This window comes from Lates calcarifer, linkage group LG18, assembly GCF_001640805.2.
Source record: "Lates calcarifer isolate ASB-BC8 linkage group LG18, TLL_Latcal_v3, whole genome shotgun sequence".
In the NCBI taxonomy this organism is placed as follows: domain Eukaryota; kingdom Metazoa; phylum Chordata; class Actinopteri; family Centropomidae; genus Lates; species Lates calcarifer.
In genome coordinates this window covers 3,907,338-4,149,730 of record NC_066850.1, presented here as the reverse complement: position 1 = coordinate 4,149,730, position 242,393 = coordinate 3,907,338, and the positions used below count along the sequence as shown (strand labels likewise).

The 242,393-nt window shown below is 41.0% G+C and overlaps 7 protein-coding genes across 15 annotated transcripts; 5 read left to right on the top strand and 2 right to left on the bottom strand.

Annotated features, from left to right (window-relative positions):
* The first annotated feature begins 2,442 nt into the window (after window positions 1-2,442).
* LOC108899831 (copine-8) lies at window positions 2,443-73,348 on the top strand. 5 transcript variants are annotated; one of them, XR_001963610.2, is made up of 21 exons: window positions 2,443-2,810; window positions 20,488-20,528; window positions 23,060-23,106; window positions 24,546-24,649; window positions 27,335-27,374; window positions 32,963-33,039; window positions 41,699-41,762; window positions 42,252-42,355; window positions 42,981-43,085; window positions 45,973-46,014; window positions 47,358-47,436; window positions 49,734-49,787; window positions 49,931-49,992; window positions 59,209-59,255; window positions 60,143-60,324; window positions 60,593-60,720; window positions 62,300-62,402; window positions 64,108-64,165; window positions 64,353-64,426; window positions 66,110-66,196; window positions 68,120-68,210. XR_001963610.2 is itself a non-coding variant. In XM_018700515.2 (20 exons), exons 1-20 carry the CDS (start codon window positions 2,713-2,715, stop codon window positions 68,306-68,308), a joined length of 1,698 nt encoding a protein of 565 aa, XP_018556031.1. In that variant the 5' UTR covers window positions 2,444-2,712; the 3' UTR covers window positions 68,309-73,348. The 5 variants fall into 5 exon arrangements, 3 of the variants coding, with proteins under 3 accessions (XP_018556031.1, XP_018556035.1, XP_018556034.1); XR_007815000.1 differs by lacking the exon at window positions 66,110-66,196 and adding an exon at window positions 70,457-73,348 and having other exon boundaries at window positions 2,444-2,810; window positions 68,120-70,418; XM_018700515.2 differs by lacking the exon at window positions 66,110-66,196 and having other exon boundaries at window positions 2,444-2,810; window positions 68,120-73,348.
* Window positions 73,349-84,508: 11,160 nt separating this feature from the next.
* alg10 (ALG10 alpha-1,2-mannosyltransferase) lies at window positions 84,509-88,063 on the bottom strand. Its single transcript, XM_018700523.2, has 3 exons — window positions 87,523-88,063; window positions 86,893-87,090; window positions 84,509-86,807 (listed from the first exon to the last, which is right to left on the bottom strand). The coding sequence occupies exons 1-3, from the start codon at window positions 87,685-87,687 to the stop codon at window positions 85,746-85,748; spliced, it is 1,425 nt and encodes a 474-aa protein (XP_018556039.1). The 5' UTR covers window positions 87,688-88,063; the 3' UTR covers window positions 84,509-85,745.
* Window positions 88,064-88,079: 16 nt separating this feature from the next.
* On the top strand, window positions 88,080-89,928 carry tprkb (Tp53rk binding protein). Its single transcript, XM_018700526.2, has 4 exons — window positions 88,080-88,322; window positions 88,498-88,620; window positions 88,893-89,069; window positions 89,183-89,928. Exons 1-4 carry the CDS (start codon window positions 88,182-88,184, stop codon window positions 89,267-89,269), a joined length of 528 nt encoding a protein of 175 aa, XP_018556042.1. The 5' UTR covers window positions 88,080-88,181; the 3' UTR covers window positions 89,270-89,928.
* Window positions 89,929-90,053: 125 nt separating this feature from the next.
* srr (serine racemase) lies at window positions 90,054-92,377 on the bottom strand. The gene is made up of 7 exons (XM_018700525.2): window positions 92,282-92,377; window positions 91,668-91,845; window positions 91,379-91,560; window positions 91,153-91,283; window positions 90,865-91,013; window positions 90,691-90,780; window positions 90,054-90,518 (listed from the first exon to the last, which is right to left on the bottom strand). The coding sequence occupies exons 2-7, from the start codon at window positions 91,843-91,845 to the stop codon at window positions 90,268-90,270; spliced, it is 981 nt and encodes a 326-aa protein (XP_018556041.1). The 5' UTR covers window positions 92,282-92,377; the 3' UTR covers window positions 90,054-90,267.
* Window positions 92,378-92,408: 31 nt separating this feature from the next.
* trmu (tRNA 5-methylaminomethyl-2-thiouridylate methyltransferase) lies at window positions 92,409-96,842 on the top strand. The gene is made up of 11 exons (XM_018700524.2): window positions 92,409-92,610; window positions 92,805-92,970; window positions 93,059-93,165; window positions 93,321-93,443; window positions 93,553-93,725; window positions 93,872-93,925; window positions 94,100-94,166; window positions 94,292-94,392; window positions 94,634-94,778; window positions 95,066-95,148; window positions 95,264-96,842. Exons 1-11 carry the CDS (start codon window positions 92,529-92,531, stop codon window positions 95,402-95,404), a joined length of 1,242 nt encoding a protein of 413 aa, XP_018556040.1. The 5' UTR covers window positions 92,409-92,528; the 3' UTR covers window positions 95,405-96,842.
* Window positions 96,843-98,448: 1,606 nt separating this feature from the next.
* On the top strand, window positions 98,449-183,480 carry celsr1a (cadherin EGF LAG seven-pass G-type receptor 1a). The gene is given in 37 exon segments (XM_018700485.2): window positions 98,449-102,283; window positions 134,860-135,215; window positions 135,350-135,638; window positions 138,870-139,092; window positions 140,963-141,078; window positions 142,751-142,839; window positions 157,438-157,595; window positions 159,976-160,117; window positions 160,119-160,140; window positions 160,258-160,383; window positions 163,596-163,762; window positions 163,925-164,110; window positions 164,195-164,308; window positions 164,396-164,570; window positions 164,668-164,809; window positions 166,102-166,222; window positions 166,736-166,919; window positions 168,325-168,426; window positions 169,767-169,861; window positions 170,182-170,391; window positions 170,700-170,883; window positions 170,979-171,122; window positions 171,213-171,396; window positions 172,017-172,184; window positions 172,350-172,476; window positions 172,576-172,776; window positions 175,355-175,529; window positions 176,385-176,497; window positions 176,619-176,698; window positions 176,835-176,961; window positions 177,107-177,232; window positions 177,427-177,563; window positions 179,525-179,625; window positions 179,704-179,847; window positions 180,312-180,581; window positions 180,671-181,049; window positions 181,746-183,480. Coding segments are annotated over 37 exon segments (9,261 nt in total). The 5' UTR covers window positions 98,449-98,724; the 3' UTR covers window positions 181,771-183,480.
* A 5,073-nt stretch (window positions 183,481-188,553) lies between these two features.
* Window positions 188,554-236,873, top strand: gramd4a (GRAM domain containing 4a). Of its 5 annotated transcripts, none has more exons than XM_051077554.1 (20): window positions 188,554-190,071; window positions 197,495-197,708; window positions 203,255-203,375; window positions 218,684-218,804; window positions 220,400-220,461; window positions 222,938-223,073; window positions 223,657-223,682; window positions 224,346-224,437; window positions 225,231-225,322; window positions 225,823-225,871; window positions 225,965-226,036; window positions 226,126-226,169; window positions 226,281-226,390; window positions 227,514-227,668; window positions 228,436-228,453; window positions 229,450-229,594; window positions 229,779-229,872; window positions 230,297-230,387; window positions 230,517-230,585; window positions 230,942-236,873. In XM_051077554.1, the coding sequence occupies exons 1-20, from the start codon at window positions 190,043-190,045 to the stop codon at window positions 231,050-231,052; spliced, it is 1,851 nt and encodes a 616-aa protein (XP_050933511.1). In that variant the 5' UTR covers window positions 188,554-190,042; the 3' UTR covers window positions 231,053-236,873. The 5 variants fall into 5 exon arrangements, with proteins under 5 accessions (XP_050933511.1, XP_050933510.1, XP_018555998.1 ...); XM_051077553.1 differs by having other exon boundaries at window positions 188,555-190,071; window positions 222,935-223,073; XM_018700482.2 differs by lacking the exon at window positions 228,436-228,453 and having other exon boundaries at window positions 188,555-190,071.
* The last annotated feature ends 5,520 nt before the right edge of the window (window positions 236,874-242,393 follow it).

The window sequence follows — 242,393 nt, the reverse complement described above, 5'->3', positions numbered from 1 at the left end:
ACAGCCTGGGAGAGCTGCCAGCATGGCTTTAAACACTAAACTCTGTCCTCTAGTGCACGAGTGACATGTTTCACACCATGTTTGTCATGTGTCCAAATCAAGCCTACACCCAGTACATACTGCTTCTGTAAAATAATGTGTCTTACATAAAAGAAAATATAATTTCTATATGAAATAGAAAGGAAAATACATTATTCATAAAACATTTATCCAGTATGAACATACAAACTCATAATGATGAATGTGCTGTATGTATAGATACATGAGATCGCTGCCGTGGTTGTGTGTAATAATTATGCAGCAGTCTATTAGTAACAAATGGCCTCATATTTCTATGCATGTTCAGGGACTGAGCTGTTGAATTGTGATTAATGGGTATTAACATTCTTACAGCATGGACTAAAAAGTTTGTGTGTGTGTGTGTGTGTGTGTGTGTGTATCTTTAAGCCAGTGTTGAACTGTGTCGTGCTGCAGTCAGGTGGCAATGATGTGATGCTTGCTCACACAAATGACTTGTCTTTCTGTTTGTACCTGCTGTATATGTGCATGTGCCTGTGTGTGTGTGTATGTGTGTGTCTGTCTGTCTCAGTGTGTGTCCATTATATTTGCCCCCTGTTTGGGAATGAACCCATCCACCCCAGCCACCCATGCGAGCATGGGGCAGTGGCATGATGTTTGCCCGAAGGTGCCGTAATGGTTTTTGCCACCATGCCACACAACCAGCCCAGGGTATGTCGCTGCATGTGTGTCTGTGTGTGTGTGTGTGTGTGTATGTGTGTGTGTGTGTGTGTAAGACTGCTATATTTAGAGACATGGTCAGCCAGTAAACACACTGAGTAATACTGAGATACGTCATTTTAAGCTCCTATGACTCTATTATCTAAACATAATGCTTACACACACATAAACACACATTTATGCAGCATATAGCAAAAGTGAGTTTCCTTTTCACCTCCAGGGCAGTTTGGGATACTTGTGATGTTGTGATGTGACATGTATTCACAAGTCATGTAAGGAGAGGGACTTACACATGTAATAAGGAGGAATGTGTTCCTTTTTTATCTGTGTATACTTAAGTGCAAACACATGTATCAGTGAATACGTCACCTGCTTTATTTCTCTTGATAGCCCACGCACATGCTTCCTAACAGGCACACACACTTCAAGAGAAGAACAGTTCAATATACTATAGGTTTCTGTTGGAAACATACACACACATTCATACACAATGTCCTCATAATGTGACTCTCCTCCTTATCCTCTCACATTCACCATGCTGTCATTCTTTTCTCTGCCAGCGGAGGGTCTCCCTTTCAGTTAATTAAATCAGATGCTTATCCTGTTAGCTTAGACAGAGAGAGAGAAGTGAGTGGAAAGAGAGTGAGAGAGAGAGTTATTAGTGTTTCCACACAAACACTAGTAATAATAAAAGTAATGATCGTGATAATATCCTCACAGACTACTGAGACTAGAAAAGTGTGTGGAACTGGCACACACAAATGCACACAAGAACTAGATTCTCTACCACCCTGTGGTACCTTGTGTTTAGTGTTGCACTCTATTAAAGTTGAGGATCTTACAGGAGACAGATCCAAAAAAGAATGGTCAAAATCAAAGCAGCAGAGGCCAAGATATGCTGACTTCTAGTCATAGTAGATCAAGTACACAAAACACTAAAAGACCCATAATGCAAATCTGCAGTGTCCTTTCTTTGACCCTTCCAACCTGGTAAATGCCAACACCTTTCAAACTCCACAAGTGCAGTCTGTAACACAGGCTTTCTGCTAAAAATTAGTCATGTCTCCATGTCCGAGCTTAAATAGAGTGGTGCAAACATTAGCTTTTTACCTCTGGAGATTGTATTTAGGCTTCAAACATCAGAACAGTGGTGTTCATCTGTGAAGATTATCTGATGAACTAACCCTGGAAGGATCAGAAACTCTAGTTGGTCACAGTTTATTTTCTGGAATAATCCAAAACACAATGAAAAAATCCCATTGGCTTTTTGTGGAGGGAACCAAGGTGATGCTAACTTCAGCACTGGACTACAAAAATACATCATCCCCGCACCCCTCTATAACAGTAATGGTGTCATCAGGGGCCCCAGTGTTTCATGTTTGCCCCCCCCAGGGACCACCAAACTGGTTAATCCGGCTGTGCAAAAAGGAGCAATGCCAGTAACGCACTGAATTGAACTGAATAAAACTGATGTGAATGGGAGTATTGAGGGGAAGGACACACACACACACACACACACACACACACACACACACACACACACACAGGAAAGACTTTTCATGACAAATTTATTCTATTTTCTTGATGATTGTATCATTGTCATTACTTCCATGCCAGTAAATCTGAAGCACTGCATCCAAAAAATGAGCTGAGCAGAAGTCAACTGAACTGAATTGAAAGACGAAGAGAAGGGGGAAGTAGATGACATGTGTGGCATAAAGAAAGAGGGAAAAGGAGAAGGAAAAGAGAGAAATCCACAGAGAGAGAGGAGGAGGAGGAAGAGAGAAAGAGAGAAGTGACATCACATCTCCCAGCCTCTCTCTCCCTCTCTCTTCTGGCACCTTTGCTCCACTTCTCGCCGAGGAGGCGCACGCACAGTTCCTCGCTCTCTCCTTCGTCGGTCGTAGAGACAAAAAGGGGGCTGGACGGGCACAGAAAACGGGAAAAGGAAAAGCCAAACAATTTTTTGACAGGATGAACAACAGTTTCCTAAACATGGCGTCGATAGGCGACTTCGACCCGCTCAACGCGTCTATTCCTGCCACCAAAGTTGAAATCACAGTGTCCTGCAGGTAAGGGAAATGTCTGTGTTTAACCTGGTTTTTAGTCCAAAGAGGGTTACGGGAAAAACACCGAGCCGTGAATGCAGCTGGAAGTCACCTGTACTTCAACTCCGTCCAAGTTTCTGTTTACTTACAGTCTCTAATGACTGCGTGGCAGCGTGAAAATGTCACATTTGAGCTATTTATGGCGAGTAAACGTGAGATTGTTTCGGTAGCGCTGGTTGTATCAGAGAGACGTGACGCTAATTTGACACTTTCACTTCACTTCAGCGTTGTTAAAAAGAGCCATATGAACTGTTTCTGAATAAGACATACACAAGTCTATTACAGCAAAAACTGCACCAAATATGTGACATTTCCCGGCTGTGTAGCCCCTCATAAGAGTTATATTAGTGTTGTCGTTGCAGTATCTGACAGCTGACAGTGTTGTTGTCGGTCACCTGTCAGAGGAAGCCATCAAGCATGTTGAATCGTTGTAAGGAGTTGTGTTGTGTTAGCATCAGGAGTGTGTGGGTTTTAGCTGACGTGATGGAAACAGACAGGGGAAAGCAGTGGCCGAGGCTGGAGTGTATTTAACCCTCTTTGAAGGGGGTCTTTCTCTCTCATTCAGGCAGGATTTTCCCTCTCTGTGCGAGGGGTGTGCGTTATTTCTGCCAGGCTGGAGACCCACACAGGCAGCTGCAGGCTGCAGGCTTCACAGGTCAGCCACATGTTTTTGAGGAGCCCCCTGAAAGGGGAAATCCAATTACCTCCATCAAGATGAAATAGGTCAGTTTACACGTGCTGTCAGTGATGTCATTTACCAGGAAGAGGGGTCTTAATACAACTGTAAATGTTTAGAATAGAAATAAGACACATGCAAAGAAAAATTATGCTTCCTCATAAACACTTTTGAACAGTGGAGTATCACACCCTGATGTTGTACTCCTGTAAAATAGGTTACAGTGTCTTAACTTAACAGTGATATAATCAGCAGTGTTACATCTCTACAGGAGATGAAACAAAAAACAAAAAACAAAAAACAAAACAAACAAACAAAAAAAACATAATGTTAAAATGCTTCAATAAGCCGAGAATCAGAGGCACTGCAGTGTACGGGTGTTCCTCTGTATTGATAAATGATCTTACATTGGAGACTGTGCAGTTTGCATGTATATCTGATGATATGTAAATGAGTCAGGCCTGCAGTTATTCAAATGTTGAACCATAAATCTAATTGTAAAAAAGTGAACTTTTCCTGAATCTAGAAAAAATTCTTTCTCAGTCAGGGCCTAGACTTATACTCAGATTAATGAAATGGAAATGTTTTTGCCAGTTGAAATTACTGTTGTCCACGCTGCAGGTGGAATTGATTTTAAACATGCAACAGAAATCCAGCTGTCCTTTCAATTTCCATTAATGTGTCTCACTATGAAACTTTAAATTTAATACATGAAGCCAGCACATCTCTGCACTGTTTTTTTTTTGTTTTTTTTTTGGTTTTGATTCTGGTGCCTTTCAAACTTTATGTGATGTTACCTAAAGGATCGGCCTCCCACCTCTCCTTGACTCCCTCAGATTCTGTACCATCTCCTTAGTAACAGGGAGCTCATGTCATCTTCCAACAGAATATATGAACATGTTTGGTGGAGTTTGCTAATGTCTGAGTCACCCAGCTCCTCAGCTGCCGCCCCCGGGGAGGTGTGGTGGGAGTGTTTTTTGGTGTCTGCCCTCCCACCTCCAACCTGAGGGAGAGTGGGAATGCCATGGTTACAGCCAGGTGTGTGTGTGTGCGCGCGCTCACTGTACGTGTTTGTGTAAGCTTACAGCATATACGTTGTGTTTTGTAAGTGGACATAATGGACAGTGCACAATATCACCATGGTTACTACTTGTTTTTTAAAGTACACCCCCCCCCCCCCCCCCCCGTGTGTGTGTAGGGAGGTGTTAGAGTGAGAAAATTAACTTGAGGACACAATGGCTTAAGAGTGAGCAGTATGAATGAGTGGCAATTTGGATACAGTGTGCTTGCCATGATTCTTACTGTCATTCACAATTTATGTAGGATAAAAGGGAGAGGGAACTTGAAAGAAAAATCCATCTCGACAGTTCATGTAGTTGAGTCCAAAGTCTCCTGCTTGAGCGTATCTAATGGAAATGAGTCAAAAAACCTGCAGTGATTAGATAATTTGGCTTATTTCCAATGCAAATCAGCATTACTGAAATACTTGCAACCTGGTTTTAAGATGTTGTCACCTGTTTCAGGAAAAACTGTGCGCAGGCAATTTGCCAACAAGTGACATAATCATCTCTCAGTCTCATTTTTAATTCGATATTCATGCTTATTAAGCCTTTTTAAGTCTCTGAATGACTTCTCACAATTGGAACAGCGAGAAAAGAAAGAGTTTGAGAGCCTTTGAGCAGACTCTCATTCCAAGTAGCTCTTCTGGTGTAATTGTTGTATAGTCAGCAGTGGCATAATAATCATTGGAGAAATATTGACAGATCCTCTTAGCCTGCATCTCTAGCTAATTTTGATAATGCTCCCATACTCTGGGGATTTGAAGTAAGAGTTTGGCTTGGGCTCAGCAGTCAGACGCAGACATTGTGCTGATCGGCGGGAGAGCCTGAGGTATCAGCTCGGATCAATACGCTCCCAGCTCGGCTGCCTACTACTGTGTGGCACAAAGGCACACACACACACTCATAAAAGTATGTTCACACCTACTGTACGCTGTAGGGCTACATGTATGAATGGTCACACACACACGGACTGCTCCTCACCCACACTTGAAACAGCCACAGAAGAATAAATTACTCCCTGATGTTACCGCCTACACATTTGAGCCAGAGGAACTCTGTGGTGAATGGCCTCCAGTCCAAATATTCCATTATGGCCATCGATTGGGCTGAGCACACAGGCTGCTACCTGTTATTACACACACAGACACACACACATGCACACACAAAACCAAAGCCGCTAATATTTCAAATAAGTAACAAGCTGAAGAAGGTTCCTCAGTAATTTGAGAAAGATTGTCTTTGTAATGTGAGTCTCACAAAGAAATACAGAGTTTGTTCATGTGACTGAATTATTGAGCTGCTGTTGTGTAGTGGGTAACCTGCACTTTAACTCCATCTGTGTGTTTACTTGTATGTGTTTTTCTATTCCGTCTGTGTGTAATGAGCTGAGTATTGACCCATGATACTGTTTCAGTTTCAGATCAGACACTTAATCAATAGTCAAGTGATCACCAACTATTTTGACGATCGTTTATGGTTCCAGCTTCCTAAAGGCCAGCTTTCCTTTTCGCTGTCTATCGTTACTGTTACATACTTCAAAAAAAAAGAAGAAGAAGAAGAAGAAGAGGAAATGAATATGTCACCTCGGGCTCTGGCAAAAGCTGCTGAGCATTTTTCATTATTTTCTTATGTTTTATTGAGCCCTGGTCAGCTTGTTTTCTGTGCTAGCACTCCTCTGTGCTTCTTGTTGTGTTTTTCTGTCTGAAATGTTGGACAATCTGTCTCTGTGTATGACGGTTTGCTGTTACCAAGCACACTAATGTGTTTTTGTATGTTAAGTCTCTTTTTTTGTTTTTTCTCTACCAGCGTGATAGAAAAGTGAGAAATAACACACAAACAAGCTCGCAGCTTCAGAACAATGACCCTGAGAGAGGTGGCAGAGAGACTGGTTTTTGAGGAGAGTTTTTTTTTCCAGTGTCTTTCACACTGCTTGGTTTCTTCGTCTGTCCCTCTTCACTCTGTTTCTTGCGATGCATCCCAGCACTGTCACCGCACATCATAACTGGTGACAGCAGTAACCCTCAGATTCTCCCTCCTGTCTAACTTCTCTTCCGCTGTCGAGCAATGGGGAATGTCTTTCCAGTGTTCACTGTAGCCGCGACATATTGGTTGTGGTGTAAATGAAAAATTGAGACAGGTGTGTTTTTGGGGTTAGCTAACGATAACACACGACACACACACACACACACACACACACAGGTTTCGTTCTTCCTGACTGATTTCAGTAGTAAAGGCTGGTTTGGAAATATGAAAAGGAGGCCAAATTCAAAAAATGAGGTCATATTTGTTCAGGCCTGAAGGCTGGGACACGCGACTGCTGTGATCCTAATGGATTCACTCAAAAAATGTGTCATCGTATCAGCTTCAAAACCACAAGTAGTCCTCCGGCTTTACGTATTTCTTGTCATAGCAAATGTGAGTTCAAATACTTGTTATGTAAGAGTAATTTTGGGGGCAACTTCATCCTTTTCCAAATGGGCTGTTTATATTTATGGCTGTGCTGTGAGTATGTTGCTAGATATCTTAAAGTGGGGGCAGTAAATGTCTCAGGCAGGGTCTGCAAAAATTCAAAATCTAACCTTTACCTTGTATCCATTACTCAAGCACTGCTTCAGAAAAGCACAGGTGAGAGTTTCCTCTGCAGTGCAACCAATCTAAACTCTCCCACAGACGCTGGATTACTGCACAGTGAGCGGAGGCTTCCCACACAGAGCGCACACTGTCTGAATCAGCTGGCATCAGGCAGACGAGCTAATCATATGCTCGTCATGGCGTTCAGGAGGTCGATTGTGTTCTGCCTCCTAGTGGAAAACCTGTCCTTTGTCTAATTTTGAATGGGCTCATTTGGCAGCATGGCTGTCAGTATGTGTTGGCAGCCGGCTCATACCGACAGTTTGACGTTGGAAAACACAGACTCCCATTGAGAACAAATCGTCGCTCTCGTGTCTCGTTTCTTCTTCTGCTTCTTCAGTTTTTAAGTGCTGCTGTCGCCCATCAGCTGGTGTTACTTTAATGCTGAATGCAGCTCAGATTAACCTGTTATATCAGCTGCATTCGTTCCTCCAGATGCATATTTTTATGTCTGATGGATTATCCACTTGGACAAAAAATTGGCTTTGGAATCCCAGCTAGTTTCAAAGCTGATCATCTAATCAGTGCATATTTTACTCCTGTGATGTGATGATGTGATGTGAATGTGATTAAAAATAGCAGTGGTTGGTCTGGGACCAGCATTAAGATAAAACTGTGATATAGTGCTGTGGACTGTGCAGCCACTCTGTCACTTCTCTGGCCTCACTCACTAATGTCTACCCAGAGAATAGTTTCTCTGTCAGTCAGTCGATCATGTTGCCCACACATCCAGCGAGCACAGTCAGAGTCTTTTAATAACTTGGTATGGGGGCTAGTTGTGTATTTGTGTGTGTTTGCGTTTCTGTGGCTATGTGTACGTGTGAGTATTTGTTTGACGTAAAAACACCCTTGCCCGTTTCAACTGTACTTTTTTTGTCTTTGGTTCATTTGGAAGTTACCACTGCTCCACACTGCGCCATTTGTGGTGTTTCTGAATAGCTCTGTTTGCCAAAGGAATTTGTTTGGATGACGGTCTCACCACTCTCCGAACACAGTTGTACCTGCTAAGAAACAGTCATCAAGTATCCCTAAGCTACTGCTCAATGTGGGCTGCAACCACCATGGGGTTTTTATGGTTGAAATGAAACCAGTATTTTTGAATCAAGGCTCCCAAAAGCCAATATTTGTATGTGTTTTGCACAGACGTGTTCTCCTTAATCTGTGGAACAGTGAAGAAAATGACATTCTGTTGGTTTGTTTTAGCCCCAATTTTGTAAACAACAAAATAAGTAGATTCACTTGAGGGTTTTTCAAATTTCTTTTTACATAGCAGTTGATTGGAAAAATCCTATCCACTACTAAATGTTTCTAATATTTTTGCAATATTAAAGAGTGGTGCATTTATTATTGTAGTAATCAGTATTTTCAGATACCCCAGGAAAAGGCCTGAACCCAGGCATAAATCCTGTAATATTTGAGAAATAATATACCCTGGGTCAATTAAAGTTGTGTTAGGTCGTGCTGCTGTTGAGGTCTTTGGTGTAACTTTTTCATGGTGGACTCCTGTACACAGTCCAAAAGTCAACTCTCCACAGATTAAGAAAAACATATTGATTTTCTCATCAGCTGCTGTGAATTGTCATCTCCACATTGGCTCTGGAGGGGCATTGATGCATTCAATGATCATGAAAGTTAGTGAATGCATCAATAAACACACCCTTGGTTGATGTAGTTGAATCTCAGCACTGGGAACAGATAGAAGGGAAGACACTAGAAGGTTATTGGGCCATAGCCAAGAAAAGGAGGGAAAGTAGGTTGGGTAAATGTAGGTTGTGTAAGGCTGGATCTTACAAAAACTGACACACACTTCGCACTATTGAGCCTAGATTAAAGGAAAGCTTGGCTTTTTGAATTTTATTTTTGGACCACAGGCTGTTGCTGTAATTATGAATGCATACGCAGTCATATTGGAAAATAATCCCTAAGGAAGGATTATAAATTCTCAGATTAAAAAGTTAGCCATGCTTGTTTTATTGACAGTGGTGTCTAAAAATTGTTATCACTCATCGTCGGCTGCACGAGGCACTGCTTGCAGCAAAGTATTTAGTGTCAAGGCATTTCTTTAAGAGATAAAGTAAAGCTGATGCAGTTTTTACCCTGAGGACGTGACTCTCAGACTCTTAGAGGGTCACATGCTCTGGATTGCATCCATTGCCCCCTGTGGACCTCACACCATTGATTTACGCTGATTCACATTTTAAATCTCACTGCTGTTTATTCTCTCATAAAACAACCACTGAAAATCTTTCATCTCACAGCCACACTGTATATTTTCCTCCGCGTGTAAGGGGTAAACCACTTACCTTGCAACACCGCCCTTTAACATCACAAGTTATGACTGAGCCACTATCTATTTTCGAGTTGCCCACTCCCCCCTTCCCGTCTATGGGGAGGTGATTGCATTGACCTTTTTGGCCCCATAGAGCTCACATAATGGCTCTCTTATTGAAGACGCCACTGACAAGCGTCACTTTGAAGAGGAAGGCAGGGTCGCCTGCTGCGTGCTGGTTCAATGCCAGCTAAAAGCACAAAAGGATGTGTGTGAGCGTGCGCGATGACAAGACGGCCGACAACTTTTCCCATCTGTTTACATGTGGTTCTGAGCAGCGGGGAGTGCAAATGATTTTGGATGACAACACAGTGGTTGCTGGCAATCAGTGACACAAAGCTATATTGAAAAAAAACCCTTTCTGAGCCGCAATAATTGATGCAATTGTCTTGTCTGTCTCACACCGCTTCTGTTTCTGAGTGTGTTGCTGGTGTGAGAAGGGTTTTTTGTGTGTGTTGGAGGCCACAGTCCCATTCTGTAATCAGGTTTGGGCTTTTTCTTTTTCTAGTCAGGTCAGTAAAGATTTATGCACTTGGAGGAAATTACTATCGACCTTCTTCCCTTGTGTGTGTTTAAATGCACTGTACATGGCATGCATTTTGAGAATGCACACACGCACAATGCTTCTGCTCCATACATCAATCTGTATAAGCTGGAGTGAGAAAATGGATTGATAAAGATCTGACAGAGAGGGAAAGCGAGTCCCTGGCAAAGGTCAAGGGCTACACACACACTCTACTAGTACATGCAGAAGTAATAAGTAGAGGTGTAATAGATGTACCCATCAGCCTTACTCTCAAGAACAGCTGTGGTGTTATTTTAAAATGCAGGTGATAAAACATGGACTAATGGATACACACGTATCATTGTACAAGCCTACACACACAAATATAACTTTCACATTGGTAACTCAAAGGTGAGGTAACCTGTTAGGTATTTTCTTGGAATACGATTTTTCTCTACCTCATGTCAAGGAGAAGTGGTTAGGAAAGGAGATTTTTTTTGACTATTCGACCGCAGCCTGAGAGTCTACCTGTATGTGAGGCGTTTAGGGAGTCGAGTAGTCTTCATGTGAGACGTGTTAATAACCTGCGTTACACTGGAAGTACTGAATTCCCAAGAGATGATTTTGTCAGCTGTCTAGTGGAGGTTCCTCTGAGTTAACCTTAGAATATTCCTGGAGCATAAACGAGCAGTAAGACCTGTTGATCTCTGGGTCAACAGGCGTTAAAAGTTCTGCTCAGTGGACCACCACAGAATGTGCTGAAGCCCTAATAGCAAATGAATTCATCAATAACTACCAAGACGTACAGCAGAAAGCCCCAGGGAACAGTTCAGCTGAAGGACTGTATATGAGCTGACACATACATGATGCACATGTACATTTAAAGCATTTAAACACTCGAGCGTGCACCTACACCCAGATATTTGTGCTGCTGTGCCTCCCATCAGCCAGACAGCTGATGACATTTTCAGCACACGCACACACACATAAAATACAGTCATATTTGATGCTTTGACATTTTAGTTTCATGCTGCTGTAGATTGCATCCTGTGAGACATAAAGCCAGAATAAAACAAATCAAAACATCTCCTGTACATTCTGCCAGCCCTGTTTGATTTTTTGACATTCTTGATGTGATAGCTTGATGGAAAATTGGCTATATCTGATTAAGACTTTTTCCTCACAAAAGAAAGGCACAGCGCTCACACACCAAGCTCTCAGACTGTCATTGCGACACAGATTGAAGACTGTTTGACAGGTAAGATTACTTGACATACAGTAAATCACCCTCACAGCCCTATTTACAGCCAGAGAGAGACAGAAACAGAGGGGAGAGAGAGATGCTGGCTGGCCTAATGAAGTCATCTTCATCCTGGTCACATAGCACAGAGGCTGTTTGGATTCCTGCAGGGATGCTGCCTCCCTCCCTCCCTGTCTGTCTGTCTCCCTCTCTCTCTCTCATGTAGAAGCCCCTGGTCCCGGCCAGCACATCCAAGCATGCTCTTCTCACATGCACAAACACACACTTGGCATCCTGCTGATAACACTGCACGAAGGCCACAGCATTACACATGTTATACGGGAAGAGAAAGATATGGAGTTTAACACTGTATGAGGAGAGTTGGAGAGAGAAATACCTCCGTCTTCCACCCTCCCTCCGTCCCTCATCCTCTCGCCCGGTTGCTCTGAGCAGCCTCGCCACAACAGTTACACAAACGTGCATGCGCGCCTGCACACTCGCACTGTCCATCAGTCTGTAACACAGTTATTCACAGAGACAGGCATGTGCAGACACAATCGCAAACCACCCGTACATACACACACCCATTTTTTATGCACATACAGCTCGCACTCACACGCAATTTGGCTGCTTGACAAAACATCTGAGCGCGTCCCATTTATCTTGTATCGTGTATGAATACGATTATGACTAAGCATAAAAATGATAAACAAACACCACATGCTGGACAAATAACATTTTTTTAAATCATTATCTCACCCTGATGTTCCGTATGTAAAGCAGCTGAGACTTGGCTTTTCTCAGTACTGTGCATTTACAGTCATACGTCAGCTAGTGGCACGAGTTGATGAAAGAAACTAGGCGAGTTGGACTAAACTGCACTGAAAGCGGTGACAAAGGCAATTAAGGTAAAATGCCACTGGCACAGATGCGTGGCTGTGTGTTGTCCATGACTGATGTGTATTTTGTTGCACACGTCTGTGTGTAAATGGATAGCGGCTTGGCATATTTTACTCTGTGTGTGTGTGTGTGTATGTGTGTGTGCATGTGCTGAGATGTTCTCTTGGCTCTCCCAGCCCTTGTCAAGAAGAATTAGGGCAGCCCTCTTAGAGAAGCAGAGAGAGAATACAAGCTGCTGATGCTCCCCTTCAGTATGTGTATGTGTGTGTAGAAGTGTGTGTGAGAGAGATTTTTTGGGGGGTGAGGGGTCGTGCAAGCATGTGCTGTTCTTCATGCTCTGTAGCAAATGAACAAAATTGGATAGATCAGTAAAAATGCAGAGGGAGAAAAAAAAAGAGGAGACGGAGGTACCTGTAGCATTGTGCTCAGCGACCTGTTGAGAACATCTGAGCATGCCCAGTTGTTTCCTCTCGCTCCACATGTTTCCAAGAATATTCCTGGTCTGTTGCTAAGCACAGCCACACACAGCCACACACACACACACATATACACACTCAGTGAAGAGTCCTGCAGTGGTGGATGTGATACCAAGAAGTACATGAAAGGCCAAGAGAATAGGACCTCTATTTAAATGTAAATGCATCCCAATACATTACTGGTCTTTGATAAGAAAAAAAATAAATAAAAATAAGAATAATAACAAAAACAGCTGAGTTGAAGTCAGCATGTGTAAGATGTGACATAAAAATGATGCAACTTCATTTTTCTGTGTTTACACAAGATATCGTCAGTGTCAGACATTTAAGTGATAGGATGAAAACATCTCAGCATTCTCCAGTCTGGATCCATCACACTAGCCAAGTAGTACTCTGATTTAGCACTTACAGTCTTTGCATAATGTATGAGGTGTGTTAGATTGAGTTAACGAGTCCTTAAAACTTCATTAAACTGGATTATTGCTGGTTTCTAGCACTTCAGGCTCCGTCAGCATCAATGCTCCAGTTTTGCTTTCTTTAGCTCCTTGTGGTTTTGTGGTGTTGTGGTTGGCAGGTCTGTACCTTTTACAGATGAAGTAGATGTTACTGAGAATTGCCTCTTTGTCATCATGTGAGAGATGAGTCATATCCATTTTGTCATTTAGAAATTCTGGAAATTTACTTGTAAACGTAAGGAGAAACCCCCTCAGGAAAGATTAAGGGCAAAAAGCAAAGGTCATTTTAACACAAGCAGCTGAGGAAGAGCAGCAGGAGTTAAAATGAGTTTATGTTTGATAGTTCAAATTAGAAGTTAGGGGAATGGAACCATGAGCAGTGTTTGCTCTATGCTTCACCTGTGCTGCTGGACTTTGGTCGTCTACATGTAATATAGATGTCTTAGGACCTCTTCTGTAAGGTCCAGATGTACATGTAAATAATCAACCCTAGAAGCTTTAAATGCTATGTAAAATAGCTTTTTGTCAGATATGTTGAACCACACAGAGTTATTTTCCACTCTGCAGGCTTTTAATCTTTTGTTTATTTTCAGAGTGACACTGCAGCTCTTCCATTTATAGCAACTGCAACAGGTTTGTTTGCATACTTCATGGTAAAGAGGGCGGTTACACATGAATAACACATACTTTCTGTAGCGACTGAAAAGCCTCTGCTTGTCAAAGGAGATTGAATAAGGAATTGCTTGAGTAAATTGCATCTCTCTCATGGTATTGGTTGTTCTTCTTCTCCTCTCTTTTGCTGGTGTTTTCAGTCACACATGGACTCTAATTTCAGATTAGTCACCACAGCAAAAATAGTTGCTTTGTTTTCCACCCAGTGTTATCTTTAGCATTACTGATTTGTCTGTGTGTGTGTGTGTGTGTGTTTGTGTGTGTGTGTGTGTGTGTGTGTGTGTGTGTGTGTGTGTCCTTTATCTTGTTTATTGAGTTGATGTGTCTGAACATTATTTGCTCTGGACTACTGGACCAACGCATGTCATGAAGCAATATTGCCTCGACAGTTTGTATTCATTGGTTGGTGTGTGTGTGTGTGATGAACAGGGTTAGTTGAACTGGAAAATCATTGGACCATACACAGGTACCTCCATGTGGCTGTTTGTGTATCTACATATGTGTGTAACTGTATCTAGATCAGTGAGATGGTGTAGTCTCCACAGAGCCTATTCAGGTCACGGTCAAACTGAGAGGGAGAGAAAGAGAGAGAGACATACAGGAGGGGAGAGAGGGAGAGAGTGAGGAAGGGAGGAAGAAGTGAGACTGAGGACAGAATTGGAATTAACGCTCTGGGCTGTCAGTGAGAAAACCCCTTTTCCCATGAGAGCAGGACAGAACAGAAGACGGGAGAGGATTTGGAAATAAAGGAAGTAATAAAACAGTAATGATGTACAGTAAAAGGAGTGGACAATAAGAGATTTCCTGAGTCATCAACTCACACTGGACAAATAAAAGTATTGTAACCTAAATATACTGAAATGGTGCTTGAGATAGACACAGTGTTAAATGTGATATCATGAGATTGTTAATGCCAATACATCAATGTGTGAGCAGAATTTTTCTATTGTTGCTGTTGAGGGTGGAGCCAGTTTTAACTACTTTAAATACTGTGAGGTAATTTAGCCCAGTGGATCTTAAGGAAGCGGTGGGTCACAGTGGCCACTAGATAAATCTGAGGGGTCATGAGATGAAAAATAGAGCAGGAAAGATGAAAATGCAAATTTGCATTCGTTTTTTGTTCTTATCTCTAATCTTAGGTCTCAAACAGTTATTTAAATGAAACCATTTTGTGTGGTTTACAAGGGAAATTACTCTTTAGTGAGATGTCAGATGTCTATGAGTGGAACAACCCATAGTTTAATCTTAATGACCTGAAAAGCAGATAGTAACTGTAGCTGTGAAATCAGTGTAGGTGAGGACATTTCTCGCTGAAACATACTGCAGCAGAGAGTATAAGTTTTATTTTAAGAAGTACAGTTAAGGTATTAAATAACACGAAATGGACATATTCAAATAAAGTACATGCACCTAAAATGTGTACTCAAGTACAAAGTAATAGTAAAAATGAAAACCTCAGCCATGTGTCCTTGTTATAGTATGTGTTCTTTCTGTACATGCATCTAGCAGCAGCAGCTAATCTAACCACACATGTAGCTGTAAGATTTAACCTAGAAAAGCAGCAGCTTGGCCGTAGCCTCTGTGCTCTGCCCCCCTGTGTTCTGTGGCTTGTGTTCCCCCTCCTCTTTCGCACTCTCTCTCAACTTTTCTCCCTTTCTCCATGCCCATGGTTAAGCCTGGACTCCAAATAGAGTCCATAACGACAGAAATAGAGCAGCTTAACACACACACACACACACACACACACACACACAAACACATACACTCACACGTATAAAACTTCCTCTTCTGCTCTCACACAGTTTGGGACGACTAATTAGACTGCCTGCTCTCTCTCTCACTCAACACCTGAAATGTTTTCTTTCTCTCACCTCTGTCCTTTTCCAGCGTAATGTTTATTTTCTCTGCCATGTTGTCTTTCCTTTACATTTCTTTATTTCCTTCATTAGTCTCTAATTTCCTCTCCTCTTCTCTCCTCTCCTCTCCCTCCTCCAGTGGGCTAAAAACCCAATTTATTTCTGTAGCATATGAAAGGGTTGTGAGGGTCCCCAGGGTTTTTTATTTTTTATTTTTTGCGGCTGTGTCGTCAAGGTAACACACTGTCAGGGACACGGCCTCTCAAGCCAGTCCAAAACGCAGTGTAGATATATTCATTAATTTGAAAATAGGAGGGAAGAAATGAGAGGAGAGTAAAGAGAGAGGGATAAATGGGAGGAGAGATGAAGGAAAAAGGTGCACCTCAAATACCACGGCACTGATGGCATCCCCCTGCTGTACACACACACATGTACAGCACCTGTCAGTCAAGTCAGTCAAGTGGCCTCAATTGGCAGCAGTTGCCGTGGTAACCGTCCCCATGCTTCCATTATGGTTTGGCTCTCCTCGTTGAGCAAACTCACAGAGGTGTGTCTCCAGTCTGCGTGTGTGAGAGAGAAAGAGAGATAACCCCCGCCCTCCTCCCATCTGACCCCCACACTGAAGCTCCACCAGCAGCTTCACATAATTAGAGAGTTGTCATATCAGCTGAAGATGCTGCCTCACCATCTGTCTGTCTTTCTTTTGTCCCTAATGACCGTGTGTGTCGCTGAGTTGTGCTGGTGTATAAGTGTGTACTGTATGAGCTGTGCAGTAAAACACTGCAAAGTTGATAGAAACTTCTTCAGTGTCTCTGTGTGAGTAGGGATTCCCTTTAACCCTGAGGTTGATGTGTTTTGATGGCATTAGTGATACAAGATCACAGATTTAATTAAAGGATAAGTTCACAGTTTTTCAAACAGTTTTTTGCTGTAATCATTCCTCTTGCTTATATTGGCCCTTAAATGATCGCTTCTTGACGTTTAATGTTAGTCATGGGGAATAAAATCAGTAATAAAACAGTTCGCAAATTAAACAGTGTATTCCACAGTTTATCTGGAGTTTATATAAGGCTTCAGCTGTGTGTGAAATAGTCAAATCAAGTAGATATGCTCTGAAGTTTCAGTCATTTTGGAATAAAAATCCCTGTTATCTCCCATCACTTATACTGAAAATATCTGAGGGAAGTGATCTTTTAATGGTTGGTATGAACATGAGGAGTGATTATATCAAGCAAATCCTATTTCAGTGTGCAAACTGGCACTTGATCATTCTTTTAAGACAAACATGAAAAATTGTGAACCTATTAAAACTCAGACAAATGAATCAAATTCATTAGAGAGAGGTGAGAGGCTCATCTGCCCTGCTACAAAGCCAAACAAACCAGCATAGTTTAACCGAGGTGCATCGAATGTGTTTTTTAAAAACATAATCCAGCACTGTCATATTTTATGAAATAGAAAAAATATAACTACAGCTTGTTACCTGATAAGAAATGGCTTCTTTCAGTCTCATTCAGCATGCATCATTTGTCGTGTTGTCTGCATGTGTGTTTATTCTCTTAGAGACTCTGCTTCTATCAAAGAAAAATCTATTGAAAAGAAATTAATATTTTGAGAGATGAACAAGAAGCTCCATCTGCCAACATTGCTCGTTGTCATAGTTGATCAGCTGATTGATTTCAGCTGAGATTTACAGTGCTGCCTGATATTTATTTAAGACAAAAAAGGCACAAATGACATCAAAATGACGCATGAATAGTAGGAGATGAGAGTGTTTTTTGGGAAACTCGCTGCTAAAAATACTGACATTATTTTAGGTAGCTTTCTTCGTGCAGAACTCTCTGTGACTCGGATGGCAGCTTTTAGCTTTCCGCTGCCTGCCTCTGGATGAAAGAGGGAAAGGAGCGAGAGAAAAAGAGAGAGAGCCATGACTCATTCACATTATCCTCTGAAGTGGAAATCCTGAAAACGTGTCTTACTCACACACTCAAAAAAACCCACAAACACACACACACACACACACACACACACACACAAAACACGCACACAGGGGGGAGCCCAGGAGCCCATTTGGAGTGCCACCATGTGTGATGTGCTTTGAGCAGCAGCCAGTCACAGACTGTGGAGCCTCAAATTCTCTCACAGGAGAAAGTGTACTTTAACTTGTGTCCCTGACTGTACCCCCAACTCAGAGTGGGAAATGACTCCCAGCTACCGGCCTAATGGTGCCACATTACCAAAGGACTGTTTGTATTTTCTAGTACATAGGTGTCCTGGTTTATTCATAGATGGTGTCCTGTCGGTGAAAGTGGTTTGTTGATCCTCCTCGTCCCCCTCTGGTCTGACAACATATGAACTGAAAATATTATTTTATTCAGTGTCCTGACACCAGATAAGGGGATAGTTCAACATTTGAAGAAGAAGTCAACATCATGCTTCGTCACACAAAGCAAACTATTAAATATTCATTATACCATTGCCCACAGAGAATACTCAGTTCTGATTGGTCAGAGTATATGTGGTATTTGCTCAGATGTAGCTGTGTCCTCACCGTTCCAAATTAAAATGCATAGCTTAAAGGATAAAGCTGATTTTTCCATTATAAGTCATAAACCAGCGTGTGTCAGTCCATCCCTGAATACCTCCCAACTTCCTCAAGCCCGTTCATTCCTATGGAACACATATATCTTTATTTATATTTTCATTTTTTAAAAGGCTTGGTAAGAAACAACAGCTGAACAGAACAGAAGAAACAGCTGGTAAACCTTGCATTTATTGGGGACTATTTTCCAGCTGTGGATTAATACACATTTGGTGACTTTTGATTGACTCATAATAAAATTACTAATCAAGCAGTACGTGTGACAGGATCAATTCATTATTGGTTTAGGTCTTCTAATAGCTTTTGATATCAACAAGAAAATTATAGAATGTTGTTACTAGGCAACAGCATATATATATATAACCATAAAGCTGTATAACTCCAAAGGTTAGCTGGATTATGGTGTTGATCAGTGTTTTTGTTGGTGGGAACAGACAACACAATGGGCAAATAGAAACACATACTGCACAACATGGTAGATATGGAGTCTCCAGTGCAACACCAAATTGACTTCAATCATGTAACATGAGCCAAATGCCACAGATAACAGCTTTGTGCAAAGTGCCTCAACATGGGACATTTGATATGAGTGATTTGATATAAGCAATGCTGCAATTTATGACTGAGCCAGCCAACAGGTGAGCGCAAACAAGCAGGAGGGACCGAGTGGATACCAGAGGTGTTTTTGTTTTGAGAACAAACACAAGAGAGTGAGACACAGAGAGAAAAGTCATAGGTGGTGTTGATGAGTTGGCAAGTTCACACAAGAAAAAGAGAGAGGAGTATGTACAGGAACAGAGCAATAGAGACAGCTGAAAGTGAACTGAAAAAACAAAAACAACAACAAGGCAGCAACAGTTAGAGAGGCTGTTTCTGAAAACCAGCTTACAGCCTGGACACTCTCCATCTACCGATGGTTTCAGGGCTTCATCTGACAGCCTTTCAAAGTCGCTCACAGTCCCAGGGATTGAAAGGATAACTGAAAGCATTACCCAGATTTTAATGCCTTCTCTGCAACCAGGCAATGGCAGGGCACATTAAGTGGATAAAAGAAAGTGGAATGGATTGTAGATTTTAATTCTTATCAAGACCTTTACTCACCAGAATGATTTAACCGCATTGACAAGTTAGTGATCCTGTTTTTCCTCTCCTCTACTCTCCAGACCATTAGATGCCATCACTATCGTTCATCTCATTATTCACAAATCAGAATTAATGATAAGGTCTCATGCCACTTTCATATTACCCCATATAATTTTTCCTCCAGCCCCTCCTCCTTCTTCTTTTTGGGGAACATAAATTCTACATAATTTTATTAATGTCCATCTTAGAATGAAACTCAATGGTTTGCTGAGACAGAGGACTGCACAATATATCACCGGTCTTCAAGAATATGGGCTTAGATCAAGTGTTTTTCAAGCATGAAATGAGAAGCCATAAAAATCTGAATTGCCATAAATAATAAGAGTTTGAATCTGAGTTGAAACATCTCTCTGATTAGTTGCATAACCTGAGGATGGTGTTGTTTATGGTGGAAGTAATCACTGGCTTTAGATTTTAGTCAGTTATTTGTTTTGTTTTGTTTTTTTTTAATTACTATTATTTTTGGCCTTTTTCGCCTTTATTTGGAGAGGACAGTGGAGAGAGACAGAAAACAGGGAGAGACATGTAGTAAAGGTCTGGCCAGAACAGGAGTCGATCTGGGGACCAGCTGCTCAGGGTACTAAGGCCCATGTGGTACGCACCCCCAACCATTCAGCTATGGGGGCACCCATAGCTGAATGTAGAATGTTTTTCTTTGTCAGTTATTTGTGACAAGTGAGGACTTGTCTGAGTTTAAATGTTTTTAGTTTTTCAGTGCCACAACAACAACACAGACAACACTTGTTAGCAGAATCAGTACGAATTGGTTTTGATCTTTTCATGAGAAAAATATGGGACATGGGCTAGGTGTATCCTTCAACAAATATGTCTCATTTTTCATATTTTTATGTACACCAGCAGTGCACAAGTCTCAGTATCATAGCTACTGCTGTAGTCTATCCAGCATTTTAAATATTTATTTGTATTTTCACACCACAGGGATACTGTAAACAGAGCGTGATGGTAATGTGCCAACAGGCGACATAAATAGTCTTTGTGTTAAACTGCATTCACTGCCACATTTGCATCATGAATGTTTTTCTTTCTTACCTTGGGAACTATGTTTCTAACCACTTCCCCTTTGTGTCTCCACAGAAACCTGCTGGACAGAGACACATTCTCCAAATCAGACCCAAGTAAGATCAGTCACCTCTCTGTTTGCAAATAACCCACGGTGAACAAGTTTGTGTTTCTGTCAGTGTCAGATTGTTGATTGAGATAGCCACAGATCCTGGCTCCTAATCATTTCTGAGCTTCATAATGGGGAGAACATTTATGAAGGTGTGCAGGCTACAAAACATATGACAGGCGTGGAAGTAATGTCAGGTTAATTAAAGTGTAGAAAAGAAGGGTTTGAGGGAAGAATGAAGGAAATAAAGGTATAGAAAGTAAAGAAAAATGACATAAAGGGAGAGAATAAGAGGAATTAAAGGAATGCACAATTTATGATAGGAATATGATATTAATTAGGGGCTGAAGAATTGTCTTTTGTTTAGCCATATGTAGTCGTGAGTCACTTCTTATGCATGTAAGTGTTTTTGTGATTTTTTTTTTTTTTTTTTTTTCCACCAAATGTGTGAGCTCAGCTCGAGGCAGGTCTGACTAATGCATATGAGGCCAACTGCAAAGTTTTTCCCTATAGATTGATAGAATGGGCGGCAATCCTCCTCTTCACTCCCCACAGTTAAAATCATTATAATTATACTGTTAGTGCCAGCGCAGAAAGTTAAAGGAATATTTCAGTGGTTTGGGAAAAAACTTTACTTGAGAGTGAAGTGGAATGAGGGTATTGTATAATTGATCAGCCTCTACATAAACAGGTAGCTTGATATTTTCCCCCTGCGGCTGTGCAATGAATTCTACTACGAGAATGCCACGGCAAGAATTTATGGCACTATGATTTCATAATTTGGTATGGTGACAAAAAAGATAATCTGATCTTTAGATGAGAAGATTGAGATCACTCTCATAAGGCTACAGCTATCAGACAAAATCCACCTACCACACCTCTAAAGCTGACTAATCAACATGTGATACGTTAGCTGTTAAATTCTTTCAAAAACCAAAGTGTAGAGATATATTGTGTATTATAGGGAGTGTGAGTAGGATGAGGTCAAGGGTCAGGTCATTGTTACCACAGGCAATATTTGTCTTCTTGGGCTGTGTGTGAATTTTGAATTATGATGTCACGAAGACTATTGCTGCTCTTTATTGACTCACTAATACACACACACACACACACACACACACACACACATACACGCGCGCACACACACACACACACAGACTCTGCAAAACATGATATGTCAGCACATTTACTGTAGCGTGGGATAAAAATGACTCAAGCTGGTCTTGATGACAGTGATGAACATGATGACAAGGATGACAGTGATTTGGAGGAGGAAGCTTAGGCTTTACCCATACATTTAGACATGCTTTTATGCTGAGTAGCACTTGTGATTATGCTGAGCACGATGACTTCGGCCTCCTGATATGAACCAGCCTGACAGTGGAGGAAAGAGCAAGGAGGTAAAGGAGAGAGGAAAAAGAGAAGATCTGAGATACTTGGAATATAAAGACATGTCACATGCTGATAAAAAAAAAAACAAAACAAACTTTAAAATCTAAAGAGCAGTGATCCAAAAGGACAAACAAGGCTTTCTGGTACAAGTGGGAAAAAAACATAAAGTCCTTCAATACATAAACTGGAAGACAGTGAAGAATTCAAAGTTTCTATTATTGGTTTAATCTGTGTTCCCCAAAATATCACCTCCTGTTTCCCAAGTGAAATATGTGAAATATTTGTATGTGTCTGTTGATTATATCCTTCAGTCACTTATCTGAAAAGAACATCAAAGGTCTGTGATGAGTGAGCTCAGTAATTTGCCTTTTAGAGAACGGTCTTGTTTGGGGAAATTGCATAATAGCCTGAAATGATGTCTTTCACCATCTGATGGTGATGGATGAAGATGGAAAAAATTATATATATATTTGAGCCTCATGAATAAAACTATTTGGTGCTTTGATGTTGTTTTGTTATTTCTGATTCATTCATTTCTGATGTAATAATGGATCTATGAAATACCATGACATTTGAGTTTGTTTTTATTTATTTGCTCGGTGTCTTATGAGAGTAAAGTTCCTCTGTTACCTTAGTTACCAATCAAACAGCTCAAAAGTGTGGTTATAAAGACAAATCCTTAGCTTTGAGGAAAATGGGTTTTAGCATGTGTAGCTAAAAGACCCTGGGCCTTATTTTCCTATGTTTCTGGGCGTAAATGATAATTGAAATCTTTTAATTTAATAATATTATGGAAGTACCATACAAAAACACAAACAAACTAACCGATCGAGGTCGCCGTTTTGCAGCACTTCCTGTTAAAATAACTGTTTTTGTAAGTAGAGTCTGGTAAACAAAAAGGATCTTAGACTTTCATAAAAAGGTCTGTCTCTGTAGGAGGTCTGAGAGTGTCAGTGTTAAAAACAAGCACTTAAGTGGACTGTTCATGTTGACCAGTGACACTGTTCTGCATCAGTTCCACAGATTTTTGTCCCTATCAATCTTTTACACCCCAAAACATGGAAAAATAAGACTCCAGTTCAAAAGTACCAGACTTATCCTTTATGGTCCTGCGTGTTATTAATGCCATGTCTCTGTTTTTCACAGTTTGTGTTCTCTATACACAAGGCATGGGCAACAAGGAGTGGAGAGAGGTGAGTGTATGGATGATACAATATACTTCTGTTGACACTGTGTTGCACCATCTAAAGCCAATCTTTATCCATAATGCTTGTCTGTTGGTTTCAAATAGAGGTACTGCAGACTCTACTGGTGAATACATCCCCTGAGACTTTTCAAACTATTCCTGCAGCATAATCCACATCTCCACATGTATACTCATGGATGAGGTGATATGGCCGAGCTCAGAGGCGATTCGTGATTTTAATTGATTTAAAACGTAACTGAGACACAGTATTTTTTATGACTTTAATGTGCAAGACATTTGAGCAATAATAATAAAAGACCAGCATCACCTGCAAAGCTGTCACTGTTATGTACATTCAAAACACACCAGCCTGATTATCTGCAGACAACTGGTTGCTCTTTTAGTGTTACTCCCCTTAATTAGTGTTACTCCTGTTAGCTACCTGGCAGGTATGGACAGACTGAATGAAGTAGAATTTGCACACTGTTCAGTCGCCCTCCGTGCCTTCACCTCTCATAACACATCGTCAGTAAACAAGCTCATGTTTTTTTCAACCTGATTGTGTTGTAGTGACAGTTAAGTGACTATAATATTGCTGGCTGTGGCTGCTTTAATGCTTTAAAAATAACCTTTTGTGCACTTAAGAATAATTCAGTGTTTACAATGTAAGTATATTTTACACATCATACAAAAACAAAAAAACTGAATTAATCAAATTAATTTGATATACTGTATACATGTGAAATTCATGATGGTGCTACATGAAGCCGAAATATCTCAGGTACGGTTGCTGCAGTTTTTGTGCTGGTGACGTCGTGTGGAGCCAACGTTTGTGCAGTATTGATCGGCTGTGGGTGCAGCGGTGTTATACACTAATAAAGCTGACAGGCTACTTCAGAAGAAATAGATAATTTCTAATTTATTACTCACAATATATTGTACTAGAAAGACGGTAATTAGAAGCCAATTTTATTAATTAATCTGCACCAATTATGATAAGAAACCCCACTTTGTTTGTGCTAGTAGAAACAACCAGTAAGTATAACTTGTTTATGAGCGTGTGTGCGCTCACATAAAACTGCTATCATCGGTGTGTCTCACAATAATGAATATCCATGAATGTAAATGAGAGGGCAACTCTTGCAGCTCCAATCATTCCCACTTATTCATAGTTCTGAGTAGCCCATCATCTGCATGCATTATTAACAAGCTAAGTTAAATGCCAAACCGGGACCTACCTGACCCCCATTGACTCCAGTAACCAGCCGCTCCCCTGATGTGTCTCCTGAGGAAAAACCTGCTGGTGATTAGTAACTCACATGAATCACTTCACAGAATGCTCATAAAAACTGGGGTTTTATGGTCCACCACTGTTTAGAAAAGCAGAAATATGTTACAGTTCCTCCAAAAGGTATCCTTACCTATCTTTTATCTTGTTTTGTGTAGTTTGGGAGAACAGAGGTGATTGACAACACGCTAAACCCAGACTTTGTGCGGAAATTCATTTTGGACTACTTCTTTGAAGAGCGACAGAACCTCAGATTTGACTTGTAAGTAAGGTCTACACGTGTGTGTGTGTGTGTGTGTGTGTGTGTGTGTGTGTGTGTATGTGTGTGTCTGTTAATATTGGCAGAGATTAATACTTGTTCTGGCACCAGACGTTGTAAAGGTCAAATGGCATTTAAGGTGCTGGAGTTGATCTTTCACTCACTCAGTGGTAGAGGCCTCTTCTAGAAACTGTTTCTCTCTCTTTTTAATATTATCAGCTCTTAAAATGTGGAATGCAAGAACAAGAGCTTAACTTGATACAAATATGCGATGGCCAAAACTTTTTTTCTTAATATTACTAAGTGTTTTTCCAAAGGTTATGCAGAGATGAATCTTCCTTTTATATCCTGACACTACAGTGATATTACAGTATTTCAGTGGGACAGCTTTATTAGTCTCGGTACATTGGCATCCTCTCTTAATAAGTTGACAGCAGCTTTAAAAGCAGTATTGGTATTGGTCCAGTATTATTTTTACTGCTGATATTTGGCAGATTGTGACACTGGCATGAATACAGCTAAGTACTTCCTCCAAATTAGCCTCAAAGTAAAAAGCTAACTCTGATTTGCATCTGATTGCATAAAGTCTATATAAATGACCAAGCTGAATCTGTACTGCATATGTGGTATAAGCAGGGTTCCTTTGGATACAGAGGCATAAGATGTGAGCTCTGAGAAACAGCCATTATTAAGACGCCAGATTGCCTGTAGGTGACGGTATTCTCTTTCTCAATTTGCTTCAAGATCGCATTTCTCATTGAATTACAGAGGGGATTTCAGAGGCTTTATTTTATTAGAAGGAGACTAATTATATTATAATAAATGAACCAGGGAGCCACACCAACAACCCAACTGGGATTTGAAAGTTAGACTCAGTGAAGAGGAGTTAGTATGTCTGTGTTTGCCTATTTGCCTACTGCTACAAAATTACTAGAAGAAAACTAGTGAAGAGTCTCACTGTTCTTAATGAGGAAAAAAATGGAAATACAGTCATGTTCTAGGTCTTATCTCAGTAGATTTTTGTGCCAGTCCGACAGGGTCACGTGGACAGACCAAAGCTGAACTGATGTGAACGTCTCGTGTGTGCATTCCCACATACCTTGTGAAACCACAGCTACACTGTGTGTCATTTAGCAATTGTGACCATAACAACCACTTGAATGGGTTCTCAGTGTGTGTGTATTTTTATTGACAAATCACACACAAATGTGTTTTTGTATGTGTTCTGTGAAGACATACACCCATGAACCACACACACTCTGAGGACACTAGTTGTGCTGTGGCATTCTCATACCCAGCAGATGTGAGGACATCTGTGTTGTGTGAGCGGCTCTGCCCTCTCATTTGTTTAGGTAGCTGTATAAATGGATGAATACATGCCTCTACACTCGCTGTCTCTTGAGAGGTTTTCTGAATAAAACTGAGCATCTGAGGAACAAAGCAGCACACTGGCCTTTTGTTGGTCTTTGTGTGTGTTTGAGTGTATGCTGCTATCATTCAGGGTCCACATCACCGCAAGAGAAACATGCATGTACCTTTGTGTGTGTGAATGTGTTTGCATCTGCATTCCTCTACTTTTAATGTCAGCTCATACGCATGTGTGTTGTGTGTTTAGTATGTGCGTGTGCAGACCTAGCTTACTGCTCCCTTCATGTCTAACAGCCGTGGACGGTTGGTGCAGAGGGTAACACAGTCTGAGATGATAGCAGATGAAAGACTGTTTCCTCCCTCAGGCCTATGAAGATGAGATCTGTGTGAAAAGCACAGGTTATTAAATACTAGTCTGTCCTCTGAATATGAATTAAGAGACTGCACTGTGTGTACCAGCCCTCTCTTTATCACTATTAATAGTGTGTATTATGGATTTCAAAGCAGTTTAACTTACAATCTGTATCACTCCACAACTGCTAGTTATTCTAAATAAAACACTCTGAGCTATCACATAATTGTACAAAGTCATTTTAAGTACACAGTCACGCTTCAGATTCTTATCAATTTAGAATCCAGATTACTCATACACATCCACATCCACATTATTCAGAAGGTTCTTTTAAAGTAACTAAATTGCCCCTCATTTCTTCCTCAAAATATTGCCCAGCAAAGGGCAATCCATTTTTAGTGGCGGGTGAAATGACCTGAGCTGTGAAATGACCTGAAGTTGCTGAGTGAATGGCTTGTCTGATTGCCTCCCATTTTTCAGCGTAGCCTCTGCACTGGAGGGGCCATTTCTGGACACATTTTCCTCTCTGCATGTATCATATATAAGAGAGGGCCTGCAGGTGGAATGGAGGAATAAAAAGTGTGAATAATTTTCTAAGAGACATAAAAATAGAAAAAACGACAGCATGATGGCAGTGCTTAATCTAACACTAATGAGCAGAGATGGAAATGCAAATGTACATATTTACTCACTGGCACAATATTTCTCAGTTTCTCTTCATCTCGCTCTCACATACAAAAACACGTATGCTCTCACAATCATATGTGTGACTGCCAATTAGTCCATTTAGTGTCAGTTTAATGGAGGATGCCTGTGAGCCTGTGATGGTGGGAAGTGAACTACCCGGAGCCTCTGGTGAGATCGCCGCTGACAAGCTGCTTGGACCCATTACTGATTTACCCTGTCTGTAATCCCTGTTGTGTTCCCAGAACTGACTCTCTCACTCTCTTTTCCCTTTTTTTCTGTAGGTATGATGTTGACTCCAAGAGCGCCAACCTGTCAAAACACGTGAGTACCAAAACGTGTCTTGATTATATGCGTTTTTGTGTGCACATGAAGGCATGTGTGTTCACATTTATTTCTGTCTCTGCACATTTTTGTTTGATTTCATTGTATGAGTGTGGGTGAGTGTTTGTGTGAGCATGATTGCTGTCCTTGTCATTACCTCCCATTAGCCTCATTTCAGCCACATAACAGTAATCTGGCCATTACAATGAGTGTGTTTATCATTTACCGTAATAGCCCATTCCCAGAATGGCCTGTAATTCATTTGGAAATTAAATAAACACTGATTTCCCCTGTCCACCCTGCTTTTTTCCATTGATAGCAGTGATTAGCATAACCGTAATTAGAACCAACAATGTGATAACTTTGTTTGCTGGCAAAAGTAATAGCTGTGTCCTGCTTACTGCATCATGGGGATTGTAGTTCAAAGAGGCAGAAGCAGCTTGTACTCTTGCAAAGGTTTTCGGTGATCATGTTTAAAGCAGTTGACTAGCCTTTTAGACCAGTTGTTTTTGAATGCTCAATTTATTTTATGGACCAAGTCATAGTCAGTGAATCTTTTTAATCATCTTTTGATGAAATTTAGTTACTAAACATTTATAGAGGTACTAATGCTTTGGCATGTATGAAAAACCCTCAACCCTTTTTACATATTGGCATTTTAGCATGTGCAGTCCCACCAGTGTATAATCAGCAAAGAGTCCAAACAGGCTTTGGCCAATAAATAATCAAACTATTCCAGTCCATAACATTTTTTTAATGGAGTAATCAAATGCAATAAAACATGTCAATTACTGAGCTTTATAGGTGCTGGGATTTTGTTATCTTCAGTCAGAGCCAGGCTAGCCATTAACCCCTTTTCCCAGTCTTTATGCTAAGCTAAGTTGGCTAGCTGCTGGGGGTGGCTTTATACTTGCAGAGACATGAGTTGTCTTCTTACCTAACTCTCGGCATGACAAGTATTTCCTGAAATATCTAACTTTTCCTTTAAAAGGTGGTGTGTGGTGTGCAGGGTGTGTTTCCTGAAGGTCTGTGTCTGACTGTAATCTCATTTACAGATGCCTGTTTTCATGAAATCATCTTTACAGTGATATCTGAGAGATGTTTGAGCAGGTGTTTGCTGTGGTAACAACCAACAATGACCTTGACTATCGCTGACCAATGAAAGGTCATACAACAATAAAAAAAACAATACAGCATAGGGGATATAAATCTAATATTGCTGTCTTTTCCACTCATAAACTCTTATCTGGCTGTTATCTGGTTAGTTACAGTAAGGCCAGGGTGCATGCAAGGTGCAATATCGCTTCCTCCTGCTGTTGAACAGTTTTTGGCCTCTACCGAAAACAAATCTAATTTCAAGCCACACTCTTTTGACTTTTGTGTGTGCTTCTGAGCAGAGCTGCAACTGTCACTTTGCCCTTGAGGCACCGCACTCCAGCCCTTTATCAGTGTTTGCTTTTGTGTCCAACCCAACCAGTCCCCCCGCATAACATACAACAGACAGACAGTCACATGACTTCTTCTCTTTGTATCGTGTGATAAACAACAGATAAGAGGCTGACATTATTGCAAAGAAGAAAAGGAGGCAGGCATTGTGGGGCAAGAGGTTAAAGAGGAGTAAATCCCAAGTTAATCAGAATATTAGAAGATAAACAATAAAATACTGTTACCTTAGACTCCCAAATTAATATGTTAAATTGATTAAGTAAACAATCTTCTAAAACATACAGTCTCTTACAGCATGCTCTGTTATAATTGTGTAGTTTTTTACTGGAATATAGCAAAACATTTAATTGAATAATGCATGTCCTATCAGGGGACATATACTTGTGACTAACAAAGGCCAGTTACGTGAATGTGGACTGTATTGTTAACTACACTATGCCAACAAGTTCCCCTGAAACCAAAAACAATATTTATCTTTCTCTGAGAGATATTTCATGACCTCAGGTGGATAAATATACTGTACACCTGTCCACCTCAGCCTGCTGGTGTTGCAGCTCCCGTCCTTTCAGACAGCCGGGGTCTTCAGAACATCATCCCGCCGCATAAACCAGTCAGAATTAGTGTGTGTGAATATTGAATATTATTTGGTCACAGTGGTCACAGACACTGAGGTTGAGCTCTGAAGCTAATGATCATTAGCAGAGCAGTGTAGAAAACGTTCAGCTAGCAGCTTCCCATTTTTAGCCAGTGCTAAGTGTTACTTTAGGTGGTTAAAATGACAAATGTCGTTTCAGCTGTCACTAATTACTATTATCACAAGTAAATTCTGTGAGTAACATGATGACAGGCCTAAATTAAACTTGGTTGATGTCAGTTTGTGCGCTCTCTGCACACTGCTGTCAATACTTGTCAAAGACAGCTTGTGAGGAGAGAACCTCCACTCTGTGACACCACTGTACAACCACGAGTGAACTGAGTGAGTGCATAATTAATCTATGACTGATTATTGATCGGTATGAATGTTGTTGATCACGTGGAATTTAATGAACACATTTGTATCAACAGGTTTATGTAGTGTGTCTTGAAGCAATATGATGATTTTCACTATGTGGCAGTAACCAGCAGGAGATGCAGTTAAAATTTAACAAAGACAACTGAGCTGGCTTCGAGCTGAAATCGAGGGTAAACATGACGTGACTAAGGAGAAGTTTGTGTTTCTGTTGAGCACCGTAGCTTTGCTTTGTTGGGTTTGACTCGGAGCCTTTTTTGTTTTGCTTTCTGTTAGTTCAATGTTAGAGGCTTTGTTTAAGAGGATTGTTGTGTGGACTATAATTTCCTCTTGGAAGAAAGATTTCATTGTGGAAAAACACACGTTCCTTAGTTGCCTATTTTCTGTTATAGGTATTTTCAGTATGAAAAATAATTAATTAAATTAAATTCATACAACAATTCCAACAGTGACACATCTTCTGTCCAGCTTTTTCACTGTCAGCGGTACTCTTCTCCCAACTGAGCTTTCAGTCACATCACATTGGTTACCAACAGCATAGAGATTACATTTACTTTGCTTTGAAGCTTTGATTTCAAGGCACATGTGGGCCTTGTTATGAATTCTCTGTGCTTTGAGGGATCTCTAAATAAGTGGCTGCCACTTGTGCTAGGTGACATCAGTACCTTTGCATCTTTAGCATCAAATAATTATGACAGTGAGCTTTACTTTAAGGTCAATTTTTAGAGTTGCAGTTTTAAAACAGTAAATGAAAGCCATTAAATGCACAGCTGGAATTTATTTCTACAGATAAATTTAATATCACAGGAAGAAACACTTCTAGTCTCTCTCAGGAATGTTCTCTAATCCATTTATGTCACTTTGTTGCGTCTCTGGATGCATTCCATTCCTCTTATGCTTCCCTTATCTCTTTATCTTTTCCTGTCACTGCGACATTCTCGCATCTTTTTCTGTCATACCCCTGCTCTCTTTCCATCTCTCCATTTCTCATTTCTCCCCCCTCATTCCGTCCTTCTGCCTCCCCTTCTTGCCTCTTTCTTGAAATCAATAATCTCATACAAGAAGAGACAGGCGTGTTGGCTCAGAGGCAGCGTACTGTCTAACCGGCCTCGGTGCGGGTCTCAGGAGGGAAAGTCTTACAGCCAATCCATTAGATGGTGTTTTAGCATGGGAGCTGTAGGCTGCAGGCACACCTGGGAACGAGAGGGTGACAACGAGTGTGAAATACAGAGAGAGAGAGGTGGAGAGACTGGGGGAGAAGTAAAACACACACTCTTATACTGTTCAGTTCATGAGAAAGCACTAAGTTGTATCTCTAATAAGTTTCAGCTTTTATAAAGGGTTTGTATGTTGTAACTAATGGAATTGTTGCTAATTTTATACGTCAATATCAGCTTAAAATAAGAATGACTCTGGGGTTGCCAGGTTGTGAGGGTGCAGATATTTAAGGTGTTAGATATGATGCTAATTTAGCTTAGCACATAGACAGGACACAGGGACGCAGCCCAGCTCCGTCTAAAATCCACCTCCCAGCACAGTCAGATGAGAAGGTCAATAACTCTCATGTCTGTCCATTAGATATAATTATGTAGGCTATGAGTGGGTGAATGGCAGCTCAGCGTAAAGACTGGAAGCAGGGGAAAACATCTAGCCTGGCTCAGTTTGAATACTGACTCACCAACAACTCACCAAGTAGAATATCCTACACAAAATATAAATGAAAAGACTTAAGGAAGTTACTTCACCCAGCAAAGAAAAGGTTTGACACAGACTCAGTGTAAAACCACAACTTCTTGTTTAGATGTAACTTTACTGAGATTCAGAGGTGGTTGAAGGCATTTTTTGATAATGGTGCTTTTTTCCTATATAGATAAAAATTGAGCAGCTTTTTAATAATAAACAAACTTTCAGGAGAGCTGCTACAGCTCTGACCAGGGCTAACCTCCTAGCTTCCCTGTCATCAACAGTAGAGCTGCTTGCACCCTCACTACTGTCGATTGCAGATTGCATGTACTCCTACATGTGCACCTCTGCTCAAGAATCTAGTCATATGTTAATGGTTCCACTTCTGCTACAGAGTAATGTGTTTTTCCTTAAAACTGGTGTCCATAATGTTTCTAACCATCTTCATTTATCTGCTTACCCTTTGGATCTCTGTCCTATCTAACAGTTAATTTTTCTGGAACATTAGTCAATGGAGCTACACCCACACAACTATCTTTTTCACATTAACTCTTTTTCTAGCCCATTCTGTTATATATATTTAGCCATTAGTTGCACACAGCCAATTTTCTGATGGACCTCATGCTGGCAACAGCCGCAGTTGCTAGGAGATTTCTGACTTCACTGCACAGCCTCTAACATCAGAGACAGGGGAAAATAGCATTAAAAAACATTTAAAGTGTTATTTCACTGCTTATTATGGCCAAAACAAATAAAGTCATGTGACTGTATGCACAAATTGATGATGAGACCGACAAGCTAGACAGTCAGGCAGACATAAAGCCGGGTAGATGGATAGAGATAGAGACAGAATAACAGAGGAGGCTAATCAGTGGAGCAAAGAGAATCCATTATGTTAGTGCTGCTTGGAGCTGCTCCCGTCAGATATTAGAGACGGTGTCCAATAATGAAAAATGTTCCCACCAGTGTGCCCCCTGGTGAAGGAGGAATGAAGATGCCATGTTTCTGTAATAGCCTCCATACATTAGTAGTTTTTTTAATATCATATATTTTACACTGGATAAAATGATTGCTACTCTTTTTTTGCTGCCAGACAACTTAGTAACTGTCTCTAGGACTGGCACAGACAGGGTTTTTGTATATGCACACTCTGCTCCATCTCTCTGCCTTTCTGTCAGAATCAGCTGTAAAGTTTCATTATGTGATGGTGGTTTAATTTACCAGGAAAGTGGCAAGGGAGCAGAGTGGGGCAGGTGTGAGGGCTGGTGGGAGGAAGGCTCAATCTACTTGCCAATATTATCTGTCTGTGGGGAATACAGAGGTGTTTGAAAAGATTTGGGGCCTGTAGGGCTGCACTCTTTGTCGCTTTATGGCTGTGAGTAATTTTATATCATGTGATGATGCTTTTGTTTTTTTAAACGGCCTCACTTTTCTCTCATTGACTCTGCAGGATTTCCTAGGCCAGGCCTACTGTACACTCGGAGAGGTGGTCGGCTCGCTCGGCAGTCGCTTGGAAAAAGCTCTAGGGTGAGTATGTGTGTCCATGGCTGCCAATATTTCAACAACCAGCGCTGATTGATGATCACTGTCAATAACATGAAATGACTACCAGGGCTGATGGGACTGTTTTCTCCAGAGAGTGTAGAACCCAGGCATTTCATTGACTTAACGGTGCATCATCGTTTCACAAAGATTGTTCTCTATACCTGCGCTGGCTTCATCAGTTCTGAACACTCTCTGCCACTTGTACCTGAAAAATGCACTGAGGGAAATGTCTAAGCATGTCTGTCTTACTAAACAGTACTTTTAAGTGCACAGCACTTGATTTGTGATTGATGCAAAGTTTGCATTCATTCTCAGAGAAGTTTGGTAAATGTTAGACTGGTACTGTAAATCCACCTGATTTACTAACAAGGTGACTTGTTAAAAAGCTTGTGAATGTTAGTATACCATGAGAAAAACAATGAAATCCTTTGAGTCATGTGTTAGATGTCAGGCAGGAGCTGTGAGATATGTTTACATTTACCCAGAAAAGAATACCTGCTGCTTGGTAATTGGAGTGACTCGCACAGTATCAAGGGTGCACCCCTAACTTCTCTTTCTGGGAAAAGCTAAGCCTGAGGAACAGCGCATAGTTGCACAGTGCAGAAGCTGCTAATGAACATACACACAAACATGCACATACATGTACTCATAAACCTCCTACGCGCTTGAAGGTTTTCCAATATACAACACAACACTGATTCTCTTTACATTGATCGTGTTCATCGGGCTTGTTAGGCAGCAACACACAAAGCATCTGCATCTGTTTGTGTGTGTATACGTGTTTCCTTGCATGTATGCCCACAAAGGTGAGAGTCTAATTATACTTCTACATCCCTTTTGATGTGAAGTAGACATGAAGTTATTTGAAGTTAATTAAAATGGCGATGTCTAAGAAGAAGAAGTACATAATAGCATAAATGAGCCTGCAGTCTTGTTTATAACCCCCAGATATTGATGCATCAATTTTCATGCAAGCAAAATACATGAACCCATTCTGGATATCTTTCATGTCTAAATTGACTTCTTTTCCCTTAAGGAAAGCTGAATTCACACTCAGTAACATACATTATACATTAGATTAGTACTGTCACAGTGACCCATGGGTTTTGTTACTATATAATGCTTTAAAGATGCTATATGTAAGCTTTTGCTACGTAGCCAACGTTAGCATTAACAGCAGTTTACATACCCTTCATTTCTTTACTTGCTTCCATTTCTATCACTTCTTTTTTTCTACTGAAGTTAGCATGCTAACCAGTTATCCCCAATGTCCAATATATTATGGTTAATATTTTTAAAATGCTGATGTATGTATATCAGTATTTAAAACATTATTTTATGAATTAACTGACCAGAGCTGGGGCTGGGGATGATCAAAATACATTTTCAAACATATCCATCTGTTGTGCTGCAGCTATCCCAGCTGTTAAAACTGCCCCTCTGTGCTCCTTTAAAATACTACAAACTTTTCCTAGCACACAGAGTTAGGAGTAGATAATCCAAAGAAACCGCTTTGATAAAAAATATCTACACTGACAGCAAGCTGTTTCCACTTTCATGAAAATTATCTTTTTGTCTCTGTTTTAGTGACATTTTGAAGGTGTACCACATCTCCTAAGATGCTGCTGTTAGCTCCAATCTGCTGCAACACTTCCACACTATCTCTCTATTCTCAGATATTATACAAAACACTACACTGGAGGAGAACTATGATACAGGTTACATAGGGTCAAACATAACAGAAATGAATGTAGAACTATGTTAGTATTAAAATATCATTATTATTATCAGATAGTTGATGTTAAAATACTTGGATCAGAATCAGCAGCAAAATGTGTTTCATTAGGAGCTCTAACGAGGATACATCATTATCTACTTCTATCCACAATGTTGCTCTTTTGGCCTCCTCTTCACACATTCATCTCACAGTTGAAGCTCACTTGGCTTCTTTTCACTTGAGTTTTTTAATCCAATTTGCTTCTTCATTTGAAGCCTTGATGAGCCTTGCAATCTAAAAAGGGGGGGTGGGGGGTGTAGGGGGCAAAATAACAGCCAAGCTGGCATCCCTTCACTGAACATTGTCAACAACCTGGCAACCTGGGAGTGTGTGTGTGTGTGTCTTTTTTAATGTGTGTGCATACCGCTGTTCCTCTTCACTTCAAAGCAGCTCTGACATCCACTTGAGCAACAATCGCCATGGTGATTTCTGTGGCAGGTTTCCCCACTCAGGGAAGGAAAGATTGTGTGTCCATGTTTGTGTGCATGCACACACCTATACGTGCACCACAGATCCCTCCTAAGTGCAAAATGATGTTGTCCTCCCTGAAAGCTGTACTCGAGAAACCCCTCCCTCCACTCTTCATCAGCCATTTGCTAATGGTGACACTAATGGCAAAACCACCACTGCTCCTCTGTGGTGCTGTGGTCCTAATCTGAGGTTTTGAGGCCACAATAAATTATTAATCATATATCTTTACCAACAGAAAGATGGTTGTGGAGAACTTTTCTAGACTTCTAAAATGCAAGGCCATATACAATATTAAAAACTCCTAATTTTTTTTTACCATGAATGGTCTTACATTTTGAGACAAGAAATCACATTGACTCAGAGGACAGGATGTAACGCTGCTCATTTAAATGTGAAATGTGTTGTTCTTCAGTTTCAACCAAGTCTGTTTCTTTTCTTCTTCTTTTAATTTGATTGTTTTGCTCTCTGTCTTTGCTCTCAGCAAATATATGCAGCTAAAGAAAGATGGAAGTGCATTTATTGAATTGAAATATGCCACAGGTGTCATATAGACCATTTGTAGACTTTGTTAACGAATCACAAGTGAATCACAAGTGAATATAAATAGAAACACTGTACACATTTATTAAAAACAAAGAGACTGAAGCTACAGCTGTTGCAGTAGTTGTCCTGCTGGGGTTGTGTCTGTATGTGTGTCTGTATGTGTGTGTGTGTGTGTGTGTGTGTGTGTGTGTGTGTGTGTGTGCACGCGTTAGACTTCGTCAAACACACACCTGCAGCCTGACACGATAGGGGGGGATCTTTAACAATTTTAATGAGTGCTAATTACAGCTAATTACACTGTTCAATCAAACTCCAGTGGGCATTCAGGTGTGTGTGTGTGTGTGTGTGTGTGTGTGAGTATGACAGAGAGACTGAGAGCATCAGAAAGTAACCAACAACAGGAAGCAAAACACTGGCAGGTACAGTATCCTGTACTGCAAGGTTCCCAGCTGCCCACAAGTATGTGTGTGTTCGTTTTGCCTCTTAATGTGATTACTCTCATTTGAGCTGGTCTGTCGTCCCTCATTATTTTATCTACATTTGACCACTACCTAGTGCAATCATAAATGATCCACATGTAAATTAATGAGCTTTAGCGGTGCTTTAAGACACAGGCAGGCTAGCTGTTTCCCCCCATTTCCAGTCTCTGTGCTAAGCTAAGCTAAGCGGCTGCTGGCTGTAGCTTCATATCTATGACATGAGAGTAGTAATAATCTTCTCATTTAACTGTCAGCAAGAAAGCAACTATGTGTATATTCCAAAATGTCGAATTATCTCTTCAACTTGCAAAGACACTTAATAATACAGTTTTAAATGATGACCATTAATTTCACCACGGCCTCAGCTCCTCAGAAGTATACCTATAGCAAAAGTTTAAAATGAATTCGGTGTGCTGCAATTTGTAGCTAATAAATCCCTTTTTGACTTTTAAATGACTTTTAACGATGGACGTGTTAACCTCACTCACTCAAATTTGCATGAGAGCACTCAGGTTTAGTGAATACCACCTGAGACGTTTTGCAGTGAATTTGCATTTTATTGCTGATAACAATTTCACTTGAAATTCTGATGCTGACGTTCGTTTTGATGGTCTCTTGAAGACTCAGTAAGGCAATTTTTCAATTTCCACCTCTCCCTTGTTTTTTTTTTTTCATCCTTTTATCTTCTCCCGTCTTTCCAGCTCTCCATCTTTGTCTCTGACTCACTCACCTTTTTTTCACTCACTAGGGTCATAGAGAAACCTCGCTTCACCTTAGGAGAATTTTAGATACAAGTTCAGGAATGTAAAGACACACACACACACACACACACACACACACACAGGCTGGTAGATTAGAATACAAGCCTGATTGTGATTATTTGTAAAGGGAGGGAAAAAAACTCTCTATCTACCTCTACCTCTGATGTGACATGGATTTGATGCCAGTGTTTCTATTGTGAGAGAGAATTATGAGTTTCCTTTAGTGGGAACGCGTGTGTGTAATTGTGTAATGTAGAAGTGTGTGTCGGGGCGTGACAAAGAATAGATGAACTCTCATGGTTTTATAATTATAATTGATATCTTATTCAGGTATTCTCCCTTTGTGGGGAATATGGTGAGTGAGTGAGTGAGTGAGAGAGAGAGTGTGAGAGAGTGTGTGTGTGTGTGTGTGTGTGTGTGTGAGTGTGTGTGTGCGCACGCACGTGTACGTGTGTGTGTGTGTGTGTGTGTGCGTGCGTGCGTGTGTGTGTTTGTGTGTGTGTGTGTGTGTGTGTGTGTGAGAGAGAGAGCAGGCACGAGTGTTGCACTGCAGCGCAGAAGTGGCCCAGACTTAATTACCCGTCTCTCGCCAGACACTGATTGCAAGTCCATGTGTCTTGATTAGAGGATTCACAGTGTTTCCTCTCTCTCTCTCTCACACACACACACACACACACACACACACACACAGACTCACACACTCACACATACATGCATGCATACGCGGGAAGAGAGCTTGAGATATTCCTGAAGCACTTTCAACTTTGGAGTGCTTTTCAGTGTCATTAATAAAGAGAGGAAAGCAGTTTACCTGAGAATGAAAGCAAGCGTTTTCAAAAGCTTTTTATTTTTATTCAAAACACACATTAAAATCATTCACATGGTGCTACACATCAAAAATAACAGTGAAGGACCCAATTTTCCATCTTCTTTCACATCTAGGATTCTGTTTTCTCTTTCTGTTGTGGAGTAATTTAACACTGGTGCTTAAGTTTAGCAAATAACCACAACACTACAGCACAACAGTATGCTACCTGATGTGTTGTCTTAATTTTTTTCCCTATAATGGAAAGACTAATTTACACACACATACACAGAAATTGTAGTCTAGAAAACCTTGTTGTGTGGCATGAAATTTCAGTTTGAGTTGTTCCTTGTTGTCTCTGTTACATACTGTGTCTATATGCATGTATGCATACATATGTGAGGCAAAACTGTGAGATACATTATTCATCCATCCTGACTGTCGCCACCCACATATGATTTGATCTCTCAGCCAGAATAACGACCGTGGCTCTCTGGAAAAAAAAAAACAAGAGGAGTGAGAGCAAGCATTTGAGGAAATAACGAGCAGAGGAATCCCATTCGATACCCCGCCGCAGGGGCTTGGCAGAGTTGTCATAGCGACACGGATTCTGGTGGCTTCTGTGTATGTGTGTGTGTGTGTGTGTGTGTGTGTGTGTGTGTGTGTGTGTGTGTGTGTGTTTGTCTTAAACCATTTCTCCTGACATATTGTTGCAGTGAGATGACATGATTGAGGCTGAGAGGGTGAGAAACAATAGGGATGAGACAGTGACAGCGAGACAGAGTTTTACAAAGTCATCATTGTACTAAAAGTTTTATTTGCGTCTTCTGTTCTACAGTCATGGCAGACATGTTCATATATATATATATATATATATATATATATATATATATATATATATATATATATATGTGTGTGTGTGTGTGTGTGTGTGTGTACATAAAGTTTGGATGATATTAAATGATATTAAATGGCTGGTACAGTGACAACCCACACAGCTCATTATTTTTAATTAGCTCTGCCTTTGGTGGCCTCTCTGCCCTTTGACACCACCACACTGTATCAGCATCTGTTTATGCTGCTATGCTGCTCATAATGTTTGATGCTGCTCGTGTGTCCAACAAGTAATTATCAGAGACAAAAGAGGAAAAGCAGGGGAGCGGGTGGAGGAGGTCATTATTGAAATGTGGATAATTGGACTGAGAGCTCTTAAATGATATTGTGAAATTGTTGAAAATCAGATGAAGTGGGTGGAAGGTCAAGAGCAAATATCAAAATGCCCCTTGTCTTTGAAGAAAGGGTATTCTGTGTTTCTGCTGTACTAAATTTGCTGAATTCAGAGCTTGTAATAAAAATGCTCTCAGTCATCAGTGTTACCAGGAAAGTTATTTTATTTCACTCTTGCATGTCAGCACTTCCACTTGGATGGTAAAATAATTTACGAGAGGATATTAATAATCCAAGGGCACGCCTTTGTAAATGGCGTAGCATTACCCACAGTGCAGCAGAAAAGGCAGAACTCTTTTTTAAGTGAGGTTTTATTATTACAGAGACCGATTCCACTACAACCACTGCTCTGAAATACAGGGGACCTGTGATACGTTTTATTGAGTGGCAGTAATACTTCCTACAGGAAGTATGTCAGTGTTGCTTCATTGATTTTTTTCCTCTAACCCTCTCTCATCATACTGTCTCTGGTAATGCTGTTGCTGGAAAGAGGTCTCAGTAATTGCTCCTCAGAGCAGTGATGAGAATTTTGGTGGTCAGGGTAAAATACAATTTATCAGACTGATTTTAGATAATAATAGTGTGCTGGTTTTATTCTGTGTAGAAATAAAAGAAACTATTTTCTGCCCATCAAGTTACAGGAGCAAGCGTTTACAGTGGATCTCTGTAGTAAATTCTATTAGTGTTTTAGGCAGATGAAAAGGTTCTTCCTTGCTGTCTGCCTTTCTTTCTGGCTATTTTACCATTTCAGTCTTAATTAGTCTCAATCACTCCTCCTCTGAATATCTGTTATTCACTTTGTGCAGCTAATTCAAACAAATTATTTGACGCCACCTCCACATGCTTTGTGGAAATAAGGGAAAGTAACAAAGAAAGGTCTCTTCTCCCCCTGATATGTTATTGTTAAAAAAGGAGGAAAAGGGAAAAGAAAGAAAAATTCTCTCTCAGCTCTTCAATGCTAAGTATCAGTTCCAGGATCTGTTTCATTTTGATAAATCTGCCATTTCGAAGGCACTCCCCCTCCCCAGTTCCTCGTGCCCGAGTAAAAGGAGACTTGAATTACATTCATGCAGAGGTCCTCGACCCCAATTCTGGGCTGTCTAAATGACTGCCTGAGTCGATTTCTGTCAGGTGGTTTTCTCAGAGCGGCGCTCATCAGACGACAGGCCTCTTTGTGAGATTGCAAGTCTTCTCAAAAGTTAAGTCAAATTATGTTGTCCTGCTCTTCGTCCCGCGCATGGATAGCTTCTTTTTACTTCATCTGCTCTGAGGATTGTGTTGGGAGAAGGTGCGTCACCATATCCAGGTATCGAGATATGCAGAATCTAATACATAGTTTTAACTAAAATATAACTGCCCTGGTGTAGTCATGGTAATGATAAATGCATTGGACTACTATTTGAAAGAGAAAGGATTAAAGAGGAGAGGATGAATGTCAGGAGCTTCACAATCTGACCTTGTCCACTTCCTAATGGACTAAAAGAAATGTTTCCAGTTTCAGATGTTGAGGTTAGTCAGTATGTATGTGTGTGTGTGTGTGTGTGTGTGTGTGTGTGTGTGGGAGGAGGAGGTGTTGTAAATGATGCTATTGAGTTCACCTTCAAAACCACAATGTTTACTTAGAAAAAGTGTTTACTACACACATGCCCACACACACATACACACGCACACACGCACATCACCAACATATTCCCACGTTCATCGCAGCTGCAACGATCCACACACACAGGAAAACACACCCTCATAAAAACACCAGTACAGTCACTCCTACAATCCTAACCTGACCCGCTAATTAACATGCAAATCTCTCTCTCTCTCACACACACACACACAAGCCTTCATACAAACACTCCACTCTCAACATTGTTTCTTTTGTATCGCTGAAACGTTTCGAGGAAATGTGAAGCAATAAAACTTTCCATGAGCTTTATTCCAGACCAGAGCAGGGTTGTGTTCATGAAGGCAACATTTCCAGTACTTCATAATGTGCTTTCACATTTAAGGGTGGAATCTCTGCAAGATGTGAGATACATATATACTCACATATATATATATGTGGGTCCTTAACACTGACTGAATAAAACTAATCAACAGATGCTAACAGGACTAATAATCAACACAAGAAATGTTTTGTGGAAATCCCCCCCCCCAGTATGTAATCAACCACAATTATTGAAAAATGTCAAAAGACTGATTGTGTTAGTTTTTGGGGAAGAATCTTAACTCATGTCCTGTGGTCAGCTCGCCATCACTGAGTAAACAAACAAGGCAGGAGTTTTGGATGAGTTTTGAGAACTCACACATGCAGGGTCACATCCTGCTGTGAGAAGGTCATTGAACCTCATCTGGGAACTAGCTGAGAAACATTCTTTATGTTTTCAACAACTCTTTTTCTATAGCTGCTCTGATGTCAGGATAGTCATTCCCCACCGGGAGTGTGAGTTGTTTTCCGATTATACCACACTGTCAACAGCAGAGACGTAGGAGGAAACGTACGCGTAAACAGCACGGTCATGCCAAGTGCACCACCCATGTGATTGTGATCTCTTAACCCTATGCTGTGTTGTGTCACCTACAGAGGGATCCCAGGGAAGAAATGCGGGACCATTATTGTGAAGGCGGAGGAGTTGAACAACTGCAGGGTGAGGACATGTCTGAAAAGTCTGTTGTCGACTGTCTGTTCATTTGTGTCTTGCTATGACGCCTCAACACTCACAAAGATTATTGGAAGAGTCAGAGATATTAACACATCAGTAGATAAGACTGAAACAGTTCAAATAAAGTGTAATAAGGAATTTAAAGCTTATAGTCCCAGTCATTTATTTTATGGGGCCCATAAAATAGCAGAAACAGTTAAGTCAACAGTAATAAAAGACAGCTTCTATATCAAGTCATTGAAGAAAAAGGTTTTTACCAAACTATTTTGCACCAGGATTCAGTCACAGAGCAACCCACTGGAGAAGAGACAGAGTTACCAGCTTTTCCATTAGCAGCAGCCTCAATAGACCAGAAATCTGAGTATATCTAAGTGTCTAAAAGTGAAATTCTCTTCTCTCTGTCTGTCTGAGATGGATGGACAGATGGTCCTCAGGGAGTAACAGATAATCTAGACACAAACTCTGTCTCATCAGGAGTCAGTGATGATGCAGTTCTGTGGGAACAAGTTGGACAAGAAGGATTTCTTCGGCAAGTCCGACCCATTCCTGGTCTTCTACAGGAGCAACGAGGACGGCACGTGAGTTGCCTCCTCTTCCTTCCCTCTCGCTCCCTTCCCTCATTCCTTCTTCCCTTTCATGTTTGGTTTAATCCTGCCATCCAAAGGAAATTGCTTTCATTGATTCGCCTCAGAATGAAAGCCAGGCTGCCTGTTTAAGCACGTGCGTGCGTGCGTGCGTGCGTGCGTGTGTGTGAGTGTGTGTTCGATCTAGCTCTGTGGTCTCCCCTCTCCATCCTGCAGTGTGTGACAAGTAAGATAAGACCTTGTGCCCTGAAGAGGGAAGATACCAAGTCCACTTGCTAGCCAAGGGACTAATGAAATTACCTGTTTGTAGTGTGTGTTTGTGTGTGTGCCTCTGTGTGTGTGTGTGTGTGTGTGTGTGTGTGTGTGTGTGTGTGTGTGTGTGTGTGTGTGTGTGTGTAGACAGCCCTGTAGCTTCCACAAGTCTCCACCCATACTTTCAGTGAGTGGAAAGTTGGTGAAAAGTCATTTAAATTGTATTTTTTGTTTGTCATCTCCACTCATACATTTATTTCTGCAGTACACACTTCTCCATTCTAACATGTAACTCCATTACCTTTTCTATTTCCCTTCCTGTTTTCTCTCTCTCTCTCTCTCTGCCTCTCTTTGTTGCTCTCTACAGGTTTACCATCTGCCACAAAACAGAGGTGGTGAAGAACACATTGAACCCAGTGTGGCAGGCCTTTAAGATCCCCGTCCGGGCTCTTTGTAATGGTGATTATGACAGGTACGTCTGATTTCTATTTTAGATACTAGACATAATGGTGCCGTAAATAGAACACAACAAGATAGGCAACCATCTGAATCATCCAGGAAAATGAGTATGAGTATTAAACATGCTGAAAATGTCATGCTAGGTAATGTGGGCAAATCTGAGGATATGATGGATGTTCCCATTGTGTCTAATGGCCTCTTCAGACCACTTCACACACAATGTAACACTGATGGCTGTGGCGTACATCATGAAAAAACACACACATTACGGTCTATATAGAGATTAATACAGGAGAGAGACATGTTCCATACTGATATTACATTAATGATCTTTTCAAGTTATTCAAGACAGAGAAAAGCTGGCAACAAATGAGAAGTGTGTCTATGTATGACTATGAATGAATGACTAAATGAATGAATGAATTGTTAGAACCTCAGGTTAGTGTGATTCTGAAGCCTTAAGTAGTAATATAGTGATCATCATGAACAAAAACGTAACACATAAGACTCTCAGCAGATCAGCCTCAGTTCATGGTGGATCATCTGTATTAAAGGGTCACAGGCACTGTCCATGGTGCTGATCCTGGAACTGCCGGGGACTCAGGAGCTGTCATTGATTAGTTAATGGACAGGTTGCCTGCTGTGTTTCGTGGTTGATGGAATTGCTGTTTGGGTTTTTCGTTTGTTTTCCACTATGGTCCTCTATTCCAGGTTATGAACTGGTTCCTTTTATTCATTTCTTTTCAATGTTCAGGTTTCATGAACTATGTAATTTGGTATTAGTTATAGGGAATATAGGAACTTACTCAACAAAAACATCTTGTAAACCTAATTAAGTAATTATCCCTTATTCATTTCTTGTTGAAAACTTTATTCCTCATATAGGGTTAGCCGTATCCTTGCTCACACGCAAAACTTTTCCCTGCCAGTTTTGCATGTTGAGCTGACGAACAGTGTACTGATTATAAGATCCTCAAGGTTACACTAGCAATTAATTTGAAATCATTAATTGGAAGTGTACCAACTGAAAGCTGTCTCTGCGTTCCATTTAATTAGCACCAAATAATGTGGAGTCTTCCAGGAAATGTTTTGGAAGATATCAGAAAATTATGCAAAAAATACAGAATTATAAAGCGATTTCATTAGTATTAGTACTTTAAATAGATTTCATGCACACACTCTCTTTAACTTTAAATTGGATTTCCAGCTCTTTTGATTATTTGCGTTCTAAGTGAATCCAAGTAAGAAAACAAATGAGTAGATAAGTGTGTCAGTCATGTGTGTGTGTCCATCTCCTGTGTCGATAGCAGTCATGTAGTGAAAAAGGCACAAAGAAACAGACAATAGGGTTTAGCTTAGCTTAGCTAGCAGACGGTAGCATTGATCTGAAGTTTGGTCCAATAAGCTTATTAGGGGAGTTGACTCACACCATGGCTTATCAGTGGGAGACTGAGGAAACCCACGGTGGACTGCACATACAGTACACACACACATACACACACTCACACACTGTGTCTGCCTCTCTGCAGCCTGGGAAAAGAGATAAGGATGAGCTCAAGCTGGCAAACAATAGAGAACTGTGTCTTTCTGCTTATAGGTGCTGTGATGGGCCTGTGTTCTCTCCCTCCCACACACACACACACACATACATTCACAAACACACACACACATGCAGCGAAGCCATAAGATTAACAAGCAGCCTTGTCAATTTCCTGTCACATCATCAAAGCTCAAAGTGACGGGACGTTTCCTGCTGAGATGTGGAATAACACACGCCTATAAACACATACATATATCTGGACACATTTATCACATTTATTAAGAAAGCTCTGCACACACACACACACACACACACACACACACACACACACACACACTGGTTTCTCTTGAGGAGAAAGTGTTACACCAACCAGGAAACACATGCATCCCCAGAGTGCCCATCACTATCAGCCAGCCCTTTCCCACTCCTTATTTTTATTGCCTGCTTTCCTCTAATGTGCATGTGTCTCTCTAAGCTGCTGGAAGGCCCATTAATGATGGTTTGTATTTCCACTCCATCATATTGAAAGATTAGGAGGATGGAATGGTGCAGTTTTAAATCAGATACCACTTGTTTTAGAAAGCTGTTAATGTTATAAAGTGATTACAGTAAGAAAGAGAGAGAAAGGTTATACAATACATCTGGTTACAGACTTTCACAGAGACTCAAGTACAAATGTGATTTGTCTCTACTTCCTACTGTCAAAAAGGCTAATTTAATTTGACTGGGAGAGTACGAGTGCCGTATCACTCTGTCACTCTGACTGTCTTATATTTATTTTCTGTCAGTTTTGAGTCTTCCTCTCTTCACCCTTGCTTTCTCCCTCCTCCATGCTGTCCAGCAGAGTGCCTTTTGTACTCCCTCTTTTAATTCAGTCTCTCTTCTATTAATCCTTTTGCCTCACTCGTCTCCTTCTCTACGTTTCACTCTCCTGCTTTTGTCAGAGAGAAATGACCCTCCTGTTGAAGGTATTGGTAGATAGAGTGATAGTGCAGCATATCTGTCTCTTCCAGACTATTCTATTTTGTATTCCCTCCCCCATTTCCTCGTAAGATATAATGGGATGCAGAAATAGATGCATTTGAAGATGAAGAGCGCACAATACCAGAGGCAAATACAGTGACAGGCTGGAATAAAGATAAGCTGTAGAATGGATCTGCCTCCTCTTAATGGCTTCATGACAACAATGAGGAAAAAAAGACAAATCATAAAGTATATTTTGTAATCTCACAAGCATGGTAACCTTTTAACACATCGATAGCCTTTACTGTGGAGAAAAACAGAGTTTGCTTTTTCGTCCAGCATCCTTTTTAAATGTTTTATTTTTAACTTGATCCGTATCTTTGGCCTCTGTCAACAGAACAATCAAGGTGGAGGTGTATGACTGGGACAGAGATGGCAGGTAATCCCTCTCCTTCACTCCTACTGTTATTTTTGTAATGAAACTATCATATAACCTTTTAAATTACAGGCTGCAAACACATAATCATGACAATCAGTTCAAGAGTCCCGTTCCATGATTTATGAGGTGCATGAAAGTTCCTGATTTGCAAAACATCAAGCATTTTGTATTACTGTTCTGTTCTAATTAGTTAGTCACATGCAAGACTGTGTTTAATGGTAAATAATGAATATATTTATTGTGTGAGCTCTCTAAACTTTTGCAGTTGATGAACCTTTAAATTTGTTAATTTCATTTTTACTCCACAAAAATAACAGTAACAGAATCAGTTCGATGATAGATTGATGAGTAGTCTATGGAAGCCCATTTCTGCCAGAAAAATAAAAAAAGAGTCATGGGTCATGAGTCATTTACTTTTTATCTCATCATTTTGACTTAGTAATCAAATCTTTAACTTTTTATTAAAATAATTGATAATTTATTCATTTGTTCTTTTTGTGTAGGCAATTTCTATAGTGTCATTGAATTTTATTACAAGAATCATGAGAGATGGAGATTATTATGGAGATGTGACATTTAATATAGACTGATAACCTCAGTTAGTAATCACTGTTGAATAGACAGTAATACATTTCCTTATTACGTCTTGTCTTGATTACATTAATGTTCAACATACGTTAGCTTCCTGTGTTTGGCTAATCTAATCCAAGTCGCACATAATTAACACCAGTCTGTGTTTTCAGTAGGTAAGACTGGGTGCAGGATTGTCACAGATTGACTGCTTAATGACGAGTCTGGATTCTGGCTGCTGACAGTCAGACAGAAAGAAAGAGGAGTGACATTTGTCAGGCTGTTAAACAGGGAGTCATTTCTCTATTCTTTATGATTTGCATTCTTTTCAGTGTTATTCTCAATCTGATGGAGGGAACACTATGACATTTTGGTGCGATGTTTTTCAATGAGACTGAGAAATGCTAACAATTTTAACAAGCTGTTGAGTTTTTGTGTATTGTATTTTCATGTATATGTACATGAAAATATGCTGTTTCTTTTTTCAGATGGTGTTTTTACTTCAATAGTCTCTAACAACAAATCTCATTGTTGTTACTCTCACTTTAAATGAACTAAATGGTCTTTTTTGGGACATGAAGCAGCTCGGTTTGCTTTAAAAACTCACAGCACATTACGAGAGTTACTGTTGTGTTTTGAGTTTTTATCTCATGTGTTGGGGTCGTCACTTACACACTCACATCGTGCTCTGTATTTGAAATAATTAACTGGAATTTATGATCAAACACTGCTTTTCTTTTTGATATATTCCTTTTGTTCTCTCCTCCTCTATGTAGTCATGACTTTATTGGAGAGTTCAGCACCAGCTACAGAGAACTGTCCAGAGGGCAGAGCCAGTTCAATGTCTATGAGGTGAGTGGTGTGTGAGTGTGTGTTTCTGTGTGTGAGCCTGCATGTACCTGTGTGTGTGTGTGTTTCTGTGTTAAATGCACAGGTCAGCAGGTCACTCACACACACACAGTAATTGGACTGGAGGAACTGGAGCTATTTCTACTCAAGTCAAATTAGATTAAAACTGTTCATTAAAAATCAACACATTTTGAAAATTCTAATACTGTTACTGGAGTTAAAACAGCTTTAGAGGATGTGAAAAAAGGCTTTAAAAGTAGGAATATACCACTTTAACATGAAACAGAGGGAAGCATCATGTTCTTGTTTTAAACAGACACAAACCAGCTGTTGGACTATCACACCTCAGACCAGTAGTGGTAGTGTTGTTGTTTACACATCTGGTTGGATTAGGGATGGAAATTTGTTATGTTACTGACATTTAAAAATTAATATAGCTAACTACGCAGCTAGCACAGAAAGAGAAAGTAAAGGACCAACAGAGAGCAGATGCAAAGTGACTAAGAAACTTAATGGTGCTCCACTGATTCAGCAGTGCAGGATCAACTAAACAAGATCAAAATTCATGCAGTAGAATTAGTGACTTTGTCCTTTATGATCCCATGCATTATTCTTTATTGTTAAATCAGGGCTTACATTACCCACAGTGCAATTATTATTTCCAGGCTTTAATATTTTCATGTATGAAATTTTATCCTGATGTGATGATGTTGATCTCCCACTCTCACCTAGAGACATCACAGTAAATATACAGTGTCCATAACATTTGTGTTGGGCCTTGCCAGACCCAAAGAATCCCAATCCCCATGTAGTGAGTGTAGAGTGTTAAGAACATGTGCAAGAACTGCTGGAAAATCCTGGAAAAACATTTATTTCCAATATATAGTATGTTTTAAATATACCCCCAAAACTGTACAGTATTACACACACACACACACACACACACACACACACACACACACGCACACACACACACACACTCTGACAGTTGATAGATCGCTGGCTTATCTTCTCCCAGGAAGAGTCAACACCTCTTGATTAACAGAGTACCACACAGAGAGCAGAGCACACAGGGGACTGTCATTTTAAACAGCTGCTGTTTGCCTAATAGCACTCAGATGTGCACACAGACAAAGGCACACACCACACACACACACAAAAAGGTGCATACACACATTGACAAGTATGTGAGGAACAACAGACAGATACACACACCCAGACACACACAAAGTAATTTAGTGATTTCTGGCCTGTTCCTTGACCCTGGCTTTTCCTAACTTAAAGTTGTCAGTTAGAGGGAGGGTGGCTTTGCATTGCTAAAGGCACATGGTGTGTGTGTGTGTGTGTGTGTGTGTATGTGTATGTGTTACAACCACGTTTCAATCACTGCACCTCACCTCCAGAGGCAAACGTGTCCTTGTGTGTGTACCTATTGCAATGTGAACCAAGGAGAAATGCATAAATCCACACATTTGTATGTTGTTTCCCTGAGGTCCTCTCTCTCTGTTTAACCTTGGCACAGTTTAATTAGACCATAAAGCTGTGATTTAAAAGCCCAAATCCAGTGTTTGGGATTCAAAAGGAGTTTCTGGCATGGTCCCCACATAACAGGAGCAATTGTATGTTTTAATGTGCTGGGGTCACAACATGAGAAACAAAATGAATTGAGGCTCACGGCTGGAAAAGCGCCTATTTTCTAATCTATTCACAAAACCAACGGGGTCTCAAAGCAATAAGTACAGCTGGTTTAGATGCATAGAAATCTTTATTTATCCAAGGACGGGTGACTGTGTACTCACTCTGTGTTCTGTTACATATTCATGAAGTCACACCACTCAGTTTAGAGCCACGGTCCACTTCTGGATTTAGCTGCTCCTCTGGATATGTTGAGCTTTACGAGCATTGCTCAAAGGCACATTCATGGTGGTTACCGGTTTAGAGAGGGGTGCATTTGAACATAGAGAGAGAGATGGAGGGAGGGAAGAGCAGCAGAGATTTCAATATGAGCTCAACTACTACATATACATTTCCATTTTCCCTCACAACTTGAGAAATGTAGGATATTGTTTCAATTTTATTTAAGCTTTTTCATAATTCCACTTCTGCCTGCCGAGCCCTAGTTTCAGTTTTTGGCATATAACTGAAGAAAAGGAAGTAAAGTGAAAAATAGTTTGGTTTTTTTTGGCAGATTTAAACTTCCATAAATAGTCTTAAATAACAACAATATTTTATAGTTGTTTTTGGTTAATGAAATTAAAGATTGAATGGTGGATGAATGAGGGAATTTATGTCTTTTTCAGGTGGTAAATCCAAAGAAGAAAGGGAAGAAGAAAAAATACCTGAACTCTGGAACGGTAAGGCAGTAATGTGCTACAGTTGGTCCAGGACTGATGCTTCATTTTCATACTGCTTAATGTAGTTGACCTGGGCATTGAATTTATTGTAATAGCAAGAATAAGAGACTGAAAAAGCTGATTGTGGCCTCTCTCACCTACAGGTAACACTGCTGTCATTCCTGGTGGACATTGAAGTCACCTTCCTGGACTACATCAAAGGAGGGTAGGTCAATGACCACGCATTCATTGATCCCACACTGGGAGATGGGAGTTGTTGTCCTTTAATGGGAAGGGACATGCTGAGTGTGCTGGTGCCTGTCTCTATAATAACCCCATCGTGACTCAGTGTCTGCAATATGCCAAAGATAATGATCCCTCGGTGTGAGTGAATCAGATGGAAAAGTGTACATTTGCATGTGAGAGAAAGAAATGAAAGGTGGAGAGTGAGCGACTGACAGATGGGCCGACCTAAAGTCAAGTACACGGGGCTCAGACTCTGAAGTTTGTGAGTGATCTGTGCCCTTGTGTGTAATCTTGTATTGTGTTTCAGCGCTCACCCATGTGTCTGTGTGTGCTCATATGTGTGTCTATTTACATGTGCTTGTGTACGTATGTTGCTCAGGAGGGTTGACCGTGTGCAACCAGACATGGCGTGAATGCTCGCCTACACACTCTGCCTTCATTAGACTCACAGAGGGGGAGACTGTCAAGGGAGAGAAAGGGAGTGTGTATGCGTGTATGTGTGTGTAACTTTAGAAAAAAAATCTCCATTTTCGTCCTTGTATTCTTCTGTTCCTTTTGCCCTTGCAGCTGTAGGTATTATGGAAAGTCAGCTGGATTTTAAATGTACTATATGTAAGTTTTTCCTTTTGCTATATAGTCAACGTTAGCATCAACAGCTATTTACTTACCAGTTTAGAAGAAACGTTAGAAGTTCAGCATCAGACTGTACTCCTTTACTCACCAAGAGTGTCTCCAGTGGTAGAAAGCAAGTTAGCATGTTGACTAGCTAGCCTTGGCCTGTCTGTTAATACCACATTGCAATAGTGTCCACTCTGCCCTCAGTCCAACATGAGTGGATTAAGAAGTAGTGCTGCCGAGGGGACATATTCTAACCTCTTGTCTTGTAAACGCAACACTGGCTGAGTCTCTTGGTAAAGATACAGCTGTTAATGCTAACGTTGGCCATGTAGCAATAGGAAAAACTTACATTATAGCACCTTTAAAGAGGATAAACGCCACTTTAAAAAATGACATTTTTGCCTGATTTTTCATTAAAACACACTAAGTTTGTTCATCTCATCTCTTTTCAAGCTAGCTTTTTTGTTGTTGACACTTTTGCTGATTTCAGGGGGATTTCAAATGAGGTAACACATAGCTCAAAGCAGAGGGGTAAAAATGCTGGCCAGAAATGGCTTGAGCCAATGAGAGGATTATACAAGATGCCAAAACTCTCCTTGCTACACTGTCTTCTCCCTGCAGCACAAATGATTTACAGGATTTGGGTTGTGAAAGCCTGGCTTAATCTTTGATGAACTGATTAGTTGGATGTTGAAAATTTTAGACTTTTCTACATAATTGGCGTGATTAAGATTTTACTACATCGCTGTGGTGACCACCAAGCAGCATGCTTATTTTAAACATTTAAAATCTTTTGCTCGTTTTAATCACACGTCAGGAAGAACAGGCTCATTGTAAATATAATAGAATTATATCTCAAACATTGAAAGCTGGTAGTAAGAGCTTGAGAAAGATCACTGGGTTTTTTTCTCAATATGTTTGGGATGTAATTTCATTGTGGTGGTCAGAGGAAAGGTTGGCTGTAAGTGGATTACATAGTAGCTGGACATTGAAGAAAACGTGTAGCATCCTCTGAATTATTTATCAGATGGCTCAATAAACCACTCAAACTCAATGCAGATGTGTTTGCTTTACAGTCAGCACATCCTTGCATTAGGGAATTTACTGTAAACATTGGTCCATGCCTCATTTTTACAAGACCTCTGATGTATACTCTGAACTCTGGGACCAACCTAGTTTACCAAGTATAAGCAGGTTTTGAGTATGTAGGGTATTTCCGCTGGGAAATTGACAAAGTTAGCATGCATACTATTAAAACAAAAGACATTTCTGAGTGTGCTGTTGATGTCTCAACCTGTAGCTGTTATCAGGGAGATAATTATATATTTTAGTTCTTAGTATTCATCTTTCTTTAGTATTATTCATACAGCATATATGTAAAATGTCGTAAACGTGTAAATTATTTCACAAAACTAAATCCTGAGAAACTGGTCACAAGAAGGCCGCGTACAGTGAGCAATAAACCTTTCCTCAACCCATATCTACATCCAGAATTACAAGTGATTTTTTAAGTCTTTCTTTGTAAAACAAGAGAATAACAATGTTATTGTCTCCCAGGTTGTTGTTTTTGATTCTGAGGCTGTTAAAATAGCTCCCTGACTAAGTACACCGATCAATATACTATTGATTCAAGCAGCATTAGGAATGCACTTTGCGTATGCCGGATTAAGACATTAGACGGAGCTAGTGTGTAGTGTGAGGCAGAGGTATTAATGTGCAGTGTGACAGGAAGGCTGTCATGTTTGAATATTGACACATGTTTTAGTCATGTCCCAAGTGTGATCAATTTGCATAATGGACAAGGTTGTTAGTTTGACTGAATGTAGGGAGCTGGCTTTGAAATGCATGTGTGTACTATCACCACGTGTTCCTGGCATATGTTTACTCGCTGTGTCGCTGCTAATGGAGAAATCCCATCATAAAGTCTCCCTACAAACAAGACCACGTTCCCAGCAGCACTGTCAGTCAGAGAGCACTTTGAAGCTCTCAAGAAGAGGCTTTTTTCTTTTTCTTTTCTCTCTTTTTTTTTTTTTTGGCGGTGCTTTGGGAGTGTGAGCTGGGTGTCATTACACGCATGTGTGGCTAAATGAAGTGCCAAGTGCTGTCTCAGTGTTTGAAACCTAAATGGACTGTAATGGTCCGGTTGCACTTACTCCAGTTGCATAATGGAAGGACTGTGTGGAAGGTTTGCACGAGCAAACACACACCCCCTGAGGTACTTTCTCACTCATGTATTTCCCCAAAATCCCTTCTACAGTACATCTCAGACTTGTTATACCGTCTACTCAGGTATTTTGCCAATCATCTCGTCTCATTTCCTCGTAACTCTTCTCAGCTCTCCTCCCTTCTTTCTCCTCCCCACTGCTCTCTTATCCTCTGATTGACAGCTCTTTTTACAGCTTCAACCCAATCAGCTAATTGTTCATTTGGACCTAATTAGGAACATGATCCGCTGGCAGCATTAGCATAAATGACTGATTTGAGAGGGCTCCATCTCTATCCAGAGCATTGCTTCCCTCATTCTTTTCACTCCCTCTGATAAAGCATTATTACCACCCATGGATTTCGACAAAGATCTCTCTATTCATGAGCATGAGGGTAAAAATGAAATGGTGGCTATATCTTTCATTTTGAGCCGTGCCATTGAAGACAGCCCTGTCACTCACGGTGACAGATATTGTTTCCCCTTGTTTTGGTTTGTGAATTGAGTATTGAAACCAGAATAGAAGCAGGAGGGAACTCTGCTCGTATTGAAATCATTCTGAGAGGTTATCATTAGATAGGAGAACTGACACTCAGAATCAAGGCACCGATTTGTAAAAAAAAAAAAAGAAGAAGAAAATAAAAGAAAATCTTTTAAAGGAGCCCAGACATTTTACCTGTTTGGTTATACGTAGTGAAAGAACAAGCACAATATGTCGATATCAAGGTTTAGACTAATTTCACTTGATGAAAGTGTGAGTTGTTTATCCCTCCTCTCCTCTCCTCTACTCTAGCCAGATGGACGCTGTCCAACCAGCAACATCTGTTTGCATATCATCAGGAGAGGTCACGTCGCACAACCTCTGATGCTGTTTTTAGGCCACTCAGTGCACTCATGCATATGTTTCCCTCTGGCACCTAAATATAAGGAGGAAAAGAACATTTTCAACATTTTTTGTCTTAAATAGAACATTTTCTCCTTTAGACAGAAATGTCCAGCACAGTAAAGGGATACAGGGCCTTTCAAGACCAGAATGTTAGTTTATTGTTCTGATAGCAGTCATTTTAAAAAGGCTAAATCAGTTTACAACTGGTTCACCTTCCAAGATAAGTATTATTTTCTTGGAGACTGGTTTACAGGGCTACAGTCTGTTCTGTTTTTAAAAATATTAAGCGTAAGACTCAAACGACATAAAATTACAGGATAAAGTTTTTTGTAGTTTTTTTGGGCATTTTTTCTTCCGCATGTAATTTCTAGTTTAGAGTGTCTGCCTCTGGCTATAGCCTAGCTTCTTCACTTTACTTCACCACTGTCCTTATTCTAGATAAACAAGCTTACATATTTAATGTTAAGTGAATAGGTGGGTCCAGTGGTTCTTTAGTTTTGAATAGGTGGGTGAAAAAGAGAAAATTAAGTACAATTTGTTTTTATACTATGTATATTGTTGCTACCATTGAATAATTTTATAGGTAGAAATGGCCGAAATATGTTTCCAATGTTTCCTCATCCAGCAGTGAAAGTTGCTGCAGGAACAAGTCAACAGAGATGTGGTAGCGATAAGTCCAGAGATGAGATGCCTTGAAGATTTAGGAGAGAAATTAGCATCCAGCCTGTTCAGTCTGCAGGAGAGCTTATTTGAATGTAATGTGGAACCTCCTCAGCAGTCCCCCCCCCCCGGCTGTGTGGTATTTTGTGATATTGGTTCCTTGCTGAGTCACTGTGGGCTTAAACAGTGGGGGAAGATCAGTGACTGACAGAAAACCAGCTGCTAAAGAGGCATTCCCCCTTCAGCCTGAAAACATTATTATATACTGTACATGCCACACACACAGGCTTACACACAGTATTCAAAACGGTCAGCCATGTTCTTGTATGTACAACATACTACACGTTATTTTCTCTCTAAGACTCACAGGCTCTCGGCCAGATACACAACACATTGTGGGAAAGGTGCTGTCATGGTCACATGAACACACACAGTAACACACACATTCATAAGAGACAGACCAACAAACACCGGGAAGCTGACTCTGTAGTGAATAATAGGGAAAGTGAAAATGAACTGGCATTTTCAGTGTGCAATTAAAGCAAGGCACTTAGCCAGCCATTACTCACTGGAGATGCCCAGCAGTGGTGCCGATAAAGGGTGTGCCTTGTCACAGAAGCCCCTCACTGCTCAAATAGAGGTTAGCAGAAATACATCAGAAAGCCTGATTTAAGGAATAAAAGGAGACACTTAGTGTAGCTATTAAATCAGTCTGTTTGACTGTAGTTTCATGTTTGTGTTGTGTGTGTGTGTGTGTGTGTGTGTGTAGAAGTATTTCTGCCTGAAATAAAAGGTTCAGGTGAGCTTGCCAAGAGGTGGATGGCAGCTAATAAAAAAAATAACATGATAAAGCTGGTAACAGGCCTTAAAGGGCTGGAGAAGTTTCCCTTTATCTTCAGGACACAGAGTGATAAGGTGTGGTTTGAAACTCAGTGATGTGATGTTGTGGACCACTGCCTGTGGAAATCCCTTATCGTACCTGACAGTACATTTTGCTGCCTTCCTGGTTTGAACCTGTTTGCTGCAGACCTTCTTTTCCTGTGTGTGTTCTGCTCTGTTTCGTGCCACCTGACACCCACAGAAAGAAATTTACAGCAAGTCTGTACCAGGAAACATACCATTGAAACAAGTATGTTGCCTTACAACCTTTATTGCCAGATGTCCTCAGCGGTTCATTTCATGCCAGGTATGGCGCTATGTTGAAAACTGGAAAGCAATTTGATTATATAAATAAAATTATATATACTTAATATAAAACACAAAAAAGACTTAAAAGGTGCTATATGTAGGTTTTTGCTATCGCTAGCATAGCCAGTGGTACCATTAAACTTTATTCCTTTACTCACTAAGAGCTGTCTCCAGTGGTGGAAAGAAATACCAATATTAACTGTTGTTTCGCTTCTAATTCAATCATTTGTTTTCTCCTACTGAAATTAAAATGCTAACCAGCTAGCCCTGGCCCATTGTGTCTTGTAACACCACTTTAGTGATAGTGAGTCACTGTAGCTTCCCGTATGCCCTCAGTCCAACATAAGAGGGTGAAGAAGTAGCACAGCCCAGAGGGAGTATTCTAACTTACATATAGCACCTTTAATACAGCAACAGATTTGAAATAATCACTGAAAAGAAAAATAGAGTGTATCATATTTTCCTAAAAGGCCAGTGTGCATGACATCCAGAAACACACATCACCAGGGAAAATCCCAGGAGCTGCTAAACTGATGTCTTTTTCAAATTCTTGTCTGATTAATGCAGAGGATATAGTTGACCTTTTGGAGAGTGTCCTGTGCTCTGGTCTGGATATTAATGTTCTCTCCATTAGGAGTCAAAATGATGATGTCAGACATTAGGGGTGATTTTCACTTTGTAAAGAAAGAAACTCTGACACACTGACTCTGAAGGTATCACACTACTGACTGAATTTTACAGTCTTGCAGCACAAAATAATCACAGTCAAACTGCAGAGGTTTGATAATGCCGATCAATAAGTGTGACTCCACAATTGCTACTCACTTTTAGTCTCAGCTTACTCAGCCAACATCCTCTGTTTTGGAACCAACTCCATTGTTGCCAATCCTTGCTTTTGTCATAATTTACTTGACAGCTTTTAAATTGCACATGATAGTTGTGAATCATGTTGCTGATGTAAGTCGTTTTCTTGTTCTGACATGTTTAATCACGGACTGTTTTTGTCTTTTCCAGCCCTTCTCTGCCTTTTATTGTCTATCCTCCAATTCACCTTCTTTTGTTGGCTGTCCCTTCATACTCTCACAATTGGAGTTCGTCTCTCAAACTTTGTGTGTGCATGTGACAGAGAGGGGTTGGGTGGGGGAGAAAGAGGCCATGCATAATTTAGGCTGCTAGGCTGAAGTGTGTGTGCCAGCATGGGGAACTGGACCAGAATTCACTCAGATCTCCTCTCTCTACTCCCCTTGTCCTTGCAGCTCTCCCCTAGAAAAGCCTCTTTACTGGCATTTTGGTGATTTTTGATATACCAAACCATCCTATTATTTAACTCTCATTGTCACTTTTTACAACATCACTTTTTATCAACAAAGACATTATGATTTTAGACATTATCTGGTGGTGTTTTCAATTTATCTGTATATTCCTCAAGAAAATGGAGAGCTATTTTTTACTAATAGAGGTACCCTGCTGTTGTTTTACTGACGTAAAGATGTTACAATTATCAAACTAAAGTTAATGTTTGATATGAAACTTGCAGAAACACATGCACTTTCAGGGCATTAAAAGAACATTCAAAAAATGAAAAGCAAGACTAGTCTTATGCAGCTCTGTTAGCATCCCTGTGAGGCTGTACTTAGTCACAGTGGTACTTTGAGTTAATGCAAATGTCAGTAACAGTGCTAACATGCTTACAATAATAGCCAAACAAGACTAAGACTCTATAGACCCCCTTCATGGGGGTGCTAGAATAAAAGTCAGGATCACCAAAATCTGAGTGTTTGTATAAAATTTCATGGCAGTCAGTTGATGAGATAGTTGAGATTACTCAGTCTGGACCAAAGTAATGGACAGCTTACGTGGCTTAAAAGCATTTGTTGTCAGTCAGTTAAACTCACTTATGACTTATGCTTTCCGCCACCCCTTGTTCATCCACTCAGTCACATCAATAAGTGCTGGAATCTCACATAGTGGTGCTGACTGTTGATGGTCAGTCATTTTGAGCTAGAAAGGAATGTAGCAGCCACTCCTTTTGGTGACTAACATGTAGGTAATGCTCCTCCCGAAAGAGAAAGATCAGTGACATTAAAACTATGTGCTTCGCCCACTCTCTCTTTGTCCCTCATCTCATTTTTATCAAGTTGCAACTGTACTAATATCTGCACACCAGGTTGAGAGGACGGCTCCACTAACTTGGATCAGCTGTTCTGTTCGAAAACTCTGAGTTTCCCATCTCAGGATTAGTCATGTCTGAGTTCTGGGTTGGGTTCAGAGTTTGTTAAACCTGCTTTCTGACACAGGCCCCTGATCGTTAAATGTCTCTTGAACTTTTTTGTACCTCTGTCCCCTCTGGACGGCACAGTGCCCACACTTCATATAACCTGCTGAGGTGACAAAGATGATGAGCTAGTGGCTGTTTGACACTACCTGAATCCAGAAAAAGTGTAGAAGATAGACACAGAGACTTTTGTGTGTGTTTGTGTCTGTGTTTGTGTGTGTGACAGCGGGTGAGGATTGGTGTGAAAAAGCTGTGACAGGCTGACAGAGCGCTTAACCACATCCTGTTCCTGCAGGTTAACAAGATGGGAAATGTTTTGATGGAGAGACGTGCCACTCTCATGCTGGGTGCTGTGGTGTGTGATGTTTGTCTCTGTCTTGTTTGATCTCTCTCTAATCATGCTTTTTTCATATTTCTGTCTGTTGTCTGTCATTTCTCTCAGAAACTACAACATGCAAAGTTTGTGTGAGGCAGAGGCATGAACAAATCCAATCAGGAAGTTAGCTTGTAAATAGATTTACTTGTGACATGAATAGTGTGCTTTGAGGCCTTATCATCATCTAAAATCTAACTGACATCAAAATACAGAACATGGAAAGAGACAAAATGCATAATCTGACATCCACATTCTCTTGGATAGTGACCTCTGACCTTTTGGCCACATTAGCCAAAGTTTTACAAAGTAAAATACAATATTAGTACAAATCGATTCAGCTAATTTTAAAAGAGTCATACACTCTTTGTGTGTATCTGGTTTGACCTGGTAACAAACTGCTACAAATACATGACACAAAAACTGTTATTTTGGCTGTTTATCTGTCTTGACGATAAGGTTAGCACTTGGGTTAACCACATCAGAATAATGTGTTAGCACTCACTAAAATCCTCCACTGTTCTGGTCTAATTTAGCATTTGTAAAATTTCACCTCCTTTCCACCAGAATGCCACTTTGCAGAGTTTGGTGTCACAGTTGAATGTAGTTGAGTTTTGTGAACAAAGTCAGGATGGCACCGGGTACTTTCACTTGTGCAGTTGTTAACGAGAATGTAGCTGTGTTCTCTGTTAAAAACAACAACCTTCCTCTGAGCAACACCATGCTTGTGTGTTTGGTGTGAAAGCCTGGTAACTAGCTGTCATCTCATTACTGTCATGGCTAAAGGGCTGGAGGAACTCTGTTTGCACTCTCAAACATTGATCATTTTAATCTGATTGTCTGCAGTTCATGCCTTCTTATTGAATCACAGGTGTGTGTGTGTGTGTGTGTGAGGGAGAGAGAGAGAGAGAGAGAGAGGAGCAAGAGAAAGAGAAAGAGAGGGGGAAAATGATTGTTGATGAATGAATCATCTTTCTGCTTTTGTCTTCCAAGGACCCAGATTAACTTCACCGTGGCCATTGATTTCACAGCTTCCAATGGTGAGCCTGCAAATAAAAACACACATACACTTTGAATGTGCACACATACGCAAGTAGAGACCCACACAAAGACACACAAAGTGTGCTGGATGCCTAGGGAGCATTTATTCAAATATATGCAGATGGGGAATCAAGTGTTTCCTAATAGCCCTCTCCATCACACCTGGCAGCTAAAGCTGAGTGCAGTAACATGCTATGATGGCTGTGATTAAGGACTGTGTTATCCATCTACCCTTGAGCCCGGTCCTAGCAGGACAGGCTGTGGCAATGGAGCCAAATCCTATTAAATCAAAAGAGAGCTTTCAGGCAGTGGATGTAAAAAAAGCGTGTTTGAGGTTGAGGTGTACTTGATCTCGCCTGGCTCTCAATAAAAGCTCAGCACTGAATGGTGGCTCTGCAGATTATTAAAACACGCCTTGCACAGTGATATGAGAAAACATGGGCAGGGAGATCAGGACAAGTCTCATATTAGTGCTGCATTAAGTTCATTAGCAGCCAATTTAGCTCCATCAGTGGCACCGTGATGAAATCAGAGGACTCACACATGTTGTAGTGTCATACAAAAGCACTAATGGTTAGAGACACTAGAGATATATTAGTTGGTTGTTTTTGGAAGCACTGGCTGCTCCATTGAACCACAAAATGTACTGGTTAAACATCACTTATAAGTTCAAGTGGCTCTTCAAATAGTGATGGTGGTTCCCATTAAACCCACACAGCCTCTGACGATGTTCTACCTCAGTTAGAGGGATATCATCAGACATCGGCGGCTACAGACATCTCACCTTGGTTTAACACTGAGCCTTATACACATTTAGCTGTTATTCCAAATCCACAAGCACATTATTGTTTCCACAAAGTATCCTCTGACTGTCTCTGACAAACAGGTAACCCAGCCCAGCCCACCTCACTCCACTACATGAGTCCCTACCAGCTAAATGCCTATGCCATGGCCCTGAAGGCAGTAGGGGAGATCATCCAGGACTACGACAGTGACAAGATGTTCCCTGCACTGGGCTTTGGAGCCAAGCTACCGCCTGACGGACGGGTCTCCCACGAGTTTGCCTTGGTGAGAGCAAGAGGGCAGGGATTAGAGGGAGTGAGGAAGGAGTGGAGTTGTTCTCTGCATTGGGCTTTTAAATCCAGTCCAGTTTCATTCATTTTTTATCTGTTTCTAATCATCATTGTCTCTGTCTTTAAGGCAAAAAACCCTGTGGAATACATAAATAATCCCTAAGCCTGTTTGTTCCATCTGCTTCTCCTCTGCCTCTGGACCTGAATGTATGAATGTATCTAAAATTAATCATGGAAGTTAATCACCTCCTTGTTCAATGCAGAATGGGAATCCTCAGAACCCGTACTGTGCAGGTATAGATGGTGTGATGGAAGCCTACTACCAAAGTCTGAAGTCTGTTCAGCTCTATGGACCCACCAACTTCTCCCCTGTCATCAACCATGTGGCCAGGTAACACGATCTTGTTTTTTTTTTTTTTTTGTATTTCAGTTTTCATTATACCACATGCACACTATCTTACACTTGAGTATTTGCTATCACCACTTATATAATGAACTAACAAATCATTTGAGTGTGCATGAAAGAACACTGAGTACATTTCACTCTGTGACTGATGCTCAACATGTGTTCTCAGGTTTCCTTTAATAAGCTCTGTGCAGCCAGTGTTGCCAGGTAGCTAACAAGAGTGAGAGGAAGAGGAGGAAAACTGAGGATACAAATAGAGAAAGTACCTGACAGCTGATTGCATATTTGTTTGTGTCTGTGTTTTGAGGGGGAATGTAATTTATGCTGCAGGACAGCCAGCGAAAACACGTGATCAGGTGTTTCCAAAAAAACACATTAAGAAACTATTCATGCAAGTGTGTAATTAGAGAGGTGTGCTCAGGCGAAGTCTCTCATCAGGTTACTTCACATATTTAGAACATAATTTAGTGAAATCTTAATTGCGTAGTTACACATGACGAGGAACAGCACAGAGGAAGAAAATGGTGAAACAAGCAGTAATACAGAGGCAGCAGTTTACTTTCATCCAGCCTGTAATATCACCTGAATACGCTTTTTTCTCTTTTCCCGACTACATCTCATTAAATATGTTTTTGCGACAAAATTTAACTTCAGGAATCAGTTCGCTCAGCTGAAGGAGCACCAGGCTAATCAGCATATATTCTACAAACTCGTCTGCCTAAACCTCATTAAAAAGTTTTAAAACTAGATGCTGTGGATACATGTAGCACTTTTCTGCAGCTGTATTGCCTATTTGTCAACTTGAAGCTTGTTTATGTTGCCAGGAACACGCTGTTGCCATCATCCAATTTCTCAGTTTCCTCATCTGCAGTCCCCTCTTCGATTTGTTGTCCACCTTTATATTTTTAAACAACTACTCACTTTTTCTCTTCAATGTGCTTTTTCATCCCGACATGCAACTTAGTAACTATAAAATTTACTTTGTCTACCTTTTGTCTTTCACTTCCATTTTTTAGTCATTGTCCCATGTCTCCATTTTCTTCCATCTGTGATGTTGTGATCACCTACAATGAGAGACACATAAGAATCAGTTATTTCCAAAGGGGAGGAGGCAGACACGCACAGATCTAACTTCCCAGGGCAGGAGGGTGACATGTAGCAGAAACCAAAGCGACTGAATAATCTCAGTGTGTAAATATCAGTTGGTTCGTAAGTCACATGAAAGTGAAAGGTCACACTCAGCATCACAGGAGATATTGAGCCATATTAAGCTGAGGATCTTTAGAACTGACATAAAGATAGATGTTCAGAAACAAGCACTTGACAGATAAAGATCCTCTAGAGTTGGAGGTAAGTGACATTTAGTCAAAAAGAAAAATCATCTTCAAAGGATGAGAGATGCCTTATTTCCATTCAGCTATTCAGGAACAAACCAAGTAATCTAATTAAAATGACCCAGAATGATGCTTAATATGCTCAAGTAATGAATCATCATGGTCAACAAACAACATTATGGTAACACAGAAATAACTACAAAGATGGTTTTGTGTGTTTTTGTGTGTAGGTATGCAGCTTCAGTAAAGGATGGTTCCCAGTACTTTGTGCTCCTCATCATCACAGATGGCGTCATCTCAGATATGGCCCAGACTAAGGAGTCCATCGTCAACGTAAGGGCATCTGTTGTAGCTGTTAACACCTGATCCTGCACCCTGACCCCCAAAAAAAAAGGGAAAAGACTCAACCCCAACTATAGCTGTAGCTCTTGCTAAGTGACCTCCAAATTACAAATAGCCCCTTATTTGATCATTTTAATGATTACACTGGGGTCCAAGCACCTAATACATTGTGGAACAATTGAAATCCCTTAGTATTTAAACTGTTTATATAGGAAATTGGATTTAGAAAGGAGTACAAATGATCCTCACAAAAACTAATGAAAAATAGCACATAAACAGACGAACATTAAAAACAAAGCAGATGAATGACTGAAAAGAGAAATGTTGCCATTGCGACATCTGCTTATTTAGTTAAAACCTGTACTATATGTAAACTGTATCTGTATCTGCTTGTTTAAGTGTAGATAACTGTCAAATTTAAATTACTGTCGGATTTGCAAATCAGCAAATTCTGTTTGAATGATGTGAAAATCTAACAAAAAAGAATAACAAAAATGGGTATCCATCAAAAACAGATATTTCACCAAGACAGTTGCAGATAATGTCATAATTATGTAGTATTTCATAATACCTAGTTCAGTGAAATATATATGTAAATGAGCAGAACTGTCGTGGCCAGAGGGCTAATTACATTTGCAATATGTGTCTCTTAAATCCTTGTTATTGGTACTTTCTTTGCTTTCTTGTGTTGAATGGAAATGGAAAGCAGCTGTGGCAGTATTTCCTAATTAGGCTGATTGTTTGATCACAGTCAGCTTATAAATGTATCTGCAATTAAATTACTCCATTAAGAAAAGACACATTGTGGGTCTTTCAAACAAATAATGTTAGTCTTCCAGGTTTTTTGTGTTTGCTGTGCCGCTCTCACTTTTGACAGCATGTTATTCACCCTCCATCTGTCCTCTCCATCACTGTCAAGTCATAGTATGTTCCAGAGGAAAGCCAGAATGCCATGTAGAATGCAAACAAAATGAACAGTGAACATCAGCCATTTTTATGAAAGCACTGATCCATCTCAGGCCTTTGAAAGCAGAGAAGGAGAGGGAAGGAGAGAGGAGGCTGAGAAGAGTGAAATGTTAAGGATGAAGGGAGGTTTGGAGAGAAAAGGAGAGGGCAGCAAAAAAGAGAGCAAAGCGCAGCGGAGAGGGAAAGTGGACTTGTACCGAGGGGAGCAAAAAATAAATGAGATCTTTTGATAAGATCATCTATTGCTCTGCTGCCTGAGGTCAACACATTACTCACATACACTGAACACACACCGCTCTGTCTAATACACACTCTGACACCAACACACACACTCACACACACAACACAAACACATGTCGTTTGTAAGCTGTCAGTGAGTGAAGCCGTGTTGTTGATTCTCTCGTCTCTAATATTATTCACTGTGATGTCCCAACCCACGCAGCGCTCCAGGTCCTCCAGAACACACACACACACATGCTTACACGTACTGTATCCAGTAATTATACATGTTGGCAAGGCTTTAACACGGCATGATCTGTGAATGCTTTGTTTACCTCTGATGCAGACAAAAGCTATATATGGCCTGTATAGATGTGCACCTGTAGCTCATTTGTAGCTCAGCCATGTTAATGAGCCACATGGGCAGAAACACAGTTTTTCACAAAAAGAAATGTTTTCAGATTTTTGATGTATCAGATATTTATTGCTCATCTCATCTCCTCTCCTGCAGGCCTCCTGTCTGCCGATGTCAATCATCATTGTGGGGGTAGGGCCTGCAGAGTTTGATGGTAAGTCAACAAGATCCTGTGCATTCGCGAGTAATGTTTGAGTTGCTGATCCTCCAGTGACTGTTATCTGTCAGGTTTATGTTAAAAGTCTGTAGACCTTTTTTTAGAATTCAGCGGCAGCAGCAGGAAGAAATAATGCACATACACTAAATTTCTTTTTCCTCAACCTTTTTTGTCCTCTCCTCAGCCATGATTGAGTTGGACGGCGATGAAGTCAGAATTTCATCCAGAGGAAGATATGCTGAGAGAGATATTGTTCAGGTACAAACTTCTTTTCTGCATTTTTATAACTCCCTTATATAAAATATGATTATTTTGACAGAAATCAATCATCCAAATGAACTCTGCCACTTGGTCTGACTGATTTTATTATAGATTTTATTATAGAAATCAAGACTGATTTAACAACACCTTATTAACCCCTCTCCTCCTCCATTTCTCTGTGTAACATTAACAGTTTTTCACTACTGGAATACTACCTGTCCTGGTGACTCTTTCCAAACACCATTAAAACAGTGCCAGCAGTTGGCACACAATATGCCTGGGGCTTTTTTGGGGCCTCTGGAGTTCTGGAGCCCCAGGGCAGCTGCCCACTCTGCCTAGCCTCAGTAAAAAATACCACAGTTATTATGCTGCTGTCAGTCATTATGACCTATGTATCATTTGTTAACTTATTAATGCAAAAGTATCAAAACTCATTCAGTGACATGTTGATGTTGGAAAATGTTAAACAAACCATCAGGAAGACATTTTTCCCCCAAAATCACAGCTCCGCAGAGGATTTATTTGGAAGTGCAGAGGGATTAGTGTGTAAGCCTTGTCACTATACTTTTAAAGGTGAGTGGCTAAAAACAGCTGAGTCCTGTCCAGGCCGCTCAACTTTGTCCATGCAAACAGACACCTGGTCACCTCGACTTCAGTGGTACATCAGACCCCATATGGCGAGACAGACGAATTACACACAGGCATAACAGCATGCTCCCCTGTTACTCTGAAGAGTCTGCCCAAGCTCTTTTTTTCTCTGTCTTTCACTCAGTCTCACTTTCTCATTAAAGTGGGCGACCAGAGACCCTCAGCTCTGACCCTGCCTGGCCTAATGTACAGCTTAAAGAGCCTGCAGGGCGGCATGAGGTCTGCAGCCTGTCAGTCAGAAGTGCCACAGACACAAGTTAAAAGATGAGACTTTTTCCACCGAGGTAGCCACATCAGAGGCCAAGTAGAGTTTAGGTCACTATGTATGGTTTATTTTATTAGTTCCTTCAATTGTCAATCACGTGTTCAACCATACATTCATCCCTTTGTTCACATTTTTATTTGCATCCCTGTTTGTTGTGTGGGTTGGGACATACCCACAATGACAAATAGTATGTTTTTTCAGATTCACATCACTCTCTGGCATCAAGGCAAAGAGAAGAAAGAAACAAACAAACATTCAGAGTGAACCTTTCTCTCGGTGTGACATGGTGAAGTCACGTTTTTCTCCTCCATGACCTTTATACTGCCACTGTCATATCATGCTCCCTCAGCCCACACGGACACTCGTTAGTTGGCTTTTTAACAAGCTGAAGCACACACACACACACACACACACACACACACACACACAGGCTCTCTATGCAGAAAAGACCTGGAGTTGCTGTAAAACTAAATTTCAGTACAGGAGCATTACACCAGCTCTGCCTACAGGCTCTCATTATCAGCAGGCTAATAACCCAGAGTGACATGGTGAGGTTTACATTTCGTGGCGAGGGTTTCCAGCACAAATTGGCCTCTCGTATGATCATGTGATTGTAGGTGACAACAGCTCATTAAGTAAATGAAACAGACATCCTCATATCTGTCCTGATTGAGTTCAGCAATATCATCCATGTGAGAGCATATAACCTCTGAGGGTTTGTGACACAAAGCTATCTTTGAGACATGCAAGCTTTTATTAAATCACAGCAGGTGGAGTAGGATTGTGAAGGAGGCAGCAGTCTTGAGAGGAGAGGAAGGTGGAGTACCCAGAGGAAACCCATGCAGGCACAGGAGGTACAGGCACGGGTTCAAATCCAGAAATTTCTTGCATTGACACCCTCTAACCACGAGTCAGTTTTTAGAACCACAGCAATCCCTGGCCTTACGTTACTGTACATAAAAATGATCCCAACTTTCAGACTTGTTATCAACCAATTAGCTGGTGTGCAAATCTGGAATGCTGATCCCCATTTGAACGTGTATATTTTCAGCCTAATACTGGATTCCCAGTAATCCCAGGCATTTGCTAGAGCTAAGTAGGGCTTGGTATGTAGCTCCTGGCTCTGTGCCCGTCTCCTCTCTCTGACTCAAAAGCCTGAAACTGCTCAATTTCACGTGCCAGTAGCACCCAAATGGCATCAGCAGTTTTTAACAAGCTACCTAACATTCACCTAATAGTCACCTTAAGGATCAGAATTTGCTCAAAATGTTGTTTATTAGAAAGTTTTGATACTCACCACCTCTTCTGTTCCTGGAAACCACACAATGCAGTTTCATTTCAGAAAACAGGGCGAATCTGCAGCGTCTTAATTAGAGTAGACTCTTCTCTGTAGCAGTGCCAGTTTGTGATCTAGCCTGGTGAGATAGTTTTTTTTCCTTTTACAAAAATAATCTTGCATTGCATAAGCACATCTTCCACTTCCTTGAAACTACGAAGATGGATTATGTGATATAATTTGAATTCTTTTTCCTTGAAGTTCTTTTTTTCTTTTCTTTTTTGCTCCCATACATTTCACCCTCATTCCCCTGCTCTTCCTCTTTTCTCACCTCCTCTTTTCACTCCATCTCTACTCCATCTGCTCTGCTAACTTTCCTTATTTTTTCCTTTCTTTATAAAACTCTCTCTCTATCCATTGCTACTCCTCTCAACTGACCATTCCCTCAGCCTATCCACCCTTTCTTACTGTTACTACACCTGCTCCCATTATTGCAAGGTACAAATGCAGTCTATAGCAATAATGGTAGCAGATTTACCACTCAGCATTCATAGTTATTTTTGTAACAATGGGCCCTTGACTTTGAATATAAGTAGACAAAAGTAGGGTTTTCATCTCTAGCTGGCACCCTCTGATTTTACCAGCTGAAATGACTTTCACTGGCACATTTCATCAGCTGCACTTTAGCTAGGTCACCAGCAACTTCAGCTAAGGCTAAATGAGCTGGTTGAAAACTCAAACTCCAGCTGGCTTTTTAATGTTTCTGTTTGACTTGTTTTCAAAGGAGAAAGGAGTCAGATTCACAAATATTCACTTTATGCCTGAACACATGAGATTAACTTTAACTGCAACTGACGTCACTTGATCATGATTGGACCAAAATGCTCACATGACATGCAGCTGCAAGACAATAAAATGGTGTAATGTTTAACATTTACAAAATATCAAGCTTGCTCTCACTTTAAATAGAAAACTAATTTTGATTTACATGTGCTAAAAAAGTATCACTGTTTCACATTATCACGATTCGATATTGGGCGTTTGCATTGCAGCTTCAGTCCAGATTTTAGAATTGTTCCATTCCTACCTTTATGGGAAAAAGCTTTGAGGATGAGTAGCTGACAAACCTAACACTCTTAGGTAGTAAGTTTGATGCTGTGTGAACTTCAATGAAAGTACAGTACAGTAAAAACCAGGACATTAGCTCACACTCTGATTCATGATGCAGCACTGAACTACCAGGACCAGCTTCCACACACTGGGGAAATAGTGCAATGTTCTAGCTGTGAAATGGGTTGAATGCAACCTCACAAAATGTAGTTATGATGTGTTAGTCAGAGTTAGCCAGACATGCTAATAATTGCTGATGATTGCATTAGAGCTGATAAACACAAATGTTCAGAGAATTTCCCTCTGAATCTCTCCTTCCTTTGTCTGTTTCCCATCTTTTCTTTTCGAAATGTCACTTCAACTCGTGTTTGGTCCCTTTCCTCCCTCTTAGTTCGTCCCATTCAGGGACTACATCGACCGGACAGGGAACCACATCCTGAGCATGGCCCGGCTTGCCAAAGACGTCTTGGCCGAGATCCCTGACCAGTTCCTCTCCTACATGAGGACCCGTGGGATCAAGCCGTCACCAGCACCACCACCCTATACACCGCCAGGCCAACCCCTCCAAACCCAAATATGAGGAGCGATGCGGAGAAAGGTTTTCAGAGTCAAGGGGTTGACTCAACTGACTTAATGCGTGAAATACTTCCATTTCCTTAAAGCCGCTCTCCATGCCTTGTCGTCGTGGATCACAGTGGTCTTTCTTGTTGTCAGGAAGCTGCATGTCGGGCTGAAAGAGTGATGCTTTTGAGGGCCGGAAAAGCCAATGAGAGTCTGTTTACTTCCACTGTCAAGCATTCCTGTTAAAGTCTGGATTTTTTATTTTATTTAATTTTGCCTGGGAAACTTGGACAAGCGAGAGAATCTGGATTCAAGCTGGCAGTGATCTAATCTGCCTGATCCACCTGATGAAAGAAGGATGGGAGGAAGAAATGAAGGAAAGATAAAAGGAGTGAGGGACCGGTCTTAAGAAAAATTGTAAAGAGAATGTCTCCAGACAAAACAAAGGAATCACTTGATCTTAAATGAACACTAACTTCTCCTGTAAATAACTGGACATGTGTAACTTCTTATCTCTCTGTCTCTTTCTCTCTCTCTCTCTCTCTCTCCAACTCACTCATTGTTTACAGTAAACGCTAACAAGGATTTTTACTGTTGATACTTTTATATACACATAGTTTCAGTATGAAGCTTGTAATAATCTCGAATTCTGTAATACTCTAATGTAATTCTCTCTCTCTCTCTTTCTTTCCTCTCTCTCTCTCTCTCTCTCCCTCTCCCTCCCTCTCTCTCTCTCTCTCTCTCTCTCTCTCTCTCTCCTGGCATGTGTGTCAGGTAGCAGCAGTGCAGGTCCTGGTAGCCCTTCTGTACTGTACCGTACCGTGCTGTACCGTACCGTACTGTATTCTAGTGTTTGTATTAACCTTTTGCATGAGTGTAGCCTCAGTCAAGTGCATGCATTTAGTGGCCCTGCACTACCTCTTCTACCCATCTGTCCATCGGTGGGAGGAGTGTCTGTCTGCCTGTTTCTCTATTCCTCACTTCACCTTGTCTGTCTGTCTGTCTGTCTGTCTGTCTGCACTGCTCTCAGGCCTGAGAAGTTTGTCTATCTGTCTCCCTGATACTGCTTCTCTTCCTGTCTATCTGGCTCTTTCTCTCTTTCTTTTCTTTCTTTTATTGCTCTGTCCCTTTTACTAGCTGTGTTTCCATACAACTGTTTTTTTTGCCTGTTTTAGTAGAGGAGATGAATGAAAAATATAACATATTTATGGGTTTTTATGCAAATACAATGTCTTTTTTGTTCACCAGTGATTACAGTTCACTGCATAACAGTTAATATTAATATTAATATGTCATATTTGGGCATTCTGAAATGTAAAATCCCAATTTACCAGAAATGTGACACCCTTGTATAAAGTGTCCATTGTCTTCAGAATCCAATATGTGCATTATTATCATTATTTCCAAGTGCATTTGTTGTGTCTTTAGAGGAAACCATGAAATATGGCCAACAATAGCAACAATTTAAGATATTTTTTTCTTTCTTTTTTACATGTTAGAGGCCAATTAGTTTGTTCTGGCCAAGATAATCATCACGTCATTTCTGTGTTTTTCAATATCAAAACTTTTTGCGTAGCCTTTATTGACTGTTGAATGGGAACATAGCTATTCTATCTCTCTCTCTGTCTTTGTCCTCCAAACTGCCTTGGCAACAGGATGCCCACGTGCCCAGGGGTTTCGCCTCATTGTGTTGTCTAACACCCACATCCCTGCCCTATGTTTTAAAACGACAGCAGCTGCTCTCAAACAGAAAACTGTTTGAGCAAAAAGAGCCCAGTGGTCAAAAATGCAGAGAAAAACATACTTTCCCTATGTTTGCTTTTTTAGTTCCATTGTATTTAATTTTTTCTTTGGTATGTAATTTTTTAATTGCACCTTTAGCTTTGATATAGCTTTTTATATGTTTGTTTCTATGATGTGTATTTATATGTGCCAATCATGTAAAAGGATGATTTGTGTGATTTCTGTCACTGACAATGTCCAACAAGTTTCCAATTTAACATCGAATGACCGTTTCTAAATGACGTTTTGTGAAGAATGAGAGGATTTGTGTTGTGATGAAAGTGTGTTTAGTTGATGAGTGATCAACATAATGTGAATGAGATTAGTCTGTTTATATGAAACAACAAGTTCTTTTGGAATAACACAAGATGGAATGTTAAAAAAGTCCCTCTAAAAGTGGGAATGAAGGAACATATATTGGAAAACACATCGAAGCACCAAAAATGTGAGAGGTTATTTTAGCATTGCAGTGATGTTAAAGCTTACAGTATTTTTGTTGCATCAATACTTAAAGTGGTTTGCTTCCTGCTACCAAAACTTATTCGACAAGCATTTTTTTTAATAGTAAACCTGATGTTTGCAGATTTACATTCCATTTTACACTAAGTCAAATCAGACCATATCAAAGTGACGACACAGCAGACAGTTTATAATGGTCAGTAATCAACTATTTGTTTAATACATAAAAACATTGTGTTATTAAAATACATTATTTATGTATTAATGTGTATTATTATATATTATTGTATATTACTATATATCTAAGTATCCAAATATTTTTGGCTGTCCTAATAATTTGCATAATTTGCCAAATACATAAATAGTAGTACATTCTATTTAACCCCTTAACTGATTTTTTTTTTTTTTTTTTTTACCCCATTTGTTTTTAATATTGCTGTCTTGTATAACTGCTTGACATTCCCAAGTTCATCTTTCTTTTCTCAGAGTTGACACATGTATTACCATTGTAGCAGAATGCAGACATGGCAGGACTAACTGTGTGAGAGTGTGTGTTTGCTCAGTGGGTGCAGTCACACTGTGTTCAAAGCGTTAGTCGGACACATCATTAGAACTACAGGTTGAAATAAAGAGCTCATTACTGCCTCCGCAGATATACTGTAAAACTCGCATCCTCCTAACTGGAAGAAGTCCAACACCACAGGGGTCAGAGTTGGCTTTATTTTTATTTTTGTTGATTTGAAGGGTAGAGAAGGATTTTTTTGGGAGGTAGGACTACCTGCTTGGAGTTAGCTAAGTTTTTGATATTAGTCCATGGTGACAATTTGGCACAAATCCCCTCAATAGAAATATAAAACATAAATTGCTCAATAGAAAGATAAAAGCAAGACTTTTGCATGAGCAAAACTAATGGTTTATTATTACCTTGGTTTTTGTTACTCGAGCCATTGGTCAGCAAAATCTGTTAGCAATGCAAACTACACAGCAATATCTATCAAAAGTTTCCTAACATTAGCTACCAGGTTAATGGTCATGCAGCACCATATTAAGTGCATTTTATTGTTTATGAACTCAGTTTTGTATTATAAGGAAGAATGTCTCATTTCTTCTGTCAAATGTAACATCATCTCATTTTTAAGATTAAAACATGACCCACCAGAAAAGATGTAACTCAAAGAGAGATGTCAAGGTAAATTAACTCACCTTTTTGACAACTTTTGTGTTGCTTCAAGCTCTTTTTTTCTATTTCCCTGACATTTTTTTATTGATAATTGGCTGGTTGGATTGAAATCCAGGACACACAAACAGCCAACAGGATGCCCCTGTCATGCTATTTGAACAGTAAACTACCTCCTGTTTCTAGTCATGTTTTCTTTAGCAAATCCTTTCAGGGTAGGAAAATACATCTCTTGCTACATACTCATTTCACAAATTTTGTTGACAAGGCTTGTCAACCAGGGCAGGATATAGTATGGAAGCAAAAAAAAAAAGATCACGAGGTCTTGAATTTTGTAAGCAACTGTAAAATTTAATTGAAATTTAAATTCTGGGTGAATTTAAAGAAAATTATTGAAATTTATGCAGTTTATATTCTCCTCTTTGAAAATGTATAGGTACTTTCAAGTTTATTTTGTTGGTGTTTTGTTTTTGTTTGATTCCAGGGTTTACAAAATCAGGCTGAGTATTTTAATGGTGCACAGGGCTATTCAGATTGTATATTGAAGTTGTCAAATTCAGTTGGTAGTTTTTTGTTCTAAAAAGTTGAATTATTGGATTAGAGCAATTCAGACAGCAAAATTCAAGATGAAAAATGTTTTTAGGTTACCAATGGTAATCAATCAAGCCTGAATGGAACTTATCAGACTTCTGTCACATCAGTCATATGTATCAGAAAAAGATGAATGACTGAAAATCAAAGGCAGTTTAATTTTCTATCTTAACTTTTGAGCCTATAAAAAAAGAAACATTTTTCAAATTGCAAAGTTTTCAATTTGAAAAATGTTTCAACATATGCTTATATATTTAATTCTTTGCTTCCATACCACATGCACAAACACAAATTACTGCCATAGTAATACATGTGTGTTTGTGGTGGTCTGCTTTGGGTGGACAAATATACATACACATGATTTTATATTACTTTTAAATATACATTTTTTACTTTTTCATCATAGTGCAACAGCTAGCTAACCTTGCCAAGCTCCATGGAGTCGCGAGTGTGTGTATGTGTGTGTATGCATGCATATGTTTGATATAATTATACTTAGCGTGTGTGCACGGGTGTGTGTGTGTGTGCCAGTGAGGCACCTTTATAAGAGTGTTTTAATAGACCATGTGAGGTGTTACACATAAGATCTTTGTTTACTAAAGCTATCCAAATAATATATTGTATGCTCGTCATATCTTCTTAACAACGTGCACTATGTTTGCATGTACAGTTTTACAAGGGATGCACCAGTTCCTTTTGTTAAAAACTGAGTGTTTTGAAATATAAAAAATCTATATGAAAATTAACTGTACAAAATGGCCTTAAATCTTTCACTGATTTTCTTGGAATTGTGCGATGCCTTCTTCAGAAAAATGAATTGTTTAAAAGAATTAATCGTGATCTATTTTGTGTCAGTGTTTATATTGCTTTCTAGTGTATTTTCTTTGCACAAGTTCAATGATGAGAAAAAAATTCTCTTGTACTTTTTTGAAACCGTGATTAATCAGAGAAAGCATGGCTGAAGTACTGATTGTCTGATAATACATATAATAGATGACTATTTCTGTATCGAACTATGGATTTTTAAATAAATATTCATATTAAACACAACTTTTGCTGGACATTTGCTCCTGTGCTCTCTCTTTCATTTTCTCTTCTTTTCCTTTCCTTTACTGTTTGTCTTCCCTCTGATCTCTCCATTCACAGCTTGTTAGAAATAATATCTGATTTGCTTCCTCTGACCAGGTAACTGTAGTGCAGAGAAGACCTCCCACACAAAAACCATGCAAAAAACATGGACACAAGAAAAACTAGCTTTGAGCAAAGCACTAAATGTAACTGCAAAACATGAACCATGTAACATTTAGTAATGTCAGAGGTGTCACTGGTACATATTTCTGTTTCTGTGAATCATTCTGATTTACCACCCACTCCTGGTGTAAATCCGAATCTGTCATCTGCCTGCTGAGGTGGCAACTATACTTTCTATAATATAAAACTGAAATATTTGTTTCTCAGTTTTCATCTCTGAAGTAAATTGGCACCTGTTTAAAGAGGCAATTAGTAAAACTGTCATTGCCCTGTCATACAAAAATACCCAAACATGTAGAATCTGCTGGGGGCTGATAGTGTTCTTCATCAACACTCAATAACTCAGTGAGTACTTTGGCGAGTGCTGAGATTCCTGATTTTCAAAAGTCACGATTCTGTTTGTTTTTGTCAGTATTTTAGGATATTCTGTCTCATTTGTGCCACTCAGAGTAACAGAAGGGTTATGGAGTTATGTTGGTGGAGTGATTGTCTTCCAACTGCTTGTAGTTTAATAACAGTTATAGGTTATGATTTCAAAAGTACATATCGGAAAATACACTTTTCACTTTCTTGCTGAGAGTTAGATGAGAGGATCAATACCACTCTCATGTCTGTGCTTTAATTATTAAGCTAAAGCCAGGAGACTTAGCTTAGCTTAGGCATTAAAAGCAGGAAAAAACAGCTAGCTTGGCTTTCACTAAAGTAAATATACCTACTAGCACTTCTGAGGCTTACTAATGAACATCTTAAACTTAATATTTGTTCAAATTCAGCTCAAACAGAGCTTTAAAAACAAAACGCACAAAAATAAACAAAACAAAAAAAAAGATAGGCTACCTGTTCCCCCTGCTCTCAGTGTGTATGCTAACAGCTGAACACCTTTCAGCTCTAACTAAATACTAGTAATATTTTGTTTCCTTGGAATTTGGGAAACTGAAGCATTTTACCAATGTAAATTGGTTTATAAAATTATGTACGTGTTCAGGTTGCTGTCTTTGTTGCTATTTGCATGAACTTCACTGGTTCACACACCACATGGCCACCTCACCTTTAACAACCTTTTACCTCAGCTTCTATGGTAACAAACATTCTCATGAAATTTCTTCCTCTGCTTCCAACTCACTATATAATCACTTTCACTCATGTCACGTGTCCATATGAGCTGCTGTCTACATGGTAACTCCATTGGTCTTCATGCCCCTTATGTTTGAAAGTCGCAATTAGTGTTACCCTCCAACCTCCCACTCGCTCTGCATGTGTTCCTGGCTCAATAACAAACGTGATGATTTGTCACATTCTATATGTTGATTATTAGTTCTGTTAGTTTGTTAAACAGCATGTTCTCCTGAGGAAGACGGAGCGTCAACAGCATATGGATTTACTGCCAATTATTTCTTTGAGAAACAACATGGAGAAATTTCAAAATAACAACCACACTTATGGTACCAATAGGTAATATGGTATTACTGTGAATTAACAAATTAGTTTTAGCCTTTAAATTACTTACTACACATCAGTGCTGCTGGTATTCTGGGAAATGTAGGAAACTTGAACACATCATTGACATTTCAGAATGGATGGTGTGTGAGAATTCAAGTAAAACACCAACAGTGAATATGTCAACATTATGTTTGTAATAAAGCTGGCTGATGGTGACACAGACTGATGTAATCAAGTATGCGCACAGTGTCCTGCTGTCCAATCAATCACCATCAAACCTCTTGTGTATATTAGATAGATGTCAGGTGTTGGCCCATCCATTTTCCTGCCTCATAAACGCACTCATAAATTTCGAGAGCGGACAAAATTGGCTGATGAATTTGTCTTATTACAGGTCTGTATTTGCATATATTTGCAAAACAAATTCACTCAGTCGGCTTCACATTTGGCCCCGCTAAAAATCAAGCCTGAAATTGTGGACAGGCTGCCTGAAGTAGAGCGAAATTAGAGCTCAACGGAAGTTTGTGTCATATCATCCACAGATAAAATGCATCAGCAATGACGGAGGGATCCAATTTGAGCAGAAAATAAATCAGTGTTTTTTATTTATTTGATGATGGATCAATTCTGTGAGGCAGGGAGGATGATGGAGATAGTCTGTGTTTCTGTCTGGGTGGTAACATTGTGTTCAAAGGAATAAAGATTTCTCTTTGTCTTGATATAAATGGTCCTCATTCATCAAGCTATCAAGCTTCAAAGTAAACAGTGTTCATTATTTCCATCTTACTTTGGAGTCTGCTGGGAAAAGGTTTTAAGAGAGCTATATACTTACTATGTATGTAATAGTTAATCTGGGATGTGACCGTGGACAGGCCTCCCTCTAAAATCTTTCCATTTAGGAGCTAAATAGGCAGAGTGAGGTGAGATCGTTAGGGAAATTCACTTCACCTGGACAGGTTACATGCTGCTCTACTTAAGGTAGTGGCAGTAACCCAGTTGCTGGTTTGTCTGGCTACATTTGGTTTCTTTTTTGGCTCCTTGCAACATCAGAACAGCACATATTCCATATAACCTCTTTGTTTTCTTTGTGTTTGTTGTTTCTCTCCTCTTTTTTGGAGGCGGATTTACTAAAATCTTTTCGTCACAGCTTGTGTGATTTCCCCTCTTTGTCCTTCCTCGAGGTGTGTTGAGACATGGCACTCCAAATTGTGCCGAGCCTTCCTTTTACAAGATCAAATAACTGCTTATTTACAACCTGCAACAACTTTATGAGTCCTCAGCATCTACACTGGGTCTGTTCAGAGGCCCCAGTCTGCGCTCAGCTACACAATCATTTGGTTAGAGGAAAAACAAATGCTACTGAAGTGTGATAAGATGTTTCCAGTCACAGTGATAAAACACAAAGAAGGTTTGGGCTGTTTCGTGGCCAGTGGAGACAGCTGAACCTGGCCTTAAGGCATTAATCCTAACTGGATGGACAGTGTATAAATCCTGACATCCTAAAGAAAAACGTGTCATTTTGTAGCCATTAGCTTGACCTTTAACAGCTAGAATTAACTGTTTGCTGGCAATATTTACATAAAAAAGAATGTGCTTCAAGATATAGCAACTACTGAAAAGCCAAAACATTACATGCAGCTTTAAAATGGACCAATAACAGCACCTTGCTCTAATGTTGACAGATAGAATCATAAGCAAAATGTATAATTTGTAAGATTTAAAATACAGAGGAGAGTCGGACGAAGAATTTACAATTGCTTCAATAACACTGTGCACTGGGTGTTTGTGTTTTTTTTTCTCTTGCACATACTGGAGAGCCTCACACGTGCCACAGGTTGCTATAAATAGCTTTATTTTCCCAGCATCCCTTGAGGCCCAAGGGAGGAGATGGATGGATTGATTGAGGGGTAAAGAGAGGCGGTGAGGAAAAGGTGCTAATATCACTGCCAATCAACATCTAATGCAATGCCAGTAGAGAGCGGGGGAGAGAGAGAGTATATTGTGTACAAAAACACACACACACACCACAGAGGAGTAACACTGCTCATTAGCAACATCAACGCCGTGAATTCAGAGCAAGATACACCTGAGAAAATGGGAAGCATGGGGGATGAATTTAATTAGTATTTATTTCATTCATTTGTGCATCTGGTAGTTGTAAAATAAAATATGACTGTGTTTTAATTCATGATGCAAAAAAACGCTCAAAATGCAAGAACAGAACAACCTGACTTTGAGCATATAGAGGCACAATCCTCAGCTGTTACATCATACCATCCATACTGTAGGTAAAAGAGAAATAATTCATTTGCTCCTTAATTGTTTAAATACTTATTCACTAAATGATTATGTGGTAATTAGTTGATACAAAAAGTCGAGTGAGGTTTTTGTCCTTTAAAAAGACTTGATGTCTTAATGCTTGAGTAAGTCTAATGAACACTGTGGTCGGTGTCTGTCAACCAGGGTCGTAATTATGTTCGCCTGTCACTTCCTGACACAGTCTGTAGCTTAGCAACCTGCCACGGAGACAGAGCTAAAGTTGGATCTCATTTGAATATTCCCCAGAAATTAAAAAAAAAAGAAAGAAAAAGAAAGAGGGAAACTCAGGAGGTTGGTGCAACACCAGGCGCAGAGTTGCATCTTTTGAACCTAAAGGTGGCATCAGGACACATCACAGTCCTCTCACACACAACACCATCAAACTTTTACAGACAGCATGTTCAAGAGTGTGATATGAATGTGGGCAGGTTGCATAATTACTGTGTGCTGTTAATAAAACAAAACATATGTTTTGGCCACTCCACCCACTAAACTCCCACTGTTCTTATATAAATAGAACATTTTCCTTATGTGCACTAATTGTTTTCCTAAAGGTGCTAGGAGATGGCACGTAGCTTCTGCGTTCAGGTCCGCTTTATGTATTTTTGTGTTATAAAATATTTCTCTTATAGCATATGTAATGTCTAAATGAGAGTTCTATTTTTGTTAAAAGCGGGGGTGTAAGCAATGCAGCACTATTTTATTTCCTCTTTACATTGTATAATGAAATCTACCTCATTTAGTTTTCATCTTCATGGTCAAACATGATGCAGCAGGGCCCCAGATATCCTGAATTTTAGCCCCTAGTTTGAGTCTAAACTGGATCCTACATTTCCCATAATGCACCCCAGTAGGGTCTTTGATTAGACCCTACCTGCTTAGTAAAATACCCATGACCCAATATATTGTAACAGAGGTTTTGTATTAAATTTGTACTCACCAAGCTCCAGCCTTATTTTTTCATGATGTTCAAACATCAAATACACGAGGACACCTACAGAGCCTGTGCTCTCTAAAACTGAAAAATTACTACTACACTCACAACATTTTACACTGATCTGTAAAGTATTGATACTACAGATAAGAAGTCTTGTTTCAAGCATCAGTATCAGTCTCAATACACTTTTTTAACAGCTGACATTTTGGCTTGTCGAAACCTCCGTACTTTTTAGCACCAAGTCAGATATATTTGAACTTAGAGAAAATGTTGGTTTCCCAGTCATAATTATGATGTGAATCTTGACAGGAACACTATTTATAGAAACTATTTAGTAGAAAAGAGGTAATTACGATAACTCTGATATGACATGAATGTGGCATGAGTACAGTCTCACAGAGCTGGTGTATACTTTTACCCTGATTATTGTCCTAACTCTGGAGTAATTCACATTTTCATAAAACATTTTCTCCTTATTGTTCTTTTTGTGAGATTTAGAGAATAAAGACATTTTGATATTCCGTGAAAACAAGCAGAGTGTCAAGGTAGCACAGGGTTCCCTCTGCTTCCCCATCTGTTTCTTTGTGTCTCTCCTCTGTGTTTACTTTGAAGGTGTGATTCCCACACAAACTGTAATCGCAGTTGCCTAATTAGGTCACATTAAGTTGCTCTAGAAAACAATTTACTAACAAAATATATCAATACTTTGTTTCTGAACCATGATTACAGAGTGAGATAATTAAGTTGTGATCAGAGAAAACAAAGCTCTCACAGTCACCCTCAAGATCACCGGGATGAAATAGAAATTAGAGACAAGAGATCTTTTTAAGAGAGAGAGAGAGAAAGTCCTGTAATGTAAAAAATGTTTTAGCCATTTCTGCTTATTTGAAATGAATCAAATTAAACACACAGAATGAGCTACAACACAGACTGTGCATCTTCATTATAGTCCACAAACAACAACACCAGCAGGGCTAAGTGAGATAAAATGTCAACTTGGCCACTCAATTGACGAATGTTTTTTATTGTGCTTGCTTTGTTTAATCAGTAGAAACCACACACACACACACACACACACACACACACACACACACACATACTATAAACCTTTCCTTTGTCTCAATTAGCAGTACATATGAGGCTGCTTGTTCTCCCTAACCTGGCTTGATATATTATGCATCACAGCTAAGCGTTTCTGTGTGGTTCTGTGTGTAAGTGTGTGTGTGTTAGTGTGTTTTCTACCTCGGCTAGCAATGTATTATACAGTGAGACAGGAGACAGATGCAGTGTTTCTGTGTGTTTGTGTCAGAGAAGGAAAGAAAAGGTCACTGGGGAAACTGCTGTATTTCTGATACATATGCAAAACATTTTGCAGTGTTTTCGGTCTGCAGCCACACATGAAGGGTGTGAGGAGTGTGAATTACATGTAAACATGAATACATATATGTATGTTGACATGTACACGTGTGTGTGTGTGTGTGTGTGTGTCAGAAGCTGACTGATGCACAGTGACAGGATCGAGTGTTAAACAATCATCTGACAGCAGTGACATCACTGCTGCTCTGCTGATTCTGCTGACTTCACACACTGCACACACACACACTTGTACTTTGTATACTGTATGCTGTAAAACACAGAGGAATATTAATTAATATAATGTGCAAATAAATTAGAGGCAACATTCAGTCAATTATACAAGCTGTAGTCATTGGTTGGATGCAAGAGGTACACTCAGATGACTTCCAAACACACACTATAAAAAAAAGCATTTCCAAAAAATTAATAATATCCTATTTAAAGAAGATTAAAGAAATCATTTGTACTGTGTGTAATAATCATTATCAGTTGATGCTGGATTTAAAGAACTTTGCTAAACTTCAAATGTCTGGTCTTACCTGAGAAATAAAACTGTAAAGAAACCCTGAGATGATCATGACCTCTTACAAAAGAGAAATATTTATTTCAATCTCTAACTCACAGGATCCCTGCTCACCCAGGAGAGGAGGCAGAGCAGAGAATGAAAAGGTCTCTTGTAACCACCCACCGTAGGGGTGATAATAATTATCAGGAATGGCATACGCCTTGCCTTTTGAAATAATGTCAGTGACAGTTAGAGGCAGTGTATTGCTTCTCCAGCCATCGGCTCTAATAAACTGAGAGAAATTTCAGAGGATGGTTCAGTGATACAACATTTTTTTTCCTATAACTGCAGCACACACGTTCTGAGGTATTGGATGACCTTTTCCATACATCTCGCATCTTTACATTTTAGCAGAGGAGGTTTTCATGTGGTTATACTTAGTGTCTTTGTTTTATCTCTGTGCCACCCATGTGAATATAGAAAAATGTCCAATTTTCTACTATTCAAGTCAAGTCGAGTCAATTTTTATTTTTATAGTGTCAATTTACTACAGAAGTTATCTCGAGGCACTGTACATATAGAGCAGGTCTAGGCCGTACTCTTTATGTAATAAAATTTACAAGGAAAGACCCAACAAACTGCTAAAGTTTGCCCAGGTATTTCTGGGGAAATACAGGCTGAAAGAGCCAATAAATAAAATCTGTGAATCCTTTTTACAAGATAACTTCTGACTAACATTTGTACACATTTGGCTGCAACAGTTATTACTTTTTTCAGTGTACAGTGGCTCTGATATTTTATTATTTTATTAAACCCTGTATCTGTTCCAATATTTATCTTTTTTTTTTTTTTTTACACTTGTGTGATCTTCTCAGGCTGCCAAGTACTTTAATTAATCAGGTGAGTTGGAGATCAGTCACCACAAAACACTGTAAGAGTGACTGAACTGTGAACAGTGAACAGAAGGCTTCAAATTTAATTCGCCCTGTCTGCATTGTAAATGATAGCATGGTAAACAGCTCTGGGCATTTTAATCAAAGCCGTCACCATGGATATTCATGACAGGTTTGCAAATGCTTGTTTCGTGGGGATAAAAAAAAACTTCAAATGCAAAAATGGCAACTTGATCTTGTCCACACAAAGCAATATTTCATACAAGTACTGTAACATAAGGACATAAACACCTCCATCTCCAATAAAGAAGTCTTAAGATTAGAAAACTGTATATGTTCCTATGATAGTGAAGCAGAACTTTATTTATTTACATGAACTGCAACTACAATAATTATAGTCACCTCTTTTGTAAAGAGATTCTTACTGTGCTTATATTGTACCCGTAAATCAGTGTATTTCTCTCCCTACGCCTCCTTATCCCTCTCTCCCTCCTCCATCTTTCTCATCTTAATTATTTTCTGCTCTTGCAACTTTTATGTAACCTTGGTGAGTGAGTAAGCAACAAACTCTGATTAAAAAAAAAAACACAAATCTATCTCATTGTCTTTCAGTGTTGTCTTATCCTCACCTTTGGTTCTGGAAAACAAATGGTTCTTTCTTGAGGCTCTGCTTCTAATTAATTGCTCAGATCCTCTGATGCTTCCTCAAATTTAAGTCTGGGGAAAAACAGACAGGAAGAACAGAAAGGTGCTTTGTTATTATGCAAAATTGTTTGCAGAATAAATCAGTTACACACGCATGTTCTATTTGAACTGCAATCATTGCTGCACATCTTGTATGGAAGTGTATTACTGACAAAATGATTAAGCATGCACACGAGAAAGTGTGAAATGCCATTTTGAACACACATTTACACATCTGTCTCTTTGTACTGGTAAAGTACGAAGGCAAACACTTATTTGCTTTTTGGTGGAGAGTTACATGAGATGATGCTCTCATATCCGTCAGCTTAGCTACCAACTGTTGGCTGTCACCTCATATTTAACTGAGTACAAACATTTGAAACAGGGCAAAACAACTTCCCTGGCTCTGTCTCAAAAGAACAAAATCCACCTACCAGCACCTCTAATGCTCACTAATTTGCACTTTTTATCTTGATGTAAAAACATTTTACAGATGGTTATGTACAAGACTATTTCTTGGCCATGGCAAGTAACTCTGTGAAGTTTCCACTGTTTGCCGGACAACTGCTCAGAGCAAGGAAATAAACCTGCTTGAATGTCAAATGTTCATAGCCTAAGGCCAAGGCTATGAGCAAAGCAAAGGGCTAATCAGTGTAATTTTGTAACTTAGATTAAAATAGTGGATCCCCCTACTGTTACCAGACTTCAACTATGTCATGAACTAAAACAAATCTATGAATGATGGCTGTGCCATCCTGTTAGGCTGTAATTTTCAAAATGCCAGAACACTGTGGTGAGAGAGACTAATCTGTGCTTTCATCATACCCTGAAATAAAAATCGATGAGACAGTGTAATGGGAAATAGACAGTCACAGAGGTTTAGTCAAAGCTACTGTATATTCCAAGCATTTTTCACCCTGAACACTCCACCCACCCCAGCACATACTGGATCTCCTTCACAGAGGCTCAGAGTGTGAATAGTGTAATCAACATTTGTATAATCATCCCAGTTTGATTTTTATTAAAGTCTCTCCTGTGAGCTGGCCCCACACTGCTTGATGTAATTAGAATCTGGTAATGATATGGGTTAGATGGAAAGCAATCATCATGTCTCTTGTTTTCTTTTTTCTCCCAACTGAGCTTTCACTAATAACAACTACTCTAAAATATATGAGCAGCAAACCAATGGATAGATTTTATTGTAATGATTACACACTGTAGAATGTCAGATTCTGCTTATCAAATTCGGCATCCTGGGTTTCTTCTTTGTCTGTCTTTGTTTAGCTGTAATTTAATTTTGTCTGAGATCACATTTGTTAGAGTTGAAAGTGGCTGATAATTTGAACAGTATGAAAACAAAACTGTCTGAACTGAATTTACTCAAGCTACAGTGAAACTTTGTGTGAACTGCTTTTTTGGTGTTACTCAGCTGTGAAAGAATAAAAGCATGGGGTGGAATTTATCAGTCTGGTGGATTTTTGACCTTCATTTTAAATTACATGTTCTCTTGGTGGAAATATTAAGCTTTTGTCTTATAGCTCCCCCTAGTGTCTGAGTCTGGCTGATGTGTAAGTTTAAGCCTCAAAGCATGTATTAGACCTAACTGAAAACAGTGGTCCTGTAACAATAAAATGAGTGTGATGTCATTTTAGACACTAGATGAGAGATCCTCACAGAAAATTAGAAAAATTAATTAATTCAATCCTTCATTCATCACAACTTCAGTTCCATAAAATTAGAAGTAGGAGCTCAAGGTGAAGAACTTCCTTAGGAAGATGAGTGCGTCAGAAAAAAAGGTTTGACTGCCAGTTTGTCTGAGACTGACTGCCCTGCAAATTAAGGCCAAGAATAGACTCTTTGATGCACACACACAGAAGTCTCAAAGAACCTGAAAATACATCACAGGATCTTCAGGTAACTCTTGCAACTGTTAGTGTCTAAGTGCATACATCTACAATCAGTAAGACATTGTGCAAATTTGACCTGCGTGGGAGGAGCGCCAGGAAAAGCCTTTGCTGTCCAAAAAGAGCATTAGAACAAGAGTACAGTTTGCCAATGAACATTTAGGCAAAGACCAGACCTTTCAGAATAATGTGCTCTGGACAGATGATTCGAAGACAAAGTTGTTTGGCCACAGTAACAGTAGACAGGTTTGGCACAGACCAAAGACAGCTTTACATGGTGGTGGAAGTGTTAGGGTTTGGTTTCACTGCCTCAGGGACTAGGAATCGCACAGTCATTGATTCAAGCATGACTTCTGATTCATATCAAAGAGTGCTTGAAGATAATGTGAGGTAATCTGTCTGAAAGCTGAAGTTGAACTGGGTGTTGACCTTTAAACAGGACAATGATTGGAAACACATTAGCAAATCCACCAGGGAACAACTCAAAATGGAGAACTGGATTGTTAATGGAATGGCCTGGTCCAAAAATAGATTTCAGTCCCATTGAAATGTTGTGGAGAGTTTGATTGATTGAAATGGCCAATAGTTTGAAAGAAACCTCACACATCTTGCAACTAAAGGAATTTTGTACAGAAGAGTGGTCCGAAATTTCAGCAAGTCGATGTCAGAGACTGGTTGAATTATGTGAAACGCCTACAAGAAGTTAGTTCTGTTAGAGAAGGCAACACCAGCTCCTGAGGGCAACCATTTACTTTCTTTTTCCACAGAGGAACATTACATATATTGAAATTTTTGTTGAATAAAAGATTGAAAAAGCAATTTTTAAGGCTCTAGTGGACTCTTAAAAATAAGTGGTATAGATAACGGACTTTGTGGTACGTGCTGTATATGTGCATAGTATGTAAATAAACTAAGACTTGATGTTGTATGAGTTGTTTTATTCAAAGATTTACATAAGATTGTATCAACAGAGGAGCAGCTGAATGGACAGGAAGTGTGGAAGATAAGCTACAGACAAATGAGCAAAAACACACAGTAACATGACTCAGATACAGGTGAAGAACACTGATGAAATAAAATCTGAAATGATAAATTACAATGAATAAATTTGAGAATGTCACATTAAGATTTGACTGAATTTCCTCAGGGGAAACATTCAGAAGTCACAATGACATTATCTACTCCTATTGAACCATGAAGCATAAAACATGTAACTTCATGACACAAACATGTAATTGAGCACATTTCTGAATCACCTCTGGTGGATCCTTATGGCTTGGTAAAGTACAAATCAAGATAAAAATGGAAAACGTGTTTATGTCTAATTTAGTCCAATAATTATAAAGTACTCACGTGTGTTCTTCACTGGCAAAAAACAAAAATCTCAGGTCATTACAAAAAAATCTTAAATCTACAATAATATATAGACTGAATATGGCTATGTCATTTTTGGTCTCTTGAATCGTATTTACATATTTCATGTCAACATGTTAATTCTTCAAAGATTGATTCACAGAGCTGCACACAGTATTTACATTTACAAAAATGCCATAAGAAAATCACACCAAGCAACACCCACCCAGAAACCTGCAAAAAAAAAAGTCACAATTTGTATTTTTCCAGCCCTGGAGAAGGATCAACATTTCACAAAGTGTTTAGGTACAGTAGAAACAACTTTCTGTACAGTAAATTCAGACCTGAACCAATGGTTTTACAATAATGATACCACCACTGTGTTGTCTAATGCAAAAACTTTAATTGTTTTTACAAAACACCCTTTTCATTTAAATGCAATTGTGAAGTGATTCACAGATTCACTGTAAACTGGCAGCACTCTGTGGGGTTTGTAGTTTTTTGTCAATGAAAACCAAACACATCATAACCCCAAAAACCTCAACATCTGACTCAGTGTTATTGTTTTTCACTGTTAAAACCAGCTGTAGAAATCCCTGTACATTATACCAAACACCAGTGGGTTACACTGTACTGAAGTGAATTGAAAATATGAGCTGTCTGTTACTGACATGTAACAGAGGCTTTGATTTGACTTTTGAGACGTCGCATGTGCTGTAGTTCTCTGTAAAGACACATTAGGAAAATCCTTTGACAATGTTTGAGTCCAGTAACTTCTGATGTCTGAGACCAGCATTTCTTATATTTACCACATGAACCTCTGTGTGGCTGTGCTGTTCGGCCAGTGGAAAGTCTTAGTGATGAAGATGTAAATCGTGGAGGCGTTGACCACTGTGTAGAGGAGAAACTCCATGATGAGTCTGGGGAGAGAGGGGAGAGGCATGTGCAGGCGGTACATCAGGTAGGGAATGATGAAGTACCTGAATTCCAGCAGCTTCTGAGGGACTGTGGCGGCCAGGAGGCACGCCAAGAAGGCCAGACTCCAAAAGAGTGAGCGTGACTTGAAGGAGTCCAGAAAATTCCACCCGGCATAAATGTACGCTGGGATGAGGAGGAACCTCACCAGCTCATGCCTCTGGAAAATCTTGTTCCACACGTAGAAGGGAAAGTGACGGTTATCCGCCAGGAGGTACTTGTGGACGGCAGTGAACTTCCACACCAGGAGCAAGGAGATGCCGGTGACGAAGAGAAAGAACAGAGGCTGTTTCTTCAGAGCCTGCAGGAAGCGGAGGACGCGGTGGTAACAAAGTGAGACGGGGGCAGAGAAGAAGAAGGTGAAGGAGAAGAAGTAGAAGAGCTGGGGAAAGTTGAGACAAGCCTCGTGGCTCATCCTGTCACCCACCACGATCCCATCATTCAGCACCACGAACGCCAGGAAACCAACACCGACCATCGCGTACGGCCAGGCCACCAGCAGCACCGCCTTCATGTGACTGGGTGAGGTGAGGAACTCTATCGTGAAAAGTATTATTTTCTTAGCTCCGCTGAACGACAGAGGAACTTGGGATGGAGGGGACTTCTCATCCCTCTTTTTCGTATGCTCCACTCTCCAGGCTTCGTCCATTTTGGCAGCCACCAGCGTGCCTGCGCAGAAAGCCACCCAGATAATATTGGTCTGGCGGAAGAGCACGGAGCAGATGCCAAGGATCGCTGAGGCCTTGTGGCAGCCATAGAGCGTCATGAGGTAGGTGAAGAGGATGAAGAAAGTAGACCCGGCGTCGGTGTAGTAGAGGAAGTTGAAGAAATAGAGCACGGGGAAGGTGGATAGAGACAGCGCTGACAGGACTCTGCGTGAGGTTGTTCGTGTCTGGAGAAGAAGAAACGTGAAATCAGAAAACAAGAAACTGACAAACAAGATTATTCACGCATAATAATTGTCCTCTGGTCTTTACCTTCTCCCTGAGGTGCAGCTTGCAGATGAGCAGATAGAGCAGGTAAAGGTTGCCGCAGTTGAAGAGCAGGTTGACGAAGCGCAGCATGGCCGTGGAGCACACCACCTCGCCTGTGAGGTCAGCGAGCCACACTATGGGCTTGATGACTCCCACGGAGATGAGGTAAAGGCCCGGGAGGGTGGTGATCATTGGGTCCCACTGCAGGGAATCAGGACCAACATCAAGTTAAAGTTAAAGTTAAATTTTACACATGAAGATAAGTTTATGTGTCATGTAAAGACGTTGACAGTTCAATTCTATGAAACAACAGACATCTACTATATGTTCTGAAATATGGATAGCAGTATGCAAGTTTTCCGAGATTAGTTGGCAAAGAGCTTTAAATATGAAAAAACGCAATTTAAGCTCCACTTCCCTAAAGCATTGTGCTTGGTGAAGCTAGCCTGCATGGAAACCACAGTCCTTTGAGACACATTACTCCCACTAATGTCATTCTATATGTCTGACATGGAGATTAAAGGGTCTGCAAGCTGCCACACAATGCGAGATGGCAAAAGCTCATCTCGCATTGTGTTAGCTAACCTTAATCCGCTAAACAATGACGGACTCGCTTCAGAAAGCCCCCTTTACCTCGTTGAATTTTCCATGGCAGTATTTCTGGGCTTGTGGGACATGGAAAATCTCGTCCATGTACGGCTCCCTCTGCTCCCGAGTGATCCTGGAGAACAAAAGGCAGGATACTAAAAAGTTGGTGCTGCAGAGAGCAGTGAAGATGTAGCCTTCAAATTTCTCCATGTTTGATGACGAAATCTGATGTAAAAGTAAATGCAGTCCAAAGCTAGCTGTTATAATGTTGTGTAAACCGCATAACGACTAGATTTACTAATTAAAATCACTACACAGCCTTAATTCTGAGAGAAACTGGTTAAAGTATGTCCTGTATTTATAAACGGAAGAGTTTTGATTTTTGACAGCTGGCGGTCCGCCTCGGAATCACGCTCGACATGAAAACTCTCGTATATCTATGAGTTCCGAGGTTGCGCTAAACAGTTTAGCTCGGTATTTATATAAAACAGTAATTACCAATATTATACATATCACAACTTTTGAAAGGGAATGCTTTAAAATTAAGTTTCCTTCTTTTGTTTCTTTTTTCCCCCCAATTAGGAAACGTCCTTTCGAGCGGTGTCACCGTGTTATGGTTCCCACTGTGTGCAGCTCTCACGTGAAGCTCGGTGGTAACTGTTTATTAACTGTAATTTTGTCATATTTTGCCACTCATTTTCATCATGCATCTAACGCAGGAGCTAGAGCTTTTTCCCGAACACAGAGTGACGCTACTACTTTTCAAAGAGGTCAAAAATGCAGCGGAGTTGAGAAAAAGTGCCATGGAGGGTAAAATAAATGGTGCCTTGATCAACCCCACGATGGTAAAGTATTTTGTAATTAGCTTTAGCAACGATTTATAAAGCACTTATGTATCATATGATTATTTTCACATATGTTTATGAGCTAACACTAGTTTCTCTCTGAATAAAAGAATACGTTCACTGTCCCTGTGTGCTCATGCTTCATTCACCATCAGATTGCCTCTTTCATTTACAGCTGGTGGATCCATTCCAAGTGCTGGTAGCTGCAAATAAAGCAGTTCACTTACAGAAAATTGAAAAAATGAAGACAAGAAATCTCTACTCTGAGATTATCTTCAACCTGTCACCTACTAATAACGTAAGTAGCACAACCTAAACATTTATTATAATACCTGGTGAATCACAAGAAAAAATGTGTCCTGCTTTGTAGTCGTTTCTGTGTCAATTTGTGTGATTTTGCATCTTTTTGTTGTCACTTTGTGTCTCTTTGTAGTTGTGTAATCAAGATATGTGCAGACATTTCAAACAGGGGCTCTGGTGTGGAGTCTGTGCCTGGTGGGCCTGTTCAGTGATGCAACCACCTGACAACCACAACTGTATATTTTGTATGTCCTCCATAATATTGTACAGATCTCAGAGGCCTTCAAAAGGTTTGGGATCTCAGATGGCGATGACTCTGTAATGGTGGTTGTGGTTCACAACAAAGACGAGTCGCAGCTTCTGACGGACATCGTAGCCAAGGTGGATGGACAACAGGTTTCAGTGGAAGATATTTCCTCGATGTCAGACTCCGCAAAGATCAAAAAGGTTCCCTATCAATTGTTTGATCAATGTGACTCATTCCATACAATATGGACTAATACATGCATTGAAAATAGGTTTTCTACTTAAAAAAAATAAGAATTTTATCTGTGTTTCAGCTGTATAAAGTCACTCCCCAGGAGGAGAAGTGTGGAACTCTACTGGATGCAGTTGTATGCAGAATGGCCACCAAGGATGTCTTGTAGCTCCAACACCACAACATAACTTTTCTTATAGAACACTTATTGTATTTTTCCTATATATATGATGTTAAGATGTGTTTTTTCTTAATAATGTTATCACACTGTATTGTAAAGTGCCAAGCCTCCAACTGTTGTCCTCCTGGCACTCAGTGCAAACTCTCATCTGTGCGCCAGCTATGGAAAAATTCTCAGTCTCCCAGCTGAGGTAAATATATCTTATTTTTCATGAGTCTTTACACGAACCTGTCTTTATTCCTGTTATAGTCTATATGTTGGTTAGACAGTAAGGTACGAGGAAAAGTTTGGGAGGTGGTTAGGGAAGTCAGAGTACATTATTTAGCATCATGCTTAGTCCCCACAGCAATATTTCATGCTTGTCACTCTTCTGAAACCCTCCAGTTATTTTTGTTTCTGAAAGCTGAAGGTACATTGTGAGATTTTTTTACAGAGGGGGACAGTGATGTAAAGCTGGTCTCATGCCAGCAGTGCTGAATAATGAAAGAAAAGTGCTCTAGGCCAAATATCAGCAAGGTCTCTAGAGAATTAAATAAAAAATACTTTTACATTCACAGCACTGACATGAAAGATCCACAGTCAAGCCAAATTTCAGTTAAACCCTGTCAGACGATGAAAAGAATAATAAATGCACTGGTTGTCTAAAACATTTGGATGCAGCTTTGTTCTTCTAAATCACCTTGAATGACCAAGTTTAATGAACTCTTAACATCCAAAAATGTATTCTCAGCTTTTCTGAGAGCATAACAACATTTGCACACTCAAAATAAAATGAGATTGAGGCGTTTATTAAAAGAGACTGCAGTTCCACTCACCAGAGAAAGCAACATTTCCATTGAAATGAAATGTATGTTGATGTAGTTTAGACTTAAATGCTTATCAGGAGAGTTGACATTTTATGAAAAAGGTTTCATAAACTAATGTTATTCGATCATAATCCATCTCCACTTCCATCACAACAAATATACATCTGGGCCTATATGTGACTAATTCTGACAGTCGGGGAAATTTGCGAGCTCGTCTTTTCCGATGTTTCCTCCACTGAGGATGCACACAATGTTCTTCCCCTCCAGCTCAGGTATCTTGTTGTTAACAATGGCAGCGAAGGCAGCGCAGCCTGACGGCTCCACCACGAGTCCAGATCTGTAGAGAGCGGACACTGCTGCCTTGATCTCCTCATCGCTCACCAGGACTATCGCCTCCACGTATCGCTGGCACAGCTTGTAGGGCAGCCTGCCTGGGATTCAGAGTACAACTTTGGTATAAAACTTAGTAGAAACTTTAAGTTAATTTGGGGTGAATTATATCCCTTGAATGTTGGACAAACATGATCCAGGGAAAAGAAGCAAGGTCTCATGAACAAGTCACTTATAGTAATCAAATTTGCTCACAAATGTTTGGCATAGTACCTGCAAAAGGTGGTGCAAGTCCCGAGGCAATGCTTTTGGTGTCCATGCCCACTGGTTTCTTCTCAATGAAGCTTTTGTACATGGTGCAGGCTGAGTTTAAACAGAGACACAAACTCACAACAGATCCAAAGTCTGTGATTGTGATCCTTTTAACAGCTGTAGGTGAGTTTTTACCTCCTTCTGGTTCCACACCGTAGATCCTGGTCTTATCACAGCCTGACAGTTTGATGGCAGCAGCTACACCTGCCAGCAGCCCCCCTCCACCACAACACACCACCACCACATCAGGCTCAGGATTCACTTCCAGCACCTCCATGCCAAGACTGGACACATACACACAGGTTCAACATTTCTACCATGTTTAAATGTGGTAGAAAGGTGTATTCACCCCTGAAAATGCAATTTCTTTTATCTAACAAATTATGATTGTATTGTAGATGGAATTCTGTGTAATGGGTCTACCTGGCATGTCCTGCTATTAAATCCAGGTCATCATATGAATGCAGAAATGTCATGTTGTCCTCCTGAACGCAACGGTTCACCACATGCATCAGACTAGAGGTGGGAACTCGCTCCACCTCCACCCCAAAACTCTGAGAATGAGAATAACTGTCCCTTTCATGACTGAGAACAAACACATCTCAATATATCTGATATTTGGTATTTAAAGTGCCTTAAGTGTCATAACCTGTATGAGAATGGATCTGGATATTGGTGCAGTTTCTGGCATCACCACCTTGCCCTTTGACCCGTAGTGTTTTGAGGCATATGCAAAAGACTTCCCGTAGTTCCCTGCAGACATGGTGACAAAATGACCATCCTTCGATCTTCTGGCAAACTGATTGGCCACTCCTCTGATCTTAAAGGACCCTGTCATCAAAATCAAAAAAACATGGACACGTCACCACATCAATTCAGAACTGCAAGACATTTCTATGTAAGATTCTCATAATTGAATTGAAGTGGTTTCCTCCAACCAGTTCTCTGCATGTTTTCCAGTTTGATGTGGATGTTGCAGCTGATGTTGAGAGGCAGGGTGGTCTGGCACCAGGGGATCATGGGAGTGTTGATGACACCCAGGGGGCTGTTCCTCACCGTCTCCCTGGCTTCTCTCAGCAGATCCAGGGTGACAGCATCTTCAGACGGCTCACCCATCTGTGTCAGAAACACACACTTACCAGAAATACATTGTAACGTTGTGTGGCCACCATTATAGGTAAATAAAAGATATGCATTTTATAGGAATGGGCTATATCATAACAATAATAAATACTGTGATTTGTTCAATTGCAGCAATTAATTATTTTCGAAAGGATTTCACATCTGCCCTGAACATTACCCCAACTCTCATAATCTCATGTACAAAATAGGAATAATGTAGTAAAGAGTTTAAGTATGTAATGAGCAGGCTATATTTTTCGGCTTTTATTTGACAGTAGACATGTGAGCAGCACGCATTCCTGGGCAGTCCACCAAATTTATTAAGAAAAGCTGATTAACCTTACACTACAAATCTACGTTTTATTTCAAAAATGGTGGTTAAACCAAACAAAAACATATGTTTAGTATGTTAGACTTATTTTCCACTGACCTTATAATTTGTTTGGAATTTTCTTCTATTCTAAAAAAGTGACTACTCCGTGGTGTTTACAGTGTTACAACATTTGCGGCTCCCATCAGCGTAATGGTTCCGGTCTGAGTTGTATTTCTAGACGGACGTTAAATGAAACGGACCGCAAACATGGCGATTCCTGTGAGTGTGATTGCAGTTAGCTAAATTTACTCAGTTCCATACGTCAAAAAATACTATTTTTAAAGGGATTTTAATTTTTCAAAAAATGGGTCTCGTGAGACACGTCGTGTGCGCCATGTCTGGCGGTGTGGACAGCTCTGTTGCTGCGTTGTTACTGAAGAGGAGAGGTGAGAAAAACTTACAAGTGCACACAGAAACACACCTGTAGTGACCTGTTAATGCTATTGGGTTCGATAAAGCCAGAATATATATATATATATATATATATATATATATATATATATATATATATATACAATCATGTTCTTCTCAAATATGTTAGCATGGTCAGACATTTCACTGTCTTGTGTTTCATTTGAAGGTTTTAGTGTAACAGGGGTTTTTATGAAGAACTGGGACTCTCTGGATGAGAGAGGGGTGTGTACTACAGAGAGGGACTGTGAGGACGCCTACAGAGTGTGTCAGACCCTGGACATTCCCTTCCATCAAGTGTCTTATGTCAAAGAGTACTGGCATGAAGTTTTCAGGTATCTTACTAAAGTAAAGAGCCACCTCTTTTAGATAATAATACTTGTTATTTTTGTACATGTTACATCTGTCTTATTCCATTTGCAGTAACCTGTTGAAGGAGTATGAGAAGGGCAGAACACCAAACCCAGATATACTATGCAACAAACACATCAAATTCAACCATTTCCACAAGTACGCCATCAGCACTCTGGGTATGTTGTCGTCATAATGATCATACACTGATTTGCACATTGAACATTTGTTTGCCTTGTTTTTCTTTTAACTGCAAAACAGTGGGTTGTAGTTTGAAATATGAGCATTGAATAAGTCTTATTAAATGAGACAGGGTGTGCTGCTGTTGTTTTAGGTGCTGATGCCATGGCAACAGGCCACTACGCCAGGACGTCACAGGAAGATGAAGATGTTTTCCAACAGACACACACAGCTCCGCCTACCACGCTCTTCAGAGATCGATTTGAGATCAGAAATCGTAGGTGTTTGACTCTTGTCACACCAGTTGAATCTTGGCAGTGAAACAGGCTGTGAAGTCAGACCCTCTGCCTGTCTTGACAATGTGTTTTCTGTCTTCCCTCTGTCAGCGGTGAGGTTGTACAAAGGAGCAGATCTCCTCAAAGACCAAACCTTCTTCCTCAGTCAGATCTCTCAGGACGCCTTGAGACAGACCTTATTCCCGCTCGCTGGACTCACCAAGGAGTTTGTCAAAAAGATTGCAGCTGAGGCAGGGTTTCACCATGTTCTGAAGAAGAAAGAGGTACACCGGCAACAAATTATGTCAAAAAATAAACTTTATTCATGTTTATAACACAAATGGGATATGTTTTTACCTCAGTAAACTTTAAATTTGAAACACAGTAATTGCAACTTGTGACTCATCTGAATGTGTTCATATTTTTTCAGAGCATGGGCATTTGCTTCATTGGAGAGAGAAACTTTGAAAATTTCATTTTGGAGGTGAGGAAATTTGAAGTCATACACTTGTTCCACATTACAATTTGGCATTGTTTCCTTTTTTCAGTCAGGCTTTTGTTTTGGAACGGACCTTTCAGTCTCTGTTTGTTTTCATTTATTAGAAGCCATTATGTTTAAACAAATGTAAGGATACATATGTTTTCTCTCTGTTTTCAGTATCTCGAGCCAAAACCAGGGAACTTTGTCTCTATTGAGGATGGGACAGTAATGGGAACACACAAAGGTTTTACTTTACTGTCTAATGTACCCTAATGTGTATTCTCTAAATTTGTGTTAAACTTTAGACAAGTCATAGTTAACATCTTGTCCTTTCCCTTGATGTTTTTCTGCTTGTCTGTGTACTTGCAGGCTGGTTCACTATGACGCTGGGCCAGAGGGCGAGGATAGGCGGACAGAAAGACGCCTGGTTTGTGGTGGACAAAGACATTACCACAGGAGATGTGTTTGTGGTGAGAAAATTTGTCTGTTGTTAAAGAGGAAGTGTCATCCATACCTTCAGTTGTAGTCTCCTTTTTAGACTACACATTATGTTCTGATTTACATGTGAGACATGATCCTCCTCACTGCCATTTTTCAGATTTCTTTAATTAATTAAATTATTTTTTTCAGACAGAAGATACATTTTTGTCATTTTTTTCCTTCATATCACATTTGTCCATTCCAGTGTGTGTTGTGTTGTTGAAACCTCAGGCTCCGACGACCAATCACCCAGCTCTTTTCCGTGACACGATGAGGACAGACCGTTTCCACTGGCTGGCAGTGGACCCGCCTCCTGAACTAGCTAGGACCCAGATGATGGAGTGTCACTTCCGCTTCATCCACCAGATGCCGCTCGGTGAGTTAAAAACCATTAGTTTATTGGCAGAAAATGAATAGTGACAACTTTAAATTTTAAATGTGAATATGTTTCATGATTCAAACTTCTATATAAAACAGTCAAAAATTAGCTCCACCTCAACCAATTATATAACTAGTTTTCAATATAGTACATTTACTTATAATGGATTCTTCATTAGCACTTTTATTTAGATAAAGGATTATTATTATTATTATTATTATTATTATTATTATTATTATTATTATTTACTGAACCAAAAAATAATACATTTTTATGCTCTCCAGTTCCCTGCACAGTGACTCTGAACATGGACGGCTCTGTATGGATCTCACTCCAACAGCCAAGCAGAGCTTTGACACCTGGACAGGTAACAGCTAACACTCCTGTGTCACAGAATACAGTGTAATTGCTCATACATACAGTTTATTACTCTACATTAAGGTGCATCTAAGTTTTCCCCTGTCATGTCATTTCCTCCCCAGTTTGCGGTGCTCTACAAAGGGGATGAGTGTCTGGGCAGTGGTAAGATCATCCAGCTGGGGCCTAGTGAATACACACTGCAGCAGGGCCGAGAACGGTTGATGCGGCGCAAGGAGCAGCCCACCCCCGAACCAGCCAGCTGAGGTGACCCCACAGCTCAGTCCACTACATTAGGTAGAACAACCCTGTTCATAAAAAGAGGGCTTTGTGACCTCATGCCTAATGCCTCTCCTGGAGGCCACGTTTGAGGTGGATGAAAACAGTTGATTGAGTTTTTAAATGCTCAACTTTGACATCTCAACAGTATTGATGACACTAGGACAAAGGGGTTGATTTCTGTACTGTTCTCCCTGTTTGTCTCCTTGCTGCTTGGATAAATCATCCAGTGTGCTTTGGAGTGTAAACTGGAGCTAAAATAAGGTGGTTTACAGAGTAACTCATTTTAAAAAGAAATCAAACTCACTTTACCTCCAACATCAATGAATAACATCACCATCACTACAGCATCTCAGTCAGGAACGGTCTGTTTCAGCTCATAAGGTTACTATTGTTTATACTCTGGTAATTGTCTGTTAAACCTCCATGATGGCAGATATTCTGCTGTGTTGAGAACACAGGCACTGTGAAATAACTTCTTCAGGCAAAAAAGTACTGTTGGATAATCATGAAGTTTATCTGGTATGTCTATTTAATAAGCGTGCACTCCTGTGCTGGATGTATTTTTAAAATAATTTCCAGGAATAGTGATGGATGTTTATCCTTCAGAGTTGGAGTTGTGCTGTAACAGAATCAAGTTTGCCTTTTAAAAAAAGGAGTCAGCCCGAAAATTTTACTGTTTATTGAAAACAGTCCTCAAATCCAACGGCTATTTGCAGATTTTGTCTTTCTTTAAAGGACAGAGGGCAGTCAGCCCTCTACGGTTCTGGTGGGATTTAGTTGTCAGTCAGCAAGGCTACACATGGATCCAGAAAAGTGAGACCTATGACACAGTTTTGGTGTAGGACATTTAAACTCCAGCTGCATCCAGTTTTAGTATTTGATGTTGACAGTACACTGGTGATCAGTATTACTCTCTGACTCTACTTGGTTTTTTGAACCATTGTCACAAAACAATACAGTTGTTCTTTTAGTTTGTTTTATAATTAGTACTTTAGTAGTCACTACACCCTTATTTGTGTTTGTGTGTTTTCACCTCTAAGGTGAAATTATGTTCAAAAGTCAGTTGCTGGTAAAAATGGGAGAAATAACTGCATAAGAACATACCCCCCAAATGATAGCAATAGAATATGATACCAAAAAACAATTGTTGTTATTTTTGCCCTTTTACATGTGTCAGATACATTTTGAGACCATTTTAAATTATTCTAAATAATTGAAAAAACAAAACAATGAAATTGTCATTAAACTTGTCATTAGTCAACTTTTATGAAACATACAGATTCCCTATTTTGAAATATATAATTGCAAGTGCCTTTTCTCTTTAAGTGGTGTTGTTGTGGAACATTCATTCAACCTAAAATACAAACTGTAAATGCTTGAACATTTACAAACGAGTGAATAAACCTGACACGTTTAATTTTACTTGTTTTCTTCGGTCTGTACACCTAAATATTGTGCTGAGAGTAACTGTGGCGAGCAGAAAAGCATCTCCCAATGTACAACACGTCAAACCATGGGGGCGGATGGGCCACTCCTGTCAGCCAAGAACCGAACTTTGAGGCTGCAGTGGGCACAGATTCACCAAAACTGAACAGTTGAAGACTGGAAACACGTAGCCAGGTCTGATGAATCTGGATTTCTGCTGATGCGCACAGATGGTTGGGTCAGAAATTTGTGTAAACAGCATGAATCCATGGACCCAACCTGCTTTATTCAACAGTCCAGGCTGCTGCTAGTGGTGGAATAATGGTGTGGAATCATTGTTTGAGTGCCTCAGCCTATCTGATTATTTCTGATTGTTTCTGACCATGGCCACAATTTACCAATGTTTGATGGCTACTTTTAACATGATGATTTCACCAAGTAAAATTTAAACTGGTTTCCTAAACATGACAGTGAGTTCAGTGTAGCTCAGTGACCTCCCCAGTCACCAGACCTGAATCCAACCAAACACCTTTGGGATGTGGTAGAATGGAAGACTGGCAGCATCAATGTGCAGCTGACAAATCTACAGTAAAAGTGATGCCAGATGTCACCTCAAAGTTTGGTTACAACATCTTGTGGAATTGGTGCCGGTGAACTGTAGCTGTTGGGAGGCCCAAATATTAGTATGGTGTTCGTAATAGAGAGCCAGCTGAGTGTAGAGCGTATCACAGAAAATGCAATATGTAGCAGGTGTGTATTGGCTGTTCTACAGTTCTTTATCCACAAGGGAGCGCTTTTATACAGGGTGAACCTGTGGTTCTCAAGTCAGCATTGTTTTGTACATATAACATACTGCATATTTTAATAAATCCTAATGACAGTCACAGCAGGGCCTAATTATACAAATTTGACTTCATATTGGCTATTTTACCACAAGAGATTTTTTTTTTATTTCAAAGTTTTCCTGTCAGTCATTTTTGCAGCTTAAAACAGTTTTTTTCTTGTGTAGAAAATCCAGTGTGTCTAGAATACAGGGAACATAAAGGCTCCAACAACACTAATAACAGTATAAAATTATAATAAAAAAGGCATTGTGGATAAATGCTTTAAAGTGAAAGTAAATGTACAATAACAAAATGATTAAAAGATGAAAAATAGTAAATGCTTAATAAAACGTTATCCGATATTTTCCACTCTTCGTTTTTAAGCCTACCTAGAAGAAACCATTCTTCTTTTCTGAGCTATAACTTGCTTCCCTGTGAATTCTCACTGTGTAATGATGATAATAAAAGTAATAACTGACTAATAATTTGATTTATGAACTTGCAGCTCTCTGAAAATAGTTATTTAAATGATGGTGTGTAGTTACAGTGTTCACCTTTTTAAGACTGTGGACTTGAGGTCTTAGTTCAACTAGTTTTTACGTCTCTTTTATGTCTTTTTAACATACAGGAGTAGGGGAGGGAGCAACACTCAAACATGCATTAGGAATTTTCCCCAACTCTCACCCTATTGTAATAACAATGCACTTGCGCGCATTGGTCACCCGGTCAGGGCCACTTCCTAAATCTCCATGAGAAAGAAAAAAAGCCCCCCCGTGAAAGCGTCCCAAAGGGGGAACACAGCAGGTTTATGGTAATAAGCCTCAGAGGAGGAGAGCAGGAGGAGAAGGAGGCGGAGGAGAGCCACGGAGCCATTTTGTACTCATTTTAAACTCCAGTGTGGGTTAACGCAGCCGCTGCGCGCCGTGGATACGCCGATACTATGGATACCGAGCGTCTTTTTCCACGTTGAAACTTCACGATGAGGGATAAAAGTAAAACACGGTGCTGGGAGAGGGAGAGTTAATGCTTTTACGGTGGAGTTTCGGTGAAGTTGAATGGGATTTTGTAGGTTTACAAGCATGGAGTCACCGATGTACTGGATTTGGGTCTGTGTCCTGTTCAACGTGCCGCTTGCGGGATGTTTGGAGATGCACCTTTCGGAGACTTTACAGCCCGGGACCCTTCTGGCGAACCTGTCGCTCGGACCTGGGTGGACTTATAAAATTGACAGGACTTTATCCCCTAAATTCACCCAGAGCTTTCTCCAAGTTGATAGGCACGATGGAGTTATCCGGCTGTCCCACAAAGTTCAGTGCGCGCACACACCGAGGAGGAACCCGGCGTCTGTTTATTTCAGAGCAGGTTCCTCAACATCTGGGGACGTTATTCTGACACAGTTTAATGTGTTTGTCCACGGCCAGGACTGTTTTATTAAATACAAGAGAAAGAAAGCGTCAGGTAAGCCAGACATTCACATTAAACACCTTTCAAAACTGGAGGCAACTTCCTGCTTACCCCCAGGTAAATTGCTGTTGAATGTAACAGAACGTTTGCCTGCCTTCACGCGCAGCATCGCTTTTTTGGACACTGAATGTGTTGGAAAAGACTTGAGTGCACTGTTCAGGCACGGCGATTTGTTCCTAGCCAGTGACTTGTGTCTTGGGCACAGGCAGCCTGAAGTAAACTTGCACTGCGCGTTGCACAGCTCTCCAGGCGGCCGACTCTCTGTGCAGCTGAGTTTGACGCTTATAAAAGTGTCCAAACAACATGGATCCGTATCAGAACCCGTCCAGAAAATGCCTGGCAAATTGATCCGCAGGGGGAAGAGACAGGTGAACGCGTCTCCCCAGTTCCAGCTCCCCAACTATCAGGTGTCCGTGCCCGAGAATGAGCCTGCGGGGACGCGCGTTATCACCCTGAAAGCCACTGACCCGGATGATGGAGAGGCAGGGAGGCTGGAGTATAGCATGGAAGCCTTGTTTGACAGTAGGTCCAATGACTTTTTCACCATTGATTCTCAAACAGGGAGCATAACAACCGTCCAGGCATTAGACAGAGAAGTCAAAGACACCCATGTTTTCAAAGTCACTGTGACTGACAATGGCACCCCAAAAAGATCTGCCACTTCTTACCTCACTGTCACTGTGAGTGACACTAATGATCATAGCCCGGTGTTTGAGCAAACTGAATACCGTGTCAGCATCCGGGAGAATGTAGAAGTGGGCTTTGAAGTGATGACAATCCGGGCCACTGATGGGGACGCTCCCTCCAATGCCAACATGATTTATAAGATTGTGAACGCCGATGGAGTCAACTCAGTGTTTGAAATCGACCCCCGGAATGGCCTGGTGAGGATCAGGGAGCGGCCTGACAGGGAGACCCAGGCCCAGTACCAGCTGATTGTCGAGGCCAATGACCAGGGCAAAGACCCGGGTCCCCGCAGTGCCACTGCCACTGTCCACATCTCGGTGGAGGATGAGAACGACAACTACCCACAGTTCAGTAAAAAGAGGTATGTTGTACAGGTCCCAGAGAATGTGGCTGTCAACACCAAAGTCATCCAGGTGGAGGCTACAGACAAAGATGAGGGGAACAATGCCAAAGTCCATTACAGCATCATCAGTGGGAATGTGAAAGGACAGTTCTACATTCACTCCCCCACTGGTGTGATTGATGTCATCAATCCTCTGGACTATGAGATGATTCGGGAGTACAATTTGCGTATTAAGGCTCAAGACGGGGGCAGGCCTCCACTGATAAATGGCACAGGGATGGTGGTGGTGCAAGTGGTGGACATGAATGACAATGCCCCTATGTTTGTCAGCACACCTTTCCAGGCTACTGTGTTGGAAAACGTGGCCATTGGTTACTCTGTGATCCACATTCAAGCCATTGACGGTGATTCAGGAGAGAACGCTCGCTTGGAATATCGGCTCACTGACACCACACCTGGTTTTCCATTCACCATCAATAACAGCACAGGCTGGATTACTGTGTGTGAGGAGCTTGACAGAGAGACCACTGACTTCTACACATTTGGCGTGGAGGCAAGAGATCATGGAATACCTGTGATGTCCTCCTCCGCCAGTGTCAGCATCACGGTGCTTGATGTGAATGACAACGTGCCCACATTTACAGAGAAAGTCTACTCACTGAAGATCAATGAAGATGCTGTGGTGGGGACCAGCGTGCTGACAGTGACAGCTGTGGATAGGGATGTCAACAGTGTTGTAACTTATCAGATCTCCAGTGGCAACACCAGGAACCGCTTCGCCATCACTAGCCAGAGTGGCGGTGGGCTCATAACCTTAGCCCTCCCTTTGGACTACAAGCAGGAGCGCCAGTATGTCCTGACGGTGACCGCCAGTGATGGAACACGCTATGACACAGCTCAGGTGTTCATCAATGTGACGGATGCCAACACACATCGGCCCGTCTTCCAAAGTGCCAACTATCAGGTGATGCTCAGTGAAGAAAAACCAGTGGGCTCTACCGTGGTGGTTATCAGTGCAACGGATGAGGACACAGGGGAAAATGCTCGCATCACGTATGTAATGGAAGACAATGTTCCTCAGTTTAAAATTGACCCAGATACAGGTGCCATCACAACACAAATGGAGATAGACTATGAAGACCAGGCCTCCTACACATTAGCCATCATCGCCAGAGACAATGGCATCCCTCAGAAATCTGACACCACCTATGTGGAAATTATCATCCTTGATGCTAATGATAATGTTCCTCAGTTCCTCAGAGATATGTACCAGGGGACTGTATTTGAAGATGCACCTGTCTACACCAGTGTTCTCCAGATCTCTGCTTCAGATAGAGACTCTGGGTCGAACGGCAGGCTGAGCTATACGTTCCAGGGTGGCGATGATGGAGAGGGAGATTTTTTCATAGAACCTTACTCTGGTATCATCAGAACTGCTCGCAAACTGGACAGGGAGAACGTTCCTGTGTATAACCTAAAGGCCTTTGCTGTAGATAAGGGGGTTCCACCACTGAAAGCAGCTGTTAACATTCACGTTGTAGTCCAAGATATAAATGACAATGCTCCAGTGTTCGAGAAGGATGAACTTTATATTGATGTGGAGGAGAACAGCCCGGTCGGGTCCGTCGTGGCCAGAATCACTGCCGCCGATCCCGATGAGGGCACCAACGCTCAGATCATGTATCAGATTGTAGAAGGAAATATCCCTGAAGTTTTCCAGCTGGACATTTTTAACGGTGACCTCACTGCACTCACTGATCTAGATTATGAGACTAAAACAGAGTACGTCATAGTGGTCCAGGCCACCTCAGCACCACTAGTGAGCAGGGCCACCGTTCACATTCGCCTGATAGACATGAATGACAATCAGCCTGTACTGCAGGACTTTGAGATTATTTTCAACAACTATGTCACCAACAAGTCCAACAGTTTTCCATCAGGAATAATAGGAAAGGTACCAGCTCATGACCCGGATGTATCGGATAAGCTACGGTACAAGTTTGAATCTGGAAATGAACTCAGTCTGCTGCTGTTGAATGAGGACACTGGAGATCTGAGGTTGAGCAGGGACCTGGACAATGACAGGCCCCTGGAAGCCCCCATGACCATTTCCGTCACAGGTAATGAGATAAAATCTTTTTTCTGTTATCTTATTCACAAGATATTTCTTTTTCTCACTTTTCATGTCAGTTACATGTGTCAGTACATGCAAAAAAGGTGATGAATTGTGTTAAATATGGAAATTTCAGTCACCACATGTGATGTATCATTCAAATGCAGAGTCAATGGATAATTTTCTGTTGAACTGAGTCTGAGGGCAGGTTTCAGCTGTAGTGTTGACTGTGTGTTCAGTGAGTGTTTGCTGCAGGCTCTATGCAGGATCCGGTTGTGCTGCTTTTGTGCCATTCGGGTGATAAATGCTTGTGTGCAAGTGGTTGGTTGAGGTAATAAAAAGGTGCCATTAGTAGGACGCCCTCATAACCGAACCGCTTTGTTGTTGCAGGTATGTGGGTTTCTGTCACAGGTAGGAACTCACACATGCATAGTATAGTGTACACTCATTACTTCCCCCTTCCCCTTAGAGCCTTGGAGGGTGCACTCTTTGAAGAGGCTGGAGATTTTTTCTTTCTTCTAAAGGTGCACTGCAGGGAGGTTGATGAACATCTTGTGGCAAGATGTCTCCCAGGATTTCACCATTGCAGCTTTCCTCGCTTTGCAAAGCTTTTCACACTTGGAACTGCCCACGTTTAGAGTGAAAGACAAGTGTTAGATCCAGAAGACTCTTGTCACAGAGGTTTCTGTGACAAGGGTTTGGATTGGAAGGTCTGTGCGTTCATGCTACAAGGTCATGCTCAAAGAATTTGCATCAAGATGCCTTTTTTTCCACTACAGAATCAGACTTTGTTCTTCTAAGTTAAAGATTAGACAAATGCAAACACTTGGACATTCACACCTAAACTGGCAGGGTAAAGACTAGAGTACAGGCAAGCACACACAATCTGCAAGAAAGCACTGTGACATTAATCAGGCAGTTGAACAGGCAGGATAAATCTAATACCCTGACAGAATAACTACCCTGTCAGGTATTGACAGCTGGTTGCCCAACCTTCTTTCTTTCTTTCTTTCTTTCTTTCTTTCTTTCTTTCTCTTGCTCTCTCTACGCTGGTTGATTTCTCAAAGCACATTAAGCCCGAAAATGGGCAAACAGCCCAACACAGCAAGATCTCTTCAGCTCCCTTGCTCTCTGTGTTACCCTATCATCTCTCCAAGCTAAAGAATGCCAGCATATCGCACATAACAGAAGGAATACAAATGAGCTGCTATGGACCATTCTGCACCAGGGAAAACTCACATTTTCAGTCCATAAGTCTAATCAAGTCTGTGGCTATTTTAAGGCTCTGGATCCTTATAGCACCTATATATAATGTTCATGACTTTGTACACAAGAAAGTCCTTTTCTCCAGTGTTTTGCCTGCTCTCTTGGCTAGTAACAGAAACATTTAGGGGTTAATGCAATTCTGTAGCTGGACTTAAATCTGTATTGCCACAAGTGAACACTACACAAAGTGGTTCATCAGTGGAAGGCTTTCACCAGATGTCTCCCTTTTTTCTCTAACAGTGTTTTTGCGAAAGGACCTGCACCTTTTCTTTGTCTTGGAGAAAAGACGAACTGTCCGTTTCTAAATGTTTTACAGCTGTTATAGACGACCTGCAGAGCATCTGAAGAGGCAGTGACTGACCACAATGGTTATTGGCCGTATAGCCCTCATTCATTGCCTCTGCGTTCATGTTTGTCAATAACAGCTGACAGCTCCTGCGGTATCCTTGACAACAGTGACCTCATGATAGTCCCATAGGGGGGTGGACCTCTTCATTAGTTGTATCCATGTGCATATGCACCCACACAAGCGCAAATATATGTGAGCATGTGTTCATTGAACAAATGCACACTTACATTGAAGAACAGCTCCAAACCCCCCTTCCCTGTGGCTCACCCTGATGTCAAGTGTTAGCTAACCATTACAGCTGATGTCTTGACCTTTTAACCTTGCTCTCTTTGGAGAGGAAAGCCTGGGGGGATTGGTAAACTAACAGCACCCTTAACAGGCACTAAGAGACAAGACTCTGGTTGTGTCTTTAGCTGTCTCAATGTTTATCACTCTCCAGCTTCCCTGGACTCCCATATTCTCTTTTGGAGTATTAAGTTTTATTGTGTGGATGTTATTTTGACATTTTGTCTGTCACTGTCTGATGTAGAGGCCTTTTAAGGTCTGCTTGGTCCTCAGGATTTTAGGCCCTGACCTAGAACCCAAGGATGGATCCAAATCCTTCAAAATTTAGAGTAGGGTCTGGTTTTACTGCCACTAATCTCAGATCCATGTAATTCTTGAGTTTAACTAAATGTTTCTGTAGAGTGACTTAACATTTGTTCACAGGACATTATTATTGTATAGCTATTCTGTTTGACAGCAGCTACTTGTTTATTGACAGTCCATCATGCTGCTGTCGGTGCTCTCTCTATTAGGGTCTTTTTAGGTCAACCGCAGTTTGGTTCTGATCTAATTATCCTCAGACCTATTTGGATTTGTCTGTCTGTTTGGCTCTCACTGTTCTTGGGACCTCGTTGGTTTAGGTCTGTGCCTTTTGAAAATTCATTTATGCTTTTTGGGTTCAGTTAGGTTTTCCATGTGTCCCTTTTCAAATGGTTCCTACTATGAGGGGTGGTTGATAAGTTTGTGGCCTAAGGCAGAACGAGATGAGTTAACCAGCTCTTGTTACATGCATGTACAGTTCAATTCTCAGGCCACAAACTTATCAATCACTCCTCATATTTGGAACCTTGAAGACCTCTAGTATGAAGCAGCCTTTCTGCTTTGCTTTACTCTAAGTTCAATAGGCCAACATCATCATTATCAGCTCATTATGTGTGCTCACGTCGGCATTGACATCCTTTGTTCATGAGTGAAACTGACACAGTGTGCATTACCTCAATCTTTCCACATTAACCCTAGTTATTATGCCTGATCAGTGCAACACTGATCAATCAGGAAAACCACTGATATATCAAAGTGAGCATTGATTTGTCTTGTGTGGAGAGGGCCCACAGCAAACTAGAACTGAAGAGGTTGCCATCTGTCACAAAGAATGATACATATTTCTCTTAACATCCTCCTGATCGAGGCTCCTCTTTGAACCTGTGCAGTTCTTGTGCAGGTGCTTTTATTTTGGTGAACAGGAGGCCTGAGAATGTTTCTCGAGCCCACTGCTGAAACACAAGAATGCCCTGATAACTCTCCCGAGATACACTCACTTAACACACTCTGCTAGCCACAACACTGTTCTATCTGTCCTCGTTCTCCCCCCCCCCTCCTACTTGTGTGTACTGTATGTGTGCATGGGAGTTGGTAGCTGGGTGGTTCAGTAGCTGAGGGCTATGTGTTCTTATTGTAAGAGCTCTTATCTGAGCTTGTTAAATTTCACTTAAAACCTTGGGAGTTTTCACTCCGTTTTCTAAAAGATGAGTATCTGTCAATTTCTACGGACTGCTTTGAGTGTCACTAGAGTCAGAAAGGTACAGTATTTCAGTAAAACCCATTAAAAAAACAAATGTCTTGAACACTGCAGTACTCCAACTTTCATTTTTCATCAGTTTTTTATGGTTTGCTGGTTTTGGCCTAGTCTGTACAGTATTTTAGTGCAATACACCTGTATCCCTCCTTTCGTTAAATACTTAATTTTCTTATCTAAACTACTTTGACAGGTAGTTGTTAACTTCTACTATGTAAATGAACCCTCTCCAGTCAGTGTCAGATTTGTCATTTCTTGCAATTCCAAACAAACCTGCAGTGGTACACAGAAAGTACTTTAATCACAATTTCAACTGTGACTATCAAACCAGCTGGTTCATTGCCAGAACTGACATTCAGACCTGCCATCTAAAGCCAGAATTCACCAGCATCTGGCTGGCTTGTGTTGCTAATAAGCCTTGGCTGTCAGCAATCTAGATAATGAGCGATTTCCTAAAGTGGTGATGAAAAGGAAGGCTTGATTTTAATCACACCTGAATGTACTTTTGACCTTTGGGGAAAAATTTGTCTGGACAGAAATCTAAATTGATCCCAAGGAACCAATCTGAGTTGATTGCAGGTCTTGGCTACTGCACAAGTGTTCATTGTCAAAGTGCTGATTTCTAGAAGCAAAAAAAGGAAGCGTGAGTTCCATGTGACGCGGAGATGATTGCTCCATTAGCCAGTTTAGACACAATCAGAGCAGACGATACAAACATGCGAACAGGGATGGACAACCTGTCTCCCTCTGAGTGTGATCATGCCTCTTTCTTTAATGTGTTTCTCAGGGCAGGAAAAGCACTGTGTGCAGTGTGACATGTCACTGCTACTAGCTTATGTAGCCACCACACTGTAGCTGTATTTGCTTCCTGACATTCAAAGGGCATCACCTGCAGAGTTTTTTGTTGTCCTTGTTGAGAGGAAACATCTACCTGATAGGTAGGGTTCAACAGCAAATGTTAAAGCTTGCATGAACTGGCTGTAGGTGGAGTTGTTTTATATCACTCAGTGATACAGCATAGCAGATTGTTATTTAAACGATTAGGAATGATTGATGCTAAATCATCTTTTTCCATTCTGGCTCTGATCTTTTTCCTTACCCTGGATGAGCGGGGCAGCATGTCGCTACACGCACTCATGCAAACCCCCCCCCCCCTCCTTTTTCCCCATGGGGCTTTTGCAGAGCTTCCCTGCCTTTCCTTTGGCTCTTAATCCCATTCAAGGAGCTGCATAGCTCAGCTTTTTAACATTTCTGTTCTCACCCCCCAATACACACTTTCTCTCACTATTCCCACTCCCAGTATACATAATTAGATTTCTACTGTGACACAGTACTTTAGCTTTATGCTTATTTGAAATCCAGGCTGAGATAAAAATGCAGTCTGCTGATGTACTCACTGAACCTCCACAGACAGACCACTTAAAAACATTCCACAGCTTTATCATTTACAAGGGGGAGAAAGTGTGATTGTCCCTTTGTTATGAGGCACATTTACACTTGTGCAATACATTGTGGAGTATTGGGTGTGGTGATGCGTTTCTGTCTATAAGAATTTTGTGGCTTGTCATTCATACTCTTGAACCACATCATTATCTGCTCCATCAAGAAAGCTTCCTCTGTGCTTTCTTCATCGCTTGTCCTTGGCATTCTCTTGGTTTCAAATCATTATTCAACCCTGAAATATTGCGTCACACGTGTTGCGGAGAGCACACAAACGCATATTGGGAAAGACAAATTACTCCCTGTGTGAGTCAAGGGACAAACCCCTCCTGGCATCTTTCTGTTCCCATTTTCCCAACTTTTTCCAAGCAACTGCTGCTGTATGTTCTGACAAGAGAAATGTGACTCCTCACTGGAGCACAGGTGTGGCGGCGCAGGCACAGACAGTGATCCCATGTGACCCCTCACCTATGGGATCAAAGCAGGACATGGGGTTTTACACACAAACACACAGTGAGAAATCACTATGTATTCTTCTACAAGACAACTGACCTCAAGCTGATAGATGGAACAGAAAAGAGGAAAAATGAGTGTGTGTTCAGTAGAGAGTTGGCTTTTAGTGTGTATATTGGTGTGGGATAGCAGGCTAAAATTCACTATCTATGGTAGCTAAATGCTACACATCAGCATGGTGTTGATGTTTTTCTTTTTGCAGAGAAGTCTTCTCTAGTGCTTTATCAAAAAGACTGAGTAGTCTGACCAAGGTTATGTCAATATCAACAGATTAAAAAGTGCCATAACTTTAATCACTGTGTGTGTGTGTGTGTGTGTGTGTGTGTGTGTGTCAAATGTACTTGGATGGAGCCTGTGAGCCTCAGCCCTGTCTGCAGCAGCTCATATGTTTTCCTGCAGTATGTGTGTGATATGCTGCCATTCCTGGGCTCGGCACTCTCAGTAACTGATATTGGGAGATCCCATTCATTCCTAAGATATCGCACTCTCTGCCGGTTTCATACTTTGCCCCTCACCACATTCCCCTCTGTCTCCTCCCTCCTTCTTCTATCTCATAATTCTTTCCTCTCACCCTCGGTCTCATTGTCTTCCCTCATGTCTTCTCAGTCCTCGCTTTGTACTTTGCTAAAGAATGCACCCATTGCTTGATCATGTGCTAGGAGAGTGTTGCTCTCCTCCTGCCCACATGGTTGTTGAGACAAAATCTGTCCTAAGTGGTTACAGAAACTTATTAGATTACTGTCCTTCTCGCATTCTCTGTCTTGCATGCCTGTCTGCTTCTGTGTGCCGCTCTTGTCAGTCTGCCTGTCCATCTTCTTTGTGTGTATGCGTATGTCTGCATACCTGGCTGGGCCCTCTCCTATCAGTTTCTTTAACCATGCTAGTGGCTCAAAGGGTGGCAGTATCAGTGCGTTTGTTCATGATGTTGGTCTCAAGTCAAACCTAATAGACAGTCTTTTTCCAGCATCCATTAACATCTGTAAAATGCTGCACAGTGCTGTGATTTAGACAGCTAAATTTGAATTATAGCTGAATGAAGCTAGCCTTTTCCCAGAAGAGGTAATTGCTGGTAACTGGTATTGCTCTGACACCAGTTTTAAAGAAATACATTTTGGGTAACATTGCCTTCAGGCCAAGACTAAAGTGAGAAGACAGAGTCCAGTCTCATATCTGTGTGTTTAAAGTGAAATTACCGCCAGCAGCCAGTTAGCTGTTTCCACCGTTCCCTGTCTGATTCTAAGCTAAGCTAATTGGTCATATTTTGAGAGTGGTATTAATTTTTTCAACAATCTCTCAGTAAGTCAGTGAGTTTGTTTAAGACACTTTTGTTCTGCAGGTGTGTAACTAACAAAATAAAGTTTTACATCAAAACAACCTGCCAGCAAAATGCTTTAGCACCTTATATTGTAGCATTAAAAACTTAGCATTGATGCTTCCTTGTCTGGAAGCAGGGAAAGAAGAGTTAGCAGAGAACACTTACAGGTGCGTGTGTGCTCAATGAGTGAGAAAGGAATCACATTCATGCTTAATCTTGTACATCCACTGTGGGCTTTAATGTGTGCCTGTTAGGTCTGTGTGTGTGTGCATGTGTGCCTCCAGGCTTTAGTCTAGAGTTTGAAGTGTAAATACCAGGGGATCAGGACTGGTCACTGTTCGACTCCACTGATGTCTGAACACTCAATTACAGGCTAGAGAGAGGAGGGACGTTTAAGGATCTAAGGCTGTCTGCTGATGCCGTCACTGCCTGTGAGAAGCATTACAGCCACACAGTTACTGTGGGATAGGTTGGGTGCTGCTCTCAATTCTTCCAAGGATTTCATGTTGTGATATTACACCCAGGAGAGGATGGTAGTTTTCACACTTAACTCTTGGCATGAGTTACATTTTTTGCAGATTTGACGTCCAGATCTGCCATATCTCTCCACCTTCTGCTACTTGAGCCATCTTTCCATCCACACACTTAATCCATGCACTGCTGTCTCAAGATCAGTGTTTTGTTTCCAGCAGGAAATCTCTCCCTAAGCATTGTGCTGGTTTCTGTTGCTGGAATGGAAAGTAAGCAAGAAAGTGTGGTGTGTTCCCATCATGCAAGTGTGTTTGCTGTGGGGGGTTTCAAAGAGGGGTTGTTTGTTTGCAAACACCTGTGCCTTAGGCTCAAGTTGAACAAGGTAAAGGGGTAAAAGTGGGGTCATTTATAGGGGGGCTGTGCCTTTGTTTTATCATGTGATGTGTGATCACACCTGGGTTTTTTGCTTTTTTCCTTTCTTAAAAAAAACAAAAAACAAATTTGAGTATATGATTGTGTTTTTAATGTGTGTGTGGGTGTGTAACCTTCATCCAGTTTGACACACAGACAACACACACACCCCTTTTCCCTTCCTGCCACACACACACACACACACAGAGGCAAGGATATCTCTCATTTTTCTGCAGGACAGTGATTTCACTGCTCAAACTCCAACAGGTTTTGGGTGGTGGAGGGGTCGTGCTTGATTGTAACCTGACACACCTCTCTCACTCTCTTGTTCTTATTCATTGTCTCTCACCTGGACGACACAATACTCTTCTTTGTCTCTCTTGACGAGGAGGGTAGGGGGAGCGTCGTGGTTTGCCGGCAGCTCACGAGTGTGACATTACATGCGTCATGATGCGCGGTGACCAGCTGCAGGAATGTTAAGTGGTGGTTGAGGTTGGGTTGGGTAGGGGCTGAGGGTTTAGCCAGAGTGAATGACAAGTGTGACAGCGAAACGGGGAAGGGAAAAGCGAAAGAAGGAAGAAGAAAGAAGGTGGGGAAGATGAAGAGGCATTTGGAGCCTCCCTCCACTGGTTGTGTGTTGGGCAGTACTCACACCGCAGGGCTTCATGCTCAGTTACTAATTGTAGCTCATATCTGATTTTGTGGGATGTATTTTAGCATACCTGTAGAAACCTGCACAATGAACCGACAGTGAAGCCAAAAGATGCTTTAGGAGAGTAATAATAACAGAAGATGTCATCTTTTTGTAACTGTCTTATTCCAAACACATCTGTGTGCTGTGTGTTTCTCTGCTTGGTCTCCATTGTTGTGTTCTTGTCCTCCATATTAACCCTGGCTCAGGCAAACCACTCTGGTGCCAAGTTATGACGGCAGCCTCATGTGAGTGACATGACATTTACTTGCTGTCAAAGCAGCACTGACAAATTTAGACTTGATGTGTAGGTTGCATGCCATGAGGTCAGATTTTGTGCTGATATACTCTATTTATGTAGCGCACATGAGAATAAACATCACGTGACTGCAACTGTTGCTCTCAAAAACATCAGGTCATATGTTAGGGGAAAATTTTGAATTTGGACACTTTCAATTGAATTTTAAGTTCAAAGATTTTGCTGCTTTCTTTAAAAATCGTTTGGCCTTTAGCTCCAGCATCGACCTTTTAACCAGACTTTACCTTGAGGTCTCCAGGCTGGTCTACAGTCTAGACTAGAGATGAAAGGAGGCAAAATTTTCACCATTAGGGCCCCTGCAATTACAGACGACTTGCCTGAGGAGCTGAGGCCAGTTTACTCAGTGCAGTTAGCTGGGTACTGTGGCTAAAACCACAAATTAGGAACATAACAGACCCTGGTCAGCACTGCTGACAGCAACCAGCTAGCTTAGCTTATCTTCCTAAAGTTTTATCATCACTGTATGGTTATAGGCAACCAGAGACCGGCAGTTAAGCACATAATGACCCATGAAACGTCAACTTGTCGTTATTATGCGTAGGTTTTACACACATCAACTCCTCCCCATCACAACCCACCTCAATTTTTAAAGTTCAGATACTCTCCCACCTCTGTTCTAATCCTGTCCTACGTCACTACTTCCACCACGCACTGTAACTTCATATCTTAGCCATTACTAAGGAACAACCCTTGCTCCGTGTGTAATAGCCCTATGTGCTCTGCATAGGGCTACGATCCTCGCAGCTATTAAGACTTGGCATTGGCTCTGACAATGCAGGTATTAGGATGAAATGTCAAACGGCTTAAATGGATTGAGTTCACTGGCACAAACAGTCCAATATCTGTTAAAGTCCCATTACTTAATCCAGGGCTGAGCAAAAACCTGCCCCTCTGCAGAAGTGTAGTCCTTGATACAAGAAATGACCCTGTATGACAGTGAAAAATGAGTATGAGTAAAGTTATTCCAAGCTCTTTGTAATAAACACCAGGGTAAAAACAGACCAGAAAAGCTTTTTGAGTTATAGTTGGAAGAAAACATTTCTATCAACAGCTCTCCTGAAAACTAACACCTTCCCATAATTTCCCCTCCTTAAAAACTTCTTGATTGGAGCTTTAACAGTGATCCTTAGCGGGTGTTGATCTTGGACTCAGCAGAAAGACTTCATGCCAGATTGTGTTCACAGAGGTGTCAGTTTTAGTCATTCCCCCTCAGCCAGAGAAGGAGCTGGTGACAGGTGTAATCTTGACAGTTAATAGCTTGTGTGTGGGAACTTGTTGATGCACGCTTGGCTCTCAAATTGTTGTCACTTTCCTGTCTCACTGTCAAACAGCACTTGGCATTTTCAAAATGTTATCTTTTGATTAATTTTCTATTGTGTATAAGTTACAGGTGGTGTAGATGCACCTATGGTTTCCTTAGTTCTCCTTTTCCCTCTAAGATTTATTACTGAAGTAGTAGTTGGCAGTGTGATAGGCGGCCATGCTAGCAGTCTAATTCCAAAGCCTTTAATTATAGTTGGTAGTGTAGTGTAGGTAGTATTCCTTCCAGGGCTTTGAGTACAACCAACCTCTCTTGACTAGGTAAATTGCAGTGTGTTCTCCAGATTTTTAGTTTGAGTGTAATGACAGTGTTCGATGGTTGCCTGGTGCTCCAGACTGAAATTTCTCAACAATTTTTGGATGGATTTCTATAAAATTCGGTACAAATACCCAAATGAAATGGAATATTGAATGTTGACATGCTAACCACTAAGACAGTATATACAGTAAACACACCGGCTAAACATCAGCAAGTTGACATTGTCAATGTGAGCATGTTCGCATGTTGCCGTTAGCATTTAGCTCAAACCACCACAGTGCCACAGCCTCACAAAGCAGCTAGCATTGTTGTAGATTTTTATTTGTTCAAAGGATGCCTGTTGCCTACTTCACAGCCCTATCTTTAGATTTAGATTTTGATCATAATACTTTGACCAAACATATGTTAGGGAATATTTTTGTTTGATGACCTTTGTAACTCTCTGTTGATTCCCACAAGGATAAAATTGCTCCTTCTTGGGGAGGTCAAGTTTAGAAGGATTTATTATCTCGCTCACAGGCACTTCAGTGGCCTGGATGATTACTGTCATGATGGGTTTTGAACCCTGACTGAGAGGAAAAGCTGATTTTGGGAATACCCTTAGCCCTGTTTTCCTCCGGTATGTCAATCGCAAACAACTGCTGTCATCGTAGGTGTCACCTTACAACCTCCTGACAGCTTCTGACCTGCTCTGACAGCACTGTTCTCTTGTCGAAAAACATGTGAACACACACTTACGTATCAACCCAAAGCAAATGTTTATTTGTGAATGCACATGCAACAATCGGCCCATTACCTGATGTTCTAATATACAAAGAAGAGCAGGACCACAGCATTAGCAATGCGTACACCACACCCCGGGTCACACTTGGCTCCTACAGGCGGAGCGGCTTAGGCCTCTGTAAGCATTTCAAAGGAACAGACTAAGACGTGTGGATTGAGGCCTTGTGTGTTTTCTCCAGCCCTCCAGGCCTCGTCTTTTAACAGAGAGCAAGAGACACAGATACGTAGATGTAGACAGAGGGAGCTCCGAGGTGTATTGGGTTTGCTCTTCCTTTTGATAGGGTGTCAAGATGCTGCTTTTGAACTGATACATCCTCATGTTACATTTTGGATAGGGTGACTCATGCACATACAGAAAAATAAACACATACTGTATAAACCGAACACAAGCATGCATTTGTACTCGCACATGCACACACAGTTACAACCGCCACTCTCTCTGTCATAGATCAGCTATGGACTTTGCAGTGGTCGACCCCTTCCCCTGGAGTGTTAAGGCCAAGTTTCACACAAAGATCCTTTCCACCTTTTATACGGTGCACAAAAACTGCCTCGCCCTGCCAAAATGTCTTCAGTTACATGTGCATCAAAGTAGAGGCCACTTTATCCTTCAGGAACAGCTTTTACACAGCAACTTAAAAATGCAGTCTAAAGTTTCCAGTGATTTTTTTTCCAGGGCTTGTTGTCACATTGATATAAAATCCTGCAGGATTTTAATTTTATCAAGCACATTTATAAAGATTTTTACTGCTTGTATTTGGAAAAATCCATTTGTAATTTTACCAGTAAGTTTACATGTGTGTTCGCTGAAAGCCCTGAGCTGACACCTGTTCATCATTTACACGCCATAAATAGATGCATAATAACTTCTCCTATGAGAACATCTTTTATAAAAATTACAACTGTTAAAATGTCCTTATATCTGCTTAAAACTACATTATAGTGTGTTGCAAACCATTTGTCAAATGTTTATGTACTGTTTATAAATACGAAATGAATACAATTCCAGAGAAATTATTTCAAATCCAAGCAAAGCAGCATGATTTCCTGCCCTTTTCAAATTAAGAGTCTAACAGATTAAGATATTTTTGGCCCACATAAATCAAAATAATCCTGCCATTCTCTCTTATTTGGTAATGGTAATTAAATTAGGGAGTGCAGCGCTTGCGGTCAGTATATATAAAGAGTGGAAGTGATGCCGTTCCCTTAGGAGCATTCCTGACACCTCTGTTGCAGAGCAGAACCGGGATCCACAATGCTCCTCTCTGTCTGTGTTCATCCCATGTGATGTTTGAAAATGACATACGTGCTGCTGTCTTCCCTCAACAGCGCCTTATCAAATTACAGCCTGGGTTACAGTGAGGAACTGTTTGTCTGGGTTTGTATGCATGAGTTGTGTGTGTGTGTGGAGTGCCATGGGTGATCAAAAAATATCCTTAAATCAAGTGATAGCCAAGACCAGCTTCTGTTTTCTGCAGTGATAGGATCAATAAGGAGGGAGTTTTCCAACTGCCCACTTTAGCAACCTGAACTTCTGTGACCTCAGTGACTTCCACTTGACTTCACCTCCCTTCTTTTTTGTTCCTTTCCATTCCTTGTAAATACTGATGCACTGCAGTAAAGTGGGACGTTGGCCAGCGCTACTTCTGCTTGTACCAGTGCGTTAGTCTAGGCCATTTGCCAACTCCTAACCCTCCCTGAGTGCTGTTGGAGACTGATGGCGGCACTCACTGTCTGTCTACAGACACACTCCCGATAGCACACTGACTGGCTGCTGAGCATTCACCCCCTACACTCTGCTCAGGATCCTCTAAAATACTGCCAGCATTGATTTCCACTTTGATCTAGCTGAGTCTGTAATGTAGCTATCAGCTCTTAATAGACTCATTACACAGTTTTAATGCTTGTAGATGAGCTGCTGTTGCCACTCAGAACTGCAGTAAGGCAGAAACAGGTGTGTATTTTTGCACCAACTCATCAGGATCAGTAATATTTGTCAGGATATAGACAAAAATTACATGTAAGCCTCATAATGGTGAAGCATAACTTTAAGTCAGTTATGAAGCACAGGTAGCTGTTGAAGAATATTCTCCATGTGTGTTTTCCATCAGATCAAAAAAATTACCTGATGAGGCAGCGCAGGTTCAGAGGTCATGGCCTCTGATTACGGTTATTTCACCTTTGGCCCCCAGGCGGTCACACAGATAAAGTAGAGGGCTCAGACCGTAGCATCTGAGGGCTCAGTGGCTTTAAACACAGGTCTTATCTGAGTGAACCTCCACTTAATGCAGGGTCACCTGGACTGTCACTCTGTCTTTTGCTGTCTGGGCATCACAGATAATGTCAGTCTTGTTTGGGGAAACAGGGAGAAAGACATAAGCCCTTTGTCAGACATGGAATAAGTAACATTGCTGGTCACTCAGACATGGTGTCCATAAGTGTTCCTTTCAGGCTTTATACAGACATAATAGTCACAGTGCTTGCATGATATCTGGTACCTGGTGTGTTACAGATTTTTTCGTTGTTGTCAGTGTGCAAGCATAGAATGATAAAACCTGTTTGCTCGCATACTATAAAGCCTTTTCACTGGATATTTATAGTTTCCTCCATGCTTTTTTTGTGAATCAAAATAGTTGAAAATAGAGAGAAACTGACAGTGATTGAAACATTGTGTCCCAATGTCAGTTTTCATAAGTTTGTAATTTACTGTAAACTTGCATGTTTAAAAGGACAAAGATATATGTAGTAGTGGGTGCCTCTTTTTGCCTTTACATTGGCAGATGATTCTAATCTTCAATTAATCAATTAATTGTTTATATGTGTGTAATTCATGCACACAGAGTGTGTACTATCTTTTACTCCCAGGGCTAGTATTTGTTAAAGCAAACAACACAGCTATGGATTCTCATTAGTTTTGCATTGTTTTAATGCACTCATACATACAAACCACTTTACAGTCAGTTATTATCAATTATTATTCAAACATTACAAAACCAGTTAATGGTTAGACCAGAATAATCATTTACACATCACCATAATGATTCACAGCCTTGTGTCTCAGTGAATGAGGAAGTTCAGGTTCATGGATGTTTTCTTTTAACTAAACTGTGCAGCAGAGAAAGGTGGTGAAGTAAGCAGGTAGACAATTCACATTTCAGGCTGAGGTGACCACGCCCAAGGTTCAGACAAACAAAAGTTAACAGAGCTGACATTCTAGAGTCTGGCTTTCATTTGCATTTTATCTTCCTGTTTTTATTTTATCTTGTTCTCTTTTGCTGTGTTGGGATACAGTACCCTTGGCTTTGTTTTAACATTTCAAAAGTGTGAAGTTGTTTCTGCCTTCAAATGCTGATTGCCTCTCTACAGCCAGTCCTGCCACAGCCAGTAGCTTTGTGTTGAAAGTGTGAAGTGATTGTCTCAGCGTGTTAAGAGTCACACAGGTTATAATGGGCTCACGGGACAAGGCATTTCAATAGGGATTTAGTTTCAATGGAAACCCGTTATTACTGGGATCAAGGTTAGATTGAGTGCTTTTAAGCACAAGTGGTTTGTGACACTGAAAATTTGGTTTCAGTTAACTTTAATACATGACTTTGTACATTTCATTTCAGTGGAATAACATATGATCATATTGGTGCTGATGGTTTTAATAGGATCGGGAGTCCTCCATTTTTGGAGAGTTTTTAGGAACAAGAGACCCCCCCTGTAAAGTGACATGGACCCTGAGTTTGCATGGGGCTGGGTTCTCAAGTATTCAGTGCTTGGTGTTTCAGGTGGTTTCAAGTCCTTGGCCATACATCTGATACCACACGTGCACTATGGACTGGTAGTAGGGTAAAGCTGTGATACTGTGGGGCCAAAGTGAGGCCCCTCCATGTCCAACTATGAGTGTGATGTGAGGAATGAGTTGGTTCAGTTCCAGAGTCCGGTGCTTATGGTTTCTTTGCTGAGGGTCCAGGGCTGACAGCTGCCTGGCATACTGCTGGTTACTGCCGCCCTCCAACACATCCATCACTACATATACACACACATATACTTGTATACATTCCTTGGGTGTTGCTGAATAGCTGCCTACTGCTCCTAATAGTTTAGATGGTAGGCAGCGCTTAAATGCAGGACAAATTCAGGTTTGATTCAATTGATTCTACCTATGTGAACACAGATGCAACTTAAGAGAAGAACAGGATAGATTAAAGGCCTTAAACAGTGAAATTGTGTATTTTTTGTATTGCATTTTAGCAATAGCATGGCTATTTTGCTGGCTCTAAACAGGTTTTTTTAAAATAAGAGTTTTCCACTTATATCAACAGCTGCCTTTAAAGAAATACTTTGACATCTGCCAAGAAAAAGATGAGAAGACTGATACCTCTCTCTTGTGTCTCTATGCCAAATATGGAGCTACAGTTGAGAGGCAGTTAGCTTAGCTTGAAAATGGGAAACAGGGCAAAACAGCTTGCCTCATTTTGACAGAGGGTAACAAAACCCACCCACCAGAATGCCCAGAGCTCACAAATGAACATGTTATATCTTGTTTATTTAATCTGTACAAAAGCCAAAGTGCAAAAACAGCAATTTGGGATTTAAAGGGGGATTAGCTGTTTTCCCTACTTATAATTTGTGCTGCTATAAGTTAACGGTTTCATGACTGCAGCTTCATATTTAATAGGCAGATATTAGAGTGGTATCAAGCTTCTCATCTCAGCAAAAAGACAAGTCAGCATATTTCCCAAAATGTCAAGTTATTCCTTTAAGCACGTTTTGTTCTTTTAAGGCACGTTTTTCTGCTATGCTAAGCTAATTTGCTAATGCTAAACTAAGCCTGGCTGTAGCCTCATATTGAAATTTCATGTCAGTAGAAGTTTTAGAGAGTTCAGTTTGTTGTTTATCAAAAAAGTTACTTATTGCAGGGACTTTAAAAGAAAGTGGAAATGTGATTGGGTGTTGTTGACTGTAAAAAATGAGTTTTCTCTATTCGCTCTCTTGGTAAGTTTCCAGACAATCAGGCCAAGTTTCTTTAATTGTTCAACTCTGTAGGAAATTAATAGATTTCCTGTGACTTGTATTTGTGTTTCTTGCAGTGTCACAGCACTTGTATTTACTCTCTAAGGTGTGTTTCAAGGTCAGGGAAGACATCTTGGAAACAAATGGAGACTTTAGCATTTCCTCCCCTGCCCTGTTTCCCTTTGTAACACACTCATTTTATACACACACACACACACATACACACAAATGCACACATATGGACCATCTGTGTGTTTATGACATTTCTTTCCCCCACATGCTGTATACTGTAGATGAAACGCTGATATGAGTCAAGGCCTGTCAGTCTTGTAAGACGGTGTCCATAAAATAAGAGAGTAGAGTTGTGGTTAGTTGTGGTTTTGCTTCAGGGGGAAATTGGTTTACTGCTGCCATCATCATCCTTTGCCACACACACACATTCAAGTGTACACATATACACAATCAGCCTTGTATTCTCATCCATCCCTGCTCTCTGTAATCACTCAGTCAGTGGGGTCCAGAGGGCTGCGGGGCTGATAAAGTGGAAATGGTCTATTATTACTAAAGCGATGACAGCAGCCATGGGCAGGCATCAAACACTGGCATACCTCTGACATTGCGTAAGCAGAGCTGTCCTCTATCGTACGCTATTACTCTTTTTTTACTCCATTTATTCTCTATCAATAGCTCTCTTATTCTCTCCCTCTATGGCTATTTTACATGTCGTTTACATGAAACATTAATATCAACAGAGGGGAAGACTTGTGTACTTATTTAGCCCAAAAATTTTAGCTTCCTTATGAAACCAGGTCCTAAGTTTCCAGGATGTAAATCAATGCATGCATCTATGATTTTCATAGAGCCATGCAAGCAGCATGGTTGCAAGGTTGGTCCAACATTTCTATCAAAAAATATTGGATGGATTGATATTTTGTACAGACAGTCATGGTCTTTAGAGGATGAATCCTACTGATCTTGGTGAGCCTCCAATAGTTAATAAATTCATGGATTGTGTTTGCTGCGAATTTCCAAATGTTAGCATGCTAACATGCTAAAATGACATTGTGACCATGGTAAGCATTATACTTGCTCAAAGCATTGTCATTGTGAGCCTTTTAGCATGCACACATTAGCATTAGCTCCAAACACTGTTTTGCAGTGCACTACTGTACATAACAGCTTTGTCCTAATTGCTGTGGATCACAGCAGAACAGTAGTTTCCTCACATATCCAGTATACATGTACACACACAGGGACACAATCTTCTCAACAACTCTTCAAAAAGTAGTTCATTCGTTCATTCATCATTTCTTTTAGAAATTAATTTCCTGGAAAACTACAGACCTCCCACCAGCATTACACCACATCTGGTTAACCTGGCACAGATGCAGGATCAATAGAGAACACACAATCCCTCACTGACACACACTCATTTGTGTCTTACTAGGAGTCATGTTTTAGATGTCTTTCACTGACTGATCTTCACAGTCTACACATTCCAGCCTCCACCACAGGAATGACTTCACCTGCAAGCAAAACCAAGAAACATCCTTATAATTCGACTGCCTATAAATGTGTGTGTGCATGTGCAATCATGTTTGTGTACCTACATGCAGTGTGTGTTGAGCTTTTGCCCAGAGATCATCAAACACACGCTTAAAACGGATGCATAAAATTGAGCAAATTGTCATGTAGAAATTACTGAGGCGCCTAATACAACATTACCATCCTCCTCCCCCTGTCAGCAGTTTTCATAGACACTCAAACACACACTCTCTTAGTCAGTAGAGTTTGTGGTCCTTAGTCTTGTTATAGTGACCCTGCTCCTTCTCTCTTTCCTGATCTTCAAAACATGTAATAACACGACCCCAAAGCTTCAATAACCTTCATTTTTTTGAGGAGCAGAAAAATTTTGTATTTGTGATTGACTGAGGTTAAGACAGTAATTCATGGGACTATTAAAATTTGTCTCTTTGAGGGTCGAGTGAATAGCTGTGTGATGTTGGGGCGTGTACCTGCAGGTTGAGCCGAAAACATACTTTACTGTTTCCCCACCCTAATAACCCACCACCCCCGCAGCTTTTTTTATGAGGAGGGATGGAGCGAGGGAGTAGGAGGATGAAGATGGAGAGACAGTAATTTAAGGTGACAAGAATCATATTATGTCCTTTGAATGATGAAATTTGTGATATTTGTGATATCTGATAATTTGAATTTGCTTGGACACATTGAGACTAGTTTGTTGGTGCTGTTTTAGCCTTTGAATGAAAGAACAAACAAATATTGTAGAAAGGAGAGTGATAACTGGTCATTTGTGCATTAACAACATAAAGCTGATTGAGAAAGAGGAAGAAGAGAAGGAAAAGTGTAGATGACTGAGGTGCTTTAAGTCCATTAAAATAAGGAGCTAGTAATGCTGTTCTAAGCCATACTACATACTGACAGTAATTACTACCTTAATTTCAGTTAGGAATGCTGTCAACTTGGGACCACCCAAGCTAAAAACAGTGTGGGACTGTAGTGTCAAGCACGTGTCCACCAGCCAATAATGCTACTTTCCAGCTTGAATTTTATTTTTCTGAACTGTGAAACATCTTTGCTGTTTAGTATCATTTGTGATTATTTTCAACATCAGTTAAACTTCTGATTATTTTATTGATTAGTTATTATGTTTTTAAGGTAACAAATGATTGAAAATTACCTATCACAGTTTCCTAAATGCTAAATGTGACATCTTGAAATAGCTTGTTTTGGGTTCATCACTAGTGTATTATTCATCGGTGATCGCATGCTTTTTGTTACTTTCGTTATATGTCAAAGTTCATTGTCAAATGTAGAACTTGAAATACAGAGAGGGGGGAATATACACCAGAAAGAAACTGGTAAGTTGACAGAAACTGATCCGTCTCACTGCCTCCCTCCTTTTCTCTCCTGAAGCTGACTCATTACTACACACCATTCTTGTCAGCCATGTCACCGAGCACAATACAGTGACATTTAACTGACCCACTGGAGGAGAGGAGGAGGGGAGAGGGAGAGAGGTAAACAGTCAAGAAGGAGGGAGGAGAAAGATACAGAGTGAGAGGATGGAAGTTCTGGCTATGATAAGCCATGAGAGGAAAGTGAGGTAAAGTGAGAAATGAGGAGGAGGGAAGAGAGGAAGGAAGGGGAGAGGATAGAGGAAAGAGGTGTGTGTGTGGGGGGGATCTCCCTTCTTTTACCCTGACATTCCCTCTTTTTCTGACTTCAAAGAATCTCCCGGTGAGAAGGAATTATTCCCCTCCGCTCAACCGTACCGCTTTGTTACACCACAGTTTTCTCCCCGCTAGTCCTCTACCTTTGCAGCCCCCATCACAGCCACACTCACTTATTGCTTCCACAGAGAATAGTCTTGTAAATGGGATGTTACTGGCTCTATTGACAAGCTTTTAGTGGCGCTATTATAGCTGATGCATGGAGGGTATGAATTCTATTTGCATGCCAGTTGCTGTTTCTCTGCTGCTACTCTCTCTTCCATTTTTGCAGTAGGTTTCTGTCTCAGTTTTCCTCCCTCAAAAGCACACAAACCTTAGGGAATTACTAAAATCCCTGAAGATTAACATGATGAGGTCCCCAACCAATAAAAACCCAGTATAGGCCTGTAAAACCCAGACAGAGAAAAACACATGTGGAGCACAAACAGTCTTTGTGAAATGCACCTGAGCTACCCTCCAATCTTTCTCTACTTTTTTGTAATCCACACAGAGAAAGAGTAAGGTATTTCAGTTGTGGCTTGTCCAGGCAGAATCAGAGATGGCACAGGGCCAGAGGGAGGATAGAAACATCAAGAGGTCAGCTGGCAGCCAGCAGCTCCAGGTGGGCTGTTGGCCTGGCTGAGCCCAACCAACGCTCAGACATCTGCGTCTGTATCAACATTGTTTCAATCTGCTGGCTGGATTGCTTGGTGACTAACTGATGGACTGAATGCATGAATGAATCAATGAATTTGACTGCTTGACCGGCTGCCTGGTCGACTTATTTAATGACTGAGTAGATTCATGAATGAGTCATTGATTGAGCAAGTGTTTGGCCGGGTGATCAACTGGCCAACTGTGTATGAACAGCTGATATACTGCTGTGTGTCAGTCAGTCAAAAAAATTCAGAAATGTATCTCCAGCCTCCCAGTCATCTAAACACTGTAAATGTAATTATATTCAGGAGTAGTTAATAGACTAATAGAAAAGTATTAAAGGTGTTTAAGAAGCCTACCTTAATAACCCCCAAGAGTTGTGTAATCTCTACCATTGCTGCTGCAACTGTTGACCAAGTTGGCCAAGCTAGTTGTTTTTAGAACACCAGGATATGCCTGTCCCTTTCACCTCATGCAGTGTAGTAGTGTGGGTGAACTTGAAGGTTGATTTTAGTTGACGCTGCCTTTACTAAAGAACACATCTTTTAAGACAGTTATTAAGCTCCAATGTGTACGTAAGTCTGCTTGCTCGGCATTTCTAGGGCTGTCTTCTGATAATTGTTAGCTTTCACTCTTCCTCTGACAGCCTTAAAGTTCCGGCCAATGCATTAGCAATTTATAGTGTTTCTCTAGACTTCCTGAAGTTGACAGCAGGTCTGAAAGCAAGCCTCCAGGCCTCAAATTCTCAACAGGGGAACAGAGGGTAAAGGCAGTCGGGGAGTTTTACCGTGCCTAATTAGGAACGAAAGCTAACAATTATAGCAGCCAGCTTTTGCAGAAGTCACTCAATTCCTTTGTGTTTGATTCACTTTTTCCTGCCTCGGTTGGAGTTGACAGCAGCCATAAAGTGAGGAATGGCAGGTATTCTTTTCTTTCAGTAACTAACCTTGTAAGTAGCAGACTTGCCACTTATTGAGGGGCACGTAAACAAAAAGGTGATATATCTGATTTCCCTCAGAATAGTAACATGGGTAATGTGTGAATAATGAAAAAGTGGAAAACCCAAGGGAAGTGCTGCAGTGTCTATTTGTAACTCGTAAGCTCTTTGCTCAGCACGTTTGAAATGATCAAAGACAACATCAATGTCAGTGCAGTCACTTGTATATAGATACATTGATTAGGGCTAATGCTTCATTCAAGGTACTACTTTGGGTCACCAGATAGAAGAGTAATGCCCAGAGTCATACAGAGTCATAATTGGAGTTCTTTTCACTTTAATCATGACCCTAATGCAACTGAGATATTAAGATGCTAAGAGGATATTGCTTAAAAGTCTGTAACTTAGCTATATATTTAGACTATAAAAAATATGTTGATAATTATTATCATATCATAATATTAAATTTACAGTGGATATTACTATGGTTGGCTGTTGCCCATGTTATTGTAGGATGCTTGAATTAAAAATACTTTCAGAATAAAAGTTTTAGTGGCAGAATGTAAAAATAAATTGTATATACATACTGTTTTCACATTAAGTGTTAGACTCTTCTGGATGAGATCATTTCTAACCAACTGTCCCTTTACTTATGCAGCCTGTGTCTTTGTGAGGGGGTGGGGTTTGGCAAAGTGCCCCACTAACACCAGCAGGGGTGGAGGCAGGATTGGGGGTATTCAGCGGACATTCAGCAGGTGTCGGTGGGCTATTCAAGGGTGCCGTTAGGGTCAGTGTCTCCTGAGCTCTGTGCTCGGAGCGACGACGAAAACAACTCTGTGCTCATGAATGTCTGCACACTTGAACACACTCCCACAAATGCCTTGAAGATTTGCCTAACTCTATTTAAATTGACACAAGTCTCATGGTTTCCCAGGGCGACTCCTCACACCCACACTCCCCCCTCCCCAATAACACTCACACACACACATCAACCTGCCCCTCCTCTTCCCTTTTTTTCTCCCCCCCTGCTTTGTTGAAAAGAGCCAATCGTGCGTTGGCTGGTAACTAGGCACCCTATTTATCAGTTACCAGCACCAACAATAACTGTAACCCGACACCTCCTCAGAGAGAAAGAAATGGAGGAAAGTAGAGAGAGTTGGAATGAGATGAAGAAAGAAAATCAGTGAAACACAAAGTCAGGAATTTCCAGAAAAAGAATGAGTTCAAATTCAGTTGACAGTTAAATTTAAATGATTCCTCTTATTATTAATTAATTATTTAATTTAAAAAAAATGTAATTTAAGTACTTTTGTTGTTTTGGCAATTAAAATCTTTATTTTTTTTATCATTTGTGCATGTAATAAACGTGAAAAAAAGAATTACAAACGTGAAAGAAAGCTGGGATGATCAGCGGCTAACGACAGAAGCAGAGAGAAAGAAAAGATCTAGTGTCAGTGAAATGGATACTCGGGTCCTACTAGGCCATTCATGGCTGGGTAGCTCTTAAGAGAGCGGTGCAGGGCGACCTGTGAGGCGGCTTTTGATCAGTGTGTGCCCCCACCAAACCAACTATTTGTCCACTGTTACCTTATCAAATGGGATCAATGCTAAAGATTGTTGGAGAGGAGGAGCAGTGTGTGCACATGTGCATTTGAATATTATTTGTGTGGTTAAGTGCATTTGTGAGTATGTGATTCACATTTCTACATTTATATGTGTGTATTCATATTTGTTTGTATTTGTTGGGCTGCTGGAAATGTGAATGCGTGTGTGTTTGTGTCTGAAGATATTGTGTGTGCAGAGCAGCAGAGCATGACCAACTGTTGACGAAGCTACATGGCCTTAAGACAGTGTGTGCATTCCTGGTTATAGTTGACTGGTTCCCTCCTACAAAACAGAGAATGGCCCGTTTGACTCTTCACCTCTCTGTGATCTGCTGAATGAGGATTTTAAAAAGATCTAATACTGCTAATACTAATCAGCCGACCACACACACGCTGAAAGGACTTCACTCGCCATGGTGATACATTAGTAGATATCAGCTATCCTGCCAAACCTACAAATGCATATGTAGGTGTCTGTGCATGTGAATCTAAAAATCCTACACGAGTAGTTTTACTTTAATATCAAGGGGGTGACCATTATGATTCACTCACTTTTTAATCAGGAACTACCAAATTATACATAACTGGACACAAGCAAAACACACCTTTGTTTTAACTCATTTTCTATTCTGATTGATGCTCACAAGTTTTTTTATTCATTGATAAATTTTGATTTGAGATGTTATGTATTTGTTCTTCTCTCTGTTGTGAGCTGTCTTTATAAACCCTTTTGGGGTGTTTTGCTGTAATCAGCAGAAGAATTTATTAGTAGTTAAAGGTGCTATATGTAAGTTTTTGCTAACGATACATAGCTAATGCTACCATTAACAGCTTACTTACTGAGAGCTTCAGCCATCATCCTCATCCTCTTATGTTGGACTGAGGGCAGACTGGCCATCACAGTGACTCACTATTGCAAAGTGGTATTACGTGACGGGATGGGCTGAGGCTTAGCATGCTAACTTCAGTAGAAGAAAAGAAGTGATAGATCCTGTGGCTGGCCTGCCTTCCTTTTACACAGCAAATGAACTGCATCAGTCAATGGATATGAATAATAAATAAATTTAACCATGTCAGCGTTTCTTAAAACCAAACAATTAAGGTATAAAAAGGTACAAAATCATCCATAGTTCATCCACAGATCATAATGATGCTGATTCTAGTTTTTACATGATGTCAAGGGCTAATGGCTGCTTCCTGGAGGTAATTTACAGTACAGGTTTGGGCTTGTCCTGGAGTAGAAATGTGGTCCTTGCCTCAGTTGATCTCCACCTACTGTCCTATGAATTACTTGGCCACTTGATGTGCAGTATTTTCAGATGTATGCTAAAATCCTCCCTTGTGCTTTCCACTTATCTTTTTCATCCTTTCCTTTCCACTTTACCTGTCTTACTTTCCAATTATTAAGACATGACACAATATGACATCCACTTTTAAAAACCTACTGTTATTAAATTACAGATCGCACTCAAAACAAATCACGGTGTCACCAGAAGGTCTTTTGAGGAAAACAGGATGACATTAGATCCTTAAGATAGATACTGAATGATTAATTAAAAGTGACGGTTAAATTACATTTTGCAATACAAGTCTTCAATTAAACTGTCTCTCAGTTGTCAGACCAAGAGAGAGAAGCTGTTCCTGGATAATTTTTCTGTCTCGTTAATTTACCTTTAGACTGTGTGGGGTAAAACCCACATTGTTGCCTAAAGCGTTTTTCTTTGCCATCATGTCATCTGGTGGAAACAGAGCCAGGCGACACCTGGAAGCTGTGACCTTTGAACCTTTAATAAGAGGAAGTGGAGGGCTTTAACTTGATTAGTCGGCTCAGGAGAGAGGCCGACAGACATGAGTAGAGACAGAAAGAGGGCTGACACAGCTAAGAGACTGAGAACCCGGAGTGCTCAAGTGGAACAGCTAAGTGGATTTAACAGTGTTTTAAAATCAATTATGAAAGCAATGCAGAGATTTGATAGTGCCTCTAATTGTCTCCACATTTAGAGAGCTAATGGTGCTTGATAGTGTGCTGAATACTCGTGCCTTCTCTAGGCCTGATGTTGAGCAGCACAACTGATGTTATGCTCTGAAATGTTATAATTAAGTTTGTGTGAGCAAGGCAAAGTAAGCATCGCATGACACTCGCCCAATTTAGCGGACAAAGAATTTATTTCTCATTGATTTACTCAGGTTGAATGGCTTAATCCAGTTTCCCACAATGTTTCCCGCTCTGTCTCACTTCCCATCTCCCCATTTCTAATTTTCTCTGGCCCAAGGGTGTCATCTCAAACTTGTTAAACATCAGAATGTGATGTACACTAGTAGCTGTAGATTGTATTATCAGAAACCTTGTCACAACAACAAGCCTGATGCCTTTTCTTCCTCCCTCTCTCCTTTCAATCTCATGTCCACATCTGTACTTCACTGATCAAGGTCTCTAGTATCTCCATGATTAATTACCTTCTTTGGCAATAGTCTAGCAGGCGATGAGCTAACAAGTGTTCTAATACCAGTCAGCCCTCAGGCACTAAAGCAAGCCAGGCGTTCATTTGGGCTCGTTTTGCATTGTCTGGCCTCCTCATCCAGGCTCGTTTAGTATTGTCTGGGCAGGAACAGTGCTTCTATTCTTCTTACCCCTCTCTCCCAGGGATCCTAAATGGGACATAGATATTCTAGCCGGGTCGGTTCTTGGCCTGGCACTCGATGCCCCTGAGTGCCCTGCTTAAGTACAGCCACTGAGGGCACTTGTGGAGGGCTTGTGAAAGTCCATTCTGCTTAAAGGTGAAGGTGGAGGAGAAGTTGATACAGCGGCGCAAGCTTCTGAGCTCCCTCGTGTGCCAAGTCAAAGGTTTCAAACTGTGACATCACAGTGTGTGTGGATGGTTTCTTGTCCCTGTGTACAGTGTACAGGGGTTTGGATGTATATTACAGCTGTTCATTGTGCCGGACAAAAAAAGTTTCAGTTTTAATCAATACAGTTATGTACACTACATGCGTAACAGCTTGCACTTCACTCACACGTAATGCTAGCACTTAACTGTGGTTGTATAAAGTGCTGGGAAGTGTTGTCAAAATGCTTCTGAATGCACAAAAGTACTTCTGGCTAAACACACACACACACACACACACATATATATATATATATATATATATATATATATATACTACACCAATGCAGCAGTCCCATTCAAATGAATGAGAGAGCTATGTTTTTTGATATAGTGCTTTTTTCTCTCTGAACATAGCCTAAGACATAGTCCAAGCTGGAGTCTACAATAGACTAATCCCAAGAAACAGACTGCTCAGATATAGTACATTTGATATGGTTGAATTTATTGAGTGATAATGCTGTTCATATTAGCAAATGGTTGCCAGTCAGTCAGAAAGAGTTCCTGTTGATGTCTAAGTGAAGAAAAGCTCTGTAAATCATGTGGTTTATGGCTAGCTTGACTTGACATCTGTTTCATGGAATTGCCCATGGAACCTGTGATAGGTATGTTTTGACAGTACTAGTATTCTACAGGAATAAATTGGAACTGCTTGGTGTTGTACTCCTGAAGGAAAGCTGTTTTTTGCTTTGTTTTTTTTTTAAAGGATCTTATTCCCGCTCACTGTGTTGTCCTTCCACCTGTTCATTTTAAAGGCTGTTTGATTGGTTCAATCACTGATCCTGGTTCAGTGAGCATGTCTGGGTGTAATCCCACCTGTTCTCCGGCTGTACTGGGGATGTTATCCTTCTGACAACTCAAGCACACACCCACCCACCCAACACCCAAAACCTCACCCACACTCCTCCCCTCTTCCACCACTCACTCCTGGGAGTGAATGGAGTCTTTTGTGTGGCTGCTGCCACTTTTTTCTCACTAGCGTGGTCACTTCAGTGAGAGGAGGATGAAGAGTAGAAGACAAGGAGAGATGGAGGGAGAAGGGAGGGGACATCTTTGGCTTGTTTGGCCCCCTGGTGTTATGGGGAAATTACATTGCAACAGCTGTGTCTTTATGTGTGTAAGCGTGATGATATATGGTCACACATGCACACACAATTTGCAAGTCTGCCATTATAGTTAATCAACCTCCTGCACTAGAAGACATAAGTGAAACACACATACACACACTGTCTCCATCCAGTTATTTATCGCTGTTTTCATTCCCTCTTTCTTACTCACACTGAATTAAAGAAAACATACAGTACATCATTCTCTTCTATCATCTTCTCAGTCCATAGCCTCCCTCCCTTTTCCAAGATTTCACCCCCCATCTAAACGCCCAGTAGTCTTCATGTCCATCAGGTTTATCGCCATGTGTCTGCGTGAGTGTTCAAAGCTTAGCCCTCTCTGTCCTCAGCACTTTGATCAGATGGACAGACGGGCATACCTGAGAAAAATATGGCCAACAGCTTGTGGAAGGAGATGAGAGAGGTTTTTGCTGAGTGCTTCCAGATATGAGCGAACACACACACACACACACACACACACACACACACACAGACACGTATGCATGAGCAGATGAGTGACAGCAGATAGAAGCTCTCCAGTGTTGAGTGTAAGCTGGTTGTCGGGTAGAATTGTGTCTCTGTCAATTCTTGTGTAAAGCTGTGATTACAGTGATAGCGAACTATGTTTGGCTGTGACTATAGTTGTGCAACCACCTGAAGTTTTGGCTTGCTTATTCCTCCTAGAAATCATATTGTCAGATTGCTAGAATTGCACCCCTTTGATGTGAAAAATGTTGTTTTTAGATGTCAAATGAAATAAAATACAGCAGGGGTCTAGTCTTATATATTTCTTTCTTAGAAGTCATAAATCTCCCCATAGTAAATGTGTTAACCTGCTGCCCCTGGCATTCCTGTGGTTAATCATCTACTCTTGGTTTAACTTTTGTTTGCATTTGAAATCACCACTGCGTCATTGTTAAAGCTAAACAATTAAAACACATGGGAATATATGAAACAGTGTAATCCTGAGTGTTCTTATACCCAACAAAGTGAGTGTTTTTACTCATATGAGGCTGTTTTACCACAGACTCATCTGGGGATGAGGCTGATATCAATGATGGATCCATGTTTTGTTTGGGCATACCTTTGAAATGGAACCACAGTTTTTCCATTAGAACTGTCTCTTCATTGTTTGAGCATCAATGATAATTTCCTTTTTTATCATATACTGTGATAATAAACAAATTTAGTGAGCATGACAATATGTGAGTAGGTTTGATGACACCAGCCATTTCTTGTTGTAGGAGTCCTACTTTTTTTGTTGCTGTTTTTGTTTCTAATTTTACAAATTATAAAGTTCCCCAACTTAGGTGAGCGCCAGTACGATAGTCACTCCTTTACCATTCTCAGCTGCAGTTTCCTGCTGTCCGGTCTCCTGCTCTCACTAATCTCTGTTTTCCGCTCATCTTTTATTTCTGCAGTGCTGCCTTTACGGTCTTTTATTTGAATGATGCTTTGATTGCTCTCACCTCGTTGTGATTTTTGTGGGGTGATTTCCCTCTGCTTTCAGACTACAGGATGTCTGTCAGTGTGTCTGCAGGCTGCTGATATGTGATCTGATGTTGGCGGTGGTTGCCATGAGAGAAAAAGAGATGAAACTTGACATGATGTTGGACTCTGAACAGAACGGTGGGAATTACTATTGGGGGCAAAGCTTCCTTTGAGGAAAACGTTTTAATAGAGAATGCTTACACATGCTTATAAAGAGTGATTTGAGAGATGAAAAGACAAGTGAAAAGATGAGAGAAATTATGAAACAAAGCTCAGAGCAGTTAAAAGTTATTGTTTTGGGCAGCTTTTCCTATCACTGAGATGTTTTAATGGATTTTGGATGGAGAGAAGAGAAGATTGGGTTGAGAAGGAGAAATGTTGCCAGATTGCACTGCTCAAAGAGTGTGTGTGTTAGATCACCTCTAAAGTCAAGCTCAGTGTTTGTTGTTTGCCCTTCCTGATAGGCCAGAGGTGTTCAGGTATGTCCAATAAGGAGGAGCTGATGGTTGAATTTCTGCCCAGTGATTGGCTAGAAGCCACTCAGGTTTCAGGCTTTGTATTGATTCAAATATTTGAAACCTTTTTCTTCTTAAGCGGAGGCAGGGAGAGAGAGGAGGGGAGAAAAAGAGGGAGAAAGTTGCCTGCTGCTGTCTGGGATCTAAAAGTATGTGACAGGAGTTTTTCATTGGCTGCTCTGCTGTAAAACTTTAACTGTGCTGTAAAAAGTGTTGCGGGGTGAAAAAAATGACAGTGAAAACTTTTTTTTTTAACAATGCCCTGTTGTACAGGCTTCCTGCTCTCATAATGGCAGGCCTCCCTTGAGGTTGTAACATTTTAAGCTCTCAATTATTGTTCTCTTCAGCTGTGATAAATGTCAGCAGGATGGAAATAACCTCATCAGCTGATAGTGACTGTGCACTAATGAGGGAAGGAGGAGGTCCAGTTTGGTTATTTTTACTGGCATTTTTGTTGCTACCTTTTAACAGCATAGAAAATAAGAAAAGAATGAAAATCTAGGATGGGTTGATAAAAAGAAAAGATAGATGAAATGAAAGCTCTGGGCTTTTATATGAGATGAATGTGTAGCCTGGATTCCACCTCTCACCTGGGTTTTAGGAAGATTTCTTTGTGTGTAAAATGGGGTTAAGCGTGTGTCTGTGGTGGGCCCGACACCTCTCTGAAACCTGTCGCAGCTACAGATGTCTTGTTGGTTTTCTGTTGTTTTACTGACCTGCCCTCTCAGTAACTGACTAAACAGTCTTGTTGATCTTACACGGTGGAGTTAGGGAGGGGGTGGCCACCAGAGTTGAAGTCAACTTTATCTCTGTGCAACACATATACTGTATATGCAAATTAATTTAAAAAAGAAACTTAAATTAAATTGAAAAATTCAATTGTGAAACTTTTGCTACATATTATCAAAATCAAAATCTCATAGACTTTCTCATGCATTTAGGCATATATGCAGTATATGTGTGTGTGTATTTATGTGCATGTGAGTTGTTGAAAGCTGTGTGTGACAGCTGGCCGGAATGTGTGTGTGCCTATGATTTACATTAGGTTACGACAAGCACAAACCACAGAGAGAGACCTGTGTGTGTGTGTGTGAGAGAGACAGAGAGTGAGAACTACATAGTCAGGGAACCACACAGACAGCTGACAGACAAATGTATTAGCTTTATGTGTGTCAGTATGTGCGCACAAGTGTGTGGTCATTTGTCCTCATATGCAAACACAAGCCTGTCATTGGTGCGGTTTGCTTCACAGCTCATTAACAGCTCTTATCACCCCTGCAGCCCTCACCACCTACACTGCAGGCCTCTAACTGTGTGGCCCGCTGATACACCTTTTGTTTGTCGATAGTTAATCTGCCTACAATGCAATAAATAGAAACCACAATAATGACTAAGCTAACAGATTCCAATTAATGTGTTCAATCATGCAAAATTATCTATTTAGATATACATTTAATAGTGCTATTAGGCTATAAAAGTACAATAACTGAATCATAATGTGCTGTAATGCTTGTAAACGTGTTAAATCAACAGTGCAGATAAAGTATAAGCCAGCTAACAGAGATAAGGGTGTGTGTGTAGTTAATAAATGATTTACTCATGATACTTCAAAAGTGTTCAGATTACGCTGCAGCTTTGATGCTCCCACCTCTTGTTTTTCCTTGGAGGGTCATCTATTAAAACACTCTCAGTAGTAATAAGTCCTTTTAAACCTGTGTGTCTGCACCTCTGCTTTTGGTTGCCCATGAGTGTGTGTGTGTGTGTGTGATGGCATGCTTACACATATAGAATTCTTTTTTCCATGTGACACACCCTTTCCATGGTCCTGCCCATCCTCTGCATGTGTGTGTGATCCCATGCTAGCAGCTGGTGGGCTCTATAAATAGTATTGGGTTGTGGTGCTCCTGGAGAGAGGATGGAAACAAACAACTATCTTCTAAAAGTGTGTCAAAACTAAAATGTGAATTGTTTATTAATTCTCGGCGCTAGTCAAAAAGTCTTTTTTAAAAAGAAATGTAACACACACACTCGGTCTTCTCCATAATTGAAACAGCACGATTGCATTGCTAGTGCGATCTCAGTCTGATTTTCTCAGCCCCGCCCTCGTCTTTTTCTGCCTCATAAATTCTACTTCACGTCTTTCCGTGACCGGATGCCCTTTTCCCATCATGCTCTGACATTTTTGGATCCAGTACTGGTCCCCTACAGCGCTCTGTGGTGTCACTCACTGCTCCCCCACCATCCCGTGCCAATCAGCCTGTCCAACAACATGAATCCCACCCACTTTGAGAGACTAATAATTCTAAGAGCATTCACTGTATTGGAGTGCTAATCTGCTATAGTTTAAATATAGCGTGGCTTATGTGTAGCATAGGTGATGAAGTCCCATGTCAGTCAGTGTGTAAAAGCCGTACGCTGGAGCACTGCTTTCAGTATGTGGTTGTCTGTTTGGGTGTGAAAGGAAGCCAACAAAGTAGAGTTTTATTTCCTAAAGTCATTATTGTACGTACAGCACATTGAGAGTCCATGCAGGAAATGTGTATTTGTAAGTGTGTAAACTATGAGCTAACAAATCTTTGGCAGCCAGTCGTATACCATTGTGTTCCCAGACACACAGAGAGAGACAGGTGTGGAGCGCTGCAGAGAAATAAACACAGTAGCCAGCAGATACTCTGTCTGTTAGCAGGGTGTTGAATGAGCGCCTCCATGCCTGCACATTACAGCAGCCGAACACACCACAGCTGCTGCTTAATGTCACTGTCCTGCGGAGTGACTTGCTAATGCGTGTCTGAATTTGTATGTGTGCTTTTTGTCACTCTCGTTGCCACCCACCTTGATTTATGTCCCCGCAGCCACGATGCAGCAGTAGCCTAACTTAGCTTCTCTGAACTAACTGACCCTCGTGTTGCTTCCCTTTGTGAGTTATTCATCCTGATGCAGCTGGAGTTGACCTCCAGTCTGGTTAGCAGTTAGCATGAGGCTAGCCTGATGAGCCGGCCTGTCCACACCCTGCTCTGATTGACGGTGCATCTGTGTTTGTGTGAGCGGAGCTTAAGGTCCTGAGAAGTGACCTCATCTTCGTCTGAGAGTGACAGGGCACCTGTGACCGAACCTCACCATGACTCCTTCACCCCTGAACCTACACACACATACAGTATATACCACACACTCAAGTACTCAGAGTGGTGCAGCAAAGCAGTGCAATCTGACCCATCTCCCTGACCTGCTTCAACAGTATTATCCCCCCTGCCAGTTTCATCTGCCCTTACCACCTGTTGTCAGCTGTATTTCACCCAGCTCGTGCTCTCTGCAGCCTATAGCCTTCTGTTTCCCTCCATAGGCACCAGAGCTTACAGTTGTGCCAGAAGTAGGTATGAGACCAGACCCAGCCCTCCCCAGGGGCAGAAATCCTACACTGATCCAATTACTCCCAGCCGGGGCTTGAATCAGACCGAATCTACACCAACTGGCAACCACTTAATTCAATCTAGCAGCAAAAGTGCTACACAGTAAACAGGTCAAGCTGTTAAGCTGAAGAATAGAGAGGGCAGAAGAGATAGGACTGGGTCTGACTAATGTGGGTTAAAGCTGGGCATAGCAAATATTTAGCAAGTTCAGTAGTCATATAGAAATCTAGGGAAGGGTTAGCATCTCTTTTGTGCTCTATAGGATTTTGGGAAATTTTCTTGAGATGGCTTTGCAAGAAAAAGTTTACACAAAGTACATTTCCTACTTATGACGCTGTACCATTTTACTAAGGCTAACCTCTATCTTGAAAAAAACAGTGCTGCTCCTTTCTTTCCATGTCTGTTATTTTGAGATGACAGCAGTTTCTGGAGGACATTTCTCAACTTTCTGACTTTTCTTCCTCCTTGGAAACACTAGGAAGGTCTTTGGCTTACAAGTTTGTCTTGTGGTTGGCTAAACGTGACCTTCTTGTTTGCTGATATGCACTGTATCTCAGAAAGCACTCACCTTGCTGAAACCTGGCCTCATGTCTAAAATCACAGGCCCTGGTTTGGGTCCTTTGATCTTTGTTGCCTGTCTTTTTGCCTTTGTATCAGTTTGTACTGTTTAGTTTCCCGTGGTTATTAAATCTCTTCTCTTTTACCTGTTGTTTCGCTGCTAAAAAGTAAAAGTGTGTAACAGTCAAATATCTGCTCTTTCTTCCTTTCAGATGGTCTCCATCGTGTTGTGGCCCTTTGCACGCTACGTGTCACCATCATCACTGACGACATGCTGACCAACAGCATCACTGTGCGTCTGGAGAACATGTCCCAGGAGCGCTTCCTCTCCCCCCTACTCAGCCTCTTCCTGGAAGGTGTAGCGGCTGTTCTCTCCACCAAACGGGAGGCAGTGTTTGTGTTCAACATCCAAAACGACACCGACGTGCAAGGCTCCATCCTCAACGTAACCTTTTCGGCGATGCAGCCTGGAGGTGGCCCAGGTAAAGGGACGTTCTTCCCGTCTGAGGAGCTGCAGGAACAGATCTACCTCAACAGGACTCTGCTCAGGCTGATATCCTCTCAGGAGGTACAGACATATATTCACCTTCACAGGAGCACAAAATAATACAATTTTCCAAATAGCAAGCTAGCTTTTCATCACAACAATGAAGAATTCCAAAACCAGATCTATGAATGTAACAGATTTCTTCCTCTCTCCAGGTGTTGCCATTTGACGACAACATCTGCCTGCGCGAGCCCTGTGAGAACTACATGAAGTGTGTGTCGGTGCTGAAGTTCGACAGCTCCCCTCCCTTCATCGCCTCTGACACGGTTCTGTTTCGGCCCATCCACCCCATCAACGGGCTGCGCTGCCGCTGTCCGGTCGGTTTTACTGGGGACTACTGCGAGACTGAGATCGACCTGTGCTACTCGGGGCCGTGCAAGAACAACGGCAGGTGCCGCAGCCGAGAGGGAGGGTACACCTGCGAGTGCCTGGAGGACTTCACAGGTGAGTTGGCAAAAAATGCAATAGTTTGGCATGTTGAGGAAATATTGATACAATGAATTCAAAATAAGCGATCTTAGTATCAATTTTTACTGCCAATTACAGACAATCTGACGTGTGCGTGAGTAGTTTTAGGTTGTAGCACCAGCATCAGCTGTAGGTGTCAAAAATGTGTTTTACCTATTTCTTTAGAATCTGTGCAGAGGTTAGAGTGGGTTTGATGACCCTGTGTATACAGATTGCATTTACCCTTGTGTAAGATCCGAACATGATGCAAGTGTGATTACCTCCAGAAGTGCATGGGCAGATCTGATCACATTCTGATCACAACACGTTTGCACTTTGCATTAACATGCATTTTTCCATATCTGGATAAGGTGTCCAGATACAGATCACATTTTAATAGCAGGTGTAAACACAGGTTCAGTCCATTTAACTTCAATGTTTTTGTAGCTTGCCTCTGATTGTAGAGAACAGGGAATAACTTTTGATATGTCTTTATTTACATTTATTTTAAAAGTATTTTGATTATTAGAAAAAAATCCTTATCATGTCTGTTTTTTGTTCCTGTTAAATAACTGCAGAAGATAGTTTTCCCCAAAGAAAACTATGAAAATCTATTCTAAGTATGTGCAAGGTTTCCTATTGTGTTTGACAATGGCTTTAATGACTTGTACAAAACTGCCAAACCTGCACCGACCAGGTTGTAAAAGCTCTCACTACCTATTGTTGTAGCTTGAGGTCGACCCCAGTGCAGGAAGAGAAAACATGCTTTGTAAGGTGTAGGTATAGCCACCTGTGCACTCACGCACGTACAGTGGATTTATTGCTGTGTAGAGGTTTAAGGAATCCTGACTATACTGGTCAGACCAGATCCGTCTCGAATATCACTTAACCCATTACCCAAAACCACATGCAACATTTTTGCCTTAAAACTAAAAGATATAACTTGAAGCAGCTTTAATCAATATTACCAAAGGAAAGACACTGTTTGTAAAGTGAAATTACACACAGTCTTTCTCTGCAAGTTAAAGTGCACAGCATTCACATGGTAGATGAGCTATGGGAAGACTCAGAGACTTTCACTGTTCCCATTGAAATCACTTTCCGAAATATTTCCCGATGTCAGTGATCTTCCTCCCATAACTTCCCCCCTTCGTACATCTGATACCTGACGGACTGTCTCCGCTCCTCTGTCTCTCCCTAATAGAGCCTAGAGGGCCTCTGACAGCCTCCATCCCTCCTCTCCCTCCATCTCTCCCAACACTCCACCTCTCCTCTCCTTCTCTTCCTCTATCTTATCTGATGTAATTACCTGATTATAGCTGCCTTTGTCACTCATTGGCCCTCTCTCGCCTTCTTCTCTGGCTCCCCGTGTCCATCTTCTCTGCTCGCCCATCATATTTCTCTTTACCTGCGTCTCGGTGTCCCCGCTTTGAAGGTCACAGTTCAACTCCAGATAGTCAGGGCCCCATCAGGGGCCATTATGGGGCTGATGACAGCAGGGACCCGCTCTGTCCTCCTTGGGTTTCCAACATTACAGGGAAACAGATCCTTATAATTCCCCCTCGGAAAAAAGGATTATGCTGAAGAGAGAAGGGCCATTAGCTGGTTCCAGGCGGTGGTGTTGGGGGTCTGTTTGTGTCCTGGGTGAAGAGATCTTGTCTAGATGGCAAGTTGACACACAACACTGGATGGGACATAGAGAAACCTATTACAAATAATATTATAGTCAGAAAAAGGCCTCCTGGTGTATTAGTGGAGGAATTTAAATGGGCCCATCTCACTGATTTTGGACAAAGCTTGATCCAAATGGTCATTTGGGAGGAATGTCCCATGGAGTGACCCACTGCAGTAAGCAACTGAATTAGATAATGTAATTAATTTGATATCAGCACGCACCTTCTTAGTTCACCACTAAAATACATGCAATCACAGATGACCTGCTCTGTAGTGCTCTCCTGGATGATTTGACCATGCCTCAGCCAAACTCTCAACTTGCCAAAACAAAATTTAAATGGACAACATATAGATTAGTCCAGAGTCAAGATGGTGGCAAGCAAAACTGTTGAAGAACTGAATGCCACTTTCAAAGATGACGCCCCATTCATTCCTATGAAAGTTGCTCAGAGACATATTCACCGCCTCACAGCTGCTCCTCATCATATAGTATGGAAAATGTGCTTTTTTCCATCATGTAATCAGTTTCTCAAATAAAGGAGTCATGTATATCCAAATTATTTTGTTCAGTTTATCAAATTGTCATATTTGAAGAAATTCCCCCTTAAAAAGAGATAACAGTAGCCTCAGTAGACGAGAATGCAGTGCAGTGTTTTCACAGAACATGCACTGAGATGCCTTTATCCAGTTTTGACTGAAAACTAATAATAAGTTCACTTAAATGTAATTCTGGGAAATATTTGACATGGTTAATTAAAGTAGATGTAGAAAGGGTTCAGGGAAAGTGGGTACACAATGAGGGAATTTCAACATGAAATCTGAAGTAATTGTAGGTATGCAGTGTATTAATTCAAGAGTGGATGTTTTCTGTAACATCATAAAACCCAAGCTGGAGTGACACTAACATGGATTTAGCTGGTCAGCTTTTATCTTTAAAGTATCAGCATGAGTTCAGCCATGGATTGGACTGAGTGGAGGAATGTCTCATCCCTGTCTTCAGCTTCTCCACCTTTTCTTTCTTTTTTTCTTTGATATATTTTTGCCCTTACAACTCCCTTTCCATTCTCCTTACTCCTCTTTATCTCCCATCCTCCCTCTTCTCTCCAAATATGGCCCAATTACTTTGTGGCTCAGACTCGTACTTCCCAGAAGAAGGCCTTTAAACAGGGCTTTGTAGTTGCTGGTAATGTTTAGATAGAGATAGCTGTTTCTTGAACTGATGTTTTAAAAGAGGCCTTAACAACGTAACACTAACGCTGTTTTTAACCTGCAGACCCAATAGGAGAAGGTACAAGTTAGAGATGTAAGTGTGCTTGATTGATAATCGAAGGCATCTTGTTAAAACAAATGGATTCCAGTCAGCTGATATCAAGCCTGTATTTCAGTGAACAGTGAACAGCATGCTTCACAGAAAAGAGAAAATGATGATAAGTAATTGATGAGGTGATATGACAGGTAATTTATAATTCACATGTGGTCCCAACCCCAGTTAAAGATAAAATTAAACAATTGTTGTTTCACACCTCAGAATTGTCCTCTTTCTTCTTTTCATAGGTGAACACTGTGAGCTGAATGCATCATCAGGCCGCTGTGTACCAGGTGTGTGTAAGAATGGCGGCAAGTGTGTCAACAGGCTGGCAGGTGGTTTCATGTGCCAGTGTCCACCAGGGGAGTACGAGAAGCCGTACTGTGAGATGACCACCCGCAGTTTCCCAGGACAGTCCTTCATCACCTTCAGAGGCCTGCGGCAAAGGTTCCACTTTACTGTCTCCTTCATGTGAGTACTTTCTAACCCTTCCTGTCTTCTTTTGTCCCTTTATTCCCAACTTCTTTATTTATTAATTGCCTCTAACTGCCAAACACTCCCTTTCAAAGACCTGTATTTGGATGAAATTCAACTCAAGATAAAAGTAGCTGACTACGCCTGTAAAACTTTCCATTCTCACATGACACATATACAATTTACAATGAGAAAAGTGGCAGATTTACCACTCGAAATGGTTAGCAGTTTTTCAAACAATGGATCCTTGATTTCAAACAGATTGAAAAAAAGCAGCTTCTCATTCCTAGCCAACAACATTTGATTTTTTTCAGGCTGAAATGTCAACTCCTGACTGCAAATCTCATCAGATGTAGCTTGCTAAAGCTAACTAAATAAGTTAATGTTAACTCCATGGTTGAAAACGCTTGTTTTCAAAAGGGAATCTTGTTAAGAGCTCTTAAATATGCACTTTAAGGCTACATAGCCTACTTAACATTATGATATAAGACTGTGGCTAAAGCTAATAGGTCACAGGCAAAAAAAAAAAAAAAAAAAAAAAATAATAATAAAATAAAAAAAAAAAAAATAATAATAATAATAATAATAATAATACATCACTCTCCAAAGGTTTTTAAATGCAGAATATTGCTTTTGAATATTGGGAAGAATATGTTACTTGTGTGAACTATATGGTATCTGCCACCAAAATATATATATATATAAAGGATATATGAAATTTGGCTGTTAAACTGTCTGTATAATATTTAATGGTTTTTTCCTCTCCCACCTGGGATTGCTACACCACACACCTTTCCACCACAGGCTGCAACAGCAGTGATACTTGTAGCAGTGTGTGTAGTAAATGGTAATTTAGGGAGTGTGAGGAGCTGCATAAATAAACACAGTTCCATGAGCTAAAGTGTGTCAACTGGGGCGTGCCGAGACATGTACACACTTTTCCATTGTGTCTCAATTCTGTCTTCTCAATCCTAGCATGCATATAAGGTACACATATAAAAGCAAAGACACACACTCTGCCTGAATGTGTGACTCGATGAGGTGTGTGTGTGTTCTCACATTATCAAACAAACTGAAACTGCTGGAGGAAAATAACCCCTGGTACAGTGAGCTTTTGACTCTCATACAGTAAATATTATGCAGAGAAAAACTTTTACCGCTTGTTTCGCTAACAGTAATAGGTAAGATGAGTTTGATAGCATGAGTTCATCGACGGCATGACGGTGAGAAAGGTTCGCAGTGCGGTGAAAACAGGAAAGGCTGTGTGATGAGTTTCCCTTATCAGTGTTTGGCTACAGCCATCCTGACTTCCTGCCCTCCCGGCCTCACTGGCATCTGCCGGCTGACTCCTCTGCCCTCACCTTACACTCCTGACACACACACAAACAGCTACATATGTGAACTTTGTACCCACGTAGAACAAACACATGTGAAGGTACTGACTCAGTTACCAGGTCTTTCTTCCCTCTCTCACATGTGGGATACACTCATGCATCGGCTGAGGCAGGGGAGCTGTTTCCTCTCTGCAGCCCACCGGTTTAACACACCCTGCCTTTCCTTTCCAACTGACTTTTCCTCAAGAGCTCCTCAGTCCTTTCATCATCATAAAGCTATCCACAAGGCCTTTAACCATTCAGCCCTGGTCTGTTTGAGTTGGATAAATGTTTAAAAATGTGACAGGAAACTTGAGCTAGAGCAGAGAAAAACAGCTGGAATTCACTCAACCTTCCCTGCAACACAAATCTGAATATTACTCTGACTTCCATCAAGGTTAAGCAAATACCACATACGATGTCTCCGTTGTTGTTCATACTGTTTCTCCCACTATCGAATTAAAGAACCTAAAAAATCCCATCTGTCTCTGCAGGTTTGCCACCAGAGAAAGAAACGCTCTGCTTCTCTACAATGGCAGATTTAATGAGAAACACGATTTCATCGCCCTGGAGATCATTGACGAACAGATTCAGCTCACCTTCTCTGGAGGTTAGGCCTCATTATGTGTGTTTGTCTGTGTGTGTGTGGTGACCACTTACAGTAACTGTTAGTAATATCAGTTACTTTGTAAGTAGATTAACTCAGGTGTAAGCACGCTTTATCTAAAGAGACTAAAGATAAAGTCCCTTAAAATAATTCTTATCAGCATGCGCTTTTCTTTTATGTGTTTTCATGTATGTGTGAGTTCAGAGTCTGAACATGTTCATTTGTTTCTGTGCATGCATCAGGTAAAAGGGATGGGTGTGTGTTACTATTTTGAACAGCTTCTTCCTCGGTGTGGGAGCTGCCAGACTGATTAATGATGGCACACACACTAAACTGGCCAAAGAAAACACCTCCACAATACACACACACAGACACACACACACACACACTAAAGTCCACGATCAGCAGAACACTCAAAACTGGGCCTTTTTTTGACAGTTTTTAAAGCATGTTCACACTCTCAAATATTCACATGCATATTCACACACACACACACACACACACACACACACACACACACACATTTCAAGTGCGATCAAACACACACCCAGAATCATTGTTAAAACTGGTAACTGTCAAATTGCAGATCAAACACCTATTCCTTGGACTGGTAGCTGTTGTTTTCAGAGTCTGTCTACTTTCCCATGGTACCATACAGAGAGGAATCCAGTTCAATATGATTAGGTTGGGTGAAGCCTGTTTGGGAGCCAAGCCAAGACCTTGTGCCCTGTTTCAGATCTGAAATATGACTAGATGCATGAATCATCAAATTAAATACCTAGAATTATGACTCATGCTTAATGAGGGGAGTTGGAGGAAAGTCTTTGATTTGTTTTCAGTATTTCTCTTTATACATGGGCGAAGTAGGATATCATTTACCTACACGTACTTCGCCTTCTTTCTGTCCTGAATCTCACATGCACCAGACATCATTTATTAACTCTCTCTCCTACCCTCACATACAAAGACTCACACACTTTACTTGTCAGTGTTTCTGTACGGTTTACTGATTTCCAGAGCTGTGGATTCCTGCCCAGGCTGCTCCTGCCTTTGACAAACAGAGTAAAACCCCCAGTAAATCTGGTGCCATTGTGCTCCACAATCTTCTCACTGAAAGCCACTGATACTGTGGACTAATACTGGCTTTCTAACAGTTGATTTATGACCATGGTGTGTGCATATTTCTGCATGTATCAGTCTATGTATGTCAAGTTAGGACAGAGATTTCCTTTATTAATTTATAGGTAACCTGTGTAATATGCTGAGTGAAGTAAAAATGGAAGTGAATTAACATACTTTAACTTACATTATCTAATTTTAAGCAGGCTTAAGATAGACACTGAGTCAGTTTTCTGACTTTGTGACTCATCTCTACTTGTTGCTCATTTTACAACATGTTAAAACTTGTCACAGCTGAACAATTCAGTGGCTGTATTACAAAAGAAAAACTAATTAATGAGTTAAACACATTAACATGTTTGTTGTGGCTTCATTCCTCTCACGAAAAAAATTACACAATGTTGTTTGAAATTAATAATGTGAAGATGTTAAACTCAGCAGCTGTGTTTAACAGTTTAACATTATGATTACTTTTGTTGTCTTCCTTCCTTTCCTTCCCTCCCCACTGTTCCTCTCACCCTCTTCCTCTTTCTTCCCTCCTTGTCTCATCACTCAGGTGAGACAAAGACCACAGTGTCTCCCTACATCCTAGGCGGGGTTAGTGACGGCCAGTGGCACTCTGTCCAGCTCCATTACTACAACAAGGTAAAGAACTTAATCAACCAACCGAGTTTGCCGCTGCAAATATTGCATTTTAAAGGTCAAGATCATAACTGGCCGGTGTTATAGGTGATCACTCAACAGTTATAATGCGAGAGTGAAGCGTATGATACGTGACTTTCTTTGAGGCTACTAAGGAGGTTGACCCTGACTGCTGACTGACACTATCTCAACAGTGCAGGTTTGTCCAGTGATGTTACTTCTGACTCGGGTTCACCTCAATGCTTCTCTGAAGGAAGCACAGAGGCCTGGCTTCTGCTTCAAGTGTCAAAAGTTCATCAACTGTATTTTCCCACTAGACAGCTTTAGTGCATACATGTTTGTGAGTCAAAGGTGGATTGTCTTCATACGAAGCCTTTGGATACTTTCGCAACGGTACAGTCTTAATCACTGACAAGGATTTATGCAAGGCATCTTATATTTGTTTGTTTCATTCACAGTATTTTTCTCAAGACGTTCCCACGATTGTCCTCTTTCCTCTTTACTAAGTCCAATCTCAGAAAAGAGACAGCGATTATTTCACAACCTAGCTCATGTAACCACATCAGGTGTAATATCACATTAGAAGGGCTGACACTGCAGTCAATTGCTGGTATTATTTTCCAACAAACTTCCAGAGCCTGGGGGTGTTGTTCTTATAACATTAAACCAAACGGGAAATAAGATAACACTGGCCTTCTGTACATCCTATGGTTATGTGTCTAGAATTTACAGTCAGGACAATCAGGAAAATTGTGAGTTTAAGTATAGCAGTGCATTCTTACCTGAAGAAAGATGAGTAATAATCATATTGTGCATGACTGGTGTAATATTTGCCATCAGCATGTGAGACACCATGTGTTAGCCTTATGTCCTAGCCTTTTAAAGTTAATATGCTAACTGGTATGCATGCACTGTGCTATGCGGTTACAAAAGACATTCATCCCTCTTTCTTTCCACTTTCTTTCCCATCTCTCTGCTTCTCTTTCTGGCTCTTCCTTCATGTATCCGACGGTGAGAGCTTGTAGCATCACTGGCTTGACCTGAGACGTCCAGTGTCGTGTTTCAGCGAGTAGCGCCTGTGTTTTGCAACCTGTTAAAGAAGAGCACCCCGCTTCTTGGCCTAACACCAGCCTGCAATGCACACCATCTCACATTACACACGCTGTTTGCCTCTTTTTTGTGTGTACCAACTATAGAGCCCATAGCATACTCGGTAGCCTTGAAAGGGAAGTATTCATCAAAGGTGATGAATCGGGCTACCATACTTCACTGTGTTAGCTGCAGGGTCACATCTGTATCTATTGTTTGAGGTGTATGTAGGCTGTATGTCCCCCTCTTCAACAGCACTGCCTTTATGATGCCAGAGACAATGGCTTAAACCTTGTAGAGCTTTGTTAACATCGCTGCCAGGCTCCTGACTACCACAGGTATTACTTGCAGGATGCAGTCTGTTGCTACTGAAGACTTCTTTGTTTTGTTTGTCTATTGGGTTGTCTAGTGTTTGTAGAGATGTCTCCATGGAAACAAGAGATTACTTTCCACGTCCAAACAGATTTCCAACTTCGTTCCAGTTCTGTGCAGTTTACTTTTCTTATTTATTTAGCTTTACTGATCCTATAGGCTTCCTTTTTGCTGCTGTGACTTGCAGATACAAGTAGTACGTGCAAAAACACACACGTATTACACCGGTTTATGAGTGAGTCCTTGTGTTATTAGTGTTTAAAACAGGGGGTATGTGTGTTGCGACAATGTCAGTCTTAATGCAGACCAGTGATTTGCAAAGCTGGTGACACATACCGTTAAATTAGCCCAAGGCCGACTGTAGCACTGACACAGGGTCAGCTTTTCTTCATGTGTTGAATGATCAGAAGTTGGATTGACTGATGGTAATTTAATCCTAGGTCAGTTGCTGGAGGGATTAGTGGAAATGTATATGCCAGAAAGCAGTAAAGTTCTCACAATAGATTAGACGTGTTGACATGTGAATATATGGACGTAAATGAAGGAGCGCATATGTCTGGCGCACATGAAAGAGCACTCGCTCTTCACACACGCATTTGTCTGTAGGTAGCATTGCTCGCATAGCCCAGAGAGATTTGAGAGAGGATCAGAGCCCAATTCTTAAACCGTGATGTAATCCAGATTCATGTCATGTGAACACTCACATTCGCTCACACACATAAACAATGTTCCCTCTCTGTCCTAATGTTATCTATCGGGAGCTTTTTAGGGTTTTAGCTAGAATCAGTAGCCAGTGGCACACAACTAGCAACTAACTAACAAGCAACTAATTTAGATATACATTTTTTAAATATTGCAACTTGTTTTAGTGAATCAGTAGTTTGGAGCCAGCGAGTAGAGCACACAAATTAAGTAATAAATATACGAATGGCTGGCACAACCTAATCCAGGGTTGTTCTTCCAACATGAGCCCCACTTGTTTTTTTAAACGGTCCTAACAGAGCACTCACGCAATAGACACACACACACATACACATGCACAGATGGTGATTTATTGGGTCAGAAGATGAGGCGGTTGTGCAGAGCTGCACGGGTGCCCCCTTTTAAATCCACTGCTGTGCTCTTCAGAAGAACCAGGGTGCCTCTTCTAAAAAAACAGAGGTCAAAGGTCGGGGGAGGGTTGGCATGACAACAGACATGGACTTGCCATTGTTGCAATGATCTGGGTCGGTTGGAAAGCTGTGTGTGCATGTGTTTGCATCTGTGGGGGGCAGACAAATAGAAAGCTTCTGTGTGTGTGTGTGTGTGTGTGTGCGCACATGTCCATACCGCTATTAGACATTAGACAATACAAGTGAAGGGATAAAGACATTTCTGAAATTCCGTGCTGCAACGTCTCAAGGACAGTTGACTGTGTCAGCAAGGCGAATCTAAACAGGAAACAAACACACATGCACAAAGTGCATAGATGGGTATTCTTAGAGCAGCAGGAGGTTTTGCCTTGGGTTTTGATGTGTGCAAACTGCAGGAAATGCTGTCTCTGGTTGCAGGAAATGATGTTATTTAGCTGGACACTGGGGCAGGATGTCAGTTGTATCATGAGTGTATCTGCCAAGCCACCTGCAAGGATGACATAAGAATAAAACACAGCCCAGTGGACAGGGAATGCATGATATATCTTATTTCCATTGAATTTTACCATGACTGTAATTATAGGCTCACCATGACTGACCCATTTCATAAAAATATTAGGTTTTGTCTTGAAAGAAAATGATCCCTTAAGTTCCAATTCAGTCCAATCCAGCTCAGGAAAAAGCTAGTAATTGGACCATGACCTTGTTACTTTTTTGGTCAGTCTAAATGAACCTTTTAATCTCAAATACTTCAGACATACAGACTTACACACACTGACTATATAATGGCTGTCGCACATCAAACTTTCCAGCCATCGTTACTTTAATTTTCATCTAATTTGGTTCAGTGTCGGCGGCAGAAAATGTGACTTTGTGACTGCTTATGATTCATTTCAGTAAGCCTGCAGTTCCAGGCAGAGTAATGTTGATATTACTGGTTTGTATGATTTCACATGGGAAACATAAAAATGATAAACAAGAAAGAATTTGTAGGAATCTTAATTATATTTGCATTCATGTTTCACCAGCTACACACAAAAAAATGTAAAACTGCTCTTGAGTGAATCAGCAGTTAACTGTAAACCGCAGCTATAAATAAACTGTAATTAACTTCCATGTGATCCGTCCGCATGCTTTCAAATTCAGTGGAGCGGAGCACAACTGCAGATATGACAAGCCTGTGTGTTTGCAGTATTTTAAAAAAGTTGCTTTACGGTGCACACAGGCGTGATGTCAGACATGTTAATAGTGTTACACTGGCAAATATGGGTTGTGATATTTACAGCGAGGGTGTGTAGACAGCATTCCCAGACAGGCTTAGTTGGCTCTTATCACCAACGAGTACAAAAAAAAAAATCACTCTTTGCTCTTTGCTGCTGTTCCTCCATCACTCTCACTCTGGTGCTGTTTACATGGCAGGGGCTTTAATCATCAGAACATAAGTGTAAATTACTTCACAGCATAGCTCGAAGTACTTTTGAATATACCGTGTGTATGGTATATATTTTTGCATTCCACCTCTGCTGGGCTGAAACACTCTGAAACACTAACCACCCAGCTCTATTAGAAAGCTGATGGGTTCACTGAAAGAAGGACAGGTCTTATTAGAAAGTTTTGTGTCAGGTATTAAAACATGACTTTGGCGCCAAGATGCCAGGAGGGCACTTAAATATTCTTTCTGTTTGTGCAGTCAAAACCCAGACCATCCAAAACATTAAATGCATACATGTTACACAAATACAAATATATGAGAAATCTATCTTGGTCTTCATCAGAGGATTGGCTTTGAACAGTGATCTCAGTCTGCACTATAAAATAAATAGCTACTATCCTCTTCCATGTGTGTCTGCCTCCTGTTCTCTCTTGTCTCTTTGTTGATGTTTCAAGGTTTATTGAATTTCCATGATGAGCTGATATGCAGTCAGAAGCATGCATGCACTAACACACACACACACACACACACACACACACACACACACAGAGTCTTCTAGTCTTCTGCACATACACACAGTGGATAATTGCTTTTAAAATACACTGCAGAGAGCCTGTAAGTGGTTTTGGAGTTGTCATCTATCTCCTTGTGTTGTAGTTTTATTGCTAATAGCCAAAGCCGCATGTGGCTTTCCTGTGTGGCCATCATGACTTAAAGAGAGCAGACGCATGCCTTATTGGGTGTTTGACTATGTCATGTCAACACACAAATGCTTCATCAGCTGTGCACAGGGGAAGAACACCGTGCCTATGTGTGTGTGTGTTATGATGTGGGACTGCCACATCTTGTGTTTCTGCTCAGTCACAGGAGCAGGTCTGTGTATTTTCCCTTCTAAGTGCTTTTTAGAAAGGTTAAGTAGTTATTTTTTGAGGTGAAGCCCCAGATACTGCATTCCCCCGCAGGGTGTGTTTTCAGAGGAAGAGGCCATGTTATTCTTTGTTCTTCTTGACGTATGTTTCCATAGACCTCAAACAGTTAAGGTTATCATCACACATAAACACACACATTGCATTTAAATAACAGGAAGTACTCTTTCACTAATTATAAAGCATAATATTTGTGGCTTTTTGGACAAAATTCATATATATATATATATATATATATATATATATATATATATATATATATATATATATATATATATATATATATATATATATACATACAGTATAATCCCTCTCAGAATATATGTTGTTCAGTGCTTTAAATCTTTCAGAAATAATTGTAATTTAATACCATAGCATGTAAACATGCTACAAATCTATGTTTTGTGTCATTGTGGTGAAACTACCTTTGTTGACACATGGAAGCTGGTTTTGTGCTCTCACATGTCTGAGCCAAAAGGAATATTCCCTGTGTTTTTCCTGCTGTAAATTTCACCTGCTCCTCACGTAGCATGGTATTTCACTGTGTGATATAAATCTGCCAGAGCCACCTTTGTCCAAAGCCGTCAGTGTGTGAGTTGTAGCCTATTGTTTGAGGTAGTGGGTTAGGTGTTTTTGAAGTGGGCACAGAGGAAGTGTGTTTTGCGATGGATGTCATTATTGTTGGCAAACTGGTTGGTGGCGAGTCCAACCACAGACACTTCAGCATGCATGCCTCTACAGTACAGCACATGCACACAATAACATTTGTCTTAATATTTCTGCTGTCATGCTGGGCGTTCATGGGTGCAAACACATGCTTTAAGTGCATTAATACAGCATTCTCTGCACTTGAAAATGAGGCAAATTAAGTGAAATGTGAACTCTCACACACAGTGACATGGCTTGGTTGTGGGCTGCAGGTCTAACGCGGTGTCTCTCTCTCACGGTGTCTCTCTCCCAGGACGGGGGGAGTCTGGTGGACTCCAGTGGGGCTGTGCGGCTCCCGCTCTATACTGCCTGGCTGGAGCTCAATCAGAAGGAGGTAACCTCTGACCTCTAGCCTAGTCCCCACTGGTGCTTGTTTTTTTCTTGGGGTCTCATTTAGTCCCTGCTCTGCTTCTAGTACAGTCTGTCGGACTAACTCTACTGGACATGCTTACCTCAAATATACAGAGGAAACATGGTCTCTAACAATAGGGTGTTAGCTCTAGTTTAGCCTGGCTCTGGTTTGGTCTTGACTGTAAATGGGATTGTAGAAGGTTTTGTTGCTTTTCTGGTTTAGTTTGGCTGTTGAATGTTTGTGGACCTAGTTCCAATGTAACCTTGCTTTCTTCTGTCTTTCCTGTTTTTGATATCTGCGGGAAGTTAGGATATGATACTCTGCTTTTGACTGTTTCGCGACTTAAAGGTGCCCTGTGGAGTTAGTTCCCTGCTTGTTACTGCCACCAGACTGTCCATCAGTAGAATATAATGGAACACCAGTGGAGCAATGTGCATCACGTCACCAATGAAATGCACATGCGACCTTGTGCATATACATGACGGGGACCTGCTCATCAAAACATTGCTGTATAGTGCTAGGTGTGTTCAGAAACTCCACAAGGTGCCCTTTAATAAATGTACAAAACTCTGGCTTTACTATCTTTTCTGCGTCAGGATGGTTTTGCATGTTCAGGTACTCATTGCATTCTTTAAAGCAACATTTAACACAGATGGTGACATAGAATGAACAGAAAAAGTAATTCACAGAGCTTGATTAGGACTTTTTAACACATTCTGACCTCTTCCTGTGGTGTTTGGATGAAGTGTTATGTGTGCTGGTGCTTTATAGCTTTGGATGATGCTGAGCTCATTTACATAAATCAACACATTCCATTGTGAGCTGTGCAAAAATGCCATGTTTATCCAGGGGGGGTCAGAGGTAAAGTCTATGCTGGTGAGGCAGGTAGGGACAGTGTTGAGACAGGGATGAGTCTTATGAATCGTGCAGAACATCACTCTCACTGAGGAATTGCACCATTTCATCTTTGCTGCATCTTTCTGGCTTTTATGTAAAAGCTCACATATATACTCTTCTTATCCTCCTATGTGACAATACATCACTGTCCTCTTCTGCATCTTCGTCTGCCTCTCTCTTTTTCTTTGTCTGGCAGGAGAAGCTCCTCACATCTAAAAATGGACCAGTGTATAAGCATAACTGACACAGTAACAGCCTGCTTGCTTGTCTGTCATCTCTCATTGACTTCTCTCCATTGAGGTTTGTTCAGGTGAAATAAACACGTCTGAGCCTTGGAAGGCAGGCAGACAGGTAGGCAGACTCACAGTGAACAGTGATTGTGTTTTCTTTGGCAGCAGAGTGACGGGCCAAAGCACCGATTCTGTCAGACGGGATTAACGATGCTCAGAAATCAACGAAGATGGCTCTTGTAATGAGCATGGACAGCAAACGTCTCAGGGCTGGCATGCTCCTGTTTAGACTGTAATTTCATTTGAGGGTTTTAATTTTAGATTGTATACTTAATCTTGTCTTGTGTGAGACTTGACAAAATGGTATAGAGATAAATATAGAGATGGTATTGTATGGCAATGGTCAAAGTGGAAGATAATTGACATTACTGAGTAAAATATGTGGGTTACATGAGTAACGTTGGTTCTAGTAGCATATTCATGTAAGCACGTATTTCATTATGCCAGCCCTGTACCAGGAAGAGACATAAGTCATCTGCAAGCAGCATTTTTTTTTCAGGTGCTACAGTATGTATTGCAACGGATGGGTCAACAAAACACAGGACCTTCACGCAAGAGATTGTTGTTTCCTGTGAGAAACTGATCATCAGTGTTGTTTGCTTTATCCATGACCATTTGACAACCTTATTGTAACCATGACAACAAAGGTCTTCTAATTTCAAGGAAGTATTTATTTTACCAAAACCATGATGTTTTCCTAATCCTAGCCAAATAGTTGGGAGTAGGTTGGAAGACTGGTTGACCAGGGCCCTCTGCATATGAAGACCTAGCATCACTTGTCATGAGATTATTTCTCCTTGCTACAGAAGTCAAGCTAACAAGCTAAATTTTCCTCAGCCTGCTTGATGCTACTTGCCAGGGATACAAGTACAAGGTAGTAGGTAGCTAGCCTTGAACCAATAGCTTGAACCAAGAAAAAGTAATTTAATGGCATCCAATGTTGCGTCGTCCATATTTAAAGGTAGCAGGATCTGATGCAAACATTGTGACACCCAGCGCAGACGTTTTTACTGCTCGTCCCTCTGGATCGTTTAAGGGAATATGTTCTTCTCAAAACGAGTGCTAAACAGATGAAAACATTTTAAGTCTTAAAACAACCACATTGTTTGAACCTTTATATGCAGACCTTTGTGTGTGTGTGTGTGTGTGTGTGTGTGTGTATGTAGATGAGTGAGTTACCAGTCAGTACGAACAGCAGATGTGTGCAGCATTATGTCATTGAGGAATGAAGATAAATCTGATAAATCTGTCACTGCAGACCGCCTTCATACACGACTGACTAACTCACTACACCTCTATCTCTGTCTCATGTCTGACTTTTTCTCCTCACCCTCTCCCATTTTTACATTCCTTCCCCGCTCCCCTGTGATGTGAGGGAGTGTGTGTCACTGCGAGGAGGAAATTTCACACACCTCACCTAGCATGACCTAAACCTCTTATTAACATTGAGGGAGACAGGAAGACAGTGGAATTTTGGGGAGAAGAGAGAAGAAGCGATAAAAATGCTGTGTAGGGAGTGGAGAGAGAGAAATGTAGTCCTTATAGTTTATAACCCCTCTAAACTCCTGGCATTAATGTTTCTTCCTCCTCCCTCTCTTTTGCCTCTCTGTCTCCTCATCCCTCTCTCTTATCTTTTCCCAGTGTATATATCTTATATCTTATATGATCCATATCAGGTCTTGTTTCATTGAGCCATTGCTCTTGCTGCCAAACATTAGCATCAATCCCAGTGATCTTCAAGGCTGTTTAGATAATGGTTAGATGGTCACTTTGGAGGCACCACTGCCAAGAGTTACCATTGTCATATCTTCACGCTAAATGTGAAGCTAGTTAGCTTTGCTGGACTTAGACGTTTTACATGCCAGTTAATCAAATCTAGAGATGTATACACGTGTTAACAGGTTGCAGACCCATGAATCACATCACGTTAGCAAGTGGTAGCAAAATTGTCAGGAATATCAAAATAAAATGCAAAACAACAATGTCCTTAAATCATCAAGATTAAACCAATGTAAAGTGCTTGAGCTACAACACAACAGAGAAGAAACAAGCTAACAATTAATCAAGCAAAAGAAGTCAGAGGCAAAAGCCGGCTGTAAAATATGTTTTAAGAAATGGGTGAAAACATCAATCAGAAGGTAATACTGTTGATGTCACTATACATACAGGTGGCCATGTTTGTTGAGTTGTAAGAGGAATTTTTTCAAGCCGCTCCAAATAGGATACAGTTACACTTACCTCAGTTTTTATGTCCTCTGCACACTTGCCCCTTTAAAGCTACACGCTAACAATGGCTGCTGTCCATCTGTTATACTGATAGATCGAAGTGTGATGAGGCGACAAAGACGGCAGTAACATGTCGGCTTGAACGCGGGACATCATAGCCCCGTGTAAAGCCTCTGGGAACTGTGTGTGTGTGTGTGTAAGTGTGAGAGAGTGTGTGTGTGAGTGTTTGAATAATTCACACTTCTAGGTTTACATAGCCAGAGGGCAGGTGAGGTAATGTGGACGTGATAGAGTGTGTTGTTGCCACAGGAAAGGTGGGACACACTAGCCTGTGCATGACAGGGCCAAAAATCAACTTTACATACACACACATACATGCACACACACACGTCTAAGAGAGATATTATTGTTGGTTCAGTGCCCCTTTATTTTGGCCCCAGTTTTTCTATGTTCCAGCACTAAAACTGTTCTTTTCTAGATCTTTCATGATAATTAAAATATATTTAATTTGTTCTTGTGGTTACTGCGGTTTAACGCTCGCAAACACTGCATGCACACACATATACCTACACACACAAACACACACCTCAAAGCATCAGAAGATCACATTTTCAAATGATCCACCAAGTGTCATTTTCATCCAAGAGTCTGAGAAACAATGGCATTTCCTCAGGCTAGCCCAAATAAAATAAAAGACTGTGCGCCCTTTTTCCTTTATTATCAAAATGAACCGGGTGGCTGTCTGCAGCTCCGGTAGCTGCTTCCTGCCTTACACACACACACACGCACAAACATGCCGCTTGCTCACTCATCACACACGCTTAAACACACTCTACAGACATCCTTCCCATACTCCCCAAACACATGCACAAACACATAATCACCACCAAACATCCCCTCACACACACACATAAACATACACACACACTTCAGGGTCATTAGTGGCTCATTCTGACAGTGTTTTAGGTGTTTTTTGACTAAGCTGTCCAACTGTGTTTTGCATGTAACTCAATCAGCGCAGCAAGACTTTTTATCCTGGCTGGAGGGCTGCTTGAGTTATCATGTCGGCTTTGACAGGCAGCTCGGTGGTAATAGAGGTGTCAGTGTGTGCCTCTGTTGGTGGGAGGGGAGAGGGTGTGTGTGCTTGGGTGGGCCTTTGTCCTGTGTCTGCGTGTAGACTAGCTTGTTACCGTTGAGAGAAAGTGTGGGTGTTTTGATTGCAGTTGGCAGTATTTTTGGTGAGCGATGAAGTTTTTGTGCATGTTAGTTTTATGTGTGAGTGTTTGTGTCTGTGTGTCCCTCCGTCCGCTCGTGTCCTCTGCCCTCCTCGCCTTTGTGGCTAGCTGTGGGGATCAAGTGCGTTGCCATGGCTGCAGCAAGCCTATCGCCCCTGGAGACGACACCTTAGAGAGAGGGAATCTTCAACAGCTCAGTCGGGTGGAGGGTAAATAAGAGACTCTCATGGGGCCCCTCACAGTGAGGGCCAAGTGTTCTTTAAAACAACGGGTCAGAATGAAGCCAGACACTGTATACAGTTCTAGATAAAATAGCATTCATGTGCAATGATTTGCATGTATCTATACTGTCTTTCTTGTCATTACATCCCCTTCTTCTTTCACATATTACACACATGCCCTGAATACATGTAGTTAAGCACTTACCCAGTGTTCACATACATGTCTGTGACAGTCTATAACTTAAAACTCAGCACATGTAACAGCTGCACCTCCTGAGATTTTAGGTAGCGGGTCCATTGTGTGTGACATCTGGATATCTCTTTCTCTCCCATGTTTTGCCTCCTGTATTCCTCTCTCTCTATCTCATGCCTCCTTCGCTTGACTGAACTCTAAAGCGATGATAAGATTGTAATCAGCGTGACTTCAGATTCCTCTGAAGGGCCTTACTCACAGAGTGGTTTCCTTTATCTTCGACAAATTACCTTTTGTACAACACTTTCCCTCTCATTTTCATTTTCCTGTTGGTTTGAAAAGTAATTAGAGTTCATTGTTTGACTTAACCTACTTTTAGTTTTTAAGGAATAGTTCAACATTCTGGGGAATACATTCATTGATATGAGTCATGTTTCTTGCTCAGACATCACCTTTGATATTCATCTTATCTCTCTCTCAGAAAGAAAGCAAATAGGGATATTTCTCAGAATACTGAGCAGTTTATTTAAATTTCCACTGGCACCTTGACAGTAGTTGATAAGGGAGGGCTGAGGCATTTCTTCTTCACTTTTCCAGCTTAATTGCATCAACTGTTGCCACAGGCTCTGTGCAGATATTATTCACAGAGATGCACAGGAAAGGAACAAAAAGGAGGACACAAAGCAAAGGCGACTAGGTGTATTTTTTCACCAGTTAATGACATTTTAGAGAAATATGTTCCTGCACAGTTCGAATGTAATCAACGTACATAGCCTATCCTATGAAATTGCACTACTTTTCTGTTGAAAGAAGAGCAGAGTGAACATTTTCTCTCCTTTTTGTGTCTTTTCCTTTACAACTGTTGACTGTCTTTTAACATTTTGGTTGTTTGCATTGGGGTCTCCATTGTTCTCCTACTGCTGGCTGCTCAGTGCCAGCATTTTCTACAGCTTCAGGCAACAGGCACTGCTGCTCTCTGAACAAAAACCAGATCTTTTTTTTCACAGGCTGCCCACAGGGGAAACTCAGCCACACATATTTCACAGCAGAGTAATGCATGAGGTCGTCCTGATTACCATGTTTAACTTACACATCTGGCCACAAGTCTATGTTAATGAGCACACAGTGCGCATCACTACTCCTCACCTGACTGCAGCTACGACACAGATTTCCTGAAGTGCAGTCTGTGTCGTGTCAGGAAGTAGAATCCGAGTTATATAACAACACATTAAATCATGACACTTGAAGAATTTCAAACAGGGCTCGTCCTTCTTCTCTGATGTGAGTTATTGTACCTCAGCCAAACACCGCGAGGCTCCCAACATGAGTTAACTGGTTCACGCATGGGCCGCCAGGGAGGACAGGTGTCTGTGGTTACCATGGCAATGCTAAGAGGCACAGCGGGTGGGTTTGAACACAAGAAGGCACCTTCAGATATCTCTATAGAGGGTTAATTGGCCAGTTGCCAGTGACAGGGGTGTGGTTTCCTGCCAGCGCGTTATTTGCTACACATGTTCCACACACAAGGAGGTTATAGGTTACATGCACTGGTACATGTAAAACAATGTGTGCCAGGTTAGTGAGTTATAGGAGGAAGCTTAATGCATTTTTACCTTTACCACAGCTTGGTCACTCGCTTGCCTGTAGACAGGTGAAAACAGAAAGAAAGCAGCAGTGGTGTCAGAGATGCGGCTCTCTCTCTTTGTCTTTATGAAAAGTGTGAAAGGCTTTTTTTGTGGAATCAGTGAAAACAGGGCATGTGGATGGGAGTGGCAGCGACAAACTACAATAAAACTCCCTCTGGGATGGAAAATTTGCTGAACCGGAGCCCACCTGAGCCAAAATAGAAGACACTGCACCCCTCTGCTGCTCATTTTTTCACCTGTCTGGCAGTCTCTCTTTTGTCTTTCCCTTTCAGTCTCTTATTTCTGGTCAGTCTACTTCCCTATTTTTGTCCGTCGCTCTTTCTTCTCTATTTATCATGCTCTTTTTTTCCCCTCTTCCGATGCCGCGTCTCTGCCCCACCAGTATCTCATTACTCTAATCCTATCTATGAGACACACATGCACGCACATTGTCTTTCTATCCATGCCTCTTTTTTCTCTTCTATTGCCTTTCTCTCATTACATATGAAACAGACAATGCCACAAACGGTATGAAACATGCTGTTGTAAGAACAAATTGAATTTCTACAACAATTTGAACTCAAATAAAAGTTGTGCTTTTCCCTCTGTGTTTTGTAACACTGAGGCTGATCACGCCACCTCAGTGGTTTGAAAGTCTCTCTTGTCATTACTCAACCTGTCAAACTTTAAGCAGCCAGGATGCCTCATGTAAACACAGCACTATGATCAGATCTGGGATCTGTGCTCCCATTGTTATGTGTTTTTGTAGTCCATTCTCCCAGGAGAGATAGCAGAGAGAGCTGACGAATCATTTCATCTACTGTAAGCCACTCACAGCAAGGATGCCTTTTATGCCAGTCATGAAAAGAGGTGTTATTTTATAATTGGTGGAAACATTTTTGAATTAAACTCCTCAAATTCCTCCCACTTCACGTTCCAAGTCCACTATTGTTAAAGAAACGCTCCATTGAACTTCGGTCTCAGGTTAGATATTACAAGAACTAAAGCGATTTGGTGGCCTGATTTTCTAAGCTGATCCACATTTTCTCAGATCAACATTTGTCGGCCACAAGCCTTGATGGAGGAATTAGCCTACTTTGTAATCATTAGGTGCGAGCAAACGCACAATGGGCTTTTTGTCGTCTTAAGCCAGAAGGGGCCTGTGTGCTTCTGCTGCGAGTTGGCTAAAGTCAGCTAGACATTGTTTGTGTAGCACTGATCGAGCACCAATGCTGTCCTCGGCCAACTCTCTCAGATTGGGTGAAAAGAAACAAAGAAAGAAATTGAGCATTAAATATTTTAACTAAATTCAGCCAGTTGAGGTAATTTACCAGAACAATACAGTGTAAAAAGACTCTCAGGTGAGCAAGAAGAGATGATCAATGTGCTTCCTCCTGGTGTAGAACAGTAGTTCCCAGTCTTTTTTGTCAGAGTCACCCCTACAACCTTGTCAGTCGAACTCAAGTACCCCTTCATCAACACAACCTGTCATTAACTGTCATATCTAAATGGTTTTAAACTGTAGATTAAATAAATAATGATGTCAATGTTTAAATCGGTTTAGTTTTCATTTCTACTACCATTTGGAATGACAAATGTTAAATCAAACTGGACTTTTTTAAAAAACATTTATCCATTTTAACTTTCTGTTTCAACTTTTAGCTTTCTATCTCGACTGCTCATCCACTACTTTTAGCTATTTTAACTATATCTATCCATTATTTTTAACTAACTATTTAAACTGTTAATTCTATAATTTATGACACCATTTATCCATTACTTTAACTAACTATGACGCAAATTGTCAATTTTCGTTATCTAACTATTGTAACCTTTATTCTGTGCTTTTAACTATTTAATCTATTTATCCATTTACTAACTGTTTTAATCTTGTCTCTACAGCCTAACATTGGGCGTCTAGGCATCCCTCATGGACCGTCTGGAGAAAAGGTGGCTGTGGTTGCAGTGGATGACTGTGACATCTCCATGGCGATTCGCTTTGGAAAGCAGATCGGCAACTACTCCTGCGCTGCCCAGGGCACTCAGACCGGACAGAAGAAGTAAGCTGGAGTCTTTTTTCTTTATTCGTCTTTTTTCTTCTCCCTCCGGGTCTGAACACTCATTAGACCTCATGCAAGAACATTTTCACATTTATCTTCTACGAGGAAAGATGCCGTGATAGAAAGTAAAATCTTAAGAACCTCTCAGTAAATTGGCAGCCATGAAGATGATGAAAGGTTGTCTGTCTGTATGTGAATTTGTTTGAACACATAATTAGGAGAGAGCAAAGAAAGGACAAGAAAACAAGTGAATACCACAAATTCTATTAAGTTGCTTGTCACTTAAGAACAAATCTGGTCCTATGAGTGGTTCTTGCATGAGTTCTATTGTCTCCAATCCATCCCACACACTCACTCCATATACTCCTCTTTAGTGGCAAGACTAATGGGCAAATATGTTGTACCTCGGGGGCGAAAAATTACCGTTATTACAACAGATTACACAACTCATTCTGCCATCCTCTCCTCCTCTTGTCTTTTAATCTCTGTGTTCATCCTTGTGGCCTCGGTGCTGTCAGACATAGCCTTAGACAACCAAAAGCTCATCTAAACACAGGCTTAAAGAGACTTACTGCCTGTTTACCACAGACTAATTGATTTTTATTTTCATAGCGTGAGAGTTTTTTTAAATGAGTTTTTTGGAAAGTTAACATGCTGAGACACATTTAGCATGCAGAGGGTGGGGACAGAGAGAGAGGGGGAGGACTCTTCAAAGAGGAGTTCATGGGGTTACATTCCTTCAGGAACTTGTTGCACAGGTCACAGACGCTGACAGGCGTTCAGAGGGTACTTTAACTGTGTCAGGCATGAATTTACAAATATACTGTACATTACGCTGGTGTGCCTGAAAGGTTTTACTTTAGGAAACGTTTTGACATGATCCAGAGTGTCACTGAGACTCAGGAAAGAATCACTTGGCTTTCAGAGTTGGCAGTAACTTTATTTTAACCTTTTTTTTTTTGGAACTATAACAAGAAATCTTCAAGTGTGTGCAAGTTGAGAGTGGTCAGGAGAGTGTTTTTACTTGATTTCCACTCTTACTTGGGTGGCATAGTCCTACATGTAAGATATTGTACAAGCCACTTGAGCAAACATTAGGTAGCCTAGTAGTTTATTTATTGTCTAGTCAGTATATTTGGTTTGTGAAGTAGTCTTATATTTAAATGACAGTGGCATCTGGTAATATCACAAATGTCCTAATGACAAACTCATGTAAATATTACAACTGGAAATTTAATATAATTTCTTCAGATTTGATACAAACATTAACTTGGATTCGAGGATGACCTGATTAGATTTTGGTGGTCAAAGGTCAAAGGTCAAGGTAACTGTAACATCACAAAACATGTTTTTGGCCTTGTGAATGCAATATCTCAGGAAGACCTTGAGGGAATTTCAAATTTGGTACAAAAGTTCACTTGGACTCAAAGATAAGATTTCGGTGGTCGAAGGTCACTGTCACTGATTTTGGCCATAACTCACAGAATTCACATGCTCATTAACTGCAACTGGACTGGTTGGTGGAGGCATACAACCACAAAGCAGTAGTTCTAGTTAAACCAGTGAGGAAGGAGATATAATTTTTCCACACTGGTAGTTTTGCTGAAATACCAAGCCTCTACCTGCAGAAACTAAACAAAAGTTTCCCCCTTTTATAAAATGCCTTTTAGTACTAAATTCACCACCAAATATCAGTGATATTCATCTATAAGGCTGTAATATGGATAAGCTTATAAGGAGAATTTAGATAGATCATTATTCTCAAGTATTAGGCATTACTGAATAAGAATACTTTATCTCTGATTATCTGTTCTGATTTATAGTTCTGAAACTGGCTGCAATATGCACCAGAATTGATTTATTTAGGGATTTCCCTCACTGAATTCCTAAAAGACTCTTTGAATAAGCTCCACATGCTCTTGGCAGCAAAACAGTGTTTGTACTATACATGCACACAATTCATACATTCAGTGGTTTAGATGTTTTTTTGTGCAGCGTTGCATCACATTAAGTCTATCAAAGCCCTGTGGCTTTTGATCTTGAGGTGTATAAGCAGCTTCCTACATGACCTGCTATGTACTGTAGATCCTGACTCAGTCGTGGTGATGGTACCAGTTAGCCTTGTGACAGCTTAAAATCTTAGACGCAATAACCTTATTTCAGAGATGTCAGTCATGCTAAGGGTTGATACCTCACCTCAGTCGCCCTTTCTGAGTAAAGTGGGGGCATTGATGGGTTGTCATAGTCAAGAATTTTAATCTTGCACTGCAGTTTTGGGCAACTAAAGTGTTTTATACAATTTCCCCTATGTTCAGGTAAAAGGAAATAGATTACTTATATTGTGGAGGCTTTTCTGATTCCCTGTCTGCGTCGTCTGCAGGTCACTGGATCTAACAGGACCATTGTTGCTGGGTGGCGTTCCCAACCTGCCTGAGGACTTCCCGGTCAGAAACAGAGACTTTGTTGGCTGCATGAGGAACCTCAGCATCGACAGCAAACCCATCGACATGGCCAGTTACATTCGCTAACAACGGCACCACAGAAGGTTAGACATGCAACACTGTAAACCAAAGCCACGTTCACTCTTTCTGCAGCACAAAAACAGATACATAAACTGTACATACAGATATTAACACATTTTTTGGATGTGTTACATGTTCAGGTTGTCCCGCAAAGAAAAACTTCTGCGCAAATGATGTGTGTCAGAATGGAGGAGTGTGTGTCAGCAAGTGGAACACCTACAGCTGCGACTGCCCAACCGGTTACGGAGGCAAGAACTGTGAACAAGGTAACAAATGTGTGTGTGTGTGTGTGAGTGAATGACAGATGAGATGTGTTTTATTTCAGTTTCTATTCTTTAAAAAGTAATTATCTCTCAAGATCGATTGTCTGTGTTTATGTGTCTCTGACCAGATGTGCATGTGTCTGCATGCAACCCTGTGAGCTTCAGTGCGAACATGTGTGTGTTTACCTACAGTTAAGTGTGTATGTGCATGTATTGAAGACTTCCAGGAAATACTGTGTGTTTGGGAGATCAACTGGGATAAGGAACACCTCCCTTGTCTCAGTCTGACTCATGCAGCAGTCACAATGGAAAGTCTCAGTAAAGCCTCTGCTCACTACTGTACAGACACTAAACATGGCCTCAGGTTTTGGAGTTTCAGGACAAAGATCAAACTCTGACTCACCCCTCAAAACCCAGGCTCAGAGGATGAAACAAAAGACACACACACTTTGCACAGACCCCATAGCTGTCACTGCTGCCACCTTAGCAGACATGTGACAGGCAGCTCATGTTACTGTGGTGCAGGCCTAGTACTGTATACTGTATACAGTGTCCATCTCCCTATGCACAGGTAGATAGATATATAAATACACAGGGTGTACATGTATCAGGTCTTTTTCCTTGCTAGCCAAGGGAATATAAAAGCATCACAGCTTTCCAACAGTGCAGAGAGTGTTGTTATTTACATTGCATAACCCATCTCATGTTCTTCTATGGTAAGGAGAGAACTTTGATTTTCCCCCTCCAGGGCGAGCCTCCAAAACAATGTGCGAAGGTGTGAATGCTTCTCCTTGCCCTCTTGTCTATGAGGTAGCCGCTTAGTCAGTGCCAGGCCCTGGTATCCAGTATCCTAACTGGGCTGGGATCACAGCAAGCTGGGAAGAGGTTTTGGCTGCTCTGCTGCTTGTTGACACATTTGGTTTGAGGCTCTGCACACACCTTGCTGCCACATGAGAAACAAGATTAGTTATCACTTATTTTACACTGCCAAACTCATCCAGACTGGACAGACATAAAAACACTGAAATCCACTGGAAGTCATCCACCTGGGCGGTCAGTTTTTTTTTCTTCATATAAAATTTCAACTATACAGACCATTTTTTAAAAGTTAAAGAATGAATTCTGTCATGCACTTAAAGCCTGGCTGAATATAATCATACTGGAAAACAGTCATGGATGGCATTAACTTGTGATGACAAGTTGATCTCTTGTTTGAATCTGTGGACTGGTGTCAAACAAGCTGTTGTAGTAATTCAGGATATCTTAATAGTCAATATATCTTTTTAATAAGTTAATATACAAAAGAAAGTGTGAAAATTGTTTTGATATAGATATGAGTCTCAGTATAGATTCTAGCTGCCAGCTAATTTGTTCCCCAGAGCCAGTCAAGGCTCTATTGTCTCTGCTCACCCATCCACAATGTGTGGCTTTTACTGAGCTGTGTGAACCTCACTGTGATCCAGCAGCATTGAAGGACTGAGATTAACACCGCTAACCAGATTTGTGCTCCGAATAAGACAGAATAGACATATGTTTTAAATAGCTAGATAAGGAATTAGCATAAATAACCTACTGTGATTTAGTTTCTGTAGAATCGTTCTTGTTTTAAGTGTTTGCCGTTTTAGCCATGCTAGCAGTTAGCTCAAGGTCCCTTGAGGATGTTGAATTTGGTAATTCCCTGACTTTTCATCTAGCCCCATCATCAGGTTAAAGTTACAATTAGACCTGCAAAAATAACAGTAGGTTACTATGTGTTTAGTGTTAGTGCCAATTAGCAAATTATAGCATGCAAATTAGCATACAATGGAGCATGCTCACAGAGCTTCTAGCATGGCTGTAGACTCTGTCTTCTTCAGAGCCTAGCCTTTTACATAATGGAGGACTAAGCTTTTGCAAAGTAGTCAGACTAAAACCACTGAAGCTACCTGCTACTGGGAACAAATATGTGCTTTGTCTCATAATTACAGCTTTTGTACATGTGTATTTGTGAATGCTTCAGTTGAAATATGTGCCCTGAGGACCCATACAGAGTCTATGCTGCAGATTATACAGGAGGAAACGCTAACTGTACGCTCTACTGAAAGATTGACCTTTACTGTGTGTGTGTGTGTGTGTGTGTGTGTGTGTACAGTATGTGGGTGGATGAGTGGTGTTTTTGTGTGTTTCTTGATCTCTTTCTCAACAGTCACAGGAATTTATACAGTCTGTAGGCTTTTAAGTGGATTTTCAGAACATCTCTAGACATTAGATGTTTGTCTAAGAATTACTGTGTAGTGATGCTTTAGACATGAAGTAGTAATTATTTTACATGCAGGGAAAACTGGGACTAAGGAACCTCACAATTTCAGCATAGTAACCAAAATATTAATACTATTAATATTGAAGTGCTGCAGCATCTGCATCTGTGACACTGTGACAGTATGATTACTATAAACAAATAAGACAATAGTGCACAACTTCATACACACAGATACACTGTATAAAACTTTTACTCGTAAATTCTCATGAATATAAATAACATTTCCACAAATTCTCCTCATAGCACAAAGTCTCTCCCTATTGTTTTGCCTTCTGTTTCACTTCACTGAAGAGGATAATTATGTTGGATTGCTCAATTGGCTGTTCACTCATTTAAATTCTCAGAGCTTGTCCTGTCCTGTAGACCGTTGCTTCTCAGCAGTCATCTGATATGTTTTTTGAAATGGCACTAATGTTTGAATATAAATATGACACAGATTTCCCCTTAAAAGTTTTCTAATGCCATCACTACATAGCCAACGTGGGCATTAACAGCTATTTACTCATCGGTTTTGAAGAAATGTTGTGAGTTCAGCATCAAACTGCATTCCTTTCCTCACCAAGAGCTGGCCCCAGCAGTGGAAAACAATGGCAATGTTTTGCTTCTAGTTCTTTAACTTCTTTAATTCTACTGAAGTTAGCATGCTAACCCATCAGCCCGTCTTGTCACTTTCCAATAGTGAGCCACTGTAGTGTCCAGACTGCCCTGAAGAAGTTTAGCGCAGTTTAGAGAGTGCATTCAACGATAGCTAGACCTCTTGACAAGCAGTTATCACCACCACTCGCTCCTGGCAAGAAACCACATTTGACGGCAGAGAAAACTTTCTACTGGCCAATTTAAACATACCTAATGTTTAACACAGTGTTTAACAAGTTTTACCCACGCCCTGATTCTTGTGCTTCTATTCTGTTTTCAGTGATGCCATCTCCTCAGTTCTTCGATGGTCAGGCGCTGGTTTCCTGGAGTGACCCAGACATCACTGTCGCTGTTCCCTGGTACATAGGCCTCATGTTCCGCACCAGACAGCCTGCTGGCACCCTGATGCAGGCCAATGTTGGACCTTCTTCTACCATCAACCTCATGGTAAGATTCAGCGTACAGTATATTGTCAGCAAATTGTTGTCAACAAAAATGCCATCATCATCGGCATGTAGTGCCAACTTTAGATTTAATTTCCTCACAGCTGACTTAAAATACCTACAGAATACCTTGTCATTAGATTTCTCCATCTACCCTATCATCCAGGTGAGTGAGCAACAGGTCCGTATGGAAGTGCTGCTGAGGCAGCAGCTGGTGGCGGCGCTGAGCTTCCCCCAAGTTCGTGTCAATGACGGGGAGTGGCACCACTTACTTGTTGAATTAAGGAGCATTAAAGACGGCAAGGACATTAAATACATGGCCACTGTGTCCCTGGACTACAGCATGTACCAGGTACGAGGCATATTACATCGCAAGTAGTGAAGGCACTACATAAGGTTCAAGTTTTCATGAAAAAAATGTAATTTTTTTAACCAGAAGTCGGTGGAGATTGGTAATGACCTGCCAGGTCTGAAGCTGCAAACTCTTCATGTTGGAGGTTTGCCTGGGGAGGGAAACCATGTCAAGAAAGGATTTGTTGGCTGCATACAGGTCAGTAGCTGCATGTCTTTCTTTTTCTCCTGCTTTTTTCCTTTCTTCTTGTCACCTTTATGCTTATGTTTCTGTGCTCTTCATCAGGGTGTGCGTATGGGTGAGACATCAACCAATGTAGCCAATGTGAACATGGCTCAGGGCCTAAAGATCCGTGTGCATGATGGCTGTGATTTGGATGACCCCTGCGACTCCAACATCTGCCCCGACAACAGCCACTGCAGCGACGACTGGAGCACACACACCTGCATCTGTGACCCAGGTAATACACACATACCCCCAAAAGTACCCTTATAAACTTTATTTTTCGCTCCGTAAGGTTGGGTGTTATTCCTCACTTGTTTGGGTCTATCCCGCAGGTTACTTTGGTAAGGAGTGTGTGGACGCTTGTCAGCTCAACCCCTGTGAGCATGTTTCCACCTGCGTTCGCAAACCAAGTTCCTCTCATGGCTACACCTGTGAATGTGGACAAAACTACTATGGCCAGTACTGCGAATACAAGTAAGGTCTCTTCCTCTCTGTGCATGTGTGCTTAAGAAAAGAGCTTTTTGTTAGTACTCAGTATCAGTACTGAAAAACTGGATCCAAGGAGCACTTTCATTTGACGTCTGTCCTTTAGGGAGGACCGTCATCGTTACGAAGTGTGTATGAGTATGTTTCTGCATCTCTGCATAAGGTAGTTAACATAGACACAGTGGTGGTAGTGACTGGTTCAGGATCAGTCTTGCCATGATTTTGTTTGTCCACAGCAATAGCTAAAATCACTGTTGCTAAGGTCCTTAAAATGCTACATGGATCACCAACACCTTCACAGCATTGCAGCTTTAATTGCATTTTAAAGACAGAGACTTTGCATGTTCCTTCCAAGACATACAAAATCCTTCATAACCAGATGTTAAAAATAAGCCGACTAAAAATGGACTTTGCCTCCCACTGAGACAAAGTTCACTAATCTTCTTTAGTTATGTTAGGCTCTTGCTCTTTTTGTAATGTTGCCAATGTCCTGAGTCTTTGAGAGCGGCTTTATTAGTCAGTAATCTGAGCTGGATAGTGTTGTGTGTCTGTGTGTGTGAGGTGATGAGAGAGAGAAAGATATCAAAAAGAAACTTGGGAAATTTATCCATACACAAAGAAAATGGTGTGCAGGTCTGCACAGTCAGCATTGACTAAGTGTTCATGTGAACTAGCCAGCCCTGATTGAGAACCAGCCATTTCCCCCTCTAAACCCTGACCTGCTGGACACACATCATTTCCTGTCTTAAGCAGGATGTGGGATTCCCCCTCCACGCCTGACTGATCCTCCATAGGTGTTTAGTCTCAGCTGCCCTCATACTGGCTCTTGTCCCCTATCAGATCACATCAGTCAGCTGGAGATCGCATCTCCTGAGAAAGAAAGAAAGTCTGTGTTTATATGAATAAGTCGCACTTGATTCATTGACTTCAAACTGTAGAGGAAGTTTATTCTAGATGCAGGGTAACAGAGGGCGCGTAATTGGAGATAAACTTAACAGATAGGCAACTATCAGATTTTTACAAGCTGATACCAAGCCAGTAACATGCCAAATCCTGATCAACCATCACTTTGACTTGTGTGACTGCATAAACAACAGATGCACTCTGAGGTTGCATGTAAGATTAGGCTGCGTTTCTGGATGGATTTGTGTGCATATTGTCAGTTACCGTGGGCTTTAGAAAATCCAAGGCTCTATTTTCTCTCTCATAAATGGTGTGAAAATATTTTAAAATGCACGTGTGCCGAGTCTAATTCAGTATGTCCTTGTTTTTGATGGCAGAGTGGAGAAGCCGTGTCCTCAAGGCTGGTGGGGCAGTCCAGTGTGTGGACCCTGTAACTGTGACACTAACAGGGGATTTCATAAAGACTGCAACAAGACCACTGGAGAGTGTCGCTGCAAGGTAAAAACTTCAGGGAATACTAAAGTGGGTTTTTTGTGATTTACCAGATTATTTGTGTTTGTAGCAAAGGACAGCAAGAGGATTTTTAAACATAATTGTATTTTGGTGACTTTTGAAAGAAAAGAAAACCATAATCTTCCTCTTTTAATGAAAGGTTGAATTCATAAGAAATAAAACAAACCATGATTCAACTTTGACTCAATTCAATTCACTCAGGGATTTTGCTGGGACAACCTTACTCGGTCTGGTATAACCAGTAGTTTGTAGTGGCTAATGTTAGTTAAGTTAAGGAAAATACTGCTGTGTAACTGGTGTATTACTGAGCTAGTTGTCTGACATGTCTTTTCTAGTTTTTCATCTGTTACACTGTTTTAGCAGCATCCTGCAATTGTTATATGTTGCCATAGTGGCTGCTGTTCAGTGAAAATTACATGGAATTGCGCACCCCGAAACGTCACTTTTGATGAACTAAATATTATATTAATTCATCCATATTTTCTCCTTTTCCTGCAGGACAACCACTATCGTCCAGAGGGTGAGGACACTTGCTACCCCTGCGAATGTTTCTCAGTTGGCTCTGAGTCTCGGACCTGTGACCCCGTCACGGGGCAGTGCCCCTGTAAAGGAGGAGTCATAGGTCGTCAGTGTAATCGCTGTGATAACCCCTTCGCAGAGGTCACCCCCACTGGATGTGAAGGTATGTGAATTCATATATTTTGTTATTTTTAATTTCTTGTTTCCCAGTTTGTTTTTGCTAATGAACTTCATTAATCTAAGCAGAAAATTGAGTAACTAAAATCATTTTGAAAAGTTGGTTGAGTTTAAAAAAGGCCTTATACAGAACATCTATTATAGCATAACATCTAGTCCATAGCTCTTACAAAATGCTGCCTGATTATGAGAAGTGACACCATGAAGTTCATATAAAGGATGTGAGGTATTTATGACAAGGACAGTTATGGCAAAAATCGCTTCAGAAGTTGAGTGTATTATTCCGTTAAATGTTCCGGTTCACAAAGAGGGCCCGGATGAATCGATGAAGTGTCAAAAGGAGACAAATAGTGTCGCTCACATCTGCTGGTGCTGCAGTTAAGCTAACTTCACGTCTTTGTCGCCACCCAGCCAAGCAGAAGAGGCAAGTCTGGCTGGTGGGTAAACTTGGCAGTGGGACTGCACACACACAATACAGTAGAGATGAATAGAAGACAAAACCACAAAGTCTCCAACAGAAAATGAATGTCAGTGTCCTAACTGTGTGACCCAATATGAAGCTCTTCAGAGCCTCACAACATGTGCAGAATTTAAATGCATGTAAATCCCTGAATTCTGTGGGACAATATAGCGCTCTGTGTTGAAAACAGATGTCCAAAATCTTGCTTTTTAAAATTTTTGATATGTTATTTGATATGATAATTTCATGAGGATGCGGTTAAATATATTCTGACTCAAGGAAGGAGAGAGGGGAAGGGGTGAAGCTGAAAAATAAAACATTTCTTTGCTGATGTCCTGTGGGTCACTGAGATGTAACCATCCATGACAGGCCTCATACCAACGACAGGGAGACACTCAATAACTCTACAGTTAGCGTCACTGCAGCCTTTAATGATGACAGAGTGTCTTGTAGTTTAGTAGAAATGACCCTCAAGAAAAGTGAGAGCTCCGATTAAATAAACTCAGAACCTGTGAGGTAGCTCTGAAGAGTTAATGGAACTCTGTGAGATTACAGGCAATTACAAGGAGCCACAAACAACAAGCCAACAAGCCTGCAGGTCCCAGCTTGGTTTGTCCTGAAGATTTATTAACCCAGATATGCTGAAATGAATTATGTATCACGGCTTGTGAAATAGCTCCGTGGGCTTAATTTGACTGAATGTCACTGTGCTGGTCTGTCTGGCTGTTTAAGGTGGAGTGGATTGGTGATGTGAAATTTTTGTGGTAAAAGTTTAGGTGCTTCAGTTTCACATTGCTCTCAAACCAGTTTTAGCTTGTGAACACACCTGAGGCCTCATATACAGGTGTGATGGAGGCTGTATGTGAAGGATGGTGTATTTACCTACTTCCCTACCTACACCTTATATTTCTGTTTGTCCTGTCCTCCACAGTGGTGTATGAGGGCTGTCCCAAGGCGTTTGATGCAGGCATCTGGTGGCCCAAGACCAAGTTTGGACGCCCTGCTGCCATGAACTGTCCCAAAGGATCCATCGGTGAGTGCTTTTACATCGCTTTGATGACAGCTGCGTGGTGTGGAGTGATTATTTAGTTCTTAAATGTTCTAGTTTTATCACTCCATTTAAGGGAAATGTATGTGTTAAAGGGATAGTTTGGAATTTTTTCACCTTCAGACTGAGTCAGGCTGTCTGTCCATTGTTTCCCGTCTTTATGCTAAGCTAAGCTAACTAGATGCTGGCTTTTTATTTCTAAGACTAAAATTACAGTATGTTTCAAAAGGCATAAGGTTTTTCTTTGGAAGAGAAAATACACCAATCTCTATGCTCAGATATTCACAGCTATTGTGTAACAGTACTGGATTCACCTGCGTGTGTGGCTGTGTCCTCTTGAATTATACTTTAAGGCTTATAAAAACACACTTTCTTACACACACATACACAAGTTTAAAAACACTGTAAAGAGGCTCTCTGATTGGTTGGTTGATCCAGCAGAGCTTTCTCAGCTGTTTATTTAGGTTTAATCTGTAGAGACTCTTGGAAAAACACCAGGTAAATAAAGAGCTGACAGTAAAACCCCACCTCCTCCACAGAGATAGAGAGAGAGAGAGAGAGAGAGAGAGAGAGAGAGAGAGAATCGAGGTGAACTCAAAATTCGAGTTCACTGACCTGTTCCCAGTAAAGCGCTGTCACTTTCCTGGTTACCCCCTTAGTAACTGCCGTCACCATGGTGACCCCTTTTGTTGTCTCCCCAAACTCATTGGGGGAATTTATTTGCTAACATTGCTTGTCGCTCTCTCCTCTCTCCAACTGGCAACTCCTTCAGCCATTTCTTCTTTTGCAACAATGGAATGAGAGGAGACTTCGCATTTGGATGAAGTCTTTTCTCAAACTGATTCAGACTGGAACGGCTCAGCAGGGTTTCATGTTTTTAAGCCACTAAGAGAAGAAGTGTTATACATTTCAGGAGTTTGATTGCAGAACATATTCAGAGCAGCTTCCAGTATTTCATCAAAAAGGGGTTCATTGTTGTGCACAGGCGCTGTTGTAGCATTCAAACCTGTGACTTACTGTCTGATTTTTGACTGATCAAGCACCTTTTTAGAACAATATTACACAGAAATATTATTATTAATATAGATTAAATTAAAACCCCCAAAATGTAGTTGCCACAATATGTTTTAGCCCTCATTAGTGTTTTTTAATTACAATTTCTAAATTCATTTGTTGTAATATTGTGCTTTAACATCATTTTATCACATGGCTTGATATCTAACTTGGCTGCCTCCAGTGTGTCTGGAAATTAAATGTGAGGAACTTGATGTTGAGTTTGAACTTGATTTTCCTTTCTTCTGTTTTTTTTTTTTTTCTTTTTTCAGGTACTGCCATTCGCCACTGCAGTGATGAGAAAGGCTGGTTGTTGCCTGAGCTCTTCAACTGCACTACCGTCACCTTCTCCCATCTAAAGAAACTGGTGAATACTAGTTTAAATATCATTTAAAATTCATTTTAAGTTTAGGACGATTATAATGATTACTGCTCATTATTTTAAAAAATACTACGCATTGTAAGGGAGCTGATGTGTGTAATTTGATAACCAGTCTATAGGAGATTTCAGCAAGTTTCTCACCTATTGTGTTTGAACTTGAACCTAATACTTTCGGCTTGAACCTCACAAAGTCTCACTAATCCTGGGATTGACCAATTTCTGTTATGTTTCATTGCACCCACTCAGCTTCCCCTTTGCCTTGACCTGCTCACTCTCGTTCTCTTTTCATCCCTCCGTTCTTCCAGAACGAGGACCTGCGCCGCAACAGCTCAAGGATGGACAGCGAACGCTCCAAGACCATCGTGCGTTTGCTTCACAGCGCCACCAACAACACCCCGCATTACTACGGCAACGACGTGAAAACGGCCGCCCAGCTGCTGAATTACGTGCTGCAGTATGAGAGCAGGCAGGCGGGATTTGACCTCACTGCCATGAGGGACGCAGAGTTCAATGAGGTAGAAAAGAAAGCAGCAGGATACTGTCTAATGATCAACCTGGCTTTAAAGACTTTTACAAATGGTTGGCTAGATTATAACACAAATAAATGTTTGGAAAAGATCTTAAAATACTATGAAACCCACTCTGTACCACACTGCCCCCCACTGGTTGATCCTCACTGGAAAAGCAACTTGATCCATCACTCCAGTCATCTAACTTCTACCTTTTGTTTCATTATCTTGTCATTTAGTCTCTTTGATGTTCATGTGATCTTCAATAATACAACATCAAATCTTCATCCATGTCATTTGTTTCTTTTTTCCAGAATCTGGTGCGAGCAGGCAGTGCCATACTGGATCCTGATAACAAGGAGTACTGGGAGCAGATCCAGAAGACTGAGGGCGGCACCGCGCATCTGCTCCGCAACTTCGAGGACTACGCCAACACTCTGGCACAGAACGTCAGGAAAACCTACCTGAAACCCTTCACCATTGTTACTGACAACATGAGTGAGTGGAAGAATAGAAAACATACTGTGTGAAACCGGTACACATTATTACACATCACATCATTCTCACGATTCTCCTCTCTGCTTGTCTTCTAGTTCTAACCGTGGACTACCTGGATGTGTCAGACCCGGATAAGGTGACGTTCCCTCGGTTCCAGGACATCCAGGAGTACTATCCCAGAGAGCTCGGGTCCTCCATCCACTTCCCCCAGTTCAACCTCCACACTCAGGGCCACAGAGGTAGAATGAGACCACACTAGCTTAAGCTTGTAGTATCTGCAGTCCTCAGTCAGTCAGTTCATCTTTCCATCTTCTCTCCGTCTAACTCAGCAGAGCCCACTGCGGCCCCTTCGACTCAGACCAATCCCCCCCAAGAGGAGGAGCACACAGTCTCTGATAGGAGACGCCGACACCTCGAGCCAGCCGCCCCTCTGCCGGTCGCCGTGGTGATAGTGTACAAATCACTGGGAAAGCTACTTCCAGAAAGATACGACCCTGATCGCAGAAGTCTGAGGTAGACTACTGACATCTCTTAATTTCAGGCTTTAAGAGAACAAAGTTCAGGTCTATGCATCATTATGTGTTCACTGAACACAAAGGAGTGCAGACCAACTTTCTCATGTACCTTGCTAGGATTAAATTATGATGTGTAAACCAGCCAAGGAGTTGCAAGCAAGGCCTCAAACAATGAAGAACAATATTTAGCAGAAGGGGAAAAAGGAGCCTGCACTCTGTCTGAACTCTAAAAATTCTCTACTGTATGGGCCGGTGTGTATATAATTCACAATATTCTGTAAACCTTTGAAGAAACCCTGCGTTACTGTATAATCTTTAATCTTTAATGTTATTACTTGTCATAATATTTAGTGTAGGTGTGTTTGAAAGAAGCTCCTTATCACTGCTTGCCTAGGCCTGTATGATACTGTGTAGTTATTCAGAAAAACTGAACGTGGAGGCAGGGAGTGCTCTGTATTCATGCTGTGTGTGACAGGAGAAAACTACGAAAAATATGTTTTCAAGATAAGAATAGGAAATTAACTGAAGTACAAAAGGGAATTATCCACATGTAAACATTTTGGGGTCTGTTCTGCCGTAGGTCTGTGGTTAAAAACACACTTTTTCTTGTGTTTCCAGGCTCCCCAACCGGCCAGTGATCAACACAGCCATAGTGAGCGCCACAGTCCACACCGAGGGCCCGCCTCTCCCTCCCATCCTGGACCCCCCCATCACCCTGGAGTACACCCTGCTGGAGACAGAGGAGAGGACCAAGCCTGTCTGTGTCTTTTGGAATCACTCCATTGCGTGAGTTAGACGTAACTCATATGTTTGCTCATCCAAGTGTATTCAGAAGCTCAGAGATGATTTGCAGATGAAAATGCTGGTGATTTTGTTTTTCTCAGCAGTCTGCTGTAAATTTCTCCATCACTTATGTCTGCTTTGTGTGTTTGTATGTGTTGGTGTGTTTAGGATTGGAGGGACAGGCGGCTGGTCCTCTAAAGGCTGTGAAGTGCTGAATAGGAACAACAGCCACATAAGCTGTCAGTGTAATCACCTGACCAGCTTTGCTGTGCTGATGGATATCTCCAAGAGAGAGGTACTTCTTCAAAGTTTTGTCATCCCAGCTTCACTAAGCTTGTTTTATACTACTAGCTGTCTTTGTATCGACCTCTGACGTCTGAATCACTCTCCACAGCACGGCGATGTTCTCCCCCTGAAGATCGTCACGTACACCACAGTAGCAGTCTCCCTCATACTTCTCCTCATCACCTTCATCTTACTGTGCCTGCTGCACCGGCTCCGCTCCAACCTCCACGCCATCCACAGGAACCTGGTGGCAGCGCTCTTCTTCTCTGAGCTCGTCTTCCTGCTCGGCATCAACCAGACTGACAACCCGGTGAGTACAATGGAGACACTGTGCTGTGCATCTGCAGCACTGTTTAAGGTGGTTCCCAAACTTTTTTGTCAGATGTACCCCCGCAGTGGAAACAAAGACTGTAAATGCACATGATACAGACACTTAGCAGTCAGTACTTTTCCTATGCTTGTGGCGTGGTGGAACTTGAGGTGGGATAAAGATGTCTCACTCTGGTGTTTACTGTATTAAACACTGCCAGGCATCCTACAGTAATTTGTTTGGCCCGCAGGCATTAGTGTAACAGTGTGTTGACAGGGGCTTTACCAGGCTTAATGGGCCAAGGCTTACCTGTGAGTCTGTCTTTATTTGACAGATTATGTGTTGTGATGCTCAGCTAATGGTTGCAATGGTTAGGAATGTACTGGTTGCCAAAACCCTCTATAAATATATTCTCCAATAAGTTGATTTTACTGAACTGACAGTCCAGTCTAAATGTAACTTTGAGGTGTAGGATATAGGCTGAGATAGTGTAGAGTCTGACAGTAACAGCCAGAACGCTAATTTAGACGCACAGTAAACGATCAAAGATGGGGGAGTACTTTGAAGTCTGCTGACATAGACATTCGGACACATACACACAGACACACACACACACACACACACACACACACACACACACACACACACACACACGCACACACACACACACACCCACACACACACATGCACACACACACACACACACATCTCAGTGGGCCAGTGGTGGAGACATGCTGGGACTGGTACCTGTCTCCAGAGGCAGGCCTCAGGGTGGTAGGCCCTGGCAAAGGTTTCCCAAAACAACTTTAGTTTTCACTTGATAAATGTCTGGCATGTCTGTAGTACAGAAAACATCATTAATCTGTTAATTGACAGATAATCCTGCATTTAAAAAAAATGTAAAGCTGAGATCTTGATAAGACAGATTCAACAGTGGACCAAAAACAAAGCAGAGTTTAGTACATTTACACACTTGAAAATATGACCAGTAACTTTGTGAATCTGATGGTGACGTGGTCACTTTCAACAACAGGTTTTACAACCAGAAGCTACTGGTCATACCAGACCAAGTAGGGCCACAGCAGAAAAACACCTGATTGTATCAAATTGAGCAGCGGTGTGTTATATTGCGTGTGAATTCCAGCTTTCAATTGTCAAAGAAAGAATGTGTTATTCCTTCTTTGATAAGTTACACAGTCGTGCTTTAAAATCAATGTGTCAGCTGTGACTGGTTTGGCCAAACCAGATGTCTACAGTCTTATGCAAAGACATCACAAAATCTTCAGATCCTACTGTCAGTCCTGTAACACACTGGTGGATAGTAACTGCCAACCCCCCAGCCGTCAACCACATGTACATTTTGGCTCTGACCATCACAGTGGAAAGAAATCTGAGATTAAAGTCAAGTCAGTCTTTGAGTGGACAATTGAATGAACACAAAGGTGCCCAAGAATCTTTTAAAAAGCAGCCTTTGTAGGGTTTATTGTAACCAATCAGATGTCCTCCTCTGATCTTTCTTATAGAAGTCTTGTTTTTTCTTCTTGTGGAAATGTCCTGACTCACAGTGTTTTGACTGGGATGAGGGGGACTTACACACTGACTAACCACACGCTGCGTTATCTGCACCTGTGTGGATTTTTGTTGAGTGCAGAAGCCAAGTCTCCAGGGAGTTTTAAAAAGAGAAAGAGAGAGCTTAATCTGTTTGTTGTTTCCATCTCTGAATTCAGAAGTGCATTTTTGTGTGCAATGTCCTCTATCCAGTGATTAGGCATGTGTGTGTGTGTGTGTGTGTGTGTGTGTCAGAACTGTGGAATGCTGTCAGTGTATGCCCAGGGCCATCTGCAGGATGATTTATCACCCTGTCAAAGTAGTCTCTCTCCTTCTCTGCCTCTGATCTCCACAGCAATACACAGCACTACTAAAATACAGTATCTCAACTGCTGGGACACTGACACACTGCATTCCTCTATTACAGCAACAGACATGGACGGAGGGGGGAAAGGAGGTATAGGAGTGTGGAGATAGGTTGAATCATTACTGCATTACATGAATTGGTTAAGTCTGTCATGAAAAAGTTTGAGGTATACTACCATTACCATTACTACATACCATTATTTTCAGTATTGAGTAATCTAATAATTTTTTTTTTGCAAAGCCATTAGTAATTAAGTGTATAATATGTAGGAAAATGACATTTTGTCTGCCCAACAGTTCAATATTAAAAGAAATTTGATTTACAGTGATATAATACAGATAAACCACAAATCTGCACATTTAAGAGGCTGTCAGCCAGATTAAATACTTACCAAAAATGTTGCCTGTTAATTTCCTGGCAATTTATTAATCAAGATATCATCATAAAATGTTTTTAATTGACAGAAAGGCAGATGTATGATGGACATTTCATGGATTTATGCATTTACCCAGTGTTCGACTAAGTGACTCAGAGGAGAAAAGATAGGCAGTAGCAGGGCTGTTTAAAAAACAAAGCTACTAATCAGGATTCCATCAAAATCCAGACTTTATACTCACAGATTTCTGTCTCTCTTTCCCCTATTTCCGTCTTATCTCCCTGCAGTTTGTGTGCACAGTGATAGCCATCCTCCTCCATTACTTCTACATGTGCACCTTCGCCTGGATGTTTGTGGAGGGGCTGCACATCTACCGCATGCTGACTGAGCTGCGCAACATCAACCACGGCCACATGAGGTTCTACTACGCCATGGGCTGGGGCATACCGGCAATCATCACTGGTGAGACACACACACACACACACACACACTCATAAAACCTCAGAAACAAGGCAATTGAAGATGGCAGACTGTCAGGGAGGTTCATGCTGCAACTCGTCTCCTCCGAAGAGGCTGTGATCCTCGTGGGAAAATTATTGAACAAGAGACACAGAGACAGAGAAAAGATAAAGAAGGAAACAGACATATTCTGCCTCGGATTTGAATACCATGTTGAAATAGGACAAAAATGGCATGAATTTCATTGTTTTTGTTTCTATTTCTAATATCAAGATTTTTAAAAATCATTTAGTTGAACTGAAAACTGTGTGTTGCAGACATTTACCACGACAGGCCACGCATTGTTGATTTATTTATTTACTTTTTTTTAACCATTTTACGGTTCATAAAAATGCAGCATTACATTTCAATCATCTGATATCTCCAATTAGTTCCACCTCCTTCAGCTTATCATCTGCTATATATTTTACTTTTCTAACCATTGATTAATGTAATGGATTGCGATGTACTGACATGCTTTGGAAGCACTGGATACCAGCAGAGATAACTTGATTGGAATTTGGATTGAGAAATAGCATGAGAGAGATATAGAGTTACAGCGTGAAACATACAGAGAATCCAGAAGAAACAGATTTATAAATGACAGTGAGAAGTGACTTAGGTGATAGTGGGAAAACTGGAATGGGAGGAAAAACTGGAGAATATCCTGGAATTGCTGCCTCTTGTTATTTGATGCAGGTAACGAGTTCATGTGAAGAGTTCATGTGAAGGTGTGACAAGGGAAGGAGAACCAGGGAGGAAAAAGACATAAGAATTCATAACTTAACTTTAAACTTGTGTGTGTGTGTGTGTGTGTAGGTCTGGCAGTAGGTCTTGACCCTCAGGGATATGGGAACCCAGATTTCTGTTGGCTCTCTGTCCATGACACACTCATCTGGAGCTTCGCAGGACCCATCTTTGTAGTAGTCCTGGTATGTACAGGAATTAAATGAGTCCCCATATAGCTGGTTCTCCAGACATTTGCAGCTAAAACACACTATCAAAGTAAAATGAAATGAAACCAACTTTCTCTTTCTTTCATCCTCTCCATAGGTGAACATAGTGATCTTTATTCTTGCTGCAAAGGCTTCTTGTGGTCGCAGGCAGAAGGCTGTGGAGAAGTCTGGAGCTATGTAAGTGTCGCAATTTCACATCCAAACCTAAATCTAACTTCGGCCTTTACAATTTGGAAAGAGCAACAGGGTGTTATACAATAATCAGATTTGATGTAGTGAGTGTATCTCAGTATCTGTGTATTTCATTCCTCAGTCCTGCACTTCGAATGGCCTTCCTCCTGTTGCTGCTCATCAGCGCCACCTGGCTGCTCGGTCTAATGGCGGTCAACAGTGACGTCATGACTTTCCACTACCTTTTTGCTGTCTTCAGTTGTCTGCAGGTAACACAGTGTTTATGTTTAACCTGGAGAGAATCTGCACACATTTTTATTGAGATCTACAGAGAGAGCGCTCTACTTAGGTTTATTTACACACATGCACAGGCTTAATCTTTGTCATACTTGATCACTTTTGCTTTCTTCACAGGGAGTCTTCATCTTCTTCTTCCATGTGGTCTTCAATAAAGAAGTGAGGAAAAACCTCAAGAACGTCTTCACAGGAAAGAAGAGTGTACCAGATGAGTCCAGCACCACAAGGGCGTCTTTACTCACAGTGAGTGAACAGACACACACAAATATGTCCACACATGCAGTTCATATTACACAGTGTTGTTTCCTATTTGTTTGTTACTTTCCTTTGGCCTCATAGTGTTTTTTTAAATTATAATTTGCGATCATTGCAATTACAGTTTTATTTTCACTGTTTCAAAAAAGCTACAAATCTCAAATGAATCCCTTAAATTTCAGCGTTCTCTCAACTGCAACAACACGTACACAGAGGACGGCCCATTGTACCGCTCGGGCATTGGAGAGTCCACAGTGTCTCTGGACAGTACGCTCAGGTCAGCTAAGAGCCGCAGCAGCTACCTGGCTTACACACTCAGGTACAACACGCTCACTGACTGCATGGCTGCTTTTACTACACTGCTGCATGACGAGTGTGTGTATGTCTATGCAAGTGTGCATCTGTTTGTCTGGGGCAGGTTCTTTGAACATTCTCTGTCTCTTGTCTTTTCTTTGTCATCCTCCCAGCATGTCTTCTGATGCATCCAATGTCTCACACCTACTAACACACCCCAAGCCCCTAATTTATATGCACACACACTGTCGTTATTCTGAGCCTTATCCAAAGCAGGGATAAGTTAAGATGTTGAGTTTCTCTACATTCTGAGGGTATTGGTTTCTTTGCTTGAATGCTGGCACATAAAGGCACCCACATTGTACAGTGACTCTGCTCGCATGAAAGCTGAGATTTGCGAGCACATGGCGCATGGCCTTGCTTCAAAGCCCCACACAGACATACACATACCAACTCTCACAGATACTCAAGCTGTACATCCAGCCACACTATTCATCCATACTGTCATGTTGTTGTGTGCTAAATGTATTGACAGCTTTAACTGCTAACTTTGTTCAAGTGAAGTTTGACTTGCTAAATTGTTTTGCTGAAGTGTATGTTTCATGATGTGATGTGTGCTAGAATGGTAAAATGAGATCAAACTGTCACAGTTAACTGCATAAATTTGATTAATTGAATGTTAATGTGATATAGCTTCAAAGCACTGGAACAGATGGATACCTCAAAACAGTTCCAAAACTGAACATTATAACCTCGATGAAGGGAGGATTTACTGCAAGGCTGTTGCATTATGCTGCATTAGTTTTAGCTTGGTACTCTAGATAAAACTAATGCAGTTTTTGCTAATGTAAAGTCTTGCTCTCTTGAAATAATAATAATTATTTATTGTAATAACTTCTACTGAGTTCAGTAGATTTTTTTTAGCATTCCTTTCCTTAGCATGGAGCACTTGAGTAAAAGGACAATTTTACTGTAGATTAACCTGAGAGAGTTAATCTACAGTAAGAGTTAAGAGTTGACCTGAGAGATATACTTGAGATATATCTCTCCCAGAATGGAGACGCTTTTCATCTCACCTGTGTGTCTCATACACCTGTGTGTTTTCAGAGTATCACAGGTTTGTTTTCATTGCAGTGGAGTGGTGTTACATATAAATGGTGTTTTAAAGAGTTTTACAGAATCGAGGTTAGGTCTGACTTTACGCCTTGGCTCGTAAAGCTGTCATCTGGGTAATGTGAACTGACACTAGGGTCAATGAGAGCAAAAACGCGGGGTGGGGGGGTGGGGGCACTGTGGCGTGCTGCCTTTGTGAGACAGACAGGATAAGAGTGAGGGAAAAGGAGAGAAATAGGAGGAGACAGGAGAGACATTCAGACATATATATACCTCTGCCCTGCAGCTGTTGGCGTGTTTTCAGCTGCCTCCAGAAGCTTCTCTTAGATCAGCCATCAGACAGGTCAGAGGCTTCAGAAACATTTTTGCCCTCTAGCCAACATCTCAGTGCAACCTGGAATAAATAAAATTAGGGAAGCATAATATGACTGACAAGAGCTGTGGTAATTTTCTTACTATTCTGTATGTTTGACTGATGCTTACAAATGTGTGTTTGCTCTAAAAACGTTTGCCATAAATAGATTATGATGATGCAGGTCTAATGAAAAGTCTTAAATTAGATGTTTTTTCATGATGATGATCAAGCAGCCAGTTTATTGACTTGAACCTGATGCAAGCACACCTAAACCACATTTTATTAGTTGTTCTAGTCTTTGTTGAAGCCATGAACAGAGGCAGATGTTTTGTAATGAGAGATGTCTGATTGTACAAAAGTTATCTCAATCCTCAAGTTGGGGCTTGAATTAATTTCCAGCAACGCTGTACTTCCCCTCTCTGTCTCCTCTTAATCTCTACCTCTGCTTTTCCGCTCCCATTTCTTTCTTGCCTCCTTCTCTCCCTTCCTCCCTGCTTTATCTGTATTTATCTGTGTAGGGAGGAGTCTGGTCAGAAGCCCAGTGTCTCTTCTGGGACAGCTAAAGGACACACAGATCTGGACGGACCCCTGTTCCACAGAAACGGCACCAAGGGAGATGGTGAGTTTACTTGAGTTTTTCATGTGTCAGTATTCAGGTAGAAGTTTCTCAACTAACTTTCCTCCTTGTTCCCACCAGACTCTGACTCAGACAGTGAGCTGTCAGTGGATGAACACAGCTCCTCCTACGCCTCCTCCCACTCCTCCGACAGCGAGGACGACGACATTGATGTTAAGCCCAAGTGGAACAATGAGAGGCAGCCCATTCACAGCACACCTAAAGGTATCTATACAAATGGAGCATAATCAGTTGTGATTTGTAACCAAGTAAGAAACACTGAAAGGATGATTTTACTTATCTGCTTACGTTTTTCTGGTAATGAAGCATCTTAGCAGCATGGTGTTCTTACTCTCACTCAAAGGAGCTATTTGTAACCTTCGCTATCACTACAAGTCAAAATTAGCATTAACAGCTGTTTACTTACAAGTCTTAAAGAAAAGTTGCAAGTTCAGCATCAAACTTCATTTCTTTACCTGCCAAATGCTTCCTCCAGGGCTGGAAAGCTATTGCTTCTTTTTTCCTACTGAACCAGCCGGGTCGGCCCGTCTCATCACTTTCCGATAGCGACTCACTGTAGAAGTAGTGCTGCACAGAGGGCATATTCTAACCTTTTGCATTGTAAACAAAGTGATTCTGAATTCTGTTTTATTATTGCTGCTTCAAATATGTCTTGTTCCCCCCAACAGCAGATTCAGTGCCCAATCACATGAAGCCTTACTGGCCAGCAGAGGCTACCACAGCTAGTGACAGCGAAGATCCAGGTGGTGCAGAGAGGCTAAGGGTGGAGACCAAGGTGAATGTGGAGCTGCACCCAGAAAATAAGCTTAACCATATTGGAGAAAGAGAGAGGGAGATGCCCCAGGAGAGAGACAAACAGACGCCTAGTAACGCTAAAGATGGACTGCCCCCCAGCCAACCCAACAGCAACAGCAACCATCAACCAGAGCAGAGAAAAGGTGGGAGAGGAGATTTCAATTGAATTAAATCAAATGAATGAATTAATATTATTTTATTTACACTGAAATTACCTGTTTATCCTGCTCAGGTATCTTAAAGAACAAGATCAGCTACCCCCCTCCGCTGACCGACAAGAACATGAAGAACCGTCTGAGGGAGAAGCTTAGCGACTACAACCCCCCCACCATCACCTCCCCTCCCCCCAACAACAACAACACCACCTCCTCCCCGCTGCCTTCCTCCGTCAACATCATGGCCCCTTCGTCCCGGCCGCCCTCACTGGCCTCCAATGACGGCGGTCGACCGGGCAACCACGACACAAGCTCACTCATCAAGCCACCCGTCGCTCCGCGACCACAGGTTCCCACTGGGCCCCCGCCAGCGGGCATCTACCGGGAGACCAACGGGGGAGTCGCCATGCACTTGAAGTCAGGAACAGTCAATGGAGGCAATGAGTCTGACTCAGAGTGAGTAGTCTCTGAGCGAATGCTGGCATATAACGATGACGATGGTTTGATTATTCAGCATGATTCTTTGTCCTAATAAAAACTTTAGTAATGATAAAGTTAAAGTGACAGCATGTGTGAATAAATGATGCACCTGGTTTGATTTGAATCACTTTTAAAAAAAGATTCAAAATCAGTCATAGTTTGAAAAACCTTTTAAGCAGCCAGATTTTCTTTAATAAGCCAAAATCACATTGGCTTTTTCCCCAGCACCACTCTATTCTGTTAACTGATCCAACATTGCATGTATCCTGATAGGATCCATAGTCAAGGGAATATTTTGAGAAATATGCTTATTTGTTTTCTTACTGAGAGTTAGATGAGAATATTGATACCACTCTCATGTCTATATGCTAATGTGAAGCTGCCATTAGCTCAGCTTAGCTTCACATTTTGCTTACATACATAAAAGTGGTCTCAATCCTTTTATCTAACTCTCGGCAAGAAAAGCAATAAGCATAGAATCCAAACTGTCAAACTGTTCCTTTGACTGTAGCATGAAATAATAGGATCATCCTGCTAAAATGCTGCATGATGACTTCCCACATCCCTGTATTCATTTTTACATTGCATGTTTTCGCCTTCCTTCCTTTCTCCCTGCACCCTCCCTCCCTGCATCCCCCTCCACCCCTCTCCGTCCATCTCTCCCGCTAACAGTGGCAGTAACGAGACTTCGATCTGACCTGTTAGGAAAACCCAGACCAGCCTGCCTTTGTGAGAAGAGGAGGAGGAGCAAGCGGAGAAACCGCTCAGGGGGAGGAGAGCTGAGAGCGAGGGAAATGAAATTAAAGAAAAAAAGAAGATAGAGGGGTGCTGAAGATCCAGTGAAAGGAGGGGAAAAAGTTGCTCCCCACTCCTGACCTGTCCACCCATCCCTCCCTTCGTGTTCCCTCTCTTCTGGAGAGCAGTATTAATTGCAGACTTAAAGACTGCCTGAGACGAGGAAATAAGCAGAGAAAATGGAAAGATGTGAGAAATAATAAAGGGAATGCTGTGTTGGACTGTAACAAGAGACGATGAAACGGAGCCATGTGTGCCAAAACCACTAAAGGAAATGGGGATGGAGAGTTAGAAAATGAAGAATGCCCCAGAATGCTTTGCAAGCCCCAAAATGGTCATGGTTATGAGGAGTCTGTGAGGGGACATCATGTGTTCCTTATCATTGGAAAGCTGGACTGTACTTTGGGCCATCTTCTTTCTTGGAGAAAGTCAGATGTATAATCACTGAGCATGAACCCATACATGCTGGTACAGTTTCATTTGTAGTCCAAAAGGATTTCAAGGACTACAAGTCCCTTAAACTGTCAGACATAAACCTGACACAACCTGTTCTCACTGACTTGTTGATACAGAACAGCACTACCACACACCAAGTGCTCTTTTCTTCTTCTTTTTTTAAACTCAAAGAAAGGCTTCCCCAGCCTCTCGATGCAGTGCATTTAGAGTGTAATTAATGTGTAGATATTGTTAAAGGTGAAGAAGAAATGATCTATTTTGTATTTCAGCTGTAGCAAGGACAAGTTTTCTAAACTAAAAATCATTTGCCTGTGTTATGTTGGGAACGCTTTCCTATTGTGAAAATCACTTGATATGCTGGTTTAATCGACTGAGAACAATAATCTGTGTGCCTTCATCCTGGATTGAGGCCTTAACACATGCATACACACTCACACACATATACTGTATTAGTCTGTAATGGGCTTTCAGGTGATGTAACACACTCTCTGGTAGCATGATTTGCTATACAGACACAGAACAGTAAGGCCTAAATGAGCATTCAATTTTGTGGAATGGAGGGAAATTCCCTCTCTGTTGAAAACTGTTTTTCAGTTCGAGCACTATAAACCCGAAGCCTTCTTTTCCAGTGTCCATCCTGCCTGTTTGTTCAATGCAACACACTCCTGGTTACCAAAGTCATGAGATACAGTAAATGTGCACACAAGAGTTGGAGTCAGTTCACTTTGAACTCAGTCAAATTTCAAAATAGTTTAAAAAAGAAAGAAAAAAGAAAAAAAAACATTGCAAGACATTTGTTGCATGAAAGCAAAGCACACTTAGAAAATAGATTTCATGTTTTTAGCATGTTTTAGTCCAGAATTGATATAAATTCTGAATCTGAATTCAAAGTGAAAATAACACCAGCTCTAATGCATTTTGCAGCTATTATAAGGCAACTTAAAGTCTGGTTTACCAACGCCTTTGTATTGTTCACCCCAGTGTTTTTGCCCTCATGCAGTCAATGCTGCCGAAAAATGTCCTTGTTTTTTTATTGATCAGAGACACTGGAAATGTTTTGTAACATAATGTATATTTATTTTTTATGGTTTTAAGACACTGGAAAGAAAAAGATGATTGTGACTGTAAAATTAAAAATGACATGATGAATTTTTAACTGTGTTGTAGACTGTTACATGTCTTTTGGCTGAAAGGAAGTATGGCCAGCCAAAACTTGTACACTACTCAAGGGAAATTAGGTAACATCAAGTCTTTTAGATCCACTAAGTGATGAGTAACACTTACTTCATAGTTTTAGAGAAGGTGATCACTTGTGGGAAAAGAATAGAAGAGAGGCCTCAGATCAAATTGTTGGCACCTGGTTGCAAAAAAAAAAAAAAAAAAACACTGTTGTGATTTTTTAAATGTATTTTTGTATTTTAAAAAGCTGAATATTTCATTGTGTCCAGTTTACATCAACATGGATCAATAACCATTGATAACTGGGGACTTTCCAGTTCAAATGCTTCCAACTGGCCTGGCCAGCAAGATTTCTAGAGAGAGACAGTCAAGATCTGTCTCTGTTCAGATGCACTATCCCTGAAAGCGCCTCTGGAAAAGTATGGATTTTGTTTTTTGTTTGTTTTTTGTTTTGCTAATGTTAAAGCAGATAAAGAATAAGACTGTAGATAAGAAGGAAGGATGGTGAGACAGATAAATAGAGTCTAACAAAGATGAGTGATTTCAAACAGAGGTTCACTCTGAAGGGCTGTGTGTGCTATAGAGATGTTGTCCATACAAGGTAATGTGTAAAGAAAGCTGTCCTACTGTCTTTATCGTGCGCCCAGTGGTGAGTGCCCAATGAACGATCAGCCAAATGAGTAAATCTATAGTATGAGTCACTACATTGTGGATTCTTGTGAATGCTTGACTGTCTCACTGTTGAGGCTAAAACATAAGAAGTGTATCAAAGAGGGTGGGAGGTTTTAGGTACGGGTGTATCTGTCTGCGTGACTGTGTTAATCCTCATAGAACAGTGGTGGCTGTCGGGCCTGATAAATTGACTCAGTTAAAGCTGGGTGCTGTTGCTGGGCACGCACAAGCAGACACACACACACATACACACATACTTGTACTTCAATAGCTCTTTAAAATTGAAAATATCCAGGTATGAGATGATGATTAGTATAATTTCTATAACTTTTAATATGTAAATTGTATTACATCAAATTAGTTCTTCCTCATGTAAAATGCAAAGAAATAGCTAGTGATGACGAAAATTGAATTTGCATTTGTTGCATATTAATAATATAATGTCTACACTGAGCTACATGAGTCTTCCTTAAACATGCCTCTGAAGCTGCTATTACCCTCCACCACCACCCCACATTATTTGCATTTTTTCCACAGCTCAACTTAAAGACTCGGCACTTTGCTCTGGCATTCCAAGGTAAGCCGGCTACACGCAACCCCTCACTTTAATGTTTGTCTGTAGGAATTTGTCTTCAGCCATATGTACCAGATTAGGGGAGATGCACTTAAGTGGCAGTGGATGAAAGGGCCAGAGAGAGGTAAGAAACCACGAATGCTCTCTTTGCTTTAACTGGGGGTGGAGAAGTAAGTGAATTACAACGCTACAAGGAATCCCTCTCTTTACCCTCCATTTCTCAGTATAGATAAGCTAGGTGTCTTAAAGTCATTGATGTAATAGGTTTTTGGAAGGTTAGATACCTGTGTCAGGGCCTGGAAATGGCAACTGTGCCAAGTCCATCACAAAAACACGTACACATGGAGCCTGCTGCCCCCGGGTATTGCCAAGTAAATTATTGTAAGCAGGCGGAGTGAAAGGTTAGATGGGAGAGTCAGGTTTCAGAAGCCTATTGGGTGGTGAGTTGTTATGGCGACTGAAGCCTGTCCTCCCCTCAAGTGACAGAAAGTACAAAAATGAAGTGAGGAGTTGGAAACAGAGGTGGCACGTCAAATTATGATGGGTGGCAGGATCACTCACCACAATAATGAAATATGTTTGTAGCAAGGATATAGTAGCTACACTCTGTCTGCTGTCCCTATCTTCTCAATTACATTAACTTCGATATCAGTAATAACTCTGTCAAAACAGGTATCATTCTGTCTGGTGGTCTATATTTCACTTTGGAATGAAACCTACAACTTGAAACCTGAGGAGTCAAGCAGGCACTGGTAACTATTCTCAGAGCTCTATCAGAGTGACCCACTGCCCTCCTCTTTATCTCTGCTCCATCACAGCCAGGCAAACTAAATTATTCAGACTCGAGAGAGCCACTGTTGGCAAAAAGAACTGTGCAGAGCGGGACCAGAGAGGAGGGGAGATACAATTACTGATACAATTGTGCCATCTGCTGGTGGAGAATGTAAAGTCAAGGTAGACCTCAAATGTGCTTGTGTGTTTTTGGTACTTGTGAGGAGAGATACTGAAAGGATTAAAGGATGAAATGTAATTTTTCAAAAGTAGAAACACCAAAGTCTTTCTCTTACAATCAAAAACTTTAATTCATAAGCAATAAAACTCACCCTCACTTGATTCAAAAGACTCAGGGGTTTTGCTGCTACAGCCTCTCTTGCTCCAGAATGACCAATAGTTAATGTTAGCTAACTATAGATATTACTGTGTGGCTGTTTCCTACTTGTGCTGGTGTAACAGGATGTTTTAGCATTTACTGGTATCTTGTAATTGTCACTTCTAGGCACTTTTCATCAAAAGGGTTCGCTTTAAATGCTTCTTTTACTCAGCATGCAGCTGTTTGCTTTAGAGGCTAGTTTCAATTTAGAAATTAAGGTTAACTAGCTTGTACTTGCAAATCAGTGGTGTAGAGTCAGGTACTTTGGCTTACAAAGTGTCATATGCATCAGAAAATAATTATCAACCCAAGTGTGACCCTTTATCATAGACACACATCTTCAAATATATATATATACTGCAGGTGACTAAAACAGTGTGTTCTAGGTTTTTATTGTTGAAAGCATAGGTTTCATTGATTTACTGATTTACTGCTACATGTATAATGGCCCATGTAGTGTAAAGGCTTTAATGTAGGTTAAAGTTGAATTTAGGTGTAGTGAGTGAAAGGTCCTCAGAAATATAGTACTATAACCAGTGCCAAAGCTGGCAAATATAGGAATTAGTCCAATTTAAATAGCTCTGTAAATCAGCTATGATAAATGTCATCTATATCTTATATATGTTATCATGTTTACATTGAAAAAGACTTCCTTCTGAAACCACATCTAATTAGGCTGATATGATATGTTAGTATTTAATCAACCGTCTTATCCAAATGTGTTTTGCATCAGCAGCCGCGTCATCCATCCTCCCCTTCCTCCCAACTGTTCTATAATTGACTCTGAATACTCTGCCAGTTGCATAAGACACGCGTGGTTGTGCAACCCTCTAGAAAATGCTGGTTTGGGATTAAGAGGTTTATTACAGGGTTTCTAAATGAGCGCAGAGGGAGGATTTGGGAAATCTCAGCAGCAGTACTTTTGCTAGAAGACATCTAAAGAGGATCACAGGCCAGAAGCCCATTGTATGTGTATGTGAATGTTTTGTGAGTATGTGTGTTAAGCGTGACTAAGGGGAATCCCGTCTAAAAGTATTAGTCCCCTTGTTTGCTGCACAATCTCTGATGACTGTGCAAACCCTAAATGGTTTCTCATTGGAGCTTACAGTATTTACAGATGGTCATCTCCAATGATACAGCATCATCCATCAGCATACAGCTGAAATAAAAAACATAGACAGATCTCAGCTATGTCAAGCATTGAATCTCAATGCCCAGACTCTATTGGCCACTTGGGGGCAGCAGAAACAAGCTGTGAGCACAGCACAGACATATTATCACCTCTTCGGTTGATAAAGTGAACTTGTTAGCAAACAGTTGCCTGTTTACACAGCCACTGGTTAGCCACTTAGCAATATAAGCATTCAGCTGGAGTCATGTAGCTCTGTTTTGGTCTCCACCAACATCTGAGTGAAATATATGACTCTATAGCTACTATGCTCCATAATATTCACCAGCTAACCGCTAACTGTTTAGTGCTAGTTAGGTAGCATAGTAGTAAGAAGTATGACAGTGAACTTAAACAGCAGAGCCGCAGGCAGTAAAACTAAGACAAAGAGCTAAAAGACAATACAAAGACAAAGCTTCATTAAGCTGAGGGGAAATTTCCTGTAATAGTTCTCTGGTTCATCGCAACAAGCGATCTCATTCACAAAATAGTCATTTGATCCAAAGAACTGATTACAGCTGATTTAATGAACTTCAGTTTGCATGGTCTCAATGTTACCTGGGAAAAAGCGAAATATCACAGGTTATGTAAGTTCACAATGGTACAGGAATTCAAGAGTGCTTTAAAGACATAATGGCACAGACTCTCTAGCTGCCAGCGACAGTGCTTCAGTCAAGTGGTGCCCAGCAGTTCTTTAGATAGCAGGCTGCATTAATAACTACATTAACGTGAAATTATAGCTAATTACCTAAATGTGTGCTAACAAAGGATTAACTATATTGTTTGCTAGAGTCATGCTCTTCACAGCTTCCTGGCTGATTTTCATATCATCTGATCAGTGATGCAAAATATGGGAATTTCTTTTGAGCTCAAGAGCGCTAAATATACCTTGTCTTGTGCAGAGAGTACACACTGACTGGCTATGGAAAAACCTCTCTCTCAGTGCTGCAGATTTGCCTACACAAATGTGAAGGTAATTTAAACATGTGCTGTGTCTCTTTGCCTTCAGGAGAAGCTAAAACCACATTAACATGGACTTCTGGTCAACAAAAGCTGCACCTGGAAGACGGTAAGACACAACTATGACTTTCTTTGTTTCAGTTTTAAATGCAGAAAGTAACCTAGATTCATGTGGAAAAAACGCTGGCAACGCTCTGAAGTCTGATCCACTTTCATGCTAACATGTGTTATGAAGGCTGTTGACAGTGTGGTTGGTGCTTTAGTGAGGAGGTAGCAGCATGGCAGCCGCAGGACAACCAGGCCAAAGCTCCAGTAAGGACAAGACTATACACTGATCCTCACCGGCCTCATTGGTAGTCTGACAGCAGACATAGAAAGTAAATGTGACTACTTCCCAGTAATCTTAGGCCTCATCTCAGGGGTCAAGAGTCAGTCGACTCCTGTTTCGACTCCCGTTTCTCTCTCACTTTCTATCCATTTCACTCTCACACTGAATCCTTCAAACTCCTCCTTTTTGTCTGTTTGACTCATTCACAGTGTAAGTGCTTGGAAGGCAGTGAAAGGATTGTCAGAGGAATCTGTTAACTCAAGACCACTTCATCACTCGGAAACACGACTGCCGAAATAAGGGGATAACCCCGACCTCAACGAAGGCTACTGACTTGGATTCTGTTACAGAAGACGAGGAGAATCTCACAGACTGACAGGACGACCATGCAAAGGTTAGTGCTTGGATGTGTGGAAAGCGCTTTACTTTCAGGAGTCGGTCAGGGTTAGATCATAGGTTATGAGGTCATAGAAAGCAGTAAAAATGGAACAGAAATATTCTTTTTACAAAACTAGATTCCACTAAATATCTATTTAAAGAGGTCAGTCAGGACAGGAACCACCACTGAGGACACTGAAGTCATGCCCTCTGGTGTTTTTCCCGCTATGGATTTTCCTGGGAATTTTGGGGCTGTAGCAACCCTGGACAGTTTATAGTCAACATCTAAAATTTTCAGTCCAAATCCACTATTTTTACACACATGTCAGTATCTTTCCACCAGAATGTTACCCCTTGAATCTTGAGGAGAGATCTGACAAATGACACCTTAACACTGTATTTCAGCAGACTATAATAGACTATCCATATGATTTCTTGAGAAGGTGACTGGAAAGAACTGTCATTTGATAAGGGAAACTGACAAAGTTCTGTTTTTTTAGTTATTTGTGTTGATTTTAAGAGGGATTGTTGACTTAAAGAGCAAAATTATTCGCAAATATTATAGAATCAGCATTTAAAATGACTGAGAAAGAGGTGAAATGGGGCAATTTGAAGTATGCATTCAAGTATTTTTAAGTATGTTTGAATAGAGGAGATAAATGCTAAACTTACTGTACCACATGAGTCAATAGGAGCAGCCTAATATTACTGCACTAATATCATTATACGTCTTTGGTGTTGATTTACAGAAATGCTTAATCACATTAAAACGAGGCCTTGTTTACCCACCTGTTTTATAATTTAGCACTACATGACAGTGGCAGCCACAGGGCGGTGGTAAGGAGAGGTGTCTTGTGTGTTTCCGCTCTCGTCCCTGTCTGTCAAACATCTCTCACCGCTAACGGCCCCTTTAAGAAAGCGGCACCGAACACTGACGAAATTTCCTCGGCCCTGCTCCCTCACCCGTTTCTGCGAAATCAACAAGAGACGGAGGCGAAGAAAAGCTAGTATCTGCAAGCTCCAGGCCAACGGCACTGGTCAGGGGGAGCTCTCTCCAGGGAGGAGGGGGGAACGCAACTGGTTTTTTTCCTCTCTTTTTTGTGTGTCAGTGTCTGCCTGCTCTAACCCGCTCGACATTCAGCAGGAGACGACATTTAGCTGGTCGGCGAACAGAAACGAGCGGATATTGTTGGGATGGATGGACGGACCAAGTGAGCAGTTTTCGCCGTGAGAACTGGCGCTAATTTGGACCGTCCTGAGCAGCAGGTGTACTGAAGGATAAAGCAGACTAAAGGCAATCTCAGTGTTCATGAAACTTTGCTACGATTTACGTGCTGGGTAAGAAACACTCATTTTCCCTCCCTTCTAACCTCATTCAAACGTCTACTGTTTGAAAAATTGAAGGGTATTGTTTTATGTCATCCGCCTGTCCCGCTATCTCTTCGGGGTCATGCAACAAAAAAAAAAAAAAAAAAAAAGGATCATTTTGGTTTTCATGTTATGTCTCCATGTCTTACGGATAAAATAAAAATGTCCGACCATTTCAAGGGTTTATTGAAATAGTTAACTCGAGGCCTAACTTTAAACGTTTAATTCAGCAGCTGCCTCATTCGATAAAGTCTAACGGACACATTTGTATTCAACATTGTAGTTTGGCCTAGCTAACGACAAACTGTTGGATGGAGCCGTGAATATCAAAGACTAACGGTCGTGTCTGCTTTTTTTTCTTTAATAACGTCCATTGCTCCTTTTTAAAATCACCAGGGTTTATGTGTCTTTAAGCTTTAAAAAGCCCCAATAATTCCACCCTTTAATTATGATACAGTCTGGCTACTTTGTGTTCATATTTTTAAATACATTTTGGGCAGCTACTGGTTCAGTGTTTCATTCACGTTCGTGCACCTGTATAATGAACCTGTCTCTACCTGTAATACACCACAGAAAAAGCATAGACAATGTAATGATACACTATTAACATCATACCCCGTTTTATGTTTGGTCAAAGTTGCATTATCTTCCTCAAAGTGCATGCTGATTTGAAAAGTGGTGGTGTGTTCATGGACAGTGGGAAGCTCTGACATCTGAGATTTGAGAGATGCTGTCAAAATTAATTCCACCACATTCACATTCAGTGGCGGAGGGGGAAGTGGGGACAGGCTTTAGTTTCCTGTCCTGAATTGATCCTGCTTTGTTCGCCTCCCGCAGAGTTCAGATTTGATTGCACTTTGACCTGAGTCACCATCGTCCATCCAAACTGAGAGAGAGGGAGAGGGAAGATTGACCAGTTGTAGAGGAAGAATTTATTAATATCCTTGTTTATATAACTGCATGGGGAGATAATAGCAGCAGAGTAGGAGCGATGCTGGATGCAGTGTTAGAGGGTAACAACAAAGTGTTTTTATACTGTCTCTTGTTCTGGTGTGATGCAGGAAGCTGCTCAATTCATATTATATTTCCCTAAACTCTCATGTTAGCTAATGTAAGAATCATGAATCACTGTTCAGCAGGTGGCTCTACATCCATCATCTCGACCTAGCCTCAATGGCCGACTTTAATTGGGTCATCGTCGCTGTCTTCACAAGATAATTACAAGTTCAATAATCATGATGCATCTGACATCTTTTTTAGAACCAATGGAATGTGGTTTCCTTTCATTCCTTAGTGCAAAAATGGTGTTTTTTTAGTTGGCATTTGCACATCAGTGGCATTTATAACCTGTTAAATGCCACACATCTAACGCACATGACTGATAATGTTGAAAACACAAACTGAGGAGTAGCATTCAAAGGCAAAAATAACCCAGACTTGATGTTGGCTTTGAAAAATGCATGCCATATCTGACTTTTATTTTTGTTCAGCCAACTATATGCTGCCCAGAGGGTTGCATTAGTGAGACAGATAAAAGCTAGTGCATTCTTCTTGTTCCTACCATTTCTCTGTTACTCCCCCCCCCAGATTTGTTGACTGCCTGGTACTCCACATGTTTCTCTGAGCTCGAGACCTTTGTTTAGCCTCCAACTACAAACAGAGTAGATTGTGTCTTAACAGGTCTAATTAAAGTTCATCACATCTGTGCTCTCCTCCCTTCCTCCCGCTCTGTCCCCAGGGTTGACATCAAATACAAAGAAGACACTTGATGAAAACAGTTAGCATAACAATGTGTATCAAGATTGAGATTGTGTTCCAGTTTATTAAGAATGTGAATGGTCAGTAGCTACTTGTATTTGGCAGAAATTGTGTTTTGGTTTGATGGGAGAGGTATATTATATATAATAAAATAGGACTATTTCTATCCTACCTTTTTTTGACCATCTGTCATCTATCACTTCATTATTAGTGCAGGAAAGTGAACTAAAGAAAAGTTGCAGCTGCCTGCTGGAACAGTCTGGTCAGTGCTGGCAGATGAGATATTTAAGGATGATGTTAATCTCTCTCTCTGTCTCTCTGAGAGTCTTATGAAACCTGTTGAAGTTGAGAGCAGATCCACAGACGAGTGTCTCACTATACTAAGCCTCCAGAAACTTAGACACCATGGATGATAATGATGATGATGATGCTGATGACAGGATGGCCTTTCATGGTTTTGTGCAGTGCGTTTGAGTGAGAGCAACTGTTAAAGGAAATGAGGTTTGCATCAGTTACCAAAGCGGAAACAATACACTGTGGCATTTCCACCTAACATGTAGTTATTGTCAAACTTTCTGTTATTGTGAAACAAAACCTGACTGCCTAATGTCCCAGAAAATACACTTGCATAGAAAGTGGCCTACTTGTGTGAATGCTCTAGCCTTTATTGTACTCAACAGTATGTGCCTGTTTGAGTGCACCCACTGCCCCTCTCCTCTTTCATGCATGGCTGATAGGCAGCAGTGAAATAGGATGTAATTTTAAAACGAGCCACCCACATCTCATGTAGCTATACCATACCTGTATCCTCTTAAAGATGTACATAGTATGTACATTATAAGCCAAACTAATTGATACTATGATGATGCTAATAATGTGCATTAAAATGTGATGACTGTGACAGCACTCATAAAAGTGCCTGTGGCTGTGGTTACTTACGAGGATGTCTAGAAACGTTGCATGCTGAGCCTGTAATCTTGGCTTGTGATCAGTGTAGTGTGGTAAGGCTGCTCAGCTCGAATGCAAGTTACTTTGCAGGATGTTATGATCACACTCATTTAACTGTTGTTAATTCATAGGAATAATATTAAGTTACATTGTGCATTTTGATAATTTGTGACCAACAGTGGACATCTTAAATGAATGTTAAAAGATATAATCCTTAAGAGTTCAGTCCTGGTTGATTTGGCACCATTCATGGTTACCGTGGTAACAGCAAGTGCAGTTTAATAGTACAGCAAACACTGCTTGAGCAGCTCTTTTCTCAGAAATGCAACAGAGGAGTGACAGGTGTGTCTGTTTACACTATATGTTGTCAAAAATGCTGTAAAGTGACTGTGTGGTGCATGCATTTTTAATGAAGGATTGTGGTTTGCACTAACAAGTGACAAAAACATTATACTTGCTGTGGCTCCTTGGCTACAAAAGTCACCCCATGTTTTTGCCCACTGGACATTTTAATGTAAAGCAGTAGGGTATTCTGTGTGTGCTAGCAGTAGCTTTATACAGCTGTGATACAGTGTAAGGAGAGTAATCAGTAAACAGCAAAGCTGATATCAATGAGATAAAATCATGCTGGAGTACCTACACTGTTTCCTGTGAAGGCAGTTTGAGTTCAGTGCAGGAACGGCAGACCCTGCCACTAACAATGAAAACCAATTTATAGGGAATGAATTTACATAGGCACCTTTAATGTAGTAAAATTATTTCACATCTTGTATCTTGAACTATTTGACCAACAGTAGACATTTTAATTGAATGTTTCTTTAATGGCAGTTTTGGTCATTAAATATTGATTTCAGGAAGTGGTGATTATTTTCTCCATGACAATTTCCCAGAGGATGAGTTAATGTAAAAATAAAATGGAGAACTCTCCATGATTGTCTTCTGGTTTAAAATTGAGACAGATGTAGGGCAAAGGGCATTAGACTGCCTCTAACAGCCTGACATCCACGAATGACTGTGATTGGCTGTCTCTGTGAGTGTGACCCGTTTGGCCAAGAGTAACCCCCAGCTACTATGGGTCATTAGCAGAAGATTACTCCGACTGCACTCACACACACACACACTCTGATACAGTATATTAGGCTTGTACAGGGGATACACACCAGCCTTGTAAACTTACTCACCCTTGACTAATATATGCAGTAATAAACAAACAATATCAGCCTGTGTGTGTGTGTGTGTGTGTGTGTGTTGCTACTCCTGTTTCATTTTATGGCTGCACCAGCCTCTCCTTCAGCTGGTGTGTTATCAGTGATTTATGATTAGGTAAAGGTGGATGGAGGTGTCTTTGCATTTGTGCACAGTTGAGCAAATGACTCATGAGGGCTGTTTGTGTGTATTCCCACAGTAGCATTGTAACAGTGATCAGACCTTGAGCCAAAGCTCCTTCATCCACCTCCTCCTCCTCCTCCTCCTCCTCCTCCTCCTCCTCCTGTCTCTCTTTTCATCTTTTCATTCTCCTATTTAAGATGGTGTTGTGGTTGAAACTGCCTCTGGACTGGAAAAAAGAATGTACTCCTAAACTGGAGATTTTCTTCTACAAATTATAGCTGTTTTTCATAAATATTAGCACTTACTTACAGTCTCTTTACACATTTTCAATGGAACTCTGAAAGAAAATATCAATTTCCGGTGTTGTTTTTAAATTGGTAAATGTGCATCTGTTGCTTTTGTTCTTCACTATTGATACTGCTAGATTTGATGGTCAGTAACCATGGGTAATTTTAAGTCAACCAGTGACGGACTGAGCTGTCACACGGAGCAGGCTGTCAGTGGATTCAGGTGATTACTGTGAGAACAGATTTCACTGTGGCAGGTGTCCTGACGAAAGGAGGGAAGTGTTTATTGACCTGCTGCTCACCATGTTTCCACTCACCCCTCAGGGAGGAAAGATCAACCCACCTGTCACCTCTGTAATTTCCACTAATTTGTGGCCATTTTCACCACCAGTCCACAACACCTCAGTTTTTCCAGTAACTGAACAATTGAAAAATTGCTTTGATTTAATAAAGAACAATTACAAATTTGGTTGATTTCTTGGACCTGCAAGGATGGAGGAGTGAGGATTGACCAAATAAATGAAAGGGGATGTCTGTATTTACATGACAAGAAAGTGACTAGGTTGATGACTTTCCTTTCATTCTTTAATTCAACCTAAACACTTTAATGAATGCATAGTCATTGAGAAAACTTTGCCTTTGGATTTAGGCATTTAGACAGCTGGGTTGCCAGTCAACAGTCTCTTGACTTTGGTAGAAATGGAGTGAGTCAGCAAATTAGACCAGCATTCACAAAAAAACAAACAAACAAAAAAAATATCAGTCCAACAGTTTATCAGTCAGATAACCATCTTGGCAGGGTGACAGCTAGTCATCCAGTCAGTCAGATTAAGTAATCTCTGAGGATTACATCAAGAAGAAATACACTTAACCCCTGAGCAAATGACAAATGACAGCAGTCAACAAATAAGGCAGTCATGTTCACTACATGATCTGTGGCTCCATGCTCAGCTGCTGGAGAGGATGACGGATTGCTGAGAAGTTTTTGATGTACTGCGTTGATATTGAGTTGAATCAGGAATGACCTCCACATAGAGAAGTAGTACAGAGAGAATGTCACTGTTTCATTCAGTCCGCACCTCTCATTCAATGAAAGGCCTTAATGGAGGTGGTAGCTAGAAAGTCAACACTTGCAGTCTGCTGCAGCTGGTTAACGTGTGAACTGGTAGCAGGGAGGAGACGGGGGCTATGTTTGACAGTAACAGATTAACACCTGTTGTCATGATCTATAGCACACTTGCACTGTATTTGGCTTATATTGGCTTACTTATGGTGAGCATAAATGAGGTTGTAAATCCTGTCTGTATTTTGTTTCTATCCGTGGGATTAATTTTACTGCAGTGTCAAGCTACGGCTGCTGAATGCAGAGGAAACGCTGCAGCACTCCTGTGGCTCCGTGTACGATGACACCAATCTAATCTGTCATCATTACATCTCGGCCCTCGATACCAAAACACAACCATTACGGTTTTCACAACCTCTCCCCAGCACTGCCACCACTCTCCTGCCATGAAAATCAAATCAATAAATGAGGTCAGCACGTCTGCTGCTGTCAACAGTTCGGCAGAGGAGTGAAAGGATGTGGTTGTCATGGGTCTAACAGGGTTACTGGTTCCATCCTCCTGTGTAGGCCGAAGGGAAGAGCAAATCACAAGCACTGACAAGGTTAGAGCATTGACAGCATCAAAGGTTAGAGGCTGTGTTATACCATATGTCACCAATGGGAAAATTTGCAAAGGGTGCCAAAGGGAAATTAAAATGGGCGTCCACATTGGGCAACTTTTCATTGCTCAAAGTGAAAGCTTTGAGATGTGTTCTAAAATTGGATTAGATTAGAAAGAAGTGTTGATACTGAGCAACACAAGATGTATTTGGATTCTTCTTCAGCATCTCAAAAAACCATACTTAACAATGTTTTATTCTCTTAATACTTCACAACATTTAATTTTATGTTTTATAAGAGCACAGTTTTAAAGTGGTGACATGTTTCATAAGTCAGTAAATGAGGCATTGTGTTAGTTTGGGGTCTGAGAGCCCCCCAGCTCTGAAACATGGTTTAATATGATGTGTTTTTGTTTTTTCTACCTCTGTAATTACTGTTGATGGAACTTTTTATTCAACAATACTCCTCCCAAATCTCAGATAAGTCAATTTGGATTTCTGTTACTGGAATTTAGGACAGTTTCATAACAGAGGTCTAACTCTCCCTGTCAGACCTCTCTGTGGCCTGACTGATCCCAAATAAAGAGGAAAATACTGTGAATTTGTCTGGATGATAAGATACCTATTGGCCTGAATATAGGACTACTCTGATTATAAGACAACGCTCCCTTTTCCAGTATCTGTTTTTGAGAAAAAGATTTTTTAAAGATAGGAAACACTTTTACACTAGTCCTTTTGGGATGCGGAAAAGTTTCCTTCAGATATCACTGATCAAATAAGAGAGTCATCATATATAAGGGAAACATTACATACTGTAATATGTGAAACCTACATTTGCGTAGCTTGTCTTTCAGTCATATTCACACAGTCATCTGTCAGACTCTTGGAAGCAGTTCATTTCTGGAGTAAAAATGTAGGATGATGCTTAGAGCCTGTCTTCAGTCACTTTTAATTTATCTCCTCCATGGCAGGAAAAGCTACAGTTATACAAACCTTCAGACAGTCCTGCAGCTGAAACTGAGTTAGTCAGTACTAAAAGTGTTTTAGCCATGACAGACTTACTATAAACAGACTTAAAAACACTTGCTAGCCTAGCAAAATTAAGGCTACAAACAACCCATAATGCAACCCTGGTACTTTCCATTCACAGAGGATATCTCAAATTTAAGATGACCCCCAGTTTTCAAACCTGATTTCCAGAAAAAAATAGGCCAATTATGATATATTTCTTAATGCTTAGCCCATATGCATATAAAACATGAAACATTTCCATTATTGCTGAAGTAACAATAAATTATGGTAATTCTAATTCATCTTTGTCACCTTCATCTCCTTGTAAAGTCAAATGAAAAACATTTTCCCATGTAGCTACTGAATACCAATAGTCTCTGCCCTTTTTGTCCCTGCAGGGTTGCCGTCCGCCATGTTAAGGTAAAGCCCAGGTGTGCGGTGTTGACCATGCTAAAGCGCCTGGACAAGATCCGCTTCCGAGGCCCCAGGACGAGAGACGACTTCCCGGATCTAGCCGAGTCGCCGCCAGCCTCCGACAACGAATGTAGCGATGACATGCAGCTAAAGCCGAAGGCAGCTCTGCGAGACACGGAGGACCTCCTGCGGGACCCTGTGAGCACTCGCCATGCATTCATATGAGTGTAGATGTGTGTGTGTGTGTTTGGGCGGGGCTTTTCTGACCAGTAGCCACATTTGCAGTTGGTCACGTTTCAGGAAGGAGGCAGAAAGTGGTTTGTTTCATTTCCTCTTCTTTCTTTTGCTTTTTCAATCTTTCTCACTTTCATTTTATCTATCCTTCCCTTTCTCCTCTTTCTTTCTGTTTCTCTGTAGTTATCATCCTCACTGAATAAACGGTTATCTTGCTTTTGTCGTATATGTACACATTTAGCCTCAACTGGCTAGGACAGGTACACATGGCGGCATTTTTTATGGTGCTCATGAATTATTCCGTCTGAAAAAGATGCTCTGACCTCAGCGTGACTCTCTAGCATCATTTCCTGAATAACACAAAAAACGGGGTGGGAGAATGTGCAGTAGCCTCTGTTTCACCTCTCTGATGTTGTTTTAGCATCCTTAACAAGATTAATGAATGTTTATAGCGAAAATATGATTTTTGTTTTTTATCTAAGCCCAATTTTCTCTGTTTATACTTTGTGCTTCTGAAATCAAGAGGAGAATGATGGATGGAGGGGTTGTTATGAAGAAGAAAAATGGAGGAGATGACAGCGATAAAGATTTTCCCGCGGTGGACACAGAATATCAGCAGCAGACAAGAGCAGAAACAGTGAAAGCAGTGGTGAGATGAACAGATATTGGGTAGGAGGAAGGGAATGAAAAATGATAGGAGAGAACAGATTAAAGCAGGGAAAGTGATGAAAGAGGCCAGAGGACAGGAATTTAGCCTCGGACGACTGGACTCTGAGATGTCTAGAGGGGGAGGAGACGGAGAGGAAATGGTTCACCCACTGTGACGAAAAAATCCAGATCATGTTTTTGATATTTCCTCCTCCCACGCTAGATGCTGTTCATATTTCATGGAATCTGCAGCTCTCTCTCTCGTCCTTGTGGGTGACTAGAAACGGCAGAATTGTCGTCATCATCGTGCACATGCACTGAAAGGAGGATACCTGGGAAAAAAATACTGGATTAGTCACTTTATTGTATCATTTCCTGAATGAGGGCTCCAGGGATCTGTCTCCTTTCATTTCTACCTCCTTTGTTTCGTTGTTTCTCCCCAGATAGGTGGCTGATGTAACTTTTGAGTGTGTCTGTGGGTTTTCCTGCATCCCAGTGAAAACTGCCTGAGGCCTGGTGGTAAATGAGTGGTACTTAGAGAAATACACCATTAAACCATAACAGGCCTCACTGCACTCACATAAGAAAAAGTTAAACTGTGCAACATGTGTCTCTATTTGCATGTATGCACTTGAGTTTAGAAGGGGTGTCTGAGCTGCTGTTTGTAAGTCTGTATGTGCACTAGTGTTTGCTTGCGTGATAACCAGCCCACTGGAAAGGCATCGCCCACATCACGGCACTGATGACTCACACTCCGAAGCCCCCAAAATAGACCAAGCTAGCTCTTATCCCTGCTGGTACACACACTAACACACACACTCACATACACACATGAGACCTACACTCACACACTTTCTCCCACAAAGCATGCTGTTGCATTCAATATCTAAGAGCTCTTGCTGCTTGGTGGAAATCTCATCTTCCCTGTGTAGTGCCCTTTATAGGTCCCTACTGACACACTGGGGCCCACCCATACTGCTATGATGTCTGTATCTCCAGTCTCCACGATCAGACCACATGACCTGGGTCCAGACCTCACCTTCATTACCTCATCTGTTGAAAAGAGGACAGACTGTGCCCTCGGGCTGCAGAATACATGAACTGAGACTTTATGACAAACTAGCCTGTGTTATCCATACTAAACAGGCTGAATGTCATCAGGCAGATGGTGTTCAGTCATTGCACAGGCGACTGCATACGCCCTCACTGGCCTTTCCTTGCTTTTCCTGCTAGATCAGGTGGCTTCCTCAATATCATCTGTCACATTCAGCCACTGTATCCATTAACTAAAATACATCTGAAGTAAGGTTTGAAATGCTCAAATAAAAAGTGACAGACAGAGAGAGAGATTAGAATAATAAATAAAAATATTAAAAAGATCCAACGTACTGTACTTGAAAGTATAATTAGAGGCCACTCAACTAAAAGTCTGTGCTGAACAGTTCTTCAGCCTGCCCTTCCTTGCAGAATAATCATCGGTGGGTCATGAATGCTTGAGGCTGTAATCATACCCTCTTCTCTCTTTCAGTTTCATAGTAAGGCCTAAAGATGAACTGTACAATGGCAGAAAAATCCAAAAACAGTCCACCATGGTAATCTGTTGGGATTACAATTCATAACTGTAATCTCTCTGTTGTAATGTGAGCTGCAGTCAAGCAGGAGATGTGGGTTTAAGTTTGCGAAGAGCTGCAGATTGCATCTGCATTGCTGATGCCGTTCTACAGGACTGTGGTTGTCTTTACCAAGAAGCCTGCTGCCTAAGTCACTGTGGTGTCTGTGTGGTAAGAGTCGCGTGTCTGGTCTGAGCAGCAGTAGGCTGAAATTTTTTGTCTGTGTCATTTTAAATTAAAGCAATTCACATTTTTGTGAGTGTGCAGATGTGACAAAACTGTACTCCTGATCCACTGTCAGCAACAAGATCGAGTTCTTCTCAGACAGTTTTCGGACGTTACGGTTATTTTAATAAGTCAAAAAATCACAGGGTTAACAGGAAATCAGGTTGGGTAGGGAGGAGGTGTATGGTTTCAATGGTGGGGGAAAAAAGTGAAAGTAGAACAGACAGTTCCAAATAATTTCATATCTGTCAGGTTGAGTATAACCATATTATCTGTTCTACTGTCATTTGCTACCATCAGCAGAGGATTTATCATTACCTCTGCTGGCTTGTTTTATATCTCTTAGTGATTTGTCAACATAGTAATGCAGCGTGAGGGTCCATAGATGCCTGATATTTACATTACATATCATTCTTTTTTTTTTTTTTAACTTTGCCAATGCCCTCAGCTACACACATAAACAAGTACTGGTATACCTATGCTGTCTGTTAGTGTCCACTGTGTCTGTCTGTGACAGACCAGATATCTGTTAGTTGTTAATTAATGGACATCACTGATCAGCACCACCAGCAGCCTGCTGGACAACAACAATCTGCCACACTTGGAGAAGGTCTCCTGTGATATTTGTGTTTATGAGCAGAACAAGGCCTTGAAATCACACCTTGGGTATTACACCTCCTACTGTTAGACTCACACTGAACCTCATGAGAGGGATGCAGGCTTAAAAAACTTATCACAACAGAGAAGAAGCAGTGTTTGATGTCCCTGTAGCTGCTCTCCAGGATAAAGCAGCCATTTCTGTGTTGGTTGTATACTGAGGCAAATCATATAATCCATGGGAAATGTCCTTCTAGAGGCTGAGTATGGGGTTGAGTTTTTTCTGTTTGTAAAAGTGCAAAGAAATGTAGAATTGCAAACCAGCCAACATAAACTGTGACCCAAAATTACAATCCTTAAAAAAATCTGAGCACACAGAGTACAGCTTCATCAAGCTCAGTGAAGAGAAGCAGACAAGAACAGCAACAGGATGAAAGCTTCAAATAGAGCCAGAGCAGGAAATTGCTGATCCAAAGAATAGAGGTGCAGAGCTGTGAAGACAAGAGAGCTGGAAACACTGTGAGAATAGCTGGAGTCTGAACCCTGAACACAGCACCCTCCAAACTTCACCAGCTGAGGAGGATCTTTCAGACAAACCAGAGAGAGGAGGGAGAGGGAGAAAGAACTGCTTCCTAGGGGAGAGTCTAGCAAACACAGGCTCAGTGCCTGATTGGTCGATTACACATGAATATGTATCTGATATTTTGTCTTGTTTTCTTGTGGGAGGCGATTTATCACAGGTCGCCTGGAGTCGTGGACTGTGGCTTATTTGCAATTTTCAACATAGAAAATGTGTTTGGCAACATCTGTTCACCTCTGTTCTACAGCAGACAGGGAAGATTACTCTTATGTTCAGAATGAATTCTGATCAGTAGCCCTACGTGCACCTACAATGCAAAATGACTGAAGGCTGATAGTGGGTGTGAAACACAGTGCGGCAGCTATTAATCTCACAGCACTGCTTTAAGAAGACATTTTATGGTCAGTGTTCTTTGTTAAAAATGCAGCATACAGTGATAAAATATGATGGGGCTTTACAGCAGCATGACACAGTGAGATTCGTCTTCTTACATCAGGCACGGTCGTGAAAGAGGGAGAGGGGGGGAACACAATAATTAATCAGCCGATAATCGTCCGGGGTGACGTCAGGGCTTGACCTACTTCTGATGACCATGAGGCTCTGACTGACAGTTGATGACTGCATCAGACACATGGAAGTGTTCCCACATATTTGACCAAAACCATTACCGGTTTGACATTTTGAAGAAACAAAAGCTGTCGAGATCCAAAAACCAAAGAGCTTTGTGGCTGATGGCTCCTAATGCAGCAAAGCTTCTTTTCACTCCCACCGTCCGCTCCTTTCCTCTCCTCCACGTCCCCCTCGTCTTTGTCTCTTCTGGCTCTTTTGCTTTCTCTCTCTCTCTGTCCTGTCTTTATTTGATTCTCACAACCTCAGTCAGCATCCCTTTTTTCTTCTCCATGACATACTTCCAGAAGAGGCTCTCTTTTGTTTTCTTTGAAGTGCTTCTTTATTCAGGGACACTCTCTCCATCTCTGTGTCTGTGTGTCTCCCCACCCGCCTGTCTTGTTAGGTTCTGGTTCTCTCCCAGAGCGCATTTTTTTCAGGTCACTGTCAGTTTTGTGCTCTCTCTCCCTCTCTTTCTCTCTCTCTCTCCTCTGTCTCTCTTCTGCACTCTCTCTTTTGCAGAGCAGCTAAAGACATTGCAGTGTGCCTAACGCAGACACACACAAACCATGCTGGTTGCTGTCAGGGAGAAGCTGCTGCAGCGTGTGTGTGTGTGTGGTATTAGTCTCTTAAAGGACCCTTGCTGTAGTCGAGCGCTGATGCTCAACCTGCAGTGTTCATCCTCCTGCTAGAGACAGCACGTCTCTCCTCTCCTCTCTCTCCATCATTCACTCGCCCCTAATTCCTCACGCTCTCTTCCCTCATTCCTCTCCTCTCTCACACACGGTCGTCATCTCTCAATCACCGCCATTCACTCGTTTCACCTACACACACATTGTGTTGCTAGTTGTGTGGGTTTGTGAGTGTGTCAGGGTTAAAGCCCTTAGTCAGAGGTGTGTGAGTCATCAGTGTTGCTGTAGTCAGAAGAGGGGGAATAGCCTCTTTTTCGCTTTCCTCCTCCTCCTCTCATTCCAGCTGGACTTAAACCGGGAGAGGAAACATTACCGTGAGTCATGGCACCATGCTCATCTGTGTGTTAGATCATATGGGATATTCCTGCTTGTGTTCTTTTGTATGTTGTTGTCAAGTACTTGTAATTCTAAAACCAAACGTGTTTTTCTCTGTTTGTGAATGCAAATGTTTGTTTGTGTGTGTGTGTGTGCACGGACCTGTGTATGTATACCTGTGCATGTGCTGTATACATGAATGCGTGTGTGTGTGTGTGTGTGTGCGTGCATGCACAGGCAGGTTCAGGGTCTCCCACCATGGCTGCGGCCATCCAGGAGTTCCAGAGGTCGGAGTCGGACCGACTCAATGAAGTCAAGGGTCACCTGGAAATTGCCTTATTGGAGAAACATTTCCTACGTGAGTGTGCACACACACATATACACACACACATAACACCAGGCATGGACCAAATTACAGTTTTCACATCTCTCTGGTCAATACACACATGGCTAAACACACTAAACAGACATTTTAGAGTCTAATGCTACAGTGGAGAGTCAGTAGTGTGTCTCAGGGTTGCATGTTATGCCTCACAGTAAGATGTTATCACCAGTGGTCAGAGTTGCTGTTTACTGTGTGTGATTTCCCCACAGCCTACCTCTAATTCCGGTGAGAGAGAGATTTTCTGCTTTACCTAAAATCCCTCCTGTTGGTTCCCAGAGAACAGCCCTGAACTTGTTGCACTCAGTTCCTGGTTATACGCAACATGTAGGTGGTGAGATTGTTTGCAGCAGTAAGAGCAAGAAAGCCACAGAATGAGGAGAAAGTATGAGTTGCAGTGTCTTGCAGTGGTGACTTTGTGTTGTGGAGATGCTGCTTCTCTCTGCAGTTTCTTATTTTCAGTGCTTTTCCTAAAATGAATTGTATACGAACAGTGCCTGGTGAAGGACTGGCGATCTGTCCAAGGTGTAACCCGCCTCTCACCCAGTGTCAGCTGTGATAGGCTCCAGCCCCCCCACAACTCTTAACCGATAAGCGGTATAGATAATGAATGAATGAAAGAACTCATTTGTAGCTGAGATGAAAATCTATCCTCGACATGTTGGCACTTGTCTAACTGTAAACATCTTGTGATATCCATGTGTCTCGCAGGAGCCTGGTTTTGTGCATTGCTCTTGGTTGTTATGTGCAACTTGACTCTTAACAGATCAGCAGTCCACCACAACCCTGATGTGTCATGCTCACTACATGAAGCAGAAATGTTTTGCCTAATTCAGCCTAAAAGATAAAATGATACCCAGTTGTATCTGCTCAAATTAGAGTGTTACTTACATTTTTAGTTAGGGATCATTAGAAGTCAGCACAAATAGTTGAATGGACTTTAGATAACTATGTAATCTGGTATTTGGAGTGATTTTGATTGTTTCAATAACTGTATGTCAAAGGTGAAGCATCCATGAAGCAGCAATGCAGGCTCAGTTACTCTACAAACCTTTCTCTTTATTTATTCATTTGTTGTTTGTATCATGCATGCATCATAATCTAGAGTGTTTACAAGGAACTTAATAGCAACATCATCATAGCAATGTATTAACATAAATTAAGATGATGGTAACATAAAATAACACCGCACACATGCTTAACTGAAAAAAATATACCTAGGAGCCTTGCCCCTAGTCAGTAAGTGAGTATTTTCCTTATTGTCAGCAAATCCCATGAAAAGACAAAAAACAACCTACAGTACACTGAACTTGTACCTGTGTAGCCAAAGCCTGATAGCTTCTCGAAGATATCATATAAAAGTAGGTGTTTGTATACTTGCCAACCAGTACATGGTTTGAATGGTAAGAATCTCGCCCTGATTTAAGACCAGGTCCGACCACCTGAAGGACTCCTGCATGAGGCTCAGCAAACCATTAAAATTAAATAGATCTTTTTTGACTACCACCTAAAGACAGTTAAAGTTGATGAGTTGTTGAGTTCTGTGAAAATACTGACTAGAGTTATGACGCACACACATGGTGCAGCATCCCATATCAAAAAGATGGAGCTACTGTGAAATTCTTCTGTTACCACTGATGACAGAGGTAAATAGAGGGTTGAAGATGTAATGGATTACCTGTATACATGGGAAAAGTAGGCCTAGGGAATGAATGGTTGATGCAGAGGCAGGGAGAAAAGAGGCGAAGCAGCCTGATGTGAAACAAACTGCATGATGCTGCTTATCAGGAGTCAGCCCACTCAACTCACACACATTTCCAAGCTTGCTTAACCTGCTGTCCAATGAGGGGGGAACTGCTTGTCCTGTGGAGCTGCAGCACGTTGACAGTCCCATGGTGTGTAATGGACTATGGAACCACAACCACCCCCACCCCCACCCCCCTTCCCTTTCAGCATGTCTATTAGAGAGAGAGTGAGAGACAGGGAGAGAGTGTGTGTGAAAGAGAATACCTCAGGCTATGTCCTCTCCCATAATGCCTGTGCCTGAGCTAAAAGGGCTGAATTCATTGTCACATTGTCAGGAAGCTTGCTAGATGAGACCTACCTTCCTTCCTGTTTGCCCTTTCCTTGCTTCCTCATTTCTTTCTTCCCTCCTTCCTTTCCTTTTAAAGAAAATTCCTCCAGAGCTCCTCCGTTTGCCTTTTTCTCTCCGTGCCACTGAGCTGCTCTTTCAGATTCTGCCCGCCATTCCCTCCTCTTCACTTCTGGATCAGCTTCAGCTCTCTTTTTTGCTCATTTATCCTCTTCTCTTCTTTTATTGTGCTTTTGATTTCGCTTTCCCTTTATGCTTTCTCTCTGTCAGACACAGCAGTACTCTAAACGTTTTTTAAGATCTGACAAACACGTGTGCACACGAGGCAGGTAAAACAGCTGTAAACGTTTCATGAGCTCAAGAGTAAAAAGCGGACATGTCATCTTAGCTTCACCTAAGATGGCAGCCACTTGGCATTTTGTGAGGGGATGAACCCATATTGCTGTCTGCTGGTAATTGGGAAAGGGTAGTGGTGCCTCTAGGTTATGTTGTTTTGTCCTCTAACATTACCTCAGGTGCTTTGTGTGTTTTATTCCCTCTGATTTCTTGTAGCCGCCTGATGCTACACCCCGACCATCTCATTCTCTGGTAATCCATTTCTCTCCTGCCTCTCAATCTCCCATCCTATCTCTGGGCTGTGCAATCGTACTACAGGGAACACTGAAGCATAGCAATCCATTAGCACCTAATGGAGTTCTTCACTCTCTGGCCTGCATTCGAGTTATGGTGTATTCTATTTATCCTGTTTTTCTTAGCACTCTACTCCACTTACCTGTGCTTTATGTCATCATTGTACAAGAAAACAATGGCCTGCTGAGTGTGTGTGATTCCTATAGAGGGACCTGCATAAGTGTGCATTCATCATGTTCTCAGTTTTGTATTGAGAAGAGAGAGATGAATACAGATGCTTATATAAAGGCTTATATACAGTTTGTCATTAGTTAAAGCTAATGAGATTAGTCAGGTGAAACAAAGGATCCCTTGTAGCAAGATGTTATGAGTTTATGGGTTGTGTAAAGGCTTCTCTGGTAATATAGGAAAACAACATTCCATACTGCGAGGAGACTAACCATAGTTTGTACATTGAAAGGACTTAATGTAGAAATGCATGCAATGTTTCCTATAAGTCTGGCTGTTGTAGCTTTATAGGTTATGCTAACTTTGCCTTCACGTCCTCCATTGTAAGGATTCAAGGGACTGAGGACTTGTGTAAAACAGCAGGTCAACCAGCACAAACCTCCTGCTGCTTTCAAGATGAACATGATTTTTAAATGAATTATTTCAAACTTTGACCAAAACTAAACACAGAAAGTAGCTGCCTGGATCAGCCACTATGCTCACTTACTGTAAAAAGATCTACATCTGAGGCAGCTGGTGTACCTAATCGCATTGCATAACACTGCTCTCTGAGTATTGCATTCTTTTTATGAAACACAACTTTTTCTCTCAGCTACCATTGTAATTTCAGCTCACAGTGGGTCCAGGAACATAACCAGATTCTAGTGTTTATTTTTCGTCAGGCAAACATAATGTCTCATAATAAATTACTCATAATAGTCCACCATTATAATCAGGTTTTGAGTTTTCTTTGAAGACATTGTAATACTGGGAAAGTTGGGGGCTCACACTGGTTGCATCAACAGTGCAACACACTGTTTTGTGTCAGTCCTAATTTCCCTGAATCACTACCACAGAGGTGGTGAGGGCAAAGTTAACACAACCCATACAGCCACAATAGCAACATTTATGGAAAATAAGGCAGGTTGAAATGAACTGGAGTTGTCTTTTAAAGTTGTAGTCTGTAAAATTTAAGTCATGCTGGTGGTAACAGCAAGTACAGGTTAAAGCTAGAGGTCCTGGGGGGCAGCTATGTGGTTAGAAATAAAGTAGTTTACATGTATTAGGCTGGTTTATTTGTTTGTAATGCAGCAGACTTGCATTGTTTTAATAAAGATGTTGGTCAATAATTGTCCTTTTTCCATCATGCCATGAGTAACCGATCTGATTTCATGCTGCACGTGGCAGGAGTAGTTTTCCACACAGCAGCAGGGTGCAGTAAAGTTGGTCACCTTGCTGAGAAGTTGGAGGTGTGCAGCCTGTTGCAGCTCAGTGTTCGACAGTAAAAACCACCCTCTGAACAGTTGAATACTGGGCATTATTCACTGTTTTCTAACATTTTATAAACTAAACTATTAATGAAAACAAGTTGAAAGATCAGTAAATGATGAAAAATATTTTTTTGCAGCCCTGTATCCCTCCCCGTTCATATACAGAGGTCACTGTTTTCAACTCTCATAACAGCCAGTACATCCAGCTTGTTAATTTTAAGTTGCTCAGATGAGGCCATCACCTAAAATATAGATTGGAGTTCCACTTAAGCTGCAGCTAGCTTTTTAACTCTTCTTGTCTCCTCAGGGCTAATTTCAGTTTACAGTTCAGTTTTAGGTTTACTGTACAGTTTCATTCACTGTGGAGAAAAAAGTTGGTCTTTTATAGTTTGAAAAACATGCAGAGGGAAAGGACAGTAGTTCATCATTCCACACCTCAAAGTGTGTGTTGGTTTTTGTGTTCATCCCTCTAATGGTGCATCAGCATTTAACCCAAGGAATGATTAGGGCTTCTTGGATTTCTTACACACTCAGAGTGAACTCAGTGTGGGCGTATTCCCTCTCTCTCTGACGTCTTTTCTCTCTACTGCCTAAAATAAAGCAGGGGCCCACGCTGTATGCTAAAACAAACACACTGCTTAAGTATATTGTCTCCTGCTTTCACAGGAGGCATGAGTTTGCATTCCAGATGGTGTGTGTGTGTGTGTGTGTGTGTGTGTGTGTGTGTGTGTGTGTGTGTGTGTGTGTGTGTGTGTGTGTGTGTGTGTGCATGTGCGTGCGTGCGTGCGTATGCGGATACAGTGACCCATGTCTTTCCTCTTGGCCTTAGTTGTGATTGACCTGTGCTATTCTGAGGGCACTTAATTGGTTAATTTGTAACCATGTTTCCGGAGGTGAGATCACATAGAAGGCCCTTCTGCTGTGTTATGGATGTGTTTCCTTCACTTTTTGTCCCTTTTCCTCTTCCGTTCTCTCTCTTCACCAGGTCCTTATTCATTCCCTTCCTCTCACATACTGAGTCACTCAAATCACAAAAAAGCCTACTGGTACCAAGCTATGGAGGCAGTTTTGGTATAATTGCCCAGGTTTTCTGCTATCTCAATACAATGAATTGATTTTTGCACGTCTTTTCAACAATAGTGTGTCTTTTCAGAAGCATTGTAACACATTAAGGATAATCCCTAGACCAAGAAAGAACTGTGGTTTTGTAGATTGTGGATTGTGGATTGTGGATTATCCACAGTGACAAGACATGCTCCATGTTGGTTGGTTACTATAGGTACCATAGGTGTGCATTATCATCGCTTGGATTAATTTCCATATTTTGCAAGCTGAAATACTACTCAATGCTAATATTACCAGCTTCTTAATTAAAATTCAAAACTGGGATTAATGCAAGACTGTTTTGAAAATGGCCTTTTATGTGGTAGTTACATGTCACTTTTTTGTGATTACGTAAGATTAAGCTTTGAGGTATATTTACACACAGTGGCCTAGTCAAGTGTATTAAAAGAACGTGTTAAAACATTGCAAGTATTTAGATGGAATTAGAAATGATTAATAATAATTCTGAGTGTTGGAGACAGTATAACTCTGTATAGTCTATAGTCTCTTAACTAGCAGAGAATCAGCTGTCTGTTTGCCATTCATCATTAGACATGAGGTTTCAGCTCCATCACTCATAATATTCATGATACAGTGAGGTTTAGAGATTAAAATGACACTGGGCTACAGTGTGTTTATGCTTTAATTGAATCAGCAGCTGCTTCTGTTGAGTGGCAGCAACTATCTATGAAACTTTTCTGAACAACAAACAAATCCAACACTTCACAAATTTGTGAAGCAAACTCTGTAATCTTCTCACCATCCCACGATTGCAGTGTTTACAGTGGTAGGAAGTAACAAAGTACATTTACTCAAGGACTGTGCTTGAGGTCCTGTTGAAATGTAGTCCATAATAGAGCATGTGTATATGGACAAGGAGGAGAGGAACATACCTGGAGAAAACTTCGAGAAATAAAAGAACAATCACAACTGAAATCTGTGAATGACAAATGTGTTAATGTGTTCATCACTTGCAGCTGGTGGAGGTGGAGCAAGCTTTAATTACTTTATATCCTGCTGGGTCGTCTGTCAATTTCACTGTGGGGATCAATAGTCCGCTCAAAAGTCTGGTTAAGACTTGCTGCTGGTGATGTGAAAAAATACACAGCAGCTTCCTGCAGGCTGAGCTGTGTGTTTATTTACATGACACAGTGCACATTAACACTGCAAAAGATAAACAGCATTTTCTGCATAGTAAAGTTATAATTAAAATATGAGAGATAAGAAGGTAGAAGAATTTACTTTATCTGTACATTATTAAAGCAACAGTACAATCAGACAAGTTTGATTGTCCTGACTGTGTGGGACAGCATACTGGATTAATTACCTTAATATAAACTATCTTTATCTGCCAGGTATTGAATTCAACGAATTAGCCACAGCACATACACTTATATACAACATTCACTGTCTGGTTATTTTACCTACACACAGTTGATATGAAATTACATAAAATATCCATATCCCAAATATGGACACACACACACACAATGGAGATGTAAATTATGCAAGTGTTGTAGCATGAAACTGCACTGTACTCTGCATCTTTAGTCTGTGTGTGTGTGTGTGTGTGTGTGTGTGTGTGTGTGTGTGTCTGTTTGTGTCTGTGTGTGTGTGTGTGTGTGTGTGTGTGTGTGTGTGTGTGTGTGTGTGTGTGTGTAAAATGACCAACGTGGAAAAATATTAATACGTTTCTGTGTGAATTTTTGCGTGCCTCTCAGTCTGTGCAAACTGCAAAGCCAAGATTTATGATAAACACCCTTGAGACCACAGTTTCCTTGAGTGATAACCCTGTGATAGTTCTATGATCTTTATAGTTATTGACGTAAAAACAGAGGGATATATCAACTAGAATCTGTCCTGTGGGTGACAGAGCTGAACTGAACCGGACCCTCTTACTGGTGGTAAAATGGCAGAGCGTAGAGCCAGTGGAAATCACCTCGTGTAATTATATGAACAGGCTTAAAGTGCTAAGCTTTAGTTGCTTCCTTTCTCTGTCTCCTCTTGGTTCTTTGTTGCTTTTATTCTTTTTCTCTTTCCCCTCCTGTTCTTTAAAAGTCAGTGTCTTTCTTCCTTGTGTCCTCTTTTTGCTTTTCTCTTTTGCCTACTTTTTATTCTTGGCTTGTTGTTACCTCTAGCTCACTCTATCTCAGTTTTTTTACATTACTAAAGACCTAATTTGCACTCGGAGCTGAGAGATGTTGGCAAGCTAAAAACTCAAACACAAACTAATGTAGCTGTGGTGTCCACAAGCCAAATGGATAGTCACACAGAAGCACAGATGCAGTGGACATTTTTCCGTTGACATCCATCCTTGTCCTGGCAGGGTAGAATGTGTACATGTTTGTAGTGCTTCTATAGACTAACATTGCACTGTGTAATAGGCAGTCCCAGCCTTAATTGGAGTTTATTGGTTTTGCTGCTACTAGTGCTGTAACATTTGAAAAAACTAGATGTGTGTGAGGATGCGTGTGTATGACAGAGAGAGGCTGTCCTGTTTGAGGTCATGTATTGAAGGTCAGTGCAGGAGAACAGGCCACACTTTGTGCTCTACAGTGACTGGCTGATCAATACAGTGTCCTAGCTGCTGTCCTACTTCATACTGGGCAGGGGAACACACACAGAAAGGCTACACACGAACAGGCTCAATGCTGCTGCTGCAGCACAACCGAAAACTAATGGATGCAGAGATGAATTGCAATAGGTCTGTAATGCAATGCGTTCTTCACAATACCATCTGTTACTCTATAAACTCACTGGTACTGGGAGAGCACCTAGAATAACAAGTAGGTTCCTGTGGCATTTACAAAACAGACATCAGGAAATGTCTCATTCCCTACTGACATTAAAAAAAAAACTTGCGTACCCATAGTCCACCCACACAGGCAACATAACCTGTGTGGGTGGGTTTAAGTCGAGTTTAAGTTGGGTTTAAGTGTGGATTTTAAGTGTAAACCTCTCTGTTCACTTGTTAATTTAGAATGCAGAAACAGTTTCTGCTGTCAGTGTGAATTGTAACAACTATGATGCAACCTTCTCTGCATTTGTTTTCGTCATCTACAATAGGATACATACTAAACCACAAATTGGCCCAGAAGTTGCAAGTGACATTACTAATAGCTGTTTTCGAGTCATTACATAGGACAGAGCTGGATGACAGTGTAGTATAAAATAAAACAGAATAAGACTATTAAGGTTTTCATTTAGAAGTAGAAGATAACAGAAAATGGATTTCAGTGATTGATGAAATCTTGACTTTGGTACTAGAGAGTTGGTATAAAGAGGAGAATGGAAGTAATTGAAAAGTCTTAGTTTCTTATATTCTTGGAGTTAATTATCCAAGTGATTGAGTATTCAGTGGGACACTGCCTCATTATTCACACTTGTTCTCTGATAATGATGATGATTTATTCTCTTTCTAAATAGGCAGCTACATTACATGCAGCATGATAATGGAAGAATCTTGCTCAGTGCTCGGTAAGGAGACTTTGTTTTCTGTCAGAGGTGAGCTCTGTTCTACAGGAAATTAAGCCGTTGAAGCACAATGGGTCCTGACAGCTCAGAAGCAGAGGTCTCTGTAATTGGATATTTGAATTTGTGAAGAAAAGTGACATGTTGAATGAACCTGTAATGCATTTAACCTCTGTATTTGTGTAGATATCTTAATTTACAATAGTGTCTCTCAATGTATTCCGGTTCATGTCACTGCTGTTACAGTTTATTTTTGCTGTACTGTCATGATACTGTCTGTAGTGTTTAGTCATCATTCGGTAGCTGTAGCAGAGAGAGTGAGAATGCAACAGGTGGCCATGTGGGTAGAGAGACTAAATTCTCAGTGAAAAATCATAGACTCAGTGTTTTGACCAGACAGGCATGCCCACAACATACCGAACTGTATGTGCTGTGTGCAACACATTGAACCTGTGGATGTACATTTCGCTGGATAAAAGCAGCAGTCCTACAAGTCAGTTGTGTGTATTTACTATCAACATCTGTGGAAATGTTTTCCTGAAACCACTTGGTTCCCCGGGTGTGGAGGAGACTGCAGAGCCTCCACAAGATAACTGTGATGTAATAAAATCTATGATGTGATTACTGTTCTCTAAACAAGCAGATGCTATCCTCCCTGCTGACACAACATTGGATTATGGAACTTGTTTATCTAGATTATTTATTGCATGTTTATTTCTTCTTCCCTTATAAATATTTGAGCATGTAAACAACACACACAGTAACAGAGATAAAAGACAAGACATACTGTAACTCCCCACACACCGCCTGTTGAAGAGTCTGGCTCTGCGCCACATGAACAAGGGGTCAGTGAAGACAGCACGGCACGAGAAACAAAGTGTGTTGTTTTGATGTTGCAAGGAGGAGTGTGAAGTTTGAGATTTAGCCATGAAGACAACATAATGTTGAGAGGAGGGAAAAGTGAAACAAGTGTGTGAAATCTAGGTCACTCAGAGGTATCAGGGCCAGAGTGGAAGGAGGCCACTTAGAGGAGAGAGAATTTTAAAAAGACACAAGACAAAAGGAAGATATAATACAGTACCTAGCATTTGTTCAAACTAAAGACACCCTGTACTACAGTAGAATTGTTAGAAAGCTGAAAAAAAATGAATGAATGATGGACTAACACCATAATTTGACACTCCCAATCACTTAAAAACACTAGTTGTGTAAAGTTAAATGTTATGAATGTGATAGTTGCAGAATGAGGGCAGTATGGACAGTCTCCACTTGCTGGTGCTGGGTTTATTTTGTTTTCTATATCTCATCTTCCCCTTCTCTTTTTCCTTGGTCAGTGTCTTGAATGGTGTGTTAACATCTGCAGATTGGCAGGAGGCCACAGAGCTCAACCTTCCCTTCTGTTCAAGTCAACTAGTGTTGTGGCAAACACTGTGGGTAAATGGGAACAATGTGAGGCCAGTGTGAAGCAGCTGATCCCCCCCCTCCCTCCCTCTCTCTCTCTGTCTGTCTTTCTCTGAAACCCCCCCAACCCCGTGCCCCCACCTTCGTTTAATGAAAGGAGCCATTGTCTCCAGCCTGGATTGAAAAACTCATGCAGTACTTTTCCTTTGAGGTCTTAAAAAACTTTGCCTGCTTAGATGAAAAGCGATTTGCTTTGCTTGCGTATGTACAGTACACTTGCACACTCATGCTGCTGCACACAAACATGCACAAACCAGAACACAACAAACACATAACACACACTCACACAAATGGACACAACCAGTGATATGAACCCATACTGACACATGAACATGCATAATGCGTGTGTGTCTAACAGCTCCAGTGTGCACAGAAATCTCAGATTCCTGGCCCTCTTAGTCTGCTGGCCACCCAGCAAAGCCCCACCTCTCTGTACCTCCACTGCCCTCTTTCTCTTTCCTCCCTCACATTCATACCAGCTCTGGCCAATGAGCATTACTTTCAGTGTGTGTGGAGGCCTATCAAAATAGACTCTTGTGTTGCGGGTGACAGATGAGCTTGTCCTTGATCCTTGCTTTGTCTCTGGATGGGACGTGTAAACATGGAGCATACACCTGAATGTTGATGGACTTTGAGGAGTTTTGAGGTCATTAGTTAGCAGCTGACAAAACAAGCTGGACCGGACCCGGAGAACCTGCAGCCGTGGCTGGATTTCAGGATAGACCCAAGGCAGCCACTCTGCCGACCCGATCCTGCGCAAGCGTCCCAGGGACGGGTCGACTGCAGAGACGGATGGGTTTGTGCAAGATGGAAGACTGTACCTTTGACAGCTTTGAGCTGCTTTACAATGGAACTGTTGATAAGATCAAAAGCCATAAAAGTAACCTCAATCTCAGTAAGTTTCATCAGCTTTAACACCAGGAATTTATTGTGAACTTGTAAACTTCGATAAGTTAACTTAAGCCTCTGTTCATTGGCCAGTCTTGTTTGGAAACCACACTGCACTGTTTAAAATGATCTTATCATCGGGATTTAATCAGTCAAACAGGCCTCGTGTTTGGAACTGTAAACTTGTGTATACCATTTGCTTAATTCCAGGAATGTATACAAAGTTACTACCAAGGGATTTGATGGCCTCTTCTTTAGTGGAAAGTCAGTCAGCATAACACAAACATGTTGGCTCATAAACCTCAGGATGTTAACTTCCGTCTTTATTCACCAGATGACTTCTACCTCAGATAAATCTCTGTCATCACAAATATCATCAACCTCTGCAAGCTGGTAACTCGAACTCATTTCTTTCCAACTAAAATCAGAAACACTCAAAACACGCAACGTAAGTTCTATAAGTCAGGGCCTTAATTTTTCTTCTTATCAACCATTTTGTGTCATGGTCTTGTCAGGCCCCAAAAAACAACCTCAATTAACAAAAATGTGTAATCTGTGTAATCTGCACAGTGGTTGGGTACTGCTGCAGAAAAGATGACCTAACTAACGGTATGAACAAGGTTATAAAAGAACCTGAGAATGTCACAGCTCCCTCAGTTTTGGCCTGGGTTGTGTCTAATGCAATATGGCTCCACATGGTAAATAAGAAACCAGATTGTGAGACAAGAAATCCAATGTATGAAAAGAAGCCTGGTGGATATTGGCAGCACATTTTTGTGTCAGATGAAACCAAAATAAATTTGTTTGGATCAGATGGGGGTCCAGCATGTTTGGCCGGGAACTGGCCAGGACTACCACAGTGACTGCCCAATTTTCAGCTTTGTACAATCCAGCTGACGGTAATCAGCCTATGCTTTTGTCAAGTCAAGCACAGGCTTAGAAAGTTTGGTTATTCCATTTTAGCACATTTATTCCAAAAATTTGACTTCAGCACAGTGTTTAAGTACAACTTGATCATTTTTGTCTTCTGATGTTCTGAATCTGCTCCATTACCCAAACTAAATAAGACCACATTAGGCCTCACATCCTAATATTGTAATTAACTTCCCTCAACATCACTGGTATTTGCTGTTACTTTCAGACCCTTATTAGCATATATTATGATGAGTGTAACTCTCAATCAAATTGCTGGTTTTAGCTAGTTTTTTTTTTCTGAGATTAGAGTTTCATGGAAAGCTTGCATGAGAGAGGTCAGCGCTATTAAAAGTGACATCTACTAGCATGGCATTTAGCTAATCCCCTGTCTGTGTTACAGATAAATGGTCTAGTTACTAGCCTTCAAAATGGCTAAAGGGACCTTGTGATATGGTAACCCAGGATGAAGAGTTATATATAGAAGACAGCAATCCAATTTTAGAGGCAGAGCGGGCGTGTTGACAGTATTATTAATATGCTATCTGATGTAGTGGGCCTCTGTGGAACAGAAAACGATTGTACTATATCTCTCTCTGACACACATAGCATATTGTGTCATGTTGTGCCATATCTAAAACAGTAATATTGACTCTTGCAATGTGGCGCCTCTTCTTTTTTTGGTGTTAGGAAGGAAATGGTCAATATGGAAGGAAGGAAGTATGGAGAGGAAAAGGGTGGAGAAAGAGTAAAGGAGTTGTGGAGGATACTATACACACAGGAATGATAACACAAGGTAAAGGAAGGGAGTGACATACCATATTAGGGCAGGAAACTGAAGGGAAGGAAGGGAGTGACAGTGTGGTGAGATTAAAGAAAAAAAAAGTGAACTGGGACTTGAACGTATGGATATTAGCATGAAAAGGCCATTATAGAACAGCATTATGAATTATTTCATGTAAAAGTAATGACTGTAAATCTGTAAGGGAGCGTTGTATCCTTTTTTGTTGAAATCATATGAACAATGACATTACTGAGATGTTTGTGCCAGGTATGGTTTTGAGACAAGGTATTGTCCTTATTTTTAAGCAGTTGTGTATTGCTGCATTTTGGAACCACAAACATTTAAAGTAAACCATTGCCACTTAAATTAGTGTTTACCAATCTTTGAATTGCTCTAATTCTGTCAACCAAAGGTAGTCTGAGGTGACTTAAAGCTGCGCTAATCAATATTTTTGTATTAACCATGGAAAAGATTATGATGTGTAATGTGAAAAGAGCATGAAGTGACAAACCCTCAGAGAATTATCATCTGACTCTGCAGTTTGCCTCAGCTTTCAAGCAATTCACAGTCTTAGCTTCTTTCACCTTATTGTTTTGGTTGTGCAATCTGCAACTTTATTGTTTTAGTTGAGTCTTACTGCTCTCATCAATATAATTTCTTGCAACAGTTTTTAACAAAAGAGTTCTTATAAACACACACTAAGACACACTGAGCTACCTACACAGCCCCAAACAGCAAACAGACACAGTTAGCGGCTAGCTGGTGAAGAGAGTGGAGCATTTAGCTGCATTTCAACACTTTCCCTCAGACCAGAATGGACAAGAGTGAATATTGGATGGAATTTAATCAAGTGGGCAGGAAGACAACTTCAAATTAATGCTAATCTGGCTCCATGTGTACTACATGTATACATAGGCAATTGTTTGCTAATGTGTTCATATCATTCAGTTAATGCAGGTTTAAATTTGTCACTGATATATTCCTGTCACTTTTTTTTTCCTTTGTGTGTGTGTGTGTGTGTGTGTGTGTAAACTACTGATCTAGTTTTGTCTACACCACCCACGGTGCATTGCTGCTGCTGATACCCATTTGTCTAAAAGGTTTACAGTTGGCCATGGATCGCCTGGCGCAGGGCAGCCTAGCCAGTGCGATCCAGCTGCTTAGCCCATAGCAACCTTTGGCCAACCTCTTGCTTACTCTCTTACGCACACACAGACGCACACACAGATGCACACACTCTCAGTGTCTCTGTCTTGTTTACAAATACTGTACCATAAACACATTCTTATGTTAGCGGATAGCAAGAGGGAAACAGGCAAACTGAGCAGATGGAGTCATATTACATAGCTAGTAAAAGAGGAAAGAATTTTTTGTTATGTTTATTGTTTTCCATCTTAATGCTCCAACACACGTTTTCAAGAGAAAGACCAAAATGTGGCTAACTGCTTTTAGAAAGAAGAAGAAGTAGGTACATTAGGCAGCAGGTACCACATGGGATGTGGAGATACAGTATATGCCCCCTCTCAGCAACTCACCCAACATTGTAGCCGGTACTGTAGCTGCAGGAGGTGCTGTTAATGAATGTTTTATTAGCGTTAATGGGAAGAGATAAAGGACAAGAGTGAGATATGAGATTAGGTGATGAGAAAGAGAAAGAGAATCTGGCAGCTAAGTTCTTGTAATATGAATCCCCTGCTGTCTGTGTGAAATGAAATGATCTCAGGAAAAAGGAGGAGGGGGCAAGGTGATATACATTTTCATTAGCAGACCTGCTTTTATCACTTTCTCTACTGTCAGGTAGAGGGATGAGGTTACCGCTGGTCCAAGTAGTATTTGTGCTTTAGGTTGGTGGCACAGTTTCTACGCCTTTTACTAATACTGTAATGGTCTTATGAATCTTCCTCTACTCTCAATCAATTTGTCTTTATCTATGTATGTGGATGTAAGAAGGACTTAATCTGTGCTTGTGCCTCGTGTCCTGTTTTTCTGGCCAATGTTATAGGCATGTAAATGGACGCAGGTATTAGTTAATTTGTACCTCTGCAAGTGTGTTCACTTTTATTGCCTCACCCCTCCTCCAATATTCATGTGTCCCTTTAGTCAGGGACAATAGACTGAGAGGAAACACCGCTGATGTTGCACCCCAGGCTTAGAAAGCCCCGATATCTGATACCACTTGATGCTAGGAGCTGATGGACAAGGAGGAAGAGTACAGGACAGGTGAAGGTGAAGGGGATAGACAGAGGGAGAGATGAAATGAGAGAGATATATATAAGTAGAGGCAGCTCAAGTCCTGTGACCTCGTCCCACTTTTAAACACTTTTTCTGTATCTTAATTAGATTTTTTTTAAAATTATGGTCCTGGATGTTTGTGTGAAGAACCTTTGAGTTGTATTGTGAATTGTATTGTTTTCCTTTTGACAAATGAGATGCTGATCCCTACTGTTTCTGTCGTGTTTTCCAGAGGAGGAGCTGAGGAAGCTGCGGGAAGAAACCAATGTGGACTCTCTGCGGCAGGAGCTGGAGAGAGAGCGAAACAAGAGGATAGACCTGGAGCAGAAGATGAACGAAGTGCTCAAGTCCAGGTGAGACGGGAAGACAGAGAACAGAGTCAAGTGTGGTGACGTGGGCGACAGGAGATGAGGACCGAATGTGAGAGATGGGAAGTGATAATAAGGGGAAAGACAGGAAACAGTGAGACTGCACTTTGTAACATTTCAGCTCAGCAGAGTTTATCATAGGTCAAGTTGGATGGTGTGTGTATGTGTGTGTGTCAGCCCCAGTGCTACCCAGGGTTTGTGTTATAAATAGAGGCCTCAGCAGCTTGGTAGGCGGGGAATTCCACAAGGAGGTGTGTTTGTGTGTGTTTGTGTGTGTGTGTGTGTGTGTGTGTGTGTGTGTGTGTTTTGAGGGAGATGGAGGAAAAAAAAAAAAACAGAAATAAGTCACGCGCTGGTCTGTGTCGCCAAGCGCATGCTGTGACACAGTAGCTATGCTGGTGTCAGGAAAAGCCTGCATCTCCTGACACCAGCCAAACCACTCTTAAAACCAGGGTGTGCGTGTACGTCTCTGCGTGTGTGTGTAATCAGATGATGCCTCTGTGTCTGCCAATGGGAAATTCCACTGGTGCTCTCCAAGTGACTACCAGCAGAGAAACGCGGCGTTAAGAATGTCAGAGACAGTTCAGGATTTGGTGGTGGTGAACTAATGTGCCATGACCTGGGAGTTTTCCTCAGTTAATCCTGTCAGCAGTAACCAGCTGGTGGGATGCATGTGAAGATCGCAGACTGTAAACATTTCTTCCGTCACTAATATCCAAGCAGCTGTTGGCAAGACAGCAGAGTTGCTTTGTGAACACAATTATCAGACTTTAGATTCACCAGGAGGTAACTTTCTAATCTCTAAATCTGTCAGAATCGAACATTCTGTGAAGAATACATTTCCTAATGGTAAATGAATAATAATAATGAAGGAATATTCTATTTTCCATATGACTAGTACCAAATGACATTGAAACTTTTTAAGAAATTACAGGGAAATGATAAACCTCTTAGTATAAAACATTACCAGCTTACTGTATCTCTTGAGGCTTTGGATTTCAATAGGGAGAGTCTTTCTATTTTGAGCTAGTATGTCTTGGCTGTTAGCAAAGAACATGACCAATGTTAAACCATTCAAGAATGAAAGTTCATACTCTTGGAATGATGTTCCCAATTGACTGTTCAACTGATGGAGACACTCACTCAGGTACTATGTTGTGCTCTAGTTCACAGATTTGCATAGAATTTGCTTGAGTCAAACACACTGAAATTCAAACTAATGTGTGAGGTTACACAGCACAGACTCACTCTTTCTCTCTTCGTCTATATTTGTCAGAGAAATCTTTTGTTTTTGCTGGCACCTGTGATGAGACTGTAACCGTGAGATTATTAACTTTACAAAAACAGATGGAGACTGAAATTGTTTCTCTGTCTGTGTGTGTGTGTGTGTTTGTGTGTGTGTGTGCGTGTGTCTAACTGTTTTGACAGTTGTTGGTTTATCCACTGCAGCAGCAGCTCTCCACATATTAACACATGAACTTCCTGAGACATGTCTGCTGAAGGACTGCAGCTCTGACTAAAGAGAAGTGAGACTGACACTTGACCCCCCCTCCTACCCCTCCTCTTTCTCTCTCTCTCAGGCTGGAGGACTCTCCCCCACAGCCTCCCCGAAAACAGCAGTCACCCTCAAACAATGGAACAGGTAAGATCTTGGAAGGAAAGAGAGGTTTGGCGGGGGGGCAGGGTGAGTGGGAGTTCAGGGGGACTGACAGGAAATGCGTGGAAAAGGGAGACTTTGACGTCTTCCGAGTGTGGGAGTAAATCAAGACGACTGTTGGTGTGCGTGTGTGTGTGTGAGTGTGCGTGCGTTCAGGGGAGCTGGTGGTGTAGGATGTGTGCGGTGGAGTGTGTGATGTGAGGAGTGTTTCAGAAGGGTTATTCTAGGACACAACGCAGTGTGTAATGTACATGGTGACAGAAAGACACAGCTACAGGGTGATTTCTGGCATGCAATTAGTTGTAACAAGAGCAAGCACGCAACACAACAAACTGCATTAATGCCCTGAAAACTGTCCTTCTGAGGAGGTTAATTGCTGTTATTAGTACAGATCTGCACTGCCATTGTCAGTGAGTGTCTGTGTGTGTGTGTGTGTGTGAGTGTATATGTATGTATGTGGGTGTTTAGAAGCTGTCTTTTAGGGGAGAGGGGACCATATTATTAGTGCAGTAATCGTCAGAGTTTTTAAATGTGTGTGTTTGTGTTTTTTCTATTTTTGGGCTGAGTAACAATTTTTGTCATGGTTTGACTTCCAATGACCCAGTGACTTTGTGTGTGTGTGTGTGTGAGAGAGAGGAAAGGGAGAGACAGAGTGGCTAATTTTGGAAAATGGGTTATGATTGTAGATCACTTCATCTAGGGCAGACAGGACTGAGCTCTAACTAGTGTCGGAGGTGTGCGTGGGTGTCAGTGTTTTTTCAGATGGATTAAGAGTGTGTGGATAAAAGGACAAAGAGAAACTGGGTATAATGTGCGAGGTACAGGACAGAGGCTGAATGTCATCAGCACAAAAATGCTTGTTTTCATAATAAATCTACAGCAGGAAAAACAACCCCTGCTACAGCTTTCTCTTTGCCGTAATTACATTGTCTTTAAAAATACTGTGTATTTATTCTCTCAATGGGTTTTGACTGAGCACACAAGCTGCATGTTCTCAGCTTCACATTCACAGTCACCTGTGGTAGCTGCTGAGCACAACCACAGTCAATTAGTTCAGTTTCCCAACTTATTTTGTCTGACATACCCCTGCAGCCCTGTTAGGTGAATTTAAATACCCATCAACAGCACCCGTCATGTTACAAATGTGTTAATTGGAATTGATTTTAAACTTGTCATTTAACATATTAGTTATTTAACAATGGAGAGTGTTTAAAAAAGTGTTTTCACGCAGTTTAACTGTCAGTGTTCAGGTCATGCTTGCTAGGCTCTCTCTTGGTTACTGTTGCTAGCTTAAGCTAATGCTAACGCTAAAAAGCTGTGAGTTGGTTGGAAAGTCTGTCTCCAACTGACTTTTATAACGATTCCCACTGGTTCATTTTAAACAAGAGCCATCTAAATTATGAACATGGTGGCTACATACAGTGCATGATATTGTGCTAAAAGACTGAAGCTAAAGCTGCGAGTCCCACACGAAAAGTCAGCATCCTCGTCAGCTTATGGTTCATGTAGAAAACACAAAAATGTACTGAAGATGTTATTTGCTCTAACATAACCTTTGGATAGTTTGAAAGCTTGCTATAGAAAAACATATTTGGACCAGCAACACATTGGTTTCATTTATGCTTTGATGTGCATATTTTCAAACAGTATGCTTCACTATTACATTTGAAAAGGACATAAGGATGAGTAATAACCTAGGAGTTTGGCAAATGTGACACGAACTTGCATGAGATATAGCTAATGCAAGATCCCCAAACCAGATAAACAGGGTATCAGCAGGTTTGAAAAGTCTTAAAAACACTGAACTGATTTCCCTCAACAGAAGCCCTTATTTGAAGGTATTAAAAAACTCTTAAGTTTCATTTATAAAGGTCTTGAATATTTTCTCTTACCTGCCATAGACAGTAGCACTAATCATAATTTTATGTTGATTGTGATTGGTGACCATAAAACTGGTCTGCACACAGGAGGCTGTTCCTTCATAATCCTTTATTGTAGTTTGGACTCAGCAAAAATTTATATCATTTGTTTATTCCATCCATCATTTTTTATGTGGGTCCAGGACAGGTCATGTTAATTGATTAGGTTATATCACTAGAAATTAGTGTTATAGCTGTGAAGTATTGACAAAATTTTGATATAGATGTCTTACTAGGTAGTAAGCTAGTTAGCTGCGGATGCTGATGCCTGCAGCTGGTGGTACAGCAGATAAACACACAGTTGGAATCAGGCCCTATACACACTGTTCCAACATGTGGAGAAGTCCAAAGATTGGTATACCAGCTGTGGCTAGTTACAGTTGCTAAGATATGATTGTACAATGACTTTTTGTGGGCGGGGTTGAGTGTGGAGGGAAATGTTTTTCATCTTGTCCAGATGTAGGAAATTGACACAATTTTGGTGAATTTACCAAGCCTAATCTAAGGTGCTGATGACACTCTGGTTTTGTTTTCTTTAGCAGATAAACAGCAGAAGGAGGTGTGGAGCTCACGGCTGCAGAAGTGGCTGTATGAGCGCTTTGGGGTTTACATCGAAGACTTCCGCTTCCAGCCAGAGGAAAGCACCGTGGAGACTGAGGAACCGCTAAGTGCTAAAAGGTGGGGGGAGAGAGCTGCTTCAGAATAGAACATGAAGTGTTTGTCCTGACTGAGGTATTGATTTGCGGCTGTTCAAGGAGATGTGGAGGCAGACAGCTAGGTAGCAGCTGGGGAGTACTAAAGGTGTGCAGCCAGGCAGCAGTCATCTTGGATTGTGTCACAGTGGTCAGATATTGGTATATTTACTGCTTTTATTTGAGGAATAGAATCATATTGTACAGCACTCCAGAAAATAATCCAACTCCTACTGCTCTATGTACCCTTGACCATACACATGTGCTACCAATGTACTGCATGTGACTCACTGTTGCTTTGAACTGCTGAATGTATACTATTGCTAGATGCAGTGCAGTCAGATCAGCCTTTATTTAACAGGGAGAGAGGTCAGGAAGTTTTCATTTATTTTCTCTATTCATTCTATCTTTCCTCTTCTATGAAGGAGTGTGAGTCATGCCAGGCTGATGAAGGCCAAAGCGTCACCACCTCCTCTCACACCTAACGCAGCTTTTTTCTTTGTGTGTGCTTGTCTATACACGAGCATCTACGTATGTTCTGACCTTCACTTTTTGTGCTTTCCATCCAGGTTGACAGAAAATATGAGGCGACTCAGTGAGTACTCAGAACACACACAGACACATGGAAACTGTAGAAGTGGAGACTATCAGAACATTAGCTTTGCTTTCAGTACATCATTATGTTTTGAGTAGATATTTGAAAATTAAATTGAGCAGTAACAGTCTGTGAATTTGGATGGATTGAAAGTCAGAATTAGCCTTCCATAGCTGATTTTCAGAGTAGAAAAACTCAGATACACTGATCAGCCACAACATTAAAACCACTGACAGATGAATAACTTAACATTGTAGCAGGACAATGCACCAACCACACCATGAAAACCGCTCAGAAATAACTTAAAGAAAAAGAAGGGGCTCAAGGTGTTGACCTGACCTCCAAACTCCCCAGATCCCAATCTGATCCATCCTCTGATCTGTGTCCTCGTGCTGTTGGGCCATGGACGTGGGACCTTTGGCAGCGTCCTGTAGTGTCTGGCACCTGGACACTGGCATTGGATCCTTTGGGTCTGGCTTGTTCTGGTGCATCTCACAGATGCTGGATCAGAGTGGATTTTGGAGGTCAGGTCAACACCTTCAAGGAATTTCTGAGCAGTTTTTGTGGTTTGAAAATCAATATATAAGAAGTATGAAATAAATATTGATAAAACAGAAACAGTGTTACACTGAATATATCTGTATATCTATACCTTTTTTTCAGAGCGAGGAGCCAGACCTGTCACCAACTTCTTAAGGAACCTCTCCGCCTTATCTAATTGGCACTCTGTCTACACCTCAGCTATTGCCTTCATTGTGAGTGTACACTTTTCCTTTAACACAATATCTCAATATGTCATTCAATCTATAAATCTAATCTTAGCCCATTTAGTCTTACACCTCTGCACATGACACTGAAATGAAATAAATTGCAGTAATTTCTGCTCCAGTGGCAGATTGCCGTGGGTCTGCCAAAGACTTCAGGTCTAATCAGATTTTCATTAATGTCCAGTCAGCCATTAATGCTAAATCATCTCCAACCCTCTGATTGTGGCCATACATGCCAACACCGTCTCAATGTCTCGACATGATCTTGCTCTAGTGTTGACAGGTTACTCTAATAGCATCTTCGACTGCCATTATAGACCCTGAAATTAAATGTTCAAGTCAGTGTGTCAGAATGAACCAAATCATCATTAAAGGGAGTCTTTCCATTCATCTTTTCATCAGTTCATCAGTTTTTCTCTGAGACAGAAAGCCATACGGTTCACTTAAGCAGAGGTCTGTCAAATAAATCTTGATAACTGTTTACAGTCAAGAAGGCCTATACCACTGTGATGGAAGAGTGACAGCTAAGGGAATACTTGTTATAGAAGTAGAATTTGAAGCCTCTACAACTACACACAGAGTTTGGAGTTTTCTGTCAGGATGGATAAGCTGCTGTTTTGGTAAAACAAATGAGTCATTGCATTGCATAACTTACTGAATACAGATTCTGACAATTCAACAGCATGATTAGCTGAAATAACTCAAGCTGATGAGTCATGAATGATCAATAAGCCAAATGTTAAACTGTTGTATATTCTGCTGTGTTTCCTTTCGCCTGCAGATCTATATGAATGCTGCTTGGCATGGCTGGGCCATTCCCATGTTCCTCTTCCTGGCTATCCTGCGCTTGTCCTTAAATTACCTCATCGCCAGGTAAAAACATTTCTGATCTAGTCAGTGAACAGTCCATAAGAATAGCTTTAAAAAAGGTAAATTTTTCATTAGTTAGAAGATTTACTGTATGTTTTGTGTAATAAAACCCTGAAGTTAATGACTGAAAACACATACTTGTGTTTATGATCATTATCACAGTACTACAGAGGACCAGTACATTGGTCAAACAAGTTAACACCAGCTTTTATTCACAGCTGCAAACAGCCAAATATAATTAAAGTTATATAACCATCGACAAAGTCATTTAAAGGGGTGTTTTAGGGATCATTATGAAATGAGGGCACATTAGTATTTGTCAGACATCTGTCTGGACTTAGACTATCAAACTGGGACACCTGCTCACCTTAAAAGTGATGAAGGTTGTAAAGATGTTAGAAACACTAACTTCAGAGGTTTGGTGGCCTAATTTTATCCAAACAAAACACCTCCATAAAAATGTACAGTGTTCAGTGTACAGCATTTTTCTTCCTGTTTTCCAGAGGTTGGAGGATCCAGTGGAGCATTGTGCCTGAGGTCTCTGAACCCATGGTAAGACTTCACACTTCTGTCTCATGGCCAGAAGAATCTGTCCACCAGCAGAGGTCAATATGTCTCATTAATTTGTCTCTGTGATTTATGCAGGAGCCTCCAAAGGAAGACTTGACTGTGTCTGAAAAGTTCCAGCTTGTACTCGATGTTGCACAAAAAGCACAGGTACAACACACACCATAAATCCTGTCATATCAGAGTACACAGGTAATCAAACAGTAGTGGTTCATACAGTGATTTAATTCTCTTTACAGAACCTTTTTGGTAAGATGGCGGATGTTTTGGAGAAGATAAAGAAGTAAGTTTTAAAAAATCTCTGCTTTGCAAGCAGTGCAAATAAAATGATTGAAATATTGACTTCTATTTTGTTTCTCTTCTCTGTCTGTGTTTCTGTGAATTCGTCTTTCAGCCTGTTCATGTGGGTGCAGCCGGAGAGCACCCGGAAACTTTACATCTGCCTGTGGGTGGCTTTCATCACCTCCTGCGTCCTGCCATACAAACTGATGGGCTTCATGATCGGTGAGAGACGTACACACACACACACACACACACACACACACACACACACACACACACACACACACACAATGTGTCTTTATCCCTCTTTATATACAGCATCTGACCCTTGAATGAATGCACTTATTCTCAATCCAATGCACACAAACAAATACATTCATACAACACTTGTGTTACTGTTCTCTCTGTGCCTGTGAGCAGCAGCTGCAGGCTGTTGGCATTCCTATCAGATAATATTAGTTTCAGCTATTTCTTGTAAAGGAAAAAGAAGTGGTCTCCAAAGTGCTGTGTTCATGTTTCCTTGAAAGATGCTTACAGCAAAAATAATTGTTGACACAAAGGCTCTGTTTGTTCAGCTAGCTAAAGAGAGTTGTCATTTCTCATGTAGGCCCTAAATACACTGTAAGTGAAAGGGACAACCAAAATCACTATATCCCAATTGCCAACAACATCTTGATTTGTTGAGTAAAATTGTACATAGAGGGCAGTTAAATAAAGAATCAACCAATCAGAGCTTAGTAGGCAGGCTTAAGAACAGGAATGTCATTTTCATACATAGCTACTTAGCTAAATTAAAGAAAAATAGAACAGAAGACTGAGAACGAGCATGGATGTGATTGATGTAGCTATAATGGCAGCTTACGCTAACTACCACCACATTGAGTGTTTTTGCTGTGTGCTACCTATCACATAAGTGTTTTTCTTGGCGTTTGCAAGTTAGTTTAAAGCACTGACTCCATTTGTACACTCAGTGCCCATGTCTCCCAGTTCTACTGAAATATGTACAATACAATTCAAGGCTTATTTTTTATTATTAAAGTTGTCTGTCCCAAACACTGACTGTATGAATGTAACCAATAAAAACTTAAGCTCTCTTCAATACTGTAAGTCTGATGGAAATACAGAAAAGTGAAAGATGTTGAAAGGGAATTTATGTGTAAGAATGTTAATGTGAAAAATATAAAAGGCTGCACCATGAATGGTCCTTAGATTTGAAATGATAAAAGGCCTCGAACTGGGAAACAGCCTTAAAAACGTTTTATTATTTGAGGACACTGCTGTACAAGATTTAGCTGATAACCTCTGCTTCCATAGCAGCTTAATTAATCTGTTTCCCTCCCTCCAGGCCTGTACGCCGGCATCAAGTTCTTCATCATAGACTTCCTTTTCAAGAGCTGTCCGAAACTGCGGGACAAGTACGACACACCTTACATTGTGTGGAACAGCCTTCCCACCGACCCCCAGCTCAAAGAGAGGACCAACGCCACTGTGTCACGGCGGGTAAGGACGTGGAAACACATACATAAACACATCTTTATCACCTCCTTCACTGCCTCCTCTCACAGGTTCTCGCTTCTCCTAAACTAACTCTCAACATAGACACACACACAGACCGTTGAATGCAGCTTAGTCTGAATCCGAAGAAGCTATTCTTTGCTCGAGCCGTCTTTGTTGCTAACCTAAAAACCCGGAGTTTAACCAAGGCTATACCTATAGAATCTTTGAATTTGTATTACAGCAGCTATTGCGACATTTACTGGAGATTTAACAGCAACTTTGTGAACAGAATAGCCAATTTTCATATTAGTAGACAATGAGTAGCAGAGAAGCTAATCTTGATAAGAAATGCCACAAAAACAATGCCACAAAATTTGCTTATGTCTATTTAACACAGGATAGAAAGTTAGGTGATAAATGCACAAATAATATATGTGATGTTGGGGTGGCAGAGTAGTTGGAGAGACCATCCTTTAGCTGCAGGTCAGGTTGAATCTTTCATGCTGGCAAGAGTCCACCCACTGAAGTGTCAGTCTCCCTCCCACCACTGGCCGCCCCTGTGGAGAGGCAAAGAGGAAAAAGGGATCAATAAAGTATCAAAACATTATTACTCCTGTCAATAATACATTAATACTCAGCCACTCGCTGTCAGTTCTCGCTGTGCAGATACCACACAGCGTCTGTAAATGTTGGTTGGAGTGTGTGAGCATGTTTGTGTGTCTTTGCTGTGGCCTCAGTCACAGGTGTATTCTGTCGTTTCTCTCTCTCAGCTCTCTGGCACTGAGAAGGTAGGGACTCTGGTGTGTCTCCATTTGGTTCCTCTACTGTGCCTGGGTGTGCCGCCAGCTCACCTCAAAGCGTGTGTGCGTGTGTGTGCGATGTGTGACACACCTTGGGACTGGCCTCAGTGATTGAACAGAATGGATCAAAATGTCACGTTAGCCTGTAACCTATGATTTAATTAAATATTTTTAAAATTGTAATTTCTCATAAATATCAGTGACTTATTTTTGTCCATATGCCAACTTCTGAATAATAACTGACATTTTTGATCCATCGACATAGATGCTCTGTGAGAAGTAGCAGTGTGTTTACTGAGTAGTTCACATGCACATAGAGTAACCCCTTGGCCACTGTAATTTCACATTAGCTCATTTAATCTTTCCTGTTCCCTTCTGTAGGTAGTAATAAACCCTCGATAGTAATTGTCTTTAGAAAATCTTAATTATTGTTGGTTGATTATCATCAGCCTTTTCATCATCAAATGTAACCATTTATTTTAAGATGACTTCACAATCAAAGTATCATTCCAACTTGAATACATAAAGCAGGGTACAAATGAAGTAGACCTCTGCACTGTAAATAAACCATAATATATATATTAGATTTTCACCAATTTACAAGTATTTGTGGCCTATCAGCTGTCTTTACTGTAACAGTCTGTATGCTGAGTGAATGATGGCCTCACTCTCTGCTTTGCACGTCACACCTGAGCCTGCTGCAGAATAGCACATGCAGAGAAGCACACAATACAATAATAAAAGTTGAGGAGCTGTTTCAAGTGTGGCCACTTGTCCCAGTAGATCTGGGCACATTCAGTCCTGTTGGACTGTACCACATGATGTGGTGTGATACTTGATTTTAAATATTTCTCCTTCTCCTTCCTCCTTTCCCTCACTGTCTCACTGTTTTCTTTTTCTCTCACTTCCCGTCATCCTGCCTGTTTTTCTTGTTCCTCTCCCACCCCCCCACCTCCTCCTTCTCTCTCCTCCCTGTCTTTCCAGGTTCAGCCGGTGGTGTCTCGCAGCAGCCTCGCCACCGTCCCATGTGGGGTGAGCAGAGAGGAGGAGACAGGGCGCTCCCACAGCACCAAGAAGGGAGCCTTTCATGAGATCTTCAACCTGCCGGAGTCAGAGCGCCCTCTGGCGGGTGAGGGGAATTACTGCAGTTTAAAAAAACTACCCACCTGTTTTCATTAGCTCTAAGTGTGCCTGAGCTCGCTAAGAATAAGCAAAGAAAGAGGTCGAAAACCAGGTTGTATTAATATTTAGTTTTTACCAGGGCTTTTTAACCACTAGTACAACAAACACAATTCTCATTGTTTTCTATTCAGTGTGTGAGAACGGCTGGAGGTGTTGCCTGATAAACAGAGACAGGAAAATGCCCACAGACTACATCAGGAACGGAGTGCTTTACGTCACAGAGAAGTAAGTGGGACATCTTCTCTCATGAGAGCATCTTTTATCATTAAATCTGTGACTGCAAGGGAGAAAAAGAAGTTACTTTAAATAGTGGAGCAGAGAGAGATAAGAGTGAGGAATCACTTAAGCAAATGGCTGTGTGGTTTTAAGTTCTTGAAAAGATTCTTTATCAAGAGCTACACCACATCTTCTCTCTCTCTCTATCTCTCTCTCTCTCTCTCTACCTCCCTGTGTGTGTGTATGTGTGTGTGTGTCAGTCAACAGTAGATCGAGCAGGACAGGCCTCCTCCTGAGAATATGTCTAATCTTTAAGTCTCTTCTCCTCCTTTGGATATCTAACAGACAGGAAGTCCATTAAGTTTGTCATCTGTTTTGCTGGACTGTTTGTTTTCTCTTAAGACTCCATTCAGCTATTTTCTCTCTCTGCCAGTTACCTGTGCTTCGAGAGCTCCAGCTCCAGATCCAGCTCCTCCAAAAAGAATAAAGTTATCAAGCTGGTGGACATCACTGACATACAAAAGGTACTCACTCTTAAAAACATTAAGGATTGTATCCTTCAGCTGTGATTATTCATTGCTCTAAATCACTGGTAAATGTGATAAAGATGCACTGTAATCACCCTGTTTTGTTTTTTACTTCTAACCCAACAGTACAAAGTGCTGTCAGTCCTACCAGGAAGTGGGATGGGCATCTCCATAGCCACTCCCTCCACTCAGAAGGTACTGTAGTTTTCTTTCCCATTCTACTGTGGGTTCATATGGGATTTTTTTTTTACTCATACAGATATTAGAATAGATTCTTTTGATCAGGTTTTCAGTTATCTAGCCTGTAACTTTGCACACTGGCAGCCCCAAGTGGAAAATGTAGAAATCTTGAGGACTACAGATATACGATCAGTAGATTTGTCTTCTCTGCTTTCACAGGACACTAACAGTATGTGTTATTACATTAAATAGAACAACTGTGATAAGACACTGTGATAAGATTTTAATGACGGGTGCTTCTTTGCCCAGTGCAGCTGTTACATGTAATATGTAGATATATTTTAATTGCTCAACATCTCTGTCTCCTCCAGCCATTGGTGTTTGGTGCCATGATCCACAGAGACGAGGCTTTTGAGGCCATCTTCACACAGTACATGAAGATCATGACCACCACCAAACCACCAGCCAGTGCAGAGCTCTAGACAACCTGCAACCCTGCAGCACGTCTCTATACTGGAGCTAAAGTCTGAGGCAGTGAGCCTCCTGAGTTTCTACTGGACTGGAAGATACTTTCAAACACCACACTCCTCTGCTCTGCCAGAGCCTCCTCCTCCTCCTCCTGTGATGGGCATCAGCTTCCTCATCAGTGGTCATCGGCCAGCTCTGTTCGGTGGCTTCCCTGTTTATGGGCACGACGGGTGAAGATGCGTGGGTGTAGTTGGGATTCAGTTATATGACATACTTTTTGTGGGTGTTGGACAATTGACAAAACCTGCTAACTGGCTTTGTGAGGAGCGAGGAGCTAAAGTGTGGTTTTTATCAATCAGCAGAAGGTTGGTGAGGGGGCTGGTTCTCCTCTCCCACCTGACTGACCAACTGACTGACTGACTGGTTTCCTGACGTACTTGTTTCTGTGTTTGCATGTTTGAGCGTGTGTATGTGTGTTGGGGAAAAGGGGGGTCAGAAATTAAGGTCTTAAATTGGCCATATTTTTCTCTTTATTCCTCAGTCAGCGGTCTACTGTGGTAGAAAGATTAAGAAGTGCTCAACCTAGCTGTAAAATGAATATCATGAAACAACTAGTGGATAAACAAATAATTCCTTTAACTGCCAGACGTGTAGGAACAAATATGTAAGTCTAGCTTTATAAATCAGTGCAAAAATAACTATTAATGTTGAAATATTTAGATGTTAAACTGGCTGATTGGTGCCTCTTGCCATTGCCCAACAAAATTATTCACGTGCGAGTGGTCAGTGATTGTGTCTTTTTTTTTAAATGTGTATTAGCTGTGAAAATGTCAGATCACCATTTTTGACTGACACAGAGCCTTTCTGTTAGTTTACATTGCTGCTGTCTACCTTCTGGATCTCCCCTCTTCCTTCTATGACACACATTTCAGCAGCGACAGTGTTTTAGTCGTCTTTGTCGAGTCAACAAAAACAAAAAAATGTGGCGCTGCGTTGGCATCTGCTTCGGTGTTTCTAAGTGTGCATATGTGAAAAGTATAGTGAGCGTTTATTTGAAAAATGCCTTTCTTTTAATTTTATTTTTTTGTCTCTGTAATGAACAGCCTTTGGGATGAGTAACTGGTGGTCCCGGAGCTGCTGATTGTTTCTGAGACGAGAGCACAACACTGACTGCCACTGAGAGTCATGGCACAGTGGATAACACAGCCTCCCATGTCTAAGCTTCTCTTTTCAAGGCACAATCTGTACATATATAGATTTTCTTTTTTTTTTTTTCTTTGTCAGTGGTATTCTCCTGGCACTTTATCAGAACGTTAACTGGAGTTCCTGACATTTACGTCACAGCGCATAGACTTCAAATGCTCACTACTTCAGCTGGAATCCATGGTCAGTGTTTGCAGATAGTTTCAAAGCTGCCAGTTATATCCTATGGTATTTCTCTCATCTTGACTACTTGAGCCGGCACCGGTCACATCCTGCTGGTGTCAGTGCAGCACAAATGCCGTCGGAGCACACTGTATCAATGCAGGATTGATGTCTGCCACAGGGAGGATGTTACTGTGAGTCAGACGAAGAAGGTACTTTACCTTAGAAATGGAACCACTGGCAGATTACCATCACATCATGGCCCTTTGCACATTTAAGTGTTGAGGAATTGCAGCCTAACAATCCAAGACCAGTGTAGAAATATCTATTACACATGTCCTCTTCTGATTGGGTATTCTCACTTCCATAAACACCAGCTGGTCAGGCTGTTCAAGGTTAGATAAGCAGTAACAAATTCTGGATTTATTTGCATGAGTCCTCTTTTTACAATCCAAAAACCAGGATTATGAGCTATAAACACATGCCTAATTAGTTTCTTTTGTGTGTTTGTTCTTGTTTGCTTCTCTGTAATGCCACAGTGAGTAGAGAGTGTCATCTGGGTGCTCTTCCACTTGTTCCAGATCGTAAATGTAGGATTTTTAAAACAGTGGTATATGAAGTATATGGATAAAGGTCTAGAGTGAGCAGAATATTTCAATGTCACTTTATTTTAAGACGCCATTTGCAAGAGTAAAGCTGGTCTTTGCTCTTGCTGAATGGTTTGATATGTAGAAAATAATGCCAAACTAAATCAGACACTTTACCGTGTTTTGTGAGATGAATGGAGATAGAATACAGGACTTGAAGTCACGATTTCTCTTCTGAGTTTAATATGAGAGACAGTAGAGTAGCTATTTCACACTCCCAGCTTCTGTTTACTGTATGCCCAGCAGCACAAGCTTCAGTTTCCTTGTAAATCTTACAAAACACTGTTAAAAGGGAGACCTTGACATTTGAAAATTTACTTTTATTCTGGGGATTTTTACTCACTTCTTTTAGTTTAACAATCCTTAATCACACTTTTGTCTCCATTCTTCAAGAAACGATTGTTTTCAGTTTTCTTCCCTTGAACATAAAATGTCAAGGTTTCTCTTAAAGTCTATACAAGTTCTCTTGTCATCATGATTAATTAGGATCAATTGGACTGGATATGAAGTTGCTGGAGATGCAATGGACCAGTTCAAACAACCACATTATAATTATTATTTTTAGTTCAGCCTAATTAAGGTTGGATATTTTTCTTTGACATGCATTTGTATGCTTTGGCCTGTTTTACTAACAGGCTGCCTTTCCAGACATGGATTTCTATTTTTGTTTAGGAATACATTTGATCCATGAATGGAGGAAACCTGTCGGATATGAGAGCAGGTGAAATCAGTAAAGTAATTAGCGCTGTGTCACTGTGTGATTGGATGGCTCATTGTAGTCTTAAAGCTACCTTTACCTGAAGCCTTTTGTAATCTGTTAACTCTGAAAATCAGCTCTCGGGGGTTTGCAGACCCTGACAAGGCTGCACTCAGAAAAGCACAGAATGTATCACGTTTTAAATTTGTTTTTGTTTTCTTTGTTTTTTTCTTTTGCCAAATCTTTAAATTTCTGTCTGCCATATTCTGCCTACGCTCATGTTTACAGATGGTTGTAAAAATTATTTTGTTGTTTTTTTTTTTTTTTCTTTTCTGTTTTTTTAAAAACCCAGTTTGAATTCCTTTGACTGTGGAGTTATGAAGACTGGATGGCTACACTGTTCTTGAATTAATGTCTCAGCTCTCATTGGCTCTGCACCACTCATCTGACTATCTCTGCTCATCTTAAATCAATAGGAAACTCAAGTCATAGTGATAACAGGAGCAGTATTTTAAACCTCACACAGCATGTAAATTGTCATATCCAGCATCACAGTACTTGGTTACAGTGTAGTGTAAGTTGCAGTGAAACATCAGATTCACAGGCTTCATACAGAGCAGAGATGGTCATGGTGGACTGAAATGGCAGCGTCAGTGTTTTTGACATTTAGTTTGTCCATTGTGACTTGATGCACCTTTTGAAGTTTGTGACAGACATAGAACAAAAGGTTTAAAGAAATAGTTTGAAATTTTGGAAAATGCACTTAACTTGCTTTCTTGCTGAGAATTAGATGAGAAGATTGATACCTCATTAAAATCTGTATGCTAAATATGAAGCTAATCCCAGCAGCTGCTTAGTTTAGCTTAATTTAGCAGGATTTAGTTGCTTTTGGACAAAGCCAGCTAGCTAGATTCTCACAATAGGGTGGAAATTACGAATCACTTGGCTAGTTAAAATCTTCTTTTGCAATTCAGTTCAAAGATAGTTAGCTTTGTGTATCCTCGTTCAAATGCACAATGTACATACGTATTAGCAAGTTAAACAACTGTTACTTTGTGAGCATAGAAAACTACAGCTCCCTAAATAATTTCAATCTTAGTTATACATCTCTATGTTGAATATGAAGACTAATAGTTTCCTCCTGTTTTCAGTCACTGTGCTTAGCTAAGCTAATCAGATGCTAATAGTATCTTCATAATGAATCACTCATTCAGATTGTTCAGTTATCAGAAGTCTCGTCCACAGCACATGCCATTAGAAATTCTCCTGTGTTTATGTGGAGGCGGTTGCTGGTTCAACCTGTTCCGTTCAGGTTAGTAGACGATTATTTGTGACAGATTAGTTCAAAATAAGACTTTGAAGTCCATGATCCATAAGTTCATTCACAATGACAACCACAAATGGGATAGATGGCTAGACCCTCTGTTGTTTGGAGTCCCATGGATGTGGCTCCGGTCTCTAAAGGATTTTCTGTGTTTGATCTGTTGTTTGGCTGTAAACCAAACAGTGTTCTGGACCCGGTTAGAGAAAACCTGGGATGAACATCAAATTCTGAGTAAAAATTAGACTTGGTACATCCTGGACCTGAGAGCAAAACTCCATTCACTCGGGCAGTTATCAGTGGGAGCGGGGTATGTTTTGGGCTCAGCTGCCGGGGAGAGATTTGTATGGGAGTGGCTATGGAAGTGGTGCCAGGTCTCTAATCTGACTCTCAAGTGATGCAGTAGCACTATTGCATCTTTCTTTTCCAGTCTAGAGCATAACTCAGTGGTCAGAGGGGGTCTTTGCTTTTTCCTCGTCATTGATGTGCTCCAGATTTTCCACCTCTTCCTCATACCTCCTGCTGTTGCGTCCTGCCTTGACGTGTCAGTCTGTCACCTTGAAACAAGGCAGAAATCATCCTCTCTTTTTGGAGACAATACTTGGCTTTCTGTTTGTGTGATCTCCTAGCAGTGAAGTGGACTTCTTCTTCAAATAGGGGTAAAACACCTAGTATCAAGGCTGTGCTTAGCTCCTGCCTTACGCACCCCTTGAGTTTGATACAGCCTTCAAGGTGATGGGCCAAGGGTGCAGATGGCTGTGACTGACTTCCTCTTACTCCCAAAAAGGAGCTGATGGCTCCTTGAGTGATGTCAGGTGGTGGGGGTGTGTGGGAATGGGATGTGGTTCAGGCTCTTCTCCAGGGAAACATACTAGAACATGTACATTTGGAGTTTGCGTTATTGGAGAAGGTGGACCATAGCTGAGTGCAAGAGCTAGAGTTAATGTTTGTGTTATGGAAATGAGGACTGAACTGTGTGTTACTGTTCTGTCCTGAGTAACATTAACACTGACACAGTGGTATCAGTCTTCTCATGTAACCTTCCACAAGAAAACCAAGTGTATTCTCCAAGATGTAAAAAAAAAAACCAACCTTAATGTCATGAATAGTCGGCTACATACTGACTGCCATACTGTACTGCTGTATACTGTATATTGCTACTGGTAAATGATACCGAACAGTTTGAAGATGTTACTGCTGTCATCATCACAGGGACTTTGTCAAAAACAGTGGCGTTGTCTTTTCACGGTCCCCTCCATTGAAGCCGGTGTCCTCGCTGTTGTATTAAATATGTAGTTCCTCTAACTGTGTGTAAATGTTAATTAAGGGTTTTCCAAAAGCATTTCAACATCCAAGTGATCTACATTGAGTGTACAGTACTAACTGCACCAGGGCTCCTGTCTCATTTTGGTCAATGTTCAAATTAATCGTCTTATGGCTGCAAAATCAGCCCTAATCTGACATTCTGACTGAAGTGAATTTAAAAGCTGAAATAAATAAAAGAATCTCAAGGATTCAGTCCTGTTTTATGGACTGTGACAGTACTCGTGATATTTGGTACAGACAGTGAATTGCAAATTAAAGCCCAAGTGTTACTGGGAAACACTGCAATCATCATAATGAGTAATTAATTTGTTATCTGTGACAGTCGCTACAGACATTTTTCTTTCTTTTTTTGTCAGAGGAATTTGTATACAAATTATTGAAATGTACAAAACGAAAACCACTGAGTTTTTAAAAGACATGTCTATTGTAAAGGATAATGTGATGTACATTTTTTAATTTAAGTAAATGAATTTAAGGTATTTTGATCGTCTCTGTGTCTTTTGTTAAAGCAAAGTTCCACTGCTACTGCCACTCTGCAGTACCTGCTTTCAGCCACATGAGGTCACTGTGAGACCTTGTGTTAAGACTGATCAGTTGGGAGAGTTGTCTTGTTTTGCTTCCCTCTCTCCATTGGGAGGTCAGGGGTCAGGGTTAGCTTGCTAACCTTCTTGCTCAAGGATATTTCAGTGTTTTATCATCAGTGCAAAAAAATTTGAACGTGGGCAGTTTTGACATGCAATGTATTCTGACTGAATCTCACTCCATCTCTGTGGTGATTCAATGGCAAAGGAATCTGTGTCAGGAGGTGGATGAATTTGTACCTTGCTCTTGAGACCTTGATAAGTTCAAGCAACAATATTTTGAGGCTGTCTCCTGAGGTAAGTGATTCCCACATGTGGTGCAGATCAGATAATGAAGTAGTGATTAGCATTTGCATTAGACAAATGGATGAATTTGATATTTTTATATGTTGGACACACATTTTGATGTTTTCAGCTATAGAGAGGGTGGCGAACTAATAAAAGCCTGTAAACATCTGCTTGCTGCCACTTTCATAGCCAACATTTCTTTTTTTTTTCCTTGTTTATTTTTCCAAGCGGCAGACATTTTTATCTGTCCCACCTCCTAAATGACAACTGCTACTTGCAGCTGAGAGCCTTTGGATATATGAAATATGCATATATGAGTTCATGGAGTCCTTTACAAAGTTCGCTGTTTGGCTTAAATGGCACCATTTCTGTACACTTTTCCAGAAGTGGCTGACAAGCTCCCTGTGTGCCACGGTGGAAATGAAGTCCATGTACCAGGTTTAAGCGGTGAAAATAAGCATCTGTCTGTGAGGCCTGATTGCAAGGTAACATATAATTTCTGTGCAGGTGAGGGATGAAAAACAGGGAAGCCTGAGAAATGTTCTACTGTTGATACAGCAGATCCACAAATACTGTGTCAAAGAAAGAGTTCAAATTATAATGTAAAATAACATTTAAAAAATGTATGTGGAATACAGATAGTAGAAAAGTTTGAATCGAGGGAATAAAAATTTGAAGACAATTAGAAACTGAAAAACTTAAATCTTTAGAGGAAGATTCTTTTCATCCCCATTCTCATTTTAAGTTTGTCATTTGCAGTTTGTCATTTTTAAATTGCAATTTGCGTGTAAATGAGTCACCAGTCAGTGCTGTCAATAAGCACCATGGGAAATGCTGTTTACTCCCCATTTACATTTTGATTGAGGTGTGATTATTCTAAGTAAACTCACAGATACTAAAGCACTAAATTATTGCATCTCTAGCAATAATTATATGTAATATATGGTATATTTTTACACAGAAAATGGATCAATACAGCATACAAAAAGCTAAAATGAATGTCTCCATGTTTTTATGTATTATAATGATTTCTTTCCAATCCAAACGTGCTAACTAAGAGTTCCGTAACAAGAATAAAGATAATGTGGTTTATCCTCAAGGGAATAAAAATCAAGTTTCGCTCATATACAAGAAAAGCAGCATTTCATCTGTAACAGATTTCCTGCAGAGAACCTGTCAAAGCTCAAACACATACTGTTCCTGAACCCAAAGTAATTTTTTTTCCCACTGTTGAGAAGGCGCCTCACTCACTGATCTCTGTTGATGTGTGAATGTGAATGTATTCCTTTTGTAACGCACAGAAGCTCTCACTTTGTCCTCTTTGTTCATAAATGCTCCATTTCAAAACAGAGCAAGAGAAAGAGTGTCATGAACTTTCATACAGTTAAAGGCAGTTTGAAGCGACACTCTGTAAATGACACCTCAGAGTCATTTCTGTCTACCCCGCTGCTTTGCTTGATGGATTCAGTGTATTTTTAGTCTGCCCAGAAGAGACATTGCCAAACGTGGCACCTTTTACCATTTGTACACCATGACAAAATGGTGACACGGTTTGACAGCTCAGCTCCGTCCTTGTGTGTGTACATGTTATACATATCACACACTCAAGTATGAACTGCTCCACAAATGAGTTATGGCATGGTTTGCAACTGCATCTACAAATAACCTGCATTAACTCATTGTCCAGTTAACTATCTAGCTGTGAAAAGGTTTGCTTTTGTGGGTTTTGCTCGTAGAGACAAACCCCCCAAAAAATATTACTCAAGCTTGGAATACCCCTCCGCTCTACAGAGTGTGTGTTAGCATCTTTTAGCTCATTGTTTTGGTTTCATGGACAGCAACCTTACATTTTGGGTCTCTTGGCATTCAGTGACTGTTGAATGATTGTTTCTAGCCTCAGTAGGCAACAAAAAATCTGTGATATACATATTGGACCTGCTCAGCAGACAGACTGGTGAATGTGGTGGAGCATTTAGCAGCTACAGAGCCAGATCTTTCCCCTCAGGTGTCTATTAAAAACCAAAAAAGAAGCTTAAAGGAGAGTGGATATTAGAATAGACTAGACAGAATGCCCTTTATTGTCATTATACTAAAAGTACAACGAGATTGGAGAGCTTCTCTTTTCCAGTGCAAACATACAAAATATGCAGAAACAAATATATTAAGAAGATAAAAAAAAGTGTGCAACTCTATATACAATGAGGTATGTGCGAAGTGTGAATGTGAACGTATTGCACAGGTGTGTTGTATTGCACAGGACGGCTGTATTGTACTTAGATTCATCAGGTAGCTCCTAATGAATGCTAATGTTGCAGGTGTACTTCTGCAGCTGTGAGCTCAAAGCTAATGCTATCATACTAACATGCTAATGTGGGGATTTTTAGCCTTTGTTTGAGCTGCATGAACAGTCAGGGTATCACTAAAGTCATAAGGATTCATCCTGTAGTGATTAAGGAGCTGTACCAAATTCAATGTGTCATTGTATTTTGGGTAAATTTATCATGGGAAATTTACATCTTTCAAAAGTTTTCACTAGTGCAACATTGTTTAGTGCTTCTTTAAGCAGACAAGAAATCATCTGAAAAAGCCTTTACTTTGTAATGCAGCGTGCTGAACAGAAGCTTCTATTTCCCACCTGTCACATCATGATGTGGTTCACCTACTCAGGTGTTTCCACTCATCCTTCCTAATTAGACCTCCTCTAAGCTCTGTGAGGGAGTCTGCGGTTAGATTCGTACGGGAACTTTTTAGGCTTCGGCAACCTTAAACTTTTAGCTGTCTGACATAGAAGTCACGTACGTGGAGTTTACTGACTCTATTTAATTCCCAACTCGACTGCACCTAATCTCAACCTGAGTGGTGGTGTAGTCAGCCACTCGTCAAAATTATTAACAAAGCTTCCACATGACAAATTGCAGGAATTAGAGTTTAACTTTAAAGTCAGCAACTTGTGTTTTTAATATTGTTGATAGCACATACAGCAGGAGGTGTTACCAGAATTTAAACCGCGTCCTTTTGCTCACACGTTAAGGGTTGTGTGGTGTGTTTAGGCATGTGTGTGTGTGTGTGTGTGAAGTGGACAGTCACTGGCTGTGGTAGGTTGAGGTGACCTCTCTGTCTCTGTGTGTGGTAGTGTGTGTGTGTGTGTGTGTGCTGGAGTGAAGGGGACAGGCATTTAGCTGCCCGGCCATCAGTCATTAGTTAAATGTTGAAATGATGTTTCCCCTAAAGGATAGCAGACCATTCTGGCCATAGCTCTCCTCTAGCAGCTGTCAGCACCCGGCGTAATGACTCTCTCTCTCTCTCTCTCTCTCTCTCTCTCTCACACACACACACACACACACACAGAGTCTATCTCTTAGCATGATAAATCTGCTTGTCTTAGTGAAGCACTCATCATGGATGTTAATGGCAGATATTATATATGTACACAAATAAAAGTTCATACTGTGCATGTGTGTAATGATGATGTACCATAACTGAATAAGGTGAATCAAAGAAGCAACAGAAAAACAAGAAAACAAAATTATGTTTATTTTTGGTCAACAAAGCGTAAATATGCAGCAATATCAGCCGTCTGCCTTTCTCCTCCTAATGTGATTTTCATCTTTCTCTTTCACACACAACTGGATATCAGCTGTTAAATCCGATCTGAATCAGAACACCAATCAAAGTTTAGTGAGCACGCAGTTCAATAACACTCTTGTAATTGGATTCTCACCTAAAACTGCTCAGAGGAGCAGCAGCACCAACTCTTTGTCTTCATGGATGATAGGTCTTTTATGCAGATCTGGTGTCGGCTTTACCCTCCCAGTGAACCTTCAGCTTGTTCCACAATGAAGACTACAAAGCTGCGTCAGGAGGCACACAGGAAGCAGCTACTTCTGTCTGCAGGGCCACATTGTCTGCTAATTCACAAAACACACCACACACTGTTTTTACAGCAGCCAAATGAGATTTTTCAAACTGGGTTGGGCCATCCAGAGAGCATGAAATACAAACACACCAGCCGTAGAAAAACTATAAAAGCCTCTGGCTGATGATAATGGTTGATGGAAGCACTGTCCACAACTATGTGTAATTAGAAGTTAGTCAGCCTCTCTCCTTCTCAGGCACAAGGCCATGGCCAGAAATTTCAAACCTTCACCAAAAGTTGTTTGGTCTGTCAAGCTTTCCATTCTTGCACAGCACAAGGGCAGTTTTCAGTGATAACGGCAGATTCATCCTCACTAGTTTTCACCCAGAAGTAAACAAAGGCTTCTCATTTCTAGCCGACGATTGTGGATTTTGTCAGCTGAAATGCCAACTGCTGTAACTAACAGTATTTTAAAGAAAATGTTAAAATGTTATTCATTCGAACATAACCCTCACGTAGTTTAATAGCTCACTATAAACACAGAGACAACAAACAAAAAACAAAGAAATAAAGAATGGACTATTATTACTTTTCACTCATACATACAGTATTTAAGATGGTGTACCATAACTTAATCATTAACCTTAATATGTTATGGCATAAAAATGTTAATTAATTTAGTATTTGGTAACACCACCCTCCTTTCAGCAAAAAATAAAAAGCGTAACTCTCCCCTTTTTCTGAAACAACCTCCCCCCAACAATAATTTTTATACACTCCCTAATCATAGAATAACTAACATTAGCCTGTGAAGATTAACCATGAGTGCAGAATATGTATGATAAAACTTGATAAGAATGTGAAATAAATATCTAATATGTGACAGTGGACCATGTGATAAATTATTTAAATATTCAATATAAATTACGTGGAACTATAATAAACGAGAGGCACTTGAGCTGCTTAATGTCCCACCATATCTCTGTGATATATTGAACATAAGTAGTTATGTTAATGAGGCCATTAATTAAGCTAATTCGCATTCATTAGCAAATAATTCTATGTCAGCATACTTGTCTCCACATAATGGCTGGTATTAATGAGAGCTCCGCATCTTAACTTATTAAAGAGTTATAGTAGTTCCAGGAAAATCATATTTTTCCTCATTAATATCTAAATTTATCCAGTGAGGTGTTTCAGTCTAATCAGATCATGAAGACACAGTGCAGAGATAAGGTTTTATCAGATAGTAGAATGTAAGTATAGACACAACA

Coding starts and splice junctions, on each gene's coding strand:
- trmu (XM_018700524.2), top strand. CDS start 92,529: ATGGGTCTCGTGAGACACGTCGTGTGCGCCATGTCTGGCGGTGTGGAC. Junction 92,611..92,804: donor GTTGTTACTGAAGAGGAGAG/GTGAGAAAAACT, acceptor TTTCATTTGAAG/GTTTTAGTGTAACAGGGGTT. Junction 92,971..93,058: donor TACTGGCATGAAGTTTTCAG/GTATCTTACTAA, acceptor TTCCATTTGCAG/TAACCTGTTGAAGGAGTATG.
- tprkb (XM_018700526.2), top strand. CDS start 88,182: ATGCATCTAACGCAGGAGCTAGAGCTTTTTCCCGAACACAGAGTGACG. Junction 88,621..88,892: donor ACCTGTCACCTACTAATAAC/GTAAGTAGCACA, acceptor AATATTGTACAG/ATCTCAGAGGCCTTCAAAAG. Junction 89,070..89,182: donor ACTCCGCAAAGATCAAAAAG/GTTCCCTATCAA, acceptor TCTGTGTTTCAG/CTGTATAAAGTCACTCCCCA.
- gramd4a (XM_051077553.1), top strand. CDS start 190,043: ATGAAACTTTGCTACGATTTACGTGCTGG. Junction 197,709..203,254: donor AGGACCTCCTGCGGGACCCT/GTGAGCACTCGC, acceptor GTGCATGCACAG/GCAGGTTCAGGGTCTCCCAC. Junction 203,376..218,683: donor ATTGGAGAAACATTTCCTAC/GTGAGTGTGCAC, acceptor CGTGTTTTCCAG/AGGAGGAGCTGAGGAAGCTG.
- srr (XM_018700525.2), bottom strand. CDS start 91,845: ATGGGTGAGCCGTCTGAAGATGCTGTCACCCTGGATCTGCTGAGAGAA. Junction 91,561..91,667: donor GGAAAACATGCAGAGAACTG/GTTGGAGGAAAC, acceptor TTTTGATGACAG/GGTCCTTTAAGATCAGAGGA. Junction 91,014..91,152: donor TTAATAGCAGGACATGCCAG/GTAGACCCATTA, acceptor GTATGTGTCCAG/TCTTGGCATGGAGGTGCTGG.
- LOC108899831 (XM_018700515.2), top strand. CDS start 2,713: ATGAACAACAGTTTCCTAAACATGGCGTCGATAGGCGACTTCGACCCG. Junction 49,993..59,208: donor CTGGACTACATCAAAGGAGG/GTAGGTCAATGA, acceptor TTGTCTTCCAAG/GACCCAGATTAACTTCACCG. Junction 59,256..60,142: donor TGATTTCACAGCTTCCAATG/GTGAGCCTGCAA, acceptor TCTGACAAACAG/GTAACCCAGCCCAGCCCACC.
- alg10 (XM_018700523.2), bottom strand. CDS start 87,687: ATGGAGAAATTTGAAGGCTACATCTTCACTGCTCTCTGCAGCACCAAC. Junction 87,091..87,522: donor GCCATGGAAAATTCAACGAG/GTAAAGGGGGCT, acceptor GATTCCCTGCAG/TGGGACCCAATGATCACCAC. Junction 86,808..86,892: donor AGCTGCACCTCAGGGAGAAG/GTAAAGACCAGA, acceptor CTTCTTCTCCAG/ACACGAACAACCTCACGCAG.